General features: G+C 42.1%; 2 protein-coding genes across 8 annotated transcripts; one reads left to right on the forward strand and one right to left on the reverse strand.

The window, feature by feature from the left end:
* Nucleotides 1-6,305: 6,305 nt before the first annotated feature.
* On the reverse strand, nt 6,306-173,467 carry SYTL5 (synaptotagmin like 5). Of its 7 annotated transcripts, XM_050936521.1 has the most exons (19): nt 172,669-172,762; nt 110,715-111,216; nt 96,979-97,194; nt 74,658-74,773; nt 71,003-71,135; nt 60,312-60,437; nt 52,732-52,888; nt 45,200-45,332; nt 40,768-40,874; nt 35,674-35,766; nt 30,484-30,549; nt 29,482-29,660; nt 26,959-27,061; nt 24,148-24,309; nt 19,309-19,414; nt 16,096-16,231; nt 13,601-13,809; nt 12,284-12,382; nt 6,306-10,482 (listed from the first exon to the last, which is right to left on the reverse strand). In XM_050936521.1, exons 2-19 carry the CDS (start codon nt 110,831-110,833, stop codon nt 10,469-10,471), a joined length of 2,274 nt encoding a protein of 757 aa, XP_050792478.1. In that variant the 5' UTR covers nt 110,834-111,216; nt 172,669-172,762; the 3' UTR covers nt 6,306-10,468. The 7 variants fall into 7 exon arrangements, with proteins under 7 accessions (XP_050792478.1, XP_050792475.1, XP_050792477.1 ...); XM_050936518.1 differs by lacking the exons at nt 6,306-10,482; nt 172,669-172,762 and adding an exon at nt 173,402-173,467 and having other exon boundaries at nt 10,835-12,382; XM_050936520.1 differs by lacking the exon at nt 6,306-10,482 and having other exon boundaries at nt 10,835-12,382; nt 45,200-45,329.
* Nucleotides 173,468-203,948: 30,481 nt separating this feature from the next.
* Nucleotides 203,949-219,812, forward strand: DYNLT3 (dynein light chain Tctex-type 3). Its single transcript, XM_050936747.1, has 5 exons — nt 203,949-204,032; nt 206,116-206,157; nt 213,941-214,064; nt 215,686-215,763; nt 217,364-219,812. Exons 1-5 carry the CDS (start codon nt 204,003-204,005, stop codon nt 217,438-217,440), a joined length of 351 nt encoding a protein of 116 aa, XP_050792704.1. The 5' UTR covers nt 203,949-204,002; the 3' UTR covers nt 217,441-219,812.
* Nucleotides 219,813-243,094: the final 23,282 nt, after the last annotated feature.

The following is a 243,094-nucleotide window of genomic DNA, read 5'->3' on the forward strand; positions in this document are numbered from 1 at the left end:
CTTCAGATGTAGAAGGCAGAAATCGCAGGGAACTATTTGTGTAAATATAATAGAAACTGAGATCCGTTCCAGTGCTCACACATTAAATTGATCTATGCTGTTTTGGCTCCAGCAGAAATAACATTGTGCAATGGTTCGGAGCATTAGAGAAACTGGTCTGACTCTAAATACCTGTTTTGGTAGGTGAGGGTATGTCTATACTACGAAATTAGGTCAAATTTATAGAAGTCAGTTTTTTAGAAATCGTTTTTAGACAGTACATTGTGCATTTTATACACAAAATGCTCTAAGTGCATTAAGGCGGTGGACTGCGTCTACAGTACCGAGGCTAGCGTCAACTTCCAGAGCGTTGCACTGTGGGTAGCTGTGAGTAGCTATCCCACAGTTCCCGCCCATTGGGATTCTGGGTTGAGATCCCAATGCCTGATGGGGCAAAACCAGTGTTACCGGTGGTTCTGGGTACATGTCGTCAGACCCCCCCTTTCCCTCCCTCCCTCTGTGAAAGCAATGGCAGACACTCGTTTCGCACCTTTTTTCCTGGGTTACTTGAGCAGATGCCATACCACGGCAAGCATGGAGCTCGCTCAGCTCACTGTCACCGTATGTCTCCTGGGTGCTGGCAGACATGGGACTGCATAGCTACACAGCAGCAGCTCATTACCTTTTGGCAGCAGATCATGCATTACAGTTGGTAGCCGTCGTCAGATTCCTGGCTGCTCTTTTACCCGACCTTGGTGAGGTTGGTCAGGGATGCCTGGGCAGACATGTGAGTGACTCAGCCAGGTCATTCCCATCTTCTGGCAAGCAGCCAGGAGATGATGGCAGCTAGCAATCGTAATGCAGCATCTTCTGCTGAGCACCCAGGAGATGACGATGGCTAGCAGTCATACTGCACCAACTGCTGCCTCCCTAAGATGTAAAAGATAGATGGATCAAAACAAGAAATTGACCCGATTTGTTTTGTGAAATCAATGGCCTACAAAACCCAGGATTTTGAGTTCAATCTTTTAGGGGACCATTCTGTGTGACAGTTGTTTGTGTTTCTCCTTGATGCAGAGCCACCCCTTTTGTTTATTTTAATTCCCTGTAAGCCATGTTGTCAGTCACCCCTCCCTCCGTCAGAGCAATGGCAGACAATCCAGGTGAGGAGGTGATGGCAGCGCGGTGACAAGAGGGACATGGTCATAGACTTCTCACAAAGTACAGGCTGCGCAATGTTCCCCGGCAATGTGCACAACATGCTGATGAGCTCTGCAAACACGCTGGCCAAACAGGAAATGAAATTCAAACGTTCACGGGCCTTTTCCTATCTACCTGGCCAGTGCATCTGAGTTGAGAGTGCTGTCCAGAGCGGTCACAAGGGAGCACTCTGGGGCAGCATGCCACAGGAGGCGCTCTGCCACTTGCTGGGAGGGCGGCAGGCAGCTCCGGTGGGTCCACTGGTCCCGCAGCTCTGGTGGAGTATCCGCAGGGACGCCTGCGGGAAGTCCACCAGAGCCGCAGGAGTGGCGAGCCGGCCCTGCTCTGGGATAGCTCCCAGAGGCCAATACCATCAAATTGCGTCCACACTATCCCAAATTCGACTCGGCAAGGCCAATTTCAGCGCTAATCCCCTCATCGAAGGTGGAGTAAAGAAATCAGTTTAAAGAGCCCTTTAAGACGAAAAAAGGGGCTTCGTTGTGTGGACAGGTCCAGGGTTAAATCGAGGTAACGCTGCTAAATTCGACCTAAAGTCGTAGTGTAGACCAGGCCTAAGATAGTTCACAAGCACCAGGAACAGAACATTCCTCCCTCCAGAAACAGCATAGACTTATATCTTTGCTCCGATACTTGCACATCTGTAGGAAATTTAGTAGGTTTGGCAGAAAAAGACATGTCTGCTACAATGAAAACCCTCTGTTAAAACATGGATGTGTGATAGAGGATAGGGATGGTTTCCAGAAGCAGGATCCATGGAGATTTCCCACCTTTTACTGAGGTTGGTTGGTTGGTTGTTTCATACAACAAACTCTGGAGCACAAGGGCTTCTACGTCAACACTGCACTACATGAGAAACTCATTCCTGTTCTGAACACTAGCATAATAAAACAAAACCGAACATTTTAAACCAGGAAGGCAGTTTACTTTGTCTGTCATGAACTAGCGACAAAAATCACAGCTATGGTTGGTTGTGTTAGACAGCAATTTTTCTTAAGCTCAGAGCAATTTGTGGCATAATTTCCCCATACCTGGAGGGAATCTCACAAGCTCTCTTTTAGGAAGAGAAGCCCCACCACACAGACACTTAGTACTTGAAATCTGAAGGGGAAAATGCAATGTGTGTTTCCTTATTGTTGAAGTCTCCTCCTCCCCCGAGGCTGGAAGGTTTTATATTTCGGGTCATTTAAAAACTCAAATAACTTGTTGCTCTGATGTTGGACAACTCGCTAATAACATCAGTTTGCAGATATATTATAGCTCAGTACTTAGAGGATGGCGTGTCTCAGATTATACAGCATAAATAATGAAATCGGAGCAAAATAATTTCAAAAGAGAGTCCACTAGTAAGATGCAGCGTTCTACCCTTCCTAACACTAACACATACCATTTTTACATATACACACACACTGTAACAAAGACAAAGGCTAAATTGTGAGTGTTGAACTCCAGGTTATTTAGTTTTAACACCATGTAGTTTCTAGGCTCTGATCCTTACCCTCAGCCTTTTGCTCCCTAGATTGGCAGGGGTTTCAGCACTGCAGGTGTGCCACACAGAGTAACTCCTTCATGTCATCTATCAGCATAGCCCCTACAGGCCACTTTGGCTGGAACAGGGAGAATCAGCTACTGACAAGTTGATGCCTTGTTCCTTGAAGAGGGAGTGGGACAGTCACGTTCTGGAGTGCAATTCAGACCAGTGAGAAGTTGTGTCATCACTGGCATTATAACCCTGAGTGCCACAAAATGCTGCTTCTATTCGTAGCTTCTTGCCTGGGGGAGAGAGACAGTCAGCCAGCAGCCAGCATACACTTCATGTTCTGTCTGCGGGACAGCTTTGATTCACACTCTTTGAATCCAACAGCCTGCCAGCCATTATCACAGACACACTCTTGTCTTTACCAGACTTGGTTGATGTTAGCAGGTAACCCCAACACACCCCTGAACTTTCCCAAACCTGTGTGCTCTGCAATGCCCAGCTCTCTCCTGCAACATTCAGAGGAATACGAAGCTCCCTTTGCTCCTTTAAAGAGTGAAATCTGAACAGCTTGCCACATCAACTGGAGTTAATATTCATTTTAATTCAAACACAGCACTGTTGGTATAGACCAGAGGTGGGCAAATTTTTGGCCCGAGTGCCACATCAGGGCGGGGAAATTGCATGCAGGGCCATGAATGTAGGGCTGGGGCAGGGCGTTGGGGTGCAGTAGGGAGTGCGGTGTGCAGAAAGGGGCTCAGGGCAAGGGTTGGGGCAGAGGAGGGGTTTGGGTTGTATGAGGGGCATCAGGGCATGGGATGGGGTGCTGGCAGGGGGCTCAGGGCAGGGAGTTCGGGTGCAGGAGGGGTTCAGGGTGAGGACTCTGGCCCGGCGCTGCTTACCTGGAACAGCTCCAGGGTGGAAGTGGTGCGCACTGGGGCCAGTGCAAGCTTTGGTGGAGGAACCCACAGGCAAGGGCAGCATGCAGAGCCCTCTGCCCACTCATCCCCCAGGGGCCGCAGGGACATGGTGCAGGCTGCTTCTGGGAGCAGCGCGTGGCCTGAGGTGCCATGGGGGTGGCAATCCCACAGGCTGGATCCAAAGCCCAGAGGGGCCGGATCTGACCTGCAGGCTGTAGTTTGCCGACCCTAGGTATAGATTAATAGTAAAAAAGTTTATCAATAAAAGAAGATAGGATTTTAAGAGAGTTCAATTATAAGAGAGAAAGTCAGAAATGATCAAGCAAATGAAAATGTAAACAACTTAGCAAGGTACAAACTTTGTTAAAGATGGTTTTCTCACCCATAAGTCTTCCAGCAAGATGGTGGCTGACGCCACACTCCCTTGGGCAGAATCTCCTTCAGAAACCCTAGAAAGCTGGTTGCTTTGTCTTAGGTGAAAGAGAACGTTGGGTTCTCTGCCCCTTTCTTTACAGTCCAGTGAACCTCAGAAATGGATTCATTGAAGAATACCCCTTAAAGTAAGGTTTAGTCAAGCAGTGAGGAAGGCAATGGAGTCTGGTGGTAAAGGAAACTTCAAGCTCGCTCTTACCCTGCTGGTGTTTGCTAAAATGCAAATTGTTCTGTTTCCTGCAGTTTCCCATCTCCTTGTTACTTTAATGGCCCTCTTTACTGCTGATCCGTAAGTTGAGGTAAACACACATTCCTTTGTTTAGGGTAGAGCTGTTTAACAACTCTCCCAGACCTGCTCAGCTTAAACACACTTTAGTCATAATTCCTAATACACATCACATATGTACATCACATACGAATATTAATGACCAGTAAGTAATTAGTTTTTAAATGATATCACACAAGGCATATTTTGTACAAAGATTATTACAATAGTATGTAGGGCATAGACACGGGGGTTACAGACACTCCTATGGTTCTGTGACTTGTTAGAAAGGGGACGGCAGCAGCAGCAAGGCTACATGGCTTCAAAGGAGACAATTTTAAAACCTGCACATGGTGTCTCTCTATTGTTTCAGGTTAATCCCCAATCGCTGGGCCTCTGATCCATATCACACAAGAAAACTGGTACTGATGGCCTTGGAGAATATTTTGATGTGTAGCTAATCGCCACCCACTGCTGCGACAGCTCCCAAAGGAAACCATTTACAAGCAGGAAGGCCTGTAGCTCTGAGAGGAGTAAATGAATAAAAACAACTCTCACTCCAAAGCCAAACAAGCAGCCAATTACATCTGAATACAACTAGTCAGTAATACAAAACATAGTGCAATATCACAGTGAAACAGGAGCTCCAGGAATGATGGCAGGCATTTCTATTGAGCACAAAGCACTTGCCATACAGATTAGTACTCACACGAGCACCCAGGAAGGACTTTTTAAATGGGTTCAGATCAGTGCATATGTATTGGGATTTACCCATATAAATTGCCGTCTGGGGTATCCAGGGCTTCAGGTGAAGGAAAAGGAGAGGAAGTTATGCATAGGGATCTGTAGACAATACATTTGCCAAACGGACATGTCAAGTTATGTTTGCAGAAGCTGTTGGAGCCAGAGTGGGGCTGGAAATGGCTTAGCAAAGATCCCCTCTGTCATAATTGCTGCTGGCTTTTTATTTGCGGACGGCTTGAGGGTTCTAGAAGCCAGGCTCCCACTTCCACAAAGGCCTGAGCCAGCAGTGAGTACTAGTTAGAAAGGAATGGTGAGGAGAAGAGAGATATCTGCCACTGAGAAGCAGAGGCTCGCTGTGGAGTGACATATGTGAGCCATGCCAAGATGTATGAAGCTGATAGGCTCAGTCAGAGGCCTCTACTGCTGTGATAGCTCAGAACCAGGTGAGCAAGGCAGGCCCAGAGTCTTTCATCAGAAGATGAAGCTTTATTGGGGGTGGGAATTCTTTGCCTTGTCTAGTTTTTCAGTGAGTCGGATCAGAAGAACAAACCCCACTAACCTGGAAAAGCTAGCTGGGCAAAATAAGAAAACATTCTAGAAGATGAGACAAGAACATTCACCTGGGCAAGCCACAGTGATACTGAACAATCCAGGATGGTGCAATTTCATTCCTACTTGTTTGTCGTGTGACGTGGCTGAAAGTGTGAATTAACCTGAAACAGAGTAGTCTTGCTTAAAAAGCATGTAATGATCAGTAATAACACTAAGCTGCAAGGTTAACCCTTTGAACACAACTGGATTTCTAGGTGGACAGCACCTTGAAATTGGACATATTTAGCAGGTTGGGGAGGGAGGGACTGGGTGCTTGTCAGAATGAGATAGATAGTAGAGGGTCCTTACAGAGGGTTTACACCAAGATTTGTTCCGGTGGGTAGTGGAGAATAATGTATTCCTGGCTCAAACCAGCACTTTTAGACCTTCCTTTTCACAAACATTAAATCTACTCATAATAAAAATTAACATAAAAAGAGCAGCTAAGGGAGGGAGAGAAGACAAAGCAATAGCAGGAAGGAGAAGAGAAAAGCACACAAGTAGTACAGTGACATTACACCTATCAGGCCTTAGCTCATAGCATACATTTAGTATTACTGACTGCATGTAAATGAAGTCCCTTTGTTCATCATTGTTAGAAAAAGGCAACAGCATGTCTGCTGGAAGGGGCCCAAGGGTTTTGATGTAAAGCATTTTAGCAGAGAAGGGAACACAGCACCATCTTTAATTAATTTTATTGTAAGAGAGAACATTGTACTTTACAATAACTACAAATGAGTTCACCATCAACCTTCTTCCACAGTCCACAAGTCTGAATGTACAGTACACAGGAAAGGACAAGAGCAAGCTGGGCAGGAAAGTTTTGGCTCAATTTTGGCAGAACTTCTTATAATGCAATGTCATTTAATGCTAATAGTGTTCATTTCCACTCTAATTGTATCAAATGGAGAGCTAGCAACAGAGAGTTTGAACAAGAAAGAATTCAGAAGAGGACACATGACATTCTCTAACTGTTGCAACAAAGACTAATTTTGTTGCTAAACAAACCCCAAAAGTAAGTAAAAGGGGAGTTCATTCATGCCATCCAAAGCAGCCTAAGGCTAAAAAGCATCAAGTTCTCCAGAAGAGGACTAGAAGTATGCAGCTGTGTATAATTCATAGTCACAAATAAGAAATATTGCAATAGCTAATGTAAATCATGACACAGGCTGTGGGAAGAATAGATTCTCAAAAACAAACCGAAAGCCACTTGTTCACAAGTTCAGGCTCACGCACTAGCATTAATATACACTATTTAGCTGCATGTGCATTATCACCACCGTGTCAGACAGCACCCCTCACCCATTGGGCACAGTGTTTGGAATCCACTAACATGGTCTAGTGCATCTCATGGACAATTAAGGAAGAATACACCATTACTACTTAGAGCTTGCCATCCTCTATGGGAATTGCTCAGATCCAACTCCTTCCCACAGCCTGTATCCCAGGCCTCCTAAATCTTGCCCTCAACATCTTTGAATATGTATTATTTTTAAAAATCTAGGAAATAACGTTCCCAATGCATTATTACCATTCTGCATGCAGGTCAGCTCTAAGAAAGAACCATTTGTTTGTTTTCTGGTGTTGGATTGTGTGGTGGTGGTGTTGTTTTGCTATTGTTGAAAAGAGAAAAACCAGTATCCCAGGCTGGGAAATAAAACTTCAGTTCTCCTTTATAATGAGGAAAAGAAGTAGGGCCAATATCAAAGTGGGCCTGTGACTGCTAAACACTGCCCAGGGTCCTTGCCATCTGAGGCCAGCATAAATTTAAGAATTTGACATATCAGATGTGATCCTTAGTGGAGGATTTATTGAAGGCTACATGGAGGGGTGAGTGGGAGAGGGAGAACTATGGGAAGATTCAGGGGCAACCTTTATTGTAGCATGTGAGCTGACAGACAAGGTGACTGTGGTATTATGACTTTGAACACCCTTTTTAATGGGTTCTGTGATCCAGAATTAAAAGGAGAAGAAAATGGGACTGGGGAGGGAACACAGTTTCAACTGTCATCCTCCTACATTTCAGTCTTTTCAATCAATGATTTAGGATATTCAAAGCTTGCTTTGCTGTTGTACTTTTGTTAACTTCTTCCAGAACACTAGTCAGAAGCGTGTCAAATTACATAGGCTAACCAATCAGGGAAACATATAACATGAGTCTACACAATTAAATCTTTCCTCTGAAAAGCAACCTCTAGTTTTACATCTCCCTAGTGTAATCTTTATCGGAGAGGGCACGATGTGGTAAGGTTCCGACTTAATGTACCATGATAAATGGCACTTACCACCCAGAACCCTCCTCTCAGGTTTGCCAGCAAAAGCCCCTTGAGAAGGGTGGCACAAAATCACTTTGCTGAGCTGCCAGCTGAGAAAGCGATGTTGGAACTTCTTACGATGGAGTCACAGAAAAGCAATGACAGCGTGACTCTCGAAGGAGGATGAAGGGGTTCCCTCTATGCCTTTGCGATGTCCCTTCCATGGCCCATTAGCAAAGAGAAGAGGTGCGTTGATAAAATGTCAGCACTCATTAGAGACAAGATCCCTGGGCAATGGGCAGTGACAAGGCAGTGTAAGGAGGTGTTTATTGGTCTGGCTCAAGATTTTACAGTGATATTTGTATTTTTTATTATAGCTTTTAATGTTTATAACTTCATGCTTCTTAAATAAGTCAAACCCACTGATTATTAGGGGAAAAGTAAGGTAGAAAATGAAGCTTTGTAGTTAAAATGGTTAGAAAAATACATATTTTAATATACTGCATTGTGCTTGACTTGTTTTTTTTTAAATCAATACTGTTAAAAATAGATTCTTCTTGTTCCCAAGTATTGTAGCTATATAAAACTGTGCTAAAGAATAGTTTAGAATTATCTACTGTGTCAAGTCTTATTATTTAGGACTAGAATTTATAAATCAGGGTTAAATGTAAAAGTAATTAGATTGAGATTTCTGTAAAAATCTGCCTTGAGTAATTGTTCATGTACTTTCAGTGCCACAAATCTATATACAAGGGAGGTTTTAACTTGGTCCCTGATTGGTAGGGTGACCGATGTCCCCTTTTTAAAGAGACAGTCCTGGTTTTTTTGGACTTTTTCTTATACAGGCGCCTATTACCTCCCAACTCCATCCTGTTTTTTTCACAGTTGCTATCTGGTAACCCTACTTATTGGCCATCTTAGTGCTCAGTCTGGTGACACACAGTACATAATGGCACAGAATTATAAGCAATTAATCAAATATCTGGAAAACAAAAAGTCAGATGTGTGATCAGTTATCTTCTACTTTCCCCATCCCATGCACCATTTATATAAAAGAGAGAACAGGTACTTAAGGGGTATTATTAATGTGACAATGGTTTCCACACACCAAATGCTTTCTACAAATGTACTGATCACACCACTGAAGAGCAAAGCTTTCTAAATAGCTGCTGGGGTTTACGACATTGATTCATTAGAGCCATGTGTGATAGGCACACATTAAAATAGAACAAAAACTAAACGGTGTGTACTAAGCTGTGAGACACTCACAGCACTGCCCAGATCCCATCCATAAACAAACAGCAGCCTCCTAACAGAAATACTTCCTACTTGGAATTTATTGTCTTATTCCATACACTTAATATAAAACTACAGATAATGGATGGAGCCTCTTTATTATCTGGCCCATGCTACTCAACCCTTTTAGGCTAAGACTCCTGGCCCCACTCAAGTCAATGGCAAAATTCCCACTATCTTCAACAGAGTCAGGATTTACTCTCAATCATTTTCTTTAGTTTAATAAGTGTTACTTTTTTTAAAATTTGGCCAAACACATACATGAAAACAGAGTTTGAGCCTCCATGTCAGTGTAATGTAACAACTCTTAAAACAAACATCTCTCATTGATGTAAACCCCTTAGGAAATCCAGACTCTGAGTCCATTAAAGAGATAGGGTAGTTTAGGCCCCAATTATAGGGTACTTTTTGAGGGGACAACTGTTGAAGAAAACCCATTTCTAAACGAATTATTGTGAAACTAAAGAAACATGTAATAAAAGAGTGCATCGGGGTGTGTTTGTCTGTTTGGTTTCTGTGCTTTCAATTATACATTCCTCCGGGCTTTTGTGAACAGAAGTACCCTCACTCCCATGAAAATGCATGAGAATAGGAAAGTAAAATTGACTAGAAACAGACTAGTCTCTTTTCATTGCCCTAACTGAGTGAAATTCCAAAAGTAAACAAATGTAAACAGCCAAATGGAATAAAGAAAATCACAGCTAGGAATTTCTAAAAGCAGCTACTGATTTTGGGTGTCCAATCTGAGCTGCTTTAAAGGGGTCTGATTATCAGAGGAGGTGTGTTCAGCCCTTCCTGAATATCAGAGCCCTTTAAAGCATCTCTAATTGGGCACCCAAAATCACTAGTCACTTTTCAAAGTCTTGTCCTAGATTTTTAGAAATCTGTTTTAGTAACCTATGGTGTTCTTTGTAATGCAAACAAAGGGATATTTAAAAACATATATATTTTCCACCTAACATTAGTACATTATTATTTTAATAGGTAACTCGTGACACGTTCAGCAGTTTCATGCCACTCAAGCCAAACCCAGAAACAGGAAAAAATAAGACTAGAAAGGAGAGAAACGACATACAATTTGAAGGTTTCGGCCTCAATTGTAAATGGGAGATATAACTGTAGAGGACAGGGCATTTCTTCAGTTTCAGGTACAAAACTCAAGCTGTAGTTATTTAGCCATTAGTACTTCATGTCATAAAACCTGGAGCTTCAGCTGCTGTTTCATTGTGAATGGCAGGATTTTTACCTCTCAAATAAGCATGATTGTGATAACCCTTCTTCAGAGAAAGCTTTAGGTTCTGAATTCTGACCGTATGAGAAAAAGAACAGAGAGAGAATCTGTACTTATATATGGGGTGGAGGTAACAGTTTTTTTATTGGTTTATTTTGTTCGTGGTTGCTAAATATTTTTCACAGTGATACTGTCTTGCTCCCAAAAGTAAAATGCTTGAAAAATAATTAAGGATGAGAATAGCAGTAGATGTATTTACTGTTATGACAGGGTGCACAATTTTAATTATGGATCATTGAGGTGAAACGTAGTTTACCCAATTTATTGCTGTTTCTTAGGTTTGTATAAGGTACCTATCACCGTAGCACATGAGTGCTGAACTTAGTGTATCACATGAATCTGCAAATACTGTACACGTTATATTCTCCTTGCTGTGGTTCTGCTGCTGCATAGCACAGCTACAGCCCATAAGCAGGTATAGAAAACATTGCGCTCTGTACACATGAAGGTCTAGTTCTTAGCAGCCAGAAAATTTAAGCTTGGTGGTGTGTGCTGAGAGCAGGACAGATCTCATTACACACAAAGCAGTCTTTTGGAAACCAAATTAATATAGAACAACTATGCCATTTAACATGGACTAATTAAAATCTTAAGACAACATTTTTATATTAAAATGCGTTAGTACTATAAGTGCAAGGACTCATATTAGTAACATTCAGCAGCAAAATCCCATTCTAAATCCTATCCTGGTTAATAATTAATAAATCAGCAGGATATGCTTGAATAGGATTCCAACCCATTCAGAACACTTCCCCATTTAAACCCCAATTCAGCAAAGCAGTTAGGCATATGCTTAATTAGATCATTTCTTTAAATGTTTTACTGAATTGGGACTTAGTCCATTAAACCTGAAACAGCACATGTGGGTAAACGTCAACATCTCATCAGTTATGACAGAAGTTTGAACTTCTCTCCTTTTCTGTCCAGTGATGTCTGAATTATTAAATGAGTTATAAGCAAAAGTTATAATGCAGCCATAAGTAACGGTGCTTAGTTCTGGAAGCTGCTTAGGGATGTATAATAATCTGTTTTCATAAGAGGCTCTTTGATCTGGGGGAACCGTAGCTTGCATTCTGAATGGTGCACTGAAATACACATCACTGCAGAGTACAGCATTCCTCTTATTTTATATCCACACATCTGCTGCCTATTTCTAAATACCCAAATAATGGCTGCTGCGTGCAGTGTATCAGCTTTTCTTGTAGCGATGCTTGTTGCAAGGCTTGCTGTCATGCACAGTTCAAATAACTGAACACGTAAATGGGGGGAAGGGATGTTGCTAATTATTCTTTCAGACTGCTTGGAATCTGGTGGTTTCTAATCTCATTTCAAATAGCAAACTTTTGATATTGCCTCAAATTGGCTAATACCATAAATAATCATTAGTCATCAAATGACTAAAGCATTTGCTTGCTCCATATTCTTCATAGATGTTGACACTAATAAACCATATTTTTGTCTCTGAGACAAAGAAAGCCCGATTTATATTCTATATTCAGGTATCTTTCTTACTGACTTCAGCAGGAGTTTCACTAGGGTAAGGAGCATTGTCTTAAGAATACGGATGCACAGAAGTGCAGAATGCATTATAATCCAACTCTGGAGCTGTAAAATCCAAGGCAAACAGGAGTCTTTCTTCCCCACTTTCACATGTGCAAAGTTTCAACAGACTGAATTCCACTAACACCAGGCATCCTTGTGGTACCCCACAACAGTTAAGAGTCACGTCAGCAAAACAGCTGGAGTTTATCCTTGTGCAAGCCATTTGTTCTCAGAGTCTGCGTTTTCCCATGCTAGATCTCAGCATTAATATACCTTCCACAGAAACTCCGGGATTGTCCATCATCGTTTGCCAGAGGTGCTGCTCTTCCCCGTGGGAATCCATCCAATCAACTTCCTTCCCATTACTTACACCTGGCAATTGCAAAAACATGGAGAGCTAGTGAGACGTAACTTAATATGGCTCCTTATCTGTTTCAAGAAGGTATATGCAGTGTAGTTGTAGCCCTGTCAGTCCCAGGATATTGGAGTGACAAGGTGGTTGAGGTAATATTTTTAATTGAACCAACTTCTGTTGGTGAGCGAGACAAGCTTTCGAGCTTACACAGAGCTCTTCTCCAGGTCTGGGAAAGTACTTATACTAAACTATCTGTTCAATCTTCTATTTAGCTGCGACATTCTTAGTACCTTTCCCAGACCTGAGGAAGAGCTCTCTGTAGCTCCAAAGCTTGTCTCTCTCACCAACAGAAGTTGGTCCGATAAAAGATATTACCTCACCCACTTTATCTCTCTCAAGAGGGTACAGAAAGACAGCGTCTTCCTTCACTGCACTACTGTGTGAAAGACACTAATATCAAGCATTTGCCTTACAAAAATTATGGATTTTTCTGGTGAGGAGGGTTTACACTTATCTACTGAGGGGAAAAAAACTGGCAGATCATAAAAGGAAAATAAAGAACAACAAAGAAACCAGAAGTATTTCATAAGTAAATGAACAAAGTTTTTTGGTAGTATCTCAAAAAGAATGATGCAATAGAAACTGTAAAAGGTCAGCCTGGGTTTGGCTGGGTTTTTGTCTGATTTTGCTGTAAATTCAGCATCTCCCCATTATAATTTTAAAAAACAATCTATATAAGCTTAAAAAACAAATAAGTAACATATGTATCTGATATCCTGAAAGACATTGGATTGTCATCAGTTAGCTGAAAACTAAAGTCCTTTTGGTATCATGGGCAGAGGCCAGCAAAATTTCCCAACATGGCTCTATCCCACAACCACTGTCTTCCTAGCTGAGAAGGAATGGATGACTCTCTCTTCATAGCTGCCTTTTCATCAGCCAGAAGGGTTGCTGTTGAGTAACATGAAACTCTCATTTCTCACTCAGATGGTAAGAAGTGTTTCCATAATTCTCTCAGTCCCAGTTGGCTTCGGAAGCATAGTTACAACAGGGTAGCAAACTAATGTCTCTCACTGGATAGCATAAGAAATAAGTTGCCTCTAGGCTATTAAGCCACCCTTTTTTCATTTCTCATAGTTCCTCTGTGCCCCATATTCACAGTATTCCCATCCTTCACATGGCTGTGAGACACGTGCTGAAGAAAGTGATGATTTCCAGTCAAACACGGCCCTTACCACTTCCAGTGCTCAGACGGACACCTCCCAAAAAGATGTTACTGGAGAGTGACTCCTTGTCCCAGACTGTTAGTTCTAGGCATACGTTGTGTAGATCCATAGGATTCAAGCCGCTGAAAGTGAAGCTGTGATTCCAGTGGGGGTTCACACTCTTCCTTATTAGAGGAGTTTTATGTTTTGTTGCTTTGTTGTTATCTGGGAGCAGATATCTGAGGGGGACAGAAAGAAAGAGAAAGAGAAGAAGAAAAAAACAGATAGATGGGACTTCAGGTCAGTCATATTTATCATTTGTATTACTGTATCAACTAGTACTCAATCAAAATCAGGGCCCCATTGTGCTGAGTGCAGTACAAATGCATAGTGAGAACTGTCCATTCCCTGATGACCTTTCCTTCTAAACAGACAAAACAGAAAAATGATGGAAAAAAGGAAGCAGTATATCCCCATTTTATAGATGGAAAACCAAGGCAAAGAGAGATTACAACCCCAAATCAGCAAAGCATTTAAGCACATGTTGTAGTCCCATTGAAGTCAAGTTAAGCATATGCCTAAGTGCTGTGCTAAATTGGGACCCAAGTGACTTGTCCAGGTTGTCTGGCTCAGAGACAGGAATTGAATCCAGCTCTCCTGTATCCCAGGTTATGGCACTGCCCTTACCCACAAAACTCTCAATTTCAATGGGATTCCTCATGGAGAACAATGCTTCTCCATGTGAGTAAGGGTTTCACATTCCTGGTGAGAAGCAACATTATTACATGATGATACACACATCTAACCTAACTTGGGCAAAAATGAGTGAGTGGTAGGGAAGGAACATTAGCAGCTTGTCGGTGGATAGTATCATCCCTTATGAACTGAAATAAGCTTATATTTGTATTTACACCAGAAGCCTAATTCCTCGCTAAAACACAGAGTCCCTGATGCTCTGAAGTCTGACAATTTTTTCAATTTCATAAGCCTTATATTTTTACCAGAGTACTCTTTTCTTGAAACTCTGTAAACACAATATATTATTTTCAAAGTCAAAGTAGTGGCTAAATCTCCCGAGTCTGTACCTACCCTTCCCCCAGTACAGTTTATGGGTTCATCTCAGCTATAGAAAATATATTTTGAAAAACCTTGTAACCTGATGGAAAATTGTTTGTCCAAGGGAAACTGGTTCAAGCTCCACTTACATAAAACAACCCACGCCAGCAACAACAGATGTGTGTGATGAGCTAGCCAGGGACAGTTCAGTGTCAGCAACAGCAATGTGCTGCCAATTCATAAACAAGGGTCTCCAACAATAAAAATTCCCCCTAGCCTGGTGCAAACTCCATGTCTCAAGTGTGGAAGAGCTGCAGAGAGGAAAGTGAGGGACCATATAATCTGTTTCGTTGTTTTCCTATTTAAACAAAAACGCTCTTCTCGTAGTTGTAGCCAACTACAGAGAAAATAGCAGTGGGCAAACCAACGTAAAATAAGCCTATGGATTGCTCTTTGTGCCTAAAAAAATATATAGTCTGCATGTTTTGGTTGAAGTGAACCGCTTGTTCAAAATACATTGATAGTACAGCACTTGGATCACGTGAATGGGAGGTCCAGGGTGAAAACCTTACCATGAATTCTGGGTATATATGCCCCAGGAAAACTTGCAAAAATACATTTGTCACTTGAGACAATTTGAGCTATAGTAAAAGCAAAACATTTTTCCTTCAGAAATATTTTTATAACCTCAGGAACAATTGACCACTCTCAGAGGAATGGTTTAGTTGGTCTGGAGAGGAGGTGAATCCATATGGGGCATCAGGTTAGTGGTGAAACTTTATCAAGGGGTTCACTTCAACCAAAACATGCAGACTATAACAAACCTACAAGTATATGTAAAATAGGCAACTATGAAAGCTTTTATGGACAAGGAAAACGGCAAGGAGAAACATTCTTGTCAACTGTCCATATTTCACTCATTTACCACCTTGAGTGACATGCTCACATTTATGATGAATCTAGTATGATCAGTCATGCAGGATTATGTTTTTTATACAAATATAAGTGTGTTCCTACAGCAAATATTTTCTGCTTATTCAGGGATATTAACTTCAGACTCTAAGTGCTAAAAGATAAATAATATAATGAGGCATATGTATATAGCAAAAATCTGACACATATATATGAAATCATAGTGTATTACATAAATGTATATATAGTATGTATACATATATCACACTCTTTTTTAAAAAAAGGTTTACCTTTAATGTCAAATTTCAAAGCCATATTTTGAAGTCTACAAAGTAAAATTAATGCTCTTATTTAAAATCACATACTGACCTAAATTTAAATATAGTGGACAAAGAGAATTTAAGGCAAAACTCCATGTTGAGGTACAAGTTCTTTTTCAGGAGTAAAGTACAGTAGCTATCAGACAAAAATGATATTGATCAGATAAACTAGGATTCAATGCAAAAGCTAGTTTTACTCTTGACATGCTATGCAAAATATGGGAAAGTAAAAATTACCCTTTAACAAATGTGTCAGAAGTGCCTCCTGACTTCACAGCTGTTAAATTCTTGGCTTCCTTGATGAGGACCTCCAACATACCCCCAGAAGGCATCTGTGTGTTTCCTTTCTTTCCTTTTTTTAAACTCTTCTTTCCTGTACATAAAACAAACCAACAACAAAATCAAGAACTTAATACTGCATAACCAGTTTGGAAATGTAAGCCTTTTTGGCCAGACTCTGCCACTTGTTTACTTCAACAGGACCATTTGTGGAGTGAAGTACTGCTTGTGTCTACAGTCTGGCCCTTTACACTGCTCTACAGCCAAAATGCTTCTGAAATAAATGTAGTCCAACTTTACTAATTCTAGGTCACTGAGAACGAAAATGATGCTTAAAATTGTTGATTGGCTCTAGTTTTCAAGATATGCTATTGGGTTAGTATATACGACCCTTGACTTGGGAATGGCGGAGGATAAATGAGTTATAAAGGGAAGAGATCTCAATTTAAACCAGAAATGACTAAAATACATCTTTGACTGGATCTATGAATAAATCTATGACTGGGTGTGGACAGTACTTGCTTTTTAGGCAAAACAATGAATGATGCAATCTGAAGCTGGTATTGCATCATACATGATATGACTTGCATCATGTTATTCCTAGAAGTCATGGATGATGCAATCATAACAAAGCTTACATCACTCTGCTGAACAAATTGCCCTATATCAGCTCTAGAAATCATACAGTGTGGTGCTCTCTTATTTGTCAGTGTTTGATTTTGCAAAAGGACACATTTCTGTTTAGCCAAAGTGAGCAGAGATGCCTCGTACTTGTGTGAACAGTGCAGATAACTTCTGCTATGTTTGTGGTGAAGTGACTTTTGCATCACAAAAGCACAGTCTAACCACTATGGTTAAGAAAGCCTCTCACCTTTATTTTGGCTGCAAAATTGGAGCTCAGGACAAGAGGTGGGCCCCACACATATGCTGCAACACTTGTGCAACAAATCTTCGCCAGTGGTTGAACAGGAAAAGGAAATCTATGCCTTTTGCAGTGCCAATGATTTGGAGAGAGCCAACAGATCATACCAGCAATTGTTACTTCTGCATGGTGCCTCCAGTTGGGAAAGGTGTGTCCAAGAAGAAAAAGTGGACTGTGCATTATCCAAATATTCCATCAGCTATACGCCCAGTACCCCACGGAGAAGGACTGCCGGTTCCTGATGCACCAGAATCATTCTCACTTGAGTCAGATGAGGAAGAGGAAGAGGATGAAACTTCTGGTCCTGAACCATCAATGTCACAGAACCCACATTTTCTCCCATCCTCCTCCTCTGAACCACACCTCATAACACAAGGTGAACTGAATGACCTTGTCAGGGATTTGGAACTACCCAAGAGTAAGGCAGAGCTGTTGGGCTCCAGACTACAGCAGCGGAATCTCCTGGCAGGCTATCAGGGCAAATGGAGCCCATCAATGCTTGCAGACTATTGCTGGACAGTGACAAGAGATGCTCCATTTAATGAATACAAGAGACAAGCCAAGAAGCGCCGAGTAGACACTGAATAGGACTAAACTATGTACATAATAGTTTTTTGCCTTTTGCTTCATAATAAATTTTATTTATATAACCCTTTTGCTGATTTTTAAAGTGTTACATAAACAGGACAGGTGAAATATTATCATGTAAAGCAACCATAAACACATGAAAAGACCTAGGTTTACAATTTATGATTAAAACTCTACTATCTACACAATATACATAGACATAAAATGTAAAAACTTAAATATCTTAGAAACAGTAGCCAATCAGTTGTTTTAATTGTCATATTTGAATTCAGCACATCAAAATACATAATAAATAGCACATTTTATCTCTAAAGCAGACAACTTCTCAAAAATTGTAGACCAGTGTTATCTGTAAACATAATGGGGAAAAAGGAGGAGATCACCCAACATCTGGTAAAAAAATTTGACTCAAACATGGTCAGTCCTTGACAGACATCACAGGGCTGGGCTATCCTAAGTCTCCAAGTACAAGTATGGTAGTACTAATTGCAGGGAAAAGGTCAAGTTTTCTTTAAATCCTCTCCTCTTCTCTGCTGCTACAGATGACAAATAATACATTCTGAGTTGTGGCGTCAAAGAGGCACTCTTATCCAACAGTCTCCTAAGCAGAATCTGAAACCTCTCTCAAAGTCTGATATCAAGACTTATACGGTACAGGCTCACTCCAGAAGAGAGACCTTGCTGCATGGAGTTTTTTAAATGATTTAGTTAAGATCTAGATTAATTAATATAAAAATTGCTCAGATCCATGTGCTGTGAAGGGCATTCATTCACACCTCTGTTGTCACTGTGCTTTCTGAGTAAGATTAATACTTAAGAACTCAAGAAATCTGAGGCATACAGATTACAATATGGAGCAACTGGTTTCCTCAGACCAAAGACTATAAGTTATAGCAGAGGGCCTTGGAATTTACTGCTAATAAACAGAATGTAATTCATCTGAGAAAAGAGCCTAATATGCTACCAATGCTTGCAAAGTAGTAGTATGTCTTTTGGCAATAAATTCCTCTTGTGCTCAAATCTCTCTGCCTGTGGTCTGTATGTATTCTGTGTGTCCAAGGACAGAATTACTATCTGGTCACTGCTACCTCTTTGGACCATCACTTCTCTGGACACTACTGCAGTATACGTAGTAACTAATAATATTTTCCTCCACAGAAACACTGCCCATTTCAGAGGACTATAATGGACCACCTTAGACAATTCTAATAAGACCCTAAGGGATATAATTGCAGTAGGAGTAATGGGATGAAACTGAGCAAAGGAAATTGTAGACTAAATCATGTAAAAAGGTTCTGAACAGGAGAGGAACTGTGCGAGCCCCATTACTCTATCATCCATGTGGTGTTTAAAACTAGACGGCACAAAGCACAACTCTGGATTAGAGTATTGCTTTGGATAATGACTGTCCTAAACCACGGCTATTGACCAGCTGGGTCTTTTTAATGATGTCACAGCCAAGCAACAACTCCTAATGGTGCATAAATGGCATCTCATTACTGGGGGCGAGGGAGCAGCATCTTTCCTTTGAAAATTCCCTCAGATACAGGTGCCTAATTTATTGCCACAGAACTTCAACCTTTTGCAACTTTATACCTCAGCTTTCATCATGCAGGTTATTTCCAATACTCAGAGGATGCTGCCATCAATGTTCATTTTACCTTGAAACTGTCCGAGGGGAAGCATTAGGTTTTTCTCAGGGGGAATGTAGTGTAAAACAACTATCAGCTCTCCTTTATACTGAAGCCCGACATCTGCTGCAACCTCCTGCTGATGGAGAGGAAAGAAAAACAGAAATCCATCTAAGCTTAATAATTTACCCATTCATTTTCAATTATTTCTATTGTACAGGTAAGCCATGACATACGCTTAAATAGGTCATGCCACTGTACAGTGCTCACAGCTAATTAGCCCTCACTGATTGAATATAGACAGCCACATTTTTGAAAATTTCATAGTCGAGGGAGTGCAAAAAGCTCAGAAGAACAGACGTCACATGCCCTGCGCTAGATGCTGTTCGGTAAACATAAACGGGAGAGAGAAATTCAGTTTATTAGAATGAAGAAAAATTCTAACCCATGTCAAGCACTGATTTACAGCAAACAGATCCAAGTAAGCTGGATATATAAACTGCAGATAATTCCGGGCCAGATTCTGATACTAATCAACATGAATAAGGGTACCTTACTCCATAACTACCCCCATTGATTTCAATAGGTTTATTCTTGGAATAAGGGAGCATAATTTGGCCCTGAAACAGAACAGAGAATTACAGATATAAATATTGCTTCCCAAATGTCTTTTCCTCTTCTTCCCAAACATCATTGTTCAACATTCTGCACCTCTTTTTCCCCATTAAATTTCTAAATTCAGTCCAGAAGGAGTGTGCTCTATGCTTTTTGATAACATTAATCAAAAGCAATATTAGACTAATGTATTTTTTAATTTAAATAAGAAAATAGGTTATAAGCTCATTTTTAAAAACTAGCTGCTTTTGTAGGCCTCGCCTACCCATAAAATAAGTAAATCATATATCAGTAAACAATGATTTCTCCTAGAGAAATGTAACACAATGGAGAAATTGCTCATGAAATTTCATTAAGTTCCCAATCCTGTGGAACATTTAAGCATGCACCTAACTTTGCTCACACAGGTAGCTCCATTGATGTCAATGGGACAACCCATGCAATCAGAGTTTATGAATGTGCTTCACAAGCTTGGAGTTTAAAGGTGTGTTAGATCCAGATACCGAAATCTCACGGGCTTAATCTGCAGCCAGGGAGATTGAGATTAGATATTAAGAGAAGCTTTCTAACTAAAAGGAGGGACTGCTCTGAAATAGGGAGTCCACAACCTCCCTGAGAAGCCTATCACTGGAGGTTTTTAAGAACAGGTTGGACAGATACGTCAGCGATGGTCTAGGATTATTTGGTCCTGCCTCAATGCAGGGAACTGGACTTTCAAGATCCCTTTCAGCCCTACAATTCTATGATTATGATACATGAAGTGCTGCCCAGTATATCACTGAGTGATTGGGCAATATGCTGTGCCTGGAATTACATTCTGATCACTGCATCAAGATACTGCACTGCTTATGAAATAATTGTACTGGTGAGAACTTACATCCGAAACTTGTTCAACTTGCTTCCTGATCCCAATAACTAGGTGAAGAGTTTCAGGAAAAGAAATAACCTCAGAAAGATGTAAGGTGGCCTGCCTTTAAAGTTAAACTGCAGGTTAAGGCACTATCACCTGATTAATAAAAATATTTAGGGCTAGATCCTGCCATCTGCTCATACACAGGGAGAGGATTCAGAGGAAGGTGCAACAAACCCTATAGTGGCCAACTGCAGAATAACCTGTCCATAGGGGAAAATTTCATTTTAAGACGAACCAAGGGACACACCCCACTCATGTACTTATTCGCGACACTGATACTGACTTGGACTCTTTATACATTCCATGGGTGGCATACCCAAGACCACTTACACACTAATGCTTTAAAAACTGCTGCACTCCAATCTGGATCTAGGCTGGTTATGTGATATGTATGTATTTTGTGATCCTTGTAACTGATACCTGTAATCCCTGATAACTCAAGCCGTACCCCAGATGTACAGTACCTTCCCTCTTAACTTGTCTACATTTAATTTTAAACATTAACTTTAATACAATTTTTAAATCCCTGTCTGCCAGGAAGCTTTATTATGCCCTGAAGCATGTGAGTTTAGTCTCACAACTTCCCTGTAAAGATGGTCAGAATAATTTCCCCCATTTCACAGATGAGGGAAGTGAAGCATAGAAGTTAAGGCCCTAATTTTTAGAAGTGACCTGCTCAAATTACTCAGGAATTAACACATGGGTCTCCTGACTCCCAGCCCTGAGCTTTAACGCTAAAGTTATTCTCCTGACCATTCTGATCTAACCACTCTCCCCTTAGAGGACTGACCATCCAGCGCTCAGATGATAAATGGATCTTAAACCCCTCAACCTTTTTCTTAAAACAACTGAACAACATCAGATTACAACAAATGTCCACCCTTAGCAAAGTTTGACTGGCACTCTTGTCAGAGACATGGAGTTCATATTGCAGGACAGTATTCTGCCTGGCGTATGTATAAAACAAACCAGATCTGTAATTCTGTTTGGAGTAATCTGTCATTCAGGAAAAACTTCTTTTCTTTGCTTACCAACAAACTGAACTACACTTAGAGAATTAGAGAAATGTAGGGCTGGAAGGGCACTTGAGTGGTCAACTAGTCCAGACCCCTGAACTGAGGCAGGACCAAGTTAACCTAGACCAACCCTGACAGGTTTTTGTCCAACCTGTTCTGAGAAACCTCCAATAAGGAGTTCTACAAACTCCCTTGGAAGCCCAGCCCAAATCTTAACTCCCCTTAGAGTTAGAATTGTTTCCTAATATCGAACCTAAATCTCCCTTGCTGCATATTTAAACCATTACTTCATGCCCTAACTTCACTGAACATGAGAAACATGTTATCTCTGAAAACATTATCCAGATCATCCTAGCCGGCAAATGAGACATATTCTAGGTCTTTTTTATCTGGTAATAATGAAGCAGAATTAATAGCTCTTATAATGAGCTTGGAAATAACCAGACAGCATTTCCTAGTTGGAACGTCTGAAATGCGTAGACCTGATTACTTTTTGATCTGAGTGAAAGTGCTCCATCAGTGCCTTTGTGTTACGATTTTTAAAAAAAATTAAAATGATGTGAAGCTGAACAGAGACTGAGCAACAAGTCTTACAGTTCAGTAGTTTCCCAACATAACATTACGATCAGCCTGAACGCAAAACGTGAGTGTAATTCTAAATAAGAACTAAACCCTACAGTAGCCAGTACTGCTACAGAGAAATAGGAATGCTGACAAATATGCCCTCTGCTCCAGGAATTGAGCCAATTTTGGTCCCTCCACTACAGAAGAAATGTGGACAAATTGTAGAGAGTCCACTGGAGGGCAACGGAAATGATTAGGGGGCTGGGACACATGACTTACAAGGAGAGGCTGAGGGAACTGGGGTTATTTATTCTGCGGAAGAGAAGAGTGAGGTGGGATTTGATAGCAGCCTTCAACTACCTAAAGGGGAGTTCCAAAGAGGATGGAGATTGGCTGTTCTCAGTGGTGGAAGATGACAGAACAAGGAGCAATGGTCTCAAGTTGCAGTGGGGGAGGTCTAGGTTGGATATTAGGAAACACTATTTCACTAGGAGGGTCTTTTCCAACCCTAATATTCTATGAACCTCTTCAAAATCAAAACAAAAGATTTAGTTTTGGATCAAATTAAATGTTTTGTTCAACCCAATACTAAATTTGAAAATACCAACTTGAAAAATCTGAAAAAAAAGTTGTTTCAGGCCAACCTGAAAATATTTTTAATTTTTTTTTAAAATTTGGTTTGCTGTTTGAACCAAAAAAATTGGTTACTCACACAAACTCTGCTCACAACCCAGCCTGATCTCCACACACTTAATGAGTTTTTGCTCCCTTCTTTGTGGTGAAGGGGAGCCTAGAAGATTAAGATGCTCACTTACACTTGAGCAAGGGAGCTAAAGTAACAATTGTAAATCACATCATTTATTTGACAGATCTGAGTGAGACTGTTTCATGCTGCAGCAGCTGTCCCTGGTCATGCTAGTCCAGAAGCATGCAAGCCAGTGAGCCTGGTGCCCGCTCCAGTGGTACAGCCATGCCAGAGAAGCTGCCCATATAGGGCGCTGGGTCCATAAGTGGCGGCCTGACGGGTGGCTGCTTTCACACACTGCCATTTCCGATAGAGCCCTGCAGCACCTTGGATATCTGCTTTATATCGCAGATATAAAGTGGGTGTCTGTACAAGGCTCTAGGATTCTGGTTAGTATAACAGTGAGCATCTTAGAAGCACATAATCTTAACGTTTATAAACAGCTCTTTAAAGTTGTTCCAATTCCAAAAACAAACACTTCAGCCCTCTCCAGTGAGGGATACCATAAGTGCCAGAAGACATAGCACATTAGTTAAGCACTATAGATGCCATATTCCATAGAATTACTGTTTTGTGTACCAAATAGCATGATGGTATAACCCACCTGTTTATTCAGTATGAATAAAAAAGCAATGCTGAGCCTCACTACCACAGAAAATTGTTAAATGCTTAAAACTGATGCATGAAGAAAGGTCTGTTCCTTTAGCAGGTGATTATTTGAGAAAGATCCATTGTTTCATGTGCTATTTCTTTAACAGGTCCCTTTTGACTGTGTCTACTATTGGATGCATGTGTATGTTTATTCTTTTAATAGGTTTGGTTTTGAACAGTCATTCATATATACTGACATAGACAGTATGTGTTGGTTTGTTAGAAGTGTTATTCCTTTCACAGGTCCATCCCAGAAGCAGTTTATTAGAAATATATAAATTTTACAGCTACACTTCAGTGGGGAAAAAAGAAAAACCTCATTGAGCTTGCTTTACTGTTACTTCACTAAAACTAGAGAGCCTCACCTTGGGTTGAAGCACAAACCATTCATCTGTCTGATTTTCAAAATTCCAGGAGTCCAAAGGAATTTCCACCTCCCCAAGAAAGCTGTTGTGCCCAAATCTGTCATAGTGCCAGACAGAAAGCTGGAGGGTCCTGGTCTCTAGCTGTGTATGGCTGATGACATACTATTGAAAGACAAACAGAGTGGAGAATCTATTTAATGAAAGTCAAGTCCAGTTCCATAATGGCAATATATAAAAAAATACAATCTTATCTTCATAAAGTACATGGTAGCTGACAAATGAAGCACGGAAGAGACATTTGTTCTCCTTACAAGTGAAGATCAATTCAATTGCAGAAGACTATTATTCAGGAGAGATCCAGAAAGGATAACTGTTCACTTTACAGCCTGCATTTATCTTTTTACATTATTGTTGTTGTCGCTTGTCTACATTATTTCTTTACCAGATTATTTTAAGAAGTTCCCTTTGCAGTAAAAATTCTTTTTACTTAATTCTTACACAGTAGCTTCCACGGTAATTAAATAGAACAATTAAAATAAAACTCTATTCTATAACAAAGAGCCTTTATACAAAAAATGTTGGCAGCACCATAATGAACTTTCTAAAGTGTCCCCCCTTCTCAGTAAAGTCTCTCCACAATTTTTCAAAAGCCCAAATGGTTACAAGTGATAATAATTAAAATATATATTAATTAGCAGATTGTAAGAGGCCAGCAGTCACACCATTAGAATGATGAGACTTTGCCTTGAAGGTCTGAAAAGATCAAAAGGATTGATTCGAAGACAGTTTTTAAATGATAGTAATGGGAACCGTTAGGACAAACAGTTCTTCTGCCATTGAATCTAGCTATTTAGCTCTTACCCACAAGTCTGAGTAAGCAACCTTGGTCAGAATGTATATATATATATATATATATATATATATGAAATTTCATCAGATTGCGTAGATGGGGCCTAACAAAGTTTGGAAGCCATGTTAGGATTGTCTTAGAGAACAGTGTTAAATGTGATCTTTGCTAGATGGATACTAACTCACTTTTTCCCAGTGCAGACCAGAGGCAACTATATTATAAACCATTTTACAAATGGTGCTATAAAACAGATTGCCCCTTGGTAAACAAACTGGCCAGACCAGGTGTATTTAGTTTGTGAAATGAATTAATAGCTGGATTAGGCCAACTACACTGGCCAGAGAAGTTACATTAGCCCCTCTAACAGGAAACTTGTTTGGGTAGATTTTTATTAGCTGCTATAGAGAAAAGACCACCCTGTTTAAATACTTGGGTGCGATTTTCAAAAGTACCTGAAGGACTTCGGAGTAAAAATGGGATTTGTGAGGTAATATAGCTACTTTAGAAACTCCCATCACCCTTGGTTCCAAACTCACTCTAGAGGGTGTGACATTATGCCCCATATCCTTCATAGAGATATTGTTATGACTATGGCATAACTAAGATGTTTTATGCAAGATGGGTCATGTGAGGTATCATTGGAAAGGTTATTATCTACTAAATGTGTTTATCCAATTTACATGCATGTATCATTTCTGTATCTGAAGTCAGGAACATTGACTGTGTGTACTTGGGGGAATGCCTACAAGGCAGTATGCAATCAGCCTGAATGAGCCATTAGGAAGAACAGTAAGACTTGGAAGATACTAATCTCCCACCTTCCTGAGATGCTTCCTGGGCTTCTGCACTGCAATGTCATGTGATGATGTTGCCTGGCACGGAGTACCACCTTGGACACTGCTAGTATTTTTCCACTGGAAACAAAGGATTCCTGGCTTATGTAAATTCTATTTAAGGCTGGGAAGTGGCTCAATCAAGGCTTTTCTTCACTGCCTCCCTGCCCAAGAAGGAAGACTGCTAAAAAACCTGAAGGAGAAAAGGAACTAAGCAGGCGAAAGGCCAGGCTGAGACAGGGGTCTAGCCTGTAAAAAGACAACTGGAACTCTGAGCTGCAGAAACTCTGCAACCTGCCTAAGCAACACATAGCATGAGAAATTAGTACCTGTAATCTGGTTTTATTGTTCAGTAATCTGCTTTGTTCTGTTTGCTAACCCTTACAATCACTACAAATTTACCTTTTGTCATTAATAAACTTATTTCCTGTTTATTCCAAAACCCAGTTTGTGCAATTCATATGGGGGGATAGGGGGGAAGCTGTGCATATCTCCCTCCACATTGAGGGAGGGGACAATTTTTATGAGCTTGCGTTGTACAGGTCTCTCTGTACAGTACAAGACATTATTATTTTCGGTTTACGCCCCCAGAGGAGGTGTGCAGAGGAGTGCTGGCCATTCCCCTAGCTGAGCCCTCCCACAGAGAGCTGATCACAGACTCAGTGTGATGCTACAGGTGGGTGGGTGTGTGTTGGAAAGGAGTTTGAGAGCTGGTCACAGCAACATAGAGTGAAGGAAACCCAGGCTAGTGAGACAGGTGGGCTCAGTGGGACCCCAGCACATCTGGTGGCAGCCGAAGGGGGGGTCCAACCCATCACAGAGGGGATTTCAATTATTCTGAAACCGATCCCCGAAAGCAAAAATACAATAGTTGATTATCAAAAGTTATGTTATACCTGGAAAGGAAAAACAAAATAAAAACTCTCCCTCAATACTGAGAAGTCAAAAGCTACAATCACTATGACAACTAGATATTTTAACTCAAATATTTCCATTTTCAGAATCATTTCCCAGTGTTTAAAATCAATTTCCCAATGTTTGGTTGATGGTATAAATAAATAAAACAAAAAACAAATTAAATTTAATGGTAAAATTCAGCATGGATTACAGGCATGGCAGTGTTCTCACCTTCAGGGTTTCATTAAACTCTGGATTGATGGTGTTGCTTTTGATTTTGGTCTTGCGTTTACTTTGGCGAGATTTGTCTGGCAGGAGGTATGTTTTGACATAGCTACAGATCAAGAAATAAATTATTACCAGAGAATAAAAACAACCAAGTCTGAGAGGGCTACCTGGCAAAACTACACAAGAAGTGTGAGTCAGGAAATCAATTTTTGCAGAATCCATGCACAAATATTAGAGAGAAAAAGTGAGCTACATATCTACAAACACACAAATGCACAGAGGATTCTGAGGGCATCAAAATATACCTCTACCCCGCTGTTCTTGGGAGCCAAAAAAATCTTACCGCGTTATAGGTGAAACCGCGTTATATTGAACTTGCTTTGATCCCACGGAGTGCGCAGACCCCCCCTCCAGAGCACTGCTTTACCGTGTTATATTCGAATTACTGTTATATCGGGTCGCATTATATCAGGAAGAGTGTAATTACAAGAGCAAAAATTAAGTAATTTGACAGTCCTGAGAAATAAATATAACTTTATTAGCAAGTTCCTGTGTTGTAGTTTTTATGTTTTTGATTGACCATATATGCTAATAGGCAAACCTTGAAATTACACACAAATTCATCCTTTGGCCTACCTTTGTATATTTGCAGGGTTAGAGAATTTTAGAAATTGTTATTATTAGAGCTTGATTAATACATAAAAAAAATCTTAAATATTTTAGGCTTTTTTAAATTCTCATATACTATCATATAGTTTACTACAAAACTGGGTAGATGTACACACAATTACTAAAGAAATAAAACACAAAAAGATGGGGGTCGGGGGGAGAAACAAAAAAGACTGACTAACCTTGGCACCTCCTTATTGCATTGCTTAGGCAATCAGATATTTAACTTCCGGTTGAAGTCTAAAATGAATTTGCTTTGGTCATGTTCATCTCTTTTTGTGTTCGCTTTCTACAAACATTCATGCAACTGAGTTTTACTAGCATCAATATTTTGGGGGAAAAACCCACATTTTAAGTTTGCATTCTCAAATATTGGTGGCAGAGATTGAATTTTAATAGAGCATTAATAGCTGATAACTGTTTGTTACAGTTGCAGTCCTCCAGTGAACTAAAATAAACAATACCGTGTGGTTTATGTGAGCAAATCACAACTAAACAGCGTACTCAAATAGCAAATCAGAGTAAACAAAATTAGTTAAAGTTTTGTCAAGTAACTTTGAATAGCAGATTTGAGAAAGGTCATGATCTGTCCATGGATATTCAGGGGAAAAAAAGGCAAAATCATTCAAATAAATTACCTAGTTTATTTATGAAAAATATTCACAGAAACTATTTAAAATGAACAACATAATAGCCAATTATTCTCTTGGCTCTTGTTCTATTTAAGGATAGTTGTGGAAACAGCTCATTATTTTGCGGTCAGACTGACTTTAATAGGAACTTCTTCCAGGACCATACAATTAACACTAGTTTGTTTGTACGGTATTATGCTATTAGCCTGTGGGCATGGATCAGTATTCATGTCACACTCTCAGCCAGTACCTGCCCTAGGCCAGGGAAGCTAATGTTACAACCAGCAGACCAAATTCAGTGTTTTGAATCCTGGTCACATTAAGAAGATTCTATTGGCCAAAAAGGCACATTACAATTAATCTCGGAGTGATTACTTTCTGTTGTCATCGCATAGGAGCTGAACTTTCCCCTACTTTGGAGAGCAGTAAGGTTCTGTATGCAGACTGGGCCCAATTCACCTTGGTGTTACTCCAGTTGTACAGCAGTTCCACTGGTGTAAAAGTGAACTAACAGTGGTGAATATGGACTATTGTTCATATTACACTATTTTCCAATAGTGGTGCAGTATCTATTTTTTTTAATTATAAAAAAGGAGCAATGAATAAAGTGGAACTTAGGATTTACCGGTATGTTTGATTTTAGAAAGAGGCATATTTGGAGTGAGGGATGAAGGATGCAATTTCTTTCTACTCTATAGGTTGCTTTTTCTGGCTGTGTTTTTATTACTAGGAAATGGCTATTTTAAATTAAGAGAATGTAGAGGTCTATAAAAGCGCCATACTAACACCTCTGGCAGATCAAGTCTTCTATCAAAGGCAGAGCAAACCGTCCCAACATTATCCCTCTACAGGACTTCAACTTTGACTCTAGCAGTAAGAAATTAGTTCAGTCTCCATGTCCATTCAGATCCCTGGCCCTTGTGCCCAAATTGCCAATAAAAGCATGTCAATTATTTCCAAGTGCGATAATGGTGGTTAATCATATGAACTCTTGCCCATTATGAAACACACTGAAAACACTAACTCATTTCACATGGGATTCGAAGCAGTCTGAGTGTTAAGGCTTCTGATCACTTGGGACCTAGAGGTGAAAGGCTTCATATCCCGTTATCAGTCCACATAGTATAGGGCTACAATAAGTTCTCACATGCAGTCTAGAGATTCAAACTGTGCAGTAAGACTGAAAACGCTTCTAGGAAAGGGTAAGAAAATTCTCTATGCTTACGGATCTATTCTTTGCTTCTTTTCATCTGCTACGGCCAGGTTTCTGCAGTTTTTTACCAGGATGTTGAGGGCACCCATTTTGTAGCTGTAGCTGAGGTGGAGAAGTATTTCCCCACTGACCTTCACGTTGCCATAGTCCCCAGTTTCACTGTAAACACTCATTATGCTGTTAATGCTAGTCTGAAATAAAGACCAAAATAAGACGACTTGGAAGCTCAATCACTCTCTTTCCAGAACCAGCTTTTTTCAAATAATGAAAGTCCTGCAATTACTGTTCTGCTGAATCTGCTATGAAAACTAGGATATCAAAGGACAAACAGAATTATCACTTACTTGATACAGAAAGGTATCACAATATCTCAAATGCCTACACAGTGTTTCTTCATATGTTGCACTCAAAATGATTTATAAAGGTGGCTAAGTTAGTACGATCACCATTTTCAGTGGGGCAACTGAGTAACACAGAGGTTAAGTAAATTGTCTACAGTCACATAGCAAGTCCCAGGAATAGAGAATTGCCATACTGGGGCAGACCAATGGTCCCACTAGGTTATTATGCTGTCTCAGACAGTGGTCAGTACCAGGTGCTTTAGAGGAAATTATATGAAACCCCATAATGGAAATGACACAAAAACATTGCTGTATTAGGATACTGTATATGTCACCTCATCATGGGCATTGCTAAAAGCATAAGCACATGTCACAAATTTTTTAATTGTCCCTAATACAACTACTGGAAAAGAATTAAATCTTTGTAAGACAAAAATTAGTCAGTTTGTACATTACAGAAACCCAAGGCATTTTAAAACTCTGGTGCATATTTTTTTGCTGTTTTTTAAATAATATTGATCAAAAACATATCTAACTTTTGGTGTCTTTAAATTGCGGTAAAAAAAGCCTGTGTAAACCACCTAAAGAGTTCTCAGCACAAAGAAGGAATAAGAGGGAACATCAGAAAAGCAGAATGCCAGAAAAACAGTTCACAGGAAGCAAGAGAACTCACAGTATCACCATCTGCGTCAGGTACATTTAAGTAGGAGCATTTCCTGTCAGAGCCTTCAGGAAAGTTCTTTCAGGAAGACAATGCAAAAGTCAAAAGAAAATAGCATTAGATGGCTACAGTAAGAATTCAGAAAAGAAATGACAAGTTCTACAGGCTAGGTGGTAGGTACAGTAGTGATGTGCTGTTAAATCACAGTGATACAGTACTTATAGCAGTGAGGCACTAAGCCATACCTAAATCTCCCTCCAATAACGAATTGTATAATTGTGTAATGAGTGAAGAAGTGTCTCCTGGTTGCCTGCAGGAATACAGATTAGTGACAAATGAAGACAGAATCTGCTATATTATGGTAGCACCAAACAAATTAAAAGTGAACACCGACTCAGCAAACTGGGATTTTCATTTTGGTCAATAATACTGCAAACACTAGTTAACTCTGTATTTGAATATTCCAATTGAAATTAGCGGTCTTGTGTGAAAATTTAAGCATGTATGTAAGTGTTTGCAGCACTGGGGCCTTCATAAGAAACTAGAATTGTGATTAGAGGAAGCTTCTCTAAACACTTGTAGGTTGAGGTTAATTCTGTGGAGTTTTTAAGGGTATATGTAAAATAAAAATAATTTTTTTTTCCTGGTTTTACCCTTTACTATTCTTTTAAATTTGGCTTCCAAATTTTGTGAAAAAATTATTTTGGTTTTTTTTTTTCAAACTGAAGTATTAAGAACATCAGGGGCCCGTTTTCCTCTTGTTGCTGAAAGACCTTGGAAAAATGTCTGAAGGATCTCACCAGTGAGGTCACAGGAGTTTATAACTTGATCACCAGCTCCTCTTCTAACCAACAAAGGGAGAATGTATGAGCCACAACTTAAGCTATAACCTCTTCTGACATTACTGGTTGGACCCTCCAAACATCTTGCTAAGGTCCTGCAGCAAAGACAGTAAAGCAGGGACTGGTGTGGTTATTCTTGATATCTTAAATCTAAAACCAAATCACCAGAAAATGTCTGTGTCTCTCTTTTTTTTTTGTTTAAGAGAAAAAGTCTGAGGTTAAATTTTATACATCATAAAAGTGCTTTGGCTCTTATTGCTATTGGTGTGTTCTGTACTGCAGTTCAGCTTTAACACTAGGGGGGTACGGAGGTACCACCTTCCAACCAAAACAAGCTATTTGTAGCAATTGATACAAATTGGCTCAAACTTCTAGGCTAGGACTTGTCCAAGTCACCATGCAAGCATCAATCTAAATTACTGCACAAATAAGATTTCCCTCTTATCTCAATATACTTAGGGCTACATTTTCAAAGGGTGTTGCCTAAGGTGCACGCCTAATATTTACACACCTCTATCTGTTATGCACATAAAATGCAGTTATTCAAATTTGAATGAAATTATCCATTGTGTGCACAAAAATGTCTATTTACCCATGTAGCAGAAGTGTAACAATGTAAGACACAGCCTTTGAAAACCTGTTCTTAACTTGTTTATGTTAAAATCAACACGTTGAGGAAAAAAAGGATCGTTCTTTGATGCATCTAAGCCCATTCTTGATTTTTTTCCTCTGTTGAGAGGAATGAAAATAACTAAAGCAGTGACAGTGGAGCCCGGAAATCAGTCAGAAAATCCCTACGTTACAAATAAATCTTTAATAAAATAACAAAGACTAATTTAGAAAACATTTTATAACAACTGAAATATTTCACTTCTTACAATAAAAGCCTTTTGTTTTGTGGGATTTACATTAGGAGTTGTGTTAAATATGATACATGTGGCTCTTTAAAGAAAACTTACTCATGTAAAGACTGTAAGTCTCAAATACCACTAAGAGTTTCAGAGGGCTGAGCTTCATTTTACTAAACCTCTGAGGCCTGTATTTATCAGCTTAGCATTTTATATCTTACTGGTAAAATATAAGACACTGGAAAAAGGAATCATACTGATGAAATGGTCCTGACAAGTTGTTGTGTCCAGTGGAGGAACCCAGGAAAAATAACATCTCTTTTCTTTTAGCCCAAATACTGTGGTTTTGATTTTCAGGGCACTCTAAGTATCTACACTCTAATATCCTTACTCAGATTTCTATAAAATTAGGCTCATTTGACATTTATAATATTATTTTGTGCCACTGTATAAAGTCATTAGTTTCACTATCAGAAGCTAAAATTCAGCAACAAGCAAATTACTTGCAGAATCTGTACAATACTGAAGGATGAGATGCACAGAATAAACTAAATAAAATCAGAAAAGTGTGAGTTTTAGAGATGGGGAATATTAGCAAGAACATACACTCAGAGTAGGTCAAAATAGACCAGTAAAACTGATCCACTCGGAGTGGGGATTGGGGGGGGAAGGGAGGGAGAAAAGCTGCTTGCTGATGTTAGCTTTTCCATTAACATAGCATGCAGTGACTTTAATAAGCATGCTCGGGTGGATGTGAAGAGGAAGGGAGCACTGAGGCATGAGATTATCTCAGTTCTACTGCAGCAGAAAAGCTGCATTTAGATTAGGAGAAAGGTCAAAAGGAATCTATATAGAAAGACAAAACCTCTTGCTGAAAGTACCAGGGAAAATGCTCATTAAATACAGTTACCACCTAAGGGCCCTTACTAAGGGAAGTATTGAGCACCTAGAACTCCAGTCTCAGTGTTCAGACCAAGAAAAGGAATTAATCTATAAAATCTATAGACTAGCAAGCTATAGGCTTTATAGATGTGTTGGCAATGATTCAAATTCAAATTTAGTTAAGTGGGTGTAATTCAACTGATTCTGATAGAGTTACAGTTGCTTACTAGGGTTGATTTGGCCTGACATGCCCAAGACTCTTTTAACTCTGATTCCTTGAATTCCTTGAGACCCTGGAATAAAAAGGTTGACCCAGCTCTTTCTCCTTCCAAAGCAACAAGCTGAATTCCACGCTCACAATTGAATGCACGTCTTTTGGAGGTGACCTTTACTGGAATTCTGTCTGCGTTGTGTGAAGCATTAAAAATACAATAGCACATTCCACAAAATATAGTTCATTTCCTAGTATCATGGCCCAAAAACTTTCCTTTCCTTTATATCAAATGTCCTGATCACTAGTTCACCTTGCTAACACCCTCCAATCGAGAAATTGCTAAACTCCAATGGCACTGTGTATATTTGCTGCAATCTTGGGTCCCACAGAGCTATTCTGGCATAGGACCTAAGGATGGGCAAGGACGGCTGTATGCCCCTTTTGCAATCCCCCTATCCCTGGAACAGCTGGGGAGTCAGCTAGTCAAATCTCAGGAGTGAGTTAAAACAGTCTAAGGGTGGCTCTAATTTATGGTGCCTGCAGTGTGCACCACTCATGCCCCTTCCCCTCAGCATGCCTCCTATCTCAGGGAGTATAAATTGATTACGTAGTGCTGGTTACACCAACTCTATCCCATCTGGGATTCCCCTGCTCTAAGTGGATCCACAGCTAGGCACTTCAAATAAATTTAAGGTTGCTTGATACTGCTGGAATACCACAAAGCAGCCTTCTTAGGGCTAAGGATCTGGTTCACTGTCTATAGTTTGGGAAGTGTCCTCAGAATGAAAAGCTGTTGCAGAAATATACAATATGGAAAGCAGAAATGCTTTCAGCAAACCTGATCCTCAAATATCTTACTCTATGCCTATGAAATGACTTAAACATATGAGCCACACTGGGATTGTGCTGCATAGAGATTGGAATATATGTGGGGAGTCGGGGTCACCATCAGTATCAACTCCATGTGGGTTATGAAGCTACTGACATATCATGCAAATACATAAAATGAAAGCACTTGTATGTCGCAGGGAGCTTAAAAGGATGTTCAGTTTTTTCAAAGTGAGGCCAAGCCCAACCATTCACAACCCCTCCAAAGGCTGCAATGAGAAAGAAGGAAAGACAGAACAGGGTGAGATCCTCTTCCGATGAAATGAAGATGGTTCAAATCAATCACTTCTCTAGTCTAACTGTGAAAAATTGAGCTCATTCCACACCATAAATCCATATTTTTAATCTCTCCAGGTACAGGCCTTGTAGTATCTCACTTCATCACTTAGCAGGAGCTAGGGTTGCTAATTTTGGTTTGATGTATTCCTGGAGGTTTTATCATATGACATACTCTTTAATTAAAGATTAATCTTTAACTCCTGGAGACTCCAGGGCAATCCTGTATGGTTGGCAACTCTAGTTAAGAGCCCGTGAGCTATGGCTATTGTTTACTCTCTTCTCCAGTCACCCCCAGACAAGACCCCTATTCCCCAACTATCAGTAAAAATCTTTTCTATCATAAGGACAAATTGTGCCTCTATCCCCTTCCCAACTCCTCAGAACTCAGGGAATTTCCACTGCTACACTTCAGCAAAACTATTAAAAAAGAATCAAGTGTGAGCATTTTCTTTTCCGCTGTCTGGCACAATTTAAATAAATATAGACATTTGCTATCCTTGGTGTCTTGTGAAAGATGTTTTATCTTCTGAATAGGCTTGTCTGACACTGATCAGAAGTCAGGCAAAGTGGATGGAAATCACATATCCTTCCAAAAGTGGGACTGTCATTTCAAGTGACAGAGGATTTTCTTTTGAAGCCACATTATCTCCTCATATCAATACCAGCTAGTCTAGGTTTGCTCATTTTGACAGAGCATCTAGATCGGCCAGATGTTTCAGGTTTCCTCCTCCCATTCTTTTTCATGTTGAAATTGCTCACAGTGCACATACAGCATCTGCCAAATAGATCACAGTTACAATTAATTACGGTTAAGAGCCTGATACTGAGTGCCCCCTGCACACCTTCTTTTGAGTTCATTTCAAGGTGAGGGCACTCAGCACCTTGGGCAAAGTGCTCAAAACTTCTGGAGATCAGGTCCCAAGTCATTAGTGTGCAAGGAGGACAGCTACACTATAAAGAACAATGGATTTCTGCTTCAGTACTGATTGCAGAGAATGGCCTTTTAGCTTTACGAATAGGGATACTAAAAACGCAATAAACAGAAAAATCACCAAGAAGTCAAAGTTGCTACTAAACAACAGTAGGAAAGGAGGTCTGGATATGAAACATTACAAAAAATATCTAGTGAATGAAATTGAATGCTCAGTGTGTGTGCTATGTCAGTAGCCCACATCTACTTCAGCAAGAAACTGTTTGCTTAGTGACAAAGAATGAAGGAATTCTAGATGTTTTCCAATGGAGACCTTACTGTTGATAATCCACTTGCCAAATGTCCACGATGTTTTAGATAATGAGTGGCCGCTATGTCATCAGGGTCTTCCTCTATCTCATCCAGGTAATCCTAACCGCAAAGAAAGAAAGTGTCATTTAATTACTGTAAGTCTGACTCCTTCCTTGGGTTTTATTCCATATTTTTCTGTTTAAGGAAGATTGTGTCAACACATCTCCCAAACTCAAGTCTTCAAAGACTTTTGATTTACACTTTCAACAACTTCACACAATCACAATCAGTACAGCAGGAACAAAGGGCACTTCTGGCTCACCTTTCAGCTGTTTGAAAACTGTAAAACCTCCAGGCTTCTATGTCTCCAGAGTAGGAAATGGATTGTTATCTTAAGCGGTGGGGCACTGTATTATGAACTCAATTTCCAAGCACGCTATGTTCTCAGCAGTACACTTGAATTACCTTATTCTGCTATTACTGCTAGGCATCTTCACACACGTATTTAGGTTGGGAGACGAGGGAGGGACAAGGTAGGTGTTTTTCAAATCTTAAGAATATAAATATGAAAACTGGATGGCTTTGGATACAGTAATGGGTTACGGAGGCTTCAACCTTTAGGTCATCAACTAAGTTCAGCCCAAATCCATAGTGACCAAAAGTTATTACCACCATTAACTAGCTATTCAGTGAGCTGAGTTTCATGTTTACATAATAACTAATCCGCACCACTAGTACTGTTAATTTGCATCCTTGTTGGCAGTCATAGCAGACAGACTAAATATTAAAAAACAAAACAAACTACTTTTTGACTGGTACTTTGAGTATTCCGAGTCATGTTTGGGGACAATGAAAGAAACATGTCCTACCACTGTCTGTGCTGAATACAGCTGCTGAATAAACAGAAAACTGTGGCTTCCAGAAAAGTCTGGAAATTTTCAAGAAGATCAAATTCATGGTTCTCTTTTATTCAGCATTATAGAATTTTAACAAAGAAATTATATTTTCACAGGTGTATGCGTGTGTGTGTGTGTATATATATAAATTGCATTTTAGTAAATTACCTAATTCTTATACCTTAGGCACTTGAGTAGAAAATACAATTTGGTAATTATAAACTAAAACTATTAACTGAAACTTGAAAGCAGATGATTAACAGGAATGTTAGCTTTTGATAAAAAATTGAAAGATCCCCAAACAGAAAGTTACCATCCTATTATGAGTGGTGTGGAGACTTCACGGGTTTTAACAAGCATTATAGATGGCAGAGTCTGAATGAGTTCTCCCCTGACAGCTAGCTGAGAGGGGGAGAGACTTCAGGAGCAAACTGTGTTTACATGAACACACCCACTCTGCCTAAATATCCAGCAGATAGAGTGGTGTTGCTCAAAGTGATCAATTTTGGCTGGTGATGGGTTACAAATCACTTTAGCGCTGAATGCTGAGGTAGTGAAATGTTATCAATTTTGCTGTCTTTATTGTATGACTAAAGGGGAGCAAAACTGTGCTTAACCTGTCCCAAATGAGGGGGTCACCATCAGCTGAAAGAACCTCGTTAAACTAGGGGGTTGAATGCCAGACCCTGTGACAGTAAGAGGGATAGGAACAACCATTGTGAGTGGGGTATGGTGAGGGAGCAGAGAGGGGCATAGAAAAGGAACTTTTGGTTACAGAACTCAAGAACATGAGGTGGAAGGCACTGCCTCATGGACTGTGCAGGGTGGGCGTCCTGCTCACAGTTTTAGGTTTATGAATCCTGCTTGTGGCATTTCCCCTAATTAATGTTGAGTGACTTCCTTCCTTTCATTAAAAGTTTCTTATCTACACTCTGTGCTTCTGAGAGGGGAAGTATTGCCTCTCAGAGACACCCCAGGGTGGCATGTAATTTTGCCAGGTTACTGGGTGAGGACTTAAACCCCTAGATATTGACCCTGGCCCTGGCTGCTGCTGGCTCCAACTGGCAGAGGGATTACATAAAGGTTATGACTGACATTTTCAAAGCTGCTGCCATTAGCTTTAATGGGAATTGACCACCCACATCGCTTAAGCAGAAGTTTTGAAAATTGGAAGACAGCATCCAAATTCCCCTTAGGGCTTTGAGAATCCCACCCTACATGCTAAGTTAAACTACTGTTGTCTTTCTTCCAAACCAAGCAGATGCTTATCTCCTCCAAGCTCAAGTCTCACAGCTTTTTATGCAGGCCAGGAGAACAGAGTGGTAACTGGGCATGTAGGGAAGTGTTGTGGGTTAGAACTGTTAACATTTGTCAATGGATTCCCAGTTATTGCATGGACAACTCAATTTCAGACAAAGGGTATATATCTGACTGCAGCTAGCAGTGAGCCTCCCTGACAGACAAGTTTAAACTAGCTTGGCTCAAGCTAGCATGCTAAAAATAGCAATGCAGATGTTGTAGCACTGGCAGAGGCTTGAACTAACTACCCAAGCTCAGATTCATGACACTGGGTGGGCCTGAGAGCCTGAGCCTGCCACCCATGCTGTTAAGTTCACACTGCTATTTTTAGAATGCTAGTTCAAGCCAAGCTAGTGTCAGTATGTCTACAAAGCTCACTGCCAAGAGTGGTGTAGACATACCCACAGAGGGCCAAGTCCTTCACAGGTATAAATCAGGGTAGCTCCCTTGACTTTCCCTCTCCTCACTGACTTCAATGGAGCTACCCTGATTTATACCAGCTGACAACCTGGCACAGAAATAAGCAGACTCCTGCAAAGGAGGTATTCTTATCTCCTACCAGTGTAGGGGTTATATTGAAGGAGCAAATATAGACACACAGCCAGGACTATTTTCTCCCTCAAAGTTATATATAATACATCTATAGTTTAATGAAAAAAATGATAAATAGTTTTTGATTGCCCAGCAAACAAATGTGAACATTTTCAAACTTGGGTGCCTAAATATGTCTTCGGGTATTTAATTTCAGACAGTCATGCTTAAACATTTGGCCATCTCGTCGTCCTTGCCAAAGGAACTATGAAAATCTAACCATTAAAATCTGTAACTCACCTTATACAGACTGTGAGCACATTCTTGAAACCAAGAGATTGCTAGGAAAGCTAAAATTTCACCTCAGACTCTCTCATTTGCCAGCAGAGCCACAGTTCATTTTACACAACAGCCCCAATGTTTCTCAAGGGTGCTATAGAAGCACAGCCATATAATTGGTTACTGTTGCTTATTAAAGTTAGAAGTGGTAGGAGACTAAGCAATCTTCATTCTCTCTGTCAGGGTTATAAAAATACACTTAATCCAATTCTTTCTACTAAAATAGTTGAGGAAGCGGTGAGCAGTGCTTTGTATTACTATAAGTGGCTGAATAGGTGTTTCTTAATAGACCTTTAAAAACCAATTCAGTTCGCTCTGATACACTTTTGAAATTGCTTCTTTTAATTCCCTGCTTTTCCATGTTCTGACAGAAGTATTTTTGTCAGTAACCCAAACGCATACAACTAGAGAGTTCTCTCAGTTTTGAAGCAGACACCACAATTAACGTTTTCCCTCAGTGCTCCTTGATAAATGTATTTCACAGTATTCAGTTTTTAAAATCTATTTGGAAATTGAAGCCAAGAAGCATAATAGAATCAGAGAAAGAAAAGACCTATCAGTTATCCAGTCCACCTCCCTGAAAATAGTAGACAGTGCCCTACCAAAATCACCACCAGCTGATTGGTAACAAGGGAGGCAAGTGCCCTCCCTCACTCTTTCAGCACAATTCATCCAGGCAATCTGCTTCTTGCATCCATGCAGGACATCCCCCACACCAACAGCAGCTGCCACTAACCAGGAACACACACTTCAAAGCTCAGCTACCATCACCAGCTGGCCAGGAGTTGATTCTTCATTTTGCACACTACCCCTGAGATGTGTCTCACTTCCCACACCACAACCTAAAACACTGTGAAGACCACAATGTTACCCCACAAGCACAGCATTACTGCATCCTTAGTCTCTTTGGAACAAGTGCTCCCAGGGTGAGTGCTTCTGTCTATCTTACCCCTTGATACCAGCATGGATGTCTGTGTGTAGCTACAGGTGACAGGACATGACTGCCTGGATTATTTTTTATAACAGAGTAGTGCTCATAAGGCCCAATCAGGATGGGGTCCCCATTGTACTAGGTGCTGTACAAACACCCATAGACATGATCCCTGCTCTGCAGAGCTTACAATCCAAGAAGACAAGCGACATATGAAGGGTGTGGGGGAGAGGAATATAAGTCAAATACATACAATTTTATATACAGTATAAAACTAAAAAAAAAAAGTTATAAATACATAAAACAAAAGCTAAATAACCCCACCTGTCCCTCACACATCATTAACTTGTTGATTTCTTATAGGCACTGAGGCCCAGGTGGGACTTGGATATATTTTAAGGAGGAGAGGGAAATGGTTTAAGGATCAGTTCAGGGAAGGCAGTCTATGTGCAAGGGGAAAACATGGGAGTGGGCACGGAGACGTTTGTGAGAAACTGAAAATAGTAGGTGGTGACTGGCATCACTGGGGAGAAGAGACAGGGAGGGTGACGTGTTGCAAGACTGGAACAGTGAAACAGAGAGAGGGACAAAGTTGAAGGGCTTTGATACCGAGTATAACTCAATATAAAAATAAAAAATCCAATAAAGCAAGCGTTAGTGAAGATCTGAAGTGTGCAATGTACTAAATGAATGGTATTCTAAGATGAGACGCCATCCACTTATAAACCAAAAAATTCCCAGGTGAACAGCTACTGTATCTACCATAACTACAAAGAGCTGTAACTATAGCTATTACTTGGAATCAATTATATACATCATGCTTGGAAAGTAACGTTGCCCAAGGATATCATTTGTTAACTGTCCACAAAATTCCACACAACTGAGGCACCTTCTTAAACTGACTCCCAAACACATTTGTCTCCATAAGCCCAACAGTCTTCTACTCCAATTTTTAATATTACTGTACTGTGCGGTGCTTTACATTCTGCAATGATTGCAGCATAAGCTAGATGCAGACTTGAATTTATACAAGTCTGAGTTCATTCTCATGCAGAACTAGGAGTTTAAAGATGCGAGAGTAACAATTTTTCCACCCTGTGAGCTTTAGTGTCATTTCTAACTCACCAGGTCCTGGTTTAAAGCATCAGGTACTGATTTACTTCTTAAGCTTACAGCATCCTTGTTTTCTTCTGAGAAAGACCCACCCAAATCTATCTCAGATTTGCTGAGATCTGGAAAACAAAGGGGAAAGGAAGGTGTTTATTAATATATAATTTATACAACAAATACTATTCTTTTCATATGGTCACTTTTTAGTAGTTGTTGCTACAGTACCAAAATGTTTTTTTTTTAATCAAATCAAAATAATCGCCATCAAGGAATTTGTGCCATGTCACCCGATTGCGGTATGTGAGCACCTTCAGCTGAACGATGGAAAAATAATTTTTACCATACTATTCAGCTTTTTGGATACCTCCTTTTCTTCAGCACTATTATGTGCTATATAGTTCTGAACCCTATGGGTCACACACTATTCAGCCTTTGGCTTTCTCAGGCAGGGCCACCTGCTTGGGTCATTGTGATATCAGGAACATAGGCAGCAGGAGCTCTGGATGTTCATAATGACTCTTGCAACCCTTCACCTCAGCAAAGAAGAAAAAAAAAACTAGAGCCCAACTTTCAATGTTGAGTGAATAATGATACTGCGACCCCGGGAGCTCCTCATACCAACAGGCCCATGGAGTATACCCCTTATCATAATTTTGTCCAGGATGTAATAAACGGGTACCCTGGCATTACTTTTTGAAGTAACTCACAACAGGCCTGATACACTCATTGCCGCAACACACTGTTCTCATGATATTCATTTAAGACGTTTCTTGTAATATATCGTTTGAAAACTAAGAACATGCTAGTCATTAAGGTTACTGTGAAATGTAGTTAACACTACTGTATGTGAAATTATGGATACTCTCTGATATTATGTTTTAGAGTCTATAAACAGACAAAAGGAGGTAAAACTGGTGTTTTCCTAGATAAAAGAATCAGTCTTTCCTCTAATTTTTCCCTCTCATGTGTGGAATGAATTTTGTTATGCGTACCAATATGGAGGTGATGTGTGACAAACAAACAACACAGCACATAACAAAATTTATATGGTGGGGGAGGGGCCGAGGGGTTTGGAGTATTGGAGGGGCTCAAGGGTAGGGCAGAGGGTTGGGGTTTGGGCTCTGGGGTTGAGCCAGGGATGAGAGGTTTGGGGTGCAGGAGGGTGCTCTGGGGCTAGGGCAGAGAGAGAGGACTCCCTGAAGCTCTCTCTCCCTGCAGCAGCACCTGGACTCGGAGGAAGAGTCGCCTCTCCCCACTGTGGCAGCAGGATAGGTTCCCCTCCCCTTGGCGGTTTGGGCCAGGGCTGGGTTTGGGCCAGGGGAGGAGTTCCCCAGCCGCAGCAGGTCCAGGCCGTGGCAGAGTTGGGGCCAGGGCACGGGTGCCCTGGCCATGGCAGGTCTGGGATGCTGTGGCTGGGTTTGTGCCGGGGAGGGGCACCCCTCCCCCCGGCAGGTCCCTGGGTGAGTTCCCTGAGTGCCTGCATGGCACTAAATAGGCTGCTGCACAGCGGCACAGCTTAGAGAGAACTTAGAATGGAATGTGTATTTACTTGTCTAACCTGCTTGATCACTGGCAGAGGACCATGCAACTACGTTTACATATAAGGTAAGCAAAACCGTTAGGCAAAGAAGCAGGAGAGAAGACTGCTTAACCATCACAATGAGGGACAGAAGCTGCACCCCAGGAAGTCTTCTCGGCTCTTGAGACAGAGACAATGAACGTTGGTCAATATAAAGACAAGCAAAAGCCGTTTTGGTAATCCATCACTGCTGAGGACAAAGAAGCCAGTGCATTGTATCTATGAATGACGGGTCCTCCTGCTGAACTAGCTGGCGACTGCTGACAACTTGGTGCAAGTAAGAAACTATGTTAGGCAACACTAGAACCTGCTACAATTATGTTTTAGACACTAGAAAGCGTGTTATTTTCGTTTTGTTTGTAACCCTTTCAGACCTCTTTCACTCTTGCTTGACATCACTTAAATCTCTGTTTTTTGTTAATAAAACTTAGTTTGATTACAAACAGGCTCAGTGCTGCATATTAAGGTGGCTTGTATAACCCCAGCTGAGCTAACAAGCTGTTGTGTGTACTGGCTCTTTGGAGGCAGCAAACTTGGTGTTACCTCTGTGAGTATCCAATCGGAGAGACTGGGCACCACACGGGAGATGGTTTTGGGGGAGACTTGGGACTGGAAAGGTTGCTAGCACTATCTCGCAAAAAGTAAGCAGACTTGTGGAAAGCAAGTTGTGTGCAAGTAGTTGGTGTCAGGACTCCGAGCCAAAGTTGCACAGCACAGCACAGAGAATCAAGATTACAGGGCAGGTAGTGACAGAACCCCTTACTGGTCTGGGTGAGCCTCCAAAACATCACAGATACCAGGAGGCAGTGAAGGTGCCTACGTTTGGTACTGCTGATTCCCATGTGGAGAGGAGAAGGGAAATCCCTCTGGGACATGGGAGATCCTGACTTACCAGCTAATGGCAAATGGTGTAAAATGTACTGGCTGCTTTGTAGAAGGATTCTCTTAGTTTTCTCCTAAAGAATACTCCACGCTGCTGCTGTTCCCCGTATAAAGGGAAGAAGGAAGTCCTCTTAGGTTGTGGGCTGAGGGGGCTTGGAATTTTTGATTTGATCCCTCCACCCTGGGATGTAGCTGGTGCTAGTTTGGGGAAGGATTTCTCTAGTCCATCTTCAAGATTCTTCAATAGGAGAAGAAGCTGCTGTGATTTCTTTCAGCTTCCTATATACCTTGGTGAAATGAAGCCAGTTATCAATTTCCAGGGAGACTTTATTGCATCAGGTAATGTGAGAGGGAGAATCCCTCCTTGCACAGAGAAAGCAGCAGTTAGAAATGCCTCTTCCTACAGATGCAGTGCCTGTTCAAAGGTACTTTGCTGCTTTCAAGCAGGAAAAATATAAGGTGAAGAACATAGCATCTTTGATTAGCTCTGTGGGATATGTTACCCATTCTCTGGTACAGGCCAACCTCAGCTGAACCAGAGTGGCTGAGCCCTGCTGTGATTCACAGACTGGCTCATAAATCTGATGGGCTGAACAGAGAAGATTATGGGGATGGCTGAGTGAGAGGATAAAGGAACTTCTGCCTTCTGTTTCAAATGAGAAAGAGAACAGTCTTCACCAGTTCCTGTAAAATGGCTCTGGGTGCACCTTCTTGTGTCAATATCATTTAGGTACCATCCTCCAATGAACGAAACACTTTATCTGTCCCTCTGCAAAAGGTAATGACAGGGTAACAGTTTATTACATCCTGGGCAAAATGAAAATAATGGCTACACTTCACAGACCTGATTCTCCACTGGCCTGCATGTTCTGAGGCCATTTGAACTTGTGCCAAGGGCGTGTAAAATCCCATCAAACCAGAATGGCACAATTATACACAGGTGCACATGACCTCACAAGGTCCAGTTTATTAACTGATAGACTCTTTCAGGAAAGTACCATTGAGCACAGAATGTTCCATTAGCTGAGAACGTGTAATGTATACAATACTAACACAGATGACATTATATGGGGTTAGAATCTAAATTCTCTCTAAGCTGCGCGGCCATGCAGCTATTAAGCGCTGCGCAGGCACTCAGGGCTGCAGCAGGGAGAGATGCCTCTCCCCTAGTCCAGGCCCGGCCCAGACCTGCCACGGCCCAGGGACAGGTACCCCTCCCCAGGCACAGCCAGCCCAGATCTGCCACAGCCAAGGGAGAGGTGCCCCCCCCCAGCCCAAGGGCTACTGCAGGGAGACAGAGCTGGCAAGGAGTCCTCTCTCCCCACCATAGCCCTGGGGAGCCCCACTACACCTCAAATCCCTCATTCCCAGCCCCACCCCAGAGCCTGCACCCCCAGACAGAGACTTCACCCCCATATACATGCCAACTCTCTGCTCCAGCCCTGAGCCCCTCATTCCCAACCCCACCCGAGCCCACACCCTCACAGCTAGAACCCTTACCCCCCTGCACCCCAACCCTCTGTCCTACCTCTGAGTTCCTCATCCCTGGCTCTACTCCAGAGCCCTCACCGCCCTGCACCCTAACCCTTCGCTCCAGCCCTGAGCCCCTCATCTCCGGGCCCACCCCAGAACCCTCACTCCCCTGCACCCCAGCCCTCTGCCCAGCCCTGAGCCCCCTCCCACACTCCGAACTCCTCGGCTCTACCCCCACCACATGAATTTTGTTATGTGCACCAATACGGAGGTGATTTGTCACACATAACAAAATTCATTCCACACACGAGTGGGAAAAATTAGAGGGTACACTGGTTAGGATCACAATTTTTCCCATATGAAACAAGTAAAAGGTATTTTCCTTTCTTATTAGAAACCTGATATTTTCAAAACTAACAGGAAATTCAACTGTACTTATATTTGACCATCTATTACGTATTAGAACAACCGAAAAAAAGGGTGAAAGAATTAGGACTACTAATGAACATTTACCTGATGCTAGAGATGCCCTAGAAACTGCTATTGAAGGTGTTTCAGATGCATTCCTACGGTGTCTTTTCACTAAATCTTCAGGTACACTTTCACTTGCAGGCACAGAAGCATCATTTTTTAAACCAGGATCCTGCTGAATAAGAATAATATACATTCCATAAGCATAGAGCCATACAATAGCTTATTTATAGTCATCATTACAGTCTAATTTCCATAACCCAAAAGAACATTACAAGTACATGATCACTTATTAAATATTTGTATTATAATTAATCAGCATTGGGGCCCCATTGTGCTCGGCATAATACAAAGGGAAATGACAATGCAATCCCTGCATACAACCTAAGCTTTGAATTTAAGAGGACAAGTGGGGCAGGAAGGGTGAGGGGAGGCAAAGAATACAATCAAATATATACATTTGCCATTTTTCAAAATTATAAATATGCCTGATCTACACACAGTTTTTATACAAATACAGCTTTGTTAGTTAGGAGCGTGACTCATCTGACATAACTATAGCGGTACAAACCTTAGCATGGACACAGTTATACTGGTATAAACTGCAGTTCCTATATGTAAACAGCTCCAGATATAACTGCATCCACACTAAAGGGGTTATACAACTTTTGTGTATAGACAAGGCCATAGACAAAATAAGTGCCAATTTACTTATTTGCCCCTGAGCCAAGCCATCATAAATTGGCCGATTTCTTATAGGTGTCGTGGTACAGGTGGTTGAAATGGAGGGAGCTGAAGGAGAAGAAATGGTAGAACCCTTACAGATGAATTCAAGGAAGGCATTCTGTGAATAAAGAGCAGCATGGAAGAAGGTGCAGAGAGCAGCTGGCAAACACACAGGCATCTAACGTGTACAGAAATAAGAATATTGTAATCAAGCACGTCATTACCAATTATTGGCAAGGAACTAACACAGACCCAAAAGAATGCAGAATCCTTCCTCCAAATAGCTTTTACTCTCAGAATATAGACAGTAGGTAGGAAAAGGGAGAACAACAAAATATTAAGGTGGCCAGACAGTGATGCAGTGGTTGGCTACCTGCTGATAATGTCATAGTACAAAGGCAAACAAATTTCTCCTACCCACAATCTGTTTTGAAATTTTAGAGTGTAAAGTCCTTGGAACACAGACTGTGCTTTCTTTTGTATTTGGATAGTACCAAGCACATTGCAGATGTTATTGGATATATATGACAACATAGGTTTGATAACATATGCTGGCTCATATGAATTAATGGGTTTTCATTGTTAAATATCCCTAACAAAAACGACTAGAAATTGTTCTAGCCAAGAATATGGAAAGACATCCTGTTAAATTGGGGGGGGGGGGGGGGAAGAGAGAGACTACATCACAATTAAAAAAACAACCTCTGGTGCATATATTAGTAACTACAAGAACTACTAGAGAACCATAGGTAACATGAAGGAAGCTTGTCATGATATCAGTATCTGTAAACAGATTGCATTAATGAGCGATTAATGAGTGATTAATGAGTTAACATTGTGTTTTGAGAGAATGACTTGCCTTTCCTGAATACATGGCTGTCAAAGGCAGGCATAAAGAGATTCAGCTGCAAGTGAATATATTTGAACTGATAATGTGGAAAAAAATTGTAATGGAAAAAGTGCCTGCAAATGCCTAGAAGACAGTAGCCAAAATTACCTTCAGTTGTCTCAGTGATGCTTTTTCACATTATTATAAAAATACCACTTTAACTTCACTTTGAGCTCCAGCATATTCATCTCAATTGTACTGAGCAGTGATTGTCCAATTTCATCCATTTGGAAATGAATATTTTCATTCGATTTTATAGAAGTTGATCTTTAGATACCCCCATTAAGCATATTAAGTCGGCAGAGTGCGTCCTCAATACCATGGCTAGCATTGACTCACGGAGTGGTGCATTGTGGGTAGCTATCCCACAGTCCTCGCAGTCTCTACCACCCATTGGAATTCTGGGTTAAATCCCAATGCCTGATGGGGCAATTTCATCCATTTGCCTGTAGCAATCTATCATGGGAGCCAATGGGAAGAGAGCATACCTAAGAAAGTTTCCTGCCTTTACAGTGTCCCTGACTTTGCTAAGCATCACACCTGTATAAAATGAAGTGGTAACACACTAACAAAAGCTTTCCCTACTGCATGCCAGAACCAGGCTAATGGAAATATTGCTTATTAGCAATCAGACTGACTATTGTGACGCATTTCTGCAGCTCAGATATGGTTAGCACTTGCAGCTGAATCTCTTTATGCCTGCCTTTGACAGCCATGTATTCAGGAAAGGCAGGTCATTCTCTCAAAACACAATGTTAACTCATTAATCACTGCTCAGTGCAATTGAGATGAATATGCTGGAGCTCAAAGTGAAGTTAAAGTGGTATTTTTATAATAATGTGAAAAAGCATCACTGAGACAATTGAAGGTAATTTTGGCTACTGTCTTCTAGGCATTTGCAGGCACTTTTTCCATTACAATTTTTTTCCACATTATCAGTTCAAATATATGCATAGTAAATATTTAAGTCACTAGTCAATCAGTTTGACAGATAGTACTCTAAGTGCAGGAGAATAAAAAACAGAAAAGAAAGTATCTTGATGGACAGAGTGAATCTCAAAAGCTTGCCAATTTTTAGTTAGTCCAGTTAAAAAAAAGACCACATAAGATGTAATAGGGGATTTATATACATCTATATACAGAGAAAGTACTCTCTTTTATTGGACCATCCTATGTTGGTGAGAGAGAGAGAGAAGCTTTTGAGCTACACACAACTCTTCTTCAGATCTGGGAAAGGTATTTTCAGTGTCACAGCTAAATGCAAGGTGGAACAGATTGTTTAGCATAAATTGTCAACACATATTCTAAGGGACCATTCAAGGTGAAGTGGCTCATTAACTCCCCTGTAGTCATAGAACAAAGTCCTCTCTCTCTCACACTCATACACACACACACACACACCCCTCTCTTCACAGAGCACTTAAGTGTCAAGTGGGATTAAGTTAAGATAGGGAATCACAATCAGTGCTAGTACAAAGGCTGCAGTCATTGCAAAATCTAAGATCAGCCAAATCTCATTACATCCTTCTCACATCAACATTTGTGTACAGAGAAGAAACTAGACTCTTCCATCTCTCTGTCATTAGCTGCTGTTTCAATCTGCTCTATACTGTTCGGAACAAGTGTTCTGCTCTCCTTGTTAGTGGCTGTTCTTAAGATTTCTCTTAGGTGTCCTTGTTTCCTCACACTAGTTGGTTTCCATGTGGGAGTCTGGGTGTTGGCAACTGGAGTATTTGCCCCAAATATGTACAGCACTACCTTCTGATTCTCGTGGAGATAAACTGATTGTTGGTGATTTGTCTCATCTTTTCATTGGTGTTAAAGTCTCTCCATACATGACTCAGAATCTTTTGTAGGCACTTAAGTGTTCTATCTAAAGTTTTAATAGCTCACCAGCTCTCGCAGCTGCATGTTGGCACTGAGATTACATTTAAACTGAAAATTCTCAGTTTTGTTTTGGTAATCTATATCTTTAATTTCCAGAGTGTGTCAAGTTTAGTGAATACTGTGGACGCCTTTCCTAGCCTTGATGTCACTTCTTTCCCGAGGTCTCTCTTGACTAGTATATAGGGTTACCAACCTTCTAGGATTGTCCTGGAATCTCCAGGAACTAAAGATTAATCTTTAATTGAAGACTATGTCATATGATGAAACTTCCAGGAATACGTCCAACCAAAATTGGCAAACCTACTAATATAGTACTGTCCAGGTAAATGAACTGTTCTGCTTTCTTGATGTTTTTGCCTTTTATTACAATGTTACTGCTTGATGTCTGGGTTTCAAGGATGTTTATTTTGGTGTAACTGATTTTGAATCCTGCTTGGCCTTTGGAAAGACATCTGCCTTCACAGCTTTTCAGGAGTGTTTCTCGTTAGCATGATATCATCAGCAAAGTCTAGGTCTTCTAGGCATTTGCCATTACTCATGACATGCCAGTGTTTGTGTTGCTAATGCACATCTGCATTATTCAGTCTATGGCAATGCAAAACAACAGCAGAGTTAGAATGCAGTCAGGCTTCTTGCCAGCGTCCACAATGAACCACTCTACTGTTTGGTTTTTCACCCCTCCATAGCATTTTGCTTCACTGTACAATGCTGTGCTGATGTTGATGACTTTAGCTGGAATTCCATAAGACTGAAGAATATTCCGCAATGTATGCCTATACAGGCTGTCAAATACCTTTTGGGGGAAAAATCCATGAAATTGGTAAGAGGAGTCTGGCATTGCATATGTTCATCTACTACAGTCCTTAGTGTGAAAATCTGATCCACACATGATCACTTGGGCCTGAATCCAATCTGTTCTTCCCTAAGCATTGCATCCACTGCCTCTTTTATTCTATATAGTTGTAGTATTTGCAATAAAGAAGATTTTCCCTACAAAAGAGAGTAGTGCGACTCCTCTCCATTTTTCAGAGTAGCAGCCATGTTAGTCTGTATCTGTAAAAAGAACAGGAGTACTTGTGGCATCTTAGAGACTAACACATTTATTTGAGCATAAGCTTTTGTGGGCTACAGCCCACTTCATCGGATGCATGTAGTGGAAAATACAGTAGGAAGATATATATATATATATACACACACACACACACCATGAAACAATGGGCGTTACCATACTCAGTTAAGGTGAGCTAATACCAACAGGAGAGAAAAAGAACTGTTTGTAGTGGTAATGAAAATGCCCCATTTCCAGCAATTGACAAAGAGGTGTAAGGAACTGGGGACAGGACGGGGAAGTAATAAGTATGGGGAAATAGTTTTACTTTGTGTAATGGCCTATCCACTCCCAGTCTTTATTCAAGCCTAGTTTGATGGTGTCCAATTTGCAAATTAATTCTAATTCAGCAGTCTCTCGTTGGAGTCTGTTTTTGAAGTTTTTTTTGTTGTAATATTGTGACTTTTAGGTCTGTAATCGAGTGGCCAAGGAGACTGAAGTGTCCTCCAACTGGTTTTTGAATGTAATAATTCTTGACGTCTGATTTGTGTCCACTTATTCTTGTAGAGACTGTCCGGTTTGGCCAATGTACATGGCAGAGGGGCATTGCTGGCACATTGGCACATATCACATTGGTAGATGTGCAGGTGAATGAGCCCCTGACGGCGTGGCTGATCCACTTGTTACAGTCAGTAAGATCACCTTTTTTGGGCAGTCTGACAATGAATCCATGTTTCCACTGGTCAAGGGGGAGTCTCTTTTTCTGAGACTTCGCTGAACAGCTCTGCCAGTTTCATTAGTCTGGTAACGTCATGTGCGCTTAGCATTTCTGCTGTGATTTGATCATCAACCTCAGCTTTGTTGTTTTTCAGCATCTTGATTGCAGCCTGTGCTTCTGATATCTCTATTGGACTGATGTGGTGATCAGGATAATTAGCTGCTATAAAACATTGTAAGGCAATTTTGGAATGAGAAACCTCCTCAGATGTTAGGAATTTGTACTAATTAAGCAGCAGGAAGAGCAATTTCCTTGATCATATTGCCCTGCTAAATGACTGATGGGGGTTATATCTTTTACCCAACACAACAGAACTACATGAAATAGAATTGTACTAAAAGACTGTATTCCCACCTAGCACTTTCAATACCTGCACACGTACATCACTGCTTATAAACAGACGTCTTGTAACAGCTATCAGTTCTTTATCAGGTGTTGCCATATTTTTTAAAAAAGCAACAAAATAGAGATTGACATAAGAATGTTTGTAACAGGGTGGCTTGGAATGCTAGTTGGCCTACTGGTTGCAGTGCAAAATTTCCTGCCCCCTGCTTCTGTGGTCGAGATGCCTCAGTCTTTAATGAAGGAGGGTAGTGGGACTCCGGCCCTCCCACTCTACCGGGTCTCAACCCAGAGCCCCATGTAAGTCAATCCCTGAGTAGAGGAGCTCTCAGCAGGGAGTCTATGTCCACTGCCCTGGGCTACTTCCCACTGTTGCCCCGTCAGTTTGGGGCACGGCCCCTATAGTACAAGTTCCTGTGATGCTTTTCTCTAGTATTGCCCCTTCGTGGACCCTGGGCAGTGTCCTGCTATGGTCCCAGCTTCCCCTGGCAGGGCAGCTATAAGTTTGGTGGGGTGAGAACCCCCCTCAAGATCTCAGTGCTTCGGACCCCAGGCTCCTTGTAAGCTAGGTGCTCCTATACCTCTTTCTTTGCCTCTTTTGGCCAGGAAGATGGTGCTTGTTTACCGGTGGCTACTTCAGGTAGCAAGCTAGTGATCCTTCCCTCAGGTAGGGAAGCAGCTAACTCCTGCCTCTCTGACAGTAAGCTCCCTCCTTGTCTCTCTCCTCCAGGCCTGGCATTGGCTGCAGGTGGAAAGGGGCGAGGCTAGCTGGGCCCAAAGGCTCTTTTTAGCCCCTTCCATGCTGATGGGAGGTTTCTCTGCTTCACCACACTGTTGTTCAAAAATCAGGACACACTTGAAATTGTGAGGAGAGGACCTGACTGTGATGGAACCGCTCAGCAGCCTAGAATTTGTGCAACAGTGATTCGTTAGTATTACAGATCAAACTTGTCCTGAATGAAGGAGAGAAATCTTTGGGAAGACTCACTATCCCAGAAGAAATGACACACCAATATTAAGAGGATTCCTTCCCCAGGACAGAAGTTCATTTATGGGAAGAAAGGAGAAAGTCCTTCCTCTCATTCACTCTGCCATCATGCTTTGGCCCTGCCAGGAAAGGCTGATATGGCATTCAAGAATGTGGTAATACCTCTCTGAGGGAAAGTGATGGTGCTTCCTCCCAGGGCCTTAGAAAGCTTAGCACAGCATCCAATTCCTAACTGACCCTTTGATCACTAATCCTGGACAAAGGTACAAAGATATTTAAAAAGCTAGGCCCAGAAACTGCTTGGACGTTCCCTTTCATGCCCAGCACCAGCCAGAGGAGTTTTGGGAGCAGCTTTAAAGTCCCAACTGTCTGGAGCTCTGCACAGTACCCACCACAGAAGCAGATCCTTCACGCCTGTACCAACCTCCTGATGTCAACAAAGCCTTCAAACTTGAACTCCTGTGACTCAGTTTTTCTCAGTTAGTTGCCTACCTGCCTCTCCTGTCAAATTCCTTCTGCTATCCTCCCACTATTTTCCTTCAATCTTTCCCTTCACAGCATCCCAGGGGTTAAAATCTTGTGGAAACTTATGGGTGTGGATGCGCCCTTACATCTTAAGTAGTAATTTTTAACATTTAAGTAATAACAGTCAATAACAGGACATTTTAGAATGAGAACACTGTTTGCCAATCCAAAAACCAGATCACTGATAGCGAGTTTAACAGATTTCATTATGGTGAGTGATTGTCACTTGTCACTTGTCACAACAGGATTAAGGAATAAATAGCATTATCTTTGGCAGGCTTAGCGTTTATTGGTTGCAAGCTGATCAGATATTGACTGTGGTGTGTATGGTTGTGGTGTCAGTGATGTCTGAAGGGGACATCTGTGCAGTTAGTAGCATTGCTACATTTACCCTGCTGTAATCTGAAGTCATGCTGCGTGTGCTCAGTGCTGGTGACCTTGGACAGACTGGACTGGAGGCATTGCTTCGGTACCCAGAGCTCACTGTGCCTTTCATGTTACCGGGAAGGGTCTCTGCATCATTGTTGTTCAGTGAAAGAGTGCTCCCCCTGAGGAGACAGGACAAACAGATCCCTGTTTTCAAAACATTGGCAACACAGCAAGTTGGGAAAATAGGAAACAAAGTTTTCTAGAACTATCTTGTACCATATAAGCTACTCTAAGGATGGAACAGCGACAAACACCACATGGAAACTATGAAACCATATCTGGTGGCATGGAAGGGAAGAATTAGGTGACGGTTGGTTGGAAATACTGTCTGTATACATTGCTTGATGCATTTATTCTCAGATTTAGGAAAACTTTAAACACGTCTCTGGCATACAGCATTAATATAATCCAAGAACTGCATAAGATTTGTTTTCCTCCATGCTTATTTCATAAGTACATCTATTTTCAGCAGCTGATTCATTGGTTCCTCACATGGCATTCCCCATCACACTGCCCCTTGCTTTGCAATAGAAGTTACTGCAGTATGATTGTTCTGGATGCACCTGCAGATTCTTTCAGTGCCAACAGACACTCCAGGTGAGTCGGCTGGCTCAGCTGCTCCAAACCTCTCCATCTGTCTGTCTGCTCCTCAAGAGGGACAAGGCTCCACATTGTCCCATTTACCTTGTAATGAGAGTTCCTGGCCTGAACAGGCTGGCAGTTCCTACATGACTCTGCTCATTAGTGAAATTACACCACATTTTTTTTTGCCAACCTTGCAGTCATTCAACAAAACTGACAGAAAAAAACAGCATTCAGAATACAGGAATCTGACTATTAATACTCAACAGCGTTATCATCTCTAAATGGGCACTGATACAGTAATTCCAGTGCCTGCCACCAGGAAAACCTGATCACAGGAGAGACTGGGATAACAACAGAAAGGTGATGGAGGGGAAACATTGCTAGAACTGAATTGACATTTTCACCCACATAAACAAAATGTTACTAGCCTTCTCAATAAATCTGTCAGCGTTCCCTTCATGCTAGATGTGACACGAGGGACACCTTCGCTTAGTTTATCCTGTCATATCATGTTTTGAATAACTGCACTGAAAACTCCTTTTGCCACACTGGCAACTTTTATAAAATCTGCTGCTGAACCGAGGAACAAAATTCTTGACTGTGACAGCTCATGTCCCTGTAGTAACTTAAGTTAGAATACAGATTCATGAGACCAGGGTTATATTCAGAGTGAACATATCCTATTTGGAGAGTTTAATGTCCCTTAACAAGAAAAACACTTTGATGGCTTATCATCTGTGAATGTAAGACTAAAATACTCTGCCACCCCAAAGAAAATGAAATTTTAGGAACAGTGTACTGAAGACCCCTGGATTTTAGTTCAGTGATGGCTCCGTTATCTTTACATGTTTGTGAAAAGTTCATATCAAAAGTAATTTTTAGGGTTCTCTCCCAACCCCATCCACCCAATGACTTATATAAAGACCTAACTCCGTACTGTTAGGAAAGAAAGCTAAAACTATTCTGCGTCAACTGTATTCTAGTGTTGCTGTTGGGTTTGGAGTCTCATACTGATCAACTTTCAAACTTGCAATATAAAATAACCAGAATGTCTAACACTTGAGTTTTGTTGCATGTCACACCATAACTGAAAGACTGTAATAAGAGTTTAACTAATAAACCTGCTTTTTAGGATGTTTTCTCATTATGTGAATGAAAAATAAAAGTTGTTAAAAAAGAAAGCTTGAGAAACAAATTCCATAATATGTAACCATAAGAACACCTATGTGCATCATCAACCAGATTTGAAACCAGGACTTTCAGACACACAACACAGACCTCTGCTACTTGAGCATATTTTCTCCTTTACCTCTGTTTGGGTCAACTGCTAAAGCGGAATGTGACCCATTTTGCCACTCGTTTACACAACTATTTGCTAGACAGCAGTGAAACACTGAGAATCAGGATTTGTTGATTCTGTTCCTGGTTCTGGGCATATGTCTACATGGAGTCAGAAGGTGTAATTTTCAGCTTGAGAAGACATACCCATGCTAGCTCTAATCCAGCTTGTGTGCTAAAAACAGAAGCATAGTCACTGTGGTGCAGGCAGCAAGAGGGCCCAAATATGCACCTAGGCAGGGCCATCCCTGGGGGGAGATGCAGGGGCCTGGGACAAATAAGCCCCCACCAGCTTGGGGGCCCCGGTCTGCATCAGCGCAGCCAGGGCCCTGGGCGTGCACGGTGGCACCCCCCACACTACTAGTTCCTGCGCCTATGTCTTCCAGGACCGAGCATGCCAGCCAATCACACTGGCCCGAGGTGCCCCCCAAAACGCAGGGCCCGGAGCAGTCGTCGCGATTCACCCTACCCAAGGGAGAGCTCTGCACCTAGGGTCTTGGATGAGATCGTGTTTAGGCAGCTAAACTGTCCCACTGCTCACACAACCATGGCTACACTTCTGTATTTAGCTTGCTATCTTGAACAGAGCTCGCTTGAGTATGTCTACTCAAGCCAGAAATTGCACGTACCTGCACCAGTGTAGACATACCCTGGGAAGGGAGGCAGTCCTGCAGTTAGAGGAGTTGTTACCAACATGTTAGCCAAGCACTTAAGATTGGTGTTCATTCAGTCTGAAGGAGGAGGGTGGCTAAGTAAATGAGATTTAAGTCTCCATTTTGGAGACCTTGGTTCTTTTACCATTTATGCTAGAAATGACCTTCTGTAGCCTCACACTGAATTGTCAAAGATCCATATATCTTTGTTGGGATGGGGTAAGCCAATGTAAGAAGAGAGCTCATGACATCCTGGCTCTCAGGCCAGTGCAGTTTTCCCTAAAGCAAAGATGTTGGAGCAAGAGCGTATTCACATTCTTTTCTTCCTTCCCTTTTGCTGAATATTGTTTGGTTTGGCAAGACTGCTGAAAGAGGAGGCCAATTTATTCAAAAATGGCAACAGAGGAAAATCCAGGATATCATTGGTGTTGGAAGAAGCTGTTTAAGGTTTTTTTGTTACAATGATGATTATTATTTTGCAATTCCAAGCAGATATATAGGATGGTTAAGAGAGATTTTGATGCTATTTTTAACAATTAGTATTTAACTTTTTAAATTAACAAGAGTACACATAATAAATGTACCTTATGTATGTGACTGTTACTTTTTTAATCTGATAAGGTATGAATAAGATACTACACTGTAAGCATCAACATGAGCTGCTCCCTAGTCTTTCCAGACATCTCAATGAATTCAACCTTTCCTATAAGCAGTGAGGTAATTCAGTCATCCAGACAGAGTCCCTCCTGAACATACAGACATGTCAAGATGTGCCTTTAGTAGCTCTATTGATACAAGCCACTGATTTGGACGGTGAGGCTGAAATGATGGATAGAGATGAAAATTGCCATATTGAATCAACACTGATGGAAGAAATCCTGAATCTTGCCTCTGGCCGAGGCCACTACTTGATGTTTAGACCAACCTACGACTCACCAGGGCATTCCTAATGCCCATGGCCTGCTTTAACATAATATACTAATGGCCAATTCATTAGCATTTTGTCGTCATGTTTACATCATTTTAGTTTACACAAGTGTGTAAATAGACAATACCGTACATAAAAACAACCTGTCTAAATACTTTTGAAACAAGCTGAATTTAAAATATAAATAAATACAGGTGACTTTCAACCTTATTAAAATATGTAGAGTCTGTTTGGCCCACACAAGGTTGTGCTCAGGTTCATGTGACCCTCCTGTGTAATAAGGTTGGGCACCACTATTTTAGATGAAGCCCAAAGGGAAAAGTACTTTTGATGGTTCTGGTGATTACCTGTAAGTTTGCCCTCATGTTTACCCTCTCTCTGTCTCTAAGGGTATGTCTACTCTGCAAGTGAAGGTGAAATTGCAGCCCAATAGGTATACTCATGCTAGCTTTAACCTGGCCAGAACAGGTAGCTATAGTAGTGTAGACATGCCAGCATGGGCTAGAAACCAGACCAAAAGTCTGCTAGAGGCTCTGGATGTGTACTTTAGTTGCTAGCCTGTGCTGCCACATCTGCACTACCTTTGCCACAGGTATGCCTACTCATGCTACAATCACACCTTAACTTGCACCACAGACATAGTATAAGGCTATATCTACACTCTATGCTCAGGGCATGATTCCCTTGCTTGTGTACACATACCCACACTAGCTCTGACTGAGCTAGTACAAGTATAAATCACAAGATAGCCACAGAAGCACGGGTTACGGCAGAACAGGGACAGTCTAGCCATGCTGAGCACATATCCATCAGTTTCAGACAGATTTGTACTTGGCCTAGCTAATCCATGCCTCTACAGCCACTATCTCTGCCACATGACTGCCCTGCTACTTACACTCATGCTAGCTAAAAGGGAGTTAGTGCGAGTATGTGTACACAAGCAGGGGAATCACATCCGTAGCTCGTACCCTAGACACAGCCTAAGCTTTTGTACCATGCTCACTGCGGCAGATCTGAATACCCACTGCAAAGTCTATTCTGCCCACTTTGCAAAACACATACCACAGAAGGGAACTTTAATGAAGTGGGTGATCTACTTCTTGTTCTATCTTTGGACGTTGCATTGTAGCAATGCTAAGCAGTAAGATAGAGCTTTGCTTTCAAGAATCTGTCACCCCAATCCTTCCAGTTAAGCAGAAAAAAATACAGGTACAAAACAAAAAAGATACAGTCAAGAGCCCACCTCTGTTCTAATAAAACTTCAAGGCAAAAATCATGGCTGCATACAAAAGGTCCAACTACCTAAAGGAAACTGCATTTGGATTCTAGACATGAGTTGACTTTGAAGTTGGCCTGGCTAATAAGATCTGTTCAGAGTGAATAAAAGCAGATTGATGTTTACAGTCTCCCTGAACTCTCCCAATCTTTCATCTTCTGCAGTACAATAAATAATTGTAGTCAACAAATCAAAAGCCAGGAGGGAAATAAGTTGCTTGTTTAAATAATAGGACTCATCTGTAATTAATCAATTATTATGATGTTCTTTTGACATAACACCATTCACAATGAACTTGTCAGAATGCTGCCAAGGAGAGTAATATTCAAGCTGCTGCTCATTTAATTGGCTTGGAAGTTTTGTATTTAAAAAAGTTACCATTTTATGTTTATTCTCGGAAAAACACAAATATTGTGGCAGTTTTTCCCCCCATCATCTGGGACCAGATTTTCAGAAGAGCTTAAGTCCTATTTCAGGCACAAAAATAAGTGGCCAGATCTTAAAATCTATGAATTTTGAAGGCCAGAAGAAACCATTATGATCATTTAGTTTGAACTCTTGCATAACACAGGCCCAAGAACCTCACACAAAAAATTTCTAAATCAAGTCCATAATTTCTGGTTCAGCTATAGCATATCTTTTAGAAAGACATCCAGTTTTGACTTAAAGAACTCAAGTGAAGGACAATCCACCATATCCCTGGAAAGTCGTTCTAATGATTAATTACCCTGACTGCTAAAAATTTGCACCTTCTTTCTATTCTGAATTTGTCTAATTTCAGCTCACAACCCTGGATTTCATTATGCCTTTTTCTGCTTACAATGGAGTAGAAAATGGGTATGCTCTGCAGTGCCCTTTTCAGGGCCATGCCCGGTACAATTGTACCAGGCCCTCCCATTGGAGTCTGCAAAGGTCTGCTGCCTACAGCCTATGCTGTAACTCTGTGTCAGTCTCTAAACAATCGTGTAACAAAACAGCAACTCAGGATCTGGCTCTCTGCACCTTAAGACAAAGAAGAGGGGAAAAAAACAACCTGAAATGCAAGTGCTTATTTGCAGCTCTTAGGCCAAGGCCCTGGCCTGGGGTTAGCCCTGAGGAGCTCCTCCTCTGTCCCAGTCTCACCCAGCTCTGCCCCTGACCAAAAGCAGGCATGCCTTCTTTAACTGGCCTTCTGGTTCTCCACTAGTCAATAATTCTCTTGGCACTTCTAGGCCTCTGGAAGACTGTCTTGTTGGTCACCTGGTCTGAATGGATTTTCCTTGGGCAACAAGTGTCAAGGTGCTAATGCCTCCAGCAGGAGACAGAGAAGGTCTGACAGACCCTGTCACAATCAGATGCTGAGGTCTTTTAGCAATCTGGCAGCAAGTTCTCAATAGGAGCAATGTGTCATAGCTCCCCTGAGGTATGACCATTTACAGCAGTTGATTATGTGCCCTCTTACCCTTATTGCAAGGGCTGAGTGCTACAAAATCTAGTGGTTTGTGACTGCTTGCCTGGAATTACCATCACAGTGCACCAGGGGGCTGCAGGCCTTACCCAGCACCATCAAACAACCAGAAAAACTCACTGCTTAACAAAAAAATAATAATGATTTTTAAAACTACTTTCACATGTACTCTGGTCATTCTGTTGCCTTTTTATGGAACGAGTCTTGCAATATGTTAAGAAAACATGTTACAGAGCAGTGGGATCAATTGCTCTCATTAAATAATGAGGACAGAACAAGCAGTAAGGAGCAGCACAGAAAATTTACTTACAGTTGCATAACTGTTCTTGTTATTAACAGAACAAACTGCTCTGGGAGACTATGGATTCCCATCACTTCAGATATTCAAAGCTATGTGTAACACTGATATATTACGGATGGCTCAGGAATAATTAAATTATTTTTGCCATGGTATGAGGGATGGATTTGACCCCACTAGGCCAACCCACATGATTTAAGGATACCAGCATAGGAGTTGGAAGCAGATCATTCTCAGTGAAAGCCTGGACACTGGAATTAGTTCCACCCTTCACCCCCAACACCACCAGAGTTCATGTCTGTGAGGATGGTGTATTTCCATTTGGGGGAAATAAGGAAAACAAACCCATCCAAGTGTTCAAGTGCTATTGTATATATGTTTTGAGTTGCTAAACAATATTGGAAATTTCCATTTGAGCATAAAGTGAAATTACACTATTTTTCAATCCAAATCATAAGATTTCTAGGCAGGTGAAACAATCAACACTGAGTGAACACAATTTGTATCCAGAATCATTTGTGGAAATTATGCGAATAAGAAAAGTAGTAAAATATCAGTTGGCCAAATTCTGGATTTATTTTTGCATGTTACAAAATCTGCATTCAAAACATGGGCATCAGGTTATTTAATACTCAACAGTATTATTGTTTGTAAATGAGCAATAACTGAGGTCTCTTACACCAGGAAAAACTGATCAAGGAATTAATTAGATATAATCAGAATAATTATGGAAAGACTATGGAAGTGAAACATTTTAAAAGCTCAACTGACATTTTGCCCAAGTCAGATATTGCAGTCAGCTTTATGCTTGACTGATTACAGGCTCAGTTTTGCAAGGCGCTGAGCAGAGCTCGTCAAAATAAGTGACCAAAAAGGACAAAATTTTCCTGAAAAACGTTGACATTTTTCAACCAGCTCCAGTAGTGCTGAACTCAAGAGCGCAAAGGGTTACACAGGACTACTCTGCGCCTTTCTGGATCAAGCTCTGAGCTATCATCAGACTTCTCTGTCCCTTACCTGTCAGAACAGGGAGTAGACCTAACACTGCGTAAACTTTGGGCATCAGCCTCTGAACTGCTGCTTCTTCCATCTTCAGCTTTCACACTGGTGATTTCTCCTTTGGTCACTGCCCTGATGACCTTCCTGAGGAGCACAAATTAAAAAAAATAAAGCAGGGTGAAAATGTAAAGCACACAACACTTATGCCAATGTTACTTCTGTGAGATCCTGCCTATTAGAAAAGAAAGCAGGCAATGGTTCTGACAGCAACATGCTGTGCTTCTAGAGGCTACGTGTTTTGAGTATTGCTGAGGTCAAAAATAGAAGAGGCAGTCACAGGTTTAATGAAAATGCTCACCTATCTCTCTGAGTCACATAAATAATAATAGTGCCATATGTATTACAGTACCAGTTAAAGCATGTCAGGAGTTGTGCAAACACATAAGAGACAGATCCTGCCCCAAAGAGCTTATGAACTAAAAAAAACAAAAAACAAAAAAACACAGGAGGTGGAAAGGGGCATGAAAAAGCCCCTACTTAATAGCAGGATGATTGTCAAATAATTGTTGCTGAGCTGCAGACAAGACATGGAAAACTGCAGAAAAGTAAAATGAATCCATATTAATTGCAGTAATTTGGAAAAGCCAGAGAAGACCTAAGCAGCATTGAATTGCCGCCGCAGACGGCAGGGGCAGTCCGTGTGCTCTTAGGATGGCAGGCAGCTTCTATGTAGCCGTGGACAGCTAAACATAGAAGCTGTCGCTGAATTGCCGCCACTGCGGAAACACGCAAGCCGCTCTAAGGGCACACGGACTGCCCCTGCTGCCCGCAGCAGCAATTCGGCATGCTGCTTGGGGGCAAAACAACAGGGACTGCCGCCCCCTGCAGAATGCCGCCCCAAGCACCAACTTGGAATGCTGGTGTCTGGAGCCGGCCCTGGTCAGAGTCCCCCTGTCAGCCCTGGGCGGCTGGCAGCCAAGGCTCCTACTGTCAGCTCTGGATGGCTGATAAAATTGCAGTGGAAGCCGAATATTGTGGGATCTGCAATTCTTGTAATATTGTGAATTGAATAAGGCCTTAGGTATGACATACAATCAATGTGGTCAGAGTGACAACTTCAGCAAGTAGTAGTTCTGATGGCACTAAGTATCATGTTAGTTCCTTCTGCTTCCTTTTTATTGATTGGGGGTGAAATAGGCAGGTAATGAGGTAAGAAAGGAGAGGAGCAAGAAAGGATAAGATTGAGGGAATGAGAGAAGAATGGGAAGATGGCGTAAAGTAAAGCAGATGGAAAAGGAGGAAATGATGAAAAGGGGAAGTGGGAGAGTCCCGTGTTGTGTCTGGAGCAGAATTTTATCATCCCCTCTCCCCTCCAAGAGCCCAAGTAAAGATGTCTTGGGTGATGTCAGAAATCTGAGAGTTTGAAGCTGGCTCCTGCTATGGCTGATAAGACGCCTTAGTTAAATTTGCTGACGGAGACTATATATTATACACCTCTACCTCGATATAACGCTGTCCTCAGGAGCCAAAAAACTTACCGTGTTATAGGTGAAATAGTGTTATATTGAACTTGCTTTGATCCACCAGAATGCACAGCCCTGCCCCCCCGGAGCGCTGCTTTACCGCGTTCTATCCGAATTCGTGGTGTTGGGTTGCGTTATATTGGGGTAGCGATATATATTAGCTGCATTGTGATAACAGATCTAACTGTTCCCATGGCTTTTCAAAAAGCTGTGTAAAAATCACTCATGGTGCTTTGCTCTGATCTTCCAGTTATAAGATCAATCTTCCATTATCAAATATACTGCAGAACTCCTTTATCACAGAGGGTGACGAACTGACAGACAGGCCCAGCGTCTTCACGGAGAGAAGATTGTGGAAGTAGAGAAAGAACTGACAGGGATTTGTAGGGGATCTTAATGCAAGACAGTCTTTGTTAGCAAGAGTTAGGCTATCTGTAACCCTAATAATGCGAGATTTGTAGAAGCGAGGATTGTGTGAGGCGAGTGGAAAACAACTGTGTGAGAAGTTGTTTTTTGACCTTGTGTAGATAATACGAAATGTAGACTGGAGTCTCAGAAGTGAGAAAAACATGACATCAGGATGACCTATGTATAAACAAAATGCAGCTGTTGCTTATTATTGTATGTAACAAAAGTATAAATGCTGCTGTAATTTTTACCTGGTGAGAGACCTGTCTAGGAAGGGGAGACCCTATGTCCTAGTGCACTCTCTCCCTGCTGTAGCTGCTAAACAAAATAAAGTATCTGACTCTGCTGCACCCAAACAAAAAGTGAGAACTGAGTTTTTCTCCGACAATTTGGGGGCTCGTACCAAATAAAAGGATAAAAGGGATCTGAGAGCTTCTGGAGGTAAGCTACTGCTGACAGCAGATGGAGAACCATTTGGCAGCATAGCACTTTCTTGCAGAGAGCTTCCTGCTGCTAAGGATGTACTGTACCTATTCAGAGACAATCTCTCTCTAAGTACCAGATGGAGGGAGGCTGGGTTTGGATGGTTGGTTCTGACCTCTGTTCTGAGACAGTAGGTTCAGGAACAGGTACAGATGTATGAATGGGCGAAAGGCCACCAAATTGTCTTGGCCATGAAGATGGTGCCAGGATTATTGTTGCCTTGTCCTGCTTTGACCTTCTTGAAGACATGGGATAATAGATATATATTAGCGAACCTGACCACTGTACCAGAAAGGTATTCCCCTGGAGTTATGCCTATGGGCACTTAGGAGCTGTAGGCATTTCTTGTTTGCTTAGGTTGTAAAGAGGTCCCACAATGGGAAACCCCACTGCCAGAAAATGTCTTGCACCACTGAAGAATGGAGCTCCCACTTGTGATCCTGGTGGAAATGCCTGCTTAGGATGTCTGCTAAGGTGTCCATTGCTTCCAGGAGGTGCGCTGCCAAGGAGGTTATCCAATGCCGAATGCACCAGTTCCAGAGCACGACTGCTTCCATGCAGAGTGGGGCAATCTTCATTTCTTCCTGTTTGTTTATACAAAATACAGTAGAGACATGTTGTCTGACATGAGTGGACTGGATGAAGGATAGGAACTTCTTGTATGCTTCGTGCACTGCTGAGAAGTCTGATGCTTAGTTTTGATTCTTGCAGAATCCAGGACCCCTGAGAAATATAGCCATCCAGGTGCACTCCCCAGCCCAGAAGAGAGGCATCCGTTGTGAGTGTCTTTGTGGGTGGTGATGGGGGGGAAACACAGGCAACCCCTATGCAAACAGTCTCTTTTGTTTCCCATGAGGTGAGAGATGTGAAGATGTTTGGAGGAAGTGAAACTTGTTTGTTCAGGGCATCTGTGCTTGGAAGCATATAGACTGTCCAAAACCATGCCAGGAGGCACCAGAGATGGAGCCTCACAAAGGATATCACCTAGGTGCAGGCAGCCATGTGATCTAGAGGGACCAGGTCGGACAGGACTGCCATCTGGCGGCTGAGTCAGAGCTGGGTGATGATGTCCCTCATCATGCAGATTCTGTACAGTGGTAAGGGTCATCTTGGTGCACCATAAAGGGCAGGACTCTCTTGTGATCTGGATGAATGTCTATATGAAAATACGGATCCTTCAAAATCAAGGGCCACAAGGCAGTCACCTTCATTTATGGATGGGATTATTGAAACCAACTTGCTCATCCTGAATTTTGAATGGTGTATAAAGACATCAGCTAGTCCAGGATTGGTCTTCCAGCCCCCATCCTTCATTTTGGGTACAAGGAAATATCTTGAGTAACAACCCTTGTCCCTGTGTTGAGAAGGCATAGACTCTACTGCCCATAGCTGAATTAGAGAGTTCACCTCCTGTCTGAGAGACCTCTTGTGAAGACAGATGGGAGGGGCGTTTTGGAGAACAAGTAGAAAAGAGTTCTACGGTGTAGCCTATCAAGATTTTGTCTAGGGCCTATCTGTCCAACATGATAGGGTGCCGCATTAAGAGGAAATTGGACAGGCAGCCCTCAAAGGGTATCGGGATAAGTGGTGGTGTGGAGACTGGTTGATGTCTTTCAAGCATCTCATCAAAATACCTTTTCCATGGGAGGCTGGGATTGATGAGGGGAAGGTAATGGTGCACTGTGACTACCCTGCGATGTGTGTGTCACTTCCTAGGGAGCTCAAAGGGCCTTTAATGAGAGATGGGCTGAGAGCCAGGACAGGATCTACGAGTTCCTCCTGTGCACCAGATATATATCCCCAAGGAGCAGAGAGCTGCACAAAACTCTTTTAAAGAGTGAAGTGACTCATCTGTTCCCTTGCTGAACAGGTTGTTACTCTTGAAGAGGAGATCTTTTACTGTTGCCTGGACCTCCTTGGGGAAAACCTGAGGATTGCAGCCAGGAAGCCTACCTCATCGTGACCAAAGTTGTCATATCTGTTTGCCCGGACAATCTGTCAATCAATTTTCCCCTTGTCAAGGATGGCTTGGAATTGAAGACCACACTCCGATAGCAGATTATTAGCTAACTCCAAAAGCTTGTTGTAATTAATAAGTCATACTTGGACATCAATACCCGGTTATTCACTATATGAAATAAAAGGCTAACTGATGAAAAATTCTTCCTGCTGAAGAGATCTAGCCTCTTGGCATCCTTGACTGAAGGGGTGAACCTAGGCTGGTGCAGCATGCTGCATTCCCTAACAGTCTGGACCATGAAAGAGTTCGGATTAGGGTGGAAGAACAAATATTCTGCCTCTTTGATGCCTTTTTGGGAGAGTGGCGCAGGTGGCTGTAGTGCTCCCCACCACCTTACCAGCTGCAAATATGGCTTCATTACCAGGAAGTGCCACCTTGTCTGGAGGATGTCCAGGAGCTTATGAGTTGGATCTTGGACCCCCTACAAGGGGATCTGGAGGGTTTCTGCAATCCTCCTTAGGATGCCTTGTTACTAGTCATCTGGTGGCAAGAGTGAGGCTGGTGCCACTCCCTCATCTGGAGAGGATGAGGAAGCGGATGCAACTTTTCTCTTGAGTTCCTGCACTGCGCCAAAGTCAGTGACAAGATACTGGATTCAGTGAAGCTGTGGTCTGACCCAATATGACAATTCCCATGTTTTCCTAGCTTTCTCTGCAATAAATCTTTCCCCTTTGGAGTTGATTTGTCACCTGAAATACTGAAATTTTAACCATAGCAGATCTTCCCATTTGGGGGTGAATTGCAATAAAAAGGGAAGATAAGAAACAGGCATAAATCAGTTCTCTAAATATTTAGTTACTTTGCTTTGTTCACAGCAAAGACGGTAAATGCTCCACTTCACTAAGAAGGCAGACTTTCAGTATACCTTCACCATGCCTATTATCTGCATGAACTGTAACTAAATGCAATTTTTGGTGCCACTGATTCCTTAGGCTGCATTCCCTTCATCTGCATAGGAGTACTCAGAAGCAGCAGCTGCTTCTTTTATCCAACATTAATGAGGTAAAATCAAGTGAAGTTTCTGATTGATTGCCAGAGGCCCAGTTTATTCCTCTATTCCCTTGCTCATCACAGCCCTTATAATTTACATACTCAATATGCTATAGATGCACCTGGATAGCAATTCAATCAGTAGTAATTAGCAAACTCTTAACCAAATGCTTTTCCTATGAAGAGTGACCATCTATGTTCCATGTCAAAATGTGCTCAATTTACCAATAAAAAGTTGTTTTTCTAATTGCAAGCCTGGCTAACTCAGCCCACGATCCAAAAGTTAAGCTGAGTTCTGTCCTCCTCATGCATCAGTACCAATTTATGCCCCAGTAACAACTATGCAACCTCACAGCACATATATCATTCACTCTATACAAACATGTAGCCCCACTTGCCTTACGACACATTTTATTGAGGGAATATTCTAAAGATAATGGGGTTGCACAAGTGTCACTGAGACTGTAATGTGCCCAAGCACTATTTTTATTTACTGAAGATGATTCATAAAAGGAAAACACAGCTTTCAGATCACAGGGTGAGTTTACAGAGCTGGAAGTTCGGGGCAAAACATCATTTTACTTGTAAACTGAGCTAATTTTATGTGGAAGCCACTCAGAGGAAACAAACATGGATCTTCAAGGTGCCATTTTTCAGAGTAGAAGCACACTTAGGCCTGGTCTATACTACACGTTTAAACCGATTTTAGCAGCGTTAAACTGATTTAACGCTGTACCTGTCTACACTACGTGGCCCTTTATATCAATATAAAGGGCTCTTTAAATCGGTTTCTGTACTCCTCCCTGACAAGAGGAGTAGCGCTGAAATTGGTATTGCCATATCGGATTAGGGTTAGTGTGGCCGCAAATCGATGGTATTGGCCTCCGGGCGGTATCCCACAGTGCACCACTGTGATCGCTCTGGACAGTAATCTGAACTCGGATGCACTGGCCAGGTATACAGGAAAAGCCCCGCGAACTTTTGAATTTCATTTCCTGTTTGGCCAGCGTGGAGCTCTGATCAGCACAGGTGACCACACAGAGCTCATCAGCACAGGTAGCAATGCAGTCTCCTGAGAATAGAAAAAGAGCTCCAGCATGGACCGCACAGGAGGTACTGGATCTGATTGCTGTATGGGGAGAGGATTCCATGCTAACAGAACTCCGTTCCAAAAGACGAAATGAAAAAATATTTGAAAAAATGTCCAAGGCTATGATGGAAAAAGGCCACATCAGGGACTCAGTGCAATGCAGAGTGAAAGTTAAGGAGCTCAGACAAGCCTACCAGAAAACCAAAGCAGCAGATGGAAAATCTGGGTCAGGTCCGAAAACATGCCACTTCTATGCTGAGCTGCACGCAATTTTAGGGGGCTGCGCCACCACTACCCCACTCCTGTCCGTGGATTCCGAGGTGGGGGTGGTAATCTCAACCATGGCTGAGGATTCTGCGGAGGAGGAGGAGAAGGAGGAGGAAGAGGAGGACAACCTTGCGGCGAGCACACAGCACTCGGTTAGCCCCAACAGCCAGGAGCTTTTTGTAACCCAGACGGAATTACCCTCCCAGCCATCCCAAGCCAGTAGCCCAGACAATGAAGCCAAGGAAGCGACCTCTGGTGTGTGTACCTTTGTAAATATAAAACATGGTTTAAAAGCAAGTGTTTTTTAATGATTGATTTGCCATGAGGGCTTGGGATGCATTTGCAGCCAGTAAAGTTACTGGAAAAGTTTGTTAACATGTCTGGGGATGGAGCGGAAATCCTCCAGGGATATCTCTACGAAGCGCTCCTGGAGGTACTCCAAAAGCCTTTGCAGAAGGTTTCTGGGCAAGGCAGCCTTGTTCCGTCCACCATGGTAGGACACTTGACCACGTTATGCATGTAGCAAGTAATCGGGTATCATTGCATGACAAAGCATAGCTGCGTATGGTCCCGGTGATTGCTGGCATTCAAGAAACATCTGTTCTTTATCTCGCTCTGTTATCCTCAGCAGAGTGATATCATTCATGGTAACCTGGTTGAAATTCAGGAATTTAATTAAGGGGTCAGAGATGGCCATTTCCCTCCTGGGCTGTTGCTTAAAAGAAATCCTTCCTTGCAGGTAGCCAAGCGGGGGGAGGGGAGGAAGCATAGTGCTGAGCTTTTTTGCGTTTGGCTAGCAGGAATCTTCCCAGCTACCGGCCACATGGTGGGGGGGTGAAGCGGGGTGATTAGCAGTGATCTTCCATGATACCAGCCATGCAGTGGGGGGAGAGGTAAAGCAATCATCCTAGAGAATTGGATGGGGGGGGTTGGCTTCTGCTGCTGCATGTTAACAGGAAAGAATCATCAGAGGGCATTGTGTATCTGAAGGCTGGAGAAGCCGAAAGACAATGGCTTACCATGGTCGCATGCAAGCTGAATTCTGATGCCCGGACCTGCGTCTGTGAGATCTCTAACACCAGAGCCACAGGCACTCAATATTAAGATGCAAAATGCGACGTTGTAGTGAAATCACATGTGCTATGTAAGGTGAATAATGTTGATCACTGTGAAAGAGTATAACCATTGTTCTGTAAAATGTATCTTTTTAAATACTTCTCTCCCTTTTTTCCCTCCCTCATGCAGCTGCACACATTTTTCAAGCCTCCCTACTCCATCCTGAAGGCTATCTCAGATAAGGTGGAGGAAAAAGAAGACGCGAGACGAAATGTTCTCTGAAATCATGGAAGTAACCCGCAATGAAAGAGCTCATCTGAATGAGTGGAAGGATGTGGTATCAAATTACAGGAAAGATGCCAGTGAACATGAGGACAGGAGGGACGCTCGAGATGACAGGTGGCGGCAGGAAGATCTGAGGTGTAGGCAGGAAGATCAGCGGTGGCGGGATGCAATGCTGGGGCTGCTGCATGATCAAACTGATATCCTCCGACGTCTGGTGGATCTTCAGGAAGAGCAGCGGGGTCACAGAGTGCCAATGCAGCCCCTGTGTAACCACCCTCACCACTCACCATGTTCCATATCTTCCTCACCCAGACATGTAAGAACGCGTGGCGGAAGGCCTCGTGCACCCGCTCACTCCATCCCCGTGGACAGTCCAACCAAAAAGCTGTCATTACATTGAAATGTGTTTAATCGCCCTTTCCTTCCCTCCTATCCTCCTCCCAAACCACACCCGGGATACCTTGTCAGTTTTCTGCCTCTTTTTATAATTACTTTTTAATAATGAATACATGATTTTTAAACGATAGTGACTATTTCCTTAAGCAAGCTGTAATCGAATGGGGAGAGTGGGTTGCTTACAGGGAAGGAGTCAATCAAGGGGAGGAGGGTTCATGAAGGGGAAACCAAACACAGCAGTCACACCGTACCCTGGCCCATGATGAAACTCGTTTTCAAAGCTTCTCTGATGCGCATCACTTCCTGGTGTGCTCTTCTAATCGCCCTGGTGTCTGGTTGCGCATAATCAGCGGCCAGTTGATTTGCCTCAGCCTCCCATCCCGCCATAAAGGTCTCCCCCTTACTCTCACACAGACTGTGGAGCACACAGCAAGCAGCAATAACAAAGGGGACATTGGTTTGGTTGAGGTCTGAGCGAGTCAGTAACGTGCACCAGCGCGCCTTTAAACGGCCAAATGCACATTCTACCACCATCCTGCACTTGCTCAGCCTGTAGTTGAACAGCTCCTGACCACTGTCCAGGCTGCCTGTGTATGGCTTCATGAGCCATGGCATCAAGGGGTAGGCTGGGTCACCTAGGATAACTACAGGCATTTCAACATCCCCAGCTGTTATTTTCTGGTCTGGGAAGTAATTCCCTTGCTGCAGCAGTTTAAACAGAGCAGTGCTTCTGAAGACGAGAGCATCATGAACCCTTCCGGGCCATCCCACATGGATATTGGTGAAATGTCCCATGTGATCCACCAGTGCTTGCAGCACCATTGAAAAGTACCCCTTGTGGTTTACATACTGGGTGACCCGGTGCTCCGGTGCCAAGATAGGGATATGGGTTCCATCTATCACCCCCCCACAGTTAGGGAATCCCATTGCAGCAAAGCCATCCACTATGACCTGCACGTTTCCCAGAGTCACAACCTTTCGTAGCAGCAGCTTAATGACTGCTTTGGCTACTTGCATCGCAGCAGCCCCCACAGTAGATTTTCCCACTCCAAATTGATTCCCGACTGACCGATAACTGTCTGGCATTGCAGGCTTCCAGAGGGCTATTGCCTCTCGCTTCTCCACTGTTAGGGCTGCTCTCATCTTGGTATTCTGGCATTTCAGGGCAGGGGAAAGCAAGTTACAAAGTTCCATGAAAGTGCCCTTACACATGCGAAAGTTTCGCTGCCACTGCGAATCATCCCACACCTGCAAAACTATGCGGTCCCACCAGTCTGTGCTTGTTTCCCGGGCCCAAAATCGGCGTTCAATGGCTAGAACCTGCCCCATTACCAGCAGGATCTCCAAAGCGCAGGGGTCCGCAGTTTGAGAGAATTCTGTGTCCATGTCCTCATCACTCTCGTTGCCGCTCTGCCGTAGCCGCCTCCTCCTCGCCTGGCTTTGCAGGTCCCGGTTCAGAATAGACTGCACAAGAATGCGTGAGGTGTTTACAATGTCCACGATTGCGGTATTGATCTGAGCAGGGTCCATGCTTGCTGTGCTATGGCGTTTGCACAGTTCACCCAAGAAAAAAGGCGCGAAATGGTTGTCTGCTGCTTTCACAGAGGGAGGGGTGAGGCTGTACCCAGAACCACTCGAGACACTGTTTTTGCCCCATCAGGCACTGGGCTGTTAACCCAGAATTCCAAGGGGCGGGGGAGACTGCGGGAACTATGAGATAGCTACGGGATAGCTACCCACAGTGCAATGCTCCAGAAATCGACGCTAGCCTCGGACAATGGATGCACACCATCGAATTAATGTGCTTAGTGTGACCGCGTGCACTCGACTTTATACAATCTGTTTTACAAAACCGGTTTATGTAAAATCGGAATAATCCCGTAGTGTAGACGTACCCTTAGAGACACTTAAAAAATTCAAAGTGTAACGTCTTCCCAGGAAGAAAAATCCAATAGTTGCCATCGCCTTTTGCTGCTACCTTGTAGCAAAAGGTAATTACAGCTGCATTTCCTAGGAGACTGCAGTCTACTGATAGCAATTGTTTCAAAGCAGATTATTTCGAACCCTGAGGGATTTTGGTCTGATCTGCAATACTGGGGGGAGGGAGGGAGAGAGAGAGAGAGATTCAAAAGAAAATCTGCTCAGAGGTGCTATACTCTGAATGATCAGTTTCCAAAGTTCAAGACTTTACCCTATCTTTCTGGGTCCACTGAATATTGATTTCTGCCCACTTGTGGAGGAAGCTGGGGTATCTGGCCTTTGCTCTACAGTCTCCTGGGCCTGATATTTCTCTTGTCCTCCTTCTTTCTTAGCGGAAACAGTATCTGAAGGAGCAAAAAAAAATATTCAGAGAGATAAAGGCAACATATGCCAAGTGTGCATGTGACATAGAATATTATTTTAATTAATAAAAAAACCTGTTCAGACTATCACAAAGCCATTTTTGCATAGCTCAGTTTCTTTTTTAAATAAGAAAGCATCACAAAAGTAACCAATTTTAGTTTAGTTATTTTAGAAATTTGATGCAAGTGGGGAGTTATGATTTTTTCATTGGTTTTGTTTTTCAACATTTCCAATAGATTATGCCACCAACTTTGTTGCTAATTAATAAATTAAATAAATTTAGTGATGGAGGATCATGAAAAAACACACTTTGCAGTTTATAGCTCTTCCTGTGTTATGTGAGAGAGAGCACATTCTCTGCATTAAAAATGTTTTCATCTGAGAGGAAAATGTGGACAAAATGCTTTGGATGTTACTTTTTCTTCTCATTATACATCTAACAAAAATATAAATACACAAATACAGCAATAAAAACAAAATATACATCTCAATATCTTGCATAAAATAAAGACAGAAAACCATGAATGCTAGCCACATGCCAATGGACAATTCTTGAGGTGGTACTCACACCTGAAAGGTCAGTATTTTGCTAAGTAGAATATCAGAATTCATAGTCGTTTTTTTTTTTAATGGCAGTCAGCCCTCCTCCTTCCTAAATACACTTAGTCACTGTAACTTAGCTGCTGAATATGATAAACACTACCTGGAAACACAGGCTGTACTTAGATGGTGGCATGTGGGTGAAGTGTTAAAATAGTTCAGCTGAGAGGACCTTTGTATTCAGAAATAATTCCTATTCCTTAAGCTGGTGAAGCTTTAGTGGAGGTGATGCATGCAGGCAGCTCTGAGGAATGTAATATGTGGTATCCCCTCTTGGATCAGTGAAGCAGACCACATTATCCATGTGTAAACATGTTTGTGTATGTGCAATGGGTAGCTAGGTGATAGGATAGTTAAAATGTTGCCTCAGAATAGAGGTACAAATAAGCTGGTATACAGCCTGTGATCTAGCACTTAGCAAGTCTTCCCTCATGCAGAATGAGAAAAAAAATCGAGTACAGTACAGACAATTACAGTTTGAGTTCCGGGGGGGGGGGGGGGAGCAGGGGGGGAGAGGGGGAAAGCAGTGGCAAAGATGGATAGTTAGTGTTTAGAGGTCAGCATAATTCATGCTGGAATGTCTGGATGTAGGATCCAGAAAATGAAATTTGAGAGATCTTGCACTACTGAATAATTTGTCTATGTTTATTTAGGTCAAGATCTCCCATAAGTTGTAAGCTCTTCAGGATAGAGAGGGTGTTCTTTTCAATGTTCTGTAAAGTGTCCGGTACTCTTCAGACCTTAGTTGCAAAATAAAAAGTTGACTAATACATAATTACTATTCAAGTTCAGTGATAATTGGGAATTGTATAGGAACACGTTATTTGATGCCAAAGAAGCCTCAATCAAGGAAGAAGGCCATACTGGTTAAAAATATGACTGGGTTTAGAAGGCAACTATAAAAAATAATAAAAAAATTAAGATATAACAAACGGAAGAAAGGGGAAGTTGATAGTAATGAATATAACTGTAGAGAACTGAAAAGGGAACCAAAGGGACATAAGGAGAAATCTATGGTCAACTGAGTTAAGGACAATAAGGATTTTATAAAGTATATTAGGAACACAAAGAATCTGAACAATATTATCATTCCATTACTAAATGGAAATGGTAGAATTATCAATAATAATGAAGAAAGGCAAAAATCTTCAATAAATATTTGTTCTGTATTGTGGGGGGGGAAGACTACATAATCATGTCATATGATAACGCTCTCTCCATTCCATTAGTATCTCGAGAATGTTAAACAGGAGCAACTAAAGTTAGACAATTTAAATCAGCCTATCAAGATAATTTGCATCCAAAAATTTTTAAAGTGCTGGCTGAGGAGCTTGATGAACTGTTAATATTGATTTTCAACAACTCTTGGAACATCAGGGAAGTTCTAGAAGAAAGCTAATGTCACGCCAATATTTTAAGAAGGTAAACAGGATGACCCAGGTAATTACAGGCTTGTGAGTTTGACATTTATCCCAGGCAAAACAATGAAGCAGCTGATATGGAACTTGATTAATGAAGAATAAAAGGAATGTAATATAATTAATGCCAATCAGCATCGGTTTATGAAAACTAGATCCTGCCAAATTAATTTTATACTTTTTTTAAAAAAAAGATTAAAAGTTTGGTTGATAAAGGTAATAGTGTTGATGATATAGACAGACTTCTGTATGGCATTTGATTTGGTACCACACAACATTTTGTTTAAAAAGTTAGAATGATACAAAATTAAGATGGCACACATTGAATGGATGAAAAACTGATAGGTCTCAGAATGTAACTGTAAATGGGGAAATCATCACTGAATGAGTATATCGCTAGTGGGGCCCTGCAAAGATTATTTCCTGGCCCTTATGCTATTTAACACTTCTAGTAATGACTTAGAAGAAAAATATGTCATTATTACTGATAAAGTTTGCAGAGAGTGGTAAATAAATGAAGAGGGCAGGTCACTAATACAGAGATATCTGGACTGTTGGTAAACTGGGTGCAAGCGAATAATGTGTGTGTTAATATGGCTACATGTAAATGTATACATCTAGGAACACTGGATGTAGGCCATACTTACAGGATATTAACTATTCTGGGAAGCAACAGATCTGAAAAAGATGGGGCACGGTGTTGTGATGAATAATCAGCTGATCATGCTGTGGTCAAAAGAACTAATGCAATCATGGAATGCATAAACAGGATAACCTCATGTAGGAGTATAGAGGTTATTTTACCTCTGTATTTGGCACTGGTGCGACCAATGCTGGAATAGTGGGCATCAGAACTGGACACAGAATTCAAGGATATTGATGAGTTGGAGAGGGTTCAGAGAAGAGCCACGATAACGATTAAAGATTTAGAAAACGTATCTTATAGTGTTAGATTCAAGGAGTTCAATCTGTTTATCTTAACAAAGAGAAGGTAAAGAAGTGACTTAATTACAGTCTATACATACCTATATGGGGAACAAATATTTAATAACGGGCTCTTCAATTTAGCAGAGAAAAGTAGAATATGATCCAATGGCTGAATGTGGAAACTAGACAAATTCAGAGTGGAAATAAGGTATATAATTGAACAGTGAGAGTAATTAACCATTAGAACAGCTTACCAAGTATTGTGGTGGCTTCTCCATCACTGGCAACTTTTAAAGCTAGATTAAATGTCTAACAGAGTTGCTCTAGGAACTATTTTGGGGAAGCTCTGTGGCCTGTGTTATGCAGGAGGTCAGACTAGATGATCACAATGGTCCCTTCTGGCCTTAGAAACTATGACTCTATTAAAAGTAGTGACACAAGCTATGAATTCTAGAATATGAAGGATAAAACCCATATTTGGCAAAAACATTTCGACAGCTAGGTTTAAAATAGAAGTCTAAACAGAGAACAGCTTTTCTTGTGTGTTCTTATTTTTACCTGGGACTTTGCGTAGGATGGACTGTCTGACAACATCAGTTCCAAGGAGGTTGGACTGTTTGAAGCGCTTTGCCCTCTCTTCAAAAAACCATTCACCTGTCACTATCCTTAGCTGTCTACGTGAGAGAGAAACAAAACAAAATGCACACATGAACTGATCCAACCAGCCAAAACTGTTTCTTAAATCATCAGGACGTTGTTCACCCAACATGCACATATACAGCTATGGATCACAGTCACAGTACAAGCTAAAGAATCAAAAATTAGCCTGCAAAGTGTAATATAATGGAATAGATCTGGTAGAAAAATTGTTTAGCCCTCTTCCTTAAGTGAAAAATGGCTTTTTGGTTAAATGGAAGCTTGCACAAAAATTGATTTTCATCAAAATTTTCAAGGTTTCAGGAAAAACTGGAAACCAAAACATTTTTGATCATCAATAGAAGTTAGAAGTTTTTGTTTTTTTATTTAGTGTCCAATAAACATTTCAGATTTTAGTTTATAACACCTTCCCCCTCCCCTCCCCCCGATGTTTTTTAAGAGATGGGATGAGGGATAAATAGGAGGAGAGCAGGATCAGAAGTGAGGGTGGGGCAGAGAGGAGCAGGAGGCATAGGATAGGGCCACAGGAGCAGAAATATCTACAAGGGCAACTCCCACCAGACCCTGTTCTCTGCAGAAGCTCTACTTTGCTTTTTGCAGAAATGTTGGAAGGTTTCTAGTGAATGAGGCAAGGGACTGCAGAAAGAGAAAGGAGGATCTTATGATTAAGGCAGCTGAAGGCTGCCCTAGGGAACTGGATTCTGTGGCTGCCTCTGCACAGATGCTGGGCAAGTCACTTAAAACAAATTTTTCACAGGTGTTCCTCATTTTCTGGGTAAGCAACATGAGACCCTGGGGTCTGATTTGCAGAAGTGCTGAGCATTCACAGCTACAACTGAAAGCAATGGAAGCTGTGCTTTGAACATGTATAATGCTAAGTACCCTGAAGAATCAAGCCCTTAGGTATCCAAAATTAATTGGATTTCTGAAAATCTAGGCCTGAACATCAATGTGTTTCAGCTCCCCAGATGTATAACTGGAAAAATAATATCACCTGATCTCACCAGAGTATTGTGTAAGGTAATCTGACATCTACATCAGCTGCAAATCACAACCCCGGCCGCAATATAGACATAACCATACTGGGTGTCCCCTCATACCCAGAGGCCCTGTTTAGTCACAAGTGAAAAGCAGTTTGGTAGTCCCACTCTAGCTCACATAATCACCAAAACTGAACCAGATATGCAGTTGCTGCTTAGAGGAGGCCAAACACTGTCTGAAAGAGCAGCGTTTGGCAGGTCCGCAATGAGGTGCACTAGCAGAATTGTACAATAGATGCTTACCCAGTGCCTGCTTGCCACATGCCTGGTTACTGACTGCTAGCAGCCCTCATTTTTAGGAGAGCACAGTCAATCAAAACATTTTTTAAAGTAAAAATAAATAAGCCTGATTTAAAAGACTGTCTTATTGCATAACTGCTTAATACTAATAAAAATCACTACATACAGCATACAGACGCTTTTTTAAAATTATTTATGGAAACTGGTTGGAGGGTAGGAAGGAATTACCATAGGCTACATTGAATCTTGAGTGTCCACTGGCCTCCATAGATATTTAAAAACTACTCTAATAGTTCTTCTCGACACCTGTAAACCCATTGAACTCAACCCTAACACTGGGAGGCATTTCCAGTAGTGCTTAATATGGCATTGTAACAAGGAGTGGCCAATCTCAATCCTCAGGTGCCCCAGGAACCTCTCAGACTCTGCCCATTGAGGGGCAACTTCCTGTGATTTATATTCGCCAATGCCAATACTGTTCCATGTATACACAATGCTTCTCTACCTTTAGCCCTTTCTTGCAGGGCTGAGGAGGAACAGAGGTCTCTCTTCCGTAAGATCTCTGCACATACTGGGCTGAGCTAGCCCTGGTTATTCCTTCTCTTCCCCAGTACTTTCCTCCTGTGTCCTTCTTATACCCCTCTGTTGATGGACTATTGGTTCATCTGACCTCCCAGCCTGATCAGCCAATTTACTTACACATCCCCAATCAGCCTTCTCCGGGGGAGCTGATTGATGCCTAAGTGATCAGAGTGCTGTGCTCACCAGCTAGCTCCCAGCACTCCATCACAGACATAAAACCACAAAACAGCTGTATGCTTGTATGGCTCCACTAGCAACCCCAACTGTATCAAGAAAAATCTATGCATTAAAATCACAATTTTCCCTCTCATGGACAAGAATTATTCACACACACAAACATTAAAAATACATTTTAAGATTACCAACTTTAACAGTCCCCAGGCTAATCTATGGGCTATATTTCCATCATTCTTAGCTTGTAGTTTGTGAAGAGTATCACATCCTACATCCTTTGGCTAGCAGAACTGCTTAGCTTTATGGTTCTCGGGCCCTTATAAGAATTTATCTTTGAAAGGTCAAGAAATGTGTAAATTCAGTCAACATTGATTGGCATAATCCTTAGTACTCTGAATTGTTTGTACACTCACCCCAAAGAACTTTTAAAATTTTGAATAAAAGTTGGTGCTAATCATACATAAAACATTGGTCTGTAAAGCATTCTTCCAGTCTGTTAAAAAGTCTCTTTTTGAAACATTTTCAATTGATAGCACCTGTGTAAATTGGCTACATGTTCATAGAAACAGCAAATATTTTCACTTCCTTTTCTAACTGTTTCTTCTGCTTGCCCTTTTTCTTAAGAAAGAAAGGACAGGATTTCCCAGCAGTGAATCCAACGGCAGCGGATGGACATTGTATGACAGAATTTTCCTCTACATTTAAAGAAATGTAACTGTTACTGTTTCAAAATCTTATACGACTCTGGCAGAGTGTGATTTTTCCTGACCTGCTTTCATTTACAAACATATCAGATAAAGAGAATCGTATTTAGTTTGTGAGAGAATGGATATGATTACAGATGATTTCAGGGCATTGAACAATACTTCTTACTCAGATAAGACTCCAACTTAAGAGAGAGTTTCGCCTGAGTAAAGTCTGAGGAGTACTGAATAGGGCTCTATTGTCAATGAAGAATTAAAACTGATGCAATTCTCTCTCATCCAATTATAGATTAAGTTTATTTGAGCACTACCAGAATAAGTTAAAAAAAGAATCAAAATCCAGACATATGCCTGCAAATGTGATAATGAAAGATTATCGCCTTATCTTTTTCTTTGCAGCCTGTTGATGAAAATGCAAAAACAATTAATAGAAATCAAGCAGTTATTGTCCAAAAGGTATTCAGAAAACCATTTCCACTCAATTTTTTTGTTCATTTTCTAAGGATGTTTGCTTAAAAACAAAATTGACTATTCACTGGAGAACACATAGCTTCTGGTTAGCAGGAAGAACAATTTTCCCCTGGGTGTGATAAAAATATATATTGTCACTACTTACCAATAGCATGATCTTCTGAGGGTGCTAATTCTTCACAGTGAGGCTTAACATAAGTTTAGTACTCTACATCTGTCTTATCTTTGATTAAATTCCCATTGCAATTTGAACTACAAAGTTCATTAACTCTTTCCAAGGTTACTCCCGAGTTTGACAATAAAATCCCGAAGTGCTGTTTCTCTCTTACTCACACATCTTATTTTCCCAAGTCTTTTACCACCAACACTTCCCTTGATCCAAAAGAGCTGGTGCGCTCCTTCCAAACCACACACTCATAGATTTGTAGACATTAAGGTCAGAAGGGACGATTGTGATCATCTGGACCAGGGGTCAGCAACCTTTCAGAAATAGTGTGCCGAGTCTTCATTTATTCACTCTAATTTAAGGTTTTGTGTGCCGGTAACACATTTTAATGTTTTTAGAAGGTCTCTTTCTATAAGTTTATAATGTATAACTAAACTATTGTTGTATGTAAAGTAAATAAGGTTTTCAAAATGTTTAAGTAGTTTCATTTAAAATTAAATTAAAATGCAGAGCCTCCCAGACTGTGCCCAGGACATGGGCAGTGTGAGTGCCACTGAAAATGAGCTTGCGTGCCGCCTTCGGCATGCATGCCGCAGGTTGCCTACTCCTGATCTAGACTGACTTCCTGCATGTTGCAGCCATAGAACCTCACCCACCCACTCCTGTAACACACCCCTAACCTCTGGCTGAATTATTCAAGTCCTCAAATCATGATTTAAAAAGACTTCAAGTTACAGAGAATCCACTATTTACAATAGTTTAAACATGCAAGTGACCCGTGACCCATGCTGCAGGGGAAGGCGAACCCCCCCCCCACTAGTTTTCTCCAATCTGACCCAGGGAAAAATTCCTTCCCAACCCCAAATATGGTGACCGGTTAGATCCAGCGCATGTGGGCAAGACCCATCAGGCAGACACCTGAGCAAGAATTCTCTGTAGTAATTCTGAGCCCTCCCCATCTAGTGTCCCATTTCCGGACATTGAGGATTTTTGCTACAAGAAGTCCTGCTATACCATTCTCTCCATAATTTTATCAGTCTCAGTCTTGAAGCCAGTTAGGTATTTTTGTAGCTTGCATCAGGGGCTCTTAGAGTTCTGAATACCCTTTTTTATTGTTGTAAGGTGCACATTAATAAATACAATAAGTTACAGACAGACTGGCATAAAAGGTGATTTTGTCTGCAATACAAAATACAAGAGTAGAATAATGTTTGACATCATCCTGAACCTTTCACTGTGATGCTCTTCAAAACTAGGACTCTTCCTTATTTGGTTTGTGAAGCAGATGCTCTTTGCTTAAGGCTAAGCCTCAGAGATATTTTAAGCCAAATTACCATCAGTGTAACTCCAGTTACGTCAATGAGTTACACCAGCAGTGAATTTGGCCTACATTTTTTCCCTTTATTTGTTTAATTTATTGTGGGGGTTGGAGGGAATAAAGATAATCTTTTCTATTTTCTTCTTAAATAATTATAAAGAATGTTATATAATGCATGAAAGATGTCAGACATAAAAACATTCTATATGAGCATGGTGGGTTGTCAAATAAAAGGCTGAATAAACAGATTACAGTATTTTTGACTATTCCATTCATAACAAATTGTAATGCCAGACTCCCACCACCATCCCAACTTGCAATAATGCTACTGTAAGAAGCTGATCACAGGATAGCTCAGAACAGTTCATTTAATTAGAAAAGGCAATTCACTGAATCATCAATACTCCAAATGGAGCATAAATGCAAAATGTACATTTGGATCTTGTTGGATGTGGCAAATGTCTAATATAATTTGTGTTGTCTGCAAAACAAGTAGAAGCTGCTGACAGAAGTTCAATTTATTTTTGGCAATAAATGCTCTTCGGATGTGTCATAAACAGATAACTAAGGGTTAATGTTTCTTTCACCTGAAGCACCTGACCAGAGGACCAATCAGGAAACCGGATTTTTTCAACTCTGGGTGGAGGAAAGTTGGTGTCTGAGTCTTTGTTTTCTGGCTGCCTGCTTTCTCTGAGCTTTGGAGAAGTAGTTTCTACTTTCTAGTCTTCTGTTTCTAAGTGTAAGGACAAAGAGATCAGATAGTAAGTTATATGGTTTCTTTTCTTTGGTATTTGCATGAATATAAGTGCTGGAGTGCTTTGATTTGTATTCTTTTTGAATAAGGCTGTTTATTCAATATTCTTTTAAGCAATTAACCCTGTATTTCGTCACCTTAATACAGAGAGACCATTTGTATGTATTTTTCTTTCTTTTTATATAAAGCTTTCTTTTAAGACCTGTTGGAGTTTTTCTTTATTTCAGGGAAATTGAGTCTGTACTCACCAGGGAATTGGTGGGAGGAAAAAATCAGGGGAAATCTGTGTGTGTTGAATTTGTTAGCCTGATTTTGCATTCCCTCTGGGTGAAGAGGAAAGTGCTTTTTGTTTCCAGGACTGGGAACGGAGAGGGGGAGTCACTCTGTTTGGATTCACAGAGCTTGTGTCTGTGTATCTCTCCAGGAGCACCTGGAGGGGGGAAGGGAAAAAGAATTATTTCCCTTTGTTGTGAGACTCAAGGAATTTGGGTCTTGGGGTCCCCAGGGAAGGCTTTTCAGGGGGACCAGAGTGCCCCAAAACACTCTAATTTTTTGGGTGGTGGCAGCAAGTACCAGGTCCAAGCTGGTAGCTAAGCTTGGAGGTTTTCATGCTAACCCCCATATTTTGGACGCTAAGGTCCAAATCTGGGACTAAGGTTATGATATGAGTGGCAGCGGTTGGGATATAGACAGAATCCAGAAGCCAGTAGGAATATTATATTTTTCTCTTCTCTGCTAAGGGCTTTTTAGCAGAGAAAAACAGTTTGGTTTTAAAAAGGAACCAGAGAAAATTTTTTTTTCTGCTCTCTCTGGCAGTTTGTGGCTTGCATGTTAAGCAAGAAGCCATTAAGGAGCTGTTACAGGTCTTTTGTCATGCAATAGCACTCCCATTAGGAGTCATTACCAGCACTATATACATGCAAATAAAGTGGTTTTTCAGGTTTACTTAACATTAAAAATTAGCTAAAGGCACTGTTGCTAGGGAAACTCCAGGAGGCAACAGAGCCTGCAGTTCAGAAGATAAACACCGGAGGGCACTCCAACACAAGAAAACAGGAATCATGACTTCTAAGGCAAAAATTGAGGCCGAAAAGCAATTCAAAGAAGCTGAACACAGGCGACAAATGGAAATGAAAAAAAACAAAAACAAATCAAACGGGCAGCACACAAAAGAAAACTAGAAGAAGAAGAGGTGGCCTACCGAAGGAAACAAGCAGAAGATGAGTTGGCCCACAGAAGGAAGCAAGAAGAAGAAGAGGCGGCCCACCGCCGAGACATGGAAAAACACCAAAAAGAAATGAAAAAACAACAAAAAGAGAATGAAGAGAAGGAAAAACAGAGAAAACATGAACTGGAGTTGGCAAAAGCTGGGCTGCATGTGCCAGCCAACCCTAACAACCCGGCGCCAATTATTGCTCCACAGCACAGGAAATTTCCCACCTACAAGGCAGGTGATAACACCGAGGCCTTCTTGAAAAATTTTGAAAGAGCCTGTCTTGGGTACAACATCCCCGAAAACCAGTACATGGTAGAATTGAGGTCACAGCTCAGTGGACCTTTAGCAGAGGTGGCAGCTGAAATGCCTAAGCAGCAAATGAATGACTATAAACTTTTTCAAACCAAGGCCAGATACAGAATGGGGATAACCCCAGATCATGCCCGTCGGCGCTTCAGAACCCAAAAGTGGAAACCAAAGGTGTCATTTCCCAAACACGCCTACTACGTTGCAAAAAACTATGAGGCCTGGATAACAGGAAACAACGTTCAAACCTTGGAAGAACTGCACCTCCTCATACAAATGGAGCAGTTCTTGGATGGTGTTCCTGAAGACATCACACGGTACATACAAGATGGAAAACCCAAAGATCTCGCTGAGGCGGGGGAGATTGGAGCCAAATGAATGGAAGTGGCAGAAAGCAAGAAAGCTACTGTCAAGGGGAACGATTACCCCAGGGGGCACACAGACCATAAACCCTACAACCGAGAACAGCCAAAAACCCCACATACCACCCAAGTAAAGCCACAGACACCCTACTCTTCCACCTCACCAGTCTCCAGTAACTCACCTCGGCCCAGTGACCCATCAAATGGAAGATGCTTTAAGTGTAATGAACTGGAACATATCAAGGCCAACTGTCCAAAGAACACCATGCAAGTGCAATTCATTACACCACCATCACACCAAAGATCCCCAGGCCCAGATGCCTCTCAAATACCCTTGGAGAGAAGGGAAAATTTGAGAGTGGGCGGAAAAAAGGTTACTGCGTGAAGAGACACGGGGGCACAAGTGTCAGCTATCCACCAATCCTTCGTTGACTCCAAATTCATCAACCCAAAGGCCAAAGTTACAATTTACCCCTTCATGTCACAAGCTGTAGACTTGCCTACAGCTCAACTGCCTGTCCAGTACAAAGGCTGGTCAGAAATGTGGACTTTTGCAATCTATGACAATTATCCTATCCCCATGCTACTGGGGAAAGACTTGGCCAACCAGGTGAGGCGGGCCAAGAGAGTGGGAATGGTTACACGTAGCCAAACCAGGCAAGCTTCCAGACCCATTCCTGTTCCTGAGCCATCCACAGAGGCCCCGTCTGTGTTACCAGAGACCCAGACAGAGGTAGTGGACCCGGATTCCATGCCTACCACTAAAACAGCCACAGCATCTCCAGTCCCAGGCCCGGAACTGGAACAGCAACCAGCACCAGCAAGTGCAACCACATCTTCAAACTCAACGCCAAAGGGCGCCAGCGAGCCAAAACTGGCAGAAGCAAAAGACAGCCATACCCAAAAGGCTCAGCCAGAGCCTGAAATACCCTCAGGTGCACCAGCGGAGAGCGGTTCACCAGCAACGGAAACAACCCCATCACCTACATCGCTTCCAAAGGGACCAAGCCCAAGTCCACAGTCTGAGGAAGAACTGGTGACCCCAGCCTCAAGGGAACAGTTCCAAACTAAGCAGGAAGCAGATGACAGCCTTCAGAAAGTGTGGGCGGCGGCACGAAGCACCCCACCGCCTCTCAGCTCTTCTAATCGATCCCGGTTTGTTATAGACCAAGGACTTTTATACAAGAAAATTCTTTCTGGTGGACACTGGAAAAAATGGCAGCCGCAAAAACAGTTGGTGGTTCCAACTAAGTACCGGGGGAAGCTCTTAAGCTTAGCCCATGATCATCCCAGTGGCCATGCTGGGGTGAACAAAACCAAGGACCGGTTGGGGAAGTCCTTCCACTGGGAGGGGATGGGCAAGGATGTTGCCAAGTATGTCCGGTCTTGTAAGGTATGCCAAAAAGTGGGAAAGCCTCAAGACCAGGTCAAGGCCCCTCTCCAGCCACTCCCCATAATTAAGGTCCCATTTCAGCAAGTAGCTGTAAATATTCTGGGCCCTTTCCCAAAAAAGACGCCCAGAGGAAAGCAGTACGTACTGACTTTAGTAAACTTTGCTACCCGATGGCCAGAAGCAGTCGCTCTAGGCAACACCAGGGCTAACACTGTGTGCCTGGCCCTAACAGACATCTTTGCCAGGGTAGGTTGGCCCTCTGACATCCTTACAGATTCAGGGTCTAATTTCCTGGCAGGGACCATAAAAAAAACTGTGGAAAACTCATGGGGTGAATCACTTGGTTGCCACCCCGTACCACCATCAAACCAATGGCCTGGTGAAAAGGTTCAATGGAACTTTGGGGGCCATGATACGAAAATTCATCAACGAATTCTCCAATAATTGGGACCTAGTGTTGCAGCAGTTGCTGTTTGCCTACAGGGCTGTACCACATCCCAGTTTAGGGTTTTCACCATTTAAACTTGCGTATGGTCACGAGGTTAAGGGGCCATTACAGTTGGTAAAGCAGCAATGGGAGGGGTTTACGCCTTCTCCAGGAACTAACATTCTGGACTTTGTAAGCAACCTACAAAGCACCCTCCAACACTCTTTAGCCCTTGCTAAAGAGAACCTAAAGAATGCTCAGGAAGAGCAAAAGGCCTGGTATGACAGACATGCCAGAGAACGTTCTTTCAAGGTAGGAGACCAGGTTATGGTCTTGAAGGCGCAACAGGCCCATAAAATGGAAGCATCATGGGAAGGGCCATTCACGGTCCAAGAGCGCCTGGGAACTGTAAACTACCTCATAGCATTTTCCAATTCCTCACTAAAGCCTAAAGTGTACCATGTTAATTCTCTCAAGCCTTTCTATTCCAGAGACTTACAGGTTTGTCAGTTTACAGTCCAGGAAAATAATGCTGAGTGGCCTGACGGTGTCTACTACGACGGAAAAAAAGACGGTGGCGTGGAAGAGGTGAACCTCTCAACCACCCTGGAACGTCTGCAGCGGCGACAAATCAAGGAGCTGTGCACTAGCTTCGCCCCATTGTTCTCAGCCACCCCAGGACGGACTGAACGGGCATACCACTCCATTAATACAGGTAATGCTCACCCAATCAGAACCCCACCCTACCGGGTGTCTCCTCATGCCCAAGCTGCTATAAAACGGAAGATCCAGAACATGCTACAAATGGGTATAATCCGCTCATCTACCAGTGCATGGGCATCTCCAGTGGTTCTGGTACCCAAACCAGATGAAAAAATACGCTTTTGCGTGGACTACCGTAAGCTAAATGCGGTAACTGGTCCGGACAACTATCCAATGCCACGCACCGATAAGCTATTAAAGAAGTTGGAACGTGCCCAGTTCATCTCTACAATAAACTTAACCAAGGGGTACTGGCAAGTACCGCTGAATAAACCTGCCAAGAAGAGGTCAGCATTCGTCACCCATGCGGGGTGTATAAATTCAATGTCCTTCCTTTCGGCCTTCAAAATGCACCCGCCACCTTCCAGAGGCTGGTAGATGGTCTACTAGCTGGACTGGGAGAATTTGCAGTTGCCTACCTCGATAATGTGGCCATTTTTTCAGACTCCTGGCCGAAACACCTACTACACCTGGAAAAGGTCTTTGAGCGCATCAGGCAGGCCGAACTAACTGTTAAGGCCAAAAAGTATCAAATAGGCCAAAACAAAGTGACTTACCTGGGGCACCAGGTGGGTCGAGAAACCATAAACCCCCTACAGGCCAAGGTAAATGCTATCCAAAAGTGGCCTGTCCCAAGGTCAAAAAAACAGGTCCAATCCTTCTTAGGCTTGGCCGAATACTACAGGCGATTTGTACCACACTACAGCCAAATCGCTGCCCCACTGACCAACCTGACCAAAAAGACCCAGCCAAATGCAGTTAAGTGGACTAATGAGTGTCAAAAGGCCTTTACCCAACTTAAGGCAACGCTCATGTCTAACCCTGTGCTCAGGGACCCGGACTTTGACAAGCCATTCCTAGTAACCACGTATGCATCTGAGCGTGGTATAGGAGCAGTGCTCATGCAGAAAGCAACAGATCACAACTTCCATCCTGTTGTGTTTCTCAGCAAAAAACTGTCTAAAAGGGAAAGTCACTGGTCAGTCAGTGAAAAGAAATGCTATGCCATTGTGTACGCCCTGAAAAAGCTACGCCCATATGTTTGGGAACGGCGGTTCCAACTACAAACTGACCATGCTGCACTAAAGTGGCTTCATACTGCCAAGGGGAACAACAAAAAACTTCTTCGTTGGAGTTTAGCTCTCCAAAATTTTGATTTTGAAATTCAACACATCACAGGAGCTTCTAACAAAGTTGCTAATGCTCTCTCCCGTAAAAGTTTCCCAAAATTCAGTAGTTAAAAAGTGTTCTTGAAATGTAAAAGTCTGTTAGTTATATACTTAGTGGTATATGTAAAGGTGCATGTGTTGTAGTAATCTGTTTATTTTCAAGTTCTAGAAGGAAATCGCCGCCAGTGAGCTTCCCCACTGTCTGCAATTTGGGGGGCGTGTCATAAACAGATAACTAAGGGTTAATGTCTCTTTCACCTGAAGCACCTGACCAGAGGACCAATCAGGAAACCGGATTTTTTCAACTCTGGGTGGAGGAAAGTTGGTGTCTGAGTCTTTGTTTTCTGGCTGCCTGCTTTCTCTGAGCTTTGGAGAAGTAGTTTCTACTTTCTAGTCTTCTGTTTCTAAGTGTAAGGACAAAGAGATCAGATAGTAAGTTATATGGTTTCTTTTCTTTGGTATTTGCATGAATATAAGTGCTGGAGTGCTTTGATTTGTATTCTTTTTGAATAAGGCTGTTTATTCAATATTCTTTTAAGCAATTAACCCTGTATTTCGTCACCTTAATACAAAGAGACCATTTGTATGTATTTTTCTTTCTTTCTTTTTATATAAAGCTTTCTTTTAAGACCTGTTGGAGTTTTTCTTTACTTCAGGGAAATTGAGTCTGTACTCACCAGGGAATTGGTGGGAGGAAAAAATCAGGGGAAATCTGTGTGTGTTGAATTTGTTAGCCTGATTTTGCATTCCCTCTGGGTGAAGAGGAAAGTGCTTTTTGTTTCCAGGACTGGGAACGGAGAGGGGGAGTCACTCTGTTTGGATTCACAGAGCTTGTGTCTGTGTATCTCTCCAGGAGCACCTGGAGGGGGGAAGGGAAAAAGAATTATTTCCCTTTGTTGTGAGACTCAAGGAATTTGGGTCTTGGGGTCCCCAGGGAAGGCTTTTCAGGGGAACCAGAGTGCCCCAAAACACTCTAATTTTTTGGGTGGTGGCAGCAAGTACCAGGTCCAAGCTGGTAGCTAAGCTTGGAGGTTTTCATGCTAACCCCCATATTTTGGACGCTAAGGTCCAAATCTGGGACTAAGGTTATGATAGGATGTTTCATCTAAATTAAAGCATTTAATAGGGCTGGGCAGTGCTTTGGTGATATTTAACAACTCTCCTGTTTAGTTGTGTACATTCTTCTCATCTGGAAGAAATTTCATTGTGAGATCTGCATGACTGCTTACATGTCTAACAGATTCCTGGTAAAAAGCAAATCCTGTCTGTTCACTGGTTCTCAATCCATGATCCACAGACCACTGGCGGACTGCAGACGAGTTTTGGGTGGTTTGCCAATTGGTTGCCTGAAAATTAGCCATGCAGCTAGAAGCATGATGAGGACCGCTACTTTGTTAAATAAAATAACCTAATTTCCATTGATGAGAAAGAATGGAAGAGTTAACTATTGTAACAAATCCTTTGCACGACACATCTAACACTTCACATAAGGATTTCTTTCTTAGAACACTCCTGCTGCAGAAGCTACTAGCAGCACTACAGCTCACACTGCTATGGAGCTGGTGCCCACCTGCAGAGGCCCTTGCTCCTAAGGAAGTTTGCAGCTATTAAGGACTATTAAGGACTTAATTCCTGCTTGCTAGGTCACTGTTCCTGAAAATGCAAATTAAAAGCTAAACAGAGATGGAGTGGAGATGTTAAAGAAGTCATTTCATGTTGGTTTGTGCAGGCAAGAAACCATGTGACTGTGCAGTATTATGAATGACTAACTATTTGACAGTACAGCTAAAAACTATAAATTGTATTTTCATTCACCACTCTAACCAAATTGATCATACATCTATACCCCAATATAACACTGCCCTTGGGAGCCAAAAAATCTTACCGCGTTATAGGTGAAACCGTGTTATATCGAACTTGCTTTGATCCGCCGGAGTGCACAGCCCCACCCCCCCGGAGTGCTGCTTTACCGCGTTATATCTGAATTCATGTTATATCGGGGTAGAGGTGTATTAAGCAGAAGCTACTGTATTTTAAAATCTACATGAATCATTACCATCACTTTAGATTCATATGTTCATGAAACTGACAAATTTGACATAAACATGGCAAGTATGTATTTAATATATAGTTGGTGGAACACATTCTTTTCCTTTTCAAAAGTGGGGCAAGGCATGAAGAAGGTTGACAGTCACAATTCAGATGCTATTTTACATTGGGAAACTGGTGCTCAATTCAGATCACAGCATTACCTGATTGGTAATGTTTAAGATAAGCACTGCAATAAACGTTTATACTTCAGTAACTTTAGAACTGCTTTCCTGTGAGATAGACTAAGCCCATTCTTCTTCTTCAACACAGCTACAGAGTTTATGGAGGGTTCAAAATAGTTCTACTCTTAAAATTGATTTGAACAGACATGCCTGAAGTAAACAATAAAAGTAAAACCCGTCATCTGCTGCATGAAATGTTAAGAATAAGGACATACGGATCCTTACCAAGCATTTGACCTCCCTTGCCAAGTCTAATGCCATGCATAGTGAAAGAAAATCATAAGTAGATAGTCATAGCAACTGACAGGTTGAACAGGCTTGGAAACCTCAGTGTCACCACCTTATATCTTTGTCTTTTTCATCATTAATGCAAATTTTTCCTTAGGATCTTGAGTCACAGCAGCCTTGATAGTTAAAAAGGTCACATCTCACAAACCGTATGTATAGAAATACTTACCTTCTAACAAGGCAAGGGAGTCCAAGGGTTAACCGTCAGACACTCATATACTATACTCCATATACACCTCTACCTCGATATAACGCTGTCCTTGGGAGCCAAAAAATCTTACCGTGTTATAGGTGAAACCGTGTTATATTGAACTTGCTTTGATCCACTGGAGTGCACAGCCCCGCATCCTCGGAGCGCTGTTTTACCACTTTATATCCAAATTCGTGTTATAGCAGGTGGCGTTACATCAAGGTAACAGTGTACTTTCAATTTATAGTGAACAGTTTACGGAAAGGGCTTCCGGTTACAGTTGCTTAATCCTTCATCTCCTCTAGGAGCGTCAGATCCATTTACCTACAAAAATATTTTTTCATTCAAAATATAAAATGAATTCCTAAATCTGTCTTGAAGTTTGAATTTAATAATTGCATCTCACATTCCAAAACTAAAACTGAAGAACTAGAAATGAAACTGTCTCTTGCACTCTATTATTTTCAGATACTGATAACTGTAACAAGACGGGAGTGTTTTTCCTAGCAATCTATTTTCCTCTCTCCCAATCCTGACGTGGGACCAAACTGCACTGTATGACTTAGATAATTTTTCAGTATATTTAATGGGACACCAAACCAAAGCTCTCATAAACAGATAGCTAAGGGTTAATGTCTCTTACACCTGGAAAGAAGTAATCTGAAACACCTGACCAGAGGACCAATCAGGAAACAAGACTTTTTCAAATCTGGGTGGAGGGTTTTTTGTGTGAGAGTCCTTTGTTCTTGGTCTTCTGCCTGTACTCTCTCGGCTATGAGGAGTGAATTTTTCTATTTCCTGCTTTCTAATCTTCTGTTTCCAAGTTGTGAGTACAAAGATGGTTTGTTGTTTTGTATTTACATGTCTATAGTTGCTGGAGTGCTTTGAATTGTATTCTTTTTGAATAAGGCTGTTTATTCAATATTCTTTTAAGCAATTGACCCTGTATTTGTCACCTTAATACAGAGAGACCATTTTTATGTATTTTTCTTTCTTTTTATATAAAGCTTTCTTTTAAGACCTGTTGGAGTTTTTCTTTAGTGGGGGACTCCAGGGAATTGAGTCTGTGCTCACCAGGGAATTGGTGGGAGGAAGAAGTCAGGGGGAAATCTGTGTGTGTTAGATTTACTAGCCTGACTTTGCATTCCCTCTGGGTGAAGAGGGAAGCGCTTGTGTTTCCAGGACTGGAAATAGAGAGGGTGGACTCCCTCTGTTTAGATTCACGGAGTTTGCTTCTGTGTATCTCTCCAGGAACACCTGGAGGGGGGAAGGGAAAAGGTTTATTTCCCTTTGTTGTGAGACTCAAGGGATTTGGGTCTTGGGGTCCCCAGGGAAGGTTTTTGGGGGGACCAGAGTGCCCCAAAACTCTCTAATTTTTTGGGTGGTGGCAGCTTTACCAGGTCCAAGCTGGTAACTAAGCTTGGAGGTTTTCATGCTAACCCCCACATTTTGGACGCTAAGGTCCAAATCTGGGACTAGGTTTATGATAAAAGCTTTTTAGAGTATTTTTTTAAACTGACCTGAAATCCAAATTCACATATGAAAACATGATATTCTTTTACTTACGCCTCTCCAAAAGCCAACCTCTGGCATTTTCAATAGCAAGTGTAGTGATAAACAATACCCTTTCCGATGCATTTTGTCAAAGTAAGGTTTGGATGGCTTCTCCAGTGTAGCGCCAGATAGAGTGTATTGCAACTAATAGCTTTAGTGAGCAAGCGAGTATGACAGCAATAACTTTATCTGTCTGCTTGCTCTTACTCCTATCTTAAATGACTGGGAATGTTTTAAAGAAAATCATGCACAATCATAGAATCATAGAAGTGTAGAACTGGAAGGGACTTCAAGAGGTCTTCTAGTCCAGTTCCTGCACTCATGGCAGGTCTAAGTATTATCCAGACCATCCCTGACCAGCGTTCATCTAACCTGCTCTTAAAAATCTCCAGTGACGGAGATTCCACAACCTTCCTGGGCAATTTATTCCAGTGCTTAACCACCCTGACAGTTAGGAAGTTTTTCCTAATGTCCAACCTAAACCTCCCTTGCTACAATTTAAGCCCATTGCTTCTTGTCCTATCCTCAGAGGATAAAGAGAACAATTTTTCTCCCCTCTCCACCTCCTTGTAACAACACTGATGTACTTGAAGCAGCTGGGCACTGTACATTTTATTTGGGGTCTCATCTGAATCATCAGATATTAGTCATCAATCTATATAGTCCCGTGTCCTGAACTAAATGGCACAATAGCGTGAGCAATTATTAGAAATCTTACAGTCCTTTGCAACTCTATCACCTATTCTTTCCTGCCAAGGGAGGTTGCATTTGGTAGCAAACTCCTCTAGAACTACAACACAATACAGCTCTGTGGGGTGTCCATGCCTACTTAATTTAAATATGATATTTTTCAGCCTCTTCTTCCCCCTCCTGGGGTGTTCCCTAATTATTAAATTGCCAGATAATCCCAGGAGTTTTCCCCTTTTGCTTTACAAGAGTGACTATGCACTTGAAGCTACTCATTTATTAGAACAGGTCAGGAATTTTCTATTGAAATATTTTTTCCAATGGAAAATGTGGTTTCCACAAAACAGAAATGTTCTGTGTGAAAATGTCAATTTTGCAGAGAATTTTCAATCAGGAAAATGTTAAAAAATTCATTTTGTGGTTGGGCCAATCTGAATTGAAACATTTTGGTTTGCTGAAGTGAACTGAAACATTTTGGTTTGGACCACTTTCATATTAAGCTGTGTCTGCCTAAGCTGCCAGAGTGCCTTATGAGTGTCGTAGCTTGGGTGCCTCACGTACTGCAGTCTCCCCTCTGTGGAACTGCCACATTAGTCAGGGAGACCCAGGACAGGAATAGATCATAAAAAATATAGCCCAGTGAGAGAGTCTAGCCCAAATAGGAGAATGGGAACATTGGGCACCTGAACTATAACCCCTGTAAGACATTGTGGCAGCTCAGACGGACACAATTTAACATTGAACCAAACAAAGCATTTCGATTTGGTTAGATCAGGGGTAGGCAACCTATGGCACGGGTGCTGAAGGCAGCAAGCGAGCAGATTTTCAGCGGCACTCACACTGCCCAGGTCCTGGCCACTGGTCCGGGGGGTGCTGCATTTTAATTTAATTTTAAAGGAAGTTTCTTAAACATTTTAAAAACCTTATTTACTTAGGCACAACAATAGTTTAGTTATATATCACAGACTTATAGAAAGAGACCTTCTAAAAACGTTAAAATGTATTACCGGCACGTGAAACCTTAAATCAGAGTGAATAAATGAAGACTCGGCACACCACTTCTGAAAGGTTGCTGACCCGTGGGTTAGAGGAACTGCAATAAAACATTTTCATGTCAAAATATTTTAGCTTTTCACTCAGGATGAAAACAAATATTTAAATAGTGGACTTTCCAGTGGGATAGAAATTCATTCATCTCTACAATTTACTTCAAAACAGTCTCAATTGGACAAGCAGGTTATTGACAGAACTGAGTGCTGTGACAGAGAACAAGAGCTGTACCAGATCCCCAGTAAAGCAGAGTAGTTAATTCTGGCTTCCCTTTCACCTCCCATTGCACAGGTGCTCAAGGGAAAAGCTATGCAAATGGCTGATGGGGAACCAGAGGTAGGAGAACACCGAGGGGAGGCAGGGCTCTACACGCAGGCTCTGTAAACTGGATGAAGCAGCCTGGGCTGATCAGAACTTTCACTTATGGTAACTTGCTACAGTTTATGGTTATTGAAATTAGCTCCTGCTGATAAAACTCTTGTTGATAACTACTATACAATCAAACCACCATGTTATACACCCACACACACACACACACCCCTTTCTGTGGGTTTGCTTCCACCCAGACTATTCGCAATGTGCTTTTGAGGAATGAAAGAAAAAAAATGTATAATTATTAAAAAAGAAAAAAGTGAGTGAACCAGGCAAATTGTCACTGAAATTAAAAACAATAAGAACACAAGGAAGATTTTTGTGTTAACATGTTTGAAATTTCTCTGTTTTTAGGCTTGCTGTGGAAAGTAATTAACATTACTGATGACTTTTCCTGTTACTTGGAGACAGCATACTTATTTCAAAGATACAGATAAAGCTCCTCATTTCTGCTATGTACTGCTATGGCAACGTGGCTGTCCAGGCACTTAACCTCACTTATTTATTCATTTCACATGAGTAAAAGATGTAGGCCATACATATATAAGTAGGAATATTTATAGCTTGAAGTTTCAAACCAAGCTTCCTGGCATTTTGACTGCAGAACAGGGCTTTGTCCAATCTATCGCTGGCACCTTGTTAAATGGGTGTGTTTAAAACACAAACCGACTAAGGTTTTATTGACAGAAGTTTAGTAAATACACCAAAAAAATCCTATTCAAATGGAAAGTTTCAATCCAAGGTTAAATATCAGAGGGGTAGCTGTGTTAGTCTGGATCTGTAAAAGCGGCAAAGAGTTCTGTGGCACCTTATAGACTAACAAATGTGTTGGAGCATGACCTTTCATGGGTGAATACCCACTTTGTCGGATGCATGTACATGCTACGTGCTTCTGATGAAGTGGATATTCACCCACAAAAGCTCATGCTCCAATACGTTTGTTAATTCAAGGGTAAACATTTCTCAGTTACTATTCATCTCAGAAAACTATTGATGACAATCGGCCCTTATGCAGGAAGGGGAGAAGGACAGAAAACTCTTTGAAGTCCATTAGGAACCTCAGAATACAGATTCAACTTATCCAGGGAAGTACTTAAATACTAGAGTGATTACAACTATAGAAGACCTTAAGGTTATGCACAGGTGACTAAACAATATATTTAGGCTTGATAGGATTAGATTTTTATCAGTAAATGTCAGTAAACGTTGATTTCACTGTACACACACAAACCAGCAAAAAACATTTCCATCAATAATAGTAAAATATTTAAAGACAGGCAAAGTATGAAAAATGCTGCTTGAGAACTTACACAAATTAAATATCCTTAAATCAAACCCTAATATTTTGACATGTGATGTTGACAATTTGTGTTTTAATGGATATAAAACTTAAACTTTTTGAATCTCAAGGTCTATGCCCTCCCCCAATTTCCCACAACTGTGAAAATTCAAATAGATAAAATTTGGGAAAAAATGCTTAAAAATGAAACGCAATATTATCCATCAAAATTATATTCACAAAATATTGAATTCTGCCAAGCTTAACTATATTGTATTACACATGGTGGCAGAATTAAGAATGTGGGGCAACCTTAGCTTTGCATTGCATGACTTCTGGGTACTTTTGAAACCTTGATCTCTGCCATTTAAAATGGAGACGCTCCAGATAGGGTGACCAGGCAGCAAGTGTGAAAAATCGGGACACGGGTGTAGGGGGGGTGATAGGATCCTATAGAAGAAAAAGACCCAAAAATTGGACTGTCCCTATAAAAATCGGGACATCTGGTCACCAGAGCTCCAGATGACAAGATAACTAATTCTCTTGTTCCTGATCACAAATAATAGTGTTCATTTTCTGTTCTCTAGTGATGTATAGTTCTTTTGGAATACAATTTGCATATAAATCTAGGTCTCTTTATGTTGTATTTAAAAATGCCTGAAGATCTCTCACTTTTTTATATTTAAATTTCCACCCACAGAGTTTGATGAAGTTCTTCATTAGGTGATTTTTCTTCTGAGGGTTCTAGAATGTAGTGAATGTATTGTAATGGCCATCTCCCTCCCCCCATTAGCGGGGCTGAAGGCAAGTGTGGTTTGAGAGAGAGGCTGGGGCAATTACAACAAAGTAGTGTTCTGGGGGAGCTGGAGATGCCTTTTGCTGACTCTGGAAAAGTAGATGCTATTGTGAAAGTCTGACTGTACTATAGTTTTGTTGGCATTTTTCGACCTGGTCTCTCCCCTCCTTCCTCCAGATACTCTGATGCTACAATATTATTCTTTCCACTTGTCTGATAAGTAGTTACAACATTTTCTTTAAAACTATAAGTATTTTTAAATAATTTGGAGACAAAGGCAGCGTATTCATAATTTGCCTCATATTTCTCCAGATTTTTGACATTTGATTGGAAAGCCACTGTAAGTACTAGAATAGTGCTGAAAATCTGTCATGGACTACATGACAAAATGTCTTCTTATTGCACAGGAAATGCCATGGTTACTTCTGACATAATGGGTAGGCAGGACTAAGATATCAAACTAGGGAAATCAAGAGGAGTGAAAGATGAAAGTTTATTAAAGAAAGAGACAGAGGTAACTGACAGGTGATGTTCAGATTTTCTTTCATGGCTACGTGTTTCGGCAATCAGTTAAATTAGAATATCTACTCAAATCAGGGAAACTCTACAGTACACTCATATCTCCAGCCATGATAGAAAAGCATGAGTAATTTTTTTCAGACAACACACCAACAACAATACTTTGCTGTACCATAGTTGTTACAATACCATTGCTGTTCCAATGACTTGGAGAAATGCTTCTGAAGCTTACTGAAGAAAAAAATGGACGATTCAAGCATAATGAGATGCTGAGCCTTTCACCTACAGATCATGGATTAAAATGGTGGCCTACACTGGTAATGACTAACAGTCTTTCTTGTCCAACAGCAGCTTAATGTCCTACATGCAAAGAGTTGGGTGATCTCATTTCATAGTGGACAGGTTTACACATCCAAAATAGAAGTTAATAGTATAGAGGTGACCATTTCAGCAAAAAAGTCAAGAATTAGATGACCAAAGAGCCAAGAACTGAAGAGCAGAGTGTCCAAACTGCCTCCTCAGTACTACAGGTAGTCTCTTTCAAACAGGCTAAGTCATATTGGTGGGAGCAGGACAGAGAAGCTTGAATAGCTGTTGCTCATGCTGTATCAGTCTTGTGGATAGACAGAATTTCATTCTTCAGGGGTGTCAAATTTGGAATCTTCCATGAGTACTAAATTAAATTTAGTTTACATGAGGGGAAAAAAAACACTTTTGCCAAGATACAAGCACAATGAAACTACCATGAAGGAATTAGACCCCTTATACAGATCCACACCACATAGCTGAAAAAAAAATGTTAAGAGGTTTTTGCCCCTCTGTTCACACCTCTTTCACACCACGCAACCTGCATGACTAACTGCTCCCTCATGTCAAGTTCTCACTCATATCTGCGCCTCTTCCCTTTTCCCTTTGCCATCACATAACCCTTTCCTCATTCAAATGCAATTATTTCAAAATGCCTAATACCTTAGTCTTCCCTGCAAAAAAGAAAAGAAGAAAAAAAGAAATGAGATGTTGGAAAATACCCCTGAACAAATCCAAACTAGAACTGTGGCAGTATCAAAAGGTATGAAAATCTTCACTGTCCAATCACAATGTTCTTAGTTGCATCCCAGCTCCCATTCTTCATTAGTACACTGTCTATTTAGATGGTACTCTCTTTGGGGCAGGAACTTACCATTACTTGTCTGCAAAGTGCTTTTGGCACAGTTCAGAATATACAAATAGATACCACCTGCTTGCAATAAGAACCTGTTCCCTACATTTAAATAATCTAGGAGTAAAACAGTGCTTTATGAATTGTATAGTAAAAGTAAAATTATGCATAATACTGATACATCAGTCTAGCAGATTAAGCAAGAAATACTATGGTGCTGTAAAATACATACAGACATGCTGTAACTTTGAAGTGCCCATATGCAATTCTCTTTAATAATGACTGCACTGAGGATTGCTTAGCAACATCTGATACCATACTCTATATTCTAACAGCAGAAAAGCAAAGGTCAACTTGCCCTGTACATTTGGCAGAATGCCATTCATTTCAGAACTCTATCTAATTCCATAGGCATGGGGAGATGTTTTACATTAAAACCTTTTTAACAGATATGGAGGTGTTAATACAACAGAGGCTAAGGAGACAAGAATAAAAGTGTTGCTGAAAGCACTTCTACTCGTATTTTTGTAGCCCTCTCTTTTGCAAAATAACAGATCATATTAGACTGAACATCCAGGGACCTTACGTAGTTTCAGTTGTAATATTATTCAGTTATTAGGTCTGTTCCTTTATAATGTTAACAAATGTATTACAAAACAATAATCTTCACTTATTTTCAGCTCATTCACACCTGTGGTTTAGCATCTGTGATGCTAGGAGCACTCTTTAAAAAAAGCCATAAAACAAATAAACAAAAAAACCCCAGCAACAACAAAAACAACAAGCAGGGACTGAAGAGAAGATGATGAAATAAATATTGCTGAAAATATAAGCTGCCTAAAAATAAGCCTTTCCCCTTCTATGCCTGCTATGTTATGCCCTTGTGTTAAAGAGTAAGAAAGCAGCAGCATAAACGTATGTATTACACAGATGGCCTCTAATTCCATATTTACAAAAGCTTCAGAACTTACGCGATCTTGGCACACACAGTGCACTTCCAGTTCCCATCAATTCCCAAAACACGACACTTGTTGCAAACTGTGAGTTTGCATTCTTGGCACTGGTCCCCCCTGTCAAAGATTAAGCCCAGGTTTTTCTGACAGCGAACACAGACCCTGCCACGGTCCTGTCGACAATGGCGGTTTCCACCTTTTCGTTTCACTTCCAACAACTCATTCTTCAATTTCCTGGAAATAAAAAATAGAGGGTACTTTAAATCTGAGATACCACTGGTTCAAATATTCATGGTAATATTCTGTATCCTCTTAGGTTCAAGTAACAGAGTCTCTAGGGAATGTGCATAAAATGATAACAGGATAAGAGCGCTAAGCACTATAAAAGACAATAGTAAAGAAAAGCTATGCAAATTTAAGTTATATTTTTACACCAAACCCCTTTACAGACAGACATACTAATTACACAACCACCCCACACTGAAATACAGCCCTCCATAAGATAAAATGCAACAGTTATTTAGCAGGTCACACCACCACCATACTTTCAGCTATGAAAAAGTATAATGTAGCCAGCTAGAAACTGCAAGGTATATATAAGAAGGCAAAATGTAAATGCCTTAGTATTAATTTGGCAGGACATTTGGGTTAACATTTCTAGATAAGTTCACGAAGGATAGATCTATTAATAGCTATTAGTCAGGCTGGGCAGGAATGGTGTCCCTAGCCTCAGTTTGCCAGAAGCTGGGAATGGGTGACGGGATGTATCACTTGATGATTACCTCCTCTGTTCATTCCCTCTGGGGCACCTGGCACTGGCCACTCTTGAAAGACAGAATACTGGGCTAGATGGACTTTTGGTCTGACCTAGGATGGCTGTTTTTATGTTCTTAACATGACTGTCCTTGCAAAAAATATTAGGCAGTTAATATAGACCCTGTGGTCGAGGCATCTGCTCTAAGCTTATCTGGAAGAAAAATCTCCAGTGTCATCTAACATTATGCTGAGATATTGATTAAATAGTACTTATTAAGAGAGAAAAGCCAGTTAAGTTCCCAACACCACATCCACACAAACATACAGATGATTATGAGCCTAAAGGTTAAGTGACAGATTGAACAGTGCAGGAACTGATCATTTCTATAGATCAAAAGAAAAATAAGAGGAAGAACTATTTCTTTTTACTTTCCATTATCAAATTAATTGAGGAAAATCAATTATTAATGTATCTGATTAGGATACATTTATCATGTCACTATAAATATTTGGAGAATGGTATAATATACATGATGTCAAGTATCAGAGGGGAAGCCATGTTAGTCTGTATCCACAAAAACAATGAGGATCTGGTGGCACGTTAAAGACTAACAGATTTATTTGGGCATAAGCATCTGAAGGGTTTTTTTACCCACAAAAGCTGATGCCCAAATAAATCTGTTAGTCTTTAAGGTGCCACCAGACTTCTTGTTATTTTTATAACATACATGGTGTTATAGGTTTTGATACCAGTGAACTTAAGACAAAATTAAGATAACACTGCTTTGGCTTCTTCAATTATTTTTCTTTTAACTAGCAAGGCTGACTGCAATTTTGATTTTCTTTTCTGAAACAAGTATAATAGACTCAAAATACACTGTTCCTTTAACAGTATTCATCCAGAGGAGCTTAGCATTGGGTGCCTAACATAGTGGTATATAAAGTGATTTAATGTGCAATAGCTTAGAATCGGTAAGACCAATAGTGGGTATGAAACATTAAAATGATCATGTGCACAGACACCTTCACCAGCTGTTCACACAATCTGTGAAATACAAACTCACCCTCTTCCTGAGCTTAATAATAAAGTAAGCAACAAGGTAACAAATGATCAAATCAAACATTCACCCTCAGCATGATACTCCTAGGGTTCCTCCCTCAACCCACACTCTTGATCTCTGCCCCACCCCCAGACTACCATTCCCACCTCTCCTTTTCAAACAAGACAGACAATGAGTCACCTGCTTCTGAACAGAATCTCTTTAGTCCTTTCACAGCATGTTCAACACCTGCTAACAGGCAGTTTCTCAAGCAAACACCAAGTACATCACCGATCGATCGCTACCCAAGAAACAACTTCTACCATAACAAACATGACCTAATACACAGTCAAGCCTACTTTGCCAGAGCTAGTCACCACTAATGTTTTAAGGATGTTGGTGTTTATTTTTCAGAAGTCATACAACAGAATTAGCTATTATACCTATGATATACAAAAATATATAAAAGATATACAGAGATATATAAAAGAAAAAAAACTAAGAGTAATATAGTAATATTGCATGTGTGTGTGATATAGAAGATATCTTCTATACTAGTGTGTTAGATTTATGGAGCTTGTACACTGGTCACATATGCACATACTTTAAAAGTAACTGAAGAATTGTAACCAGTGTTTTTGCATTATAAAAAGATTTACTGATTTGTTTAGAGCTGTAATTATTTCTTACAACGCTAAACAAAAGTTCCCTTACAGAATGTGGCAGGCTGGTCTGAGCTGACATCTGAAGAATATCTCAAGTAGGATTGTCCAAATAACCAAATATTTTGTTCAGGTGAAAGCCCCAAAAAAGCCCAAACCAAAAAAATGTTTCAGGTCAGCCCAAAACAAAAATGTTTTGAAGTTTTCAGCGAACTGAAACATCAAAAAATGTTTCATTTCATGTCAAAACATTTTAGTTGACTTGAAACAAAATGTTTAGTTTCAATGTCAAGGCTTTTAAAACATTTTAAAACTGTTTTTTAAATAAAATTGGAAGTTAATTCATAACAAAAAGTCAACACATTTAGTTGCTGAAATGGCAAATGAACCATTTCAACATTTCTCATTTTTTTTTCTTTTTTTTGAATAAAATAAGGTGCCAAAATGGACCCAAATTCATAAATTGTTTCAGTTGATGTGAATCTGCATATTTTGGTGAAAAAAGGTTTCACATAAAAAATTTCACCCAGCTCTAATCTTGCATCTTACAAAGTGCAGCAGAACATACATAAAACCCTGTTCTTTTAGCTAATGAAAGCTTTTTTCCCACCTCCTATCCTGCAGAAAAGGAGAATAGTCAATATGGTGTATTGAGGACTGCATAGGAACTTCAAGAGAAGGGTTTCTTGGTCCTGCTTGCAGGCTAAAGGGCCCTGTAGGAAAGCATCTATCAGAGTGAGTATGGAAAGAGACTGCTTCAAGCAAGTTTGGGTTAAGTAGTGTCCTGCTGCCAAAGGGAGCAACTTGTTTAATCTCTTACTGATTTGAAATCCTTGTGTGTTATTGCTCTGAATTCTAAGAAATAACGTAGTGTTACACTGCAACGTTCCAGCAAGAATATATGTTTTTATCTAACTTCTCTGTGTGTATGCAGTGAACATAAAAAAATCAGGACAAAAATCCTTATTAATAAATCTTATAAAAAGAAATAGCCCAACTTCAGTAAGCTATTCCACACAAGTAAACTCTCTGAAGTGATGGAAAACTTTTTTTTTCTGCTGAAGTTGCTTTAGCAACAGGTAGCCCTATTTCAGAACCTATATACATCAGACTTCGTGCAGCTGCTGTACTCATGGAGTTTAATAAAGCCAGCACATGGAAAAACTGCTTAGAGTTCACAGGCTTTATTTTTTCTAGATGCTCACCAGCCTGAGTTTCTGGAAGCTTGCTTTTCTCTCCAGCTCATCCATTATCTACAAACTCTCTTTAATAACCTGAACAAGCACTAGTGAGTTCTAGCCATGCCTTTCTGCTCCTCTGTTATAATGTGTGTGTCTTGGCATCTCAGGATTCCCAGATGGTGCTTGGTTGACCCTCTGAATAGAAAAGTGTGACTTTTCTTGCCTTCCTGTGAGCGTATGCCCCATATATTTTATGGAAGATGGGTCATGTGAGGTATCATTGGAAAGGTTATCATTTACTGAAGGTGATTATCCAATTTGTATGCATGCATCATTTCTGTATCTGAAGTCAGAAATATTGACCATGTAATAATTGCAGCTATGTTTTTACCTGGGGAATGCCCACTGGACAGTATGCAAACAGCCTGCATGGGCTATTAGGAAGGATAATAGGACTTTGAAGATGCTAATCTCCCTCCTTCCTGAGAAGTGTCCTGGGATGCTGCTTTAACACTGCAGGGTCAGGTGATCACATCACCTGGTACTGGACATCATTTTGGACTTCTGGTATTTTTCCACTGGAAGGGGTTGGGGGTCAAAATAGGAAACAAAGGAATCTTGCCATATGTAAATCCTATTTAAGGTGGGGAGTGAGTTAATCTTGGCTCTTCTCCACTGCCTCCCTGCTCAAGAAGGAAGACTGCTGAAAACACCTGAAGAAATAAAGGAAGGCAGGGGCATGGGAGGGGAGACCCCAGGCAAGAAAGGTCAGCCTGTGATGGGTATAACTGCAGATTTAAGCTGCAAGCAGTGCAGTTACCTTCAAGAAACTCTGCAACCTGCATAACACAACTTTTAGGGTGAGAAATGACTATTTGTAGCCAATTTCTTTAATGTATAAGCCTAGTTTGCATATTTGTTTTATATGCTCATTGGTCTGCTTTGTTCTGTTTGCTATCCCTTATAATCACTTAAAATCTACCTTTTGTAGTTAATAAACTTATTTTGCTTATTCTAAAACCTCGTTTGTGCAATTCATAACTGGAGGGCAAAAAGCTATGCATATTTTCCTCCACACTGAGGGAGGGAGCGAATTTCTTGAGTTTACGGTGTATAGCTCTCTATGCAGTGCAAGACAATATAACTTTAGGCTTACACTTCAGAGGGTATGTGCACTAGAGTGCTGGGCAATTCCCCGAGTTGAGTCTTGCCACACAGAACTGACTGCAGACTCTTGTGTGATTCTACAGCTGGGTGTGCGCACGCAGAAGGACAGGGTGAGGGAGCCCAAGCTGGTGAAACGGGTGGGCTCAGTGAGATCCCAATATGTCAGGTGGCACCCCAGAAGGGGGGACCAACCCATCACACCTTCCCATCCAAATCAGGAGCTTTTAGATATTATTAGCATAATCACCCAATATTTGTGCAGGTGCAACAGGATAATAATCTTTGATCCTCCAAACACTTTGTATGTTCATGGTTTTTCAATATTGCATAGGCCTGTTCAATTCTATATGGTAACACCACAGGAGTCTATACCATTCAGTCCTGTTTTTTCTGGGACCTGAATTCTTCCCACTAAGCACCTGTCTGTACCCTGCACAGGGGTTCACTCTATCACTGAGAATAGGTCCATTAAAAGGTGATCCACATGGGATTTTCTATTCATACTAGTAGGATATATGAAGAAAGCCTGAAAGCTGCTTTTGTGGGTGTGTGTGTGGGTGGGGGGGGAGGGGGGAATCTGCTGATTTGATTTTAGAAATAGCTAGCAGGAAAGTCAGCTCAGTTGCTCCCCAGCTGCTGGAGGATTTCGGGGGCTCTCCATGGATGCATATTATTAGCTCTCAAATCTTAACTGAAGGGTTAAGAATGGCAAGAGCTTCATTTCCCAACAATGTCAGTCAGTCATTGCAGTTATATCTGTTGAAAACCGAAAAATTTAAAGTGACTAAAAATCCCCTCCCCTCTCAGTTGCTCAGCGGTTATGGTCTTGGCTCTTGTGATGTCATTATTTCAAAGGTTGTCCAGTCACCATAGAGTCTTACAGGATGGAAAGGATCTGAGTTTCTAATACAAAAATAAGCCCAAAAGTAACCCCTCACAATTTTCATGCCTTCTCTTTGCATTATAAAGCAGCAGAACTGGGCACAAAGTCTTTTTCTGGTCTGCACAGCACCTTTAAAATGTAAGCAGTTCGCCTCCTTAATTAAAGTGGAAATTTTTTTTCTAAGGTTAACATTTCCTTTCTTGGTACTTCCTCCACTTTGTTAGTCTATTTAAAGAGGCAGTATCCTTATTTTCCAGTAATTCCATCTGCTCAGTAATTCCTATTCTTTGTCCAACACAAATTCTTGATTGATGACATTCATTCTGCTAAGGCTGCTTATCTCGGAGATTGACTTTTCTTAAAAAATGTATTGCTGTCTTAAAAGCTTTCTTCAAACCCTGGTAAAATAAATGGCCCCTCAATTTCCCTACTGACTGGTTCATCAGAAAACATTCAGACAGATGTGATGGTCAGAAGCTTCGTTTTGGGATTCCTTGCAGAGGCTGTTGGATTGAACCACAGACAGACTGTAACAAATGGGGTCACATTTCAGAATATGAAGAATTAAGTGTTCCAAGGACAAGAAAGAGTAGGAGGAGGTAGATGAGTCATCTGAAAATAACCCATCATCACAGCAGCCTCTAAACAACAACTGCATAGCTGTGACGGTTACCATTACTGAAAAGAGATAGCAAATGTAACACCATCTCTTCTACAAGCAGCACAGGAGGCACATTTTCCTAAATTCTAAAGCAATACTCTCAAGCTAGCAGTTGGACACATTTGTTCTCACACATGGTATACAAGAAATAAAAGACGACCAAAACATTTTCTAGGAATACAAAGAGAATCCAAGAGAAGGCAAACCCAGCAGAATCCCATTTATCAAACTTCTGGGAGAAATATCTTATAATACCCTCAAGGAATCTAAATTATCTATAATATTAGGGGTTTGATAGAAGAGACAATTATTAACATCTGTCTCTGTTAACACTCAGCTATTCTTTTAAATGCAAGTGGTATATTAAAAAACACCATCAATTCAGAGGGAACATACCAAGTGCACTGAAGATACATTTTGTTTCTTATATCCAATAACTAGGCAATATTGACATACGTAATAATCTAAACCTTTCTAAATGGAGCATAAAATCACGGAACATGCCCTCATAAAATATCGAAGTGGAAAGCAGAATAGTCTTAGTATACAGCAAATTTGATAAATGACTCAGAAAAGCAAGAGTGAGGAAAATAGATAATGTCCATGTGATAAGGAACTTTGTAAAACATGACGTCTCTTATATCACCACCTTTTCCACCACAGCATGCAATTTTAATTTTCATTTTTTCCCTTTTCTTCCTTACCCCTTACCTCAATTTTTCAGAACTACCTCACTTTGAAAAAAAGTTGTAGAGTCAGTGTTCCAGTTTTCCTTTTGCCACTCTAGTTGTTCCAAAGTTTGCAAAGTTATGAAAAATTGCAGACTGAATTAAGAAAGAGACAAAAAAAAAAAGCTAGACATTCAATGCACTGTTAGTGCATTCACTGGGGAAAATGGGGAGAGGGAGGGGAGGACAAGAAAGAGTGAGTTCATTCCATAGCTTTGGATCAACCTCCAGAAAACTATGTCTCCCGTACAGATGAACTTCTACCCTTATGGTAGAAAATTCCATTATGCTCGAGGCAGGGCCGCCCAGAGGATTCCGGGGTCCTGGGGTCTTCGGCGGTGGGGGGCCCCACTTCGGTGGTAATTCAGCGGCGGGGTCCTTCCGCTCCAGGACCCGCCGCTGAAGTGCCCCGAAGACTCGCGGTGGAGGCCCCCAGCCCACCGAATTACCACCGAAGCGGGACCCGCCGCCAAAGCGCAGCCGGGTCTTCGATGGTAATTCGGCAGTGAGGGGTCCTTCCACCCAGGAGCGGAAGGACTCCTCACTGCCTAAGACCTGGAGCGGAAGAAGCTCCAGGGGCCTGGGCCCCCCGAGAGTTTTCCGGGATCCCTGGAGCGAGTGAAGGACCCCGCTCCAGGGGCCCTGAAAAACTCTCATAGGGGCCCCTGCGGGGCCCAGGGCCTGGGGCAAATTGCCCCACTTGCATCCCCCCCCCCCGAGTGGCCCTGGCCCAAGGAGCTGAGTTGCGAGCCACAGTCATCATTTGGAGCTGTTAGTGTTTGAGTTATTCTGGACCTAGGCCATACACAGGCTAAGGAAGCTAATTCAGCCCTAGAGCAACAGAAGCAGCTATAAAGTGATTCTGCCTTCCGCTAGAATGATTTCCAGCATGCAGACCCGGTACTTGGAACTGGATTTGCTTCTTTACATTTTATCTTGCGTTGGATGGGATGATGGAAGAGTAAAAATTAATTTTATTAAGAACCAATGTATGAACTGATAAACTAATAATGATTTCAGGTGGCATCTCACCACACTGAAAATCAGGTCATTTGTCTGCCTAAACATGGTTTCAGGTGCTCAATTTTCAGGAACCCAGGTGTGAAAATTTTGGGCTATTCAACTTGCTTATATAATTATTTGATTTGTATTATAAAACCTGGCTTTGAGATGTTTGATGAGTTATTTTGGATAGCATGTATGTTTGAAGTGGGCAACAGAAATAGTAGAAATGCAAAGAGAGTTTTGAAGTAAGATCGGGAATTAGGAAACTGAAGGAATAGGGTGGTAGAAAAGGGAAAGAAAAGGAGGGAAGTGAGGGAGAGGAGGGAGATCAGAAGCATGAATTAGGAGAGTGATATTGTACAGCTGAACAGCTGCAGTGAGAAATGCATTGAAGGGAAACCAATCACCAATGACAAAACAGAAAATTAGAAAAAAAACTCATCCAAGTTTCAGAGCTGAATGAATGTGATGATATCAGGAGCTACAGCAATCCCTCTAGGTTGGTGTGGGTAGAAACTGGTGGCTGGAAAGCTCTTCCGCAATGTCCCCTCAACTACAGCTAGTGCTGGCTGCTTTGGGCTACTACCACCAAGGTCCCACCTTCTCAAGCTGATCCTAGCTACTTCTGCTCATTCCTATAAGGCAGAGTAATGCAAACAGCTGGTCCCAGAGTCTCAGGGTGTCCTTTGGGTCCTGGTTCCAAGACATATTGTTGTGAATTTGCAGTAAGAAAACTCTTTAAAAATGCCTGCTTATAAATTCTTCCCCTTCTATAGTGCAGAGATACTGTCAGACAACTGAAAACAGCAAATGAGATCAAGAAATTATGTTGTACTCATGCACTTTTAGGCTTATTTTTTATTTTTTGGACGCAAGATGGAAATATATTCTTGTTGGAATGTTAAAAACCCTCCTGGGAGAGAATGAAGGTGGTAAGAAGAAGAAAGGAAAAAAAGAGAAAGTTTAAATTATCACACAGGAGGAACCTTTGGCTGCCGGAATTTTTAAAGATAATATTACAAACTATGTTAGCAAGATGAAATACCTTCTGAGTTACAAACTGTTGAATTCTTACTATATGTTGGTAGAATCAGCGGTAACCCCAGTATGATAATAAAAAGCCACACAAGTTATTAATTAGTTCAGAAATGGAACATTCTTAAATTTTAAATAGAATGGAGACCACAGGTATTTGTGTTTATGGTACTAAAAATAGTAACTATTTATACACAAGAAATATCTTATTTCAAATAATAATGTACTAATGGAGCAATTTACTCGTCAAATGTGATAGTTACCAATCAGCTTCTCTCTTCCCAGGCACATATGAATGAAACATATGCTATCATATAAAGTATATTTTCTTTAAAGAACTATTCATCAGTCTTGCAAAAACATATACTGTACACAGTGTATACAATCCGTAGTATTTTACATTTGCCCTTACAAACATCTTCAGATACATCACCTGATAAGTCAATTTCCACATGCAGACAATTTCCCAAAATCCATTTCAACTCACTTTGTGAATTTTCCAATAGTTGTCAGATAGTGGTATCTGAGAGAACAGTTTTGTTCTATATTTAGAATATACTGATATTTTAAAATATTTCTATTGTACTGATTTATAAGGAGTCTTTATTCTAATTGTCCCCCCTGACCATGCAGAATCCTTGCCAGAGGAACTGTTGAATGGACTTGGCCAATTAAACTGCTGCTAGGAGGCCAAGAGGGGATTACAACACACAAGTAATAACTTGATAGCGTTATGTTGGGAAAGGCTCAAGTTACTTCCCTTCTCTGTTTTCTGTGTTCAGCTATTATTCTATTAGTTTTTCTTTAAACAAGATCCAGAACTTTAATTCCTATTTAAAGAATAAAAAGAAGCTTTACATGTAAAAGCTGGATGTGAAAGGTGTAAATGTAACAAAAGTACTAAGAGATGTACTAGGCAGGATATGTGCCCATATGTTATAGCTCAATGGTACTATATCATGGTAGGTTGAATGTTCTGAATATATGTGACCACATCAGCCCTCTCTGCATCTCTCCATTGACTCCTTCTCTATCCCACAAAACAGCTATTTGGCTTTACTTCCAAAGCCCCTCAAGGTCTATTCTCACCCTACCTATGATCTCTCCTTTAGTATTAAAAGTTCGACTTCTGCCTTTGATCAGCCCATGATGTCAGTCTCCATCGCCCACTTGTTAAATTTAAAACAGGCACCTCCAGGGCTTTCTCCCATGCCGCCTCTCACTTGTTTCCTTGCACTTGCCTGTCAGTCTATATCCATCCATTGTTTCTTGTCTTACACTAAGAAATTTGGGGCAGGGAGTGTCTTTCTTCTGTGTGTAAACAGTGCTCAGCACAGTGGGGTTTGGGTTCATGATTAGGGCTCCACAGGCACTACAATAATACCGATAATACATTAAATTCTTAAATGTCAATTGAGCATCTTGCCAGAATGAAAAACAAATCTAATATAGAAGACTATGTTCTTCTGTGAAATATGTTTCAATAATACACACACCAGATTGCACCAAATGGCATCTCAAAGACAAAACATGTTCTTCAGAAGTATATTTATGAGTCAAGGATAAAAGATATCCTTGCCAGGGATAATTTAGCTGCATTCAGGGAGTCATGATGACCTCTCCCTGGAGATAGGGAAATCCACCCAGCTCCCTGATCAGATTCAAACTCGGTTTGAATATACTGGGAGACTTTTTAGGGTCTTGGAGTTTGATGTTATCAGGCACAGTGAGCAATACATGTTTGAGGGACAATTCTCCAAATAACCTGAGGGTCTTGGGTTCACTAGTTTCCCTGAAGTCGCCGGAAGGCTGTGTGTGCATTCCACTGAATTTAAAATTTTTTTTTCCAAATGGTTCCTCTTAATTATAAGGATCCTCACATTAATTTCATATTTCAAGCTGTTCTTAAGGAGGTCTTCTCCCACCAGACAAAAAGCCAAAAAATCCTCCAGTCGGCCCATACACAGAAAACTTTACCAGTTTGCACCTTGCCAAGCCACATACCCATAACTCCACACTCAAAAGGTCAGGCAGGTAGGGTTTTTAAGCAACCATAAAGGGACAAGAACTTAACCCTACCATCAGAGCTTGAGAAGCCAGTGGCCCATTGACCTACTCGAATTTATGCAGGAATCTTTGATAGAAGCATAAGCATGATAGCACCTTCTGGGATAGTTATGCAGCTCAAAATTCCCCAGTGGCACTTCTGCAGAGCTTAAACTCCCAACCATGAGCTTGCACTACTAACAGGGCTACTCTCTGATTTGCAGCATCCCTGCCCATCACTATTAAGGCTGATCCTGCTTCAAGGGTAAACACCGTGGCTAGAACAAACTGTGTTCCAAGTGTTGGTGGGTCTGCACTTCCCTTCTTCATCTTAATGATAACAACCATAATCAGAGCAAATTAAACACAACTGCCAGGGTTGGAGATCTGCCTTCCTGCCTCACTCCTACATTAAGTGAGCTAGGCTAGGCTTAGGCAAAAGGAAAAGCTTTCAGTTTACTCTTGTTGCCACATTTCCCACTGGGTAAAGAGGCTGCCAACAGCAATGAGTGCACTGCATTTACTCTAGTTACTTCATTTACCTGCAGAAGGCGAGGGGGAAGAGACAGTTAAATGGAGAGATCTCAGTACAGACCCACAGTGATAAAAGTTTAACTGGATCTATATTGAGAGACCTCAGTGTGTGCTGAATGAATACACGTGTCTGAGACACTTGACAATCCAAAGAGAAAAACAAGCCACAGCCTGACCTTTGAGTACAGAAGTGGAAACAAACAAGCACTTGAATTCCATCTCCCTTTGCAGCTTGGTATATCTTGCACATTCTAAGCCAGCCTCCCCGTGACCAAGTGACACATATAAATGCATTCTAAACTTGTTTGTCAGAGCCAAAACTACACAAAAATTTAGGTAGGGGGAGAGGGAACATCAAAACTTTCAGAGGATGGATGCTTAACTGAAACAAATTCATTTGAATTGTCACCTGAAATATCTGCATCCGACCCCACTGAACCCCATTGTCCTCTGTCCCCACACAATCCACTTCCATTTCAAACTGTGTGTAATATTTCAGGAAAGGAGAGGTTTACTAAGCCTCATGGAGTCTCTACACCTTCCTCCAGGGTCTTTTGAGAGCTAGCAGGCAAGGCTGCTATCCTAAAATCTTGGATTGCAAAATTCCTTCCCCTGAACACTGTCAGGGAAAGTAGCAATGAGCTATTCCTTGCAGCTACTACTGACACCATGCTCACTCACACTCATTGGCTCTGAAGGAACACATAAAAAACATAGCCATTCTCTCTGAGAAGAGAGTCAGAAGAGCTTTGTTTAACCCTTTTGAGGGCATGGGATCAGTTCAAACAAAATAGCAGAACCAGTACCAGGCAATATTTCTAACTCTACTTGAAATACAAAAACATTTGCCATACACTTTTTCAGTCGCCTTCAGTACGAGAGTTAATCGGCCCATCAACAGAAAAATGAACTTGGTAACATATTAGAAAATAAGTACTTTAATTTTTATTGCAGCATAACTGCCATTTTCTGTTTTACCAAAATTCAGTATTAGTGCCTAACTGATGACTTCCTGTTCAAGAAGAACATAGGCAGTGGCAAGGATATCACAGATTTTGTTACTTTGAGACTGACTGACCATTTCTGTGGGAATCAGACATGAATACTGGGATCTTAAATTTGGAATGAACATCAATCAAGAGAATTTGTACATATTTCAATGTAAAGTATCAGATTTCATTATGGCATAATTTTAGCACATTTAAAATGTTCTACAAACGTATTAAGACAATCTTATGGCAAATTTCCAAGGTATGCAGTAGATCTAGGTATCATTAATTCTCAGCATGCACTGGCATTCTGTTGCAGTTTAGCCTTGCATGAAGTAACATTCCAACTTACGAGACAAAACAAAGAAACAACAAACCTACAGAATTCATGTGTGTTTGTTAACAAAGAGGTACTGGATTCAAGTTTCCAATGACTCTGCTAACCAGGATATCATTCTCCCCAGTCTTTTACCCTGTAGCTATACATGCGTCACACACATTTACAAAAAGATGCATTAACTAGCATTTTCCTCCCACCTCCCACTTGCGCCATACTTCTATTCACATGAGACTAGAAGAGCAATTGTGCTGAAGTGCTAAAGTCACTCCTGAAATGCAGGACTCCCACATGGCAGTGAAGAGACCCCCCAGTCAGGCCTCAGTCTTAGGGTTGCCATCTTCATAATATTTAAAATCTGGACACTCCAGCAGGCGTGCAAGAACCTCCCCTGTCCTGTCCCTTCCCCTCTCCTCTTCCCCTCTCCCTCAGCCCGGTTTGGGAGGGTCTCACCTGCAGAGCTGGGGCTGGGAGCTGCAGCTGCCTGACACAGGTAGGAGGCAGCCCCGGTTGAGTAGGGGCTGGAGTGGGTAATGAGCTGGTGCTTCCTCACCCGCAGTAACTGAACTTTGGATGTCCAGTCAGCAGATCTATCTGGACACTGACAAGGTCCCCTTTTCGACTGGACTTTCTGGTAAAAAACCAGGCACCTGGCCATCCTACCCAGTTCGCAATATTCTAACAACTCAACCAAGAGAGAATGAAAAAAAGCAAATTTTTACAAGATTACCTTATCCTCTTATCTTCCACTTTTTTCAAATACTCATCTCTCTTCAGTACTCCCAGTATTGTTTCCCTCTCATGTTCCAACAAAAATGACAAATTGATGATCTCCAGGTTTTTTGACATGATTCTTCAATAGTGATTTTTCCAACAGTTGGGTTTTCCAGAGAATGAACTGTTTACTGCAAGTTTCAAAGGCACGTTTGTCACACAGGTACAAGATTTACAAGGTCACCAGATAGCCTGACAGAGAGTCCTTTTTTAAATTAACCAAATATCAAAAACATGTGGCCACATGTTCCAGCTGCAGGAAAGAAAGGTTTCTGCTGTGTTCTCAAAGAAATTCTCTCATTTTCCTGATTACAGAATGTTCATTGCATCTTTTCTGGTCTTCCTTGACATGCTGCAAGCCTTCAACCCACATTCACAGAAGGTGTCTGAGTTAATCTTTCAACACATCAACTGTCGTCTGAAGCCACCCAACAGCTGGATATTTAGATTCAAATTATCTGAAAGTCAAAAAGAAATAAAAGGAAGTGATTTTGACATTATTCTGGTCTCATCTAAGTGAAGCTACATGAAATAATGGTTTGGGAACTGCAGAAGAATCAATGTCTAACCACCTGCTGACTAACAGATTGCCCTAGGGTCATCTATGGCCAGTGCTTTCTCTTTGCTACTATTTAGTCTCAAGCAGTGGTGAGCTGGAGCCGGTTCACACCGGTTCGCAAGAACCGGTTGTTAAATTCAGAAGCTGGTGTAGAACCAGCTCCTAAAGGGGCGGGCAGGTGGGCAAACAACTCCAGTCCGTGGGCCGGACAGTCCTGTCTCCAGCCCGCCTAAGCTCCCAGCTGGGGAAGCTCCCCCAACCACTCCCCCGCTTCTCCCCCCTTGCAGAGCCGCAGCACACCGAGCCGCCGGCACCAGAGCTCTGGGCAGCTCTGCAGCTCCTGCCGCTTTGAGTGGCAAGGTAAGAGGGGGGCTGCAAGCGCAGCATCCACACATGCTGCCCTGAGCAGCATAGTAAGGGGGTCGGGACTGGGAAGAGGGGTTAGATAAGGGGCAGGGAGCAGTTGGAGGGGGCGGAGGTTCTGTGGGGGCGGTCAGAGGATGGGGAATGGGGGGGTTGGGTAGGCATGGGAGTTCTAGGGGTCTGTCAGGGGTGGTGGTGGATGGGGTCGGGGCAGTCAGGGGACAGGGAGCAGGGGGAGAATTGATGGGTTGCAGGTTTGAGGGGGGCACTCGGGGGCAGGACGTGGGTGGGGGTCAGACGGGGGGGTCAGACTGTTTCAGGAGGCACAGCCTTCCCTACCCAGCCCCTGATACTATTTTGCAACCCCGATGTGCAGGGCCAGTTTTAGGAAGCGTGGGAGTCCGATTTTGACGGGGGCCCAGCAGGGATAACCAAAAAAAAACACCATACGTAAAAAAATAAACACTTGGGGCTTGTACTCACCAGGTGGTGCTCCAAGTCTTCGGAGGCACTTCAGCGGCAGGTCCTTCACTCGCTCCGGGTCTTTGGTGGCACTAAAGGACCCACCGCTGAAGTGCCGCCGAAGACCCGGAGCGAGTGAAGGACCTGCCACCGAAGTGCTGCCGAAGACCTGGTAGGGAACCGGTTGTTAAGATTTTGGCAGCTCATCACTGGTCTTAAGTGTATGAATATCATCATGCAGGTGCCCCTCCTTGTGTAATTTCATTTGCAATTACTCTCTGGTGGTGGAAGTCCTGAATTTGCTAAACTCACTTTGTACTTAATTTTGCTATTCTTATAATGATTAGCACCATTCCACACAAATATTCCACAGATTTCAGTGGGACTACTTGGATAGAAAGGTACTGCTTAATGAGAGGAAGGATGGCAGAATTGGGCACGAGATGTCTTCATGTGCTCTAAGGATATCACATTTCCTCTCCTCCCTCTTCCTCCTCCCTCCTCCCCCTCCCACACACAGTAGAACAGAACAACAAGAATCCTGAATGTCTATATCCAAGTACTAAACATACCACCATTTCAAACAGTTTGCTTCTACTTCATGTGGTTCATGACAAGATAACTAACATTTTAAAGCCGTTAACCTGGAAGTTCTAATCACTCTCTCTCAAACTGGAACAGTGTCTCACTGAAGGAAGGCATGACTGATACAGAGCTTATTCATTTAAGATAGAAGTATATTTTTATATTTGTGAGAATCTTTTCAAAGGCTGATCTAGTCTGAGTGTGTTGGAAAAGTCTGATTTTAGAAGGGGATGAGAGGCTGGGTCCAATGGAAATATGCAGCGCTGGTATACAGTACCGGCAGCTTTCCTTCCACATTAAACCTACTCTCCAGTCACTTTTGAAAGCTTCCCTTGCCTTTCTTGCATCTTCCATGTAAGCAAAAGACCAATGCAATTGGTACGGAGGTGGAAGCAATACGAATGATGTACAGCTAAAATGGACAACAATGGACTTGAAAAAGAGCTGTGTGTGGCTTGAAAGCTTGTGTACCTCTCACCAACAGAAGTTGGTCCAATAAAAGATATTACCTCACCTACCTTGTCTCATCAATAATAGGGATCGATAACCTTATGTTTCACCACCTAGTCACCACCAACGAAAGCAAAGCCACAATACAGTGTAACTGGACAAAATGAAGAATTCCTTTCCACTAAATTACTTAAATCTAGCAACAGAAATCCTGAAAAATTAGTGTCCAAGTGTGAGATACCCCACCCCCACCCCAGCTTGGTGGTGAGCTTACTAGTAAAGTAAGTAAATGTCACACTTTCAGGAGAGTCTCCTTTGCACTGACTTCTGTTACCACAGGGATTATATCTGACATTTCATAACCTCTTCTCAGAATGATGTTAAAAAAAAAAAACCCACCTCAGATCAATGAAAAAAACTTACATGAGCTATATACAGCTCCTGTACAGAAGATTGCTTTTTCTCTGAAAGCAATTCAGTTGCAACATTACAACAGCAGTGTTTTTTATGGGATGAAAGTGCTGTAAAAAAACAACAACACTGGATCTTAACAGTACTACTGTGATTCAGACAAATATATTATCATGCCCCCTTTCGTGGGTGAAGAAAGTAAGAAAAAGAGGTTAAGTGATGTGCCCAAGGCACACAGCAACTTAGCGGCGGAGTTAGGAATAGATTTCAGGACTGCCCCACTCCCATCTCTGTGCTTATCCCTCTTGGAAGCAGGGAAACAAATATTTGAGTCATGGATCAGAATATCTCCTTTGTCCAGATTGCGATTTTAAATATACCATAAAAATAAAACAATTTAAATATACTTTTAAGCAATTTCACAATGATTAACAACATGTTTGATCTGTTACTTCTGAGAGAAAAGCACCAAAAATGAACTGTTTCTTCTAATTTCCACTCTAAAGTGCACTTGAAGAAGTCTCTGCTGGTAGTTGGCAGAAGGAGTAGCTGAAAAACATAACACTGATAGCTATGAACATAATTTGCATTTGCTGGATTCCACTTCAGCCTCTATGCCCTGGCCATGCCTCACTTCCACCCCAACACATCCACTTTTCCTCTCTCTCAGCCAGTCTCATTTCAGTGTGCTGGGAGTGCTTAAGTGTGCATCCACTGCTGAGTACTGTGCACATCTCCTCCTGCTACATGCAGGTGCTGAGCAAATGGTGACTGCTCATTCTTTGATTCCCTATACTTCTTAGCAATACTCGATAGCCAAAAATATGGAGCCATTTAAGAGCAATTACTTCTAATATACGAGTTGCATGTACAAAGCATATTGCAGTTCTTACTGGCGAACATATTGTATTTGTGCAGCTGGGAGACTGGAAACAAATACGGAAAAAATCTACTTGCAAAGTGAACGTCCCATTACCAAGCTTTAATCCCACAAACAATTCTTTCCGGAAAGCCCAATTGAGCCAATTCTAAATCTAATTCAATTCAGTTTACAAACTGGGGAGTTTTAATATACTAATACCAGATATCACCAAAGATAGGATTCAGAGAAAAATTAGGCATGAATGTGGATAATGAGAATACACATGATTACATTGGATAAAGTAACTCATGCTTCAGGTAGAAACTCACTACTAACTGACAGGTGAGGGTCTACTCCGATGGGCAGGTTATCCATTTTGTAGTTTTACTCCTCTCTCAAAAGTATCCAGTGATGATTAGTTTCAGAAACAGGAAAGTGAACTGGAAGGACTCCAGGTATGACAACTTCTGTGTTCATATCTGCCTGTCTACACTGTAAACTAGTGGATTAATGCCACCTGTATCCTGCACAGAAATCATTACAGCTTTGTTTGTGAAGTCTATTGAAACTGATTTAACTTGTGTTATGGAACATCTTCTGGAATATTATAATATTTACCAAGTGGACAACTGGGCACAATTATCAGGTACATTATCCAGATTTAAAAGGTATTTGTAGTTAAAGTCTATTCTTGTGTAAAACCTACCATCGGTTAACTGTTCAGTGCCACATAGTTCTCCCATTACATAGCTGTAAAAATTTCACTCTATTTGAAAACTCGTTTTGAATCTTTTACAGAAGTAGTCTAGGGATGAATCCTTCAGTCCTTACTCATGAAAAAAATCTCCCTGATTTCAATGGTGGCTTTACCTGAGTAATGATTGCCGGATTTGGCTCTTGCTGATGTAGGTGTCACCTAAAGTTACTGTTTTCCTCTGGTTTTATATTTACAAAATATTCTACCCTATATAAAAATTGTTAAACTACTTTTATAAAACACTATTCTCTTTCCTTCCTACCTACAGTCAAGATTATGGGCTGATTAAAGCTGCAGCACAGGGGAATAAGGGGATACAAGGCTACCTAGAAGCCCTGGTCATGGACATGGACCAGGACCAGGCACTAAAGACATACAAATAATAAAACAAAACAAAATAAATACCACCAGTGCAAATAGCCCTTATTGCAGGTTGTAATGCAAGGGAAGGAGGAGGGGAACAGCAACCTCCATAGGACCTCTATTCCTACCCCCACCACTTTGGTGTGTGGGCAGAACCTGCAATACACCTATCAGTGCGCCTATGCCAGAAGAAATATTCTGTGCTAGGCAGAGTCAAAGTCTGCTTCCTGGTTCCCTTGCCACCAGCTTCAGTGGGAGGCATTATCTGGACAAGATATAGGTTCTACCTCCAAATCCCAAATGGGAGCAGGGAAATTGGGAAGTTTCTTGTGACCCTGCCCACAGTCTGGTTCCTGGGTTGCTCTTGGGATAGTGACAGTATTTAATTTGATTTACAGAGTCTTGGACAGTTCCACAATTGGAACCATTGGATTCAGCAGCCAGATCATTTTTCTAAACAGTTGGAATTCTCACCATACCAATTTACTGATGGACATCAAGGTCTCAGTTCAGCGAGGTATGTAACCACATACTTAACTTTAAGCACATGAATATTCCTATTAGCTTCCCTGCAACTAATCATGTGCTTTAAGTTGGACGTATACTTCAAGACCTTGGGAGGGACAGCTCAGTGGTTTGAGCATTGTTCTGCTCTGCCCTCTTGGTCTCCCTTGCTTCTCCTGAGGGTTGGGGGAAGTAAACCGTACATGGCTTACCCCAGCCATAGTGCAGTCACCCAGCCTGCTGGTGCATCAATACTGACAAGCATATGGAGGGGTGGAGGCGAATGTGGGGCAGAGGGGAAGCAATGAACCTAGGCTCCACCCAGTCCACACCTTCCTTCACTCCTCCACCAGGCACAAGGTGGAAGTAGCAGCTCTGTCTCTCCTCTTATGCTACAACCACTAAGGAAGCACTTTACACTCCAGTGTATGGCTATTGATGATAATGCCCTGAAGTGGGACAAAGAGTCTGAGTATGTCCTAGTGAGTGAACCTGCTATTGACAGAGGGGAACAAGATCTGAATTATCCATGGCCAGATCCTGTGGTTCCATCACCTTCATTCAAGCTTGTACGAGTTATATTGTGATGTGCACACAAAACCATCACCTGCTTTACAACAGATAAAGTAGAATAATCTCACAAGACAGTATTTGTTTTGGCTTCCATCCATTTTGTGGGAAACAGTGGATATTTCTGTTGTACCTAAATGTTTATTAAACAAAACACTTAGGGCTTGTCTACACATACAGCTGCATCTCTCCCATCAGCACTGTAAAACTACCTCTGCATGAGGTGGTAGCTATGTTGGTGGGAGAAGCTCTCCCACTGACATAGCACTGTCCACACCGGCGTGTCTGTTGATGTAACTTGTCACTCAGGGGGGTTAGGCCGACATAAGCTGTAATGTAGACATAGCCTTAGACATGTATCAATAACAGCAGGAATTTTTGCTCAATAGAAAGATAGCCACAATTGCTAATAAATGGTTTGATACTAGTTAAAAGGAAAACCCCACAATGCTTCTGTATTTAAAAGAGCTACCGACAACACAGTATTAGGGATAGGCCTGTATTTCACATATAGCCCGAAAGGAAATAAGTCTCCAAAATTGGATTTCTATTCTCCTATCACATTCTCCTGTTTGAATCTAATTATCTAAGTACAGTAGAACCTCAGAGTTACAAACACCTAGGGAATGGACGTTGTTTGTAACTCTGAACAAAGCATCATGGTAGTTCTTTCAAGTTTACAACTGAACATTGACTTAAAACATCTTTGAAACTTTACTCTGCAGAAGAAAAATGCTGCTCTTAACCATCTTAATTTAAATGAAACAAGCACAAAAACAGTTTTATTACCTTGTCACATTTTTTTTAAACTCCCATCCCACCCTTTTTTTTAGTAGTTTACATTTAACACATATTGCCTGATTGCATATTTCCGGTTCCAGATGAGATGGGGCAGGGGGATAACTGGTCAGTTCGTAACTCTGATGTTCATAACTCTGAGGTCCTACTGTAGTCAGGAAATCATCTAACATCAGTTGTATTCAGCTCAATATATAAACACACAGAGGTGAATCAACAGTTTTTGGAAGCTGCATTATCTAAGCCAGTGGTTCTCAAAGCCAGTCTGCCGCTTGTTCAGAATGAGTATTTTGCACTTGGAAATCAGCTGCCTCTTCAATCATAGCCAGATCTAATTTAATACTAAAGGCAAATTAAGAGATGTGGGTTTTATTGAGTGCTGGAGAATTCCGTAATCAGTGCAACAGGGTTTGTTTGTTTTTTGGAAGGAACGATTGGATGTCAGATTCAGACCTGAAAGTTGACTGCAATGCATTGGGAGGCATCGGGTCTTGCACAAAACAAAACATTGTCTCCATAAAAACCAGCAGCCTTTGGTCCCTGTTATTAGGATTAGCCTGATCCAAACCTACCTTTCAGCACATAGCACACCACCACAGGCCATTCCAGGAATGGAATTTTGTGGACCTATACCTTTTCCTCCCACAATCCCCAGAAGGAACAGGCAAGTTGTCCCACAACACCCTGCAAATGTGAGTACAGAGCAGCACAGTGAATTGTAGTGCTATGAATCCTGGGATACCTGCCCAGAGAGCTGTATTGCTTGTCACGGAGAGATGCAATGGATATGTGGGGTATGACAGCACAATGATGTGGTTGCATTATCGCTGGTTAGGTTACCATGGCTTAATTTACCCCATGGTTTGCATGCAGTAAAGATACCGCCTCAGACAAGTTCTTAGCCACCAGAGGAGCCACCAATATTTACAAACACAACTGCACATGTGCTTATATACAAAATTAATCAGGAATCTCATTTGCATTCCAGAACTCCCTCACCTAAAATCTCCCATGTTTCTTGGCTAGAGTCCCTCTGGATTCTAGGGGAATATATAAAGGGGAAGCAGGATGAAAATGTACTCCTAATGAACTCTCTCACTGTTGCCACTATCAAACAGCTCCTGTTATAAGATATCCCTCCTGCTTCTAAACCATTGTGATTATTTACTTAGAAGTCTGTGCATATTCAATGATTTTATGATACAGCATCACTGAGTATGTTTTTGGTATGCTCGCTAACATGGCAGTCAGGTGTCAAAACTAAGGCAGCACACCTTCACTGTCACTGAGGCCAGATCTACACTGCAAATGTTTGCCTGGACAGTAATATTGGTTAGGGGTGTGATATTTTACATTTCTATACCAGCAAAAGCCTTTGTGTAGATGCAGTTAACAGCAAACTCACTGCATTTGTGGAAATGGTATAAGCTATACAAGTAAAGTCACTCTTTTGCCACTATAAACTGCATCTCCACTAGGAGGGGTTTGCTGATATAGCTATACCAGGTAAACCATTTCTAGGGTACACTAAGCCCGACCTATTCAGACAGAGATCAAGGGGCTCTTTCATTCCACTTCGATCTATCAGGAAAGAACGAGAGCCCATTCTTGAACTTTTCTCCATTTTGGTGTAATGCCTCTCACCAATAACTTAACATGCTGGCTTTGACAGTACAGTGCCAAGGGCACTGATACATATATTAACTTTCTAGATTTCAGTTAAAACACAGCAAGTCTGTATACACCCCGGACTCGCTCACTGGGAAGTCAAAAAATGAACTCTAGAACTAGGATAATATAAGTAGCTAAACTCTCAAAAAGCACACCATGTCTATAACTATCTATCCATTTGGGACTTCTGCCTCTTTCCACAATCCAGGCCAACATACAATTCTACACAAGAGGAAGAAAGGATTGTCACTGTCATTTCTAATAAATGCCCACAAAAGTGTTCAAGTTATATACCATACTAAGAACTTTAACACATGTAAATCTTACCTTTTTTAAAGTGAAGTGGCTGGCTCACCTGTTTTTCTGTTCTAACTGTGGAATACTGCTATAGGTACAGAATGCTATATACAGGAACTAGAAAAACCAGCCTCACTTCCCCCAACAATCTATTTGCACAATGCACACACCCAGCTGTGCAACGTAATGTTTGCCAGCAGCAGTCATTCAGCTATCAAAATACCAGGAAATACTTGTTGTACTAACCTGCTCAGTTTTCAAAGGAACTAGAAGGGGCTTCTTCCTTTAAGAGCCTATTTGGCAAACTCTGAAGTGAAGTGGCACAGTACCTGTCAGAGGAGAATTATTAATTTCTTGCAACAGTAACTGGGTTAATGGGACACAGATCCCTGACTGAGGCCTCCAGATGTTACCATAATATAAATAATAAAACTAACAGTTACTACTTCTTTCTTCTCAAGAGACTCTGACATGGGCTTTGAGTCCTTTACATGCAGCATGAGGAAGAAATACAGACTGACAAAATATTTACTAAATTAATGAAAATACCATGCACTCATCTGGCAGTAACATTATTTGAAATTGTTAAAAGTACAGAGTAAAGTTCACTCATGTTAACATCACTGTGAATAAAAGCCCATAAAGGTATGCTGAAACCTCCAATTTCTTAGATGAGTATTACCTACTGAAGTTCAGTATTATACATTTTTTTATATATAATTTTTTATAATTGGAGATATACCTATTGCCTAGAACTGGAAGGGACCTTGAAAGGTCATTGAGTCCAGACCCACCTTCACTAGCAGGACCAAGAACTGATTTTTGCCCCAGATCCCTAGGTGGCCCCCTCAAAGATTGAACTCACAACCCTGGGTTTAGCAGGCCAATGCTCAAACCACTGAGCTATCCCTCCCCCAGGTATGTTTGAGTTCAAAATAATAAAGTCCTACATCACATTCATCATGCAAACATAAGCATAACTTGGAAACTGTTCTTTTAGATGAGGAATAATGCCAACGTTCTCACACTGTCTTGGCAAAGCTCTTCTCATTTACCTACAAGATTACTACTCTTTCCATAATCAGAGCCAAAAACCCCGCAGCGGTGTCTAATTTCCAGCACAGGGCTGTACATATATGGCTAAATATTATGGAGGAGGGTTCCTAGTTGCTTTGGAACCAAAGGACACTATTTACAGAATCTATTGTGATATGAATAATTTTAGTGTTTGGGACACTTAACACACACGTTTTCCTCCTCTGAGCATGTCTGCCTCTGAAAATGAATACAATTCTCACAGCCTTGCCACCCATCTAGACTCCTCAGCTTCTGGATACACAAGTAATTCCGCTCCCCCCAGATGGAAATGCCCTTCTCCATCGATGGCCAGCAAAAAGGCCATATCCACTTCAGATTGAAACTTGAGGTAACAGCTACACAGCAATACCCATGACTGACCTTGTCAGCTGACTTGGATTCTCAGGGCTCAGATGCAAAACCTAAGCTCTGGGACGCCACGAGAGGAGAGCCTGAGCCCAAATGGAAGTTTTCAGTTCCACAGCCCAAGCTCCTCAAGCCCGAGCTAGCTAACCCAGATCAGCTGCAGGTGTTTAACGGCTGTGTGGATGTACTCAGTGACCCATGCATTCCGGACCTCCAGACTGGATTACTGTGTTCTCTCTGCCTACCTAGTTGTGTTGGGGGATAAGCTACAGTTGGTTCACCCCACAGCAGCCCATCTGCTCAGCTAACACAGGCCATTCAGAGCTCATCACTGCAACACTCTTCTCTCTTCATAGTCTCCCCAGTTAACACTGGTCAAATTCCAAGTTTTAGCCCTCACTTTTAGCTCTCCACAGATGCAGCCCAAGATACCTGAGGGATGACCTCACCCTTGTGTTCATGACCACCATCACAGCGACAATGGAACCATCAATGATAGAGTGAAACCCTGCAGCTCTACAGAGGACAGAGTTTTCTAGGTCACCCACCATGAATCTGAAACTCAATCCTAGGAGACAGCAGGCTGAACCTTCAGCTCTTTCAGAAAGAAATCCAGTCTTTGGTTCTTCAACCCAGCCATGTGCAGGAGGGAAAAGAAGGTAGATATATCTGTGTGTGCACACTTCATCATTCTGGGAGGTGCCCAGACACTACAGTGTTTTAAGAACTTCGACAAGCAGCACCAAGATCTTTGGTCCCATTTCAGCTCAAAAGCAATGGAAAGTCACTGTAATTGGCCAGCTGGCAGTTCCCCTCCCATAAAGGTAGTACTGAGCCAGCGATATCCCACCCATGGTCTCTGGCATGGGGAGCATTAGGGACACAACTAGGAAAAGAAGGCACATGTGGAGTGCTGTTGTGCTCCAAAGATCCAGGGCTGGTGAAACAATCTTTTCACAGCCATTAATAGCTGACGGAAGTTAGAACAGCCTTGAGGGACTTAACTAACTTCTAACAGTCCCAGATGTGGTGGGGACCCACTGGTGATATAAGGCCACCTTCGTGAGCATGCCCTCCTCCCCACCAGATTCTGACCAGAGTGCAGCTCTGTCATAGTATAATTCCCAATTCTGAACCTTAGCGTCCAAAATATGGGTACTAGCATGAATTCCCCTAAGCTTAATTACCAGCTTAGATCTGATAAGCTGCCACCAATCAGGAATTCCTGTGCCTGATACACTCTGGTCCCCCCAAAACCTTCCCTGGGGACCCCCAAGACCCAGACCCCCTGGATCTTAACACAAGGAAAGTAAACCCCTTTCCTCACAGTTGCCTTTCCTAGGATTTCCCTCCCTGGGTTACCGTGGAAGATTACCGTGATTCAAACTCCTTGAATCTTAAATCAGAGAAATTAGGTCTCCTGGAGAGAGAGACAGATTCACGCTCCGTGAATCTAAATCAAAGGGATTCCACCCTTCCCCTCCCTTCTCCTTCCCTGTTAAGTACAGACTCAATTCCCTTGAGCCTCAACAAGGGGAAAAAAATCAGACAGGTCTTAAAAGCAAAAACTTTTAATAAAAAGAAAGAAAAAAGGTAAAAGTTTATCTCTGCAATATAGATGGTAAAAAGTTACAGGGTCTGTCAGCTTATAGAAACTAGAAAGAAGTCTCCCCCCCCAGCAAAATACAATTTAAAATACTTCCAGCAAACTACACATTTGCAAATACAGAAACAATCAAAAGACTATAACCGCCTTTCTTACTAAATTACTCACTATTCTGAATATATAAGAGACTGTAGCAGGGAGATTGGCAAGAAACCTGGTTGCACGTCCAGCCCCTTCCAGGACCCAGAGAGAACAAAGCAAAACCCACCCCCAAAAAAACAAAGGCTTCCCTCCACCAAGATTTGAAAGTATCTTGTCTCCTGATTGTTCCCTGGTCATGTGTTTGATTCCCTGTTTGTTAACCCTTTACAGGTAAAAGAGACATTAACCTTTATCTGTTTATGACAACCTCAGCCAAACCAGAAGCCCAGCTCATAGATTTCACACTGAAATACACTAAGCCTGGCTTGAGTTTTGCCTTTGTAATGAAGCTTGAAACCAAACAAAACTCTAGTTTCGTTATCTAAGTCAGTGGTCCCCAACCTTCTCGTCCAGAAGGACTGTGGCGGCGGTCAAGCTTCCGCCGAAATGCCGCTGAAATGACATTGCTTGTCAGCAGCAAGCGACGTCATCGAGAGGCATTGCCACCAAAATGCCACTGAATTTTGGCAGCATTTCGGCGGATACTCAACCACCAACCAGGATGCGGGTGCATTTAGATGCTCCCGCGGGCTCCATGGCGCCCGTGGGCACCACGTTGGGGACCCCTGATATAAGTACTGCCTAGCTTTAACTGTTACATTTAAATGCAAAGTAGGAGGCAGGGAGGGAATCCACAAAGTGACAATTTTTCTCCTTTTGTTTTTCTCACCATTGAGTATATAGAGTTCATTTTACTGGCTGAGTATTCAACAAAAAGAAACTGCGTATCTCATAATGCAGATGAAAACAAATTCAGTGTCTGCTTGTAAAATGAAACAAAAAACAGAAACTATCACCACCATAAAATGAAGCAAAAAAAAATGTTTTTCATTTGCTATTGCAAAGCAAAAGAACATCTGTGTGATGTGAAATCACCCAGAAAGAAAAAGCTTAGGAAATGAGTCACCTCAATTTTATCATTTTGCTTGCAACACTTGTTAAAGTAGCATTTATACAGAGCTCCATCTTACCTTGTTATGTTTAAACTATATCCTGTCTCTTGTTGTCACTTTTTGTGATGAAATGCAAATGCAATGAATTTCACTCTGGAAGGGGGTAGATTTAAAACAACACTATAATGCACAGCTTATATGAACGTTCTGTTCAACAGCCTGCAGTGTATCTGAAATACCAACGGTTAAAAATACTAATCAGATATGGGGGTTATAATTATAATCAGCAAATGGAATTTGCTGATATTGGATAGATTACTTCAAAGTACACGTAAGGGCCCCTCCTCATATTAAAACCAGAGTTTTAGTTCGGCCTTTGGCAGTTAGAATTTACTATTTGATAACTTCACTTGGATTGGAAAATAAGCAACAAGTACAATAATATGGAACTTTGACAGATTCCCTTCTAAATTATGTTGAGTCTTCCCCACTATATCCCTACAATACTCCAAACGTAGAGGAAAAAGTGAGGGTGTACTGTATATTATAGTCTGAGGTGATTTGGTCCAATGGATAGGGCACTGTGCTGGGATGCAGCAGATCACCACAAGGTCTGCCACTGACCTGCTGCATGGCCATGAGAAAGTCACCTGACCTTTCTGTAGCTCTGTTTTCCCTTTCACTGTTCATCTGTCTTGTCTATTTAGATTGCAGTCTGTTTTGGGCATGGATTATCAATTACTATGTATATTTATACAGTGCATAGCACAATGGGATCCCTATCTATTTGGTGCCTCTAAGCTTTACTGTAATACTAACAACAGGAAGGTGTTTGACATGATGTACAGCTTGTACAGTAAAACTAGAGAGGAGAATTACATTCTTTATTTAACAAAGTGCTTCCACCTGCTCTGTTGTGAAAGACGTCTGTTTCACTCAAAAACAGGAGTATTTGTGGCATCTTAGAGACTAACAAATTTATTTGAGCATAAGCTTTTGTGGGCTACAGCTCACTTCATCGGATGCATAGACTGGAACATACAGCAAGAAGATATTTATACACACAGAGAACATGAAAAGGTGGAAGTAGCCATACCAACTGTAAGAGGCCAATCAATTAAAATGAGCTATTGTCAGCATGAGGAAAAAAAAACTTTTGAAGTGATAATTGAGATGACTGATAGAAAGTGTGAGGATACTTAACATGGGAAAATAGATTCAATTAGTGTAATGGCCCAACCATTCCCAGTCTCTGTTCAAACCTAAATAAATTGTATCTAATTTGCATATTAATTCAAGTTCAGCAGTCTCTCTTTGGAGTCTGTTTTTGAAGTTTTTTGTTGTAAAATTGCCACCTTCAAGTCTGAGTGGTTAGAGTGGTTGAAGTGTTCTCCCACTGGTTTTTGAATGTTATGATTCCTGATGTCAGATTTGTGTCCATTTAGTCTTTTGCGTAGCGACTGTCCAGTTTGGCCAATGTACATAGCAGAGGGGCATTCCTGGCACATGATGGCATATATCATGTTGATAGATGTGCAGGTGAAAAAGCCCCTGATGGCGTGGCTGATGTGATTAGGTCCTATGATGGTGTCACTTGAATAGATATGTGGACAGAGTTGACATTGCGCTTTGTTGCAAGGATAGGTTCCTGAGTTAGTGTTTATGTTGTATGGTGTGGGGTTGCTGGTGAGTATTTGCTTCAGGTTGGGAGGCTGTCTGTAAGCGAGGACTAGTCTGTCTCCCAAGATCTGTGAGAGTGAAGGATCATCTTTCAGGATAGGCTGTAGATTTTTGATGACGCACTGGAGTGGTTTTAGTTGGGGGCTGAAGGTGAGGGCTAGTGGCATTCTGTTATTTCCTTTGTTGGGCCTGTCTTGTAGTAGGTGACTTCTGGGTACTCTTCTGGCTCTATCAATCTGTTTTTTCACTTCAGCACATGGGTATTGTAGTTTTAAGAATGCTTGATAGAGATGTTGTAGATGTTTGCCTCTGTCTGAGGGATTGGAGCAAATGCGGTTATATCTTAGAGCTTGGCTGTAGACAATGGATCGTGTGGTGTGTCCTGGATGGAAGCTGGAGGCATGTAGGTAAGTATAGCGGTTTCCAGTATAGGGTGATGTTTATGTGACCGTTGCTTATTAGCACAGTAGTGTCTAGGAAATGGACCACTTGTGTGGATTGGTCTAGGCTGAGGTTGATGGTGGGATGGAAATCGTTAAAATCATAGTGGAATTCTTCGAGGGCTTCTTTTCCATGGGTCCAGATGATGATGTCCTCAATGTAGCACAAGTAGAGCAGGGGCGTTAGAGGATGAGAGCTAAGGAAGTGTTTTTCTAAGTCAGCCATAAAAATGTTGGCATACTGTGGGGCCATGCAGGTACCCATAGCAGTGCCGCTGACTTGAAGGTATATATTGTCCCCAAATGTGAAACAGTTGTGGGTGAAGACAAAGTCACAAAGTTCAGCCACCAGGTTTACCATGATATTATCAGGGATACTATTCCTGATGGCCTTTAGCCCATCTTTATGTGGAATGTTGGTGTAGAGGGCTTAGTCAGACAATCACTTACTGCAGAAGCCAAAATAAAGACTATTTCTTTCATCATAACAGAATGGTTTCAAAAAGTAGTGAGTAGAGTTGGTCAAAAAATTTCTGACAGAACAGTTTTCTGTCAGAAAAATGCTGATTGGATTAAATTAAACTTTTAGTGGGAACATATTGAGTTAGTCAAAATTTTCCAATGGGAAATTATCAAGACAGTTCATTTTGACTTTATCATTTTGACTTTTATGTCATAATATAAAAGTCAAAATGTTCCAACTAATACAGTCAAAACAAGAAGATTTTTCAAGATTTTAACGTTTCGTTCCAATTCAGGCTGAAAATTTTTCATGTGAAAACTTCAATTTTGGCAAAAAAATGATTTTCTATTGGGAAAATTGAAATGACGACCTCTTATCAATGCCTCCAGGGAGAAAGTGAAATGGACAAGAACTTTCCAGGTGGGCAAGTAGCCAGCCAAACAATTCAATTTCAGTTCTCCTGCAATGGAATTTTTCCAAACTTGTCCCACAAAGAATGTCATTGTTTTCATATTTTTTTTATCCCAGTCAGGACAACACTTTTCCCCAAAAACCCTGAAATTTTTCCCGGGATAGAAATTCCTTTTTTCAGCCAGCTCTAATCCTCCCTTTCAAAGTCAGAAGCTTGTAGTTACAAATATTTAAGAACTTAAAGAAAGATTCCCATAAATATGTTCCTTCAGAAAAAACAGTACTATCTGTTTTCAGCTAGGATGTAAATGGTGAAACCTTTCTCCACGTATGCTGATATTTCTCAAGTCAGAATTAATGTCAGAGAACCCAATATAAAAAATGATTCATCAAGCCCATTACCAAATCTCAGCACACTGTATAGAAGAACTATAGAGATTATTTTTATCTTCAGGTTGATGAGTAGAAATGCTACAAAGAATATAAGCTACAGTAGTTTTAATATTCATTTTGAATTTGAACACAATGCCAGTTTATGATAATTTTCAAAACACATAAAGGTCAAAGACAGGACAGAGTCTGAGGAAAAAAGCTGGAAGGGAGTCTTTTTATCTCCAAACACACATTAAGGACAAGTTAACTGACAGATCTAAGTGGGACTTCAACATCTTAGAGAGGTCAGGTAGACAATATTTAACCCTGCAATCATAAGTCATTTTTTGGTTGTTACTTGTTTAACCTATCGAATTGTCATGTTATAACCAGCAGACACCACTTGAGGCACATTTCGTTTAGTGAAAGTTGTTGTAAAATTGAGTAACAATTGTAGAAAGATGCCAAGGCTACAGATTACCAATTAGAAAACAAAAAAGATTTATTCTGACTACAGGAGAAGAGACAAATTAGCCAATCAAAGGAATTAAATGAAAGTACAGTTCCATATTTATTCATTATAGAATTCAAAGTTAAGTCCAGCTAGAACTGCATTTATTTAATTAATTAGGAATTTCTACTACCCTTCGACTCTAGCAATAATATAGGCACTGTTTTCTAACTAGGGGGGCAGTGGGGTTTCCAAATGGCATTTGAAAATAGCAACTAAAATTATTCTGATTGAATTTCTTTTATATTGAGGCAATGGAACTATGACAATTAATTATAAGAAGAGAATTGTGCAATATGATATTTTGGAAGTTGCATGTGATTATGTAAATAGAACTCTAACAACACATAGGTGCAAGTTTCTAAAATTAAGTCTGTCTGCAAACCTAACTGTGGCATTCCCTTACTTGACTGCCTAACCATACAACCATAACATTTCCTTAATAGACCTATTGGTACACCATTGTGTAGCATGTTGGCTCCTAAACAATGGCAGGATCCAGTTTTTAATGGGCTTTAACGTTGTACACGTGGTATTTTTAAGAGTCTTATCAATTCTCTGAAAGAGATTTACTACATAGGCACAAGTCAGTTTTGTGTACCAGTAATAGCAATAAAATATGTAAGATAAGAGACTGTTAGGAAGTTTATCATCCTGTTGCTTCTCTCATTAAAAAGAAACAGCTTTTATCTGGCTGAAGTTCTAAGCAATAAGGACCTGGTCCAAAGCCACTGAAGTCAAGGAAAGACTCATTGAGTGCAAGGGGCTTTAGATTGGGCCCTAACAACAATACACCATAATAAATAAAAAAGTCAGCTGATTTGCTTCAGCAGAACACTTGCTACAACATAATTAAGGCTATGATTATGTCAAAGATTTTCACTGAGTGTAGCTTGTAATTACTCCCTCAAGGTGAGTCTGAAAGGCTGATGCTGACACGTGGTGGACCTCCACATAGATCTGTGTCCTGAATGTTGGGTTGCAAGGCCAGGAACTAACAAGATCAGTATAGACTGAACACTCAGATTTAAGTTTAGGGACTGTAGAGGAGAGCACCTGATAAGAGAGACACCACTATTCCATTTCAGAAGTGGGACAGTCAATACAGCCAAGTACAATTCTGTCCTGTCATATTTTCAAATTTCAAGGCAAAAGAGTGGGAGAGGGTCACAACTGTCTGGACGTCTTTAGTCTAAATCTCAGAATATCATAGCATCCGTCCACAATCACGTAACAAATGTATGGCTGCAGTCATCACTTGAGTAAAGTGTTTAAAACCCAGACACACTAAATTATGAAGCTGGAAAAAATTCTAAAAAAAGAACATTTTGTAGGTAAACAGTTAGTAGCACATAATCTCAGAGTGGAACTGAATTAGCACTCCTGATTGCTGCCACGTTGAATTTACAATGCCTCTACTTCCATCACCAAATGACAGCATTAAGCATTGCTTCCACAGACCAGCTCCTGATCCTCCATGTTAGTCACCAACTGCTGAGGAGTGGGGAATTAATAGTATCATTGTTTTCCCAATAATTTAGATTTTAAATTTAACATTCCACTTTTCACGGGAAGTGTAAATAATAGCAAATGTTACCAAGCACACTTTTTTGAGAATTGAACATTACATTTAATACTTGTGTTACTTAGGCTACAGAAATAGCTACTTACTTCCAGACAGCAACTGTAAGGGCTAGTTTTAAAGCTAGATTTATGTTTTGATTATCCTTCAGTAGTTTCTCAAGTCTACGCTACTATAAACCTGAAATAAGAGACCCAAACTTTAGGGAAAAGATGTTGTTAACGGAATCTGAAACCAAATCTGAATGTTGTGGCCACCCCTGATCTCTGCAACACCAAAATCTTGAATCTCATCACTGCCAAATTTTCAGGTTTGGGGGCGGAGAGAGGAAAAAGAAAGAGTAAGAGCCAAGGAGTCAAAATCTGGATTTTGCAGCTCCAGCACCAGCTTAGAGTTAAGCCAAATTCATGTGTGGACATATACTGCATGTTACAAATTCAGACTATGTTTCAAATAAACAACACTGGAAGTAGGATATCCTTTTTAATATTTATGGAACGCCGCACATCCATGACATTCTCTCACTTCCATTAAAAGGCTTTAACGTTAGACTGAAGTGAAAAATATGATTCCTCAATTCTTCTCTCTGCAGCTTGCACTAACCTCGTCAGACCACTACCCTGGCAGCACTCAGCCTGGCAACACTAACACAGAGGAGCAATAATGACACGATAGAAGCACTGAAAGACATTATCACGAGAAAAGAGGCGTGCTGCGGACACAAATGATGGTAGCACCGGTGACAGCCTCATGATGAAATGGAGTGCCCTTGTGGATGTTAGACCTATTGCTAAACTCATCTGCATAAGCACACATTTTCTGCAGCATTAACAGGTAGTTCTGCTATATGAGAGCTCCCAGACACGAGTCAGACGCTTTCTAATTCTTTTACCTGAACATGTATTTGCCTGCATAATTAGGATATATGTATGCAGAACTGGACAAAAAAAGGCTTTAGAAAACTTGTGAAGTACAAAATTACAGGATACATAGGACGGAGTACTTCTTCTAAAGTAGGTTAATTTGTTCCCTTATAAAGTTAATAAAAGTAGAACCACCTCAAAAGGAAGATTTTGATTTGATAGCAATACACAGGTTTAGGACCCTCTTCCAGTTTTCAAGACACAGGGATTAGGTCCTATCCAGAATTGTTTTAAGTAGTATCATGAAAGTCACAAGAACCAGAAATAAACCTGCTTGCATGCATCCCAAACGTATGGAAATAACTATACCTTGCATTGTTTATTTTTCATAGAGGTAAGACACCTTATTTCTTTGAATGTGCATTGATGTACGGTATCAGACATTTCAACAAGGGCTGTTCGACTTGCCCAGAACTTCAATCTTTACAGAAACTGGAGAAGGTGACCAGCTCCTTGGAAAGCATCCCTCATTCAGGACAACAATGCATTTAACTGGAACTTCCTGCTAAGTTTTTCCTCTAAATCAGCTGACTCATTCAGCTTCAAACCCCATTATTCTGGAGGTAAATTTCCTTTGGCAGAAGAACACTCAGTTACTCAGAGCTTGTTAGAAAACTCACTAAACTAACATTTTAAAACAATATTTGCCTTTGGTTTTGTTTTCTAGTTCTGTTAAAAAGTAAAAAATCATTGATAACATATTTGTGGATGCACTTTAGTGCTTCAGCCTAAGAAAAATAAGGCAATACTTTCCTATCAAACATGATGCTCCAAAGCCTGCCTATGAATACAGTAAAAATACACAGGCTACTTGACAAGACCTGCCACATAGTTATTGGGGTAGATGTGCCCATAGTAGATTAACAGTAAAGATTCCCCCAATCATATCAGTTTCCTGAACTCTTGAAGTAAAGATGGAAAGAACTAGTTGGTAAATGCAATCTCCTAATCATAGGTTATTCTGCTCAGTCAGAAAAGTGGATTGTGCACCAGTCGTCAGTTTCCTGAGGTTTGTTGCCAGGAGAGGAGAGTAGTCTTATGCTTAATAAGGTAATTCTGAATATTTTTCTTCAGGTAAGGCAGCTCAGGTCAATAATACTGGCTCTGTATAAAGCAGCCACAAATCCAGTTCTTGACATAGAACCAAACTATATAGACCAATGAAAAAAGTGGAAGTTATATATTCCTGACTCATTCTGTGGGGCCCTAATATCTCCAGTGTAAGGCTGTGAGCTGTCCTGCAGAAGCAGATACAGACTTGGCATCTCCTTGCATACATTGTATAAATGTAACCCTTCTGCTCCTCTAAGTTGGCAGCAACAAGGGCCAGGTTCTATATAAAGGGGTTCCGTTTCAATAACGCAAATGCAAAACTAGCTCGAGCCCCGACCCAGTGACCTGGGGCAATTACACACACCCCCCCGGGCGCCTCTAGGAGGCAATACTTCCCCTCTCGCAAGCACGGAGTCTGAGTGTAGCAAAATCCTTTTAATAAAGGAGGGAAACAAAGTGGCATCGTATTGGGGAAACACCACAAACATGATTCGTAACGTAAACCATGAGCAAAAGACCCACCAAGTAAGTTTTGGCAATGTCCTTTTCTCCTTAGGGTCTTAAGTCCAATCACTCCAAAGTCCAACAACCCAAAAGTCTCTCTCTCTGGTCAGTGTCACCCCAGAGTTCAAAAGTTTATCTGCAGAGTTTTACCCCCCCCAAGCCTGGGTGGAAATGGAGGGGAGCACCCACAGGGTGTTAAGGGGCACCTTACATTGGCCAGAGCTGACTGCTCCACCTCTCCGTGGAGTTCTACTGCAGCCTTCACCACGACTAGCTCCACTTCACCAGCTGTGCCGCTCCTCCAGCCGACCCGTGAGCCACTCCAGCCGCCCCTGAAAAATGCTACGCTCCACTCACTGTTCCGTGGGCTGCTCCAACGTGCTGCAAACTGCTCCACTTTGCCAGCTGCTTAGCAATAGATCTTCAGGCTCCCCCACTAGTTAACACAGCACTCAGTGATCTCAGCTCAGTAAGCTTAGCTCTTTTAGTGATTTCAGCTCTTAATGATTTCAGCTTGTGGTAGGGGAGCCCTGGTGCTGGTGCACCATTCGCCCAAATTGAATTCAGCTCAGCAACCTCTAGATGGACTCCTAATGGAATTAAAATTAGCTCTGCTCTTCAACAATGGAGAGAGGAGGCTCTGCACTTGGTGTTCCAGGCCCTCAAAAGGGGCCCCTACCATCAGGTACACACACCAGTCCTCAACCTCTCTCAGTTCACTAGGTTTTGGCACCCATGTCACTTGTCTAGTAAGTGCTACTTAACTGAAGGTGAGACTCTCCATCATAAAGCAGTCTCATAGTTCCTTATTCACACAATCAGGGTGACAACACTTTATTCCTCCTGCCCCAATAACAAAGAAATTGGGGATCCCAGAGCTGTCAAAATAACCATCCCAGCCTGGAGTGGGCTATGATAGGTGGGGTGGGTGTGCCAATGCAAATACCTGAAATTCCTTTCCACATTCCCCATAATTCACCACCAGATGTCAGGGTAGAACTCATCCTGACTCTGCTTAAATCAACAAGAAAGGAATAATGAGAAATTTGCTAAGCAGCTATTAAGGAGTATTTGGGACATCACAGGGGTTACAATGGTGCCTGGCATCTTTGATCTGAGCCCTCTCTGTTCAGAGAGTATCCTCCAGTGACACAATGGTTCCTGTCCAAAGGAGAGACTGCTACCCACTTCATGCTTGTGGCCACTGACAGGCTACCATTGCCCTGCCTCCTTAAAAGAGGGCATTGATAGCATTCGCCTTAAAGGCATCAGCCAGTGCTCTTTCAATCCACGGTAGCCTAGGCAAAGCCAATTTGTTGTATTTTAAAGACAGAACAGAAACAAAAATTAAACTCCATCTGCCTAGCAGAACACCTAGAGAAAGATCCTGCAAACTTTTCTATAAAAACTTAAGCTACATAGGAAAGAAAAAAAGGTTATATTTTATATAACCTAGAATATAATATAGAATGCTCCGAGAAGCCACGGAATGTTATGTCTGCCTCCTAAACTCAGTCTTCCTTCCCCGCCCCGAGTTCAATCTCCTAAAGACCTTTCTGATCTTTATACATGAAATCAAAAATTACTTTCCTTTCCCTAGCACCATTGTACGTTTTAACTTAATCAAAATATATCATCTGGGGATGTTTATGTCCTTTCAGTTACATATATATTTATTAAGTCATGCCCAGTTCATAATGTTTTCTCTCTCCAGAGCTATAATTCTCAGGTGCCTTTCATAGTCTCCTGTATGTAAGGCCACAAAAGGAGCTCTCAACAGCAGACCCCTACTCAGGCAAGGAGAATCAAAAAGAGGTTACCAGGATCCAAACTGATGAGGCAGTAAAGCTAGTCAGTGCCTAGGCATCCAGCTCCAGAAGAGTATGGAGAAGAAGTCACAGCAGTGACAGCTGGGAGTCTCCGAGGGCCTTAGGTCAGAGAGCACAAAGGAGGACTGATGCTTCCTATCTGTCTTTTGCTTAGGTCTCTCTGTGATGAGTCATCTCTGAGCCTCAGCTGGTGAGCGTTCTGAGCCTGATGAGTCATCCCTCAAGCCTCAGCTGGTTCATCATCTGAGGTAAATTACCTGAGTCACAACATAGGCCAATGCCAATCAACCAACCAGGACCCAGTCGATCCACAAGCAAGGGCCTAACCAGGTGACCCCAAGGCAGCTATATAGGTTCCTAATTGAAGCAGCCACCCCAGGCTGCTCAGTCACTACCTGCTGGGAGAATTCCCAGTTGCCTGGTAGTTCTAACCAACTGTTCCAGCCTGTGCCCATTCCTGCTCCCACTCCAACCTGCACCTGTTCCTGCTGCTATTCTGGCTCCAGCCTCAGCTGACTATTGGGCTATCCCAAGTCACTCTTGTGAGGAGATGTGCTTCCTCTTCTCTTTCCTTTCACCCTGACAAGTAGCTACAGTGACTTGTGGTGCCAAGACAGAAGCATCTGAGGACAGAGCGAAAGGTGATGCTGAGGCTAACTTCCAAAAGAACCGTAGGTACTGAGGTGGGCTATTCTTACATCAGCACCCAAAGCTACTGAGGCCTTCATAGGTAATGCCAGCTTGGTGTTTGGTGCCACTTCTGATTTAGCCAGTGATAGTCGTGATGGGCAGTGCTGGGTAAAAGATTTGGTCTCAGCATAAGACTGAAGAGATTCTGGTCTGGAGCCTCATGACAGAAGACAGTGTTGAGACCAGAACAACAAAGTACATCTTGGGTCCTGTGTCAAAAGAAGTTGGGATGGAGGCTGGTCTTGGTATCCTCAACAGGCCCATCAGGGTTGCAAGCTATAGGCCAGTGGTTCCCAAACTTGTTCTGCTGCCTGTGCAGGGAAAGCCCCTGGCAGTCCTGGACAGTTTGTTTACCTGCCACGTCTGCAAGTTCAGACGATCCCAGCTCCCAGTGGTCACGGTTCGCTGCTCCAGGCCAATGGGAGATGCTGGAAGCGGCAGCCAATACATCCCTCAGCCCATGCCGCTTCCACCCTTATATAGAATAAAGCAATTATATCACCCTCACACAAAAATTAGTACAACCTTAATTTGGCCCCCCTGTGTGTTTGCATTATGAGAGTCTTTAATTACATGACCACATACTAATCTTTCCAAAACTCTTGCCTCATTCAGTGCACAGCAAGTTTTTGTTACAGAAGAAGCAGATTTAAAAAAGATGTTTATACACACAAATATACACACTACTCTGAAAGTGAAGCAACAAATGACCAAATTCATCTCTAGTGTAACTATTTGGCACAAAGAGTTCAGGACCTCAGGTAAACCCTAGTTGAAAAGAAGTTGGATGCAGCATAATAATACATATATATTCAATTCCAACAATGCACCTCAGACCAATCAGAAGTTTGACACCATTCCCACAAATGTTTGTTTAAAAAGCAGTACAATAATACAGTTGATACAGCTACTCGTTTCCACTGCTTAACTGGCTTTTATTTGCTGTCAGTTGCTATCCAGTTGTTGCATTACTTTTCTCCGAAAGACATTAAAAAAGGATAGCTAAAGGTATTCTTTTAAATAATGGGAAAAATATGAAACTTGTATGAAGAAATTTAGAGCTATTTTATAGAAAAAATTAGGACTGCTTATACACAAAATGTGCAAGGCTGAGTATTATAAACCATGTCAGGTAATTTACAAACATATGTTACCATTTCTAATTGCTGGATATATGAGCGGCTCATTAGTTCCATGCATAAAAATAAGTCATTATCACTAGTTTAAACTGTGACTACTACACTGGGAATAAATTTCAACTAAAATGAAATTCCTTACAAGTGCAATTATAGATTTGGTCTCCATGTACTGAGCAAAGATATGTTGCATTTTATTCTGGGAAATGTTATTATGGTTAACTAGCTAGAATGTCAGGTTAAATACATTCCTAAACAATTTAAGAATCTTATGTACTGATTATGATTTCAAAATAGACAAAAATCAGTCCTTTAATGAATTTGTTGGATGCACATTTTGGTGTTTTGCCTTTTTGCTAAACTATTAATGTTGATCTTCAATAACTCTTGGAACACTGGTGAACTTCCAAAAGAAAAGATAGTACATGATCCAATAGCTGGATGTTGAAGCTAGACAAATTTAGACTGGAAATAAAAGAAATTATTAACAGTGAGAGTAACTAATCAAAGAAACAACTTTCCAAGGATTGTGGTGGATTTTCCATCACTGGCAATTTTTAAATCAAGAGTGGATTTATTTATTTATTTCAAAAAGATAGGCTCTTGGTGCAAAGGAATTATTTTGGGCAAGTTTTACAGCCCAGATAGTACAGGAGGTCAGATTAAACAATCATCATGGTCCCTGCTGGCCTTAGAATGAATCTAGGACAGTTTGTTGGCTATGATCAACATTTACCTTCCCTGTTGTAGTAATTCAGGGTTAACAGAAATTAAAACTTATTTTAACTTGCTCCACTAGGCAAAAGTGTATTTTCAGCACTTCCTCACATGCAGCCTCTGGCTGGTGCAAAGAAAGCTGTCAAATTCCACCACAGAGGTAGCAATGGAGTTCCAGCGTTATATTGACAACTACAGTTGGGTAGATATTGCCTTCCAATCCTAAATGATGAGCCCTCGAAATTCCCACTTATCACTTTCCACTGACTATATTTTGATTTCCTGTAAAAACTTTCCTCCCCTACCTCCCTTAGATTTGTTTTTAGACAGAATTATTTATATAGCATTGGATATTATTTCAAAATACAGGCATAGTATGTTACAAAATAATACAGGATAGCAGATGGAAGAGCTTTCCCTTTAATTTAATTCAGAATTGTTTAGCAACCTGTTTGATCGTGCAACTCTGCGGTAAATCATGCCATCCCATAGGTCAAACACAGTATGAATTCAAACATTTGCTGAGAGTCCACAGGACACAAGGCTGTTTGTATATGACATCCTCTGTAAGGTGCTAGGTTCTTCCTGTCCTAAGGCAAACATGTGGTAATCAAGCAGGGAAGATATTCCCTGAAATGAAAAACAGTTGAAGTTTAAATTTTCTTTTCAAAACATTAAATTAGAGCTTAAGGAATTTTAGGTAAAATTCTCTCACTCAAAAAGAATTATACCTCTACCCTGACATAACGCGACCCGATATAACAAATTCGGATATAACGCGGTAAAGCAGTACTTGGGCAGGGCTGCGCACTCAGACATATCAAAGCAAGTTTGATATAACGTGGTTTCACCTGTAACGTGGTAAGATTTTTTGGCTCCCGAGGACAGCGTTATATCAGGGTAGAGCTGTACCATTTATTTTCTACCACTGAAATAGGAGGACAATAAATCATGGGATAACTATGAATGAATATTGTCTAAATTATTCATGCTTCATACAGAATTTTTTGTTAAGATAACCACCAGATATATCTAGTTTTAAATGTACTACAGAAATGGCAGTTTGTTCACTAGTCAATGTTAAGTGAATTGTTGGTCTTAGTCTAGTTCAGGGGTCAGCAACCCCTGGCACACAGCTCGCCAAGGTAAGCCCCCGGCGGGCCAGGCCGGTTTGTTTACCTGCCGTGTCTGCAGGTTCGGCTGATTGCGGCTCTCACTGGCCGCAGTTCACTGTCCCAGGCTAATGGGGGCTGTGGGAAGCCGCGGCCAGCACATCCTGCGAACTACAGCCAGTGGGAGCCGCGATCGGCCAAACCTGCAGACGTGGCAGGTAAACAAACTGGCCCGGCCCACCAGGGTGCTTACTCTGGCGAGCCACATGCCAGAGGTTGTCGACCCCTGGTCTAGTTCATAATGAATCTTTGCTGGCAGTTTGACAGAGACTGGAGGCTACTTAAGTTCAGAACTATCTTCTGGTCTGCCAATCTATTATTATTCAAAGTTCATCTTGATGGGTTATATGGAAATAGTAACAATACACACACATTTATATTACAGTAGCACTCCAATGCCTCAAACATGATGGACGCTCCATTGTGCTGGGTACTGTATGAAAAAAACAGTTCCTGTTTGAGGTGTATATGATACAGAAAGATCAAAAAATAAATCCCCCACACATGGTAGCCCTATGGCCAGATGCTTCAGAGGGAAAAAAAATTTCTAGTCTCTTATTGATGACAAAAGGAAAATGCTCCCATAGAGAATTTCATTTGCAAAGGATACCCACAATTCCTTTAGTGACACAATTGAGAGCTCACCACAACTAGCACTGGGCAGAAATGGTTTTCCTGTCTGTGAAAGTTTTCAAGATATTTAAAAAAAAACAAAACACCCAACCTTTTCCATTCTGAATTGGGATAAAACAGGCATCTTTAGCAACTTTTCAAGAAAGTCACCTCCCAAATAGTCAATGGCCTGGTGCTTAAGGCACTTCCCCTTGTATGTGGATGACTCAAGTTCAAGTCCCTGAATTGCCTGATTCATCAGGGACTTGAACCTGGGTCTCCCACTTCCACCGAGGGGAAAGGAAGTTAGATTGACTACTGCCAAAGATACTAGGAGAAGCAAGCTATACTTGCCTCTGTATTTGCATCTATCTTCTGTTGCTGTGTGGTCCCTTTCCTCTAACACAGATTTCCTTGTTTGAACAGTCTCCAAGTGTTGGCAAGTGGGGAAGCTCCACCTGTTGAGAGAACCTAGGCAGGGTGAATTTAGTTTTCCCAGTTTCTGGGTGGAGGCTTGAGATAATTTAGTTATTTTTCAGGAAGGATCCTAGCCAGGGCAGTGCAAGGATATTTTGCACTCTAGGCGAAACTTCCACTTTGAGCCTCCCCCTTCTTGCACTCTCCCGCCCATTGGAGACTGCAGCAGATGCCTGTAGGCGCCAGGCCCCGTGCGCCCTCAGGCTCTGCAGCGCCTGGGAGTGAGAGACGCTGTCGACGCTGCCCCTCCTGGAGCAGGCTCAGGGCCCCATGCCCCGGTGGCAGCTCACAGGCCCAGGAGCCGCAGAATCTGAACGCAGTGAGGGAGAGCCGGGGGGGGGGTGCACAGGGGCCGCCGCCCGCATGCATCCACTGCAGCCTCCAGGAGCCCCTCGGGCGGGGGGGCGGGCGCTGGGCTGCAGCCTGAGCAGGAGGGGTGGGGAGGGTGACTGCTCCCCACTAGTGGCACCACCTTTGCAGGGTTGCTGCCCTCCTGCGCCATGCCGGCTCCTCCATGGCTGGGGCTCGCCGCCCCCGCAAGCTAACACTCTGGCTCTCCGCCGCCTCTGGAGGATGGCTCCTCCCTGCCAAGCCAGGGCATCACTTTTTGGCACCCCCCAACCACTTGGCGCCCTAGGCAATCGTCTAGTTCACCTCATGGTTGCACCAGCCCTGATCCTAGCTATAGAGAACCCAGTCCTTATTGTTCCCACTATCCACCTGGCAGAAGGGTTATACACATAGGGAGTAGGGGGGAAGAGATACCACCTTCTAATTATGTCACACTTCCCCCTCACCCCTAACCACCACATCAGAAGTTTAAGCTTTAAAAGGGACATATCTAGCTTCACAGATTGGAATCATAAAATATCTGGGTTGGAAGGGATCTCAGAAGATCATGTAGTCCAGGGGTCAGCAACCTTTCAGAAGTGGTGTGCCGAGTCTTCGTTTATTCACTCTGATTTAAGGTTTTGCGTGACAGTAATACATTTAATGTTTTTAGAAGGTCTCTTTCATTAAGTTTATAATATATAATTAACTATTGTTGTATGTAAAGTAAATAAGGTTTTTAAAATATTTAAGAAGCTTCATTTAAAATTAAATTAAAATGCAGAGCCCCCCGGAGCAGTGGCTAGGACCCAGGCAGTGTGAGTGCCACTGCAAATCAGTTGGCATGCCGTCTTCAGCACACGTGCCATAGGTTGCCTATCCCTGATCTAGTCCAACCCCCTGCTCAAAGCAAAGCCAATCCCCAGACAGATTTTTGTCCCAGATCCCTAAGAGATCCCCTCAAGGATTGAACTCACCACTCTGGGTTTAGGCAGCCCACTGCTCAAACCACTGAGCTATAGGCTGTTCTAAAGTGTGATTGCTCCCTATGCCAACACTGATGCTATCTATCACATAAAAACCTACAGCTTTCTAAACTCCAGACTATTCAAATGGTAAACAGTGACGAGAGAATGTAATAGGTGTTCATAATGTCTTACAGAGACCTAAAGACACAGTCCCTAGCCTGAGGAATTTACAATATATAGCTCCAATCCTGCATACTGCTACTCATGAACATATACTTTTGCACAAAGTGTTCCACTGACTTTGCATGGCTCTAATAGAATATTTCTTTGAATTTTTTTTTCATACTTACTGGTCCAACATAATTTTAAATAAATGTTTCATTCAGTTGAGTACAAATAATTTTTGTTTGCACTATTTAGCTGATAATAGCATTTTGCTAGGCTGAATGAATCTGTCAAGAATGCATCAGTTCTCACAATGGAAACTGACTTTGGAACAGAAATATATACTAGAAAAGTTTCAGAAACAGCAAAAAAAAAAAAAGTCACAGGATACTCTATTTTGTATGTGGTAATTTCTAGCATCCCTGGTTATATTTTATGATTGGCCAAGCTTGCAAAACCCTTACATTCAACTTGAAGGCATTTCTTTGTATGCGCATAACTTTAACATTACGACGCTGGCAGAACAGGTGCCAAGTCATGCCAGAGCCCCTGGCCAATTCACTTGTGTATTTGTATAAATCAAAGTGATTGTTAAATGTATGGGTATTTGGTGTTTAAACTTCATGAAAACTAATGGGATGTTACATGCATTGTTTCTGCTTATCTGTAACCCGTTATAATATAGTAGCAAACATTTACATTGTGAATGTTCCTGTAATTAAATAACCCAAAGAAGAGAAGGTTACTCACCTTGTGCAGTAACTGCGGATCTTCAAGATGTGTGTCCCTGTAGGTGCTCCACTCCTGGTGACAGTGCATCCCAGCTCCATTGATCGCAGATCTTCAGTAGCAGTGCCTGGTCAGCACGCGCATGCACACTTACTGTCTCGCAGCATCTTTGGAGTCTGGTGCGCATATGTCCTGACCCACTCCGTTCCTCCTCTACTGTAGAGTCCTCTGAATCGAACTCCAAACTAGAGGGGAGGAGGGTGAGTAGTGGAGCACCCACAAGGACACACATCTCAAAGAACCTCAGTTAGTGCACAGAGTGAGTAACCTTCTCTTCTTCTTTGAGTGCTGTCCCTGTGGATGCTCCACTCCAGGTGAATGCAAAGCAGTACCCACTATGGCTGGGAGGACTTTGGAGTTGTGTTTTTGGTACCAGCAGACAGTACTGTATGGCCTACTATGGCGTCCACTCTGGAGTCTTGTGTGATGGTGTAGTTTTGGAAAACGTAGGGTGTGATGCCCATGTAGTGGCTTTGCATATGTCAATAGTAGGTACATTGTGAAGGAATGCTACGGATGTAGACACAGCCCGAGTAGAGCGTGTTCTGATGCCCTCAAGGGGTTCAATATCCTGGATCTGGTAGCATGACCTAATATAGCCAGATATCCACTTGAAAAACCACCATTTTGAAATTGCAGCACCCTTGGACTGTTTGGCAGTGGATACGAATAGTGTAGGGGATTTACAGAACGGTTCAGTTCTGTCCAAATAGAAAGCAATTACTCTTCTGATGTTGAAGATATACAGTTTTGCTTCCTGTGGGTTTTTGTGGGGCTTGGGGTAAAATGTAGGGAGGAGGTAGCCAGTGGTTCAAAGAGAGGCCTCATGAATCCTCGGAGGACTATGTTAAAGTTCCATATGTGTATGTGGGGCGCAGTGTACCTCAGGGTAGAGGTTTTGGAGTCCAGTAAGGAAGCATTTCCTGGCAGAGGGTGTGAAAACTGAGAAGCCATCCAGTTTGTCATGGAAGGCATTGATTGCCGCGAGATGTATTCTGATAGAACTGAGAGACAGTCTATCATTCTTGAGTTTTAAAATGTAGTCTAGGATGTCGGGAAGAGGTGTGGGGTGGGGCGTGAGGCTTTTCTGAAACCACCACATAGAAAATCATTTCCACTTTTGTAGGTAAGTATTGCGGGTGGAGTCTTCTCTACTGTTTACCACCACGTTTTTTACTTGCTGCAAACAGGCTAGCTCCTATACTTGGAACCATGTAGGAGCCACACTTTCACATGGAGCTTCTCCAGTTGTGGATGGAGGATGTGACCGTTGCTCTGCAAGCAGAGAGCTGGTCTTGTTGGCAGAGTTCTTGTAGAGTGGATCAACATGTGCAGCAGATAAGGATATCAGGTCTGTCTGGGCCATGCTGGAGCGATAAGTATAACGTTGGCATTGTTGTCCCTGATTCTGCAGAGGACTCTGTGTATCAGTGGAATCGGTGGGAATGCATACATGAGTGTCTTGTTCCACGGGATTAGGAAAGCACCTCTTAGGGATACGGTCCTGAGTCCCATCCTGGAACAGAATAGATGGCATTTGTGGTTCTTTGCTGTGGCAAATAATTCTATTGTTGGTTAACCCTCATAGGGAGAATAGTTGGCATAAGATTGAAGGGTTTAGTTTCCATTTGTGTTCTTGTGAGAAGTGTCTGCTGAGTGTGTCGGTGCTAGTGTTCTGACACCCAGGCAGGTAGGAAGCCGTGATGTCTATGTGATGTTGTATGCACCAATTCCACAATTTGATGGCTTCTATGCTTAGGGAGCATGATCATGTTCCCCCTTGTTTGTTGATGTAGAACATGCATTCTATATTGTCTGTCAAGACTCAAACTGATTTGTTACTTATGAGTGGGAGGAAGTTAAGACATGCATACCTGCCTGCTCTGAGTTCTAAGAGGTTTATGTGCTGACAGGCCTGTGTTGTGGACCACCTGCCTTGTGTTGTGTGGTGGTCCAATGTGCTCTGCAGCCTATCGGGAGGTGCCTGTTGTGAGCATAAGCGCAGGAGGATTTAGGTGAAAGGGAACTCTGTGCATATATTCTCCCTTTTAGTCCACCATTGCAGCGAGTTCAGCACTTTTGTGGGTGGAGTTACCATCATGTGGAGGCTGTGCCAGTCTCGTATGGCTTAGACTGTGGGAGGCTGTATTGTTGTGAGCGAGACCTCTGGTATGCTGGTGCTGCTTTCTCTTGAAAGGGGGAATGTATATTCCCAGTGTGAGGAGAGTGGCCCTGGAATCTTTCATTGTGTGAAGGACTTAATTAGTTTTTGCAATGAAGAGTTTGTCTTTATCGGGTAGATCCTCGACTTTGTTCTGCAGCTCTTCAGGGATGCCAGATGTTGAAAGCCACAACGCCCTACTCATCACCACGGCAGTGGTCATAGTGCAGGCCGCCATGTCAGTCATGTCCAGGGATGCTTGTCAGTGGTAAATTCAAATAGTTTCTTATAGTTATAGTCATAACTCACAAGAAGAGCAGTATACTTGGGGATTCTAAATTGCAAGGTGGATGATGTGTAGACCTTATGACCCAGGAGATCAAGTCATCTGAGGTTTTTTTCCTGTGATGAGGACCAGTGTTACTGTTGTTTTGCCCTGTGATTCGCTGCTTTAACCACAAGGGAGTTAGGCTGTGGGTGAGAGAATAAGAAGCCCATGCCCTACGCTGGGACTTAATATTTATGGTCCGCTCCCTTACAGGTCAGCGGGGCGGTGTCTGCCATATAGCGTCAGCGGGTTCCAGTATGGCGTGGTTTATAGGGAGTGCAATCTTCGATACCGCTGAAGGTTGGAGGATCTTCAGGAGTTTGTGTTGGGTCTCCTGCACTTCCTCTAAAGGAATGTCGTGGCTGATTGCCTCCCTTTTGAACAGCTCCTGAAATTGTTTGAAGTCATCTGCCATCGTTGGTGGAGGTGGCATGACAGCGTCATCTGGAGATGAAGAGTTCTGTTCTGGTGACTCCGTCTCAGGTGCAGGCTCCTCCTCTACTTTCTCATGTGGACCCTCTGCAGCTCTAGATGTGGATGGGATTGGGGATCCTGGTGATGAGTGAATCTGTGCTCTGGGTGGTGAGGAGAAGCGGGAGTACTGGGCATTATCCAATCACTGCACAGGGTATGGCATGAGAGGGCCCATGCATGGGGGGGGGCAAACCACAGAAACTGGAGTTGATCCTTGTGGGCCATAGCTCTGTGTGTTGGTTTCTGTGGTTGTGAAGGAGAGTCAGGTGGAGAAAATACTGCATCTTCTTATCATCATCACTGTCCATGAATACTGACCAGTCCATAGGAGAGATTGGCTGGGTTAAAATTGAGCCCTTGGTACCGAGAAAAGGTGATTCCAGCACCAGGGCAACAGAAATGTCTTTGTGTGTCAGAAATTGCTGCTGTGGCAACAGGTGTGGCACTGAGGATTTGTGGTGAGATGCCATTGGCTTGAGGGTCTTGTATTTAGCCTTGGTGGCTGCTGGCAAACCCATCATGGTGCCGTCAGCCGGTACTGGGTGGTGTATCAGTGCCAGTGGTGTCATTGGCGCCAATGTCCTTGTTGGTGCCAGGGTTGGTTGTGTGGAGGGCGCCAGCTCAGGCATGGATGTTGGCGCCGAGGGGGAGACCTGTCCACTTTGGGGTCTCAACTCCTTATTTTTCTGCACTGTGCGCCCGGTGCCCAACGTGCCGCGGAAGTCATGGGTGCTGACTCCTGGGGCTATCGGCATTGCTGGTAATGACCTCGCTGGGAACAGTTTCTTTTTACTTAGTTCCCTTTGTGAGGAGGTCGATGCTCTCTTCCTCTCCTCGTGAGAGGGTGGAACCGTGCTCTTGGTCAGTTCCGACCTGGATGGAGAGCAGCTAAGAGAGGGTTTTGTTATGCCTGTCTCCGGTCCTGGTAGGAGCGATTTCTCCGTGAGGATCATTTTTAAAACGCAGGTCCCGGTTGCAGCGAGATCTTGCTTTCGAATTGTTGCAGTGGACACGCTTCGCTGGGACATGGGTCTCATACAAACGTGGCATGGAGTCCTTGCAGGAGCCACATTTTTTAAAACTTGGCATCCTGAGAGTTTGTCTTGACAGAAGGTCCAAGAACAAGTATTTATGGGGGGTCATTCCCAAGAAAGCAGAAAAGTTGGAAAACGGGGAAGAGGTTCAGCACTGCCCTGAGTTCACTCTTCAGCTGAGGATGGATGAGAAGGAACTGAGTGGGTCTGGACGTGCGCGCACCAAACAGACTCCAAAGATGCTGTGAGACAGCAACTGCGCATGCGCGTTCCAACCAAGTACTGCTACTGAAGATCTCCAATCAACAGTGCCAGGATGCACTGTCACCCGGAGTGTCAGCCCAGAGACAGCGCTAGAAGAAAGACTTGTGGAATGCAAATGAAGAACTTTAACAGAAAAATCCTAATTTCAAAGCAAGTGGTCATGATATGTCATGATTGGAGGTCAAAGACTCAAAATTAATTCCTCACTCTCCATCATCAAAAGAAAAGCCCACATGGGTAGTGACACTGTCAGATTGTTTTCTGAGAGAAGACGCTACAAGTATGGATTGAAGGAAAGATCCTGGGTCTCTGGACTGTTTGGATTCTTATAGGGAAGTGTACCAGATGCAAAGTGAAGATCCCAGAGACAATCTGGGTACCTGAAAAGACTTTTGGGAAACTGGAAGTTTATTACATCACTGCCACTATTTGGAATTGCCAACAGTGTCACCTGTGCATATATTTTACCTGCCTTAGCCACTCAATAAGTCATTTCATTTTCTTAGCTAATAAACTTTTAATTAGTTTACTATAGAATTGGCTGCTAGCATTGTCTTTGGTGTAAGATCTACAGTACCAATTGATCAGGGTAAGTGACTGGTTTCTTGGGACTCGGAGTAACCTGATGTGGTGTGATTTTTGTGATAAAAGATCATTTAAACCAAAGTCCAGTTTATCTGGGTGGCAAAATAGGCTGGAGAGTCTAAGGGGGTATCTGTGACTCCACTGTAAGACTGTTATAGTGATCCTGGAGTTCACATTTGCTACTAGCTTGGTGAAATCTAATTACAGAACGCACCATCGATGTGGCGTGTTTTCCCAGAGGTAGGCGCTCACAGTTGTCAGCCACTCCATTCAGCATGACAAACACCACTTTCTGAAATTTTGGAATTAATCGGATGCATTCTAGGCATTAATGGCCAGAATATTAGGATTTTGGGGCATGTTGGAAAATGGAACCCTTGCCATCTGATTAGCACAGCCAGAGTCTCAAGCATCTCTACAACTGATCAAACAACTGGTTGATAGCATCCATTAGCAGTTACCCCTTCTCATTTCTGCCCATCCTCCCAGTGTTGACACCCTGAATGATTTATCTCCCAAACAAAGAAAGAAGACTATGACGACTGTATGTGCAGAGGTCAGGGGAGAGACACAGGGGCACACTAGCCCCTGCCATGGAAGTGGAGGAGAATGGGGCACACACAACCCCTAGCAGAAGGGAGGATTGGGGGACCCTGTGAGGGTGGAAAGGGAAGAATGGGAAGCAGACAGAACCTCTAGGATGGGGGGAAGGAAGTAATGAGGGTTCACACAAAGCCCCTGCCATGGAGGGGTGGAAAGAGAGCATATACTGCTCCTGCCATGGAGGGGAGGTGGGAACAAGGCAAGGAGGAATGGAGCACACAGAATCCTTGGCAGAGGGAACATTGATGGGAGTTGTAGGGAGTGTCTAAAAAGAGAGAGATAGATTGAGTGGCACATGGGGTGCTTGTGGGGGGCAGGGAATGGAGGGATGCAAGAAGCCCCTGCTGTGTGCAATAACCTGAACCTACAGAAGTTACAAAGCGTATGACCCACTCACCTCTTCCCTCCCCACATCAGGAAAACAGCAGCACCAGGACCAGTTTCAGATAATGGAAAATATCCTCTAACCTAAAGAGCAAGCTAAGAGAGCCAGGACTATGTTCTCACTTAGTTACTGGATATAGAGATCCAAATTCTTCAGTACTACTATTCTAATCTGTTCTACACCTGGTCACATAGGACTCAGTCTATCAAATCCTCCAAAACCTGTTATAAAAGCTTCCTAATCATTTTAATATAGGCCTGTACAATACCCTACGGAATTATATTAATGTCTTTCAGTCTTACTTCCTCCTCAAAATTAGCACATCTAAAAGCTGGCATCTCGTTTATTCTGAGCTCTTTGAAATTCTAATCATTTTTCCAAACAATTCAAGCTATTCTCTCCCATGGTAGCACAGAAAGCTTACTGCAATTCATTTACAGGCATTTAAGGATAAGACAGGTCTAACATATTTCTTGTCTGTCACTTTAAAACTACAAAATGATTTGTGCCTGCTCAGTAAATTACAGAAACTTCAAAGATTTATTTAATAGAATATACATAATATCCATGTAAAGTCTCCCATTCTTCTTGAAAAGCTCCTTAAGACACTCTTGTTCTGTGACCCATTCCAATTGTAAATGGCCACTCGCCACTCTGTTGCTATACGACTGGAAGTTACCAAAAGAAGAATGGTTCAGTAGCTGGCACACTAGCTGCAACTTGGAAGACGCTGGTTCAATTTCCGCTCCATCACAGGCTCCCTGTACAAGTCACTTTGGGCCTCAGTTCCCCACCCATAAAATGGGTATAATAGCACTTCCTACCTCACAGGGGTGTTGTGAGGATACATATAGCCAAGACTGTCAGATGGTGTGTAAGGGGAGTCCTACAAGATAAATAAATGTCTAACACTGAACCGTAAAAGACCTCTGTTTGCCCTCTGTCGGCAGAAAATAAAGCCCCTTCCAAAATCCCTTTTTCACTTTCATTATAAATAGGCTTGGCAGAAATCAATTTTAATATAATTTTGATGGACAACATAGATATTTTTAAACTTTTAAAATTTTATCTATTTAAATTTTCACACTCAAAATCAAGGGCTTTATGCATTTATTTCTATTTTAACTTTCACAGTTACGGGAAATTGGGGGGGAAGTTACAAAATGGGAGGGGTCAGACAATTATTTAACAACAGACGTTGAGATTCAAAATGTTAAAGCTTTATAACTGTTTAAACATGAGTTGCCAACATCATATGTCAAAATATACAAAGCAAATATCCTTAAATCAAACCCAAGTAAATTCTCAAGCAACATTTTTCTTACTTTGTATATAAATGTCGATTTTTATCAATGGAAAGATTTTTTCATATGTTTGTGTATGTATACAGAAACCAACATTTACTGACACTTACCGATATATAGCTAATCCTTCCAAACCTAATTATAAGTGAGACTGGAAGCACCCTCTATTGTTAAGGCTGCCAGACACTTCCCATTACAAAACTCTGTTTGCAGTTCCTTATAACTTTGCCAAAAACTATTTACGCTGAAGTTTTCTATGCCAGGCACCTGCCTGATGCCAAACTGTCTTTGAAAACTTTAGCCAAAATAACAGAGCCATTTCTGAAAATGAGGACAAGGAAGAATATGTTGTTTTTCCCAATTTATATTCTGGTGACCTACTTGAAATTTGGCCAGGGAGTGGCCTTTTGTCAGAGAGATGCCTTTTGCTGCCCTTGTGAAAATCTACCCAAAATTGGCCAGATTAGGAGCTTTGAAAAATTAGTTTGCACATGCTCAGTGAAGACTTGCTAGAGCTGCGCAGCTAAATTCCCCAAAGATTGCATCTGCACTATGTATATTCCAGTCCAAGCTTGAGCAGGTCTCTCCCTACAGTTGCTGCATTGGGCTACCATGGGCCATGCCAGGCTCAGGCACTGGAAGTAAGAGCAGGGAGCCAATCTCTCCTGTGCTCTCAATTATCCCCCTGCTTGGTCAAGGCAGCCTGGAGGATGAAGCTGCCTGATTCAAATACCAAGGGAAGAAGAGCCAGACCTGGAAAGGGGGGTGGGTAAGAATAAATTAGGATAATGAGCTTTGGTAGTGGAGGGAGATCGGGATTCAGTGGGTTGGGGGAAGAGATGGAAATCAGGTTGAGTGTGGAAGGGGACTGGAACTGGAGCCTTAGGAGGAGGAAGTGAATATTGAGATTTGACAAGAAGCCTGAAAAAGGAAACTGAGAATGGGAGCCAGTGGGGATGGGTAGCATGTGCTGGGGGGGGGGGAAGGAGAGATACAGATCTGATGAGGAGCCAGGGGCAAGGAACTGGGGATGGCTAGGCAAGGAGTGGGAGTGAGGGTACAGAAAGACTGGTAATGGGGAGGAGACTGGGACAGAACATCTGGAAGGGAAGGCGAGGACTGGCTGGGGAAAGGAGACTGGGACTGTGATTCTAAATCTGAGGATTGGAGGCTGAGACTCACTAGGAGAGGAAATGGGACTGGGGTGAGAAGCCAGGATGGGTGAGGAAGAGAAAGGATCAGGGACAGTTTGGAGGAGAAAGGGCAGAAGTGGCCAAGCTTGGGGAGGGGAAAGGTAGAACAGGTAGAAGAGTCTGTGCCCACTACATTACACTCCCCAGTTGAGCCTGGTGTGGAACCCAAGAGCCCAGTCTCATCAGTCCTCTGTCAGCAAATATCTGTGAAACTCGCTGGCAAAGTGTGTCTCATCGCCCTCTAATGCTGTTCCCCATAGCAATAGTAGTTTGTCCTCTATCAGTTACTTAGAGCCATAGAATCATAGAAGATTAGGGTTGGAAGACACTTCAGGAGGTCATCCAGTCCAACCCGCTGCTCAAAGCAGGGCCAACAACTAAATCATCCCTGCCAGGGCTTTGTCAAGCCAGGCCTTAAAAACCTCTAAGGATGAAGCTTCCACAACCTCCCTAGGTAACCAATTCCAGGGCTTCACCACCCTCCTAGTGAAATAGTGTTTCCTAATATCCAACCTAGACCTCCCGCACTGCAACTTGAGACTATTGCCCCTTGTTCTGTCATCTGCCACCACTGAGAACAGCCTAGCTCCTTCCTCTTTGGAACCTCCCTTCAAGTAGTTGAAGGCTGCTATCAAATCCCCCCCTCACTCTTCTATTCTGCAGATTAAATAATCTCAGTTCCCTCAGCCTCTCCTCATAAGTCATGTGCCCCAACCCTCTGTTGGACTCTCTCCAATTTGTCCACATCCCTTCTGTAGTGGGGGGACCAAAACTGGATGCAATACTCCAGATATGGCCTCACCAGCGCTGAATAGAGGAGAATAGTCACTTCCCACAATCTGCTGTCAATGCTACTACTAATACAGCCCAATATGCTGTCAGCCTTGTTGGCAGTAAGGGCACACTATTGACTCATATCCAGCTTCTTGTGTTTAAGCTCACTGAAGATTTCTCTGTTCAGCCAAGCTGGTGACCTGCCATATTTGCCATTCTTTCTGCATATAGAGATAGTTTGTTCCTGTGCCCTCAATAAGGCTTCTTTAAAATACAGATAGCTTTCCCGGACTCCTTTCCCCTTTGTATTAGACTCCCAGGGGATCCTGCCCATCAGTTCCCTGAAAGAGTCAAAGTCTGCTTTTCTGAAGTCCAGAGTCCATATTCTTCTGCTCTCCTTTCTTTCATTTATCAGGACCCTGAACTCAGACATCTCATGGTCACTGCTGCCCAGGTTGTCACTCACTTCTACTTCCCCTACCAATTCTTCCCTTTTTGTGAGCAGCGGGTCAAGAGGAGCATGGTCCCTAGTTGATTCCTCCAGCACTTGCACAAGGAAATTGTCCCCAACATTCTCCAAAAACTTCCTGGATTGTCTGTGCACTGCTGTATTGCTCTCCCAGCAGATGTCAGGGTGATGGAAGTCCCCCACAAGAACCAGGGCCTGTGATCTGGAAACTTCTGTTAGTTGTCCAAAGAAAGCCTCGTCTACCTCATCCTTCTGGTCTGATGGTCTATGGCAGACCCCCACCACAACATCATCTTTGTTGCTCTCACCTCTCAACTTAACCCAAAGACTCCCAACAGGCTTTTCTTCAGTTTCATACGGGAGCTCTGAGCAATCATACTGCTCTCTTACAAACAGTGCAACTCCTCCACCTTTTCTCCCCTGCCTTGAACTTCAATAGTTCAAGTGACATTGGTCTGTATGATGACACTACACACACACACACAACACTGTTAAAAGAACATTATTAAGGTTGTAAAGTCAAGCACACAAAAGTTACAATATGCCAGAATTAAGGTGGCCTGTACAACTCATACAAACTCAGTCTCACCCCCCACCCACTCCCTGGCTCCCTGTCCCAGTCTCTTTGCCTACTTAACCCAAATTCTCCCTCCACCTCCAGCTCCTTGTCAGATGTGTCTCCCTTTCCCCAGTGCCCCATTCTGCCCCACACAAGTTCCCAGGCCCAATCTATTTGTACAGCCTGTCCCAGTCTCCACACATTCCTGGCTCTTCATCCGATCTCAGTGTTTCTCAATACCCATGCCATGTGGCTCCCAGTCCCAGACTCTCCCCACTCCTCCCCACCCAACCAGTCCCAGCTTCACCTACCCCTGGCTCCCAGTCTCCTTGACCAGCAAGTTCCAGTGTTCTCCCCCAACTTCCAGTCACAGTTTCTCTCTCTTCCCCCAAGTTCCAATCTCCTCAGGTTCCTTGTTCTACTCTATTCCTTTCCCTCCTCCCAAGACTGGCTCTTGTCCCCTCTGATTTGTGTTAGATGGCTTCCTCTTCCATGCTGCCTGGAATCATTAAAAAGGGATAGAGAATAAGATGGAGGGTATCTTGTTGCCCTTATATAAATCCATGGTATGCTCACATCTTGAATATTGCGTACAGATGTGGTCACCTCATCTCAAAAAAGATACACTGGCATTAGAAAAGGTTCAGAGAAGGGCAACTAAAATGATTAGGGGTTTGGAACAGGTCCCATATGAGGAGAGATTAAAGAGGCTAGGACTTTTCAGCTTGGAAAAGAGGAGACTAAGGGGGGATATGACAGAGGTATATAAAATCATGAGTGATGTGGAGAAAGTAAATAAGGAAAAGTGATTTACTTGTTCCCATAATACAAGAAGTAGGAGCCATCAAATGAAATTAATGGGCAGCAGGTTTAAAACAAATAAAAGGAAGTTCTTCTTCAGACAGTGCACAGTCAACTTGCGGAACTCCTCTCCGGAGGAGGTTGTGAAGGCTGGGACTATAACAGTGTTTAAAAGAGAACTGGATAAATTCATGGTGGTTAAGTCCATTAATGGCTATTAGCCAGGATGGGTAAGGAATGTTGTCTCTAGCCTCTGTTTGTCAGAGGGTGGAGATGGATGGCAGGAGAGAGATCACTGGATCATTGCCTGTTAGGTTCACTCCCTCTGGGGCACCTGGCATTGGTCACTGTCAGTAGACAGGATACTGGGCTGGATGGACCTTTGGTCTGACCCAGTACAGCTATTCTTATGTTCACCAGCAACGGGGTCATTGAGAGCAAAGGACAGACTCCCTGGTCTATGTTCCGCTGCTATTATAGGAAAAATTCAGCTTCACCCCTGTAACATTTAGAAAGAAATAAAATGCTCAGTCATGCTATGAGGATGGCACATATGCACTCCAAACAGCACTAGGAGCTGTGAGATTTGGGAATGCTCACCAATGATGCAAACTGGATACCATCAAATCAGGCCTGAATACAGACTCAGTGGATGGGTCATTACAAAAACTAATTTCCCCATACTGTTACTAACACTTTCTTGTCAACTGTTTGAAATGGGTCACCCTCATTACCACTACAAAAGTGATTTTTCCTCCCTTGGTATTCTACTGTTGCGAATAGCCCACTTTAATTGAATTGTCTCATTAGCACTGACCCCCCACTTGGTAAGGCAACTCCCATCTTTTCATGTACTGAGATGCCTAGCTTGAGTTTTCAGATTACTTAGCATTTTACAGCACTTTTATGTTCCTCCCCTCCTCCACATTCAAATAAGACAGCTTCCTTCTCCTCCATGCTGCCTGGGTGCCAGCAGTGTGGGTACTGAGAGTATAGGAAAGACTCTCCCTGCTCTCAGTTAGTGTCCAGCACCACAGTAGCACCGGCAGGTGGGGACCGCAATTGCAGAGATAGTCCTGCTCAGCCCCTGCAGACCGAGGATTGAGCATACTCTGCTGCTCTAGGGAGAAGGCGTATGCAGAGTCTGGTCAGCAGTAGGAGCTGTGAGGGGATGGAGCATGTTCAGTTAAGGTGGAATCTTCAGAAAATTAAACTGCCAAACTCTAACAAGTCCTCTACCGAGAACAAGCAAACCGATTTCCGGAGCTCTTAACTTGGCAAAACGTGGGTGAATTTTTACGAGAGGCCCCCTGGCAAATTTCAAATCTATGCTCCACAGCACAAAGGTGCTAGAGCTTCCTCATGAAGCAGCATATTTTTTTAAACATTGGACAAACCAGGCATTTTCCCCCAACCTCATTCTCAGAAACAGCTGAACTATTTTAGCTGAAACTTCCACACAAAAAAATCAGCCCAAGGCAGACATCTGGCATGGAAAAGTTCAACCCAAACTTTTAAGCTTGATAAAGTCATAAGCAACTGAAAACAGGGTCTTACAATGGGAAATGTCAGGCAAGCTTAGCTAAAAGTGTTACCTGTGCCACCCAGAACACCTCTAGCCCAATGAACTCCTCCCATTCTCTTCCTTTCAATATGGTAAAGATTTTTGAGGTGCGTTCAGTCAGTACCCATGCCCCCACATGAACAATCAAATTCAAATTATAGGCACAGTTAAAATACTGTTCCTTTAGGAAAGAGAAGGAACAACACATAAGAAAAAAGAAAATCATTTGAGTTCACCTTTATTTAAGTATAGACTAGGAAACGCTGCACTAATATGGGTTATGAAAATTACTTTCAAAGATTACAGTTGGTAGCTGTAAATCTTCCAGGCTACTCTATCCTTTTTGGTTTGGGGCTCCTTGCTCTTTCCCAGATGCCAGCAGCTTGTCACCTCAGTTTTTGTCACAGTATTTCTCTGTACTTTCTCATCACATACCCACGCATTGGCAGTCCTTCAGGGCAGGGAATGCGTAATACGATTTTGTACAGCCATGCTACCATGCCTAACTGCTCATACTTATGATGCTATAAAAATAATAGTAGTATCTCAACTGGAGAAGAATAGTATAGTGAAAAACAACTGCACTGCAGATTGAAGAAGTGACTCTCAGTGGGATATAATTAGAGTTGTGAGCGGTTCTGCCAATTTGCTTTGCAGTAAATTGTGTGAGCATTTTCTTCAGTGTTGTTTCACATCAGTTTTCACAACATGCTCAGGCCCCAGGCTCTACAGTGTTGGGTTTTGACAGACCCAATAACTAAACGCCACAGAAAAACTACTATGTTACATTCAGTTTCAGCACTGAATCACGTCACCCAGGAAGTTACAGAAACCTTAGCAAACCTACACTGACTTTTAAGCTTGTCATTAAAATTTGCCCAGGTCAGTTTCACATCGTTTGAGTTTTGATTAGCAGATTATAAGAGTGCAGCTTTACCATGGCAGTGGCTGAAGCTTCTATCTGTGAAGGAGGGGGGATAAATTAACCCTTTAATTGGAATCCCTGAAGCATACCAACATGGACTTCCTCGGAGGATCCCCAAATCCTGCACTGGAGTTCTTTGTGGCAGTCTTGAGAGGAACCCACTTAAAAAGGTGAATTCCACTCAATTGCTTTAAGTACTGTGGGCCAGATTCTCAGCTGGTCTAAGTGGCTATGACTCTACTGACATCAGTGAGGAGAGGAGAAGTTAGAATTATGCTGATTTACATCCCCTGAAGATCTAACCTTGAGTGCTCAGTTCAGTTCCTAGCATCTCTGAAACCCAGCACCTCTAGTCAACATTAGGCTACAATGGCCAGGGAAAAGATACAGGGTACCCAGGAGTTACAAAGAATCAGCATGAGGCATAGGGATCTTAGCACAGATTAATAAAGTGTGCTTTTCCTTTGCAGAAGCCACATGGGACCCTGCTCAAGCAAAATCCTTCTGAGGTGAAGTGAGTTAAAAAGTCAGATTTCTCCTAGCTAATTTCAGAAATATCAAATTTTCACTGAACATTATTCTCCCTCTCAACTATATTTCTACTTGTTCTGCTTTCATTTTGATGCCATTTTGAAGATGTCATTAGTGTAGCGCAAGTAGAGTAGGGGTGTTAGGGGACGAGAGCTGAGGAAGCCTTGTTCTAAGTCAGCCATAAGAATGCTGGCATACTGTGGGGCCATGTAGGTACCCACAGCAGTGCTGCTGACTTGAAGGTATAAATTGTCTCTAAATCTGAAATAGTTGTGGGTGAGGACAAAGTCACAAAGTTCAGCCACCAGGTTTGCCATGATGGTATCGGGGATGCTATTCCTGACAGCTTGTAGTCCATCTTTGTGTGGAATGTTGGTGTAGAGGGCTTCTACATCCATAGTGGCTAGGATGGTGTTTTCTGGAAGATCACCAAAGGACCGTAGTTTCCTCAGGAAGTCAGTGGTGTCTCAAAGATACCTGGGAGAGCTCATAGCGTAGGGCCTGAGGAGAGAGTCTACATAGCCAAAAAATCCTGCTGTCAGGATGCCAATGCCTGAGATGATGGGGTGTCCGGGATTCCCAGGTTTATGGATTTTGGGTAGCAGATAGAATACCCCTGGTCAGGGCTGTAGGGTTGTGTCAGTGTAGATTTGTTCCTGTGCTTCTTCATGGAGTTTCTTGAGCAGATGGTGCAGTTTCTTTTGGTAATCCTCAGTGGGATCAGAGGGTAATGGCCGGTAGAATGTGGTGTCAGACAATTGTCTAGCAGCCTCTCGTTCATTTTCCAAACTATTTCCCCGATACTGATTTCCCCCTACTATTACGCACACCTTCTTGTCCGCTGTTTGAAATGGGCCACTCTCATTACCACTACAAAAGTGATTTTTTCTCTCTTGGTATCCTACTGTTAATTGAATTGTCTCATTAGACTGACTTCCCACTTGGTAAGGCAACTCCCATCTTTTCATGTGCTATGTATTTATACCTGCTACTGTATTTTCCACTCCATGCATCTGATGAAGTGGGTTATAGCCCATGAAAGTTTATGCCCAAATAAATTTGTTAGTCTCTAAGGTGTCACAAGGACTCCTCGTCATTTTTGCTGATACAGACTAACACGGAAACCTGTTTACATACAAGCTTCAACTTGTCAGTTACCAATGCAGTGTATCTGCATGCTCACATGACTAAGTCAGACAGAAATCCTTCTGAAACATTTGGATGGCTGGCAGTAATCAAATTCAATTAGAATAAACTTAGAGAGTGGAGGTTGTGGTATCTAAGTGAGTATAGAGTATCCTTTTCATTACAAGTATAGTCCACCAATGCTCTGTTGCCCGGCTATCTTAAAGGGAGTCCTCCTTCTCTGGACAGCACTTTAAAAACACACAAGCAAGGTTTGGATGTGCGAGTTCCTGTGTGCCTGAAAAAGAGCTATGAATCAGGAAGTAAAAAAAGATTCTAGAAACTCTCTCTAAATTGCAGAGCACAAACTCTTACCTCTCACTGACCTCTTTTCATTTTCCTCACTTTGATATGATCAGGGGCGATTCTAGACATTTCACCACCCCAAGCATGGCGGCATGCCGCGGGGGGCGCTCTGCCAGTCACTGGCCCTGCGGTTTCGGTGGACCTCCCGCAGGCACCAGCTGCAGGACCAGCAGACTCTCCGCAGGCACGCCTACGAGAGGTCCACCAGAGCCGCAGGACCAGTGGACCCTCTGCAGGCATGCCTCTGAAGGCTGCCTGCCTGCCGCCCTCCCGGTGACCGGCAGAGTGCCCCCCGCAGCATGCCGCCCCAAGCATGCACTTGGCGTGCTGGGGCCTGGAGCCGCCCCTGAATATGATGTTGCATAATTCTGCTGCTGCCACTCGTTTGCCCCAAATCACCATTTAGTAGCCATATAAAAATAATAGTTTGTAAATCATACAATATGAGGAAAAAAGCAGAACTAGAAGAGCAATAGTAAACCCCCTCCACACACATTATATATGAGACAGAGAAAGAAGAAAATGTAAATATTCATGTTTTTTTGCTAAGCTCCCATAAAAAGAAAACTGAGGTCATTTTTTCTCCACAAACGTTACATAACACACTGCTTTCTAGGCCTCATCCTTATTTTCTCCCTTTAGATGCTTTGTCCGAGCATGATGTTAAAATATCCACTTTATTACTGTACACTGTATATTCTTTTGACTTACAACTCTTTGCTATATTTTCCATGGTTACAAGAACACAAAATTACATGGAAATAACAAACATGGTAGGATCCTACATTCACACATCAAGGCCAAAGAATATCAGTAATAACGAGAAGACAGAACTCTTAGCTTTCTCTCACAGTGTTTTATACAAGACTAATAACGGAATGTGAACTCATTACTGTCCTCAGGCAGGGAACTTTGTCTTATAATATATATTTCCATAGTTAACTTAAAAAAATTAAGCTTTCATACTAACTTCAGGCAGTTTTTTGTTCATATTCCTTTTTCATGAAGCCTCCAGCTCTAGCCTTGATACAAACCACAATTAAACTCTGATAATGAACTCTGAGTGTTCTACAGTACTCTTGACAACTATGCATCTTACCTGGGAGTATGAACCCTGTGCTACATGACACAGCTTACACCAACCTAACTCTGTAAGCGTCTACACTAACATGTAGCTCCCACAAATGTAACTCGCCCACTACACCAATTAAACTCCACCTCCGCAAGAGGCATAGCGCCTAAAATCAATGTAGTTAGGATGACCCAGTTGCTTATATTGAATGTTGCTGCCTTTCAGAAACCATCCCACAATGCTTCACACAGGCAGTTACATTGGTGCAAGAGGCCCTTGTGAGGGTGTGCACAGCTGACACCAGGAGCGTAGTGCGGACATGTAAAACCGATTAAATTACTGTGGTGGCTATACAAAGACGTAACTTAGGTTGACTTAATTTTGTAACGTAGACTTGCCCTTAATTACATGAAATCCAAGCTATCAGAAGACAATAGACTTGAGAATAGTCATAATAAAGTAAAACAGTATTCGTTACTGGTGTTAAGAGAAAAATTCTAATGCAAAGAAAAAAATATACACCATGAATTTACATGCATTTATTACCCAGTTTTGAGATACTGATTCTATCCTTTAGCTTTCACTTGTATGAATGAGACATAGCTCCACTGATTTCAGTGTAAAATGAATGTAAATGAGAGGAAAAATAGACTCACTGCATTTAGTTATCCCTATCTTAGTGCCGAAAAATAGAGCAAAATATACATCCAGATTCCTGTAAAACCACATCAAATTTTACCTGGGGTCTTCCATGTCTTTGTGGAGTCTTTAAATTATTATGTTTCCCTTTCCATTCCTTTGTTCTTGATCCTGGAATACTACTTTAAATAACCTGCTCTTGTGAACTGGAGCTTCTTCTTTCATCTGTATCTAGATGGAGATGGCCTAGAGAGGAGCTTTTGTAAATGCCAAAAGCAAAGGTTGGATCAAAACACATGCAAGTATTGTTTAGGATGCATCAATCTGATGAACAACATATATTAACAGATAATAAATCATCCTTTCATTATGTATGGCCTTCGAGCACATCAGAGTAATGAACCTTATGTCTGAACAGCATTTCTTACATTTAATTTTTTTTGCTACACGAGCAACATACCCAATTTGAAAAAAAAAAAGCTTGGAAATAATGGATTTCATATTTGAGACTATGCTAGTAATTCAAGAAATGAGTGGGCCATATTACTGGATGGTCTTTTCAGCATCAAAGAAAAATATTTTTGCTTAATTTTTATGTTGAGAAACGGTTGTACTTCTATTGACATGAATACTTTCTGAATTTAAGAAGGTAAAGGGAAAAAGGCTGTAACTGGGATACATGCTGCCTCAAAGAGGATTATAGCTCTGAAGAAGACTCACTCAAAACATGCAAGGAGTGCCGCAGCATTGATTCATAATATGATGAAAATAAGGTTGATCCACCACTATAAATAGTACCACTGTAGGCATTCCAAGCAGGGACAGAATGAACCTGGAGACTCAGCTGTTTAGAAGGATACTTTCAAAGTGGAAGGAGACACATTGATGGGGGGAATGGGAAAGTTTTACTATTTTCCAATAAATATAGCTTTGGCTTGGTAACTCCAGTAAAGTAGCAGGGTGTAATGACCCTTTAAGATAGGTGATGCCAACCTCTGGACAGCACAGCCCACAGTCACAGAACATAGAAGTATAGGGAGAGGCATTTCATTTACAAAGAGCGAAGTGGAAAGCAAGTTAAATTGAACAAGGGGAACTTTATTAAACCCTGTGAATGTCCCATCAAGGACGGTTCCTCCAGATTTCCTGGTGACCCATCAATAACAGTCCCTCCCTCCGATTCCTGTTCCACTGATTTTGATACAAACATAGTCATTAAGGGAAGACAATGCATAGTCTGGGAAGCAATTCCAGACTAATGCCTTTGTTTAGGGCCCAGAACTGGAGATCTCAGTCGTTAAGTGCAAATGCTCCAAAGACTTAGGCTATTTAAGTGTCCTTTCAAACCTAACTCTGCTCTGAGACGTGACTAGTTAAAACAGTACTACTTATTCAACATTTCTGTTCATTACACTTAGTCAGAAAAAATAACTGTTTATTTCAGGGACAAAATAAATTTTTCACTACTAGCATTCTTTGCTATTATTAACACAGGGATTTAGATCATATTAATTAGGAAGTCTTTATTCATCATCACAGGAAATACACTCCCATGCCAACAGTCTCTTGAAGTAGGAGCAAGATTCAGTTCCGCCTTGCGTATCATTGGCAGAACTGTTAACCAAGGGCTTGTCTACATGGGAAGTTACTCCAAAATAGCTATTCCTGATTAATTTCACATGGACGTTCTTATTCCGGAGTCCGAGTACCTTATTCCAATTTAGCTTAATCCACTTCAAGCACTCTTACTATAAAATAAAAACATCCAAACATGAAGCTCATCAGGAACAGAGAAACTGCTTTAAATTCACACCCTACCTTATTCCGGATTAATTTTCAAGTGAAGACAAGCCCTAAATTCCAATTGCAGAGACAAAAATCTGCCCTAAATTATACTTATGTAGCACCTCACTGTAAATTGAACAAGGAAACAGTGAACAAGCAGAACGTCAAAGTGCCTCTTTTCCCTCTCTCCTTATTCAGAGCAGAACTGCATTTTGAGAATGTTAGAAATATCACCAGCAATCATCTGCTCTGTTGTCCTGATCCATTGCTCACTGAAATCAATGGAAAAACTTCCACTGGCTCCTGATTCAATACCCACTGGCCTGAATCAAGGGCTGAACTATCGTTATTTCTAAATACTAGCCCTTTTAGAGGGTGTGATATATTACAGCAAACTGATTAAATATTAAAACTCTCAATATGCGTCATAAAATATCCAACAGAAACCTACAAAATTTCAGTTTACAACACTTTTAGTAATCATTGTTCTATTGTTAATTATCAGATACTTAACTGAGAATGTGCAATTAGCAAAACTCATTTTCCCATTACGGTTCTCATTTTGACATATCCCTCCCCCAACTTCAGCACAAAAAAAACTGACCTACCTGAAATTTCATGTGAGGTCTTAGCTCATGGTACAGCTTTTCTTGAATGTCTGGGGTAATTCAGAAAAAAAGTGTCATAAGAAAATTCCTAAGCAAAAAACTTGATGATGGAGTTAAATTTGAACAGATATAACCTCTTTGGATAATGCCTTAGAACAACACTGAAGTTAAAAGCCACAAGCTATAGATAAAAATCTTCAGGAAGCCAAGAAATCCAAACTTAAGGTTACACTTTAAAACCAATTAGAAAACTGCATACTAAACCACCTTACTTCTGCTTCTCTATTATCATCCTCAAAACAACTAAAAACATAAATAGATGGCTGCTAGTCTATACTACCATGCGACATCGGCGCAGCTGCACCCATTAAGCTGCGCCAGTGTAGCATATCTGTTGAAGACATGTTATGCCGATCGGAGGAGCATTCTCCTGTTGGCATAATTACTGCACCTCAGCGGGAGGCAGAAGCTATGTTGGTGGGAGAGTGTCTCCCACTGACTTAGTGCTGGCATAGACACCGCTTAGGTCGATGTAACTTGCATCGCTCAGGGAGGGATTTTTCACACTCCTGAGCGATGTAAGTTACATCAATTTAAGTGGTAGCATAGACAAGCCCAAACTATCTGCGAAAATCACCCAGCTTCATTTTGTCAGCAACATCACCCATATTAATGCTTAATCTTACAGTGAACTGATTACACACTACGGTATCATCAAAACTAAACTCCACCTGTGTTTACACAGATTATGCATAATACTTCTGCTTTCTTTATGGCTGTATTCAGTCCACTGAAAGATTTATTTTATCACTTCCTGAAGAGAAACAGAACACACCCAGGAGTCATTCTCACAGCACAAGATGAATGTGATGACTATTTACTGTTTTCATTAGATACAGAACTAGCATATCTACAGCGAGACACCCCCTAAATTCTAATTCTTAAAACTATAGGATTTACAGGGTAAAAGAAAGGAGGTATTACACAGTTTCAGAGATTGATATTAATAAAAGACAATACAATTCTGTAGTCTACACTCTTGGAAAATGCCTTTCAAGTAAGCTTGCATGTGATTTACAGTAAAATGTTAGTGTTAGGACTAAATTGCCTTAAATCCTGTTTAATGGAGTTTTTTTAGCTGGGAATTATGTACCCAATTGTGTGAAATGTTGAGTGGCACTTGGCGGAGCTCACAATCTTGCAAGCTTTGGAATCTCTCCATTACTTTAATAAATTGCTTGTCATAGTATCAGTTTCATGCTTAGTCATTTTTCTTAATAGCAATTACAAACTTTATGGGATCATATAAGTTAGACATCAGGAAAAATATTAAGAAAGAGGTATTATATTAGGCGATCTGTTTGTTCAATGTATCCCTAGCATTTTGAGAACACCATTAGAGATTTACAATATTTTTATTTGCAGTACCAGTACTTGGTCCAACCAAGTTTTAAAATGGCCTAGACAACAGAATACCCATTACTCATCTTGGGAGACTACTCTCATACCTAATATCAATCTATTTGAGCCATTTATCAGGCACCTATCATTGGTTATTAAATTACTGTAGCACTCTGTCAGAAAACTCTTCCTAATAGCCAACTCAAATACCATGACTCCTACTAATAGATTCTTGTTCCACATTAAACATCAAAGCTCCCTCTCTGGTGTTTACTGGCTTCATATCTTCAGAGATTCATGTCCTTATCATTCCTTTTCAAGCTTTACATATTTGGCTCTTAATCATTCCTTGCAATTCATTACCCTTCAACACCTTCATCAGTGCTTTTTTCTATTAATTCCTTCAGAGGGTTAATATCTTTCTACTAATGACTTACACGACATTTTAGTTATGCTCGCACCCAGAGCCAGAGGCTGTGATGTCACTAGACGTTTTTCTCCTAAGATTTCCTACTGGTGGTAGCAATGGTGGGGGCACCTTGGTCTACACTAGTGCTAACAGCAAATAGCCTTTATTAAAGCTAATGTTAAAAAAATGATATAATATATAGGTTGGGAAAAGAGTATCCATACATCTGGGTATAGTGCTTAGATTATCCACAAATACAAAGTTAGTTTTTAAAAGTCATATGATACATAGAGTGCATAATCAGCAATAACCCAAATTTAGGTGAATAGATTTAACAATACACTTTAGATACTAGAATCTGAATACTCAGGTACATCACTCATGAAAAGTTGTACAGAGATTTGGTTGTGGAAAGCAGCGTATATCCATGAGTGGAGATTGCCCCTCAGGCTTCCTCCCAGCAATTTACTTCCCTCTCCCTCAGCTCCTCCGTTACTCGACTCCATCAAGCCCTTGCTCTGCTTCTAAGGGGTGTGGGAAATATGGTTCTGTATTGTAGTTTAAATGAATTATTACTCAGAGTTCTGTATTAATATGCCTAGTAAGGAATCTATTTGTCAAAAAAACATTTCCTGAATTTTTTGTTGTCTGTATTGTTACAGACATACTTGCTGCCAGGTATTTTGAAATAAATGACCAAAAATAATTGACACTGGTGTGATTATATTGTGTTATTTTGACAAATAAAATATGCAGAATTTTAAAATATTGTGTGCAGAACTTTTATTTTTTTTGGTGCAGAATTCCACGAGGAGTACATTATGCAACACTTAAGTGTAAGCAGCCCATGATGCAATCTACTATAAACATTAATGATTTCTAGGTTTCTCCTTCTCATCATGTATGCACGTTTTGGATTACTTCCTTTTAGATAGATAGTGATCCAGAGAAGTGAGAGAAAAAGGCAGAAAATAAGATTGATACTTGAAAAATGTATTATTCCTTGTCCTCACTAACATATACAATGTCTCCCTATTTCACATATGCAAATGTCATTAACTCCCTGTACTTCCTCTTGCAGATTATTAATGAAGATGTTTAAATCAATATTTTCAAACTGAGTGCCTAAAACTAGACTTCTTAATCCTTATTATGGCTCCTAAACAAAAGTGGCCTGACATTCAGGAGTTCCTATCACCTGCAGCTCCCATTTGACTGGAAGCTAAGGGGGTGTTTAAATTTTCTAAAAATCAGACCATTTAACTATACCTTTATAAAAACCAGACTTGTCACGGACCCCTGACCTTTGAAGTACCTCCTCCACCCAGTTTATGACATTGTTTTTCTTATTATACTTTGCTTATGGTGCTTCAATATTAACCATACTGACTTGAATTAATAAGTATAAGATTTCACAGGATGCAATATTAAATGCTCCATTAAAATCCAGGTATTCACCACTATACCTTGGCTACTAATTTTGTAATCCTATTTAAAAAAAACAAGTTTCTCTGGTAAATTTTACTTTTGTAAGCCCATGCTCCTTATAACTCCATCTTTCTCTAAATCCTCTGTGATTTTTTCCTTAATATTTGTTCCATTACTTTACTAGGAAAGTGTTGGGATGGTAATTTCCAGGACACACTTTTCTTTGTTTGAAAATCTGCATGCTGTTCGCTTTTCTTCAGCATTTTGGTACCTCGGCAGATATCCATGACTTTTCAGAAATAATTATTTTTTATCTTAAAAATGTGTTAAACATTAATATGCTGGAGAAGGTGGTTCAATTTCCTATTTCCCCCTTTACCTCTCCCCTCCTTCCAGGATCTGGGTTAGCTAGAAGAGGTACAGGCAAAGGAATAAATTCCTCAGAATGATGTAAAGTATTCCCCTTCCCCTTCAGGTTGATCTTACTATGCTCCTGTAGTACAATGGCTTCAGAAATAAGGGACCAACTCGAACTCAAATCCCACTGTAGCACAAAAACCACCAGTCCTGTAATGTTGTAACTACTACTACTATTCCCAAAAAGCAGATCCAAATGACAGATGCACTGCTTTCAAACAGTATTTTCCCCCAGAAGACTATCTAATGCCAAAACCTTTGGAGATACCATTCCTCTTATGGGCAATGGCTTCCATAATATCTGGATGACACCCAGAAAGTCCAGTTATTTACAGGATGGAAGCAATGCATTCATGCTGCACAGTTGTATCCTCCAGGTCATCCCCTGGCTACAAGATTGCTATGTACTGCTACTATGCACCAGATATACTGAATCCATTCTTTAAACTCTTTAAAAAGGGTGTTGGTTGTATCCTCCTAATTTGCAAGTACATTTCCTGTTTCCATGTTTACCTACAGACTGAGTTGTAAGGGTCTAACTCTAATCTAAAGCCCCAGTGAACGTCTTTCAATTTACTTCAATGGTGCATTGATTATTAATCAGCCCATCACACAATGCAATTTGTCCTCAAAGTATAGTCCCACCTCATAGCTTTCACTACAGCCTTTTAATAACTCCTCATATGCAAACTAATTATGTCGCCTCTTAGGTGGTGAACGGATCTGAAACCAAGATATAAAGCAACATGTCTCATTAAAGGAATAGTTGAAAACATTAAGTGTCATCCCTTTCTGCTACAGCCACAGATACCTGAACATAGAATATTCATAGGGAACATAAAGATTCTAGAGGCATATTTAAGTGGAGATAAAGAGTCATTCCCCTAGCCCTCCCCCAAAAACATGGTGCTCTCTTAGTCATGCTCCTGTTAACACACGTTCTGGGAGTGGTATAGACTGTGAAGGATGTTTCATCTTTCCTCTAAAATCTACAGTTGTCAGCAATACAAAAAGTAACACTATCTAGGAAAAGATAAGACAGAAATTACAGCTGAAGTGAAAGGCCCAGATTGGTATCACAGAGGCAAATTATGGAAAAGTGGCAGGGCACTGGACTAAGAAGTCAGCTAACTGACTGTGCTCTCTTCTGGATCAGAGACTCAGCCTCAGCACCTCACACATGGGAGACTGAACAGAATCCAGACCCGAACCTGACCCCCAGCCCCCTCTGTCTCAGGAGACGGCCCAATGGTACAAACTTGGACAGGAGAGGCTTGCCACAAAACAGAGCAGGTCAATTCCCTTTTGCACCTAGATGGGAACTTATTTGAAATAGTTTTACATCTGCACTGAAAATTTTTATGAACATTTGTAAGACACTGTTTTTGCTCATGAGGTTTGTTTCAGTTTCAATGCACTTGTGAATAATGCTATATCAAATATTTTCCAAAATACAGAAAACCTAGCTGTTTTCAAAGATATTTATATGTTGCTATTCATTTTGATAATTTCTTCACATCTGGGATTTAGGCTTATCAATTTTTTAAAAACCAATAAATACACACATTATGTGCCTCAGGGTGGTAACCCACAGATAGTGAAATAACTCTACAAGTTACAAAGCAAACAGATAACCAGTAAAATATTATCTGACCTTGCAGAACAGGCAACTAACACAGTTATTTGCAAACCCTGTGGCAAAGACAGAGAGACGGAGATGGGGAAATCAACTGGTAAAGAAACACAAAGAGAGAGAAATGTTAGGGCCCTGGAAGTAGCCCTGGAAGATGGAAGATTGCTCTTTTTTAGCTTCTAAGAACATATTCCACCAATGACTTCTAAATGCTTCTCATTAATCTACAACTTAACCACCATGCTGGGACTCAAACCATTCTCTCTCCTTCCAGGTGGGTCTTCCTCTCACTTCAGCCATACCTGATCTATTTTGCCACTTTTTGCCTTTCTGGCTTTGGAAAAGGTCATAAATTTCCCCCTCCTTCACACTATGCTACAAGTTCCATTTGCTAAGGAAAGGCAATAAGCTTAGGAGATAGACAAAACAAGGTGTTCAGTCACTACGTAATCTTGTGCTGCAGTTTTCCTTCAAGCTTTCACGGCAGTGAAATTTTTTTTCAAAGCTGTATAAACAGCATGTCTCACCAGTGAATGCCAGAAAAAACATTATTTAGTGGGTGGAAAATCTGCCTCTCCCTTGTTAAAGTGAACTAGAAGAGAGGAGTAATCACCACCTAGTGAGAACATGTCTACATATTAGGCTGCACATCAGGACAGGTTTTTCTACCTCACCTGCTATCACTCTTGGGCATTGTTTGGATAGAAAAAACTTTAGGCACAGCATCCACTGTCACTAATCAGGTCCACCTCCTCTGTGATCCTACCAGAGGACATTTTCTCTCCTCTTCTCTACCACTGCACTGGCTGGTCAAGCAAGAATGTTAATTCTCATTTTCAGCATATTTCTCTCAACTTCTTGAATCAGATTTCCCTTTGTATCAGATAGCTGCATTTAGAGTTTTCAAATGCATTCTAATTTAAAGGTTTAGCTACCGCTTCATTCTCCCCATCCCTTAAGATTCCCAGTATCTGAAAAGGTTATTGGAAAAGAGAACTGCCTCCCTTGGTCTATATGCCTTTCTCAAAAGTGATTGCTCAGTGCTACTCTCCTTCCACTCCCTCTTTTATTTAACCTCCCTGATAGACTAATCCTTTAAATTGCTTGGTTGCACAGAATGCACCAGCCTAGGCAAGAATGTGACTCACTGATGATCCTCAAAACATAAAAGCCATATCATACACACCAGGCTACAGCTAGAATTGGTATAAACAAGTGAAACTCCATTGGAGTTACAGCAGATCACACAAGCTCAGACTTCGGCTAAAGATCACCAGCTAATAGAATAACTTCTTCCATCTCAGTCATGACACAGCTTTGCTTCCATTACCCACTTAGCTACAGTTCTCCAGTTCCACACATAGTTCCCTATCTTCAGAAGATGAAATTCAAAGAAGAATGGAAATAGTTACTACTTCAGCTGGAAAACATAACGCAGGCTTCTAGTTTTCTGCTTTCCACCTCTTCTCTGTTCCACTTGCAACCATCTCTTCTCCAAAAACACAAAAATGCTCCACCTCCTTTTTCTTCTGTTTATTAAGTTAGCGATAAATGAGATTCTGCAGAAGTGGCAAGCACTTTATAATTAAGAACATGCTTAGGTATTTGCAAGATTGAAGATCAAGTAAATCCAATTATATCTAATTAGAGCTCAAGCCTTAAATACTCACACAAATGAGTTACTTTACTCAGAAACATAGCCTAACTGAACCCAACATCTTGAACTCAATAGAACTACTCACAAGTTATTCATGTGTATCTTGTTTGCAGGATCAGACCTTAAAACATTAAATAAGATCACTTGTAACTGGCTACATTCTTCTTTCCACTCTAAAAATACATTGTCAGCCAAAAAATAAAAAATAGAAGAAACTCCTGCAGTAAGCTTTATCATCAAGAATAAGACTGGTGAGAAATAATCCCCCTCAAAGAGCTGCATATTTGAAAACTGATAATTGATTTAGAAAGTAAACAACAAAGTAAATGTGTTGAAATCCTTAAAAACTAAAGTACATCAATAAATAAACAAGACACACAAATATTCAAAATGTAGAAAGCTCTGCCTCAATTTTTGTAACCAGATTCATAAAAAGTTATTTTTTTAAATTATTTGAGCAATATGCATATAAATACTAATATTGTGTATAATATTATGTGGATATGGGGAATGTGGAGGATGTGATATATCTTAACTTTAGAAAAGCTTTTGATATAGTCTCCCACAATATTCTTGCCAGCAAGTTAAAGAAGTATGGATTGGATAAATGGACTATAAGGTGGATAGAAAACTGGCTAGATTGTCAGGCTCAAGGGGTAGTGATCAACAGCTCGATGTCTAGCTGGCAGCCAGTTTCAAGTGGAGTGCCCCAGGGGTCGGTCCTGGGGCCAGTTTTCTTTAACATCTTTATTAATGATCTGGATGATGGGATGAATTGCACCCTCAGCAAGTTTGCAGATGACACTACGCTGGGGAGAGTGGTAGATATGCTGGAGGGTAAGGATAGGGTCCAGAGTGACCTAGACAAATTGGAGGATTGGGCCAAAAGAAATCTGATGAGGTTCAACAAGGACAAGTGCTCAGTCCTGCACTTAGGAAGGAAGAATCCCATGCACTGCTACAGACTGAGGACCGACTGGCTAGAGTAGCAGTTCTGCAGAAAAGGGCCTGGGGATTACAGTAGACGAGAAGCAGGATATGAGTCTGCAATGTGCCTTCATTGCCAAGAAGGCCAATGGCATATTTGGCTGTATTAGTAGGAGCATTGCCAGTATATCAAGGGAAGTGATTATTCCCCTCTATTCGGCACTGGAGAGGCCACACCTGGAGTACTGCATCCAGGTTTGGTCCCCCCCACTACAGAAAGGATGTGGACAAATTGGAGAGAGTTCAGTAGAGGGCAACGAAAATGATTAGGGGGCTGGGGCACATGACTTATGAGGAGAGGCTGAGCAAACTGGGGTTATTTAATCTGCAGAAGAGAAGAGTGAGGCGGGATTTAATAGCAGCCTTCAACTACCAGAAGGGGAGTTGCAAAGATGATGAAGCTTGGCTGTTCTCAGTGGTAACAGATTACAGAACAAGAAGCAATGGTCTCAAGTTGCAGTGGGGAACGTCTAGGCTGGATATTAGGAAACACTAGGGAGGTGGTGGAATCTCCTTCCTTAGAGGTTTTTAAGGCCTGGCTTGACAAAGCCCTGGCTGGGATGAATCAGCTGCTGTCGGTCCTGCTTTGAGCAGGGGGTTGGACTAGATGGCCTCCTAAGGTCCCTTCCAAACCTAATCTTCTATGATTCTACAACAGCTACACACACACTCGCCACAATCCTGAAATCAGATCCTTGCACATGGACTCTTGCGCTCCAAACAGCTCCATTGCAGTCAGTTGTGCGCCCTGCAGGAACAAACATCCGCCCACCTAGGTTGAATTGCAATTAGAGGTCATATACGCTCAAACATAAAAAGCTAGAAACTAACGAGCAAAACTTTGAAAGAGTTAGTCCAAATCAAACTACTTTTTTGAGAGGGATGGGAGGGCAATCTTGAGGCACCATTGCCCCAAGTCCTTTTCTGAGTCAGTGCTTCCTAGGATACAGTTCCCCATCACATGAGCATGGCTTGCATTCTTTGTTCCTAGATATGGGACGTAACATTTGGCTGTCCTGAAATGTGTATTGTTTTCTTACACACAGTTTACCAAGCAAGCCAGATCCCGCTGTATCAATGACCTGCCCTGTTCATTATTTACCACTCCTCCAATGTGTGTGTCATCTACAAACTTCATCAATAATGGTTTTATTGTTTTTCTTCCAAGTCATTGATAAAAATGTTAAAAAGCATAGGGCCAATCACAAATCCCTGTGGGAGCCCACTGGAAACACACCCATGATAAACAATGCAATTAGTTCTCTCTCTCCCTCCTCTCCCATTTTGTAGAATACTGTAAAAGATAAATAGCATCAATAAAAATAGGATGGTTACAGCCAACCACTTCCAATTTATAGAGCATTTTTATATTGGGGGGAAAAGAGGTTGGCCCACAGGTCTGTATTACTATGAATTCTCTCATCCCCTAATGCCCTTACTCTACTTGTGCTACGTTGATGTCATCTTCATCATCTGGACCCATGGGAAGAAGGCCCTTGAGGAATTTCACCAAGATTTCAATAATTTCCACCCTACCATCAACCTCAGCCTGGACTAGTCCACACAAGAGGCCCACTTCCTAGACACTACAGTGCTAATAAGCAATGGTCGCATAAACACCACCCTATATCGAAAACCTACTGACCGCTATACTTAGATTTTTTTCCTCAATGGGAACAATAATATGATCCACAATAAATTCTTTGGCCTTTTACCATCTGAAAGGGTAACGGGTATGTTTAAATTCTCCACAGTAATGACCCAAACTTGCAATGTTCCAGAGACGTGGATCTCCAATTTAGTAGAGATTGATGGCAGCCCTGTCGGTCCCAGGATAGGAGAGAAACACCTCTCTAATTTACCAGACAAGCAGACCTCAGCAATCATTTCAAAGGACAGCTTATCATCCACACGTGCCAATATCACCCTGACAGGTTTCCGAGTGGTAGCTGTGTTAGTCTGTATCAGCAAAAATAATGAGGAATCCTTGTGGTGCCTTACAGACTAACAAATTTATTTGGGCATAAGCTTTCGTGGGCTAGAACCCACTTCATCAGATTCATGAAGTGAAAGATACAGGCATAGGTATAAATACATGAAAGTATGGGGGTTGCTTTACCAAGAGTGAGGTCAGACTAACAACATAAATCAATTAATACCCCCACAAACATGATACAGTTATGCGGTGACCTAGAATCCTACTTTCAACATCTCCGACTCAAGGAATATTGCCAACATACCACTAAACAGCACACTAACACACAGGAAGCTTCCTACCAACACTACCAAGAGAAAGATTCTGCGTGGACACTTCCTGAAGATCGAAGCAACAGGCTGGACTTCTACATAGAGTGCTTCTGTCAACATGCACAAGCTGAAATTCTGGAAAAGCAATATCATTTGCCCCATAACCTCAGCCATGCAGAACATAACCCTCCACAGCCTCAGAAACAACTCTGACAACATAAAAAAAAACTGACAAAGGAGGTCCTGTAGACATCATGAATAGGTCGGAATATGAACAAGAGGCTGCTAGACAACTCTCTGACACCACATTCTACAGGTCATTACCCTCTGACCCCACTGAGGATTACCAAAAGAAACTCCAATATCTGCTCAAGAAACTCCTAAAGAAGCACAGAAACAAATCGACACTGACACACCCCTAGAGCCCCGACCAGGGGTATTCTACCTGCTACCCAAAATCCATAAACCTGGGAATAACGGACACCCCATCATCTCAGGCATTGGCACCCTGACAGTAGGATTATCTGGCTATGTAGACTCTCTCCTCAGGCCCTACGCTACCAGCACTCCCAGGTATCTTTGAGACACCACTGACTTCCTGAGGAAACTACAGTCCTTTGGTGATCTTCCAGAAAACATCACCCTGGCCACTATGGATGTAGAAGCCCTCTACACCAACATTCCACACAAAGATGGACTACAAGCCATCAAGAATAGCATCCCCAATACCATCACAGGAAACCTGGTGGCTGAACTTTGTGACTTTGTCCTCAACCACAACTATTTCAGATTTGGGAACAATTTATACCTTTGAGTCAGCGGGACTACTATGGGTACCCGCATGGCCACACAGTATGCTGACATTTTTATGGCGGACTTATAACAACGCTTCCTTAGCTCTCGTCCCCTTATGACCCTACTCTACTTGCACAACGCTGATAACATCTTTATCATCTGGACCCATGGGAAGGAGGCCCTTGAGGAATTCCACCAAGATTTCAATGATTTTCACCCTAACATCAACCTCAACCTGGACCAGTCCACAAAAGAGGCCCACTTCCTAGACACTACGGTGCTAATAAGCAATGGTCACATAAACACCACCCTATACTGGAAATCTACTGACCACTATACTTACCTACATGCCTCCAGCTTTCATCCAGACCACATCACATGATCCATTGTCTATAGCCAAGCTCTAAAATATAACTGCATTTGCTCCAATCCCTCAGACAGAGACAAACACCTACAGAATCTCTATCAAGTGTTCTTAAAGCTGCAATACCTACCTGGTGAAGTGAAGAAACAGATTGACAGAGCCAGGATACCAAGAAGTCACCTACTACAAGACAGGCCCAACAAAGAGAGTAACAGAATGCCACTAGTGGTCACCTACAGCCCCCAACTAAAACCTCTCCAGCACATCATCAAGGATTGACAACCTACCCTGAAGGAAGAGCCCTCACTCTCACAGACCTTGGGAGACAGGCCAGTCCTTGCCTACAGACAGCCCCACAACCTGAAGCTAATACTCACCAGCAACTACATACCACACAACAAAAACAAAAACACAGGAACCAAACCCTGCTACAAACCCAGGCACCAATTCTGTCCACGTATCTATTTAAGGGACACCATCATAGGACCTACCCACATCAGCAACACCATCTGGGGCTCATTCACCTGCACATCTACCAATGTGCTATATGCCATCATATGCCAGCAATGCCCTTCTGCCATGTACATTGGCCAAACCGGACAGTTGCTATGCAAACGAATAAATGGACACCAATCTGACATCAGGAATCATAACATTCAAAAACCAGTAGGAGAACACTTCAGTCTCTCTGGTCACTCAATAACAGACCTAAAACTGGCAATTTTTCAACAAAAAAACTTCAAAAACAGACTCCAATGTGAAGCCACAGAACTGGAATTAATTTGCAAACTGGATACCATCAGATTAGGCCTGAATAAAGGCTGAGAGTGGCTGGGTCATTACAAAACCTAAACTTAATATCCCCAATACTAATATCTCCCTACTGTTACTCACACATTCTTGTCAACTGTCTGTAATGGGCCACTCTTTTACCATTTCAAAAGTTATTTTTCCTCCCTTGGTATCCTGCTGTTAATTGATTTATCTGGTTAGACTGATCTCACATTTGATAAAGCAACCCCCAGCCTTTCATGTATTTATACCTGCTCCTGTATTTTTCACTTCATGTATCCAATGAAGTGGGTTCTAGCCTAGGAAAGCTTATGGCCAAATAAATTTGTTAATCTCTAAGGTGCCACAAGGACTCCTCCTTGTTTTTGCTAATATCTCCCTGATTAGCTCTCACTAAACAGAAAGAGAAAAAACAGAACAGCCTTTTTTCTCAGTTACTCCTATATCTTTAAAGTCAAGGTAGAGCTCAGCGAGGACCTCGCTTTGCCATCGGTATTACCTTTCCCCAGCATCAATATCTGATTTCTACTCTTCGTGTTCCTTCCCCAGCCGCCCAGAAAGCGACTGTCCAGTCGCATCCGCCCCGGAACGACCATTAAGAAATGCACTTACCGGGAATCACCTCGGCCAAGAGGCTTGTTCGTGCAGCAGCCCCATTTACTGCTGAGGCAACTAAAAGCAGCTGGTGGCAACTCTGTTAATTCAGCTGAGCTGGGAAGCAGAGCGCTCGCTCCAGCCCTCGCCGCCTGGCACCACAACGCACAGGCAGGGCTAGGGGTGCCACAGCGAGCCCGGGCACCGGCCCCAGCGGCAGCAGCTCCTCACGTGGCCGGGGCAGTGGGAGCAGCCCCGCTCGGTGGCGGTAGCGCTGGGGAGCAAGGGAGGCTGGCTCGGTGCAGATCTCCGGGGGCGAGTTTCCCCGGGGCTGCCCGCGGTGGAAACGCACAGACAGCTCGCTGGGCACCTGCCACGGGGAGCTCTCTCTGCAGGCGGCGGGCCAGCCCGGAGCCCAGCGAGATGGCGGAGGGAATGGCCGGGGATCAAGCCCCCTTTCCTGGAGCGTGATGCGCGCAAGCTGCCGCGTCTGGCTCACCAACTTGCTATCACGAAAGTCCCTTCCCCCTCTCCCCCACCTTCGTCCCTTCCCGCTGCCTCTGGGCACATCCCGAGCTGCTGTGCACCTGCGGCGGGAGCATCGCTGGCGGAGCGCAGCTGGGGCCTTGGCTGGAGACCAGCCCTCATCGGCAACCAATGGCAGCAGCTCGGCGCTGCCCGCCCCCCCGGAGCCCCCGGCTCCCCGCTCCTGCATCCACCGAGGAGCTGCAGCTGCTGCCAGGGCACCCACTGGAGCAACACAACGGTGTCGGGGGGCGGGAGGCAGGAGAGCCCGCGGCCCCGAGAGCAGCGGCTGGGGAAGGGGCGACGCAGGAGCGCTCCCGGGACTGACGCGAGGCGGCCGGCGCAGAGAGAGTTCGCGCTGCGGGGCGTCCCCGTGGGGCCGGGTTATGCGGGCGTTTCTCCCCCGGAGCGAAAGGTTCCCGAGTGCATCCCCCTGCTCCAGCAGGACAGGCAGCTTCCAGCCATTAACGGGGCTAGTATGCAACTCGCAATAGCTAAACAAAAGGGGAACCAGGTTTCCATCTGCAACAGCACCCCCTGAACTGCCCTGCAGCCTGAGTGTGCAATGTGAGTTCAGCAGAGGAGAAGTGCTGGTCTCAGCTGATGCCCGGGGCAGGGAGTCAGTATTTTGTTTACAAACAGAGGCAGGATGATTTTAAGATAAGAAAGGGCTGGTTTTTAAATTAAGGATCTGGAAGAGGTTAGATGAGCCTGTAAAACGAGAAGGAGAGTGTTTAAGAGAGAACACCGGGGACTCAAAAGAAATACAGCCAAGCCCTCTGAGCCAAAGTCATATCAGAAAAAGGGGGATCTGAGGGGGAGGGGTGAAAAGAAGGGAAGGGATAGCAGTGGTACAGAGACGTTCCTCCTCTCCTCCTGGTACCTATGTGGCCCCATCACCTTAGTCTCTGAGTAGCTCACAATGTCTAACCTATTTCTCCTCACAACCCCTGTATAAGGTAGAGCAGTGCTGTTATCCCCATTGTATAGATGGGGCACTGAGGGACACAGATTAAAGGCCAGATTTTCAAAGGTATTTAGGCACCTAGTGGGATTTTCAAAAGCTCCCAGAAGTTAGGTTCTTTGTGAATCCCACTGGCTGCCTTGCTGCATCTTTGAGTGTCTAAAACCTTTGAAATTCTGTCCTAAGGCACGAGCCTGAAGTCCATGGGGGGAGTAGAACCCAGGTCTCATACCCTATTCACTGGACCAGCCTCTCTCTCTGCTTCATGCTGCAAAAAAAGGACTCCGATAGATGGGAATGAAACCAAGGTGGTCAGTTCTCTGAGACTCCAGCAAACGGTCCCAGGCGATTGAGAAGGATGTCATAGTTGACAGCATGAAAAGCAGTACAGAGGTCAGGAAGGACGAAGAGAGCTAATGAGAGTCAGATGAGAGGAGATCACTTAACTCCCAAAGGGTGGCAGATTCTACCTCATGCTGGGCCATAGAGCAACAGCTGCTGTGAAATGTTATATTTTAACTGAAAACCATTTTGTTTTGTCATTTTTTGTTCTAAGTTTGAGGAAAGGAAGGAATCGGAAAGTGTCATATAACTATCAGATGTGTTTATGCCTCAAATTTTTAGGCTTTCAGTTGCATAGGTACTGACTCTGTGGGTGCTCCAAGGTTGGAGCACCCACAGGAAAAAAAAAAAACTTAGCAGGTACTTAGCATCCATCTACAGCCAAGCTCATCCCCTCTTCCAGTGTCTCCTGCCTGGCGGCTAATCAATTCCTCCCCCTTCTTTCCACAGCTTTCTGCACACCGCAGAATAGCTGTTCTGTGGTATGCAGCAGACACTAGGAGGGAGGAAGGCAGGCAGAGGACCGGGGAAGGGGCAGGAAGAGGCAGAAAAAGCAGAGGTGGGAAGAAGTGGGTCAGAGGTGGAGCCTTGGGGGAAGGGTTGGGGAGGTGTTGAGCAAAGTTGGCACCTATGTTCAGGCCAATTCCAGAACAAAGAACTGAAATTGCAACCATAGAGTCCATAAAGTTGATGATTATTGTCATGATTTGTATTATTGTAGCTCTAGCCCCATTTGCCAGATCTGGGAATGGGCAACAGGGGCTGGATCACTTGATGATTACTTGTTCTGTTCATTCCCTTTGAAACACTGGGCATTGGCCGCTGTCAGAGGATAGGACACTTGGCTGGATGGACCATTGCTCTGACCCCGTATGGCCATTCTTATGTTCTTATTCACTGACACCATCTTTGTGCTCAGCCCTGTTCAGAATGTGCCAGAAAATATAGCCCCTGAGCCAATGCTTACAAAATGTGTAGCCCTGGATAAGATGGCTCAAGATATTTAAGTATGAAGTGTATAATTATTGAACACATGTTAATATCTATGAGTGGAGGTGCTGACAGCAACAGACGTTTTACCTGATTAAGGACTGGAAGACTTGACCCAACTTTTTTCCAAGAGAAAGAGCTGCCCAGAGCTCTGTGCCTGTTTATTTTCCTTTCCTGCATGCAGTGTCCTGATACACCTCAGAAGACTCCATTTTTTCTAAGCTTTGAAATGTGGAATTTTATTGGTGTTTGGTTTTAAATAGTCTCCTGTGAGAACTGCTACTCAATCACTCTAATGTTTTTCTTAAGAGCCTTCTGGAAAGAAACTAGTCTTTAAACAGAAGGAAAGCAAAGTTGCCAACTCATGATTTTGGCATGAGTCTCACGATAATTATTACTTTTTGTAAAGCTCCAGCTCCTGGAGTCAAGTGGATATATGATGATTTCAGCTTTCATTCTCAAAGAAAAAGTGTTTAACTGTGGAGAAAGCTTCAAAATGTAATTCAAGTGCACCCCAAAGGCTCAAAAAGCAGGTGGTAAATAAAAAGAACACCAAATCTATTACTTTTATGTAATCTCATGATTTTTAAGACAAGCTCATGATTTTTGAGCATTTGGGGTTCGCAATACTGTGAAATTAACTTGAAAGTATCAGTTTCACTCATGTTTAAAGTCAGTTTCTAATCTATTATTTGTAGCATGGTAACACCCCTAGAGTCCCAGGTAGGTGCAGTATAAACTCATGAGATCTTGCCCTAGTAGGATGTTTCAAAAAGTTAAATGATCTATTCTAAACTTAATGAACTGCAAAAATAAAGTAGCCTAAATGATGGAAAGTAATCTAGATTTTTCTACAGTTATTGTTTTAAGTTGCCTAAGCAGCCTCTGGAATCATGGTTAAAATTGTCCCCCTTACCAAAATCTGAAAAGGCACCTCTGCTAATGCTCATTTAAAAATGGCACAACAAATCTGACAACAGAAGAGCTGAAGAGCCCTGTCTCTCTTTCCTAAGCCACCCTTTGTGCCTCTTACTTTTCTTGTGTTCTCTTTTACCCAGACACCCTTTTCCTTATACATGACATGAATAGTGTGCAGTTCAACAGCTCAAGCATGAGGACTAGAAGTGAGCCCCATCCACAAAGGTCAGCTCCAAATTTCCCCCAAGTCTGGAAGGATAGGGACACTGGAACATGATTGAGGTCTATACAAGAGGGGATATGATAGAGGTCTATAAAATCTTGACTGGTGTGGAGAAAGTGAATAAGCAAGTGTTATTTATTCCTTCTCATAACACAAGAAACGGGGGGGGGGGAGGGGACACCTAATGAAATTAAATAGGCAGCAAGTTTAAAACAAACATAAGGAAGTATTTCTTCACACAACACAGTGTGTGTGTGTGTGTGTGTGTGTGTGTGTGTGTGTGTGTAAGATCAAAAACATTGCTGCTGCTTCTTTGAAACAACACTAAAAATCCTCAAGAGGTGTGTCATTTTACATCAGTGGGCATATTGATCTCCCAAAGACCATAATTAGCTACTATCACTGGGCAGCTGAGGCAATGGTAGAATCAACAGCCTCATAATTTGGAGCACAGTTTCCATCAGCCAGTGCCACAAAGGGTGGCAGAGTTCCAGAAAGTTAGCAGATGCACCATTCTTTCCCTGTTGCTGGAGAACTGTGTCCCTACCTGTTTCTTCCTGTACATTCTGGAATTCTCTAACATTTTGGCATCATGAATCTTTCCAGGCTTACATCCATTAAGGGTCTTCTGTGATCCACCACAGCCCATATGATTTATGGTGGTAGAACTCCATGACCTATTGAGAAGGGGCAAAGAATTGAGATGTGAGTTCCATCAATAGCCTCAGCACAGCTTAGGAAACCTCAAGATTATTCCAAGCCTTCCATTATTTCAGAGACATTAGTAACCTTGATTCCATAGGTCAGCAGCACCTGCTTCATTGTGGTGCACTGCTCCAGCAGAGCATCTCCTGCTGTTGTGATCTTTCCCACACCAGAGAGCTCTGTGAGGAGTAACAGTCTGCATTCATGACCACTTTCCAGAGTGTGAGGGCAATGCTCTTGTTCACAGCAGATTTTTTTCAGGGATGTTTTCCACTGAAAGGCAGCTGCCAGCTCTACGCACCAGAAATCAAACCTAGATTTGGGCATCTACAACTGTAGTCACTGTCAGTCCAGACAGCCACAACATTAGCCTACTAACAGTTGAAATGTGGCCTGGTCTACAGTCCACCCTTCTCATGGTTCCATTCAGTAACATACATGGACACAAACCTCTACACCTGTCTTTGCTTTCCTTTTAGTTACCACCTCAAAGTGCTCTGGGTGCTCTTTTTTCTCCTTATCCTGTCCTGCTTCCAGGATATCCAGCACTAACTTCAGAAAGCCAGAGAATACAGCAATCTGCAATGCCAGAAAGGGTCTCAATGAAACAACATGAGCAGGGTGTCCCTAGGCTGAGGATATGGTTTTGTGTAAGAAATCCTTGGCAAAGAGATGGCATATCTAGAAAATACCCATAGTCCTTTGCAGTAGGTGCTGTTATGGCTCCATGACCCAGGTTCAGAGCAAGAAACTGACTCAATACCCTGTCACTCAAATCACCACCAATATTGGTTAACTGGGACCTAAATACAGGATCAATTGACAAGTGTAGCCACAGCTGAAGGGCTAATTAGAGGGGAAGCAACCCCAGCTGCTGGGGGCTGATAAATAGAGAGGAAGCAAGCCCTGGGGTGAAGAGCTGGAAGGAAGGTGCTAGCACTGTGTTCTACTCCCTGCTCTGTCTATACTACATTTAAAAACTGATGGCTGGCTTGTGCCAGCTGTCTGGGCTTGGTCCAAGGGACTGTTTAATGGTGGTAGAGACATTTGGGCTCAAGCTGGAGCCCAGGCTCTAGGACTCTGCCAGGTGGGAGGGACCCAGACCTAGAGCCTGAGCCTGATGTCTCCACTACAGATAAATAAGCCCTTTAGTCTGAGCCCCATGAGCCAGAGGCATCTGGTGTAGGCCCACTAGGGGTGTCTAATTGTATGTAGACATACCCTCAGAAGTAAGAGGGGAGCTGGCTGGGACTTGTAAATAGCACTACATGCAATGACCTGCTAGAATAGTATAATAAAGCCTGGTGGTGGTAAAGGTAGCCTTGAGTGAGTGTGGGCTGCACCTAAGATGAGAGACTCTCAGAGGACTTTCCTGTGACAGGCATGATGGGGTAGCTGCTTAGATTGTCCCACGATTCACTCCTAAAAACAAGATCAGCTGAACTGGCTACAAATTGAAGGTTGCAGTTCTCTCTTCACAGCCATCTTTTCTGCCATTGCAACCACTTAGAGTACTATGTGTGGATGCAAAGCATGGTTGCAATAGCAGAAGAGATGGCTGTGAAGCGATAACTGCAATGTTCAGTTTGTAGACAGTTCAGCTGACCAGGGCTGGGGGTTTGGGGGAAGGGGTCAGGTTGGGATGGGGCCTGGGGCAGAGTGGGGGAGAATTGAGCACCCCCAGGGCCTGGAGGAAGCAGGCCTAGATTAACCAATGTGTGCTCAGTGTACTTGCCTGGGGCCTTATGTCAGCCCCCTCCCCTCCCCGCAACCTCTGAGGAGGGGTGGGGAGAGAAACCCTTGTGTAGTGCTGTGTACCTGTACACCCAGTCGCAACTCAGGTTTGGGCCTGATTGAGTGGTGCTGTGACCTGGCTGGTGCTTGGCCCTCCCACTTATACCATAACCGCTGAACCAGGGCTGGCTCCAGGCACCAGCAAAGGAAGCAGGTGCATGGGGCAGCCAATAGAAAGGGGCGTCAGTCCATCAATTATCAGGGCAGTGTTCCACTTTAGTGTTTGGCAGCAATTCGACGGTGAGTTCTTTTCTCCGTGTCTTCCTCTTCGGCGGCAGCTCAATCGGTTTGTTGTGGGGTTTTTTTGCCTTTGCCGCTTGGGGCGGCAAAAAAGCTGGAGCCAGCCCTGTACTGAACCATCAGAAGGTTTGCTGCACTGCCCCAGAAAGTGCAACATCTCACATTCCAGTTGGAAGTCTCTGTTCTGGCAGCAGCACACTGAAGTTTTGACTAGGGCAGCATTATTCTTGCATTTCAAATGCTGTCTAGTTTAAGGAAGGCAGGGCAATTTCCATAGTGTGTGGGGCTCTGCAATTCTTTATTCTGAGCCTGGGTATGAGTCAGATGAAATCTAAAGTAAGAAGATACAGCCCTAGTCTCTTTCCTGGAACAGATTTACATTTTTAGAAGTCAAATATCTAGGGTCCTATGTATACTATGTGAATGGGATATTATATATCAAAGTTAGAAATGAAAAGGAAGCTTGATCTGTAATAATTAATTCTGTCTGCCTATGGCAAGAGCATTTATTTCAGTCAGTAAAGAGATTCATATAAGCAGATATTTATAAAAAGCTTTTGAATATAATTCAAAGGTATCTTTTCTTTTTTAAGGGAAAGATAAATCTTACACAGATAAATATTCATCTAAAATAGCAGCAACACATGTGTGCTCACCTTTTGTACATTTGACAGCCAAAGAGCCACTTTCTTTCTCCTGGTTTCCATTTAGCCACATTTATAAACCTATTTAGGAAGGATCAAGTGGGCAAAAGGGGAAGAGAGTGGCATTACCTGTTTGAGTCACTGGCACCTTGGACGAAAGTCATCTTGAATGCTTATAGATCAATGTCCTAACAAATAAAACACAAAATGAGATACTAGCTGGTGCCTGTTACAGACCACCAAATCACACTAGAACAATATGACAAACTCCATAAGCACCTATCCATAATGGGGTGGGGGGCAGAGGGGAGAAGAGCTGCATTATAATGCGGGATTTCAAGCTTAGTGATAAAGTGGAGGTCTCATGCTGCCAGTATTGAAACATCCTCAGAATTTCTATGTATAGGAAATTGTCATTTATTAACTCAAAAATTGCTGCATTCAATATAGCAAAATTCTATTTCAGACCTCATCTTGACACAAGGAGAGGAACTGATCACAGAACTCAAAGTTAGTGGTAGCTTAGGAACAAGTAATCATGACTCAATCACATTTGTTATATGCAAACAGAATATAGCCCACACCCATTTTTTTTTTATATATTATACACGCACACACACTTTCATACTTTGTGAAACTGGCACTCTTAAAGCTGAAAACAGCTATGAGCTAAGTCATTTGTGAGCAAATGTAAACAGGAAAATGTGAACGATAACTGGGAACAATCTATCTAAGAGCATTTTACTAGACCCCTCCCCCAAAAAATCCCACAACTGCGGAAGATTCACTGATTCCAAGGCCAGAAAGGACTACTGTGATCATCTACTCTGACCTCTTGTATAATACAGGCCATAGAACTTCCCCCAAAATAATTTCTAAAGAGTACTTTAGAAAAAACATCCAATCTTGATTTAGAAAATGCCAGTGATGGAGAATCCACCCAACCCGCTAAATCAACAGTGCTGCATCGATCGCAGGAGTGCCAACTTAGCTAGTAATGTAGACATGTCCATAGCTTCCACCTCTCAAGAAGGTGGATCACCACACCGACAGGAGAAGCCTTCCCATCAGCATAGATAGTGTCTTCACTAAAGTGTTACAGCGCTGCAGCTGCAGCAAAGCAGACAAGACCTTAGCATTCAGCTCCTAAACCTCTTTAGCCAACACCAGATGCAAAGTCTCTCTCTCTCTCTCTCTCTAGCATTTCCAAGGTCACACTGTACTTGCAGGTCCCTGCTTGTCTTTTGCTTCTTTTCTTCTCACTCGCTTTGTTCTTGTCTGTGTGACAGTGTGCCTGTGTTCTCTCCTACTCCCACACACCTACCCTACTACACAATACTCAGCCCAAAAGCTCTGGGATGGATTCTCACACACCTTTTGTCTTAGGTATAAGTTTATGTTTACAGTTGTTAATTGAAAGGTGAGTTAATACCTATCAACTTCAACAGGGTTTTAATCCAACCCATTACAAGCTTTCACCCAGCTCATAAAAAGTATTTTTAAAAATCTGGCCCTTAAGCAATTTTGAAAGTTTTATCCTAGGCATTTTTTCCCCAGAGAAAGAGAGAGAGAGAATTCAATGAGACAGAATATACACACTATTAATGATGCAGACAGAGGAAGGCAGCTTTGGTAAAAGGCTTCATTTTAAAAAGAATTGTATTTAAATAAAGTTATCAAGTAAAAGCTTTGTCTAGAGTAATGTGGAGGTGCGGGGGACTGGGTTGCCTGCCACTGCCGGCTCTGGACTCAAAGAAAAATGACTACACCTGTTATTTGTGCTTGCTTTTTCTAGCAAGATCTCTTCGAGAGCTACATTCTGAAGTTAAGAGGATAAAGAGAAATGATAGCTTTGTGTTTAAGGAACTGGAATTGGACTCAAGAGATCTTGTTACAATTTTTGACTTTGTTATATGCTGAGAATTAAGCAAATACTATCTGAGTTGCTTCTTTGAGTAACTAAATGAAAATTCTTTCAGTTACTAAATTTCATATGACTTACATTAGCAAGGGTGCCTGGCAAAGTGTCCTGTAGGAAGCAGACTGAATTCGTATGGGAGGTTTAATATCTGTTGAAACTGCTCCTAAAGGAAAACAAAAAATTATTACTGAACAAACAGTGGAATTCTGGGACTTGGGGTCAAACTCCCAAAATCCCATGATTCCGCTCCCTCCATCCTGTCATTCCTCTCTTCCAAGGTCGGCTAGTGCCATTTCTGAATTGCTGTAGGTCAGCATGGACACAACAATGCTCCATGCCAGCAATGACAAACATGCGAAAGCTGTTTGGGCTTTATTTGAGTTCTTGGTGCTGGGGGGCTCTGGATTCAGGGCCGGCTCCAGGAGCCAGCTTCCCAAGCAGGTGCTTGGGGCGGCAATCTGCAAATGGCGGCATTCCATGTGTTTTTGCCCCCAAGCAGCACACCGAATTGGACGGTGGGGGCAGTCCGTGTACCCGTAGGGCGGCATGCGCGTTTCCGTGGAGGCGCAATTCAGCGGCAGCTTCTATGTTCACCTGTCCTGTTCAGCTGGCTGAAGACAGAAGCTGCCACCGAATTGCCGCCACTGTGGAAACATGCAAGCCGTGCTAAGGGCACATGGATTGCCCCCGCCGTCCATGACGGCAATTCGGAGCACTGCTTGGAGCGGCAAAAACAGTAGAGCAGGCCCTGTTTGGATTTCAATCACCAAATAATGGTTGTGGATGCAGCCACAGCAGCAGCAGAGGATGAAGGAAAGACACTGAGCCCTGGTCTACACTATGAGGTTGTCATAAACAGATAACTAAGGGTTAATGTCTCTTTCACCTGAAGCACCTGATCAGAGGACCAATCAGGAAACCGGATTTTTTTCAACTCTGGGTGGAGGGAAGGTTGTGTCTGAGTCTTTGTCTGTCTGCCTGCTTTTCTCTCAGCTTTGAGAAGTGATTTCTGTTTTCTAATCTTCTGTTTCCAAGTTGTAAGTACCAAACATGGTTTTGTTGTTTTTGTATTTACATGTCTATAGTGGCTGGAGTGCTTTGATTTGTATTCTTTTTGAATAAGGCTGTTTATTCAATATTCTTTTAAGCAATTGACCCTGTATTTGTCACCTTAATACAGAGAGACCATTTTTATGTATTTTTCTTTCTTTTTTATATAAAGCTTTCTTTTAAGACCTGTTGGAGTTTTTCTTTAGTGGGGAACTTCAGGGAAATTGAGTCTGTACTCACCAGGGAATTGGTGGGAGGAAGAAATCAGGGGGAGATCTGTGTGTGTTGGATTTGCTAGCCTGATTTTGCATTCCCCTTGGGTGAAGAGGAAAGTGCTTTTGTTTCCAGGACTGGAATTACAGAGGGTGGACTCCCTCTGTTTGGATTCACGGAGGTTGCTTCTGTGTATCTCTCCAGGAGCACCTGGAGGGGGGAAGGGAAAAAGGATTATTTCCCTTTGTTGTGAGACTCAAGGGATTTGGGTCTTGGGGTTCCCAGGGAAGGTTTTTGTGGGGACCAGAGTGCCCCAAAACACTCTAATTTTTTGGGTGGTGGCAGCCGTACCAGGTCCAAGCTGGTAACTAAGCTTGGAGGTTTTCATGCCAACCCCCATATTTTAGACGCTAAGGTCCAGATCTGGGACTAAGTTATGACATGGTGTGCAGTGGTGAGATAGAATCCAGAAGCCAGTAGGAATATTATATTTTTCTTTTCTCTGCTAAGGGCTTTTTAGCAGAGAGAAACAGTTGGTTTTAAAAGGGAACCAGAGAGAATTTTTTTTCTGCTCTCTCTGGCAGTTTGTGGCTTGCATATTAAGCAAGAAGCCATTAAGAGACTGTTAAGGGTCTTTTGTCACACAATAGCACTCCCATTAGGAGTCAAATACCAGCACTATATACATGCAAATAAAGTGGTTTTTCTGGTTTACTTTACCTTGAAAACAAAGGGAAAAAGGCACTGTTGCTAGGCAGACCCCAGGAGGCAACAGAGCCTGCAGTTCAGAAGATAAACACCGGAGGGCACCCCAACACAAGAAAACAGGAACCATGACTTCGAAGGCAAAAATTGAGGCCGAAGGACAAATCAAAGAAGCCGAACACAGGCGAGATATGAAAAAAAAAATACAGGAACTAGAAATAAAACAAAAAGAGATGGAGCTGAGAGAAAGAGAAAGAGAGGCCGCCTACAAAAAAGAGCAAGCAGCCAAAGATGCAGACCACCAAAAATAGCTGGAACTCCAGAGGGAAGCCCACCGACAGGCCATGGAATTGGAAAAGGCTAAGCAAAACACAGCCAACCCTAACAACCCTGCGCCAATGATTGTTCCACAGCACAGGAAATTTCCCACCTACAAGGCAGGTGATGACACCGAGGCCTTCTTGGAAAATTTTGAAAGAGCCTGTCTTGGGTACGGCATCCCTGAAAACCAGTACATGGTTGAATTGAGGCCACAGCTCAGTGGACCTTTAGCAGAGGTGGCAGCTGAAATGCCTAAGCAGCAAATGAATGGCTATAAACTTTTTCAAACCAAGGCCAGATACAGAATGGGGATAACCCCGGATCATGCCCGTCGGCGTTTCAGAACCCAAAAATGGAAACCAGATGTGTCATTTCCCAAACACGCCTACTACGTTGGGAAAAACTATGAGGCCTGGATATCAGGACACAATATTAAAACCTTGGAAGAACTGCACCTCCTCATACAAATGGAGCAGTTCTTGGATGGTGTTCCTGAGGACATCACACGGTACATACAAAATGGAAAACCCAAAAATCTCGCTGAGGCAGGGGAGATTGGAGCCAGATGGATGGAAGTGGCAGAAAGCAAGAAAGCTACGGTCAAGGGGAACGAATACCCCAGGGGGCACACCGACCATAAGCCCTACAACCGAGGACAGCCAAAGACCCCACATACAACCCAAGTAAAGCCACAGACGCCCTATTCTTCCACCTCACCAGTCTCCAGTAACTCACCTCGGCCCACTGACCCATCAGATGGAAGATGCTTTAAGTGTAATGAACTGGGACATATCAAGGCCAACTGTCCAAAGAACACCATGCGAGTGCAATTCATTACACCACCATCACACCAAAGATCCCCAGGCCCGGATGCCTCTCAAATACCCTTGGAGCGAAGGGAAAATTTGAGAGCGGGCGGAAAGAAGGTTACTGCGTGGAGAGACACGGGGGCACAAGTGTCAGCTATCCACCAATCCTTCGTTGACCCCAAATTCATCAACCCAAAGGCCAAAGTTGCAATTTACCCCTTCATGTCACAAGCTGTAGACTTGCCTACAGCTGAACTGCCTGTCCAGTACAAAGGCTGGTCAGGAATGTGCACTTTTGCAGTCTATGACAATTATCCTATCCCCATGCTACTGGGGGAAGACTTGGCCAACCAGGTGAAGCGGGCCAAGAGAGTGGGAATGGTTACACGTAGCCAAACCAGGCAAGCTTCCAGACCCATTCCTGTTCCTGAGCCGTCCACAGACACCCCGTCTGTGTTACCAGAGACCCAGACAGAGGTAGTGGACCCGGATACCATGCTAACCACTGAAACCGCCACAGCACCTCCAGTCCCAGGCCAGGAACTGGAACAGCAACCAGCACCAGCAAGTGCAACCACATCTTCAAACTCAACGCCAGAGGGCGCCAGCGAGCCAAAACTGGCAGAAGCAACAGACAGCCATACCCAAAAGGCTCAGCCAGAGCCTGAAATACCCTCAGGTGCACCAGCGGAGAGCGGTTCACCAGCAACGGAACCAACCCCATCACCTACATTGCTTCCAGAGGGACCAAGCTCAAGTCCACAGTCTGAGCAAGAACTGGTGACCCCAGCCTCAAGGGAACAGTTCCAGACTGAGCAGGAAGCTGATGACAGCCTTCAAAAAGCTTGGGCGGCGGCACGGAGCACCCCACCGCCTCTCAGCTCTTCTAATCAATCCCGGTTTGTTATAGACCAAGGACTTTTATACAAGGAAATTCTTTCTGGTGGACACCGGGAAGAATGGCAGCCGCAAAAACAGTTGGTGGTTCCAACTAAGTACCGGGGGAAGCTCTTAAGCTTAGCCCATGATCATCCCAGTGGCCATGCTGGAGTGAACAGAACCAAGGACCGGTTGGGGAAGTCCTTCCACTGGGAGGAGATGGGCAAGGACGTTGCCAAGTATGTTCGGTCTTGTGAGGTATGCCAAAGAGTGGGAAAACCCCAAGACCAGGTCAAGGCCCCTCTCCAGCCACTCCCCATAATTGAGGTCCCATTTCAGCAAGTAGCTGTGGATATTCTGGGTCCTTTCCCAAAAAAGACGCCCAGAGGAAAGCAGTACGTACTGACTTTAGTGGACTTTGCTACCCGATGGCCGGAAGCAGTAGCTCTAGGCAACACCAGGGCTAACACTGTGTGCCTGGCCCTAACAGACATCTTTGCCAGGGTAGGTTGGCCCTCCGACATCCTTACAGATTCAGGATCTAATTTCCTGGCAGGGACCATGGAAAAACTGCGGGAAACTCATGGGGTGAATCACTTGGTTGCCACCCCGTACCACCATCAAACCAATGGCCTGGTGGAAAGGTTTAATGGAACTTTGGGGGCCATGATATGTAAATTCGTCAACGAATACTCCAATAATTGAGACCTAGTGTTGCAGCAGTTGCTGTTTGCCTACAGGGCTGTACCACATCCCAGTTTAGGGTTTTCACCGTTTAAACTTGTGTATGGTCACGAGGTTAAGGGACCATTACAGTTGGTGAAGCAGCAATGGGAGGGGTTTACGCCTTCTCCAGGAATTAACATTCTCGACTTTGTAAGCAACCTACAAAGCACCCTTCGACACTCTTTAGCCCTCGCTAGAGAGAACCTAAAGCATGCTCAGGAAAAGCAAAAGGCCTGGTATAACAGACATGCCAGAGAACGTTCCTTCAAGGTAGGAGACCAGGTTATGGTCTTGAAGGCGCAACAGGCCCATAAGATGGAAGCATCATGGGAAGGGCCATTCACGGTCCAAGAGCGCCTGGGAACTGTAAATTACCTCATAGCATATCCCAATTCCTCACTAAAACCTAGAATTTACCATGTTAATTCTCTCAAGCCTTTCTATTCCAGAGACTTACAGGTTTGTCAGTTTACAGTCCAGGGAGATGATGCTGAGTGGCCTGACGGTGTCTACTACGACGGGAAAAAAGACGGTGGCGTGGAAGAGGTGAACCTCTCAACCACCCTGGAACGTCTGCAGCGGCGACAAATCAAGGAGCTGTGCACTAGCTTCGCCCCATTGTTCTCAGCCACCCCAGGACAGACTAAACGGGCATACCACTCCATTGACACAGGTAATGCTCACTCAATCAGAACCCCACCCTACCGGGTGTCTCCTCATGCCCAAGCTGCTTTAGAACAGGAGATCCAGAACATGCTACAGATGGGTATAATCCGCTCATCTACCAGTGCATGGGCATCTCCAGTGGTTCTGGTACCCAAACCAGATGGGGAAATACGCTTTTGCGTGGACTACCGTAAGCTAAATGCGGTAACTCGTCCAGACAACTATCCAATGCCACGCACTGATGAGCTATTGGAGAAGTTGGGACGTGCCCAGTTCATCTCTACAATAGACTTAACCAAGGGGTACTGGCAAGTACCGCTAGATGAACCTGCCAAGGATAGGTCAGCATTCGTCACCCATGTGGGGGTGTATGAATTTAATGTCCTTCCTTTCGGCCTTCGAAATGCACCCGCCACCTTCCAGAGGCTGGTAGATGGTCTACTAGCAGGACTGGGAGAATTTGCAGTTGCCTACCTCGATGATGTGGCCATTTTTTCAGACTCCTGGCCGGAACACCTACTACACCTGGAAAAGGTCTTTGACCGCATCAGGCAGGCCGGAGTAACTGTTAAGGCCAAAAAGTGTCAAATAGGCCAAAACAGAGTGACTTACCTGGGGCACCAGGTGGGTCGAGGAACCATAAACCCCCTACAGGCCAAGGTGAATGCTATCCAAAAGTGGCCTGTCCCACGGTCCAAAAAGCAGGTCCAATCCTTCTTAGGCTTGGCTGGATACTACAGGTGATTTGTACCACACTACAGCCAAATCGCTGCCCCACTGACCGACCTGACCAAAAAGACCCAGCCAAATGCAGTTAAGTGGACTGATGAGTGTCAAAAAGCCTTTATCCAGCTTAAGGCGATGCTCATGTCTGACCCTGTGCTCAGGGCCCCGGATTTTGACAAGCCATTCCTGGTAACCACGTATGCATCTGAGCGTGGTATAGGAGCAGTGCTCATGCAGGAAGCAACAGATCACAACTTCCATCCTGTCGTGTTTCTCAGCAAGAAACTATCTGAGAGGGAAAGTCACTGGTCAGTCAGTGAAAAGGAATGCTATGCCATTGTGTACGCCCTGGAAAAGCTACGCCCATATGTTTGGGGATGGCGGTTCCAACTACAAACTGACCATGCTGCACTAAAGTGGCTTCATACTGCCAAGGGGAACAACAAGAAACTTCTTCGTTGGAGTTTAGCTCTCCAAGATTTTGATTTTGAAATTCAGCACATCACAGGAGCTTCTAACAAAGTAGCTGATGCACTCTCCCGTGAGAGTTTCCCAGACTCTAGTAGTTAAAAAGTGTTCTTAAAATGTAGAAGTCTGTTAGTTATATACTTAGTGGTATATGTAAAGGTGCATGTGTTGTAGTAATCTGTTTATTTTAAAGTTCTAGAAGGAAATCGCCGCCAGTGAGCTTCCCCACTGTCTGCAATTTGGGGGGCGTGTCATAAACAGATAGCTAAGGGTTAATGTCTCTTTCACCTGAAGCACCTGACCAGAGGACCAATCAGGAAACCGGATTTTTTTCAACTCTGGGTGGAGGGAAGGTTGTGTCTGAGTCTTTGTCTGTCTGCCTGCTTTTCTCTCAGCTTTGAGAAGTGATTTCTGTTTTCTAATCTTCTGTTTCCAAGTTGTAAGTACCAAACATGGTTTTGTTGTTTTTGTATTTACATGTCTATAGTGGCTGGAGTGCTTTGATTTGTATTCTTTTTGAATAAGGCTGTTTATTCAATATTCTTTTAAGCAATTGACCCTGTATTTGTCACCTTAATACAGAGAGACCATTTTTATGTATTTTTCTTTCTTTTTTATATAAAGCTTTCTTTTAAGACCTGTTGGAGTTTTTCTTTAGTGGGGAACTTCAGGGAAATTGAGTCTGTACTCACCAGGGAATTGGTGGGAGGAAGAAATCAGGGGGAGATCTGTGTGTGTTGGATTTGCTAACCTGATTTTGCATTCCCTCTGGGTGAAGAGGAAAGTGCTTTTGTTTCCAGGACTGGAATTACAGAGGGTGGACTCCCTCTGCTTGGATTCACGGAGGTTGCTTCTGTGTATCTCTCCAGGAGCACCTGGAGGGGGGAAGGGGAAAAGGATTATTTCCCTTTGTTGTGAGACTCAAGGGATTTGGGTCTTGGGGTCCCCAGGGAAGGTTTTTGTGGGGACCAGAGTGCCCCAAAACACTCTAATTTTTTGGGTGGTGGCAGCCGTACCAGGTCCAAGCTGGTAACTAAGCTTGGAGGTTTTCATGCTAACCCCCATATTTTGGACGCTAAGGTCCAAATCTGGGACTAAGTTATGACAGAGGTTAGGTTGAATTTAGCTGCGTTAGGTCGATTTTATAAGCAATGCAACTACACAACCAACCCCCTTCCATAGACCTAAAGGGCTCTTAAAATCGACTGTTGTACTCGTCCCTGGTGAGGGGAATAGCACTAAAATCGACCTTCTTGGTTTGAATTTGGGGCAGATGCAGCATAGTGCAATTCAACGGTATTGGCCTTCGGGAGCTATTCCAGAGTGCTCCAATGTGACTGCTCTGATCAGCACTTTCAACTCCAATGCACTAGCCAGGTACATAGGAAAAGCCCTGGGAACTTTTGAATTTCATTTCCTGTTTGGTCAGCGTGGTGAGCTCAGCAGCACAGGTGACCATGCAGTCCCGGAATTGCAAATGAGCTCCAGCATGGAGAGAACGGGAGATACTGGATCTGCTGCTTATATGGGAAGAAGAATCTTTGCAGGCAGAACTCCAACAAAGAAGAAGAAATGCTAATATATATGCCAACATCACAGGGCGTGGTGGAGAGAGGCTACACCAGGGACACACAGCAGTGCCATGTGAAAGTTAAGAAGCTCAGGCAAGCCTACCACAAGACAAAGGACGCAAATGGTCGCTTCGGCTCAGAGCCCCATACATGTCACTTCTATGATCAGCTGCATGTCATTATAGAGTACCTCTACCAGTACCCCACCACTGTCCGTGGACACCTGCAAGGGGCTAGTCTCAGGTAACATGGAAGAGGATTTTGTGGATGAGGAGGAGGAGAATGTGCAGCAGGTAAAGCGGAGAATCTGTTCTCCCAGGCAGCCATGACCTTTTCATCACCCTGGAGCCAATACCTTCCCAAGGCGGGTTTCCCGTCCCTGAAGGCGGAGAAGGCACCTCTGGTGAGTGCACATTTGTAACTACACTACAGGGGTTAAAAGCAATTGTGTTTAATATTTGATTTGCCCTGAACAATTGGGATGCATTTGCAGCCAGTACAGCTACTGGTAAAGTCTGTAAACGTGTCTGGGGATGGAGCAGGAATCCTTCAGGGATATCTGCATGAAGCTCTCCTGGAAGTACTCTGAAAGCCTTTGCAGAAGGTTTCTGGGGAGGGCTGCCTTATTTCGTCCTCAGCGGTAGGACACTTTACCATGCCAAGCCAGTAGCAAGTGGTCTGGAATCATTGCAGCACAAGCATGGCAGCGTTTTTGGGTTTTGGTCACATTCATGCAACATTCAGCCTTTATCTTTCTGTGTCAGCCTCAGGAGAGTGATATCATTCATGGTCACCTGGTTGAAATAGGGGAATTTTTGTAAGGGAACTGTCATAAACAGATAAATAAGAGTTAATAGAACAGAAGTACTTCATATCTCTTTTGCCTGGAAAGGGTTAACAAGATCAGTGAGCCTGGCTGTCACCTGACCAGAGGACCAATCAGGGGACAGGATACTTTCAAATCTTGAGGGAGGGAAGTTTGTGTGTGTGCTGTTATTGTTTGGTTGTTGTTCTCTCTGGGTTCTGAGTGTGACCAGATGTGCAACCAGGTTTCTCTCCAATTTCCCTGATACAGGTTCTTATAGATTCAAAATAGTAAGTACTAGGTGATAAGGCGAGTTAGGCTTATGTTTGTTTTCTTTATTTGCAAATGTGTATTTGGCTGGAAGGAGTTCAAATTTGTATTTTGCTGAAGGATTTTAATTTGTACTTGTATACTTAGGCTGGGAGGGTATTCCCAGTGTCTATAGCTGAAAGACCCTGTACCTATTCCATCTTAAATTTACAAAGATAATTTTTACTGTTTTTTCTTTCTTTAATTAAAAGCTTTTCTTGTTTAAGAACCTGATTGTTTTTTTATTCTGGTGAGACCCCAGGGGACTGGGTCAGGATCCACCAGAGAATTGGTGGGGAGAAAGGAGGGAAGGGGGAGAGAGGTTAATTTTCTCTCTGTGTTAGGAATACTTGCTCTCTCAGGGAGAGTCTGGGAGGGGGAGAGAGAAGGAGGGGGGGAAGGTGAATTTTCCTCTCTGTTTTAAGATTCAAGGAGTTTGAATCACAGTAATCTTCCAGGGTAACCCACGGACAGGAAGTCTGGGAGAGGCAACGGTGAGGGAAAGGGTTTACTTTCCTTGTGTTAAGATCCAGAGGGATTGGGTCTTGGGGGTCCCCAGGCAAGGTTTTTTGGGGGGGACCGGAGTGTACCAGGCACTGGAATTCCTGGTTAGTGGCAGCACTACAAGTACTAAGCTAGTAATTGAGCTTAGAGGACTTCATGCTGGTACCCCATCTTTGGACGCTAAGGTTCAGAGGGGGGATTTATACCATGACAAGCACAGAAAAAGGACGCCGTTCATGCTGGGCTGTTTGCACTTGGCTAAAAGGGATTATCCCAGAGAATAGCCACGCAGTGGGGGGAAGCGGGGAGTGGCACATTCAACACAAAGCTGCAGTGCCTTCCTTTTAAATGGCAAACCCAACTGGCATTGCTTGCTATGGGAAAGGGGAGTGCTGCAGTTTGAAACCAACTCCACATGTTATGAACTTGGAAGAAGCCAACCCCGCTTACCCTTTGGCTTACCATGGCTGCCTGGAAACTGAATTCTGTTGCACAGCTGTGTGTGATGTGTCACCATACCGGCAAGCACTCAATATAAAAGGCAAAATGTGACCTTGTACCTAAAGCACATGTGCTGTCTGCTGTGAATTGATTGATTCACTGTGAAAGTGTCTCCTTTTTGTTCTCAGAAATGTATCTTCTTAAATTTTACTCTCTCTTTTTATCCTCCCTGCAGGTGCAAATGTGTCTATGCTCCCCGTATCATCTCATTCCCTGAGGTTATCGCAGATTAAAGGCAAAAAAATGCACTTGCAATGACATGTTTCTGAGCTCATGCAGTCCTCCCGCACTGATAGGACACAGCTGAATGCATGGAGACATTCGGTGGCAGAGGCCAGGAAGCATTCAGTGAGTGTGATTAGAACATGTAGGAGGAGATGCTGAGACTAATGGGGAAGCAAACGGACATGATCAGATGTCTGGTGGAGCTGCAGGAAAGGCAACAACAACACAGACCACCACTGCATCCATTGTATAACAGCGCCTACCCCCAAGTTCCATATCCTACTCACCCAGACACCCAAGAACGCAGGGGGGAGGCTCCGGGCACCCAGCCATTTCACTCCAGAGGATGGCCCAAGCAACAGAAGGCTGTCATTCAAACAGTTTTGATTTGTAGTGTGGCTACAACAAGCAATGTGGCCTTGTTCTTCCCTCCTCCCCTAGCCCACCCAGGCTACCTTGTCTGTGATCTCACTTTTTTCTTAATAAATAAAGAATGCCTGGATTCAAAACAACAGGGACTTTATTTCCTTTGCCAGCTGTGGGTGAAGGAGTGCAGGGATTGGCTTACAGGGAAGTAAATTCAACAAAGGGGGTATGTCAAGGTATAATTCCCCAATCTGAACCTTAGAGTCCAAAAAATGGGGTACCAGCATGAATTCCTCTAAGCTTAATTACCAGCTTAGATAAGCTGATAAGCTGCCACCACCCAAAAATATATAGTGTTTTGGGGCACTCTGGTCCCCCCCAAAACCTTCCCTGGGGACCCCAAGACACAAATTCCTTGAATCTTACAACAAAGGGGAATAAACCATTTCCTCCTCTTCTCCTTTCTTCCTCCCAGATCTTTCCCATCCTGGGTACACTAGGAGATCACCGTGATTCAAACTCCTTGAATCACAACACAGAGAAATCAGATTTTTCCCCCCCTTCTCTCCCCCTCCCAGGCGTTCCCTCCCTGGGCTATCCTGGAGAGATAGACAGATTCAAGCTCCGTGAATCTAAACAAAGGGATTCCACCTTTTCTCGTCTCCCTTCTCTCTTCCTGTCTCTCACCAATTTCCTGGTAAGTACAGACTCAATTCCCTTGAGCCTCAACAAGGAGAAAAAATCAAACAGGTCTTAAACAGCAAAACTTTTAATAAAAAGAAAGAAAAAAAAGTAAAAAGTTGTCTCTGTAATGTAGATGGTAAAAGTTACAGAGTCTTTCAGCTTATAGACACTAGAGAGAAGCCTCCCCCCAGCAAAATACAATTTAAAATACTCCCAGCAAACTACACATTTGCAAATACAGAAAACAATCAAAAGACTAAACTCGCCTTTTCCTGGTACTTACTAAAATTAGAACAGAAGAGATTTTTTTCAGAAAAATTGGAGGAATCTGCTTACATGTCTGGTCCCTCTCACAATCCAGAGAGAACAAAGCAAAACCCAAAAAATACAAACAAAGGCTTCCCTCCACCAAGATTTTAAAGTATCTTGTTTCCTGATTGGTCCTCTGGTCAGGTGTTTTTGGTTTACTGTTTGTTAACCCTTTACAGGTAAAAGAGACATTAACCCTTAACTATCTGTTTATGACAGGGTGGTTTTGCATCAAGGAGAAACACACACAATTATCACACTGAAGCCTGGCCAGTCATGAAACTAGTTTTCAAAGCCTCTCTGATGCACAGCACACTCTGCTGTGCTCTTCTAATCGCCCTGGTGTCTGGCTGTTCAAAATTGGCTGCCAGGCGATTTGCTTCAACCTCCCACCCTGCCATAAACGTCTCTCCCTTACTCTCACAGATATTACAGAGCACACAGCAAGCAGCAATAACAATAGGAATGTTGGTTGCGCTGAGGTCTAACCTAGTCAACGAACAGCACCAGCAAGCTTTTAAATATCCAAAGGCACATTCTACCACCCTTCTGCACTTGCTTAGCCTATAGTTAAACTGCTCCTTACTACTGTCCAGAAGGCCTGTGTATGGCTTCATGAGCCAAGGAAGCAAAGGATAGGCTGGGTCCTCAAGGATAACTATTTGCATTTCAACATCCCCAGCAGTAATTTTCTGGTCTGGGAAGTAAGTCCCTTCTTGCAGCTATTCGAAGAGCCTGGAGTTCCTAAAGATGTGAGCGTCATGCACCTTTCCTGGCCATCCCACGTTGATGTCGGTGAAATGTCTCTTGTGATCCACCAGTGCTTGCAGCACCATTGAGAAATATCTCTTGTGGTTTATGTACTGGCTGGCACGGTGATCCGGTGCCAAGATAGGGATATGCGTTCCATCTATTGCCCCACCACAGTTAGGGAACCCCATTGCAGCAAAGCCATCTACTATGACCTTCACGTTTCCCGGAGTCACTACCCTTGCTAGCAGAAGGTCACTTATTGCCTTGGCTACTTGGATCACAGCAGCCCCCACAGTAGATTTGCCCACTCCAAATTGATTCCCGACTGACCAATAGCAGTCAGGTGTTGCAAGCTTCCACAGGGCTATTGCCACTTACTTCTCAACTGTCAGGGTAGGTCTCTTCTTGGTATTCCTGTGCTTCAGGGTTGGGGAAGGCAACTCACACAGTTCCATGAAAGTGCCCTTACACATGCAAAAGTTTCGCAGCCACTGGGAATCATCCCACACCTGCAACACTATGCAGTCCCACCAGTCTGTGCTTGTTTGCTGGGCCCAGAATCAGCATTCCATTGTATCAATCTGCCCCACTGCCACCATGATGTCCCAATTGCCACATCTCATGCTTTCAGGAACATCTGTGTCCATGTCCTCCTCACAATCATCCTCGTGCTGGTGTCTCCTAGCCAGGTTCTGCACATACTGCAGGATAATGTGCAAGGTGTTTACAATGCTCACAACAGCAGTGGTGAGCTGAGCGGGCTCCATGCTTGCCATGCTATGGCGTCTGCAAGGATAACCAAAGAAAAAAGGTGCGAAACGATTGTTTGCCATTGCTTTCAAGGAGGGAGGGAAGGGAGGGGAAACTGATGACATATATCCAAAACCACCCGTGACAATGTTTTTGCCCCATCAGGCATTCGACGCTTAATCCAGAATTCCAATGGCTACCCACAGTGCACCACTCCGTGAGTCAATGCTAGCCATGGTATTGAGGATGCACTCTGCCAACCTACTGCGCTTAGTGGGGACATACACAATCGACTGTACAAAATCACTTTCTAAAGATCAACTTCTATAAAACTGACCTAACTTCATAGTGTAGACATACCCCGAGCAATTGCTACTACATAAGCTGTTCTTGGAGTAGCTTCACACCGCACACCACCATTTCTGGAAACCAGCATCAATTAGTTGGAAAGGACAGTTCTGCAGACCTGGGAGGACATGCATTGGTGACAGGATTGCTGGATGGCAAAGACAGCTCTTTTTGAGATCTGTGCTGAGCTCACCTCAAAGCTGCAGTGGCAGCATACTAACATTCAGTTTACCATCCTTGACAAACAGGTCACCATCTAGCAACGGTCCACCCCAAAATGTTACTGGTCTGTAGACAACTAATTCAGTGTTAAGATCAACTGTGGGGACACTGTCATGCAAGCGTGTACTGCTATCAGAAGGTACGGGTGCACTGGGTTATAATGCCTGGCAATGTTAATGCTTAGGACTCTATTAACAGCTTTGCACACATGGAGTCACTACTGTAATGGGGCAACTGATGAGACCCACATACCTATCATTTGCCTTCAACATCAGGCGTCAGAGCTGAACTGAAAGGTGCTCCCTATGATGCTCCAAGGCCTGGCTGATGACTGTGGCAGGTTCACAAACATACATACAGGGTAGTCTGGAAAAGTCAACAATACTGGGATCTTTTGGAACTCGTGCCTGTTTATCTTAATGAATGGAGAGTTGGCCTCCAGGATCACTATGGACATTAATGGCATGCAGATTTCTCTGGGTACTATGGGAGACCCAGTTTATCCTCTGCTACACTGAAAAGTGAAGTCATTTATGGTGCACTTCAACAGATGGAATAAACTGCTTAACTATTGTCTCAGCCGTCGAAGAATGGCAGCAGAGTGTGCACTCAGCTGTTTGAAATCAAGATGGCATTATCTTTTCATTAAGTTAGAAGCTGCACAATGATATTTACCTGGGATTATAGCTGCATGTTGTATTTTGCACAATATCTGTGAGTAAGGGAGAAAGTCTTAATGTGTGGGAGGCTGTGGTGCAGACATTTGCTCAGCAGTATGAGCAGATGCAAGGCATACAAGGCATTGTTAGGGACTGTTTTTGTTCTTTGAGTCTGGTGCCTGAAAGAGTGCAGCTGTACATCCAGCTGTGGGGGTTTGGGGAGGAAGGAGGGAGAATTTTGACCACTGAAGTTGCTTTTATGGATGCTGAAAGTGGCACATTTGGTTACTCTATTTTATACCATCTGCGCTTTTCTAAGAACTTATGACTCTGCTGTTAAGTTGAAAATGTGTGGGTTGTGTGTACCATGCATTGCAGATGCTTTGGGACCTGCACAAATTATTGCAATAAAAACTAAAAATAAAACTTAGAAAATGTTACAAGCATTGATCTTAGTGATTAAAACAACATCAAACACAGCTTTAAAGTGAAAAAATGACTTTCACATACAGTGGGCTGAAGAGGGCAACACACAACAAGTCAGGGGAGGGGGCTTCTGTTCACACGCAGGTGAACATCTTGCCTTTGCTTCTTCTAAGGTAGTGTATTGGCGTCACAGTTGCCACATGCGTTGGGTAGTGCAGATGTGCTGGGCTCCCATGTGGTGTTCTTACTACCCTGTGCTGAGGCTGGGGAAGTGAATGGCCTCTGGGAGCAAGGCTGCAGGTCTACAGCGGGGAACATAGGCTGGTGTTCCCAGTACCCTAGATTATCCAGGCGCTGCAGAACATGACCAGCTCTGGTTGAAGATGCTGGATTGTCTGCTGGCCTAACTTCACTATGCAATCCAACAGAATGTTCTGCCTGATCATTGCCTCCAGGAGTCCCTATCTTTCTCCGCAGTGTCTTTCGTCATGGCAACACTGTCTCTGGCCAGTTCAATGCTGTCGCTGGATAGCTGCCTGTCTTTTTCTTTCAGACATCAAAAACACTTTCCAGTTGTGAGTAGTTTGAGGGTTTTTTGGAAAGTCTGTAAGGAAGGCTTCAGACATCTCATCCTTAGACCTATTTCTTCCCTTTCATATCTGTTAACTGCTCAGCTCTTGATAAGGGGAAGTATAGAAAACAACAACAAGTAGTTATTGTCCATATTAGTGCTTTTTCCATAGAAGCAATTACAACATTTTGTTTTGTTTTAGCCTCTATTTCTGAATTCCATCCCTTGAGATTCATCCCAGTCTTGGGAGGCCTCAGAAGTGATAAGTGGTGTGTACATAAGGGCTAGATTAGGATGTTAGTATTTCTGTTCCCGATTTGGGGTTTGAAGTTTATGCTGTGCCTTGGAAATAATATGGTGCAGAAGTGAACTGGATAGCGATCCCCTCTGCATCCTCTGTAAGCAGTCCCGACTCTTGATGATATTATACTGAGACAAGGGATTAGGAGGCAGAGGAGGCACTTTTTCAAAAAAGCAAAGGGAAGACCAATGAGATACGCTGCTGTGATATTATTCACCAAGATAGTCCCCTCTGAAGTGCAGCAGAAGCGGAAGGGAGTCACAAACTATGTCAAGGCCAACAATCATGTTACTGTTCCACTGAATGTCTATACCAAAAATCTAGCAATTTCTCAGTCTTAGATTCTGCTTTATCTCCCTGCTGACATGAAGAAGTGCAGAGAAAAACAGATAAGGTTTCAGACAATCAGTCCAGAACCCTAACAATTACCTGTCTTTTTCTATGAAATGTGTAACCCTGTGAAAAGTCATTATGCTGCCTTTGTCTACCTGACTGCTGTAATGCTTAAATGATATTTGGTATATGTTGGCTAATTGCCTTAAGATGTGTACAGCTACACTATTCCCAGCCTAATCTTCTTTCCTATATGAATTCCTATTTGCAATGCTGTTACAGGGCATATATACCTCAACTGGGAGCATTAGCCTTACTACCTGTATGGGCATACAATACCTCAAGAATATACCTAATTCAATACCTATGCCTACATATACTTCATATAAACTGGTCATTTAACAGGGGTTCTAACAGAATGCAATATTCCAGTATAGATAAGACCCTACATGTACAGGACACTCTTTAAAGGGACCATTTATAGCTATGGAGCTACCAATACCTATAGATGACTCAACTAAGAACTCTCTTATTTAATAAGAATTTAATTATCCAGGGTGTAATTAGCAAGCCACCAGTTTTCTTTCAATATTATTAAAACAGCTCTTGACAATACATATACATGATGGGACAGATCCTGCACTCCTTATGCAGGCAGGATTCTCATTAGACTTCTGGCTGAGTAAGAAGTACAGGATCTGCCCAAACATGGCGAAGAAAGCCAGGACAGACCAGTGCCAGAATTTTACTGTTTTTGTCTCTGGCAGTTTAAGGTAGCCCTTTATAGTTTAACTATAACAAACCTTTTAAATAAAAAGTGATATAAAAGTTATCCCTTGATACTTTAGCAGCATTAGCACTGACATTATACTGAATCCTCTCAAGCAGCATAGACTTCATAGATTGCTACCGCTCCCATATGTAAAATTATCATCCTTCCCCAACAAGTATTTACTTGATGTCACCAGAATGATTTAACAGAATCACAGATTCAAACTGCTCTGTTTATTCTCTGCATTTATGCTCTCTTTTTCTTCATTTGAATGAAGAAAGTCTGTAGTGCATAAAAATAAAGTTCAAGGATCTACTTCTGCATCATCCCTTTCTGCAGTTCCTTTTACAGTTGACAGAGCTATACTGAACTACCCATCTTCACATGCCAGTGTATAGTTCCCTCTAGTGTAATAAAGCAATAAACAGCATGATCAAGCAATATATCGTGGAACAGGGGGTCAAAATATTTCTTTTCAACCTATCTGTGTTTTTGTGACATCAGTAACAGATTTAGTCATTTTCCATGACAAGAGGAAGAATTTTGACTGTTGAAATTAGTTGAATGACTGTTGAATCTCTCTGAGACAAATAAAACACACACTAGAAAAACAATAGCAATTGCTCAGTAGTCGGGAAGAGATAAACACAAATGAACTAGAAGCTATTTTAATGTTATACTTTCCTACATCCTGAAAAGACTCAAAAGTGAAAACATGTTTCCAACTTTGGGGTAAATCCCCCTTCCACATTGCTGATTTCTTCTCCACAATGCAGCTCACTAGTGTATATTCTACACCTATATCTTACAGAAAACTTCTAATCTATTAGTTTAAATTCAGCAAGATGAAATGTTACCATTAGCTGTCATAGCAATAACTGATCTTAAAAAAAAACCAAACATCTAACATTTTGATTTGCTGGAGATAGCTTCAAAACATGGAGTCTTAAGAAAGCATTGCATGGGACATTAAAGAGGTGCTGTGATACAATGGAAAAATGAAATACGTTATGCTGAAAAACTATATAAGCTTCATGTGTTTTTCCATTATTCGGTTTCCATTCGTGCTTGCTCATAACAATATCCGTTTTAAACAAGAGATTTCTCCCTCATGATCAATCTTCTCCTACTCTGTCCTGCAGCACATGCCAAACCTGAAAGCTAGTTCCAGGGCAAGTGACTGAAGTCAAAATAAAATGATAATTCGGTATGCGTTTTTTATATTTTCAAAGTGCTGTGCAAAATTAATCCACAAAATACTCCTATGAGGTGGGCAGGCATATATCAGTCCTGTTAAGGAACTACACAGTCAAAACTAGGATTGGAACTCAAGAGTTCCTGACTCCCAGTCTTGAGTTTAGACCTAAATGTCTTTTTCAAATTAGAGAGAGTTAGGGGAAGAAAAGAATGATGTTACAGTGGCTAAGTCTTTCTATGTTGTGAACAAAATAAATCACAAGAGTTACAACACTGAAAAGTCTCAGTACTCTAACTTGCAGTATTTTGTGCTGGTTGCCCATCCTGTCTCTCAAACAACAGATATTGGTGACTTCCTATTTATTAGCTATTCATTGTTTTATTATGTGCAAGAATAAAAGTAAATGTCTGTATTAACCATTTTAATGAAATGCAGCAATTCGAGAACATTACCTTGCAATTCACTTTTAATACCCATCTGCAAAATGGTGACAAGATCATGCAGATAAATTCATCTAGAAGCAGAAGGGAAAAAACGTTATTGCTCCCATGAGGAAGTGTCTCATTTACAGAATTACAAGGCTCCCTAATTGAGATAAAAATAATTGGGCTTTGTTGTTTTTAAAGCAATATTGTAAATGCCTCACTGAAACATCTTGGAAGATGTCACCATGCCTCAGTGGGTCACAGCTGAGAATACAAAATTCAGGATAGACCGCTGAGAAATAGAGCAGACTCACCCCAAACTGGTGGTTATTCTATTGTTAGATTATACCAAGCCAGTAACAAAAGTGAACTTCTGTCTCACCACACTGGTTAACAAAGAAGCCAAAAATGTCTCCTTAGGCATTCCAGCCCTTGGCTCACCACACAGACACAACTTTATGATGAGTGGTAATTGAAAACCAATTTAATCAAATATAGGGTCCTTCTAATCCCAAGGGACCAGCCACTTAGCCAGGTTAATATATAACTCAGATCTTATCCAATAATTATGTTGATGCCAATCCTTACTAACTAAAAACTAAAGGTTTAATAATATAAGAAAAGGAGAGTTATAAATGATTAATTGATCATATAGATACAAGTGATTTTTCAGTGTTCATAGATCAGGACTTACCCAAACAGGTTGGAGGTCATCAGTCCTTGTTTAGAGCTTCCTCGTTAGAAATCCAGTCTAGAGAAAATGAAGACAAAAATGGATATATGTCAGGGTCCTTATATATCCTCTGCCATGTGCATGGAATTTTGCTGTCCCAGCTAAACTCACAGCCCAGGTAAATGGAAAATTACTGGGACAAGATGAAGTCCAGGGTCATATGAGTGTATCACATGCCCTTATATGCTTTGATGACTCACAGGAGGTGGTCATTGGCCCCTCGGAAACTGATGCATCGGCAGGAGGAGCTGTCTGGGTGGGGTGAGTTTCTTCTATGGCCCACTGGGAGAGTGAAGTGTCCTTGATGGACCATCACTACATAGCTGTCTGGTACCAATGTAAATCCTGTCTGATACATGTGTTATAGTCCTGGGTAACACCTATCAGATACAAGTCCATGACCAATATTCATAACTTCAGATACAAAGATGATATCTGGATTGACATTTACATGACATATTTTGTACAAGATTTGTTGCAATTGTATAACAGTGTGTAGCAGGGTGGTTACCCCACTCCTGTCCTGAAGGGCTTAAAACAGCTCTGGGGGAAGGTTGTGGCTGGGAGCTACTAAGCTGGGCTGATTGGGAAGTGGCTGCAGCTGGGCCATGCCCCAGTCAGGCCCAGCTGGCCCCTATAAGAGGCAGTGAGCCAAGAGCTCAGAAGTCCCCCTCTGCCTGTAGAGGAAGAAGGGTCTGGCTGTAGAGTGATAGAGATAGGGTACCTGAGTGGAGTATGGTTGGGGAAAGACTGAGGAGCTCCAGCCTGGAAAGCCCCAGACCACAGCCTAGCACAAGGCCAACATCTACTGGGGGTAGCAGAGGGCAGCCCAGGGGTAGGCAAAGGCAGCAGGTCCAAACCCAACCTTGCTAGTGATGAGCAGGCTGATACTGCAGTCTGCCCCAGGGTGTAGGGCTAGACAATGACTGGCAGTAGCCATATATTGAGGCAAGGTGGTGATAAAGGGTTGGGGGTTCCCCAGGGAGGGGAGACCCAGATTGGAGGGGCACTGCCAGGGGGCAACACCCCCAGTTAAAGGGGCACTGGGGTCCTGGGAGGGACACAGGGCCAGAAGACAGGCAGATCACCAGCCTGCAGAGGGCGCTCTGGAGCTGGAAGAGCTAGTTCCCAGAAGTCATCAGCAGAAGGCGGCGCAGGGGTGAGTCTGCACCTCTACACAGTGGTGATACCAATGATGGAAATGGTCATATTCAATCACACAGCATCAAGAAGAGTCTTTCAGAATTACAGAAATGTACCAGTTATGGAGTAAAAAGGAAATGCCACCCAGTTCCAGGGGAAAAAAGATCTTAGGGACAATTTCTCATTTACATTCTGCCTACCTACAGACAGCTGCAGTTTCCAAATGGTATTTTTCACATTGATTTATTATGGAGAACTGCTATGCCCAGCTGAACAACTGTTCCGTTTTTCTACCATCAAAGTACAGCCACCACTGGGAAAAATTATTCTTCTGGTTATCAGCTGAAGTCTGTAAAATGCTCTGAGATCCTTCATGATTAAAGAAGCTCTATAACTGGAATATAAATACAAAAAGGCACTTTCTTTAGCACAGGAAACTATCTTTGGGTTTTGTGCAGTATTGTGCACACTGTCAACATGTAGTAGTAATAATAATTAATAAAAGAAAATTCTCTTTCCTGGTTGCAGGGGAGAAGAATCCTGCCCGTACAACAGGATCACTACACGAAACATGGGGTGCTATTAAAAAGATGAACTACAAAGGGAGAAGGGTTCCATAAACTTTTATGCTGCTTTGTGACATATGAAGAAGACCTGAAAGGATTTTTTCCCTACTTTCTTAAAGACTAAAAATTCAAGTTCTCTCTACCTGGAAACTCTGTTTATGACTACTGAAGGGATTATGAAATTACAAGGAAAAAAATTGAAAACTGAGGGTGAAAGATTTTTTCCTCCAGCAGCTTAAGATGTTTTAACTCCTATTTAACCCCAAGGTTTAACAGGGAAAGGCCATCTGTAAAGATCCGACCACCCCAGCCCCCAATGGAGAGATGCAAAAGTCCATACAGCATTTTTTTACGGCTTTATACAACATTTTTCATCCCTAAGATCTCAAAGTGATTTAAGAAAAGGGGCCTAAGCATCAGCTCCAGTTTTCAGTGGCGAAGATTTAAGCACAGAGAACTTAATAATTTGCCCCAAATCACACAGCTCTAACAAGTGCAGAGCCAGGAAAAGCAGCAGCCAGCCCGCCCGCCCCAGTGCCAGCCTGGTACCTTAGCCAGTAGGTCAGCGCCTGCCCCCACTGCAGCACTGGAAACCTCAGGGGTTCTCCAGCAAACCCAGGGGAGCCAGACTGGCTATTTCTTGGGGGTAAAACAGAGGCCTCCCCACACACCAGTCTCATAAGCCCTTTTCAGCCTTTACTGCCCATGGCGGGGGCTGGGGGGGATGAGACCAGCACACAAGCCCATTTGTCCCCCCCCTTTGACAGGTCACCAGAACACAGCACCAGGCAGCAGTGACCGATGGGCTTTCACCACAGACATCAGCCCCTTTACTGCTCTGCGCCCATCTACTCCAGAGCAGGGGCGGCCAGTGGGAACAGGGCGGTTCAGGAGTCTCGTCTCCGCCCCCTCCATCTGGCTGGGCCGGGGGCTCCGAAGGGCGCTCTCCCCGCGGCGCCCGGCAGGGGTCGCTGCCGCAGGAGGCCGCAGGCCGGCCGGGGAGCGGGAGGCGGAGCCGCGCGGGTCAGAGCCGCCGCCGGAGCCGGGCCATGGAGGAGTTTCACCCCCACAGCGACGAGGTGGGCGCGGCGCGCGGCGCGGGGGGGCGCCCAGCACCGGGGGCATCGCCCGGCGCCAGAGACCCGCCCGCCCCGGCCCGGCGCGAGGGAACCGGGCGGGCTTTGAGCGAGCGGCCTCGGGGGCTCCGAGCGCGGGGCTGGGCCCGGCCGGGACGTCAGGCAGGAGCCCCCCGGGGAAGGGGGTCGGCCCAGCCCTCCGGAGTCCAGCAGCGCAGAGCCCGCGCGGGCCAGAGGTGGCGCTGAGTTGTGTATCCCCGGGGGGGGGGGTCCGCCGCCTTGCGAGGGTGACTAGGCAGCAAATATGAAAAATTGGGATGGGGGCAGGGGGTAATAGGAGCCTGTATAAAACAAAGACCCAGAAATCGGGACTGTCTCTATAAAATCAGGACATCTGGTGACCCCAAACATGGCCCCGGTCCAGAAAGCCCCCTTTGCTCCTGGGCTGCGGCTGGGGCAGGAGTCACGCTGGGACACGGCTGGGGTCTAGCAGAGGTGGGAGTTGCAGGTAGCCAGATCTGTACCAGCAGCTGCTTCTTGCAACGCTCTTGATACAGAGTAGGCAGTAGTGGTTTGAAGCAGAGCTAGATACACTGTTACACCAGAAGACATAAGCTCAGTTGCTGGGGGGAATATATGAAAAAATCATCCACAAGAAGGCTACAACATCTCTGTGAAGAAGGGATGTGGGGTGGGCAAACAAGTGTTGAAGTTTCAGTTTATAAAGTTAATGCTGAATAAGTCTGCACTCCTGTTTTTTCCTCCCTGTCTTCATGTGTAAAAAGAGAATATATTCTTAGGACAATTATTGAGCTTTGAAAGAGTGCAGAGAAATTGAGAATGACAAAATGGCTTTAGAGGGAATGATTTGATTTAGGACTAGTTCCAGCAACTGGATTTGCTTGCCCAGCTTTCTGCATCATGCACAAATCCCCATTGATGTCAGTATCAAGGGTCCACCTGCACAACACAAATTACAGGATGTGGCATTTCAAGGATTAAGGGACAATCTTCCTAGAGCACAGTGTTTATATTTCAAAAATAACCTTTGAAAATCCTACAGGTTTAGTTATCAATTGATATTTATGACAAGTTTGTAACCCCCAAGCATAAATCAAAAAAATTTTTTTTAAAGAAATGCAAAAACCTTCTGGGCCCACTCTACGAACAGTAAAATGAATCACAAGATCTTATTTATTTCATTTTGCTATGCTCTTTCCCAGCCAGAGAAGAAGAATTAAACTGTCCAGATTTAGTCTATTCAACCCTGCCTCTCCACTTCTAGGAACCACTAGAGCACAGCAAAAATGACAAGAATTAGTACTTTCTCATTGGGTAGGTTGCTTGTGTATCTTGGTCTGTAAAGACAGCACCCAACACCAAAGTGTTGTGTATTAGGTAAGGCATGTGGGGGAGTGGAGGGAGAAAGTATCAGGTGGAATAAACTAATGGAGGGAAGGCAACAGAGAAAAAACAACAAAAAGATGAGAGGGGAAAACCAGCAGACAAATGCAGAGAAGACTGGTGATTTAAATGAAAAAAAAAAATATTCTGAATAAGTGACTTGGCATTCTAGTGCCTGTAAAAGTCAGCAGTTGTAGTACTAGGATTGCAATCCCCTGTTTTATAGTTTGTTAAAATACGTGTAAAAATAGTCAATAGGAATCCTCATTTCAGTGGGATTGGGTTCCCTATGAAGGGAGTTCAATTCAGTCTTTTGTTCTGGTGGATATTCATGATGATGTGTAAGGCGTGCCTAGAGACATGGTATAAATCTTTTAGGATAGGGAAAAATGAGTTTGGACCCTGGTATCTAGGCCTCAGCTTTTAAAATCTCTCTTTGATGGGATTCTAACACAGGGATTAATGCCAGATGGCAGCTGTGTTGTGTTGAAGAATGGAGGTATTTTTAAAACTACTTTTCCTCTAGTTGGGGTTTAAAATACAATTTAACTGGGTGTGGTGCTTGATCTATGCCTTTTCTAGTCGTGGTAAGGAAAACTATATCCCAAGTATTTCTTTTCTCCCCAGAATAATGTGAAATGCTATAAGTAACTGATTATACTTCTAACTTTTTAAATTATAGATGACCTTCAATGCTGAGGAAGCTCACAACATTGTTAAGGAGGTAGGCAGTGTTTAACAATTTTAGTGACTTGAATGAAATACAGTATTTAGAAAAAGCTGTGTATCACTTTCAATGATACTTTCATGCTTTTAGCATACGTGCATATTTATTTATTAAACATAATTTTGGAATTCGTTTTGAAGACAGATTTTTAATGCCTTTTTATACAAGGAAAAGTAGGCTATGATGAATAATCTGTAATATAATTTATTAAATGCAATACCATGGCAACCAGCAACTGAATAGTTCAGAGCCTATTGCTTACAGGTCCTGTGGAGTTCTGTAGGAGACAATGTATTAAAATAAGATTCCCTGAAGGACTTTGCAGACTCTGCAAGTCCTTCTCTGCATGTCTTGTCAAACTTCACATTTCAAAAATTGTTCCAGTATGCACAGCAAGCACAAAAACAATGTCAGAAACAGTTCATCTCTTTACACGACTAGCCTTTCAAGGTAAGGACAAATACTGTACGCTTTTTTTTTTTTTTGGCGCATCTGATACAGGGAATTGTCTAGCATTAATGCAGCTCTCGAAAGACTAGAAACCTTGAGAAAGCCGACTGTTGCAGAGGAGCATGTGGATCGGACACAGACTTCTCTTAGGGGAGAGTCTGATGATAGAGAATCTCCAGGTTATAGTCAGGAACAAAGGACAGAAGAGGATAATGTAAGGGCCGGATCAGATGATAAACAGTCACATAAAAAAGAACCTGGCACACCAGAAAAGGGCAGACAAATAAACAAGGACAAGTTTTTAAAGTGCTTATACTCAAATGCTAGAAGTCTAAATAATAAGATGGATGAACTAGAGTGCCTTGTAATAAAGGAGGATATTGATATAATAGGCATCACAGAAACTTGGTGGACTGAGAGAAATCAATGGGAGACAATCATTCCGGGATACAAAATATATCGGAAGGACAGAACAGGTCGTGCAGGGGGAGGAGTGGCACTATATGTGAAAGAAAATGTAAATTCAAATGAAGTAAAAATCTTAAGCAAATCCACACGTTCCATAGAATCACTGTGGATAGAAATTTCATGCTCTAATAAAAATATAACATTAGGGATCTATTATCGACCACCTGACCAGGACAGTAATAGTGATGATGAAATGCTAAGGGAAATTAGAGAGGCTATCAAAATTAAGAACCCAATAATAGTGGCGGATTTCAATTATCCCTGTATTGACTGGGAACATTTCACTTCAGGACGAAATGCAGAGATGAAATTTCTCGATACTTTAAATGACTGCTTCATGGAGCAGCTGGTATGGGAACCCACAAGGGGAGAGGCAACTCTAGATTTAATCCTGAGTGGAGCGCAGGAGCTAGTCCAAGAGGTAACTATAGCAGGACCGCTTGGAAATAGTGACCATAATACAATAACATTCAACATCCCTGTGGTGGGAAGAACACCTCAACAGCTCAACACTGTGGCATTTAATTTTAAAAGGGGGAACTATACAAAAATGAGGGGGTTAGTTAAACAAAAGTTAAAAGGTACAGTGACTAAAGTGAAATCCCTGCAAGTTGCATGGACCCTTTTTAAAGACACCATAATAGAGGCCCAACTTCAGTGTATACCCCCAATTAAGAAACATAGTAAAAGAACTGAAAAAGAGCCACCGTGGGGCTTAACAACCATGTAAAAGAAGCAGTGAGAGATAAAAAGACTTCCTTTAAAAAGTGGAAGTCAAATCCTAGTGAGGCAAATAGAAAGGAGCACAGACACTGCCAGCTTAAGTGCAAGAGTGTAATAGGAAAAGCCAAAGAGGAGTTTGAAGAACGGCTAGCCAAAAACTCCAAAGGTAGTAACAAAATGTTTTTTAAGTACATCAGAAGCAGGAAACCTGCTAAACAACCAGTGGGGCCCCTTGACGATCAAAATACAAAAGGTGCGCTTAAAGACGATAAAGTCATTGCAGAGAAACTAAATGGATTCTTTGTGTCAGTCTTCACGGCTGAGGATGTTAGGGAGATTCCCAAACCTGAACAGGCTTTTGTAGGTGACAAATCTGAGGAACTGTCACAGATTGAAGTGTCACTAGAGGAGGTTTTGGAATTAATTGATAAACTCAACATTAACAAGTCACCGGGACCTGATGGCATTCACCCAAGAGTTCTGAAAGAACTCAAATATGAAGTTGCGGAACTATTAACTAAGGTTTGTAACCTGTCCTTTAAATCAGCTTCGGTACCCAATGACTGGAAGTTAGCTAATGTAACGCCAATATTTAAAAATGGCTCTAGAGGTGATCCCGGCAATTACAGACCGGTAAGTCTAACGTCGGTACCGGGGAAATTAGTCGAAACAATAGTTAAGAATAAAATTGTCAGACACATAGAAAAACATAAACTGTTGAGCAATAGTCAACATGGCTTCTGTAAAGGGAAATTGTGTCTTACTAATCTATTAGAGTTCTTTGAAGGGGTCAACAAATGTGGACAAAGGGGATCCAGTGGACATAGTGTACTTAAATTTCCAGAAAGCCTTTGACAAGGTCCCTCACCAAAGGCTCTTATGTAAATTAAGCTGTCATGGGATAAAAGGGAAGGTCCTTTCATGGATTGAGAACTGGCTAAAAGACAGGGAAGAAAGGGTAGGAATTAATGGTAAATTTTCAAAATGGAGAGGGGTAACTAGTGGTGTTCCCCAAGGGTCAGTCCTAGGACCAATCCTATTCAATTTATTCATAAATGATCTGGAGAAAGGGGTAAACAGGTGGCAAAGTTTGCAGGTGATACTGAACTACTCAAGATTGTTAAGTCCAAAGCAGATTGTGAAGAACTTCAAAAAGATCTCACAAAACTAAGTGATTGGGCAACAAAATGGCAAATGAAATTTAATGTGGATAAATGTAAAGTGATGCATATTGGAAAAAATAACCCCAACTATACATACAATATGATGGGGGCTAATTTAGCTACAACGAGTCAGGAAAAAGATCTTGGCGTCATCGTGGATAGTTCTCTGAAGATGTCCACACAGTATGCAGAGGCGGTCAAAAAAGCAAACAAGATGTTAGGAATCATTAAAAAGGGGATAGAGAATAAGACTGAGAATATATTATTGCCCTTATATAAATCCGTGGTATGCCCACATCTCGAATACTGTGTACAGATGTGGTCTCCTCACCTCAAAAAAGATATTCTAGCACTAGAAAAGGTTCAGAAATGGGCAACTAAAATGATTAGGGGTTTGGAGAGGGCCCCATAAGAGGAAAGATTAAAGAGGCTAGGCCTCTTCAGCTTGGAAAAGAGGAGACTAAGGGGGGATATGATAGAGGTATATAAAATCATGAGTGATGTTGAGAAAGTGGATAAGGAAAAGTATTTACTTATTTCCATAATACAAGAACTAGGGGTCACCAAATGAAATTAATAGGTAGCAGGTTTAAAACAAATAAAAGGAAGTTCTTCACACAGCGCACAGTCAGCTTGTGAAACTCCTTACCTGAGGAGGTTGTGAAGGCTAGGACTATAACAATGTTTAAAAGGGAACTGGATAAATTCCTGGTGGCTAAGTCCATAAATGGCTATTAGCCAGGAAGGGTAAAGAATGGTGTCCCTAGCCTCTGTTCATCAGAGGATGGAGATGGATGGCAGAAGAGAGATCACTTGATCATTGCCTGTTAGCTTCACTCCCTCTGGGGCACCTGGCACTGGCCACTGTCGGTAGACAGATGCTGGGCTAGATGGACCTTTGGTCTGACCCGGTACGGCCGTTTTTATGAGAAGATTTCTTTTAAATAAATATTCATAAAATGGTATCAAGTTACCAACAACCCTGTCTTACTTCCTGTAAGTGTCACAATGTATAAAGGTTGATTAAAACTAGCTGAGGAGTTTGATCCTGCCCATCCTCAGGGCATAGGCCTCCTAAATAACTTAAGTGGGAGTTGAGTGTATGGGGTTTACATCACCGAGTCTAAAAAATGTACGCGGTCTCATTTAGTTATGTAGACTTTCAGATGTTAATTTTTTTACAATCTAAGATTGGTCAATATTATATTTAGTCTCAGTGTGTGAATTCACATGACTGGATTCCTTTATGATAGAGGCTGCAATTTAATTAGAAGAGATTAAATTTACAGAGAATATTTTCAGTTTTTCACCATTTTAAGTTTACACTGTTGGGTTAAACCAACGTGTATTGTTTCCATTAGATATGTTCTTTAAAGGGGTTTTTTTATGTTCCAGTAGCACTTAGGAACCCATACCGTACTTCAGAACACAAGCAGTGACACCTCAGCATTCCAGACAGCCACTGGTTCTCAGTAAGAGTAATGGGAAATTTTAGTTCCCTCACTGTGAAATAAACTCAAATGTTCACTTGACAGAATTGTTAGAACATATTCAATGGCAGAAGGTGAAGGTTGCTGGGTAGTATGTGATCCTGTTGCAGAATGTTGAGTTGAGCAAAACTCTAACTCTTCTGAAAACTGGGAAATACAGTTGAAGTTGTCTTAGAGTCCTTAACACTGCTCTCTTTCAGCAATGCCCCAATATACCTGGATAACAGACTTACCTTTACTCTGCCAACCCCTCAGTTGCTGAAATACACATTCTTTGCTTGCTTTCACAACTCATTCATTCTCACCCACAGAACTCCATCTGACGCTATTACAGGAAAAAGAAAAAAATGGTTGCACACGCTATGTTCCCCTGGAGCTGGCAGTAGCCAATGGGAGTTATTTGTATACACTCCAGGTGCAGTCAGTATGTTACGTGTATCTGTGCTAAATGGTGGGAGACACTCGTTGGGCCTGTTTGTAAAGGTATGTTTGGGATATGAGGATATCTGGATTATTTTGAAGTGCGTAGTAAAGCTTTGATTGTGATTTGAGGAGATCTTTGTTTTGCACCCTTTGTGCATGAGCAAAGGGAAGAGCTGCATATATACCTGCAGGATACAGTATGCATTATTTCAGTACAGAATTGCACGTTATGTACTTTGCAGGGCAAAGGGGTTTTATTACAAAGGGGAGTTGACTAAGTGTACGGGTGTAGGCCAGGATCTGGAACCTCCTGCGTCTTAAAGTGCCAAAGGCCAGTGTGAGTATTAGGGATGTAAAAGTTTAAGCAGTTAACTGGTAAGCATCAGTCTTATTGGTTTCAGTTAACAAGTAAACTCCTCTCCCGCCCCACCCCCAACCCAGGACTCCAGCCAGTGGCCGGGCCCTGCATAAAACGTGGGGCTGCCACAGCACCCCTGACATCCCTAGTTCCCTGGTTAGACATTTGACAGTGTAACCAATAAAATTTTAATCAGTTACACGGTCACCTTTTTGAACTGCTATTTACATCCCTAGTGAGTATGTGGTATGTGCATACTGAGGCATTACTTGAAGAGGGTAGATGGAATGTGGTATTGGGCAACCTTTGTCCCCCTCCCTCACTTTGTCCTTCCATAATGTTAGCTGGATTCCTGGAGACTGTAAAAGCTTGTACATTTCAACAATTCTTAGGGTGGCAGAGTAAAAGTTACACATGTTAACAAGGCATTTTGGGGCATTTCTGAAAGAGGGCACAGTTAAGGGTGAATTTCCTACTTTTCAGAAGTTTGAGTTTTGCTCCACTTAGTATTCTGCAAGGGAACGATCTGCCACCAAGTAAACTATACTAATAGAAAGTTAAAGTTTTTTACTATTGAATTTCCTAGTTTTTTGAACAGGAAGAGATATGTTGGTGGTAGGGTTAGTAGGCATTCAGGCAGTTGTACACATATCCCACAATTTGCATACTAAACCAGCCAGTCCACCACTATCTTGCCATTCCCATCCCGCCGTCCATGTGCACACCCCAGCTGGACCCCACTAGCCCTGCTTTAGCACACCTCCCCAGCCATATTCCTGACCCATTCAATACCTTTCCCCCCTGTAACCAGGCCCACTACTGTACCTAGTCTCCCCTACTTGTGGTGGTGGGAACACATCTCCCTGAAGTCTTCACCCTGGTATACAAAAGTTTCTGTTGCTGTTACTTCCCCCCACCCCCTCATAACCCAACTCATATACAGTGCCTGGAGTTAAAAACAAACCATGTTACAGTGGAATAGTGTTTGTGTTCAGGTTTCAGAATGGTTGGAAGTTGGAGTTTGTGGCAGAGCCAGTAAGAGAAATGTCTTTCTGTTCCAAAATGCAGACACTTTTATATTTTGAGAGAAAGATCCTCTGACCCCATCCAATAAAAGTACCGAATCTTCCAAAACAGTGAGGTTTCAGAGCTTGTAATATTTCTGTGCAATGCAGTAGACATTTTTTGGTCAGCCATGACCCATCCAATTTCCTGATTAATCTTCTTCCAACACTTAATAGCTTTCATCTTATTGCTGTAGCAATTATGCAGACAATTAGCCAAATCAGAAAACTATCACAGTCCCCGGACACAAATCTCTGATGTGGTCCAAATCTGCTGTTATACACTGCACGAGGTGAACATCAGGAATAAGAGCCAGATCATTTACATTCAAATGAATTGCCAGAGTCTCAGGTAGATCACAACTTCAGATCACTGGTTACACACCATAAAGTGGGCAAAACACAATGCCAGTGCAGGCTACCTGTCTCAACCCAAATCACCTGTCATGGTGTACACCTTGCTGTCTGGGAAACTCTTGCAACCTTGTGATCTGGGAATTACCTAGACTCTGCATATTGATAGCTCTGGCAACACAGTCCTTTTATCTCAGCAGTCAAGGTACCTGCACTGCTAGTTCCAAACCTCCATGCTGTGTCTTTGGAAACCACATTAAACTGCCCCAAGATCAGGAAGTTACCTCTCACTCCTTTTCTGCCCTCTCACAACTGCAGCCCCTCTTCCTGTCCCATCATTTCCTCCCTTCCCCACCCCAAAGTTTGTCTCCTCCCCACCTTGGTTAGGTTGCCTGCTGACCTAACAACAAGCACAGTAAAACCTCCCCATAAATAAAAACACATAAGACACCTTTTAGCTAGCAACATGAGTTATTAAATATTTATTGTGCAGGTATACAAAGAAAAGATCAGGTTCAGAGGAATGTGCTGACATAAATGCCCCGGGCAAGCATGAAGTAACTGCATAGAAACCCTCCTACTTTCCCCCCCCTTTATTGGTGCATGTTAGCTGTAATCCTTTCAGGCAACACATCTGTGCAAGGATACTGAACATGATTTTAAATATTCTCTCTCAGTTTGGTTTCCCATGCACCCTCTCACTTAGAGGGTACCATGCACTACCTTGATTAAACAGATTGAAACCATTCTTATCCACGTCACATCAATAGTTTGGTCCTTAGCTCTGTTAAAAAAAAAGCTAGAAACAAAAAAGGCTTTTTCCCCCCTCAAATTATTTCAAATTAGGGTCACTAACCCTACCCTGTGCCCTCCTGAGGCACACCTGCTTTCAAAACAATCTGATTAAGCATGTAGATTTTAAGAAAGCTTGTCTTTTAAACAGAAGTCATGTTGCTGTCTTAACTATTTAAAGGTCTTTTCTGCAATATATTTCTACAGACAGCCTCACTTTACCACATCAGTTGTACCTTTGAGCTAGAAAGAATATATAGTAAATAACCCAGCATCTATAGATGCTGAATTATATTTCATTTCCCAATTCAGGAACTGGTATACAGTGAGGTAAATTGTTTTCAAAATCATTATTCTAAAGATACTCAGTTGCCTTGCAAGTGCTCTGGGATTGTTTAGTAAATATTTGGAGTTACTCTATTAAACATGGTTTGTTTTGAGACATTTCATATTGATGTATCATTACTGGTGCAATTGATTTTTCTCTATTTGTAGTGCATAGAAGGGATTTTGGGCAAGGTAGATTACAATCACAACAAAGTCAATCAGTGGACTGCAACTATAGTGGAGCAATCTTTAACACATCTGGTAAAACTAGGAAAAACATACAAATACATTGGTAAGTACCAGTATCCATACTTTGCCTTATACGATTCAGATGAATAATTGCTGGGAAGAATTCGTTTTCAAGCTGGGAAGTTTAAAAACATACCCTCTTAGTTTTCTCCTGTACTGTAATCTCTCCCGTCTGTCACCAGCCTGACCCCGCCCCCCCCCCCCCAAAAAAAAAAAAAAACCCCAGCACAAGCGATTAGGAACTGAGAAAATGTCCGTATCATTTGTATGTATGCTTAATCACTTAGACATTTATATGCAACAAAACTGTGGCAGTTTTTTCATTTTTAATTGATGCTGAATGCTGATAGTGTGCTTAGCCCTGTCCATGGCATACCATAGGGACAGTCCTTTTCCAAAGGAGCTAAATCTGACAATTGTGTTTCCTGTTTCCCTTCTTTCTTTCTTTCTTTCTTTCTTTCTTTCTTTCTTTCTTTCTTTTTAAAGAGAAAGTAAAGAAAACCCAAAGTTATTACATCTGCCAAAAATTCTCATAATTTCAGAAGGTAGGTTGTATTAATCTAAATCCTTGCCAAATGGATTTTAGAAATATTTGTACTTGAGGTTTAGCGTGCAGTACACACCCTTATAGAGGATGTTCAATTGATTGCATCTTAAAGGGTAGATTGTGTCCACTGTTTTCAAGGATGCACGTGTGGAGAAGAAGTTAAAAGGGAAAAAGTACACTCTACGCCCACTTTGGCCCGTATGTGTAGGCTGGACACAGTGGCAAGGCAGATCTTTCCTTTGGGGGGTGCAAGGACTCCTTCAAGCTCTAGCTGATGCTGGCACTTGCTTCTTCAAAGGCAGCTGCACCAGGCTAAATGCTGCACCCACTTAAAAGATGTTGTAAGACTACATGCTGCTTCTACTCAGAGGAATTCCAGAAGCACCATCTGTGTCAGGCACAGTTCTTCCTGCAGCTCACACTGGGACAGTGTGCCTCCACACCAACTTGGTGAATGGCTGTGCCTTCAAGTGCAAATTAATTCTAAATATTTTAAAAGATAATTAGGGAATTTAGTCATACCAATGAGCTTTCTGGGAAAGGGGTTATTTGCATACCATTAGGGTTATGTCTACACTGCGAGCTAGAGGTGAGATTCCCCTGCTTGTGTATGTATACGTACTCATGCTAACTCTCAGAGCAGTGTATAGCGCCATAGCCACAGTAGCAGCAGCATGGCTGAGCCTGAAACCAGCCTGGCTCAGTCATGTCTCCACTGCCACTACCTGTGCTATTGCGTAGCCTAGAAGATATCTAAACAATTACCTCAAAAATGATAGATCAGTGTTAAGACACTTTCAGTAGACTTCATATTAAAAATCTTAGTATGAAGATTTTTAAAGGGAGTGTTGCATAATTGCTTTTCTTGTTTTGAGACTAGTTAAAAGGTAACTCAAGGCTTGCAGGTCAGTAAAATGGGAGCTGGTATACAACCGTGTGATATAGCAAATACATAAAGGGAAGAGGCTGCCATTCTTGTTTTGTCACTAAATGAATTAGTCTTCGCTGCATTTTCAGGCTTCCACTTCTATGTTTCATAATGGTAGTTTCATTCAGTCTGCAGATTCATCAGTTGTTTTATTAATTAAGACACTGATTTTATTACTCTGTCCTTCAGTAACCTGTGCAGTGATGCAGAAGTGTGGCGCTGGTCTCCACACAGCAAGCTCGTGCTTTTGGGATACCACAACTGATGGTAAGTTCCCTCATTCAGATTCAAGTCAAATAAAAGACAGTGAATGTGCTACCTGTTGCTAAGCTGTGCTACAAATAATATTTTTAGCAGTTTGAAGGGTTGATTACAAAAAGCCACCAGCTGGAAGCCTTGTATGCATTTTCAACAGATGCCCCCAGGATTGAATGAATAATAGATGGATGGAGAACACTGGGGTATGACAAAATTAGCAATACCAATGGAGCTATCTTCAGTTTGAAAGAAAGATTGTGTAAATTAGTCCCCATAGAAGATCTTCAATTGTAGGGATGCTGACTTAATTAGTAGTGTGTGCTCTAAATGTAAATTTGCAATTCTGAATGTCTGCCTACTTATTATAAGTGGACTGCCCTACTCTAAGAGAAGCTGGCCCAAATAAGGAATTGGCATTTGTTTTTAGCTAAAGCAGAAATAGTTTGACTAATGTTGTTATGGCTTTTATTTCTTTCCTGCAGTCAGTTGTCATGTTCCTTTATTTTATTGACTTCTGCATTATTTCCAAGTTCCCCCATTTCAGTTCACAGTGTGGTGGTGTAAGATTATTGGACTGCTTTCAAGCCTACCAAGGACTTAAAATGAGGCACCAGAATTCTGTTATAAAAAAGGTTAAAAGACTGCATTTAAAACACAAGACTGAGTTGAATCATTAGTTAGAAAATAGGTTCCAATAAATAAGTACATTCAGGTCAGAGTTTGTGTTGGGATACGTATATATTGTTGGCTTTAGAAATGTCAAAGCAGCAGCTTCTTTAGCTGATTTCCCATTATGTCCATGTAAATAAAACTACATAGTCTTATCTATGTTTTTAATGTCGTAAGTGTAGTATGAGTCTATTCTTATTTTGCCATGGAAGTTTCTTTTACATACAAAAAAGCAAAAGAGCCAAAGAGTATATAAAAGGATTTGAAAATATGGATTCATTGGCTGAACATGGAGAGAGTGGGAATTCCTTGTTGACAGGGTGGCAAGGACTGACTTAAATCAATGTTTTTAAAAACTCATTCTGAACCAGTCTTCTCTCCCTATGACTGTGCCAGGTAGGCTTTAAGCTTAAGTAACTATCAAATGCTATATGTTGTGATAGGGAAGAACAAGAAATGATTCTCTGACCTCAGGAAAATTATTAGTTCACAAGGACAAGAGGAAGTCATTAATCAGAGCTTTTCACTCCATTCTTACACCCAATATCTATTTACATTTCTCTAATCTTTAGCAGCAGAATCAAAAGTTGGAGAAAAAGCAATTTTTCTCCAGGTTATAGAGAGAACTTAATTTGTTATATTATATTGGGGTTTTTACTTTATTTAAAATTAAGTTTATTATTGAATAGTAGTATGTGTAAGTTTGATGCCGTTTTGATGGTATTAGTTTTTGTATTCTGAAGAGAAAAAGGTCAGAGTAAATTCATCTTTATGGAGAGGATTACAAATTCCTATTACATTTCCTCAAAGAAATGAGTATATGAGGGTTTTTTTAATCCTAAATTTCTGGTCTTTGGCACTGAAATGTAATAGAATTTAACAGAGAAGGCATGGTGAGCAAGCTTATTTTCTGATTATTTTTTTTTAAATTATCTTTTAGGTACCTGCACAGTGAGATGGGAAAACCGGACTATGAACTGCATTGTCAATGTTTTTGCCATTGCTGTTGTCCTGTAGCTGACTGGAGTACAAATATTAAGTTACACCAAAGCCTTTAAGATCAGAAAGTATCAAAATCTCAAAGCATATAGCCATTATATAATACTGTTTGTGCACTAAAAAAAGGTATGAACATGCTATAAAGTCCATTCCAAACAAATTCTCTCTCTTTAACTTGTGACAACTGGCTTATCTTTAGCAAATTTTAGCAATTTAAATATTCCAGATTGATGATATGTTAAACTGGAGATGTCATAATATTTATCAAATGAGAATATGGATATTTGCATCAAAAGATTACATCTGTAATGCAAGTGAAAGTAAGACTAGCATAGGTAAGCATACCTGTGCTTGCCTTAATCTAGGTAACACGATAGTATAGATGTGACTGCACTGGCTAGCTGCCCAAATACAAACCCATGAGTGAGCCCAGTTATGTACTCAGGTTGCTAGCCCATGCTGAACCTGTGCTACCATGTCTGCGCTATTGTTGTCCATACTATCTAGATTAAAAACAACACAGGCCTGCCTACCCACACTACAGTGACACCTTCACCTGCAGTGTAGACATAGGCAACTGACACTTTACTCACAGGGAAATGTAGTAATTTAATCAGCAAAAGTTAGATGAAAGGATACAAGCTTTAAGAAACAGCCAGATTAAAATACAGTTGGGAACAGACTAGGAATATATTACATTTACAATATTCCTAGTGTTGAATGATAAGTATCAGTGCCTCATATCTGATTAAACAAGGCTATTTCTATATTATGCATTGATGCTGCATGAACACTAGTTACCTGATCAAGCATAAAAAGCCCAAACAACTTATACATTTATGTTTCTCTGCTTGGGGGACAAAATGACTTCATCATGCCAAAGCATTTATTTCTTCAGTGGACTCTAGTCCTTTTAAAGGATATGATCTTTCTTCTAATACCATTTGGAACGTTGTCATTGAATTAAGTGGAAACATGATAGGGTGCACTGTTCATTAGCACTCAGTGCATATGAATATATATTTCTTAAGAGGAATTCACCAAATTATAAAACTAGTTTAATCTGACCTGGCCCTATTGGTCAGTGACAAGAAGAATGTAGGAAAACTCATGACGTGAGCACCTTGCACATTCCTGATCCAGTTTAAGTAGGTGTCTTTCCTAACAAAGGACCCAATTCTACACCCCTTGACCTCAGTAGAATCAGGTAGAGTTAAATAAATGAGTTTGTGTAGGTAGGAGATGCCTACATTTTTAAAAGGGCCTTATTTTCTCTAAGCACAAATATACGATACAGAACATATCCTTAAATTGTATTTATAAAAGTATTGCCTTTACTCCCAAGTCTAAAACTGTGTAATAAGTATAAAGTAGTAAAAAAATTAGTAACGTAGCTAAGGCCCCCATCTTGCAAACAAACAGTCACGTGTGCTCAGTTCACAGATATGAGCAATCCTATTACATGAAACAGTCACAGGATTAGTAAAATTATTTGTGTATGTAAGCAGTTGCAGGATTGGGGCTTACATTTTAGTCAATGCCTAAATTATGTAAATTGTCGAGTATTTGTACTGATCATAAAACGATCCAAGTTGTTACTGCCACTGAGTGGCTGCCTTTTTAAGTTCTGCCATATCTCAAACAACGCTTAAAAGGTTTTTCTCTTATTTACTATCTTTTCTAAAGATATGCAGTAACTATCTAATAGTTGCTATAAATCTGCTTTGCATTTTAACATGGACTTCGGAAGCACTGCTTCAATATTATGCAATCCTGATTTATTTATTTTTAATTATTTTTTATTTGGTCAAATGGCAAATATATCCTTAAAAAAAGGTTACAACAACCCTGGTTCTTCAAACTGTATTTGAAATTGCTACAAGGCTCCAAAAGTTAGATCCTGCATACATCTAGAATACACAGTGCTAGTTCACAATCCATTGCTTGACAGGCATAAATAAAATAGAATTCAGCTTTTATATGAGCACAAAGAGAATGAAGCTCTAGAATATTGCATTTGTCTAAGAGGCAGGTATAGTGTGAAAACAGTTGCATGGTGCACTGAATTTCAAATATATAGTAAGGTAAATTAAGAAAGATTATTTGGTTTAAGGCAAGATGTGGATGGATAAAAATATAGGGATAGCTGCTATCCCATTAATTTTATGAGCTTTAGCTGCCATGACTGGAATAAATATTCCTAATAGCCATTAACTTTGTTAGTCTTTTTTGCTGTACTTAAAGATACGAAGCGATATCTTATTCAGTGTAACTAGGCTTGGTGGAGTTCCACTATGGAAAAGCTCGCTAAACAGTTTTAAAATATTGATTGTTGTAAAGTTACTTCATTTTATTTCTACCAAAAATAAAGATGGTTTGCCTTGGCTGTATTTACCGTTGGTAGGATCAGCTCATCATAGATAGCAGCTTGCTACTACACTTCTTCCTCCACCTTGTATTATTTTATAAGTGAAGCATCTTGTTACAAGTGCACAGATATTTTGGAAACTATGGATCTGTCCTGGCAAGTGTCCCAAAATTCAGGGAGTAGTGCTTATTTCTAATATCCTTCCGCAACATTACATTCATCCTCTTACTGCTTTCCATACTATTTTACAAGGTAGCTTTTATTGGATCAACAAAATTACCTTCATTACAGAAACTTCAGGACCAGAGCACTTTATTCTACATTGTTTAATTGTTGACCCATTAGAAGACAATCTACTTTGTACTTATTTTTCTTCTCAGTGATGGCTTTAGCTACAAATATTTATTATTATAATTTATTCTAAAATACATTACTGCATTTCTTCAATATATAGGTATTTTTAAATAGTAAATTCTGATTTTTTTAAATACCCTTTATAGCCAACATCTCAAAGCACTTCAGAAAACTTACCATCAGACATGCAGTCTTATTAATGGGATGAAGAGTTTGCAGTGGGACCTATTATAAACTCCTAAACAAGATTGTTTTAGAACATAAGTAGTAACAAACTTAGCATGGTCAAAGATGGATAAGAACCTTGCAGATCCAGATGGAAAAAATACCGAAGTAGTTGGGGGGTGGAGGAGTAAGGGGCAAAATATCAATTTCTGTTACTTTTATTCTACTAATGCTGCAGATTCCCATCCAAGGCGTTGACCAGTGCAACCTGCTTTCCCCTTTTCATACTATGGAAACACCTGAGCTGGGATTCTCTGGCAGCTGAAATCATGCAGGAGCAAAGGTGCTAACTCTAGAGGATCATGATGTTTGCATAGACAGCCCTTGTTTCACAGGTTGCATTATACCCACCCCCTCCTTTTTCAGGAAGCAAACTGAGTCCCCAAATCCTGATAGAGTTAATGGGAAACTGAGTAGAATCTTACAGAATTTCCAGTCTCCATGTGTGGGAGCAACCCATATAGATGACAGTAGGGCCCAAAATTAGTCTTATAATTTCATACCACCACCAATTCCTGCAAACATAATTTTGTCTTTCCAAAATAAAACCTTAAAAGTGGTTCTCTTATTATGCTTCTGTGATCAGAACAGGTGCAAAGCATGATACAATAGCCATCTCATATTTGTATCAGCATCTTTCAGCAGAAGATGCTAAAGCACTTCAGAAAATCAATGAAGCCTCATTTCCATGTTAGTCTGTATAAGTGCTAGGTATGCCACTGTAGTTATAAAGAGTAATTTAAAATTATCATTATATTATTACTCTGTGAACATTTATGTTAAGAAACTAGAAACTGCCATACAGAATAAAGAGACAAGGTCCAGTATTTCCTCACCCACCTTGTCCCTCTAAAACGTCCTGGGACTAACATGGCTAGAACAAAACTGCAAACATACAGAATAAAAGCAGTACATCTCGCAAATCCAGTTTTTTTCACAGTGGCCAATATCAGATACTTCCGAGCAAGCTGCAAAAAATCCTGTGATAGAAAATTCTGAAATAACATGCCCACAGAAAGTTTTTATTATTCTTGATCAGTTAGGGCTTGTCTGCACAGTGGAGTAATGCAAATTACGAGGGTGTGATTTGTAAAACATACTGATGTATTACACATTAGTTAGTCCATTTAGACGCTGCTGGTGCACACTAAAGGTTCCCTAGTGCTCTTTACCGTATTACTGTTTGAAATCATACTATATAAACCACACTAGGGAATCTTTAACGTGCACCAGTGGGATCTACAACAACCAAATTAATGTGCATCATATTAATGCACTTTAGAAATCACTCGCCTATAGTCTCCATTACAGTTCTGTGTAGACAAGCCCTTAGCTTTGTGCCCTGAAGCACAAAGTTTATATACGCTCAAAAAAACCTTTTAAATTTTAAAGTAATTGGGTGATAATCATGTCTTGTCCTTTTCTGAATCCTACATGACTCTTAACCTTTATCTTATCTTAAAGTATCTGTAGGTTTATACATAGTGTAAAAGGGCAACAAAACTGGGCTAAATGGACATTTAAAAAAACCAAGTCCCTATGTCTCCTGTCCCAAAGAGCTTATGTGAGCTAACTATAAAAAAGTAATGTTAAAGTGGGGAGGAGGGAGAAATAATAGGCCTAAACAGTTGCTGTGCTTAGTAATACACACACAGTTTTAATTTTTATTTCCTTATAATTACACTGAATGCCTCCTCTCACATTATAAATAAATAGGAGGATGCATTACTAAGCACAACCACCATATAAGCCTGTTACTGTAACCAGTTTCCTCCTATCCTGCCCACTCCCCTCTATATCATCCCTGCTATATATGCAGATCACATTAGTTCTGTGGGGCAGGGGCCAAGATTTCTGGTTTATTTTTAACTGCCAGAGAGGCCTAACCCAAACTGAAAAGTGTAGACTGGGGTGGCCAACCTGAGCCTGAGAAGGAGCCAGAATTTACCAATGTGCATTGCCAAAGAGCCACAGTAACATGTCAGGAGCCCTCCCCCCCCCGCCCATCAGCTCCCCACCACCCAGTGTCTCCCACCCACCAGCAGCACCACCGATCAGCACCTAACCCTCCATCCCTGCACCTCCCACCCGCTGTGATCAGCTGTTTTCCGGTGTGCAGGAGGTGGGGGGGAGGGGGAAAGAAGGAGGAGGAGGAACAAGGGCACTGCAGACTCAGGAGAAGGGGCAGTGGCCTTGGGGGAAGGAGTGGAGTGGAGCCGGGACCTGGGGCAGAGCCAGGGGTTGAACAGTGAGCACTCTGTAGCACATTGGAAAGTTGGCAATTGTAGCTCCAGCCCCAGGGTTGGCACCTATGTAAGGAGCTGCATATTAACCCCCAAAGAACCGCATGTGGCTCCAGAGTCACAGGTTGGCCACCCCTGGTTTAGGCAAAAAACCAAAAAAATTCAGCCATTTATTTACAGCTAGCATTTGACATTGCTTTGTGTAGTGAGTTTCACTTCCTACCATCACACACTATCACCATGAGCTCACACTCATGTTATTTTCTGGGAGCAGAAGACACTTCCATCCATTCAGTGAGAACGTAATACCCCAACATTCTTGTCACCATTGGATCCCTCTGTGTAGCCAGGAGAAGAAGTGGCCCGGCAAAACAGACCACTTACCCTTGGGCCCTTGCTTGGTGAGTATCTTCCCCCAAATCTCCTGTACAGAGGCAGAGCTATAGGATGCAGCAGGGACAATCAGGAACAGCATGAGGGTCACCCCAGACCTGTAAAGATGGTTCTGGTGGAGCAGGCTGGGGGACTAGGCTTGTGGGTCAGCACTCCCCAGAATTCTATGGGGCAAGGTGCACTGGAGGCTGGTGGATGGCTCATCTTGGTTCCATACACCCTCTTAAGGGAGTGGGGAGAAAACCCCTCTGGATTCTGGTCATCACTTCTTAGGACCGTCCACAAGCCCAAAAGCCTGGTAGCAAGTCTCCCAGACTTGTCCATGATAGCTACTTTTGAATCTGCTTGAAAGCTGCATTTCAGTTTCCAATTCCTTTTGAACTTGTATTTAGGAAGTTTCATGGCTACTTCAGTGTGGCATAAAATAGTTTAACTATTCACAATGAACCCTGAAAGCTAACTGATCAACAGGCAGGGTATTAGCATAAGATATAAAACAAGCCTCAAACCTGCTGCTCTTGGCAAAGGACCATTAAGATGCGTGCACCTGCGAGGAGGCAGGAATAATAGTAAGAAACTTTAGGACAGTCAATTTGAGCTGATCTTTTAACCGTAGAGCATTAGGGTAGCTTAGAATCCATAGCTAAGTGACTTCTTGGTGCAACATCCTATCTCCCAGCCAAACAAATGAGTCAAAACGATACAAAACTCTAAACTTAGTGGAAGCTGGTGAAACGATCAACTGGTTCAATGACAGGAAACTCAGTCTTCCAATCAGCAAATTTTCCTCTTCAAGGTTTTACACTGGGTACAGTAAGAATGATTTCTAAATCACTTTACATAATTAAAAAAGAAAAAGGAACAAAAACCACCCCATTAAAAATACCTATACTATAAGCCAGCCCCTAGAATAACTTCATGTGAAATGCACTCTTCCTAAGGATTTACTATCACCCAAATAACTGTTCTTATAGAGTTTGCTGAATTCCCCCAGCAGCCTGATTGGAGTTTGAGTCTCCAGCCATGCTTCATTACTTGCCCATAACTACCTGTGTGGGGAGGAGGCAGGAGTTAACTCTTTGTTGCTGGAAATCAGTGAGGCTCTGTGCACCCTGTAACATCAGAGATGTGTGATTATCTTTGCCAACAGTCATGATGGTCTCAGTAGTCACTAGCCTAACCAATGCCTGACAGTAAATTTAGGGGCTTGTTTTAATGTATTTTTTTATTATTATTATTATTTTCATTGTTGTTCCTTGACTTTAAAAAATAGACTGAACAAAACAGGAATCCAGCCTAGAGTTTTTAGTGATTCCATTTGTTAGTTTGTATTTGATGTCCATATGATCCTGCAGATCAATGTTGTGGCATTTGTATAGGGTATGCGTTTGAACAATATTCTTTAAAAGGTGTGGATCTAAGGCAACCTGCTTGCATTTTATTTATATAACTGTTATCTCTAGAATGGTCTGATAATGCTATGAACAAAAATAGAGTTGAATATTTGATGAATATCAATGATGGTTAATTTGAACTATAGTTTACATGATTACTTATAATAAACTGTGATTTAGAAACATCAATACAACATTAAGAACAGTCTTGGAGTAGCTGGAAAGGGAAGAAGACAACCTGGATAGTTTTAATTTAGATATAAGCCATATGTTCTGATCTAGGCCACTTAGGGTTTGGGGTGGGAGATTTCAGCACCACTGAATCTGAATCTGAACTAAGACCATCTTTTCACACAATAGTTATGCCATCTTGGGCAAACTCTTATGAATTTGCCTTGTTTGTGTAGTATTTTGGGTTTATCTGAATTGGAACTGGAAAATACAAACTTTCCTGTTTTGGCTCCATCCTGGAATTTCTGGATCACCCAACAGGACCCAATTTGGATCCCCTGAGTTGAATCCAAACCCCTCAAAAGTTTGGTTTTGAGATTCTGGGTTTGGGCCATCTCTCATTAATCACTTGATAGGTCTTTTCAATCTCTAATGTCTGTGGTTTTGCAAAGTACTTTGGTGTGTGACTACTGCAATATGAACAGCTGCATATTTTGGTGGGCATACTGCAATATTTTCACTCGGACCATTTTGTTTTCTGGGATACAGCTGTTAAAGATGTTACTTAATACTTAGCCCACTAGTGTGCTAAATGCAGACCCTTTCTAAAGAGGAATATTCTGACTTCATTTGTAGATGTTTTTTGAATTTGCCAATGAAGTGAACCTATTTATGGATGTTTTCCTTTAGTGGTCTTCTGACAAACCTTCATAATTGTATTCTGCCTTATTATGTGATAATATTATGTCATTTTCCTGTTCTCATCTCAGCAGCATGCAACTGAAGATACAAAGTAATATAAAAATGATCATTTCAAAAGTTTAGCTCATATAATTTTGTGTAAATGCTCAACTTCAATTAATGCAAAGCAAATAAAACTGATATAGGATTGGTCACAATAGAGTTATATTACTATCTACATTCTCTGAGTTTTCTTTAGATAGTTTGTTATGAAAGACACTGTGGGTTGCATAGGGAAAATTTTGTCCTGGTAGTCTAGAAAGCCTCCTGGGATATTTCTTTTCTCAACCAGCAGATGGAGTCACATCTTTGGCTAATAGAAATGATGCTTTTATAGTATACCTAATCCCTACAATATTTTAGCTAGTATTTGTATCTAGATTAATGTTCACCTGAAGCTTAATGAGAAATTCAAGGTTGAAATCACATTTATATTTCTCTTCTGGTAAGAGAATGCATGGAGCCCCTACATGAAAAAAATATCTCTCTCTAAACATTTCCCTAGTTTGCTTCAATTGTACTGTTCTGTTTGATCAATTCTGTTAGGACCCAGTCCTGCCCCCACTGAAGTCAATAGAAAAACTCCCATTGTTGTCAGGGGGCCCAGGATCTGGCTCTTATGGCAGTGAGTAGAGAGAACCAAAGAATAATAACTATTTGCATGTACTTTCCACAAATAGGGTCTCGCTCAACTCCAATTGAAGTCAAACGTGGGTATTGGATTGAATCCATGTGAGAAAAAGTAGGTGTCCAGTCCACCAAATTCACTTTGCATTGTTTCCTATGACACTACATGTCAACTGTGGTGTAAGGGAGAGGAGTAGGCATGACAGGGGAGGGCTGGGAGCTTGATGGGGCAGAGTGTGTGGAGCAGAGCTCTACTACACCTGATCCTCACTGGTGGAAATTACAGAGCACCCCCATCTGCTCTAATTTCCAACAGCACCAATTGACACAGGATCCAAGGAGATGCAAGTGGCTCCCTGCAGCCACCATTCTCCCCTCAGCCAAGTACATCTCATACATAGTGGAAACATAGGGTATAAAACCACACTGTAAGCCAGGAGATACAGTTGGACTTGTCTGGATTATGTATGAAGAGTATATTGTTGTCACAGGAAAACATTGATCCAGCATACAAATATCATCCCAGAGTTTATACTTATCATACAGCCTTTCCCTTTAAGAGAGCCCCAGTTTTTTCTTTATTTCTGCAGTGTCACTCTTCCTGCATTTAAGCACTGCTGGACTTCAATGAGCAGCAGAAAGAAGGGGATCGTTCTTCCAGCTAGTCAAAGTGACTTTCCTGAGAATGCAGCTTGACTCTTGTGTGCTGCTTCACCATTCTTCATACGATTTGTACTGTGCCTACTAACCACTTGATATAACCCATAAGATACTTCATTGAACACTGGAGTCTTTTTTAGAGCCTACCCAGAGTCCTGGCGATTGCTGGAAGGGAATTAAACACAGCCCATGTTCAGTCACTAATTGGATTCCTAATTGTCCTGTCCACGCCCATTTGTGGAGTACAGCCAAACTAAGTGTGTCTAGAACATAGTTAAGAACAACACATCGGGTTAGAGCCACAAAGGGGACTTAGGCTCAGCATTGCAATGCCTAACTTTAGGTAGCCTGCTGCCTAGTGGCATTCACAGCCCTGTTTCGTGCCCAGGCTCCCCATACAATGCAGTGGAGAATTAGGTGTCTAAGAATGAGATCCACAAAAGCCAGAAGGCTGAGTGTGGAGCCACTGAGACTAGCCAATATGGGAAATGATTTAAAGGAGAAGCAAATTCTACGATGTTTGCTCCACTATCAAAAACCACAAAGCCAGTTGCTCTGGAGGCACATCTCAAGCACTGCACCAGCTGTGGCAGCTGGAAAGCACTGGTCCAGCTCCCCACTGCTTTGCATCCTGCGCGGTCACTTACACCTGTGCAAAGTGAGTGTAAAATGCTGCCCCTCGGCACAGTAGCCTTTGACGCCAACCTTGCCTGGGAGTAAATGCCCACCCAAGTTGTAAGGTAGTTGTCAGTCAGGCCTGAAAGTTCAAACCAACTGTACTTTCTCTGCAGTCAGGATCCTTATGCAGCTTTCCTGTTGGGTTGCAGAACACACAGCCCATTTTTCATTGACTAACAATGAGCAGTTTATCATTGGCAGTGGGAGAAATGAAAGCCCAGTCTGATAGATTGTATCTTGAAACTAATGAAATAACTGTGGATTTAGTCTGAGCAGCTAAGCAAGGAAACATCTGTTACTTCTGAAGGGGAAGCGGTTATCTCATTGGATTTCATTTTTCTCTCTCCATATGCTGATAAAATCAGGACCGCTTTCATCATTTTCTTGGTTTCAGCATTAGTTTCTGCTCCTTAGATGATCAACAACTATAAATGGTCCCTTTCTTTTTTCTCTCTTGCTTTAGCCTAAGACATTGCCCAGGGAAAGGGTTAAAGTATACAGGATGAAATTCATTCTTGTGTAGAGGGTCAGCATGCAGAAGGCTTATGTGGGACTGTCACTGGCTCCTGGTGTGGTCTTTTGCGGGGTCTCTGCTACCCCTGACTGGCCCGCCTTTGTTAGTCCCTTGTCAGGCAGTTCTTAAACCCTCACCTCCAAGTCTAGAAGCATGCTTCAGTCTCTTGGCTGTGTTCAGGGAGGCTGGTGCAGGGGTGTTGCCCCTTTGCTATCACAGACCTTTCTGACTTCCTTTCCTTCTGTGTTCTCTCCCCTTTATAGCAGGCCTTGTTTTTTTCTGTTGAATGCACTGTGGGTGCCTGCCTCCATGACTGGCAGCTCTGGTGGCTGCATGCTAGTGTGATCAAGCTGTTTGCCTCCAAACAAGAGAGGTTCTCCTGTCTCCTCCCCGTGTGTCTTCTCTCAGTACTGGGTTTGTAGACACCATTACATATCCTGCCCCACAAGACTGAGACCTAGCCTTGGCTGGCGTAGGCTGCTTTCCTGGACAGAAAACCAGCATTACAATGCAAACTTCCTTCTCAGTGTTGTATCCAAAAGGCATATGGTTGTAGTGACAGATACCATCTCATGATCCTTGGGTTTGTCTCTTTCATCACATTTAGCCAGCGCAGGAGCATGTAATCAGGGAGTACTGCAGGTTCTCTATTGCCCATTTGGCAGCTAAACTCATTTTTCAAGACTGGAGCCCCAATCCTTACTACAGATAACTACATCATCCAAGTATGCTGCCGCATATTGACTGTGCTATTGGAGTAATCAGTCCATCAAATGTTGAAAAGTGGTAGCTGCTGTGTGTAACCCAAAGGGCACGGTCTTAAAATGAAACAGGCTGAGCAGCACAGAAAGAGGTCTCATCTCCTGGGAATCTGGTGTTAAGGGGATCTGCCAATACCCCTTTGTTAAATCCAAAGTAGTGATGTATTGTGCTACTCCCAGTCAGTCTAAGAGTTCATCCACTCTTGGCAAGGAGTAAGCATCAAATTTAGAAATTGTGTTCACTTTCCTGAAATCTATGCAAAAATATAGTGAGCCATCCGGCTTTGGACCAGCACAATAGAGCTCCTCCAGTCATTGTGAGACTTTTCTATCACCCAATATTGTCCTGATCTCTTTCTTGACAACTCCCCTCGACTAGTTGGGGATTGATTGGAGCCCTTCCTGTATTACTTTACCAGGTTCTGTATTCATGCAAAGTGCTAGGAACATCTCAGGTACAGCCAAGAATACCCGTGGGAAAGCGGCCCTTAGCTGGAGCACCTGCTTCTTTTGCTTATGATTTAAGTTCTTTCCGAGGGTTCCTGAGCCTTGTCTTAGGATTTCATTATTTTGGGGTCCTAGTTCTGGTTCCTCAGGACACAAAGTGATGAAAAGGTTTTTTCTGGCTTTCCCTAGCTTCAGTAAATTTACATGATAAACCTATTGTTCTTTTCTCTTCCCTGGTTGTCTGATCTAGTAGTCTATGATCGCAACTTTCTTTATCATCTCGTAAGATCCTTGATACTTCGCCATTAACATTGATTACAAGCTTGGAAGATGCAACAGGACTCAATCACACGGTTGAAAGATGCCTATAACCCTCTGCCAGGCAACAAGGGCTGATTTCACTATCTAGGCATTCCATCTAACGTGACAGAACAGAATTGGCTCAAGCCACCCTATTCCCCCCAAAATGTAATCTGGGAAAACCTAACACCGTCCTGAGTTCCTCTAGGAGGCAACGCTTTCCCTTTCACAAGCACTGAATCTGTGTATTTTATTAAAATCTGTGTATTTTTTATTTTATTAACTTGTATTAAAAGGGAAAGGGAATCAAGCATTAATTTGGGAAAACACAACAATCATATTTGAAAAAAAATGTGACCATAAGCAAAACACCCACCTCAGAGTATGCTGGGCAGTGTCCTTCGCCTCAAGTCCTCACCTTGCAGTGTGAAAGTCCGACAAACAAATGTTCCTTTAACACTCCACTCCCCTCTCCCTCCACTGCACCCCACTCACAGTTGCTGTTCTTGGTCAGCGAAGACCCAGAGTTCAGAGGTGCGTTCACATGAGTTCACTTTCCACCCAGCCCCTGCTTACAACCTCCCCTCAGCCAAGAATTGTCATCCCGGCAAATCACACTCCTTATTATACCAACTCCACTAGTTCTCCCTAAAGAGTCTGAGAAAGCCAACTATGGCTGCCACAGGTCTGTGAGCTATGTGTATCAGTTCTTCACTAATCACCCCAGGTGCATCGTAAGTTAACCTGCTTACTGGCCTTATAACCCTGTCGTGCCTATTTAGAGTAGGCATTGCAGGGGTGTGGGGGAGGGACTTTTTCTTGGGCTAGGGATGGTCAGCATTTCCTTAAGGGTCCCTCAGCCACTGGCACAGGCCCCTGCATCCCTTGTTGTAGCACTGGAAGGTCCAGGGAACCAGACGCACCTTCCAACTGTATGTCCCCACTGTCCAACAACCTAGCGTGTCATCACAGGCCTGTTTTTCTTCAAGGAGGTCTGGAAATTTTGGTGGGGCAGACTCATCATCTGAGACTGGTCTTGTGGGTGTCATGGGTGTGCCAGCAATGGGCCTAAATGCTTCTGCCATGAGGTTTAGGGCCAAAGAAGTGGAGCTCTCACTGAGGTCAGCCAATCAAGGTCGGAATCTGGTCTCCATTCTAGGATATACCATGGTAATGTTCTTGTCTTCAGACTCACTTTCAGATGTGCTGAGTAGGCAGGGCTGGATATCCAATAGGCAGACTAACCAGGTGCTTAGGGCACCAGCAAAACAGGGGGCACCAAAAAAAAGAATTTTTTTTTAAATTTGATATTCGATATTTCAAAAAAAGCATTGAAGTAGTCATCATGGGAAAAATCAGAACTTTGTTAGACTTCCTTACACTCCACTGCACACTCTTCCCCCTTTTTTCTGTTCTCTTTTTATTACTTAGCCCCACCTAAACCAGGGGGGCATCCTACTAACATAGATCAAAATAATGTGACGAAATCAGTTCCTGTCATGTACTGCAATAAATTTATGTTTTATTATTGATATGTGCTTCTGAGTTATATATACTTGATTCTTTTTCTTCTTTCTTATATATATAATAAATATACATAAAAATAGTGTACATTGTGTAATTTTTTTTTAAGTTCAGATAGCTGAGATAAGGGCAGGATGAAACATTCCTCAATTTGAAAAGCCACACTGCTGAAGAAATGGCAAATCAAGTACTGCATTATCTGTGCCAAGTTTGCAAAATAGATTTCTCAAAGTGCAGAGGTCAATCTTATGACAACACTGCCAACATGTCAGGGCGTTATCCAGGAATGCAGAAGAAGCTTTTAGACCAGAACAAATATGCCATATTCATACTATGTGCTGCATACTCTCTCAATCTTGTTGGCCATAGTGCTGTTGATTGTTGTCCCATGGCAGTAAGGTTTTTCTCAACAGTCCAGTAACTTTATGCATTTTTCTCTGCCTCAACACACTGATGGGCAGTTCTTAAAACATATTTGGGCAATAATTGTGTGTTGAAATCTCTTTCTAATACTCGTTGGGCAGCACATGCAGTGGCAACAAGTGCAATTCTGGAGTCCTACTCAAAAATTGTGGATGCATTAGAAAGTATAGCTGAAGACCAATCACAAAAGGGAGAAATATACGAGAGGCAGAAAGCATTGCAAACAAGATGCAAGAACTAGAGTTTGTATTCATGTTGACCATGTGGAATGAAATTTTACAACACTTTTACCACACAAGTCAAGCTCTCCAAGAAAAAGAATTGGACTTGAAAACATGTGCAGACCTCTGTCAATCATTAGTAGACCACTTACACACTTTGAGGAATGATTTCAAAGATTTGAAGACATATCGAAAGATATCTTGCCTGATACTAACTACAAAGAAGCCCAGTCCCGCAAGCGAATCAGGAAAAAACAAGCAAATGATAGCAGTGCAACAGAAACAGCATTGAATCCTAGAGACAAATTTTGCGTATCTACTTACTACGCTATAACTGATACACTTGAAGCTCATACGAAGAGGAGAGGTGAGGTGTACAAAGAAGTATCAAGTAGATTTTCTTTTCTAAACGATATGGACTTATCTGATGAACAATATTGACAAGGTTCCCAGAAGCTAGTTGACTCATACCATGTTGACTTGAACATGAATCTCCGTGGAGAAGTATGGCAGTTCCACTGTTATATGCACACACAGTTTAATGAAACAGGAAAAATGAAATTCAGTCACATTGATCTTAGAGAGACAATATTGAAAGATGGAATACAATATGTATTTCCAAATGTAGAGATCATAATATGTATTTTTCTAACATTGATTATTACTAACTGCTCCACAGAACGCTCAGCTGAAAAGAATAAAAAACCCTCAGCGAACAACAAAGTGTCAGGACAGACTTGATTCACTTTCCCAATTGTGTATGGAAGTGGACATGTTTCGTCAAGTCAGCTTCAATACACTTATCCAGAATTTTGCAATCAGAAAATCTAGACAGAAACTATTTTAATTTCAGCATACCAATTCTCCCACAAGTAGTAAGAGGTTTCTATGCATTGCCTTTATTTGCCTTGGCCCCATTTCAAGTTTAATCTTGAAAGCCAGCAGATCTCCCAGTTTTTCCACCACTAGGTAAGGTATTGCCTTCCATTTGTTGGCTATACTGTGTTTTCCATCAACACCCAAATTTCACAACAGAACTCTGTTCCCTTGCTGGAGCTCTTGCAAACACACCCTAGCATCATACCAGTGCTTGTTACTGTCAGTTCTTGTGGGTTGGAGCTGTAGCTATGCAATAAGCATCCCACAACTTTTCTCTTAATCAGGACTGCTGGTGTGTCTCATAGTTATCCCCGTCCTCTGGTAAGCCTAAGCACAAGTCTATGGGTAATCTTGGTTCTTGCCCAAACTTCAAGAGAGATGCGGTGATTCCTGTAGCATCATTCTTTGTTGCATTGTAGGCATGCACCAAAAACACAACATGCTGTTTTCAGGTTGCCTTCTGCTCTAGACATAAAGTCCCCAGTATATTAAACAGATTTTGTTTAAGTTGATCTGACTGCGGGTCACCTTGTGGGTGATAAGGTGTTGTCCTGGACTTCTTAATTCCTGCCATCCTCACCACCTCCCTCAGAAAGTGACTCCCTGATTGGTCTGTATCCATGCTGGGAATCCATACACTGAAATATATTTCTCCTACAACAGCTGAGCAATGGTGGTGGCCTTCTGGTCATATGTGGGGTATGCCTGCATATACAATGTAAAATGGCCAGACACTACTAAGATGTTCCCAACATTCTAAAGACAGGAAGTCAATGAATACCAGCTCCAAGGGTTTACTGCTGGTGATAGTCTTCAGATATGCCACTCTAGTGAGCAGTTTTCCTTTGAACACACTGAGCACATGTATCATATTTTCTGTGAATGTCCTCAGACATTCGGGGCCAACAGAACCTACTACAAACAAGTTCTAGGGTTCTCTCCATTCCCAAATGTCTAATGTTATCATGCAGGATCCTCATGGCCAGGACTCTGTACTCCTTTTGTAGCACTAGTTATGTTTGTTGATTTTGTAAAGGATCTGCAGTGATTTGGTGCAGCACTCCTGTATCTATTTTATCCAGATCAGTACTCACACTCTCTTGAGACACAATATGACCCTTGTACTTCATCAATGTTCTGTAGAGCTGGCATTTACCAGTTGAAAGATTAAGTCCATAGGCTTCCAACTGGTCTAGAAGTTTAGGAAGTCTTTCTTCATGTTCTTCCAAGGTTCTTCCAAACACAGTCAGGTCATCCAAATAAATTAAGACTTGCAGTAAATTCATGTCTCCATCAACTTCTTCCATAAGACATTGAAACATGTCAGGTGCTCCAAAAATTCCTTGGGGCATGCATTCAAACTGATGAAAGCCTAACAGACAGATGAAGGCCGTCTTCTGCTCCCAGAGGGATTTGATAGTATTCACTTCAAAGATCCAATGCTGAGAACAGCAAACAGTCCAAGGCATCTTGTACTCGAGACATGGTGTGCTGATCAACTACAATGCACCTATATAGGGTGTAGTAGTTGTTACCGATCCAGATTTTCCCATTCTTCTTATGGACCACCACAACGGGGCAGGTGCACAGGCTGTGAGACACCATAATGAAACCATTTGTAATCAGCTCCTGGAGATGATGCTACCCGTCTTCCGTCTCTGAGAGAACAATCTTCCTAGATAGCTCCCTGAAGGATTGTGAGTCTTGTAGTCTGATGTTGTGTTCCGCTCCTTTTACTTATCCCACTCTTGCAGTGAGAATACCTTGGATCTTCCACAAAGTGTCTTCCTTGGACAATCCTTTCACTCCTCAGACAATGGTGACTCGCCAAAGTCAACAACTTCACACTGGGAATCTCACAATGGTTTTGGTCTCAAAGCGGTCTGCTATCTTCTGCACATTTCACAACACCATCACAGCTTGTTTCATTAACAATCAATAGAATCATCTTTTCCTGGGCTTAAGCAGGTAAAGTTATGACTCTACTGTGGACCAGTACTCAGGGAGCTCTCCTTCAGCCAGCTGCTCTGCCATTGCTAATGGTCCTTTACTGCATTTTAGGCAGGTACTCATGACAAGTATGTCTCTCTCAGTCATTGCAGGCACCACTAAGGGGGTTGTACATGCATACCTCAATGCTCCCATTGGTAGCTCAGACATCTCCTTTTTAGTGTTCTCATTTTTTCCATAGGCTTCAGTACAAAGCATATGGATCATCAGAGTATTTAAGTATTGCTTCCCTGCTCACTATCAGCAGTAATCAGCAAGTACCATGATAATATGTCGCACGCACATATCCATAGTCCTTATTGAAAGACCTCACTAACTGGCTAAAATTTCTCTCATTCTGGTCCCTACCCACTTGTTGTTAGACACAACGATGGTCACACATTCAAATAATTAAAATAACCACAGCAGTGGCTTTATTTTCATGAGTGATCATTACACTTGCACGTTCAATTCAAATTTTGCTGTGTGCCTCAAAGAGTGTGAAATTGGAAATAGACAGGGTGGGAGAACCCACAGAGTAAGAATGGTGTCAAAAATTATATGGTTAATGAGCTTCTAGGTTTGGCAAAGAAAATATGGGTCAACTGGTACTCCAGTGAATATTGGTCCTACAAAAAAAAGACTCCACATTGTCGTAATTTATAGATTAGCTCTATCAATATGTTTGCCTTGTGGCTCAGTTCTTAACTGATGGAGGAATTCAGCTTCCCAGACCTAACACAGAGAACAACTGTGGAAAATTATCTACATATTTACTTAATCACTTGCAGTACAAGTACTGTGCAATCTGGATAGTATCTTATTTATTATTAACACGTAACAGTAATAATCATAATTTTGGGACACAAACACAGCCAACAAAAGCACAATGACAGCTACTTGTGGACCAAAGGGCTCTTGTTCTCCTTGAGGGATTGGCTATAGAAAGTCTATTTCTCAAGGCTGGCTTGGACTAGGCATCTTCATTATTTCCTTGCCACTGGCGAGGCAGGATTCAGATCTTAGAAGGCTCATTTGGACTAATCAAGTGAAGACAGGTTGGTCTTTTCAGATCTGGTCTACCACTGGTTACCAGGAGTGGAAGGGGGATAAATAGGTAGAAGGATAAGGGTGACAGCAGGGGGACAGCAGTTACAATTGTCATTATCTGCCCATTAGAACTTCCACACCTGCTGGCAAGGGCCTCTGGCTCACTCCATGGAGTTGTGGGCACAGGGAGCTCACGCTCACTCCCCACACACCAGCAGAGAGTCTTAGCATCCTCCACTCCACTAGGCACTCCAAAGGGGGCATGGTAATGGCCCCACCCCACTTCTGTACCTAGGGATTTTCAGAAGGCTAGCAGTGCTGGAGGAGCAGGGAAGAAGTGGGCGAGAAAATGGCGGTCACTGGAGGAAGATGCATGGGGCTAACAAGGAGATATGGGCAACAGCCAAGTGGGCAGAGATCAGAGCTTGTGAGGGAGAGGCAGAAGAATACAAGCAGGAGACACAGTAAAATGGGAGGTGGGGGTGAAGGGAACAGGACCTGGAAGCTGAGCCAGAGCACCTTTACCCCTGTTCTGTACAACCCCTGCTAGTCCAGGCCTGGACTAGTTGTGACAAATATCATGGTAGTTTTGTCGTGTGGATAGACATTAATCAACTATCTAAGCTCCTACTTCCCTCAATGCCAGGAATTATTTATGCTTTGAGGGAGAGAGGGGAATCACACAGGGGAATTTTTAACTTCTCTTTCTTGCACTCAGACTCAACCACGGCAATTCTGAGCCTCAGAGCAGAATAGTCAATGGGTGCTCTTCCAGCATGGCCAGGGCTTCCACATGCCTGCTTGGCTGCCTTCGCTGCTGGCGGTATTGCCTCACGTGCACCTGCGGCCCACTTGCGCAATTTAAAAGGGCCGGAGGTTCCTGGGCCCTTTTAAATTGCCTGGCCCAGTGGGCAACTGCCCCCTTTGCCCACCCCCACCCCCATTGGCAGGCCTGCTTGCACTAGATTATGTTTTAATTTTTTTTCAGTCTCTTAATTCTACTTCAGTCCCTAGTTGTCTTCTTCTTCTTTTTTTTTTTTTTTAAGTATGGAGGAAAATAAAACTACCTTCTAAACATCCCTGTATTAGCTAGCCCAGAAGCATGGGGATCAGAGACCGGGGAAAAGGTTGAAAGAAAAAGAAATGGTATTTTCTAGAAATGAAAGTGAGTTGATCCTTTAAATGTTATTCTTTTGATGGGTCCTATAGCAATCAAATAGAGCAAACAATAGTCTGGCTGCATTAGGTTCACACCTACTTTCTATCTGCTTGTTGTGCATAGTTCCCCTGTTATAAAATAAGAATAGAGATGGCTGCCATTGCATAACAACCAATGGAAAGCAAAACAAAATTTCTATTTATACAGACAACTTCCTCTTGAATGTTAGCAAACTGCACTCCACCCCAGCAACTAGCAGAAATTTGAATATTCATAATATCAGGTTATGCATTTCAGTGGGACTATCCACATGCTTACGTGTTTTTTTGACTAGACGTGGGGTTATTAGAATTCTTAAATTTAAGTACATGCATAAGTGAATCAAGGCCTTAGCTATGTGAACATAAATATTTCACACAAGACTGAAGAACTATGCAGCCTTAACGATATCCCTGTAGATGCAGCTTTAATGATACCCCTGTAGATGGCCTATATTCTGCCTTTCCCTATCCAAGCTCACTGAAATCAATGAGATTGTACAAAGTGTAAATAAGCACAGAACTTGTTTTACAACACTGCAAGAACTAAGAGAACTGAATATTTTACCCATCTAAATCTCCTGGAGTTGATCAAATTTGTTTTTCATGAAAATTAACTCAGTGATCACTGGATTCTTTTTAGGGCATCAACAGCCTAAATGAGCCAGAACGAAACCTCTTGCTTCTTACCTACAGGAGTGGGATTATCACACCACCAGTCTTTTGACACTGTGGACCAGACTATGAGCCTGATCATTCACCACTGCATTGTAACAGGTTTAGACTGATGTAATTCCACAAATTCAGTGGTGTGACATCAACCTAAATCTGGAGAAACACAGTGGTCAGTCAGGCCCTACAGCCTAAGTAACACTAGTGTAAAGCTGGAGTAACTCTGTCAATATCAATGGAGTTAGTCCAAATTTACACTTACTATAATTTAGGACCGTATTTATCCCTGTTATTGCACCAGCAGACTTAGGCTATGTTTAAAATGCTACAGCTGCAGAGTGGCAGCGGCACAGCTGTAGCATGTCTGTGCAGACTCTTGCTACAGTGATGGGTGGGATCTCCTGTCTCTGTAATAAATCCACCTTCTCAAGAGGCAGTAACTAGGTTGACTGAAGAATTCTTCCATCAACCTAGCACTGTTTATATGGGGATTTAGGTTGGCTTAACTACATCGCTCGGGGTGTGGATTTTTTCACGCCTCTGAGCGATACAGATGAGTTGATATAATTTTCTAGTGTAGAGCAGCCCTTAGATGTATGGTGCATTATGCAAATGTCAACAAATACAAAATAGAGTAGCCAACTGGGTAGCCATTGTGAAGGGACTTTATGAAACAAATGACAAAAGTAACTGAATTTCTGGCATTTCGAAGCCAAACAATACTCCTCATACTCTACTGTATATCCTAAGGGAGCTGAAAGCTATTAAAATTATTAGCCATTCTAGGCTAGTGTCACTTTTGGGATAATCTATAATGCTACTTTTTATGACATTCTGAATGTCAGAGGATAGACCAAAGAAGGAACTAATACTTTGGAGAGCACACCATAAAATCTTTCAAGCTTTAGAGCAATTTCTGCTCTCAGACATGTTGCTAATCATTTCTTCAAATATGGCATTGGATTGACTCTTTTCATAAAGACTAAATACACTAGCAGCTCAGTGGTTCTCAAACCTCATTGAACGGCAATCCCCCTTCTGACAACAAAAATTATTACACGACCCCAGGAGAGGGGACCGAGGCCTGAACCTGCCCGAGCTCTATTGCCCTTGGTGGGGGAGCCAAAGCCAAAGGCCAAATGCTTCTGCCCTGGGTGGCAGGGGCGGACATTGACTTCAGTCTTGGAAAATGGGGCTTAAGCATTGGCTTCAGCCCCTGGCCCCAGCAAGTCTAACGCCAGCCCTGGCAACCACATTAAAACGAAGTTGGGACCCACTTTGAGGTCCTGACCCACAGTTTGAGAACCACTGCTAGCTTTTACCAGTGGCATTAAGTCCATTATGAACAGTCATTAAGGCCTAGTGCTGCAAACACTTAGGTCCATGAGCACACGAGTAGCCCCTTTGAACATATGCGTGTAAGTGTTGAGGGATCTGGGCTTACATCTGTCTCTAAGCCTTACAAGGAAATAACAGTTGAAACCGATTTTTAAAAAAATCAAACCTAAAAATACTGGGAATTAATATTTAAGAACACTCATTACGAAGAAGAATCCTCTGGGACAGTGTCAAGATGAAGCCATGATACTATTTATGATGTGAGCAAAAAGGATCTCTGTGTTATAGAAGAGAAGCTTTGTGCTCTTAGTAAAGTAATTTAATTTAACCATGTGGCAGTGGGTGGTCACAGGCAGTAAGTCCCTTCCCGTTTGGGCAAGAATAACATGACTGAAAAGAGGAACAGATATTCTGCAACAAGTGTGGTTTCCTCTGTGATGTGCAATGGAAACATTTCATGGCTAAGCCTGTTTCAGAGTTGCTGGCTCTTTGGTCTTGTATGATAATACAGGTAGATGGTTTTTAGGTGGTCTTTATGTTCTCTTTCGGGGCATGTATGTATGCGAAAATGCCACCATTCTTTGGAACTAGTAAGCTAGAGACTAAAATAGCAGAAGTTTCTGGAGTTGTGTGAGCATGATTCCAAATCTAGGCCCTTACTTTCATTAGCACTAAAATATACCAAAAAATGTAAAAACCTGCTTCAAAGGTTAACACCATCATCTCTCACTTTGCCTTACATGCTGATCGTGTAAATATTTGACAACTGCATGAATTACAGAAACAGTATAAGGATTTCTAAAAATAGGCTTTCCAGGCTATAAAGGATCTCAGAAACTAAAGGGATGTGCTTTCCTCTGAGATGTGTTGAATGCCCTTAACTCCCATTGAAGTCAAGGATGAGCTGTAATCGCTCAGTACATCTCAGGCTCATGCTCTCCAACGGTAAGACTAACTCTAACGACATGGGTTGAATTTGCACCAACTGGTTCAGAGTCATTAAACCATTGCCACAAGATCCTGCCCCTGTTGTGTCATCTGGGGCTTTCACTGTAGTCTGGGCCATGAAAGTGAAACATCAGGGCTGGAGTTAGATTTCTTTTGGCAGCTGTCCAGCTGCTGAGCCTGCCCTTCCATGCCCATGGTGTCTAGAAGAGTGACTGCAGCCCAGGGATTGTTCCACAGCCTCATGCCATGGCACTCAGGAGCACTGCAGGGTGGGAAGTGAGGAGCTCACTGGCTTCCAGGCAGTCCAGTAACTCTCACCCAAAGAGCCAGCTTGCGTTGTTTGGGGTTCCAGGAAAGCCTTACTCTTCCACCTACTGCAGAGCCAGTTCTGTGCTTTCTATGGTGATTATGACTAATAAAGTTGTGGGTTTTTTCATCTTACGCTTCTTAAATTAATGAGAACCATGAACACCAATGGTTAAAAATAGGCTGGCAGCTGCTCAGCCCAGGCTTATTAGATGCATGCCCAGATGCGCACAGAAAGCGGGGAACTTACATAAGAGGGGTGGGAAGTTGAGTTCAGTAGCTACTTTCAGATTAAGCTGCTGGCAGGATAAAGAAGTCTTAAAAATAGTGGAACGATACTCCTATTCATTAAAGTGTTTATCTTGTTAACATAGCATTAATTGGTTTGATTCCCTGTAATCTTTTGCAAAGCATTTTCCAGTGAATTGTTTAGCCCTTGTGGAACATACACGAGTAACATCCTTGGCGTGTGAAACCATCCTCTATAGCCTCTAAACAGGGACAGCACAGGTTTGATTTTAACATTCATGTCACAAAACATCTCCTATTTCTATTGACAGTATTAAAGGTACTGAAAGCATTACTGAAGCTTTCAGCTATCTCCACCAGAAGGATGAGAACTTGAACCAGTACTGTATGTTACTGTAAAAGCTTTCTTTACTGGGGTCGTGAAAGCCTTAACATCAGCTTGCTTAAGGGTAAGACCCTGCCAGATGCTGCACACCATAAAGCACTGGGGGCATTCAGCAGTCAGTAGGATCAGGCTGAAGTGTGGCAACACTGCATTACTATCCATTTAACACACAGCAAGTTTATGATGCTTAACAGTAGTCTGCAAAGCATTGCACTGTGCATATCTACTGAACGCCATTTATGACCTTTCTTTAAAAAGGGATGTTTGTAACCCTGGCAGGATGCTGCAGATTTTTGGAATCAGCAATTTGCAAGTGAAAGGTTCTTTTTTTATCATGAAAGTTTAAAAAACATTTACGGGTAAATTATCCCTGGTAGGCACAGGGGTGGAGTAGGTGAGGGGTGCAGAGTAACACCATCATTGGGGGAACATCAAGTGGCAGTCTGCCTCAGAGAGGCACAATACTGCCCAGATTTCCCAGGGTGTAGGACATAATTTGTGACACCCCTTTAAAGGGTTCAGGATATCCCTGCTATATGGCCTGTCTGCTCTGCTGTCCAGCTTGTGTGTGGAGAACATGGAGCCATGGCTTTACCTATTTCCATCATTGCTGGTGAGATAGTCTTGTGAGGAGCCCCTTGGGACTAGCCAGAGTGCAGAGGCTGTGATTAGGATCCCTTACATGGGCCAGGCAAGTGAGGAAAGGGTGCCTTGCTTCTTCCCTGTCCCATAGGATGGGACAATGCACTCTATTAACAGTATATCAGGCTTTCCTGCTCTGAGCTTCGATGATGGATGAGAGGAGAAGAGTGGGTTTGTTTCTTCTGGCTGTGTTTCAAGGTTGCCCATTTAAGTATCCCATACACAAGTCTTTATATTCAGACCATTCCTGATAAATTGTGTCTTGGTGTTTTATCCATGTCTGATGTATCAAACCTTTGAAAGAAACTGAAGAATTGATATCATTGCATGGACTATAAGCCCCCCCACCCTCCTTTGGTTAAGAATTGCTAATTCTTCTCTATGATTTTGGAAAGTGAGGTTTAGCAAGAAGTTTGGGAGGTTTTATTCTGAATTAAAGATGACAAAGAACTCATGCTACAGGTATAAAATACAACCACAGGGAACCTTACTAAAACAGGAGGAAGCAGAAAAGATCATTGGAGCCTTGAAAAAGAACAAATATTATTGCAACCTCTAGAAAACTAACAGATGAAATCAAAACTACTGAATAAAAAATCATGAAAAGGCAAGATTCTTAACATACTAAAACAACCTGCATTCATTCACTGTCTTTCCTTTTGCTACTCTTCTCATACACTTAAAGTCTGATCCTGCTCCCACTAAAATCAAAGACAAAACTCCATCTGACCTCAATGGTGCGGGATCTTACCCTTACTCTGTTTCAGTAAGATATTTACATTCCATTAAAAGAAAACACTTCTTTCATTCCAACTAAACTTTATTCTGACCTCCAATCAGAACTGTGCAGACTTAAAATTTGTTCTTTGGAGTGTTGTTGTAGCTGTGTTGGCTCCAGAATGTTGGAGAGACAAGGTGAGAGAAGTAATATCTCTTTTTGGACCAACTTCTGTTGGTAAAAGAGACAAGCTTTCAAGCTACACAGAGACCTGAAGAAGAGCTCTGTGTAGCTCGAAAGCTTGTCTCTCTCACCATCAGAAGTTTGTCCAGTAAAAGATATTATCTCACCCCCTTTACTTAAAAATGTCCTTGCAGAGAAGGAGCTTGAAAAATTTCCCACACAAGCTGGGATTTACAAGCTCCATGCAAAATGGGATTTTTCCCCCCAAACGTTGATATAATTGAAAATGACATTAAACAGCTCTGGGGAGCTGACATTAATAAATAAAAAATGGGAAGCTGTGTTTCTGAAGTACTTAAATATTGGCTGCCTGCATAAAATAAAGATGTGCAATAGGGTGATGGATACCACCATGCAGCTGGCAAGTAGAGGGTTAAAAACACATTTTGTACAATCAAATGCCTCTGCAAACACGGCTGGAATTGAAGAAGCAAGTGGTCACTTAATAACATCTCTACAAGAATCTGGCAGCCAGGTCTAATGAGTGTGCAGGGGCTCCAGAGGACTGCTTATGAGCTGAAAAGGCAGCAAGCAGGCAGAGCACTGGGGGAGCATAAACAAGAGCCAGGAAGGCACTGAGGGAATCCATAGCACATTACATTTGGCCGCTGGAAGCCTTTTTCCTTGTGTGGTTGCTTAGTGAATGTGTGTGTCTGTCTACCGTGTCTGCACTGAAAATCCATTTGTGCAGGTTCCTTTTTCTTGTTTTTGCCTCTCCAGGTGGCCCGAAACAGTTACTTTAAAGTACTGTACTGTGTGTGGGTGTATAGAGAGAGCTTTATGCATACAAATCACGAACCCAGCCCTTAGGAACTCCTCTCTCCAATACCTGTCTCTCTGTTGTCAAAGAGAAATAGCTCAGCAGCAGGATCAAAAAGCATTATACGTATTTAAAAATTCCTAAGAATGGACCCATGTAATCATTTGATGAGCACTTTCAGCATTTCAGAGCTATCCTTGAAAGCAGAGCTGGAGGGGACTCTGAAAACATGAACCCTATTTTTGTTTATAT

This window comes from Gopherus flavomarginatus, chromosome 1 (genome assembly GCF_025201925.1).
Source record: "Gopherus flavomarginatus isolate rGopFla2 chromosome 1, rGopFla2.mat.asm, whole genome shotgun sequence".
NCBI classification, from domain to species: domain Eukaryota; kingdom Metazoa; phylum Chordata; order Testudines; family Testudinidae; genus Gopherus; species Gopherus flavomarginatus.

What these genes read in the sequence shown, in the direction of transcription:
- SYTL5 (XM_050936518.1), bottom strand. Translation starts at nt 110,833, where the DNA reads ATGTCAAAAAACCTGGAGATCATCAATTTGTCATTTTTGTTGGAACAT. An exon ending in CATCCTACGCAAAGTCCCAG is followed by an intron (nt 71,136 to 74,657) that starts GTAAAAATAAGA and finishes TTGCTCCTTCAG; the next exon opens with ATACTGTTTCCGCTAAGAAA. An exon ending in TCTGACACATTTGTTAAAGG is followed by an intron (nt 13,810 to 16,095) that starts GTAATTTTTACT and finishes TGTCCCCCTCAG; the next exon opens with ATATCTGCTCCCAGATAACA.
- DYNLT3 (XM_050936747.1), top strand. Translation starts at nt 204,003, where the DNA reads ATGGAGGAGTTTCACCCCCACAGCGACGAG. An exon ending in CTCACAACATTGTTAAGGAG is followed by an intron (nt 206,158 to 213,940) that starts GTAGGCAGTGTT and finishes CTCTATTTGTAG; the next exon opens with TGCATAGAAGGGATTTTGGG. An exon ending in TTGGGATACCACAACTGATG is followed by an intron (nt 215,764 to 217,363) that starts GTAAGTTCCCTC and finishes ATTATCTTTTAG; the next exon opens with GTACCTGCACAGTGAGATGG.